The sequence below is a fragment of the Myxocyprinus asiaticus genome, chromosome 19 (genome assembly GCF_019703515.2).
Source record: "Myxocyprinus asiaticus isolate MX2 ecotype Aquarium Trade chromosome 19, UBuf_Myxa_2, whole genome shotgun sequence".
NCBI lineage: Eukaryota > Metazoa > Chordata > Actinopteri > Cypriniformes > Catostomidae > Myxocyprinus > Myxocyprinus asiaticus.
The window spans coordinates 6,061,995-6,318,898 of record NC_059362.1 but is presented as its reverse complement, the minus strand read 5'-3'; the positions used below and the strand labels follow the sequence as shown (position 1 = coordinate 6,318,898).

Sequence of the window (256,904 nt, the reverse complement as noted above, 5' to 3'; positions counted from 1 at the left end):
CAACTGGCTGGATTTCAGCCTTCTGCAGCCGAAGTCAGGTGCGCCTTATCTTGAGAACACTGAGAACTTTGTTAATAAAACCATTGAACCGTAATCTCTGCTTTTGTGTCCTTTGTTTCCCCCCCCCCCCCCCCATGACACTATTGAACCACGAACTTGCCACAACGTCGGCACCGCTCCAAAGTTACGTTGTGGCAACAAATACAGAAATTTCACTTTTCGGTTGTCACAACATAATCAGTTATATTGCCACAACTAAAGTTTGGTCATCAAATTATGGTGTAGTAAGGAAATGGCCACGTAATTTGGCTAGCCGGAATTACAAAATGGTGGGATTTGCTGCTGCTTTTCTCAAATTTTGCAATGCAATTTGCTGCATTTTTTGGGGTTGTTTTGCAGTGTAAACTCACAAATCATCATTAAATACCTCTGTAATGGTGTTAATTACATTTTAAATACAATTACATGTAAATATTTTAGTGCATAATAACTGAATATGCAGTTAGCAACCAAAAAAAAGAAATAAAAATGCACACAAAAATATCATACATTTAGGTGAAAGCTGTGGGTATTGAAAGACCCTTAATTATTTTTGTATTATCATTTTCTGTCTCAGAGAATGCAATAAAACTTATCTAAGTTTAAAATAGACGTACAATAAATCTGTAAGCTAAAAACACAAATGAGGATTCATTAATTAGGCCTGTTGCGATTATTACATTGTCTGATATTTAAATCTGGTATATGGCCATATACAGCCTTGGCCTGTGCATTTTAAGTCTTGGCCTTCAGTGCGATTCATGCCATTAAGAAAACACAGTTTCACAATGAATAAGACACCGTATGCCCATCATACATTTTGTGGCAGTCAACTAATAATACCAACTGACATTTTAAAAACATGTCCACGCACGAAAGCCAGAACCAAGGAGGTCTAATGCCAAGAAAAAGCTCTCTAAGAATATTTGCGATTGAAATTTTGCTTGCAGTAAATTGTTTCGTCAGGGTACACGGTTACTTTTCAAAACTTGATCCAACACTGAATGCTCAAGCAGCCTAATTTACACTTAGAAAACTCCTGATGTTGCTATAACAATGCAAAAAGCACTTACCAATTTGCTTGAAGTGAAAATCAGCCCTCCTTTCCTGTTTAATTAATCAATCGCAAGATCATGCAGAACATCTCAGGTTTTTAAATCCATAAGGATCTCTTCCTCAACGGCAATACCAGCAGTGATGACAGTCGACTCGTCAGCAAATTACGTACATCACTTAAAGCGTGACTACGTCACTCAAGGTCAGCTAAAAGGCCTGGACTGGGACATATCCTAAACACCACACCCACAAGAACAAATAAATCAATCTGATTGGCTGATGAATCTGACAATCTGACTTTAGATGCCCATTCACTTACACTGTTGAGGGATTCTGTGGAATTCTGAAGGCTTAACGGGGTGGAGCTCAGACTCCCGCGCTGCTTCGGCTAAGGAGCATGGCTTTGGGCATGCGATTTGTGAAACAGTTGTCATACTTTGCTTGTAAGCATCGAGGAATAAATTCTGATTGGATACATTTTTTTGTTTTTTGCTATTCGTTTGTAGATTAATTAGGAGTGGAAAGCAATTGAAAATACATAGGCAAAAAGGTCAATGAGAATGAAAGGATGAAAAAATATTTATTTATTAGGCATGTTACGCCAGCTGAGAAGGCTTTGCTGGCCCTGAGAAATGGCCACTGGCCATATATGAACAAATACAATGAGTTCATATATTTGAGTATTTATGGACACATTTAAATTCCACAAGTGTTTAAAAAACATGCTACATAGGGCTGCACGATTATAGCAAAAATCATAATTGTTTATTATTGCCCTTGATATTGTAATTGCGATTATTAATGTCGATAAAAATATCAAAATACCGTGACATCACAAAGTAAGCAACCGTGCGGGTCTTCAGAGTAGCAGATTTCAATGGTTCAAAGCTCCAGTTTCTTTTAAGCATTAAATATTGTAATAGTGTTTGTTAATGTTAGGCCAAATAAAAATTTTAAATGGATATCTATGGTATAGAATAAATTATATTATTAGTCCACATACAGTAAATAATATGACATATTCAATATTCAAACTTATTAACAGCCGATTTAAATTGACCAAGTTACTTATTGTGTTCAGTAAGCCCTTTAGTGGCGAGACAGGGGACCATTGATCCCGTTAGATCTTCAATGGTGATCTTGTTCATGTAAGATGATCAGTAGATCATTTTTGGCCTCAGTGGTTGCACTTTGGAAATTAAAAACAGTCATTTGCGATCGAAGTTTGTGCGATTCATGAAAATTTTAAATCTAATAATACCAGCTGCATGGCAAATAGGTCTTATTAGAGCAGATGCAATAACAATGACGGTGATTCCTGAAATATGCTATTCATGCCATATTCTTTATTTTGGCTACACCTCCAAAACAAACTTAGAACAGTTAAGCTGAATTACTTTATTGCTATTTTGTACAAATCAAATTCACATTGGCCTAACTATTAACATGACAAAACAAAACTGTTATTAAATTTTTAATAAATTGCACACAGAAATCGAGCAACGCGACAAACTCTCCCATTACAATGACTGCTGTCACTCACTGCAGGTTTACACTGTTTGAGACCTGCATTTCTGCACTCTCGCAGAAGTTCTGCACTCTCGCAAAAGCTCTCATTAAAAACAAAGCTGTCTAATCAGCAATAATAAATCAATTATTTACTCCGCGTCTATGCCTTCACTAGAACAGGAGTGTTTTAGTTTTGTTCTGTTGCTCATTTGCAGTATATTTAACATACGTTCAAAGGGAGTGGTGCAATATGCAATGAATCCCAAATAATTCCAAAGTACGTTTCGCTCTTGTTCTACAGCTTCTTTTCGAGTGTCAGATGATGTTTCTTCAGTGTTAATTTTCGTGTGCCACCGCGAACAGAGGTGGAACATACAGCAAATGGGCATTCAGACGGTTTAAAACTTGCGCATTAGGATCAGTTGTCATTGCTGATGGGAAGGAGGACTATTTAAGTGGCTCTGATTGGCCATTGCAGTTTACTTGCTCAACGGACATGTTAGTGATTGGTTAGAATACTCAACCGCTGCAAAAACACATTGTAAATAGAAAGCATTGACGCAACAGGAGCATATTTCAATTGAACGCTGAAATCGTCGGTTTTCACGATTACATAATTGTGGCAGCCGTAATTGTAATCGCGATTAGTTTTTCGATTAATTGTGCAGCCCCAATGCTACAATGTGTTTTTAGAGCAGATTTGAATGCTGAAATTGAAGGTTATAACCTGATATAAAGAGGTAGGCTGTTCCACAGATTCAGACCGGCGACCCTAAAAGCACGATCACGATCAAGTAAGTCTGGATCTAGGCACGATGAGTAAACCAAGATCGCAAGACCTTAGAGTTCTAGATGGAGCGTATGGATGAAGCAAATCTGTCAAATATTTAGGGGCCAAATTGTTGAGTGCTTTGTAAACATATAAGATTTAAAATCGATTCTATACTTGACTGGAAGCCAATGCAGCATGATTAAAATTGGTGTGACAGACTCATACTTACGAGTCCCAGTGAGAAGTCTGGCAGCTATGTTTTGCACCAACTGTAAACGGGAAAGAGAAGATTGAGAGACACCATATCTATTCTAAGGGGTGTTGATCGTTATGTTTTATTGGAATATATATTTGAGTGTCATCAGCAAATAAATGAAAAGACACTCCATACTTAATGAAAATAGAAGCGAGTGGGAGCATATACAGGGAAAACAATACCGGGCCAAGGTATACTAGAGGATGAGTGATGGCCAATACGAACATTGAACCACCTGTTAGTCAAATAAGAGCGGAACCACTGTAATACTGAACCACGAAGGCCCACTGATATCTCTAGATGGGTTAACAGGACCTCATGGTCAACTAAATCAAATGCAGCACTCAGATCTAGCAAAACTAAAGCCATGTATTTCCCAGAATCGGTCTCCAAAAAGATGTCACTTGAGACTCTTAAAAGAGCAGTTTCTGTACAGTGTAAGCCTTTAAAACCCGATTGAAAAATTTCATGGATAGAATTTACAGTCCAATAAGATTGTAATTGAATCAGTACAGCTTTCTCAAGAATTTTTGAAATAAAAGGTAAATTAGAAACAGGACGAAAATTGGACAAAGATGAGGGATCAAGGTTAGGTTTTTAAAGATATGGTGACACCACAGCATGTTTAAGGCTTTTTGGGAAAGAGCTAGTGGATAAACATATGTTGATAACCAATAATAGGCCGGTACCAACCGTGTCAATAATTTTTTAAGGAAAAAAGAAGGAATAACATCCTGGGGATATATGGTTGGCTTTAGGTGGTCAACAACATCTCTAAATAAGACCAAATCAATAGTCTCGAACTCAGACCAGGTGGAGGAGCATAATGGAACGTCAGGCAAAGTATATACAGAGTTAGACATCAGAGATCTTAATGTTGTAATTTTATCCACAAAGAATTTCCCAAAATTTTCACAAAGAGAAACAGAAGAATCTAAAAATGAATGGACAGGAGGATTTAAAACAGAATTAATGGTAGAAAAGAGAACCTGAGGTCTATGACAATTATTAGTAATAAGTTCAGAGAAGTATTTACTTTTTGCGGTTTTTGCCGCTTTCTGAAACGTACTATATGAGTCTCTCAAAATATCATAAGAAACCTGCAGTCTGTCCTTTTTCCATTTGCGTTCTGCACGTCTACATGCCTGCCTAAGGGAGCGTGTAGTGTCAGTATGCCAGGGCACTGGCACAGGCTTATGATTTTTGTACCTTAGAGGCACAATGGAATTCATAACATCTGCACAGGTGAAATTAAAAAGATTAAGATGGTCATCAGCATCTAAGTTATGCAGAGCAGAGTCCATTTCCAGAGAGTTACATACAGTACTTCCTGATATGTTGCAGCAAACTCTTCACTGGAGAGCTGATTAAGAGTACGAGATAAGCGTGCCATAGATGGATTTCTGAGGATTCGGCCAGTAAGAGGGACAGAGAAAAGTACTGGTCTGTGGTCAGAGAAAGTTTCACTACTGATTTCAATGTCAGAAATTAAAAATCCATGTGTTAAAACCAAGTGTAATGTGTGTGAATGAGAGTGTGTGGGAACAGATACCCATTGAACAAAGTCAAATGACTCAATTATATGTAAAACTTATATGGTTTTGAGGGGCAACATACAGTATGTGAATATTGAAATCGCCCAGTAGCAATATTTTTTCATGCCTGGTAACTAGGTCCCCCATTAGTACAGCAAATTCACTTAGTAAATCCTTGTTTTGCTGAGGTGGAAGATATCTAAGAGCAATGACAATGGGATTTACTAAGACTAATTTTATAAGCTGCACTTCAAAGCTGTGATATAAGCCAGTAGGTAAAGATCTACAGTGAAAGATGTCTTTAAAAACAGTCACCAGACCCCCTCCACGACCAGACAAACGCTGGGAGTTTAAAAAGTTACAGCCATGAAGCACCAGTTCCGAGAATGGATATAACTCGCCTGGCTTAATCCAGGTCTCTGCACATAAAACATAAAAACACATTAAAAATCCAGTGCTTGTGAGGTAAGAAAGTCATTTAGAATAAAAGTTTTGTTTACCAGAGACCGTGCATTAATAAGAGCCATCTTCAACTGCGATGAAACTTTCTCATATTGTGTTTCACAGCACAGTGAATGAAGGTTATGAAGATTCGCTCCTCCATGGCGGGAGCAAGGAAAGATCCAACAAGAAGGTGCAGAAAAGAATCCAGGAATAATAGGGCGCAGCCATCGATATAGGCCATCCTGAGGACGCCGGCCAGCACCACGTCGATGGGCGAGCTGAGATCCACAAGGAATGGAAGAAGGTTGAGTGCCACAGTCCCATAACAGAGCCGATCTGAGTCACACGGCAATGCCCCCACGCTTTCCACGCCTCCTTCGGCGTCTTCAGCGAGACAAATCCACAGGAGGCCAACACAGGTATGCGGGAGGATGAGAGGACAGAGGTGGTAGGCAGAGACGCGGTCCGCAAACATCCCACTTGGGCAGAGCAACGACCACACTGCGAATGTTAAGTAGTGTTAAGCAGTCGTAAACCAATATTGAATTGCAGTTTGAGGTTAAATAAGACATAAATAAAAACATTGCAAAAGCCAGAGGCAGAAACAGGGAGGACCGCAGACGGCATGCCACAGACACCGGCGCCATCATCTTGCGATGTGTTCCGTATAATATATATTGCATATATCCACTGTATATAATTGACATTTTTATATCAGTAAATCATGTATGAGCACTTACTTTCAGCATCCAAGTGTTCAGCATATATTGCCATTTTCAGATTCGTAGCCTACTGTATTAATAGCACTTCAAATTCTAATCACATTTTATTACACAACTTATGTGGATTTTAAGTGAACGTTAGGGATTGTTTGTATAAATGCGGGTTTTGTGTCTCATTCTCAGCACGCAGGGTGAAGATGTGCAGTAACAAATAATAAAGAATATGCAAGTGTGATCAAACTTTTCTACAGAGTTCTAGACTTACACTGAGGGGTCGTTCACATTGAGCGCGTTTATGTGTCTGTCTGTGCTGTTTTATATATGATTTAAATGTAAACGTGCACTAGATAGACGTCTTTGATGGCTTGTTTGTGTTTTTAGACGCTATGTCAAGTTAAAAAGAACTTTGTTAAACTTCTCAAGTTGAGACAGATACGTTTTGCTCTTCGTGGCGCTGCGTCTAATTTTGGTGCAAAAACAAACGCATGCATGTGAAGGGCACGTAGCATGATTTCAAACACTGCGCTGAAATTTCAAATAAAGATTTGGAATATTAGCTAATGGATTAAGGGTAATGGAGACTGACGTCATTGCTCCCGAATACAAGCTGTTATTTCTAAGAGACAGACATTGTTATTTTGCTAGCCATCTTAAACGGATCTTTAACTTTATCTGTCGTTCTATTGATAAACATAGTTAACTGAAGAACGTAGTTACGCATACTTAGAACTATTGTTCATCGATGTTGCCACAACGTCGTAATGATGGACTGGCACCGGTCCAAAGCTACAAATATAGGAAATTCACTTTTCTGGTTGTCACAATGTAATCAAATACATTGCCACAACGAAAGTTTGGTCATCAAATTACGGTGCAGTTAGGTAATGCAAGAAAGCGTATCTAAGGTTAAAATAGATGTACAATAAATCTGTAAACTATAACATACATCTGCAATGTTTAAATTTTCTGATATTTAAATCTGGTATATGGCCATAGACGAACAAATACATTTAGAGTTCATATATTTGTACTATGTACTATATACTATGAGGAGTGGCAACACCAAAGCAAGCGCCCATGCGTAGATTTTATGGATTAAGGTACCAAGCTTCATTGCAACAAGTACTAGTTCATTAATTGGAGTCACAGTTAAATTATAAATATCCATGAATTTGCGATACAACTGCATTTCCACAGGAACCATATAGTAACAATTTTGCTACTGATTTGCCAACATAAAAAAAAAAAAAAATCTCCAGAGTACCAATACATTGTCTATTAAACACATCAACAAATTCTAAATGTTCCTTATCTTGACATAAAACTGGCAATCTGGAATAAACTTCACATTATGCAGGACAATTTTTTTTTTAAGTGTACGCATGGATGGAGAGTGCATGCATATCCAATGTTATTCTGCTAATAAAATCCTGTAGACCTATCAACTTCGTAACAGCTGGAATAAGCCATTTGAAAGGGAACATTAACACAAAGTTAGTTCTAAATAAAAATACACTCTAGGAAGACTGTACTTTGGGTGGCAGTGCTGCAAAACTCATGAATATTAATTATTTTATGCACAATAAGAGATTATTTTAAATCACCTATTTTGATAAATAGTAGTTCTTAATGACCTATTCAATCACTCAAATAGATATTTCACATTATATGGTAATTTAATCTCTATGTCTGCCACTATCAGTTTTGGGATTTTGTGAGTAGATGAACACATATATCAGCAATTGACTCAGTTTAATCAAGAACTTGACTGATTGGTCTTGTGGTTACTTTTTGCGTCTAGTTTTTAGAGGTTCTGGTTTCTAATTCACCCAGATATGTTATATACGAATGTGATATATACATTATATATAAAGTGTTATATATAGTGTTATATACTGGCCATATACAAATAAATACAATTAGAGTTAATATATTTGAGCATTTATGTACACATTTAAATTTCACAAGTGTTTAAAAAAACACGATACATATATGAAAATTGTCATTTTTGTCATATTGTCATATTCTGTATATTGCATATATCTACTGTATATAATTGACATTTTTATATCAGTAAATCACGTATGAGCACTTACTTTCAGCATACAAGTGTTCAGCATATATTGCCATTTTCAGATTCGTAACCTTGGGGAGCACAGGGCACAAACTAACGTGGGGTTAGTTGTCACACACGTGGTTTAAATGTTTCCACACATGCTGATGAGACAGAACTTCATTTGTTTACTTGTTGCCATGTCAACGCTGTGTAGATTAAAAAAAATTGTGGAAAAATTCAAAAAACTTTGGAAGATATCGCCAAAAGTTCATTTTAAAGTAGCAAAAGTAAACTTTTTTACTTTTTTACTGTTTATTTAAAATGAGGCAAACTTGGTATCATTTTAATCTCCAATCTTTTAGCTAGCATCTTACATAGTCTTTTAATTCTCAGATAGCCATCAGAAGTGACCAGCCAGGTTTAAATCCCAGTTGCGCCGACGGTGCATGTTGTAACACTGCGTTACAATGTGCCCCAGTTCCGAAAAAAAACTATATACAATTCCATGCAGTCAGATATGTAATTTAAATAATTCCTCTTAATGCGTGTGTGTGTGTTTTGTCATCAATCCATGCATTATTTCGGTCAGTGCTGTGGCTTTGTTGAGTATTTATTGTCAAGTGTCAAAATTATTGTAAAGTTAATAAATGGCTTTTATTGACATGAAAATTTAGTTTATCTTCTAGGTTTTTTAATTAGATCAGATACAGTTGTTAGAGGGGGGTTTAAGCGGTTATATGGTCTTGTTACAATGTGCCCCTCTCCTGTTACAACATGCCCTGCCTATGGGGGACGTTGTAACATTTCACTTTCTTTTTTTCGAGGTAGATTGCGAAAAAATTACACACTGTATTTATGAAACAAGTCCACATATGTGTAATAGACACGTGTAAAATGTATGTGAAAAAAGAATAATATATCGAACCCCAAGCACATTTACACAAACGTAAGAAAACCAAAAAGTGTTAGTTTGTGCCCTGTCCTCTCCTACTGTATTAATAACACTTCAAATTCTAATCATATTTTATTACACAACTAATGGGGATTTTAAGTGAATGTTAGGGATTCTTTGTATAAATGCGGGGTTTTGTGTCTCTTCTCAGCACGCAGGGTGAAGATTAAATGCGAGCTGTGATGTATGTGTTCTGTCTGCGGTGCAGATACACCGTTAATATGTAAATTATACAAACAGCTGCTGTATATTTGGAAATGTTGTGACTGCTTCAGACTTTGAAAATTTGTTTTACCGCAGTCAAACATAAAAGAGAGGGATGGGAGTCCTATAATAACAACAAATTTGATAACTTCATCTCTATGTGTGCTATTGTCGGTCATGAAATATTTATTATATGTCAGTGGAGAAGTACATAAATCAGCGCTGGTAAAAAGAGTCCGACTGAGTGGTCTGGTGGTAATTAATTCGCCCATTGCATAAGAGGCTAAAAGTTCTAATCCGTCCATATAAAACTATATGTTTTAATTAACAAAGATTGCATCCGCACCTCAGTGGATGTATATATTGAGTGGGGACAAATTTGTTTGCATTTTTCTATGGGATTCGACTGGAAAAGAGCTCAAACTCATGAACTCAGTCCCCGCCCATTCTTGACTGAGAAGTCTTGTGTTGGGAATCATTCAACAATGGAGCTTGGATGCCCTCTATTGGACATTTCTTATAATTGCCACTCAGCACTGAGTTAGAAATATGACTTTGGTTTTCTAGTATTTTTACATTTCAGTTGATATTTTTATTATATTTTATTTATATACAAATTAAGAAATATGTTTATTAACAATAAACTTGAAAATCCAAGCATGCCAAATACCTCAAAACATTTGAATATGCACAAAAAAGGAATGATGACATTTAACGTGTTGCCATGGCAACAGTATTTAAGATATCAAGAATCCCTTCAGAATTTTAAATCTGCACTGTCTCGACATTATTCTAAAAATTTTTGAAGTAATTCAGGTTAACATAATAAGGATATTTCAAAGTCTGTTAAAAGGGACACACTTCCTTTCAGCGCTACGACTGTGACCCACAATAGCCACATCAATGTGATCAGCCTGCAAGGACAAACATTTGGCTCAATTTTTATGTAAATCACACCATGCACGCAGAAGATATGAGTCATTTTCTTATTCCAATTTTTTGACGTTATTTTATCGCGTCGCCATGGCAACACCGTTTGATATATCAAAAATCTTTTTGCAATTTAGCATCGTCAATGTCTTGGCATGATGTCGCCCACATTTGGTACCTGTAACATGAAATCCCTGGGAAGAGTATTTCGAATTCCAGAGCATGCATTTTCCAAACAATCCAGAATGGCCAACTTCCTTTTGGGCAGAGCTTATGACTGTCAGCGCGACAGTTGTCCAGCTTGATGAGATCTATATGTGTACAAAGTCTGGTGACTGTAGCTCAAAAGGGATGTGCTACAGAGCCCCCCGGACATGCCCATGTTCTAGGTGGTGCCACAGAGCCCCCCCTGCACCCACCCCTGCAAATTTGCCAAGCCCTAATGGCCAATGACTCTGTTGTGTGTGCAAACTTTCAAGAGTTTTCACGCATGTTATGTACCCCCAAAGTGCTGAAAACCTTGAAAAGAAGAATAATAAGAAATAATATAGCTGCGAGCAGCAATGATGGGCCCAAGCACCATGGGTCTATTTCCACCCGTTGGCTTTCGGAAAACAATGCAAGGTGGACACATGCATTTGGCATTTGACATTATTCTAGACAATTTTGAAGCAACTTGGGTAAATAAAGAGAACTATTTTAAAGTCAATTTTAAGAGCCACGCTTCCTGCTGCCCGGTGGTGGCGCTATGTCCGTAACACAAAATAGTCAAATCCTAAATGTGGTGACAGTCTCATGAATCCCCTAGGAGTATTTAAAAGTTCAGAGAATGCAATATTCAAAAAATCCAAAATGGATGACTTCCTGTTGGGCGGAGCTAATAATTATAATTATGAAAGTTGTCCAGCTTGATGAGAACTATATATGTACTAATTTTGGTGACTGTAGGTGAAAATGGGGGTGCTACAGAGGCCGTCTTACACGCCAATTTTAAACCTGTTAACTGTCACTGGCCAACAGGTGGGCCATTTGAATGTGGTTATAAAACAAATGCTTTGTTTTATATCAAAAACTCCATCCATGTTCACAAACTTGGTATCAAATTAAAGCTTAAAAACGTCATGGTTACTGGTGTAACCTCCGTTCCCTGATGGAGGGAACGAGACGTTGGTGTCGATGTAGTGACACTAGGGGTCACTCTTGGGAGCCCGAGACACCTCTGGTCTTTGATAAAAGGCCAATGAAAATTGGCGAGTGGTATTTGCATGCCACTCCCCCGAACATACGGGTATAAAAGGAGCTGGTATGCAACCACTCATTCAGGTTTTACGCTGAGGAGCCGATATAAGGTCCGGCCATTTCAGCGGGTAGTTCAGCGTTGTGGCAGGAGGGACCAACGTCTCGTTCCCTCCATCAGGGAACGGAGGTTACACCAGTAACCATGACGTTCCCTATCTGTCACTCACTCGACGTTGGTGTCGATGTAGTGACACTAGGGGTCCCTATACAAAACGCCACAAGGCTGAACTGTGTTACGTGAACTGGTGTGTGGTGGGCAGACTTGCTGTGTGCCTCATAGCCAGCACACCAGGTCGACACGTAACCTCCCCCGACACAGTTATGAGTGTCGAACGGCCCTTTTTGGGGACAAGTCGACTACCCAGAGATAGAGACAGGCTTAACCCAGTCATGGCCTCTTTCCCCTTCTCTTTTTCCACTCCCTAAAAAAGAAGGGGGATTATCCGACTGGGCCGCTAGGTCTAGTCGGGGGGTGTCCCTCCCAAGGGGAGGACACCGCGGAGACCACACCTCGCCCCAAGAGAGGGGGGGATATTTAAGTGGAAGAATACATCACATGGTCTTTCCAACCATGTGGAGAGCCTTCAAGGTAGATCCTACCCAATGGGGGAGGAGTTACTACAACATGGAGACTGAGGGGCTCTGCCCAAGGAAGACGCAGTTTGCCAGTAGGGAAACGAACTAGCGGAAGATATAGATCGCATGGGGTTAGCCTTACAGGGAACCGCCACATGCGGAGCACCTACCCCAGAACCGGGCTCTTAGTTAGCGCGTGTACTGGGCCGGCAGCGAGTCTCTCCGAAAACTCGACTGCCACAGGGCTCGGAGGAAGTCAACCAGGGAACAACCTTTGTGAACACTACTGGGAATTAACAGCGCACGTCTTCAGCTCAAAAGGAGGTGGAAGGCGCTATGTGCAAGCGATACACCCGGCCGGCTATCCCGGGCTTATCCGCTTGTGTTGCGTGCCACTACCTGGGACGAAACCGGTTCCACCCGGAGGTTGTAGAACCTTGCAAAGGTGTTGGGTGTTGCCCAGCCCGCTGCTCTGCAATGTCTGTTAGAGAGGCACCTCTGGCCAGGGCCCAAGAAGCCGCTACACCACGAGTAGAATGGGCTCGTAGCCCTACCGGGGGCGGCATGTTTTGGGCGAGACATGCCATAGTTATGGCGTCAATGAGCCAGTGGGCGATCCTCTGCTTGGAGACAGCGCTTCCTTTCCGCTGTGCACCGAAGCAGACAAAGAGCTGCTCAGAGAGTCTAAAGCTCTGCGTGCGATCCAAATAGATGCGCAAAGCGCGCACCGGACACAGCAACGCCAGGGCTGGGTCTGCCTCCTCCTGGGGCAGCGCTTGCAGGTTCACCACCTGGTCTCTAAAAGGAGTGGTGGGAACCTTGGGCACATAGCCCGGTCGGGGGTCTCAGGATCACGTGAGAATAGCCCGGACCGAACTCCAGGCACGTTTCGCTGACAGAGAACGCTTGCAGGTCACCTACCCTCTTGATGGAAGTGAGCGCAGTCAGGAGGGCAGTCTTCAAGGAGAGTGCCTTAAGCCCGGCTGACTGCAAAACTCAAAGGGGGCTCTCTGTAGACCCTGAAAACTACAGAGGTCCGATGAGGGAACAAGGCATGGCCTGGAGGGATTCAGCCTCCTGGCGCCTCTTAGGAACCTGATGATCAGATCATGCTTCCCTAAGGACTCACCGTCGACTGCGTCATGGTGTGCTGCTATGGCAGCAACGTACACCTTCAAGGTGGAAGGGGACAGCCTCCCTTCCAACCTCTCTTGCAGGAAGGAAAGCACTGATCTGACTGCGCACCTCTGGGGGTCTTCCTGATGGGAAGAACACCACTTAGCGAACAGACACCACTTAAAGGCATACAGGCGCCTCGTAGAGGGAGCCCTAGCCTGAGTGAATGTGTCTACCAACGCAGGTGGGAGACAGCTTAGGTCTTCCGCGTCCCGTCCAGGGGCCAGACATGGAGATTCCAGAGGTCTGGGCGCGGGTGCCGGATGGTGCCCCTTCCCTGAGAAAGAAGGGCCTTTCTCAGGGGAATTTGCCCGGGGGAGCTGTCACGAGGAGCGTGAGGTCCGAGCACCACGTCTGGGCGGGCCAGTAGGGTGCTTACCAGGATGACCTTCTCCTCGTCCTCCCTGACCTTGCACAGGGTCTGTGCGAGCAGGCTCACTGGGGAAAACGCATATTTGCGAATGCCAGGGGACCAGCTGTGTGCCAGCGCGTCTATGCCGAGGAAGGCCTCGGTGAGGGCGTACCAGAGCGGGCAGTGGGAGGATTCTTGGGAGGCGAACAGGTGCACCTGTGCCTGACTGAATCGGCTCCAAATCAGCTGGACCACCTGAAGGTGGAGTCTCCACTCTCCCTTGAGGGTAACCTGTTGTTAGGGCGCGTCCGCCGAAGTGTTGAGGTTGCCCGGGATGTGAGTGGCTTGCAGCGACTTGGTGCTGCTAACTCCGTTGGAGGAGACGGCGGGCGAGTTATGACATACAGCGGGAGCGCAGACCGCCTTGGCGGTTGACATATGCTACCGCTGCCGTGCTGTCTGTCCGAACTAGCACGTGCTTGCCCTGGATCAACGGCCGGAACCTCCGCAGGGCGAGCAGAATTGCCAGTAACTCGAGGCAGTTGATGTGCCAACGCAGCTGCGGACCCGTCTAGAGGCCGGCAGCTGCGTGCCCGTTGCCAACAGCGCCCCAGCCCATTTTGGAGGCGTCTGTCGTGACCACGACGCACCTGGAGACCAGTTCTAGCGGAACACCTGCTCGTGGAAACGAGAGGTCGGTCCAAGGGCTGAAAAGACGGTGACAGACCCACGTAATGGCCACGCGGTGTGTCCCGTGGCGCCATGCCCGTCTCGGGACTCGAGTCTGGAGCCAGTGCTGAAGCGGCCTCATATGCATCAACCCGAGCGGGGTGGCCACCGCCGAGGACGCCATATGCCCCAGGAGCCTCTGAAAATGTTTCAGTGGAACCGCTGTTTTCTGTTTGAACGCCTTCAAACAGGCCAGCACCGACTGGGTGCGCTCGTTCGTAAGGTGCGCCGTCAAGGAGACTGAGTCCAACTCCAAACCGAGAAAAGAGATGCTCTGAACCGGGAGGAGCTTGCTCTTTTCCCAGCTGACCCGAAGCCCTAGTCGGCTGAGGTGTGAGAGCACCAGGTCCCTGTGTGCGCATAACCCGTCTCGAGAGTGAGCTAGGATTAGCCAGTCGTCGAGATAGTTGAGAATGCGAATGCCCACCTCCCTTAACGGGGCAAGGGCAGCCTCTACGATCTTCGTAAAGACGCGAGGAGACAGGGACAGGCCGAAAGGGAGGACTTGTACCGATACGCCTGACCCTCGAACGCAAACCGCAGGAAGGGTCTGTGTCGAGGAAGGATCGAGACGTGAAAGTACGCATCCTTCGGGTCTACCGCTGCGAACCAATCTTGATGCCGGACGCTCGCTAGAATGCGTCTTTGCGTCAGCATCTTGAACGGGAGTCTGTGTAAGGCCCGGTTCAGTACTCGCAGGTCCAAGATTGGCCGCAACCCACCGCCTTTTTCCGGTACAATGAAGTAGGGGCTGTAAAACCCCCTCTTCATCTCGGCTGGAGGGACAGGTTCTATCGCGTCCTTCCGTAGGAGGGTAGCGATCTCCGCGCAAGGTAGCAGCGTTTCCATCTTTCACCAAGGTGAAGTGGACACCGCTGGACCTGGGCGGATGCCCAGCGAAGTGAATCGTGCAGCCGAGTCGGACGGTCCGGACCAGCCCTCGCGACGGACTGGAAAGCGCAAGCCATGCACCCGAGTTCCGCGCAAGGGGGACCAAAGGGACAACGTCATCGGATGTACCGGCGGGTGGGGCCTCGCGGCGGGGCGGAGCTTGAGGTGCCACACCACATCGTGGCCGTGCTGAGTCCGAGGACATCGAAGCACTTACCTGGCTCCTTGTGACCACCCCCGGAACAGCCTGGGACGGGGGAGGAAGAGGCCTGTCCTCATGACCCGTGGAGACTGTCACATCGGGGGCGGATTTGTTCCACAGCTGGGCGCTCAGGGCGGGAGACCGCCGCTGGAGCGCCAACCTGCCAAATGGAGTGGTGGACGGTGGTCGTGATGCCAGCCGTACACACCGAATATGTGACCCAGGGAACAAGGAAACCACTCTTGCGGAGCTCTTGAGTACTGCAGCCACTTGGGCATGCAGCGCAATTAAATGCAAAAGGTAACAAAAAGATCTGCTTACCAGCTCCAGAGCAGCGGGTTTCGTTGTCCCTGGGTCGCCCGTCTCAGGGGCGCTTCGAAGACCTCCGTGGGTTCTTCGGTGCCGGCTGTGAGACGGGTGGCGTCGGCTTCCTGCGGTGGGCTCCACGCCGGGGCCGGGCCGGAGGGGCGGGCTGCGGCGGAGCCGGTGCAGTCACCGCAGGGGGACGCCCTCGGCGATGAGTAGATGGGGGGATCTTGAGCCACGCCGGGGCAGGACAAGCCGGCTAGCATCCATCTACTGCTCTACCATCGAGAACTGCTGGGCAAAGTCCTCGACAGTGTCGCCGAATAGGCCCGCCTGGAAAATGGGGGCAGCAAGGAATCGTGTCCTGTCGGCCTCACCCATCTCGACCAGGTTGAGCCAAAGGTGGCGCTCCTGGACCACTAGTGTGGCCATCGTCCGCCCGGGAGACCGCGCCGTGACCTCCGTCGCTCGGAGAGCGAGGTCGGTCGCCGAGCGCAGTTCCTGCATCAATCCCGGGGCGGAACTACCCTCGTGCAGTTCCTTTAGCGCCTTGGCGGACTTGCAGGAGAGCCATGGCGTGCAGGGCGGAGGCGGCTTGTCCAGCAGCGCCGTAGGCTTTGACCGTCAGAGACGACGTAAACCTACAGGCCTTGGACGGGGGCTTTGGGCACCCACGCCAGGTGGCGGCGCTCTGCGGGCATAGGTGCACCGCGAGCGCCTTTATCCACCGGGGGATTGCCGAATAACCCTTGGCCGCCCCACCATCGAGGGTAGTGAGAGCGGGGAAGCTGAAAAGATCGGGACCGGGCAGTAAAAGGTGCCTCCCGCGATCTTGTCAGCTCTTCATGCACTTCCGGGAAGAAAGGAACGGGGCGGGGCGTGGCTTTAAGCGGCGCCGCGAGCCCAGGAACCAATCACAGAGCCGCGAGGGTTCAGGGAAGAGCGGTGAAATCCACTCTAACCGACGCTCGCGGCTGTCCGGGAAAGCATGTCGTCACCTCCGCGTCAGCCTGTGACTGGGCGATCGACCCCGAAGGGAGGAGCCCAGCCGAGGCTTCCGACTGGACGAGCCCGCTCTCCGATGCTGCGCTCGAGAGCTCATCACTTTCGCGGGCTCCGAATAAGAGGTCGAACTCGCCGTGAGACGAGCCGGCGGACTCACCCGGAAGCCCGATCGGGGCAGACGAGCGTGCTGGGGAATGGGAGTTCCGCGGGGGGATACCCGGCGGAGGCGGTCCCATTGGGGTCCCCAAATCGCCCCCAGTGCTAGCCGCGCTGGCCTCAAACCCGTGGGTAAAAGGACCGAGGCGGGAGCCTCTGGGGTGGCTTGCTTCCTTACGAAGGCGAGCCGCGACCGCAACGTTGCCATGGACACATTCTCGCAATGAGAATGTGACCATCCACGAACGCTGTCTCCGCGTGAGCAGTGCCCAGACACGAAAGACAGTGATCGTGACCGTTAGAAGGCGAGAGATAACGAGCACAACCAGGAATAACACACAATCGGAAAAGCATCTTTAAAAAGACGCGTCTTTAAAAAGACGTTCCATGTGTGCGCTCTTTTAGAGAAATATATACACTTTTAGAGGGGAAAAATGCTCTTTCAGAAAATATACTCTCTAGTTTTTCTGCCGAAGCGCCCAGGGGCGTTCTCTGCAGTGCACCAGTGCAGAGGAGGGAGAAGCCGCTGAAATGCGCCGTCAGATCCAGCAGGTGAATGAACAGTAGTATTCAGCTCAATGAGCATGACCGTTCGGCTCCGAAGAGAAAATCTGAATGAGTGGTTGCATACCAGCTCCTTTTATACCCGTATGTTCGGGGGAGTGGCATGCAAATACCACTCGCCAATTTTCATTGGCCTTTTATCAAAGACCAGAGGTGTCTCGGGCTCCCAAGAGTGACCCCTAGTGTCACTACATCGACACCAACGTCGAGTGAGTGACAGATAGGGAACTCAACTTTCATCTTCTAAAGTCTATTTTGCAATTAGAACATTACAGTGAAAACATTTAAAAAATTTAAAAGTGCATTTTTAAAACATGCGACATGTGAGCGACAGTACTTATGTTTCATGTTCTCTGCTTATGAGCCAATCCAATGATTGAAGAAAAAACCGCATGCATTTCATTGTGAGGGTCCACTGATGAAAATGCAACAACCACATCAGATTGGTTAAGTAACATTATTACCTTCTAGTTTAAATTCTGTTAATGTCCACTAACATTATGCCAATTGTTTTTAATGAAAGTGTATTATACAGGATAAACTTTTATGTATGTAAATATGTTTGATGCTATTTGTTAAAATACTTTTATACATAATATAAATGTGAATCTATCTATCTATCTATTAGGGGTGTAACGGTTCTCAGTAAAAAAACAAACCGCACAGTTCACCACCCACGGTTTGGTAAGCATTTGCTCCGTGGTTCATCTCTAGTTTAATAACGCATCTGGATCATACACTTTGGCAAAGAAAATAAAGCGCCAAATAGACATGCGCAGTTGTAACCTCCGCAAATGCACCTGTATGGTTCTGTAGATGGACACACTTTGCCTGTGTTTCACGTGGGTTAACTTTCTACAGGGAGAAGTTGTCCTATTAACTGTAAGTTTGTTAAATTAGTTGATGATTCACAGTTCTGCACGCATTAGTGTGAAGTTGAAAATGGCAAGCTGAGAAAACAAGCCGCAAGATAGAAGCCCCTGCGTCATTCAAGTCTTCTGTCTGGGATCTTTTTCATTTTACGGTCAATCAAAACAGCGATGGTCAAAAAAACCTTTACCAAACAGGCACTGTTTGCAGACATTGCTTGACGCAAGTGACGTATACTGGTAATTCATCAATGTTTGATTATTTATTTACGCTGACATCACCTGGGAATATATAGCGCATGGTGCGCACAGAGCTGCAGTTGAGCCCAAAACTGCACACAGACACAATCCCTTCTGTCTTTAAACAGGCACTCGCTAATAGTTTGGACAGACATGAAACAAAAACTAAAGTGCTCGGGGTGTTCATTGCCAAAGTTATGTTGCCCTTACTCTGTTGATGAAGATGTGGAATTTCCAAGTATGATTAACCCTCTGAGGTCTGAGGGTGTTTTGGGCCCTGGAGAAGTTTTGACATGCCTTGAAATTTGTGCTTTTTTTCAGTTGCTTAAAAAAATATTAATGGCTAAAGTCTAATAACACTGTATTCAGCACAAACTGGGCTACAATAATATGTGAACAACATGTATGTACATGTTTGTATTATTGAGAAAATAACGTTCATGCGTGGTTTTTGAAAAAACATTAAAATAAATTAAGTCACTGAAATAAGGCCATATAATACAGGTGCATCTCAATAAATTAGAATGTCGTGGAAAAGTTCATTTATTTCAGTAATTCAACTCAAATTGTGAAACTCGTGTATTAAATAAATTCAGTGCACACAGACTGAAGTAGTTTAAGTCTTTGGTTCTTTTAATTGTGATGATTTTGGCTCACATTTAACAAAAACCCACCAATTCACTATCTCAAAAAATTAGAATATGGTGACATGCCAATCAGCTAATCAACTCAAAACACCTGCAAAGGTTTCCTGAGCCTTCAAAATGGTCTCTCAGTTTGGTTCACTAGGCTACACAATCATGGGGAAGACTGCTGATCTGACAGTTGTCCAGAAGACAATCATTGATACCCTTCACAAGGAGGGTAAGCCACAAACATTCATTGCCAAAGAAGCTGGCTGTTCACAGAGTGCTGTATTCAAGCATGTAAACAGAAAGTTGAGTGGAAGGAAAAAGTGTGGAAGAAAAAGATGCACAACCAACCGAGAGAACCGCAGCCTTATGAGGATTGTCAAGCAAAATCGATTCAAGAATTTGGGTGAACTTCACAAGGAATGGACTGAGGCTGGGGTCAAGGCATCAAGAGCCACCACACACAGATATGTCAAGGAATTTGGCTACAGTTGTCGTATTCCTCTTGTTAAGCCACTCTTGAACCACAGACAGCATCAGAGGTGTCTTACCTGGGCTAAGGAGAAGAAAAACTGGACTGTTGCCCAGTGGTCCAAAGTCCTCTTTTCAGATGAGAGAAAGTTTTCTATTTCATTTGGAAACCAAGGTCCTAGAGTCTGGAGGAAGGGTGGAGAAGCTCATAGCCCAAGTTGCTTGAAGTCCAGCGTTAAGTTTCCACAGTCTGTGATGATTTGGGGTGCAATGTCATCTGCTGGTGTTGGTCCATTGTGTTTTTTGAAAACCAAAGTCACTGCACCCGTTTACCAAGAAATTTTGGAGCACTTCATGCTTCCTTCTGCTGACCAGCTTTTTAAAGATGCTGATTTCATTTTCCAGCAGGATTTGGCACCTGCCCACACTGCCAAAAGCACCAAAAGTTGGTTAAATGACCATGGTGTTGGTGTGCTTGACTGGCCAGCAAACTCACCAGACCTGAACCCCATAGAGAATCTATGGGGTATTGTCAAGAGGAAAATGAGAAACAAGAGACCAAAAAATGCAGATGAGCTGAAGGCCACTGTCAAAGAAACCTGGGCTTCCATACCACCTCAGCAGTGCCACAAACTGATCACCTCCATGCCACGCCGAATTGAGGCAGTAATTAAAGCAAAAGGAGCCCCTACCAAGTATTGAGTACATATACAGTAAATGAACATACTTTCCAGAAGGCCAACAATTCACTAAAAATGTTTTTTTTATTGGTCTTATGATGTATTCTAATTTTTGAGATAGTAAATTGGTGGGTTTTTGCTAAATGTGAGCCAAAATCATCACAATTAAAAGAACCAAAGACTTAAACTACTTCAGTCTGTGTGCATTGAATTTATTTAATACACAAGTTTTACAATTTGAGTTGAATTACTGAAATAAATGAACTTTTCCACGACATTCTAATTTATTGAGATGCACCTGTACATACTAAACATTTGTCCACAAGACTTTTGAGAACTGGATCTTGTAGCCTAGAATTTTTGCTACAAAAATGATGTGAAAACCATCCTGATCACTCATTCTTACAAAACAATATAGTCATTTAACTTTTGTAAGACATTTTTAGTGTTAAAAAGGCCATATGCGAGGAGGCGTGGATGATCATGAATATTGATGTGAATCACACCTGAGGAGAAAAAGACCCCTCCCCTGAGAGAGAATGAATGTGAGGAGATTTAATGATTGAATGTATTGTTTGTAGCTTATTCACAAAATCAAGTTTAAGTTAAAAGAAGTAATCTGACTATACATTTTCTTTACATAAAGACTTTACTTACAAACTTTAGACCTACACTACTGTTTAAAAGGTTTTAGATCTGTAAGATTTTTTAATGTTTTTAAAAGAAGTCTTTTCTGCTCACTAAGGCTGCATTTATTTGATCCAAAATACAGCAAAAACAGTGATATTGTGAAATATTTTTACAATTTAAAATAATTGCTTTCTATTTGAATAAATTGTAAAATGCAGTTTATTCCTGTGATCAAAGCTGAATTTTCAGCATCATTACTGCAGTCTTCAGTGTCACCTGATCCTTCAGAAATCATTCTAATATGTTGATTTTCTAATATGTGCATATTTACAGCACATTTTACACATTTACACCTGAACAGATATTTGCAAGCACAAGCTTCGTTGATGATAATGAGGCAGCATAAACACTAGTTAAAATATAATCTAAATATTTATATTATTTTTATATCATATTACATATCATATTTATATCATACAGCATACAATTTAAATACCTGCTTTAGCCGAAATAACATTTAAATGTAACTAAAATTAGCCTATTAGGACATATTTAAAATTTCAATACTCTGAATCCTGGCTGGCAAGTCTGGAAATAGTCCAACTAGTAAAATATGTATGTTTATATAAAACTAATATGTAAATAAAACTAAATGACTTACTCATCCAAAATTGTATCCTCGGCTGGATCAAGTCGCTCTTCAAACGTTCATCGTCGGATTTCCGCTCTTCTTCTGAGGAAAATGTGAACTCTTCGTCACTATCCAGGTGCTTCCTCACCTGTGTAGCATGCCAAACGTGCAGAAAAGTGAATGAACTTGATGTTAAGGCATTGTTGGGGGCGTTTACCATTTGCATTGATCGCCTCAGCACATTACCGTATGAATAGCGCGCTTTGCTGGTGGGTGTGATCACATTAGGGATAATTAGATGAGCCAGGAGAAACTGTACATCACTTTGTTTCATACAGATTACATTACTGGAGAATATTTGTTTTAAATTTGAATTATTTTAGACATTTTAAGCTTTCTTTAGACATATGTTTCATGTTTGTGTGATAAATATTCACAGAGTTTCAGTTCATCTTTGTGACGTGGTTCAGAAAGATGCTCGCGGAGACAGAGAACGGCTGAAAGCGCACCCTGTTTATTTTCTTTATTTTACAAAAGCACAAGGTTTTGTTGTTATTGTGAGTGTACACAAATAAAAGTAGACCCTTTAAAGTCTCTAATGATGTCTTACACTTATCTGTAAGAGGGTTAAAACACTCATGTTGCATTATGACATCTCTTCTAGCATACATTTTTACAGCAAGTTTATTAAATCTATAGTGATGTACAACTTCTGAATATATGTTGAGTTGAATATGAAATGCACATTATGTTGATGCATAAATGCAGGTATTAAGTTAAATGTTGAGTTAGTAATTAGAGCATTTTTTGTTAGTTAAGGACACTAATGAAAATTAACCATGGTTTTATTAAGTAATACTGTAGTTGCCATGACTGAAGTAACAATGACTGCTGTCACTATTGTTTTCTTGGCACAAATCATAGTTTTGATACAATTAACCATTGTTTTACAATAGTAACTTTAATTTCCATATAGTAACCTTGATTTTACTATAGTATTGTAACCATGACAGTAACTATGTTAATTTTGTGGTTACTATGATTTTAATACAAATACCATTTACTGTTGTAAAACCATAGTGATTTGAAGTGAGGGCAAATCTCTTGGAAGTGTCTGTTACCAAAATATATTTATTTTGGGTTTGGCAGTAATATTTATTTTTCTGAACATAACAAATACCGAACCGTACCGAAACAGTGACCCTAAAACCGTGAAACAAACAGAACCGTGAGAAATTTGAAGCATTACACCTCTACTATCTATCTGTCTATCTATCTATCTATCTATGTTGTGGCAAGCAGGCCATGGCCGAGCAATGTCAGAGGAGAGCGAGGCCGGAGAGATAAATGGTAAACGATTTCCACATGTTTGCACACCGGTCTCACCTTCCAGGGAGGAGCGGCGGGAGTATTTAAGGAGAGAAGACAGCAGAAGATGGGGAGAGACAGACGCATGGAGCTGTGTGTGACTGTGCCACAGTGACTCCTGAAAAGCAAGGCTGTTGAGTGTTGTTGAATGTGTTTGTTTATTGTGCAGAAAACCACATTTATGTTTTGATGTACACTGAAAAGTGTGGCATTAAAGTCTTATGTGGATTGTTCACCTAGCTCCCGCTCCCTCCACAGGACAGGCAGAGGTCTGCCATATATATATCTCACACACAACCACAGTATATATATATATATATATATATATATTCATTTTTAATTGTTAATTTTTTATTTTATTGCTAACTGATTCATTTTAAATTTTTGCTATAATTTAACATAATTATTTATTGAAAAAATATGTAGATCTGAAGATTATATTGTAATGAAGTCATTTACCATTTTTATATATTCCTAAAATTGCTTTAAATTAACAAATGTAATTCAATGCATTAGGTGTTAAGTTGGTCTAGGTAGAGTTTAATGAGCACAGAAGTAATTTAGCCTTGTAATTTTGTTGCAATTATGTGGCAATAGGTCTCAGTTTCTTTTATTGTTGCATTTTTTTCTCTGTTCTCTTTCAAAATAAATGAAGTACATTAACTTTTAGTCTGCATTCTTTATTCATACGCAACTGTTTAAATAGCCTTTTGTGGTGAGCAGGGCGGAGCCAAGCGGCATCTGGGCAGAGCAATGCCGGGAAGATAAGTGGCGAATGCCACACTGGCCTCGCGTTCCAGCGAGGGGAGGCGGGAGTATTTAAGGAGAAGAGACAACGCCAGTAGTGAGAAGGTGGGAAGATCGGATCATTTTACTGACTTGGATCTTTGAGTCTCGTTCAGCAAAATGAACAAATCTTTATTCAAGTCATTTCGTTCATTTGAGCAGAATTAAATTAAAATGTTACATTTTCAATAGCCAAATCCCCCCAACACGTCTACTTATGCAAACTTTAATTATAGTCCCAAAGAGGAAAAAATTATAATGCAGCCAAGGACAAATCATGAGAAACAGAAAGACTAGTTCACCTCTGGAATCTGTATATGGCTGTCACGTGACAAAAGAACGAACGACTTGGACCAGAAGACTGGAGAGGTGAACTAATAATTTCTGTTTCCTGTCTGAGCAATGCATAGCATATATGGTTGTCACGTGACAAAAGAACGAATGACTGGAACCAAAAGAGTTGAAAGGTGAACTAATCATTTCTGTTTCCTGTACAGCGCCTATGCGGTTTTCACGTAACAAACGAATGGAGGTTGCAGCACAAAATGAACGAATCACTCTGAGACTACTCGTTCTTCTGAGTCACATAAAAGATTCAAATCGTTCATGAACGACCCATCACTAAGCGCCAGACGGGAGAGAGATGTATGAAGCATGTCTGCGTGTCTGAATGTCTTTACGATTTGACGCAGCTGGCTGAAAAGCAGTGTGTGTTTTTGTTTCTTTGGACATTGAAAAGTGTTATTAAAATGTCTCTTTGTTTGTCAAACTGGTCCCAGCTTCCTCCTTTCCCATCTTTAATTGTTACACCTTTAAATTATGTTGGGAAAATAAGGACATAAATTAGGTTTGACTACTGCATGTCTGCCTACAGAATAATCATTAAAATCAAAGATACCAACTGGTAACCAACTATTGTTCTTCGATGTTGCCACAACGTCGTCATGACGGACTGGCACTGTTCCAAAGTTACGTTGTGGCAACGAATACAGGAACTTCACTTTTCCGTTTGTCACAATGTAATCAGTTACATTGTCACAACTAAAGTTTGGTCATCAAATTATGGTGTATTTAGGAAATGGCCACATAATTTTGCTAGCTGAAATTACAAAATGGCTGAATTTGCTGCTGCTTTTCTCAAATTTAACAATGCAATTTCCTGCATTTTTTGGGGTTGTTTTGCAGTGAAAACTCACAAATCATCATTATATACCTTTATATACCATTTGTAGATTAATTAGGAGTGGAAAGCGATTGAAAATATATAGGCAAAAAGGTCAATGAGAATGAAAGTACAAAATATTTATTTATTAGGCATATTACACCAGCAGAGAAGGCTTTGCTGACCCTGAGAAATTGCCACTGGCCATATACGAACAAATACAATTAGAGTTCATATATTTGAGCATTTATGTACACATTTAAATTCCACAAGTGTTTAAAAAACATGTTACATATATGAAAATGGTAATTTTTGTCATATTGTCATATTCTGTATATTGCATATACACTATATTGCCAAAAGTATTCGCTCACCCATCCAAATAATTTAATTCAGGTGTTCCAATCACTTCCGTGGCCACAGGTGTATAAAATGAAGCACCTAGACATGCAGACTGCTTCTACAAACATTTGTGAAAGAATGGGCCGCTCTCAGGAGCACAGTGAATTCCAGCGTGGTACTGTGATAGGATGCCACCTGTGCAACAAGTCCAGTTGTGAAATTTCCTTGCTACTAAATATTCCACAGTCAACTGTCAGTGGTATTATAACAAAGTGGAAGCGATTGGGAATGACAGCAACTCAGCCACGAAGTGGTAGGCCACGTAAAATGACAGAGCGGGGTCAGCGGATGCTGAGGCGCATAGTGCGCAGAGGTCGCCAACTTTCTGCAGAGTCAATCGCTACAGACCTCCAAAGTTCATGTGGCCTTCAGATTAGCTCAAGAACAGTGTGTAGAGAGCTTCATGGAATGGGTTTCCATGGCCGAGCAGCTGCATCCAAGCCATACATCACCAAGTGCAATGCAAAGCGTCGGATGCAGTGGTGTAAAGCACGCCGCCACTGGACTCTAGAGCAGTGGAGACGCGTTCTCTGGAGTGACAAATCACGCTTCTCCATCTGGCAATCTAATGGACGAGTCTGGGTTTGGCGGTTAACAGGAGAACGGTACTTGTCTGACTGCATTGTGACAACTGTGAAGTTTGGTGGAGGAGGGATTATGGTGTGGGGTTGTTTTTCAGGAGCTGGGCTTGGCCCCTTAGTTCCAGTGAAAGGAACTCTGAATGCTTCAGCATACCAAGAGATTTTGGACAATTCCATGCTCCCAACTTTGTGGGAACAGTTTGGGGATGGCCCCTTCCTGTTCCAACATGACTGCACACCAGTGCACAAAGCAAGGTCCATAAAGATATGGATGAGCGAGTTTGGTGTGGAAGAACTTGACTGGCCTGCACAGAGTCCTGACCTCAACCCGATAGAGCACCTTTGGGATAAATTTGAGCGAAGACTGTGAGCCAGGCCTTCTCGTCCAACATCAGTGTCTGACCTCACAAATGCGCTTCTGGAAGAATGGTCAAAAATTCCCATAAACACACTCCTAAACCCTGTGGAAAGCCTTCCCATAATAGTTGAAGCTGTTATAGCTGCAAAGGGTGGGCCGACATCATATTAAACCCTATGGATTAAGAATGGGATGTCACTTAAGTTCATATGCATCTAAAGGCAGGTGAGCGAATACTTTTGGCAATATAGTGTATCTACTGTATATAACTGACATTTTTATATCAGTAAAAACGTTTATAAACACTTACTTTCAGCATACAAGTGTCCAGCATACAGTATATTGCCATTTTCGGATTCAGCCTACTGTATTAATAGCATTTCAAATTCTAATCACATTTTATTACACAACTTATAGGGAGTTTAAGTGAATGTTAGGGATTGTTTGTATAAATGCAGGTTTTGTGTCTCATTCTCAGCATGCAGGGTGAAGATTAAACACTAGCTGTGATGTATGTGTGCTGGCTGCGGTCCCGTGAACGTTTAGAAGGATTTTGATAGTGAAAACACAACGTGGAGCGTCTCGTTACACTGTTATTATGGAGATGATACAAACATAATAACATATTCCTTTCTTTGTATTTAGCAAGTATTTAAACCCCATGTCAATCACTCTCACCTGTATTCATCATTTGTGCTCGCTTCTGGTTTGTGCCATGTTTGGTATTGTTGAAGCATTAATTTTTGGCAAAGATTGAATCTTTAAACGCAAACACATCTCTCTGTTAGGAAATATCAGATTTGGTATGATATTTAAACTAGGGATGCAAACTACTCACCTTTCAGCTAAAGTAACTTTTTCTGAAGCTAATTTGACCAAATTGTTTGGTAAAATTTCTAAACTGTCCTTATTAATATCACTTTAAATGGTTACTTTATGCTTAAAAACGTAAACTAAAAACTTGAAACTCAGTTATCCTCGATTTATCTACAGCAATAGCAAAACGTAGCAAGACACAATACAAATCAAATAAAATAATTGTAAAAGTTAGTAAATAAAATTAATATCAAGAACTTATAAAATAAATATAGGCTACACAACCAGTCCAAAGGACACTAAATTGTTTCTCATAATCTTAAAACCTTTTGATCTAAAGGCTTATGGTCAAACGCTTGAGATTATTTCTGTACTCAAAAATAAATTATATATGTCTATACAAACCTTTTTTTTATTTTTTAAAGAAAAGTAGCCAACAAGTGTCCAGCATGTGAAATCATTCAATACTGTTTAAAAAATATCCCAGGACACACCTGAAGTTGATTGAGAAAATGAACTGTGTGCAGAGCTGGAATAGATGAAAGGCTACACTGAAGACGTTCAAATAGAAGATGTTTCTGATTTAATTTGTTTTGGTCACTGCATAATTTCCATACTTTTGTGTTACTTCTTAGTTCTGATGATGTTATACTCTAAAATCTAAAATGTGCAGTAACAAATAATAAAAAATAGGCAAGTGTGATCAAACTTTTCTACAGAGTTCTAGTCTTACACTGAGGGGCTGTTCACATTCCGCGCTGTTTTATAAATGATTTCAATGTAAACATGCGCTAGATAGACGTCTTTGACAGCTTGTTAGATGCCATGTCAAGTTTAAAAGAGCCTAAACTGTTAATCGTCTCGAGTCAAGACACATACGTTTTGCTCTTTTGTGGCGCTGCGTGTAATTTTAGTGCAAAAACAAACGCATTCAATCATGTAAACGGCACGTAACATGATTTCAAACATTGCGCTGTAATTTCAAGGAAATATTTTGAATATTAGCTAATATATAGGACTATGCAATTACACAAAGACCGTCAACACAAGTCGTGCCAGCTTCTAGCAGAATTATAACTAATAAGTGGATGTTCACTTGCAAAAAAAACTAGGAATAATTTCATGGCTCCCAAAAGCTGTTAAATACAAAGAAAGGAATATGTTATGATGTTTCTTTTAACAGCACAAATCAGCACAAACAAACGACACTGGTTCGGAGCGATTTGGACCACATGGGTTTGAGAGTTACGTCACTGCTGCTGAATACAAGCTGTTATTTCTAATGAAGGGAAAGAGATACAAGATTACTTTTAATGGCACAAATCAGCACAAATCAAACACAAACGAATGATACCAGTTCGGAGCGATTTGGAGTGACGTCACTGCTCCCAAAAAGTTTCATGCTATTGCTAAGGAAGATAAATAGTTACAGTGTTTCTTTTAAAGACACAAATCAGCACAAATGGAGCAATTTGGACCAAATGGGGTGGAGAGTGACATATGAGTCACTGACTGTTTGGGAATCATTCAACAATGGAGCTTGGCTAACCTCTATTGGACATTTTCTTGTAACACACTGGCAATTGACTATCAACCGACAGCCTGAATGTCAATACAGCACAATACAACCTACTGTATATTTTATATATACTATTTTTATTGTATATTGTATTCTATATTCAAATCACTTTATCAAAATTAAATCACTTTATTGTCACATAACCATATACACAAGTGCATCAGTGGGTGAAAGTCTTGGGTGCAGTTCCGAGCAACATAGCAGTCATGACAGTGATGAGACATATACCAATTTACAATAAACATCAGATTTACACAACACAATTTACATATCTAATATACACATCATTACACAACACAATATACAATAATAATATACAATGTACAGTATACACATACACACAAAACAGAATACACAGTATACAATAAAAATTGAATATATAAAATATACAGTATTGACACACTTCCTTCCGCCAGTTGGTGGTGCTACGACCGTGAACCACAATAGCCACATCAATGTGAACATTTGGCTCAATTTTGATGTAAACACAATGCACGCAGAAGATATGAGACATTTCCTTATTCCAGTTTTTTGACGTTATTTTATCACGTCGCCATGGCAACACCATTCAATTTATCAAAAATCCTTTCGCAATTAAGCATCGTCAGTGTCTTAGCATGATGTGCCCACATTTGGTACCTGTAACATGAAATCCCTAGGAGAAGTATTTCAAATTCCAAAGCATGCATTTTTCAAACAAACCAAAATTACTGATTTCCTGTTGGGCAGAGCTAATGCAAGCCAATGGGAAATATGTCTGTCATGGTGAGAACAATGTCTTCACCAAAACTTGTGAGTATCAGACAAACTCTGTGGCAACCACTGCGATAAACTCATTCGAAATTTTAGGGGGTGCTATGGAGTCCACTGGCCACACCCAAGACAAATGACAAAAGAATTCTAAACTCTTGCCAAACTTTGACGGTTGTGCCAAGTTTCAAGAATGTTGAAAAATGAAATATGCATTTACGAACTAGGGGGCGCTGTGGAACCAATGAGGCACGTCTATGCTGAATTGCAATATCAAATCAAAAGATGTCCTAAGACAAATGTATGTGTAAACTTTCATAAGTTTTCAGCCATCGTAAGCCCGTCAAAACACCATGGGAAAATTTGAAAATCCCACATTCCATCCAACATGGCTGACTTCCTGTTGGGCGGAGTCAAATACAACCAAGTGAACTTTGTCTATCATGATGAGAGCAGTAACCATACCAAATCTTGTGCACATCTGAGCAACTTCATCCCAACCATTGCCTGCGTTTGGAGGCGCTGTAGAGCTCCTCGACCACACCCAAGCCTAAACACTACATAACTTTTTGATTTTATGCAGGTTTGATGTGTGTGCCAAGTTTCTTGAGTTTTCAAGCATTCTGAATGCCTTATAAATGGGTGAATGCATTAAAAATAATAATAATAATTGTGAAAAAACTTTCCAGAAACAATAGGGCTTTAGCACCTCCGGTGCAGGCCTCTCGGCCTGCACCTTTGGTGCTCGGGCCCTAATAACGAGGCGTCCCCCTGTCACAGGGGGACGTAGAGCCCTCACAAAATGTAGCCAGGGCAAACTGGCAAATGTGTGAGATGTGTCCTGAGCAGGAGTCAGAGTGCTTGGAATGGCAACAAGAAATTAGAGATTCATCAAAAGAACTTGATGAGCATGTTGATATAATTCCTAATCTATCCATTCAAAATGAAAGAAGCAATTTTGAATCTAGTTTGAATGTCTTGTGTGGATCAGATGCTCTCAATCTACTAAGGTCTCTGAACTCCAAACAAAAATATATTTTCTATCAGGTAAGATATTGGTGCTTAGAGAAAGTTAGAGGTAAAAAGCCAGAGCCTTTCCATGTATTTGTTACTGGAGGTGCAGGAACAGCAAAGTCACATTTAATCAGAGCTATTCATTATGAAGCGACCAGATTATTATCCCAAATTGCAACTGCACCAGACAAAGTTTCTGTTCTACTGAGAGCACCTACTGGAATTGCTGCTCTCAACTTGGGTGCCAAGACCATCCATAGCACATTTTCAATCGGGACAAATGTAAAATTGACTTACACACCTTTAGGATAATAAAAAGTAAATACAATACATGTGGTATTTAGTGACTTGCATATACTGATTATAGATGAAATTTCTATGGTAAACCACAGCCTAATAGCCTATGTCCATGGTAGGCTTAGACAAATAAAGCAGACAGGTGACTACTCACCAATTGGTAAAGTTAGTACCATTGCTGTGGGAGATTTTTTCCAATTGCTACCTGAGAGGAAAACCATTGTATTTGCAAAATGCTCCATTGGATTTGTGGAACAGCACATTTGCACTGTCAGAATTAACAATCATTGTTGGACAAAAAGACTCAGCTTTTGTGGAAATATTGAATAGATTGCATACATGTAGCAAGAGTTATCACTTAATGACTTAAATATGCACAAAAGCAGGGAAACTGGGCAAAACTCTTCCGCTTTACATATTTTCCCAACAAATACACAAGTGGAAGAGCTTAACATCAAACAGATAATTGTATATTGCCCAGACCACATTTGTGTAGAGGCTCAGGATTTTGAGAAAAATCAACAAACTGGACAAATGCAACTTAAAAAGGGACACTTTTCCAAAGTATATAATTCCTGTTTACTGGAAAAGTTTCTATTAGGTAAAGGTTGCGCAAGTTATACCAGTATATTTAAGTACACGTGAAGCAATTCACTGTACATTTTCACAAAAATAACCAAGTTTCTATAACATATAAAATTGTGTAACTGAATACAGTGTCTGCCTCGTAATTGCCATGTTGGTGTAATCAGGAATGGCCCATTGGTAACCATGCACAATTTGAAGCTGATCAGACAAAGCATGACCAAGTTATACCCACTTGGAGGGGGACAGCCGTGACCTTTGTGAAGATGCGAGGCCCGACCCTTGAATGCAAACTGCAGGAAGGGTCTGTTGTCGAGGTAGAATCGAGACGTGGAAGTACGCGTCCTTGCTTTCTTATGAAGGTAAGCCGCGACCGCATCGTTGCCATGGACATGTTCTCGCAATGAGTACATGACCTATCCACGAACGCTGTCTCCGTGTGAGCAGCGCCCAGACACGAAAGGCAGTGATCGTGGCTGTCAGAGGGCGAGAGATAATGAGCGCAACCAGGAATAACACACAAACGGAAAGGCATCTTTAAAAAGACGCGTCTTTAAAAAGACGTTCCGTGTGTGCCGCTCTTTTATAGAAATATACTCTTTTATTTCTGCCGAAGCCCCCAGGGGCGTTCTCTGCAGTGCACCAGTAGAGGGGGGAGAAGCCGCTGAAATGCGCCGTCAGATCCAGCAGAGGTGAATGAACAGCCATGGGAATTTAGCTCAGTGAACATCGACCGTTCGGCTCCGAAGAGAAAATCTGAATGAGTGGTTGTATACCAGCTCCATTTATACCCGTATGTCCAGGGGAGTGGTATGCAAATACCACTCGCCAATTTTCATTGGCCTTTTTTCAAAGACCAGAGGTGTCTCGGGCTCCCAAGAGTGACCCCTAGTGTCACTACATCGACACAACGTCAAGTGAGTGACAGATAGGGAACTCATGAACTTGCAGCAAGGAACTGCCCATTCTCTACTGAAGTGTTATGTTGGGAATCATTCAACAATGAATCTTGGATGCCCTCTGTTGGACATTTCTTGTAATTGCCACTCAGAGTGGCAATTACAGCACACTGGGTTAGACTTAAGCTGGGTTTTCTAGTATTTTTACAGTTCAGTTGATATTTGTATTTTATTTTATTTATAAAAAATTTAATAAATATGTTTATTAACAATAAACTTTAAAATTCAAACATGCAAAATACCTCAAAACATGTGAATATACACAAAAAGGATTGATGAGATTTAATGCATTGCCATGGTAACAGTATTTAAGATATCAAGAATCCCTTCAGAATTTTAAATCTGCACTGTCTTGACATTATTCTAAAAAAATTTGAAGCAATTCAGGTTAACATAATAGGGATATTTCAAAGTCTGTTAAAAGTGACACACTTCCTTCCACCAGTTGGTGGTGCTATGGCCATGACCCACAATAGCCATATCAATGTGATCAGCCTGCAAGGACAAACATTTGGCTAAATTTTTATGTAAATCATACCATGCACACAGATAATATGAGACATTTCCTTATTCCAATTTTTTGACACCCTTTGATACATAAAAAAATTTAGCATCGTTAATGTCTTGGCATGATGTCGCCGACATTTGGTACCTGTAACATGAAATCCTTGGGAGGAGTATTTTAAATTGCAGAGCATGCATTTTTCAAACAATCCAAAATGGCCAACTTACTGTTGGACGGACCTTATGACTGTCAGCATGAAAGTTGTCCGTCTTGATGAGATCTATATGTTTACAAGTTTGGTGACTGTAGCTCAAAAGGGATGTGCTACAGAGCCCCCCGAACATGCCCATGTTCTAGCCTGTGCTGCAGAGCCCCCCCTGCAAGGTCCCCCCTGCAACTTTGCCAAGCCCTAATGGCCAATGACTCTGATGTGTGTACAAACTTTCAAGAGTTTTCACGCATGTTATGTACCCCAAAAGTACTGAAAACCTTGAAAATAATAATACAACTACTACTAATAATAAATATAGCTGCAAGCAGCGATACTGTGGTCAAGCCAATTATCAGCACCATGAGCAGCAAAAGAAACTTTGTGACATGTTTTTTGGTTAGAGGCCAATGAGGAGTTAAAAAAAGTAAACTTTCAATCATAAAAACCCCATTTATTTTAAAAATAACTAAAAATAGCTACTTCTCAGAATTTTTGTCCAGTATGTGGCACTGTTCTGAAACTGCTCAGGTAGTATCTGGGCATGATGGTTATCATGCAGGAAAGCATTCAAGAGTTATAACAAAATAGCCATTTTTTTATCTTCTGACCAGTAGGGGGCAGTGTGCCAAAATGCTGCAGGTAACCTCAGGGCCTAATGGTGATGACACGTACCAAATTTCATCCCAATCCCTCAAAGCATGCGGAGATACAGCCTCAAGTTCAATTTTGCGCATTCTTCGTCAAATTCGTTGAAGCGCCATTTGAAAACAGCATGGTTTATCAAAATTATGTGAATAACTTTTTGTCGTGAGTGCCTCTAGATGATGCAGGCCAATTTTCATGCAAATCGGACCAACAGTCTAGGAGGAGTTCAATTTTCAAAACATTTAAAAATGGCTGACAGGAAGTTTGCTCGATCATGACAACTGGTATAATTGTTCTTGGCATGAACCATGGAATCTATTAAGACCAGTCTCATGACAGTAGGCAAAAGGAGTCAATATCGATTAGTATTTTTAAAAATAGCATTATCATTTTGACCACAAGGTGGCGCTGTCCCGAAACTTTTTGAGTCCCTTCAGAGCATGGTGCCAAAGACATATACCGAGTTTCATAACAATACACCAAGTCCTTCGTAAAATACAGCATTTTATGTCTAAATTCATAATGGCCGATGTCCAAATTGGCCGACAGGAATTTTTCATATAGTTGGACTCGCTATACCCCACTGAATCTAGTGAGACCAATTTGATGATTTTATGACAAAGTGTTCTGATGTTATTAGCAAAAATGTGCTTTTTTCATATCTCGTGACCACTAGTTGGCACTGTTCCGAAACTGAGCAGGCACCCTGGAATCATGGTTCCTATGACAAATAGTAAGTTTGGTATGAATACGCTAAAGCATTACAGAGATATACCCTCACGTCCATTTTGGCGTGCTCTTTGTCCAATTCGTTGAAGCACCATTTGAAAACGGTATGGTTTATCAAAATTCTGTGAATATCTTTTTGTCGTAATTGCCTCTAGATGATGCAGGCCAATTTTCGTGCAAATCTGACAAACGGCCTAGGTCAAGTTTGAAAAAGTATGTTTTCAGAAAATTCTAAATGGCCAACGTCCAAAATGGCTGACATAGGAATTTTTCATATCATTGGACTTGCAATACCCCACTGAACCCAATGATTTTATGACAAACAAAAATTTGCTTTTTTCATATCTCGTGACCACTAGGTGGCAGTGTGCCAAAATGCTGCTGGTAACCTCAAGGCCTAAGAAGAACAATAGGGCCTTCACACTTTCAGTGCTTGGGCCCTAATAATCTTTAAAAGAACAATAGGGCTCCGCACTTTCAGTAATTGGGCCCTAATAATCCTTAGAAGAACAATAGGGTCTTCACATTTTCAGTGCTTGGGCGCTAATAAATGATTGCTCTGATGCCAGTGACGTTTTAGTTGTGGGTGGAGTTTTCAGACGGTCCCTTACGCACCATATCCCTTAGGCGAATATCCAATCCAATGCAATCGAATCGTCTTGAGCCAAAGTATAAGAGGAAAAAATAATTTCTTTTCTAGGACTCGGTTCAAAAGTTATTAACATAAATGTGAGTGCAAATTTGAGCAGTTGGTGGCGCTAGAGGGTTTAAGGTAGAGACGGCAAATTTGCTGTGTTAATAGATCAGACTGTCCTCTATCTGTGTGCCAAATTTCATAACTTTTCCGCAAGCGGTTCTATGGGCTGCCATAGACTCGAGCGGAAGAAGAAGAAGAAGAAGCGGAAGCATATTAAGAAGTAGAAAACTAACAAAAAAAATAGGGGTCTTTCGCCCCTTCGGGGCTTGACCCCTAATAATAATAATAAGAAAACTAACCAAAACAATAGGTGTCTTTCGCCCCTTCGGGGCTTGACCCCTAATAATCTTTAGAAGAACAATAGGGTCTTCACACTTTCAGTGCTTGGGCCCTAATAATCCTTAGAAGAACAATAGGGTCTTCGCACTTTCAGTGCTTGGGCCCTAATAATCTTTAGAAGAACAATAGGGCTCCGCACTTTCAGTGCTTGGGCCCTAATAATCCTTAGAAGAACAAAAGTGTCTTCACATTTTCAGTGCTTGGGCCCTAATAAATGACTGCTCTGATGCCAGTGACGTTTTAGTTGTGGGTGGAGTTTTCAGATGGTCCCTTACCGAATATCCCTTAGGCGAATATCCAATGAATATCGAACCTAAAACTAACTTTACCCCGCAGTTAAACATAAGCATATGTCTTTACAACAAAGGCATGTGCTTCAATAGTCTTATGAATGCTTGGTTATTTTCGTCATCTCATTTAAAACCATGCCTTTTCAAACCAGAGCAATGTCAAAGATAGCAGGTTCATGTGTAGGGCTGTCTGATAAATCTGACTAGCCTATTTGATGAGAGAGATAGTTCAGCTGCAGTAAACGTGGGTGAGTTTTGGAGAATAAATTGTAAAGAATTTAATATGAACTGAGACGAATTCATCTGAACAATTAAACAGCAGATAACTTTTATTCCATCTCACAGCATTGAGAAAGACGACTGTGCAGGTTGACCAATCAGAAGAAAGAGGTGTTTCAGGTCCGCCCATATGTGTGTATCAAATATTCAAGTCATATATTAGTGAAATCAAATAATCAAAACACACAGTGTCCCGTGGCTATTTTTCCAATTTCCTATTTTTAACTTTAATTTTTATTTTAAATCATTATTTGTTTTTTAATATTGGGTTTGTAAACTAATAATTAAACAACAAGTTGTTTTTTGTTTTTCCGATTTTGAATTCCTAATTGAATATGAAATGAACGAATGATACACGGATTGTTATGGCGTCTCCTATTAAGCCAACCGCGATTTGAAAATAGATGGTTCAGACAGTCACTAAAAAAATTGTGCACGTTTACTAAGATTACTACGGTATCCTGAAGGAAGAACAGACAAATGTTGTGCACATTCTGTCAATGAGTTGGGCAGCGAATCTTCACATTATGGCAAAATATGATGCATTATATTTTGATTATGCAATCCTTTGTACATTTTGTAACAGATAATTTTATAACAGCCTATAACAGGGGTCGGCGACCTATGGCACGCGTGCCAGCATTGGCACACGGAGGGGTAATCACTGGCATGCCAGCAACGGCGAGAGAGAATAGACTATTTTATTTATATAAATTCCGCACCTGCATTCCAATCTACATCTTGATGTAATACTTCCTCATGATCACGTAGCATGTTTATATGAGCTGAATGGGTGGCTAAACAAAAAGTTAAAATGTGACGAGACTGCAGTATACCCAACAGACTCGTGCAGTGCGTGCAAGACATTTGCGCATCATGAGCAGGTAGCACTTCACTTCCTGTTAATTGCTTCGGTCAGACTGCGCGGATGACAGCCTACATTCCGTGTTTCATTTGTTTCTTTTTGTTTTCAGAACAACACGTAATACAATAAGAAAAACACAACTATTAATTCTTGAGATTTCCAACCCAACATACAGGTACACCCTCCTTAAATCATGGACATTCAAAATTACATTAAAGATTAAAAGAGAAAACATAAAACCACACTGTGGGGTTCAAAAACCAGAGTCTATTCAAAATATAAATTAAACCTGTAAATAAAGTTTTAGGATTTTGCAGGTGCGATTAACTGAAAAGGGCTAAATAGTTGAACGGCTTGTGATGTGCGAATGACTTGTATGCGCAGCGTGAGTCTCATCACACTTTAATACTGTTTAGCCTCCCATTCAGCTGATGAAAACATGCGTGATCATGAGGAAGGATTACATCAAGATGTAGATTGGAATGCAGGTGCGAAAAACGTCATATAAATAAAATAGCCTGCTTCTCTCTCACTGTTGCTTGCGTGCTAGTGATTAAATGATTACAGTGACATATTATAAGAAATATTTAAGATTCCACACAATTTCGTGATCAGTCATCAAATATGCAAATTTGTGACATTAACGTTGTTAACTCATAACACAAAAGGACAGGTTTTCTTTCATTAAAGCACTTTAGATGCTCTGAAAATTCACATGCAGGATCATGATTATATCATAATCATCGGGTTTTGCACAACATTTTCACTTAAACTGTTTAATATCATTTGTAATGAAAAATAAACGATTAAATTAGAAAAATGCAAAATATAAACATTTTCACAAGGAGAAAATAACATACATTTGCATATTTATTTATTTGGGGGTGGGGGGGGGGCATATTACTCCACGAACTGGACATCACTATTTTGCACACACATCAGAGTTGTCAGCCTTTAGGCCTGGGCAAATGTTAATACATGGGTGTGTCTGGGGAGCTCTGTATTGCCACCTTTTGACAAAAGTGGTGGGGTCAGTTTCTTCTACGGTCACCAGACTTGCTACATACAGGTGCATCTCAATAAATTAGAATGTCGTGGAAAAGTTCATTTATTTCAGTAATTCAACTCAAATTGTGAAACTCGTGTATTAAATAAATTCAATGCACACAGACTGAAGTAGTTTAAGTCTTTGGTTCTTTTAATTGTGATGATTTTGGCTCACATTTAACAAAAACCCACCAATTCACTATCTCAACAAATTAGAATATGGTGACATGCCAATCAGCTAATCAACTCAAAACACCTGCAAAGGTTTCCTGAGCCTTCAAAATGGTCGCTCAGTTTGGTTCACTAGGCTACACAATCATGGGGAAGACTGCTGAACTGACAGTTGTCCAGAAGACAATCATTGACACCCTTCACAAGGAGGGTAAGCCACAAACATTCATTGCCAAAGAAGCTGGCTGTTCACAGAGTGCTGTATCCAAGCATGTTAACAGAAAGTTGAGTGGAAGGAAAAAGTGTGGAAGAAAAAAATGCACAACCAACCGAGAGAACCGCAGCCTTATGAGGAATGTCAAGCAAAATCGATTCTAGAATTTGGGTGAACTTCACAAGGAATGGACTGAGGCTGGGGTCAAGGCATCAAGAGCCACCACACACAGACGTGTCAAGGAATTTGGCTACAGTTGTCGTATTCCTCTTGTTAAGCCACTCATGAACCACAGACAATATCAGAGGCGTCTTACCTGGGCTAAGGAGAAGAAGAACTGGACTGTTGCCCAGTGGTCCAAAGTCCTCTTTTCAGATGAGAGCAAGTTTTGTATTTAATTTGGAAACCAAGGTCCTAGAGTCTGGAAGAAGGGTGGAGAAGCTCATAGCCCAAGTTGCTTGAAGTCCAGTGTTAAGTTTCCACAGTCTGTGATGATTTGGGGTGCAATGTCATCTGCTGGTGTTGGTCCATTGTGTTTTTTGAAAACCAAAGTCACTGCACCCGTTTACCAAGAAATTTTGGAGCACTTCATGCTTCCTTCTGCTGACCAGCTTTTTAAAGATGCTGATTTCATTTTCCAGCAGGATTTGGCACCTGCCCACACTGCCAAAAGCACCAAATGTTGGTTAAATGACCATGGTGTTGGTGTGCTTGACTGGCCAGCAAACTCACCAGACCTGAACCCCATAGAGAATCTATGGGGTATTGTCAAGAGGAAAATGAGAAACAAGAGACCAAAAAATGCAGATGAGCTGAAGGCCACTGTCAAGAAATCTGGGCTTCCATACCACCTCAGCAGTGCCACAAACTGATCACCTCCATGCCACGCCGAATTGAGGCAGTAATTAAAGCAAAAGGAGCCCCTACCAAGTATTGAGTACATATACAGTAAATGAACATACTTTCCAGAAGGCCAACAATTCACTAAAAATGTTTTTTTTATTGGTCTTATGATGTATTCTAATTTGTTGAGATAGTGAACTGGTGGGTTTTTGTTAAATGTGAGCCAAAATCATCACAATTAAAAGAACCAAAGACTCAAACTACTTCAGTCTGTGTGCACTGAATTGATTTAATACACGAGTTTCACAATTTGAGTTGAATTACTGAAATAAATGAACTTTTCCACGACATTCTAATTTATTGAGATGCACCTGTATATTGTACTCATCAAGCTGGACAACTTTCAAAATTACAGTCATTAGCTCCACCCCACAGGAAGTTGGCTATTTTGGATTGAATGTGTATTTTTAGAAAATCGCTGGCCCTGAATTTTGAATACTCCTCCCAAGGGATTCATGTGACTGCCACCAAACTTGGGGGGGTGGGGGGTATATATATATATATATATATATATATATATATATATATATATATGCCTTATTTTTTTTTTATGCAAACAATTCAAATATCACATGACGCTATCTCTAAATAAGAATCTATTGCAATGGTTTATTACATCAAAGTTGAGTGTTTGCACAAAGTCCACTATCTGGCAAAGTGGCACCCATTAGAAGTTAAATATCAAAGGTTTTGTGAAACCTTTTGAGATGTCTTGTACTTATTTAGACTGATCGAATATGAGTAAATAGAGACTAAGCTCTGCCCTTTTCCTGCACAAGGGCCTTAGAACCTAGAACATGTACCACCTATTGGTTGACTGAGGAATTGCATACTACAATGCCACGATAACTTCACTGGATTGTCTTTTCTGCCTGGCCCATTAACGTACTGATAAAGATACATTTAAAAAGAAAATACATAAATTGGGACATTTATTTATATAGTATTTTTTATTTTGTTCGGTAGATCTCATCCTCCATGCTTAATGTCCTGCAACCCCTATAAGAAATTCAATAAAACAACACTTTGGTTTTCTTTCAACTGATTTTAATGACTGTGGCTCTGTTCCATCAAATGAAGTCACAGGTTTTTATATATATATTTTATGCTTGAATTTTCATTATATTTTGTACTAGTGATGGGAAGTCCGATTCTTTTCCACAAACTGGTTCTTTCGGACAGTTCGTTTCAATGAACTGGTTCAAAAAAACGATTCACCAGATCATTTACGTCATCACATAATGATGTCACTATATATAATGCTACTATGCCGGCGTCATAGAATACACACACAAACACATTCAATAAAGCCATATGTAAGGGCATATTGCTGATTATATTTGGTGAACTAGTTCAACTCATTCACTAAAAAGAACCGGTTCAAAAGAACGATTCATTCACGAACTGGATATCACTATTTTGCACACACACCAGAGCTGTCAGTCTTTAGGCCTGGGCAAAAGTTAAAACATGGGCGTGTCTGGGGAGCTCTGTATTGCCACCTTTTGACAAAAGTGGTGGGGTCAGTTTCTTCTAGGGTCACCAAATTTGCTACATATATTGTACTCATCAAGCAGGACAACTTTCAAAATTACAGTCATTAGTTCCACCCCACAGGAAGTCGGCTATTTTGGATTGAATGTGCATTTTTAGAAAATCGCAGGCCCTGAATTTTGAATACTCCTCCCAAGGGATTCATGTGACTGCCACCAGACTTAGGCAATATTATGCCAAGACATTGAAGATGTTGAATTGTGCACAGATTTTTTATATTTTGAACGGTGTTGCCATGGTGAGGCAATAAATTAAGGGCAAAAATGTGAAACAGGAAGTTCCTTATAACGTCTGTGTGCACTGTATGATTTTGTTGAAAATTCAGCTGTATGTATTGTAAAGGGGGACTGATCACATTTATTCAGCTATTATGGGCCACAGGCATAGCGCCACCAAATGGCAGCAGGAAGTAAGGCAATTTTAACAGACTTTAAAATAGCCCTCTTGTGTTTACTTGAATTGCTTCTAAATTATTTAAAATAATGTCAAGACACTGCTGATGCAAAATTGTAAAGGGAGATTTGATTACCATTTCCATTGCAATTTATTGTGCAAGTGAAAACAGTTTTTAAAGTGAAATAAAATTAAAGTCTAAATGTATTGTTTTAGTATAAATTATAATAAAAATATTAACTGAAATGTAAAAATACTAGAAAATCAAATCCATATGTCTAACCTAGTTCTGAGTGCAATTAACTTGAATCAAACGCAATACCATAAATGTCCAATAGAGGACAGCCAAGCTCCATTGTTGAGTGATTCCCAAAATGACACTTCTCAGTCCCTTCCAGGATTTTGCATGTTGTATCTAGAAGGGATCCCTCTTTCGTATGTTATGTATATTAAGTATGTGTAGCTACGTTCTTCAGTTAACTATATTTCTTATTTCATGTGTTAAACATCTCCAGTTCTTGAGTTGGAGTTTCTGTTTCATCTGATCTGTGTATGTTTTGATTGCCGATCCGGCGCTGGAATGTGTTATTTTGAATTTATGATAAATGTTTGTTGTGGCTGTTATCAGTGCCGTTTAGTGTCAGCAGTTCTTTCTGCAGCTCACGGTCTTTTCCAGGAAATAGAAAAGCAAAATTTGTCCCACGTTGTGATGACCTTCTCGGCCGTATTATTTGTGTGCATGTAGAGCGTGTGTTTTCTCTCTCTCTCTCTCTCTCTCTCTCTCTCTCTCTCTCTCTCTCTCTCTCTCTCTCTCTCTCTCTCTCTCTCTCTCTCTCTCTCTCTCTCTCTCTCTTAATTGCTCTCAGGTGTGGGGTATCCAGGTGAGCTGATTGTTAATGGGGAGCACTGGCACGCAGTGTGTTTCTTTCCTATATAAACCGAGTGTTCCATGGCTGGGTTGTGAGATGGGAGACGGGTGTTCGTGAGCTGTGCCATATTGATCACCGATGCTCTCGCGCAGATTTTCACTGCTGGAGCGGAGAGTTTGTGGTTGTTGCTGTCTGAACTTCGGAGTTAGCTGTTTTTTCAAATACAGAACAGTCAATAAATGTGTCTGTGTTTCCGCTACTCTCGTCTCCCCACATCTTTTATTGAATTTAATTTTTAAAGTGTAACACCCATCCACTGACATACAGATGCAATCTTGGTTTATTACAATAAAAAGTTATATTTGGGTGAATTAAAAACCAGAACCTTGATGCAAAACTAGATGCAAAAAGTAACCACTAGACCAACCAGTCATGTTCTTGATTTAATTGCTGATATATGTGTTCATCTACTGACTAACAAAATCCCAAGACTGATAGTGGCAGATGTAGAGATGAAATTACCATATAATATGAAATATCGATTTGAGTGCTTGAATAGGTCATTAAGAACGACTGTTTTTCAAAATAGGTGATTTAAAGAATACTTATTGTGCATAAACTAATTAATATTCAGGAGTTTTGCAGCACTGCCACCCAAAGTACAGTTTTCCTAGAGTGTATTTTTATTTAGAACTAACTTTGTGTTAATGTTCCTTTCAGATGGCTTATTCCAGCTGTTAAAAAGTTGATAGACCTACAGGATTTATTAGCAGAATAACATTGGATATGCATGCACTCTCCATCCATGGATACACACATTTTTATTTTATTTTTTTTAACTATTTGGCCTGCATAATGTGAAGTTTATTCCAAATTGCCAGTTTTATGTCAAGCTAAGGAACATTTTGAATTTGTTGATGTGTTTAATAGACAATGCCTTGGTACTCTGGAGATTTTTAATTTTTTATGAATTTTTTGTCACCTGAGGAGACAAAGACCCCTCCCCTGAGAGAGAATGAATGTGAGGAGACTTAATGATTGAATGTATTGTTTGTAGTTTAAGTTAAAAGAAGTAATCTGACTATACATTTTCTTTACATAAAGACTTTACTTAAAAACTTTAGACCTACACTACTGTTTAAAAGTTTCTTAAGAAGTCTCTTCTGCTCACCAAGGCTGCATTTATTTGATCCAAAATACAGCAAAAACAGTGATATTGTGAAATATTTTTACAATTTAAAATAACTTTTCTATTTGAATATATTGTAAAATGCAATTTATTACTGTGATCAAAGCTACATTTTCAGCATCATTACTGCAGTCTTCAGTGTCACATGATCCTTCAGAAATCATTCTAATATGTTGATTTTCTAATATGTGCATATTTACAGCACATTTTACACATTTACACCCGAACAGATATTTGCAAGCACAAGCTTCGTTGATGATAATGAGGCAGCATAAACACTAGTTAAAATATAATCTAAACATTCATATTATTTTTATATCATATTACATATCATATTTATATCATACAGCATACAATTTAAATACCTGCTTTAGCCAAAACAACATTTAAATGTAATTAAAACTTGCCTGTTAGGACATATTTCAAATTTCAATATTCTGAATCCTGGCTGGCAAGTCTGGAAATGGTCCAACTAGTAAAATATGTCCATGTTTATATAAAATAGCATGTCAACTAATATGTAAGTAAAACTAAATTACTTATTCATCCGAAATTGTATCCTCGGCTGGATCAAGTCGCTCTTCAAAATGCAAACATTCCTCGTCGGATTCCCGCTCTTCTTCTGAGGAAAATGTGAACACTTCGTCACTATCCAGGAGCTTCCTCACCTGTGTAGCGTGCCATCTTCCAAACGCACAGAAAAGTGAATGAACTTGATGCTTTTTAAGGCATTGTTGGGGGCGTTTACCATTTGCATTGATCGCCTCAGCACATTACCGTATGAATAGCGCGCTCTGCTGGTGGGTGTGATCACATTAGGGATAATTAGCTGAGCCAGGAGAAACTGTACATCGCTTTGTTTCATACAGATTACATTGCAGGAGAATATTTGTTTTAAATTTGATTTGTTTTATTTAAAAGTAGACATTTTAAGCTTTCTTTAGACATATGTTTCATGTTTGTCTGATAAGTATTCACGGAGTTTCTGTTCACTTTTGTGACGTGTTTCAGAAAGATGCTCGCGGAGACAGAGACGGCAGAAAGTGCACCCTGTTTATTGTCTTTATTTTACAAAAGCACAAGGTTTTGTTGTTATTGTGAGTGTACACAAATAAAAGTAGACCCTTTATAGTCTCTAATGATGTCTTACACTTATCTGTATGCCCAAAAATGACGGAGTATTTTAAGTTTTTTCCGCTGTTATGAGGAAAAAAATCCAGCAGGACGCGCCAGCGCGTCTGTCAACCCCAGTGGGTTAATCCATAGGAACTATGCATGGGCGCTTGCTTTGGTGTTGCCACCCCTCATAGTATATAGTACATAGTACAAATATATGAACTCTAACTGTATTTGTTTGTATATGGCCATATACCAGATTTAAATATCAGACAATGTAAATATTGAAACAGGCCTAATTATTGAATCCTCATTTGTGTTTTTAGTTTCCATATTTATTGTACATCTATTTTAACCTTAGATAAGTTTTCTTGCATTACCTAACTGCACCGTAATTTGATGACCAAACTTTCATCGTGGCACGTAACTGATTACATTGTGACAACTGGAAAAGTCAAAGTCCTATATTTGTAGCTACAACGTATCTTTGTAACTGTGCCAGTCCGTCATTACGATGTTGTGGCAATATCGAGGAACAATAGTTGTTTGTTGGTTACCAGTTGGTCATTTTTGCTTTTAGTGATTATTGTGTGGGCGGACATGCAGTAGTCTAACCTAATTTATGTCCTTATTTTCCCAACATAATTTAAAGGCTATTTAAACAGTTGTGCATATGAATAACGAATGCAGACTAAAAGTTAATGTACTTCATTTATTTTGAAAGAGAACAGAGAAAAAAATGCAACAATAAAAGAAACTTGAAAATAAAAAAATGCAACAATAAAAGAAACTATTATACGGTATTACTATTGTAAAACAATGGTTAATTGTATTAAAACTATGATTTCTGCCAAGAAAACAATGGTGTCAGCAGTAATTGTTGTGGCTACTACAATATTACTATAGTAAAACCATGGTTGCTATATGGCTACTACAGTATTACTGAATAAAACCATGGTTAATTTTTGTTGGTGTCCTTAACTAAAAAAAAAAAAAAATCACCAAATGATCTAATTACTAACTCAACATTTAACTTAATACCTGCATTTATGCTATTGCATCAAAATAAAGTGCATTTCATACTCAACTCAACATATATTCAACATTCAGAAGTTGTATTTCACTATAGATGGAATAACTTTGCTGTTAAAATGGATGCTAGAAGGGATGTCGTAACGCAATATGAGTGTTTTAATCATACGCGGAAATCCCACATCTTCATCAACAGAGTAAGGGAAAAATAACTTTGGCAATGAACACCCCAAGCGCTTTAGTTCTTGTTTCATGTATGTCCAAACTAGCACCGAGTGCCTGTTTAAAGATGGAAGAGATTGTGTCTGTGTGCAGTTTCGGGTTCAACTGCAGTTCTGTGCGCACCACGCGCTATATATTCCCGGGTGATGTCAGCGTAAATAAAAAATCAAACATCGATGTATTACCATTATACGGCACTCGCGTCAAGCAAGGTCTGCAAACAGTGCCTGTTTTGTAAAGGTTTTTTGACCATCGCTGTTCTGATTGACTGCAAAAAAGATAAAGTTCCCAGACAGGAGACTTGAATGACGCAGGGGCTTCTATCTTGCGGCTTGTTTTCTTAGCTCGCCATTTTCAACTTCATACTAATGCGTGCAGAACTGTGATGTCATCAACTGGTTTAACATACTTACAGATAATAGGACAACTTCTCCCTGTAGAAAGTTGACCCATGTGAAACACAGGCAGAGTGTGTCCATCTATAGAGCCACACAGGTGCATTGGCAGAGATTACAACTGCGCATGTCTATTTGGCGCTTTATTTTCTTTGCCAAAGTGTATGATCCAGATGCGTTATTAAACTAGAGATGAACCACGGAGCAAATGCTTACCGAACAGTGGGTGGTGAACTGTGCCGTTTTTTTTTTTTTTTTTTTTTTTTACCAAGAACCGTTACACCCCAGATAGATAGATTCACATTTATATTATATTATGTATACATTTATTTTAACAAATAGCATCAAACATATTTACATACATAAAAGCCTATCCTGTATAATACACTTCCTTTAAAAACAATTGGCGTAATGTTAGCAGATATTTCATATGAATAAAGCTGCCAAATAATCACAGATGCAAAAATATTAACAGAACTTCAACTTTACTTAACCAATCTGATGTGGTTGTTGCATTTTCATCAGTGGACCCTCACAATGTTACAGACACACAAGGTGACACACACACGTTTAAATGGCAATTAAAGGTTAATTTCCCACACATGTGGCTTTTTAAATTGCAATTAGTGTCTGTGTATAAATAGTCAATGAGTTTGTTAGCTCTCACGTGGATGCACTGAGCAGGCTAGATACTGAGCCATGGGGAGCAGAAAAGAACTGTCAAAAGACCTGCGTAACAAGGTTATGGACCTTTATAAAGATGGAAAAGGATATAAAAAGATATCCAAATCCTTGAAAATGCCAGTCAGTACTGTTCAATCACTTAATAAGAAGTGGAAAATTCGGGGATCTCTTGATACCAAGCCAAGTGCAGGTAGACCAAGAAAGGTTTCAGCCACAAATGCCAGAAGAATTGTTCGGGATACAAAGAAAAACCCACAGGTAGCCTGCTCAGAGCTAACAAACTCATTGACTATTTATACACAGACACTAATTGCAATTTAAAAAGCCACAGGTGTGGGAAATTAACCTTTAATTGCCATTTAAACCTGTGTGTGTCACCTTGTGTGTCTGTAACAAGGCCAAACATTCAAGGGTATGTAAACTTTTGATCAGGGCCATTTGGGTGATTTCTGTTATCATTATGATTTAAAAAGGAGCCAAACAACTATGTGATGATAAATGGCTTCATATGATCACTATTCTTAAATAAAATACAATTTAGCATGATCAGTCATATTTTCAAAATCAATGCTAAAATTTCACAATTTCTGCCAGGGTATGCAAACTTTTGAGCACAACTGTTTATATGTGTGTATATATATATATATATATATATATATATTCTTTTTTTTTTGTCTGTCTGTTCACCAACTCTGCTTAGGCCACACACAGGTCATCGGCATTCCTGACTCTACATTTGTGACACAGAGTTTAGGGAAGATAATGTCAAGCTCCATTATAAGGAGTATATCTTATCTATGTGTTTTAGGAAAAGTTAAACCTTACCAAACCAACTGCTTACAACCTTGAGTTAGAGAGATATGTGTGTTCTGCATTACCATTTTGTTCCAGGGTCAAGAAGAAAGGAGACCACATGACATCCAAAGATGGGGCTGTGGAGGCCAGATGGGGCAAATGGATCATCCATAAGATGGCCTTTTACTTAGGAATGCTGACTTATGATCTGAACCGGTCACTCAGTAAATAAATCAGAACTGTACCTAGTTGATCTATGACCCACGAGATATGCTAGGAACAGGACACCATGTTTTGAGATGTACTCAACCTATCTAGATTTAAGCCAATCCGAATCTTTGTATCTGTAACCTGATGTAAATTGTTGACCTCATGTTTGGGTATAATCGTCACCTTATCTTGAAGCTGAAAAAGGAAGCCTTCCACGAACTTGTAGATGACTTTTCTCATGCTGACAAATTGAAACATAGCTGCAAGCAGTGATGACGGGCCCAAGCACCATGGGCCCGTTTCCACCCGGTGGCTTTTGGAAAACAATGCAAGGTGGACATATGCATTTCCCATTATTCTAAACAATTTTGAAGCAATCTGGATAAATATAAGAGGACTATTTTAAAGACTGTTGTAAGAGCCACGCTTCCTGCTGCCAGGTGATGGCGCTATGATCATGACCCAAAATAGTCACACCCATGTGATTAGCCCCCAAGACTAAACATACATCCACATTTTTATCAAAATCACACATTGCACACAGAAGATATAAGACACTTCCTGTTTCCAATTAATTTAATGCCTCACCATGGCAGCACCGTTTAATATATCAAAAATCTGTTCACAATTTAGCATCTTCAATGTCTTGGCATAATATTATCTAAATGTGGTGATAGTCTCATGAATCCCCTAGGAGGAGTATTAAAAGTTCAGAGACTGCAATATTAAAACAAATCCAAAATGTCTGACTTCCTGTTGGGCAGAGCTAATAACTATAATTATAAAAGTTGTCCGGCTTAATGAGAACTATATATGTACCAAGTTTGGTGACTCCAGGTGAAAATGGGGGTGCTACAGAGACCCTGTTACATGCCCATATTAAAGCGGGCACTACAGAGACCCCTACACGCCTATATGTGAACTTTTGCCCAGTCTTACTGGCCCACAACTCTGATGTGTGTGCAAAATTTCATGACATTTTAAGCATACCGAGTGCCTCAAAACCACCCAAATATAGGAAGGAATAATAACAATGAATGTGTTGCCATGGCAAAAGTATTTAAGATATCAAATATTCCTTTACAATTTTACATCAGCTGTGTCTTGACACTTGCACAAGTTTGGTGCCAGTCACATGAATCCCCTAGGAGGAGTATTTCAAAGTTCAGAACCTACAATTTTCAGAAAAAACAAAATGGCTGACTTCCTGTTGGGTGGAGCTAATGACTGGGAGTATGAAAGTTGTTCTGCTTTATGAGAACTATCTATGTACCAATTTTGGTGACTGTAGGTGAAAATGGGGGCGCTACAGAGCCCCTCTTACATGCCCATTTTCAAGGGGGCACTACAGAGCCCCCCCACCCCCCAAATGGCTGACGACTCTAATGTGTGTGCAAAATTTCAAAAGTTTTCACGCATGTTAAGTACCCCAAAAGTACAGAAAACCTTGAGAAAAAAATAAAATAATAAAAATAATTCTTAGAACATTAGGGTCTCCGCACTTTCAGTGCTTGGGCCCTAAATATCAAATATGGTGCAATGTGCCATCAGGCATCGTTGTGCCACTTTTGTAGTTCATACAACTTTTGTAGTCTATTTTAGAGGTTCGGTGGAGGGGAAAATTATCAAATGTTTTGTCTGTTCCTCACACAAAGCTATCATATGGATTCAGAATATTTGGAATATAGAGCACAAGTGGTATGGAATACTTTTTTCCACTTACCTTTTTCATTTTAAACTTGGCATCCCCAGTCCCAAACACTTACATTATATGGAACAGCATATTCTTATAAAAATAACCTTTTGTGTTTAATGGAAAAATTTATATCATTTGGATTTGGAAAGAGTAAACAATGACAAAAAATTTCAATTTTGGGTGAACTATTTCTTTAAATTACATGATAAATGGCAGAAACAATTTGTTAAATGTTATCTAAAATTTTTAAACCTAAAAATATTAGATATATTTCAAGGAGAAAGCTTTAAAAAAAAAAAAAAAAAAAAAAAAAAAAAAGGGTATACTGAAATTTGATGTGGAAAAACTCAACCAAGGTAAAAGTGAGAACAAATGAGCAAAGATGCCCTGAGTAGAGATGGCCCATTTTTTATGTTTTTGATGACTGGATGGCATTTCAAATTCAAGATTTCTTCAGACAGTCTGAAGACGAGTCTGTGTTCAAAACTTCAATCATGGTCCTTGTGAACTGGAACGTCTCTGAAACTGACGGAAGGTTCTGGTACCAACTCGGCAAACTAGTTTAAAGAGAGAGAAAAAACAAAGTGTTACTAGGTTTTGACAAATGTGAGTGGCAAAACGCACTGCCACAATACTACAACAATGTGGGTGGTTACCAGGGCATTGCTATGCATTTGCTAGTGTGTTCTGGGTAACTGCTGGCCCAAGTAAAAAGAACCCACCCTCTAGTCTCTATGATACTCTGGGCCCGTATTTGTAATGGTGGAAATTTAGGAGCAACTCTTAAACATTAGGGGCGTGTAACCCCTAATTTTAGGGGTCGTAAAATGTTCTTAGAGTAATTCATGAAGCATTTTAATGCTAAAAGTAGCTCCTAAACCCATGACAACTTAGAGGGCTTCTAACTATACGTTTCCACTGGTGCGTTGAGCAAAGTTGAGTGAGCATTTTCTATTCATTGCTATGGAAGTCGAGCGCCACGCTTTCGATGTGGATTGTGGGATTGACAACAGTGCGGAGAACGCATTGAGGGGGGTCGAGGGCATCAAAAAAAGTTTAAATACCTCTGCTTTATGCAAATGAGGAATGAAAAACGGGGCACACGCCAATCAGTGTAAGCTGAAAGCAGTGACATCTTTCATAAGCTAAAGATACGGCTTAAGTTTCTGACCAATTATATTGACCGTGAACTAAAAACAATCATACACTGAGTACGAAATTGCACACTACATACTGCTCTTACTATTTCTGCCATAGACTGATTTAACAGACGCAGAAAAAATTGTATGGGAAGTATGTCATTGTGAACACAGCCATCTTCGCTGTAACATGCCCAAAAGTGGCAGCTCTCTGGCGTGGTGAGCGGCATTGAGGGTATTTTTTCCATATAACCATATATGCAAGGTAAAAACTATGTTATTTATTGTGCTTTTTTATCCAGCCACATTATTTTCATAATGAAAAAGTGCAATCTTCATTTGTAAAGTCTGCTTGGAGTCTCACTTTTGCTCACCCAGCCACAGTATTGTCACAATGTATGCGTGCAATCATCATTTGAAGTCTGTTTGTGATTAAAGCACTAAATACAGCAGAAACTTCAGCAGTATCTTCATATGTTGAAGCACTTACAGTTGAAGTAAGAAGTTTACATATACTGAGGTCATAAAAACTCCACAGATTTAATATTAGCAACCTATAGTTTTGGCAAGTCGCTTAGGACATCTACTTTGTGCATGACACAAGTAATTTTTCCAACAATTGTTTACAGACAGATTGTTTCACTTTTAATTGACTATATCACAATTCCAGTGGGTCAGAAGTTTACATACACTAAGTTAATTGGGCCTTTAAGCAGCTTCGAAAATTCCAGAAAATGATGTCAAGCCTTTAGATAATTAGCTTCTGATAGGAGGTGTACTGAATTAGAGGTGTACCTGTGGATGTATTTTAAGGTCTACCTTCAAACTCAGTGCCTCTTTGCTTCACATCATGGGAAAATCTAAAGAAATCAGCCAAGACCTCAGAAAAAAAATTGTGGACCTCCACAAGTCTGGTTCATCCTTAGGAGCAATTTCCAAACGCCTGAAGGTACCACGTTCATCTGTACAAAAAATAGTATGCAAGTATAAACACTATGGGACCAGCAGCTATCATACCGCTAAGAAAGGAGACGCAATCTGTCTCCTAGAGATGAATGTAGTTTGGTGCGAAAAGTGAAAATCAATACAAGAACAACAGCAAAGGACCTTATGAAGATGCTGGAGTAAACAGATAGACAAGTATCTATATCCACAGTAAAACGAGTTCTATATAGACATAAGAAGCCACTGCTCCAAAACCACCATAAAAAAGCCAGACTACAGTTTGCAAGTGCACATGGGGACAAAGATCTTACTTTTTGGAGAAATTTCCTCTAGTCTAATGAAACAAAAATTTAACTGTTTGGCCTAATGACCATCGTTATGTTCGGAGGAAAAAGGGGTGAGGCTTGCAAGCCAAAAAACACCATCTCAACCGTGAAACATGGGGGTGGCAGCATCATGTTGTGGGGGTGCTTTGCTGCAGGAGGGACTGGTGCAATTCACAAAATAGGTGGCATCATGAGGAAGGAAAATTATGTTGAAGCAACATCACAAGACATCAGCCAGGAAGTTAAAGCTCGGTCACAAATGGGTCTTCCAAATGGACAATGACCCCAAGCATACCTACAAAGCTGTTGCAAAATGGCTTAAGGACAACAAAGTCAAGGTATTGGAGTGGCCATCAAAAAGCCTTGACCTCAGTCTGATAGAAAATCTGTGGGCATAACTGAAAAAGTGCATGTGAGCAAGGAGGCCTACAAACCTGACTCAGTTAAACCAGTTCTGGAGGAATGGGCCAAAATTCCAGCAACTTTATTGTGAGAAGCTTGTGGACAGCTACCCAAAACGTTTGACCCAAGTTAAACAATTTAAAAGCACTGCTACCATATACTAACAAAGTGTATGTAATCTTCTGACCCACTGGGAATGTGATGAAAAAAATAAAAGCTGAAATAAATAATTCTCTCTACTATTATCCTGATATTTCACATTCTTAAAATAAAGTAGTGATCCTAACTGACCTAAGACAGGGAATGTTTTCTATGATTAAATGTCAGGAATTATGAAAAACTAAGTTTAAATGTATTTGGCTAAGGTGTATGTAAACTACTGACTTCAACTGTATGACAGACATCATTGCTTTTAGCTCACAGTGATTGGCTGGTGCACAGCAATTTTTGTTCCTCATTTGCATAAAGTCAAGGAATTTAAACTTTTTTGATGCTCTCAACCCTGTCTGCTGAGAGTGAAGATACTGGAGACAAATGCAGGCAAGACGGAGAAGTAAAAAATTTGATATAACTTTTGTCTTGTTTAATAATATGATGTATACTGCAGGTTATATAAAATGCTCTACACTGCAGAATGTTCCTTTTGAGAGGCAAGAGAACTAATTCCTTATCAAATTAGAATAATATCTTTAGTTTTATCTGCAGTATCATCTGTAATCGGCATTTCAAAAGCAATTATGGCCAGTTGTGCAGTCTACCAATAACGTTAAGAGCGACAGCAGTAGGAACGCCCACTAGTGACACAGATCGCAGGGTCTAGCGACACCAAGCGACAATGCCACCGGTGGTGTATGATGGGAAGTCCAATTCTCTTCCGCGAAACGGTTCTTTCGGACAGTTTGTTTCAATAAACGGGTTAAAAAAAACGATTCAACAGTTCAAGTACGTAATGCTATCAACCTGGCATAATGGAATGCATGCTCAAACACATTCAAATAAAGCCATATGTTATCGCACACCGTTTAATCAGAATGTATCTTTACACGTAATGTGTACAGATGACATAACGTGTGTAAGCGTAATTGCATCTAAACATGAAATTCCATGTACAGGCATCCATATTTTGGCCATTGGCAAGCTAGAAAACTTAAATTTGCATGCAGCTGATTAAACATTAATGTGTAATTCATGAATAATACATGTTAAATCAACGTGTCATCCCACGGACTCCTATGTCAGAGTTTTCCTTCATACATCATGGATGTGCGAGGTCATGTGATGAAGATGCTGTATTAGGACCGGGAAGAAAAAATAATTTCAAAATACTGGCGGCACTGTGAACATGGCCGCAATGGTAGAAAGGTGTCTCTGGTTACCTCATATGGAGGTGCATCATACAGGCTCCATATGGTTAGGATTATGGTGGGGTTAGGGCATCTGCTGCCTCCCAGGAACAAACTGAGCCCCTTTGTACAACGGGTGAACATGGCATTGGGGGCTTTTTTAGCAGCTGCAAAACACAAGAATCCTTTCATGTGCAAGGCAGGACACAGTTCAATCAATAACTTATATATGATTTATAAGGATTGATAGGTTTTTTATTTTGTTTTGCCTACTGTTGTTTGTGTACTGTTCATTTCACAATCACACAAATTAATTTCATAGAACATCGATTGTTTACAATGATAAAATTTATGTTTTAACAATCACTATATTAATAGTATTACCCATTATACATTAATTATTCAACCCAGAATTCCTTCTAGTACTCACGAGTTGTTTTGAATTATCTTTTGGTCCAGTGGAATTGGTAAGAATAGTTTGTCTTTAAAAAACAATATTATTTATGCTCTTGTACTAAAAGACAACTGCAAGAATACCATATGTTTTCATTGGTAATATTATATTGCATTATAATTACCACAGAAATATAAAATCAAAATAAGATTTAGAGAACATATATATATATATATAAAACAACCACACCGTCTTTTTCCAGAGCAGCCTGTATTTCTCCTGTGGTTACCTGTGGGTTTTTCTTTGTATTCCGAACAATTCTTCTGGCAGTTGTGGCTGAAATCTTTCTTGGTCTACCTGACCTTGGCTTGGTATGAAGAGATCCACGAAAGTTCCACTTCTGAATAAGTGATTGAACAGTACTGACTGGCATTTTTAAGGCTTTGGATATCTTTTTATATCCTTTTCCATCTTTATAAAGTTCCATTACCTTGTTACGCAGGTCTTTTGACAGTTCTTTTCTGCTCCCCATGGCTCAGTATCTAGCCTGCTCAGTGCATACACGTGAGAGATAACTATTTATACACAGACACTAATTGCAATTTAAAAAGCCACAGGTGTGGGAAATTAACCTTTATTTGCCATTTAAACCTGTGTGTGTCACCTTGTGTGTCTGTAACAAGGCCAAACATTCAAGGGTATGTAAACTTTTGATCAGGGCCATTTGGGTGATTTCTGTTATCATTATGATTTAAAAAGGAGCCAAACAACTATGTGGTAATAAATGGCTTCATATGATCACTATCCTTAAATAAAAGACATGATCAGTCATATTTTCAAAATCAATGCCAAAATTTCACAATTTCTGCCAGGGTATGCAAACTTTTGAGCACAACTGTATATATATATATATATATATATATATATATATATACAGGTGCATCTCAATAAATTAGAATGTCGTGGAAAAGTTCATTTATTTCAGTAATTCAACTCAAATTGTGAAACTTGTGTATTAAATAAATTCAATGCACACAGACTGAAGTAGTTTAAGTCTTTGGTTCTTTTAATTGTGATGATTTTGGCTCACATTTAACAAAAACCCACCAGTTCACTATCTCAAAAAATTAGAATACATCATAAGACCAATAAAAAAAACATTTTTAGTGAATTGTTGGCCTTCTGGAAAGTATGTTCATTTACTGTATATGTACTCAATACTTGGTAGGGGCTCCTTTTGCTTTAATTACTGCCTCAATTCGGCGTGGCATGGAGGTGATCAGTTTGTGGCACTGCTGAGGTGGTATGGAAGCCCAGGTTTCTTTGACAGTGGCCTTCAGCTCATCTGCATTTTTTGGTCTCTTGTTTCTCATTTTCCTCTTGACAATACCCCATAGATTCTCTATGGGGTTCAGGTCTGGTGAGTTTGCTGGCCAGTCAAGCACACCAACACCAAGGTCATTTAACCAACTTTTGGTGCTTTTGGCAGTGTGGGCAGGTGCCAAATCCTGCTGGAAAATGAAATCAGCATCTTTAAAAAGCTGGTCAGCAGAAGGAAGCATGAAGTGCTCCAAAATTTCTTGGTAAAAGAGTGCAGTGACTTTGGTTTTCAAAGAACACAATGGACCAACACCAGCAGATGACATTGCACCCCAAATCATCACAGACTGTGGAAACTTAACACTGGACTTCAAGCAACTTGGGCTATGAGCTTCTCCACCCTTCCTGCAGACTCTAGGACCTTGGTTTCCAAATGAAATACAAAACTTGCTCTCATCTGAAAAGAGGACTTTGGAACACTGGGCAACAGTCCAGTTCTTCTTCTCCTTAACCCAGGTAAGACGCCTCTGACGTTGTCTGTGGTTCAGGAGTGGCTTAACAAGAGGAATACGACAACTGTAGCCAAATTCCTTGACACGTCTGTGTGTGGTGGCTCTTGATGCCTTGACCCCAGCCTCAGTCCATTCCTTGTGAAGTTCACCCAAATTCTTGAATCGATTTTGCTTGACAATCCTCATAAGGCTGCGGTTCTCTCGGTTGGTTGTGCATCTTTTTCTTCCACACTTTTTCCTTCCACTCAACTTTCTGTTAACATGCTTGGATACAGCACTCTGTGAACAGCCAGCTTCTTTGTCAATGAATGTTTGTGGCTTACCCTCCTTGTGAAGGGTGTCAATGATTGTCTTCTGGACAACTGTCAGATCAGCAGTCTTCCCCATGATTGTGTAGCCTAGTGAACCAAACTAAGAGACCATTTTGAAGGCTCAGGAAACCTTTGCAGGTGTTTTGAGTTGATTAGCTGATTGGCATGTCACCATATTCTAATTTTTTGAGATAGTGAATTGGTGGGTTTTTGTTAAATGTGAGCCAAAATCATCACAATTAAAAGAACCAAAGACTTAAACTACTTCAGTCTGTGTGCATTGAATTTATTTAATACACGAGTTTCACAATTTGAGTTGAATTACTGAAATAAATGAACTTTTCCACGACATTCTAATTTATTGAGATGCACCTGTATATATATATATATATATATATATATATATATAGTTGAAGTCATAAGTTTTCAAACAACCTTAGCCAAATACATTTAAACTCAGTTTTTCACAATTCCTGACATTTAATCATAGAAAACATTCCTTGTCTTAAGTCAGTTAGGATCACTAATTTATTTTAAGAATGTGAAATGTCATAATAATAGTAGAGACAATGATTTATTTCAGCTTTTATTTCTTTCATCACATTCCCAGTGGGTCAGAAGTTTACATACAATTTGTTAGTATTTGGTAGCATTGCTTTTAAATTGTTTAACTTGAGTCAAACATTTTGGGTAGCCTTCCACAAGCTTCTCACAATAAGTTGCTGGAATTCTGGCCCATTCCTTTGTGATGGCCACTCCATTACCTTGACTTTGATGTCCTTAAGCCATTTCCCACAACTCTGGAGGTATGCTTAGGGTCATTGTCCATTTGCAAGACCCATTTGCGAACGAGCTTTAACTTCCTGGCTAATGTCTTGAGATGTTGCTTCAATATTTCCACATAATTTTCCTTCCTAATGATGCCATATATTTTGTGAAGTGCACCAGTCCCTCCTGCAGCAAAGCACCCACAACATGATGCTGCCACCCCCATGCATCACAGTTGGGATGGTGTTCTTCGGCTTGTAAGCCTCACCCTTTTTCCTCCAAACATAATGATGGTCATTATGGCCAAACAGTTCAATTTTTGTTTCATCAGACCAGAGGAAATTTCTCCAAAAAGTAAGATCTTTGTCCCCATGTGCACTTGCAAACTGTAGTCTGGCTTTTTTATGGTGGTTTTGGAGCATTGGCTTCTTCCTTGCTAAGCAGCCTTTCAGGTTATGTCAATATAGGACTTGTTTTACAGAGGATATAGATACTTGCCTACCTGTTTCCTCCAGCATCTTCACAAGGTTCTTTGCTGTTGTTCTGGGATTGATTTGCACTTTTCGCACCAAACTAAGTTCATCTCTAGGAGACAGAATGCATCTCCTTCCAGAGCGGTATGATGGCTGTGTGGTCCCATGGTGTTTATATTTGCGTACTATTGTTTGTACAGATGAACGTGGTACCTTCAGGCATTTGGAAATTGCTCCCAAGGATGAACCAGACATGTGGAGGTCCACAAATTTCTTTTCTGAGGTCTTGGCTGATTTATTTTTATTTTTCCATGATGTGAAGCAAAGAGGCACTGAGTTTGAAGGTAGGCCTTAAAATACACCCACAAGTATGCCTCCAATTTTTCAAGCTGCTTAAAGGCACAGTTAACTTAGTGAATGTAAACTTCTGACCCACAAAGTAGATGTCCTAAACGACTTGCCAAATCTATAGTTTGCTAATATGAAATCTGTGGAGTGGTTAAAAAATTAGTTTTAATGACTTCAACCTAAGTGTATGTAAACTTCTGACTTCAACTGTATATACACCGATCAGCCACAACATTAAAACCACCTGCCTAATATTGTGTAGGTCCCCCCTCGTGCCACCAAAACAGTGCCAATCTGTAGAATTCTGAGATGCTATTCTTCTCACCACAATTGTACAGAGTGGTTATCTAAGTTACCGTAGACTTTGTCAGTTTGAACCAGTCTGGCGATTCTTTGTTGACCTCTCTAATCAACAAGACGTTTCCATCCACAGACCTGCCGCTCACTGGATGTTTTTTGTTTTGGCACCATTTGGAGTTAATTCTAGAGACTGTTGTGCGTAAAAATCCCAGGAGATCAGCAGTTACAGAAATACTCAAACCAGCCCATCTGGCACCAACAATCATGCCACGGTACAAATCAACAATCATGCCACTTTTTTCCCCCATTCTGATGGTTGATTTGAAGCTCCTGACCCATATCTGCATGATTTTATGCACTGCACTGCTGACACACGATTGGCTGATTAGATAATTGCATGGATGATTGTTGGTGCCAGACGGGCTGGTTTGAGTATTTCTGTAACTGCTGATCTCCTGTTTCAAGTGTTATAGCAAAGGGTCTGAATACTTTTTTTTTCTGCCCTTTTCTCCCCAATTTGGAATGCCCAATTCCCAATGCGCTCTTAAGTCCTCGTGGTGGCGTAGTGACTCGCCTCAATCCGGGTGGCAAAGGACGAATCCCAGTTGCCTCCAAGTCTGAGACCGTCAGTCCACACATCTTATCACGTAGCTTGTTGAGTGCATTACCGCGGAGACACAGCACGCGTGGAGGCTTCATGCTATTCTCTGCAGCATCCACACATAACTCACCATGTGTTCCACCAAGAGTGAGAACCACACGTTATGAAAAACAAAACATATATACACAGAATCAACATTAACTCCCACTATTACCCTTCCCCCTCCCAATCTCCAATCCCACCCTAGCCCCCAACAACATCCCAGTGGTCGTAAATGATATAGACACACACACAAATAAATAAATAAAAAACAAATAAAAAATATAATAATAATAATCACACATCCATAAATGACATATACCTGCCCCATTTCTCCAGGAACAAGTTATACTTCCCCATTCTTCTAAATGACCCTTCTTCAAAGGCCCCCACCCTTCCCATCTCCGAGCACCACTCCTGAAATGAGGGCACTCTAGCCGACCTCCAACCCCTTAAAAGTATCTGCCTGGCTATCATGACACTGGTTAAGACCCAACTCTTAATGTGTCTATTTTCAATGATGACGGCCCCATCGCCCAAAATACAGAGTCTGGGGCAGAATGATATCCGAGTGTCCAATACATCACACACCAAACTGAACCTTCAACCAAAACTCCTGGATCTTAACACATCCCCAAAAGACATGGGTTATGTCTCCATCCTCTGATTGGCATCACCAGCAGGTGGGTGTGTCTTTAAGACCAAGCCTATACAAAATAGAGGGGGGTCAAATAAAACCGATGTAAAATCTTGAATTGCATAAGGCGAACCCTTGCATCTCTAGATGCAGACTTGATGTTTTTTAGAATCCTAGCTCACTCTCCCTCCTCCGATTCCAAGTTTGAATCTTTCTCCCATAATCTCTTGAGAGAGGTTGAAGCACCGTCCCCCAGACTATGAATTAACAGGGAGTAATACAATGATGCCTCATGACCTTTTCCAAAATCAGTAATCACCACTCCCATAGTATCTGCTGCTTTAGGGGGGTGTATACTATTCCCAAAAAGAGTACAGAGCAAGTGGCATAGCTGTAGATACCTAAAAAAACTGAGATCTGGGGATCCCAAAATGTTGAACCAAATTTTCAAAGGATCTCAACACACTACTCTCATATAGGTCACCTCAATCCACTCTGACCAGCAGAAAGGGGACTCATTAATATATAATTTGAGGTTTAGATAAATATCCAAATTAAACACTCTGGACACTTTTGTCCATACCGAGTGCAAATGCGAGATAACGGGGTGTAATTTAACTTCTCCGGTTATATTGATAGAAAGGCTTTGCAATGGCAAAGAACTTCCTGTTCAATACAAAACCAGGGAGGGGCTCTTTCAGGTGGAAGCAACCAATGAGCCAAATGTCTGAGACCTAACGCATAATAATAAAACAAAATCTTGGGTACGCCTAGCCCACCTTTGTCAATTGGCCTATGCAGTTTACTGAAATGTAATCTGGGACAAATTACTTGAAATAAGAGAGGGGGACATCTATAGGGAGTGACTGTAGCAGGTATTTGAATTTATGAATACAATTCATTTTAATAACATTAACCTTCCCAATCATCAATAAATGTAATGAAGCCCACCTACCCACATCGCTCAAAATTTGCTGGGAATAAAATACCCAAATACTTAATGTCCTGTTTGGGCCACTGGAAGGCGCCCGGCTGGAAAGCCGTTACTTGGCAGTACGCTGTCAGAGCTAAAGCATCAGATTTAGACCAATTGACTCTGTACTTAGAAAAGGAATAAATGATTCTGTGAAGGCAAGCCATAGATCTAGTAGGGTCAGAGTCGAATAATAAAATATCATCTGTGTAAAGCAGAAGCTTAAGCGCCATACTTCCCGCCATCACCCCTGGAAAATCATCCTCCTTTATTATCGCGGCTGCTAATGGTTCCAGGGCAAGACAGAACAATAATGGGGAAAGAGGGCAACCCTGCCAGGTGCCCCTATCCAGAGTAAAATAATCTGAAATTAATCCATGTGTTTGTACCGCCACTACAGGGTGTCTATAAAGCAACTTAACCCATCCAATAAACGTACTCCCAACCCCATACATTTCCAAAATCGTTCGGCATCAAGAGTCTGATCATTTGCCACTGATCACATGATATTGATGAAACGCCTAATGTTTTCAGAAGAGCTGCGGCCCTGAATAAACCTCACCTGATCTATATGAATAAGAGATGTCATAATTTAATCGGTTAGCCGAACTTTTTGACACTATTTTAACGTCTAGCTGGATCAGGGAAATTGGACGGTAACTCTTACACTCGCTTGGGTCTTTGCCCTTTTTAAGAATCAGACTGATCCGGGTTTGCATCATGGTTGGTGGAAGCTTACCATTCATTAATGATTCAGTATAAACTTCTAACAAAAGTGGAGCCAGTTCTGTAGCATAAGATCTAAAAAATTCAGTGGCAAAGCCATCTTGCCCCAGAGCCTTGCCTGAAGGCAGGGCCTTAATTACCTCGTCAAGCTCCTCCAAGGTTATCTCAGAATCAAGAGATTCTTTTTTGCTCAGTCTTCAATTTAGGGAGTTCTAAAGGTTCCACAAAGTTTCTAATATCTTCATCAGCAGACGAAGACGTGGAACTATAGAGATCAATATAGAATTCTTTAAAAGCATTATTAATATCAATGGCTGAGGTAAATATTTCACCACCAGCAGATTTCACTGAGGGAATGGTAGAAAAAGACTCTCTCTGCTTTATAATATCTAGCCAAAAGCTTCCCAGCTTTGTCCCCTGACTCAAAGTATGACTGTCTTGCCCTGAATAGCCAAAACTCCACCTTCCACAACAAAATAGTATTATATCTGTATTTCAATCGGGTCAATACTCTGAGGCCATCAGGCGACATTCAACGCTTCAGCTCTGCCTCGGTGCTCTTAATATTCCCTTACAACTCCACGAGTTCTTGTGATTTTTTTATGAATGAGGAATACTGTATGATCCGGCCCCTAAGAACCACCTTAAGTGCCTCCCAAGCCACGCCCACAGAGGATACTGAGGACCAGTTGGTCTCCATATAAACATTGATTTCAGTCTTTAACATTTGTTGGAAATCAGAATTTTGCAAAAGGGATACATTAAAGCACCAACTATATGATTTCTTTTTCTCCATATGTGGCAACACCTCTAAACTCACCAGGGCATGATCTAAGACTAAGATGTTTCCAATTGAGCAATCAACAACAGATGAAATGAGGGACTTTGATATATATAAAAAAAATCTATTCTAGAATAAATCTTATGGACTGATGAAAAAAATTAATAGTCCCTACCAGATGGATTCAAAAGTCTTCAAATATCTGCAAGACCAAGATTTTACACATCCTGAGAAGCATCAATGTTGCTCTAGGGGGTTTACACACTTTTGCTTCACTATGATCAAGGACTGAGTCCATCAAAAGATTAAAGTCTCCTCCCAATATTATATCATGAGGGGTGCCAGAGGCTTGTAACATCCCTTCAAGATCTATAAAAAAGCCCTGATCATCAGCGTTAGGTGCGTAAATATTTGCCAAAATCAATCTTTGCCCCTGATTTTCTGCTAAAACAATAACGACTCTTCATCAATTTTCTTTAATCTGTTTGAGACATTTGAATTGTAAATGTTTACTTATCAGTATAATGACTCCCCTGCTCTTACTTGAGCCAGCCTAAAAAGAAAACATGTCCACCCCATATCTTCCCAAATTGTTCAGCTTCCTGCGGGGAAGGATGCGTTTCTTGAAGAAACACTATATCATATTTCTTACGTTTAAGAAAATAAATAACCTTCCTTCTTTTTATGGGGTGCCCCGACCCATTCACATTCCACGTGGAGAGAGACAATCCACTCATATTAATATTGGACATTTTGACATATTAGAAAAATAGATTGTGTGTCAAAAACAAGATTATAAGGACCACATTCCAACATTAGTGCAACAGCCAAACCCCGAACTTCCCCCCGAACCAAACAAACAGAAAAAAGAAAAACATGCGCATTAACCCCGTGCAAGACAGCGCCAACCGGCGTCCATCCCTCTGAACTCAAACAGTCCATGTACACCTACAAGAGTCCCCGCGACAAATTTGCCGTCGGATTGCTCAAGTCAGGTGTTTCTATACAAATTTTGTGATACAGAATTACATAACAGAAAATAATCTATAAAACAAACTCCAGCCAATAGGCAGAATAAACACAAAGAACGTGTAGATTCATTCACAAAACTGTCCCGAAGGTGTGTTCCTCCACAAAACAAGCTCCAGCTGCTAGTGGAACCAGCACAATAATAAAAAAAAAAAAACGTTCAGTTTCCTCGGGCAGTGAGCCGGCTGTTCATGAGTGCAGCAGACGACCTAATCCTTCCAATGTTCTGCAAAAAATACTCCACAAAACAAACTCCAGCCAATAGGAGCCATAAACAAAAGGCATGTGCAGATTCATCCACAACTGTCCCGAAGGAGTGTTATTCCACAAAACAAACTCCAGCCACTAGACAGAACCAGCACAAAAAGAAACAAAACAGGTGCCCCGTTTCCTCAGACGGTCAAGTGAATGTTCAGTGAGTCAAGCTCACTTGGGAGCAACGTGAGAAACACACCATGACTTCCTCGGTCCGTTGATTTTATGAAAGACATCGCTTGTTGTGGGCATATAAATATTTTGCGGCCATCCTTAGTATCTATTCTCAATTTGGCCAAGAACATCAGTGCAAAAGTGACCTTCCGTTGATGTAAGAGTTTCTTGCATTCCGTCGATGCAAATGTTTATTGAAGGAGTGTTATTCCACAAAACAAACTCCAACCGCTAGGCAGAACCAACACAAAAAGAAACAAAAAGGCGCCCAGCTTCCTCAGACATTCAAGTGTATGTTCAGCGAGTCAAGCTCAAAGTATTGTTTAAATGTTGTGAAATGTCTAGTGTTAAAATGTTGTTTGTAATAAAATAAAAAGAAACATTGTTAAAATAAAACATGAGATTTGAATGTACTACAAAATTCAAATGAAAATCCAAACTCCTGAAACAAACAAGGTGTTGACAATTGAAATTGACAACTGAAATACTAGATGATGTGAGATTTTTTTTTTCACCAGCTGTGTATCAAAACGTTAAAATACAAGGCGGCAAAATATTGATCAATCCTATTAATTCTAAATCTAGTTCTTGTTAAGTTAGACAAAATTAAAGAAGTGTGTTGCTGCATCGACTCAGCAACACATTTTGTTGTACATAGGGCTAGTCGTCATACTTTTATGTTGCTTTTTCATGTAATTTATATAGTGTGACAACATGCTCACCAACAACTTATTTGAATAGACATTCACTGATAATTTACACGAATAAATACATATTATATTAATAAATACAATAATGTTGGGTAATTAAATAAAAACCCCCTTAAAGCTATTAAGTATAGACATTTTATAGAGTTATATAGTTGATTCACAGTTGTTTTGTTACATTTGCATGCTTGTGGATGTGACTTTAAGTTACTTTTTATTTGTATTTTGTTCTTCTTGAAAGAGTCTTGTTTTCTGAGGTCTTGAATTCTGCTGACAGTTTTTGTAGGTTTTTTTCCTGTCTTTGAGAACTGTAAATTTCAGCAGGTGGCTTTGGGCCTTCCAGATGCTTTCTTTCAGCATTGACCTATTATCTTAATAGCTGATAGAGAAAAAGGGATCTTCTCTGCCTTTAGGGTCTTGTAAACTTCAGAATAGCAGACCAGCTATGTTATTTCTGACAGCAAACCCTACATGATATTTTTTTTTTTTTGGAGCAGATTTTCTAACTCCTTTACTTTGGGATTCCCTGCTCTTTCACTCCTGCTTCATTTATTAGCTTGTTATCAGGCCTTTGATGGACTGCAACAAGTATAGCAGATCACCAACTAACGAAGTTTAAGAAAAAAGAAAAAAAAAACATCCCAGAAGATATTTTTGGAAAACGTTGTACACCCAGACATGTGTTAATCTGAATAATTTTAATCATTTTCATGATTTAACTTTGCATACAAAAAGACCATATTAGTGAATTTCCCTGTTTCCAGCTTTTTCCCAAACTGCAGCAAAAGTTAATTAGCAAAAGGTGACACAGAAGTGCACCAGGAGTACACACAACTCTGCTGAACCAATCCTGGTTCCATTTATGAGTTTTTCATTAGGCCTTTGATCCACTGGATCAGGTATAGCAGATCACCAACTAATGACTAATCTTTTAAGAAAAAAACAAAAACAAAAAAACAACATCCCAGAAGATATTTTTGGAAAATTTTGCACACCCAGACATGTTAATTTGAATAATTTTAATCATTATCATGATTTAACTTAACTGAAGTGCACCAGGAGTACACACAACTCTGCTGAATCACTCCTGGTTCCATTTATGAGCTTGTTATCAGGTCTTTGATGGGCTACATTAGGTATGGCAGATCACAAACTAATGACTAATCTTTTAAGAAAAAATAAATAAATACATTTCCCGTTTCCAGCTTTTTCCCAAACTGCAGCAAAAGTTAATGAGCAAATGGTGGCTCAGAAGTGCACCAGGAGTGCATTTGTTTAATTCTTGCTAATTTCCTGACCAATGATTTGTTGTGGAGACAATTAAAAGCTTAATGTATTGCCATTTTGGGCTTGGTCCATATTTTATTTTATTTATTTATTTTTGCCCAGTAATGTATGTAAGTGCACATAGCTTATTATTAAATTTTATTCAATTAAGTTATAATAAGGCTGTTTATTTTCATCAGTGTTTCATTCAGTGATCCTGCACGTTAAATACGATTGACAGCTATTAATTATATCTTGGATAAGTTTCCTACATTTAAGTTTTGAAGCTAAACACCAAATACAGACACTGATGTACAAGCGTTAATGTTGTGTCTAAAGCATGTGAATAAACTAGTCTTAATCAACTCATCCTTTTTCAAAAACCATAATCCATCTGATAACAATTTAAAATATAATCTGCATGCACAATACTCAAAAGTAAAATTAGTTTACATCTCTCAACTGAAAGGTTTTTGCATGTTTTAATAAAAATGTTGTTAAATAAAACTAGTTGAATGCATATTTCCAGTACGTTTTATGTATTATTAAAGAAATTTCACCCCCTCATTCAAGTCCTCGGTTCATGCATGCACATCAGCAGCTCACTCATCAGTTCGCAGTATTTCAGACATGTCCGAAAGAGGTGATTCTCAGCTCAGTGTACTGGTGACTTGAGACTTGCTGTGATAGACTCAATGTACTGTTGATTCAAGAACTGTTGTAACCGGATCATCATAAAACACTGATAAAACGGTAATAAAATCAAGTCATAAACATATTTCGTGTAGGTTTTTTGCAAAATACATCAGAAACATACATTTTGACCCTCTAAATCACACGGCACACACATACTCAGTTTCAGCAGCTCATTAGAGATCTCAGCTTGTCAAACACCTCTGAAAGTTGTGATTCTCAGTTCAGTGTACTGTTGACTCTAGAACTGTTGCAAAGAAGAGTTAGGAAAAGCAGATATCGCCAGTTCTACGATCATATTACTCCCGGTTATCGGCTCATTTCGAGTCGGAGTGTAGGCAGTGAAAGACAGGTTAAGATGGAGTAACTTGAGGATCAGTATTGACTGGAGACGCAAACTGTTTCAAATGATTCAGTTCGATTTGGTGAACTGGTTCAGCTCGTTCACTGAAAATAATTGTTTCCAAAGAACGATTCATTCACGAACTGGACATCACTACGGTGGTGTGAATGGGGCTTAAGAGTGACTCACAAATGATCCGAAGCATGGCTGCTGTCATCAATCCACATTAAAAACAATGTATTAAAATATTATTATGACACTGACACGTTTCCTATAACTGATTGGGACATGTTCAGAGAGGCTGCCACATATGGGGGCTGCATAGACTTGGAGGAGTACGCATCTTTTGTTACTAGCTACATAAGCAAGTGTGTGGATGATGTTGTGACCATAAAGTCCATTACCATCGAACCCAACCAGAGGCCTTGGCTTAATGCTGAGTTCCATTCTCTGCTTTTAAATCTGGCAACAGGACAGAGCTCAGAGCAGTGAGGATCAACCTCATACATGGCATCAAAAGAGCTAAGGCCTCATACGCCACAAATATCCAGGAAGACTTCAGCAACAACGACCCACAAAGCATGCAGAGGGTCATGCAGCAAATCACTGACTACAGGAAGAAAGGCCACTTCAACTGTAATAATGACACCTCCCTACCAGAAGCGCTTAACACCTCTTATGCACGCTTCGACTCATTCACACCACACCAGCTTTAAAATCTGCCCCCTCTCCTGACGACCAGGTGCTGTCTGTGACCACATATGAGGTGAGAAGAACCCTACTGAAGGTAAACCCTCGCAAAGCTGCTGGCCTGGATGGCATCCCTGGACATGTGCTGTAGGAATGTGCTCACAAACTGGCAGATGTCTTCACAGACATATTTAACACATCCCTCAACCAAGCCTCTGTTCCAATTTGCTTCAAGTCTACCACCATCATCCCAGTTCCAAAAAAGTCTACAGAGCAGTGCCTCACTGACTACCGCTTTGTAGCACTCACTTCCATTGCTATGAAATGCTTCAAACGGCTGGTAATGGCACATATAAAAGCCACCATCCCAGTCACTCTGGACACTCACCAGTACGCCTACAGACATAACCGCTCAACAGATGATGCCATAGCAACTGCTATCCATCTTGCAAGCAGTCATCTGAAAATCAGTGTCCTACCTCAGAATGCTGTTCATTGACTTCAGTTCAGCATTTAACACCATCATTCCCCAGACCCTTACCAAAAAACTGCATCATCTTGGACTGAACATATCACTCTGCAACTGGGTACTAGACTTCCTGAGCAACAGGCCTCAGGTCATCAGAAACCACACCAGCACTTCTCACCCCATCATACTTAACACGGCACTCTGCAAGGTTGTGTACTGAGCCCACAAGTGTACATTCTGCTGACCCATGACTGCTGTGTCATGCACAGAAACAATCACATCAAGTTTGCTGACGATACCAGTTGTGGGACTCATCTACAACAACGAGACAGTCTACAGGGAAGAGGTGAGGCAGCTCGAGGCCTGGTGCATGGAAAATAATCTCTCCCTTAACATCAGCAAAACAAGGGAGCTAATTTTTGACTTCAGGCAGCACACAGCATCAAATTCCCGGGCGTCTCTGAAAAACTCTCAGGGTCACTAAACACCTCCTTCATGGTGAAGAAGGCACAACAGTGCCTCTACTTCTTAAGGAGACTTAAGAGAGCTGGCCTGAAAACCCCCATCCCCGTCAGCTTCTATAGATGTGTCATTGAGAGTGTACTCACTAACTCCATCACTGTCTGGTACGGGGGCTGCTCCGTCTCAGACAGGAAAGCCCTCCAACGGATAGTGAGAACTGCCCAACACATCACTTGAACCCACCTTCCTGTCATAGAAGACACTTATATTGTGCGGTGTAGAAGGAAGGCCACCACCATCAGGAAGGACCCCACTCACCCATCACATGGTATGTTCCTCCTCTGCCTTCTGGTCGAAGGCTAAGGAGCATTCTCCTCAAGACTAAAGAACAGTTTCTATCCACAGGCAGTAAGACTTCTCAACAACCCGGCCTGACTGCTCACACAAACATCCATACGGACCCCCATACTACACATACATTTATTGCACTAATAAACAAATCACCCCAGCCACCTTAAAAACTATGACAAATTGCTGATTTGTTTTTTTGCACAATATGTAACATGGTGCGACTGTGCTGCTGTAATTCTGCTTAATGTTGAATGTTTGCATCAAGGTTTCCTGGAGAACTGTATTTTTCCTGGAGAACCATTTTTCTCTCTGCCCTGCAAAGAAAAAATTACAATAAACCTGACTTACCTAACTTGTAGTGCTTATAATTGAATTCACCCTTACTGTCTCAAAATCACCAGAGAGAGTTTTTTTTTTGGAGATCATCCTAATGAAAATTAGCTGAGGACCTCAGTAAATTAAAACAGACTGAACTGTATGATGACGATGTAGACAGAGCACAGTAACGACCTCCTGCAACTGTTGGTTTTCAAAGATTTATTTGAGGGTTTGCTTTCAAGAAGACCATGAAGAGGGCACTTTGAGTGGTTTGATGATAGTGGTGAGTGACATTTAATTCTATGCAGATATCTGCTTGACTGCTTTAGTAGTTTTAACATGAACATTTGCATGGTCAATTTATCTATCCTCATTGGCATGGGCTATTTTTGTATATATGCTGCAATGTCTCTCTTACATTCATACTAACGGCCATTCAAGGGCTGATGTATTTACTAAGTCCTCTTTATTGGACAAGCTTTGGCATATTTGTCATAGACGAGTCTTCTGTGATCCTATATGTTGGTAGTTTGCGACTCTCTGGGTCATGAGCAAATGTATAGGGGTGTGGCTTGTGAATATTAATTAGTTTATTATGACATTGGTTAACCTGTGTAGAGCTGTAGATCACGTGGCCTAATTCATATTCATAAGCTAGTCAAGGGCCCAGGGGAAGCTTAACCAGGCCCTGGGCTACAGGCAAAATGAAACTGTGCAGCACAGATTAATTGGAAATTTCTGTCATCCATAAACAGAATAATTGTCAATCATGCAATTGATCATAATCCATTTATGTCTGCAAAAGTTTAATTCTTAGGTGTAGGATCGGAGTAGCCTTGCAGAAGGAAATGAAAAAGAATCAACACAGAATTTCACTAAGATGGCCTATAATTCCGGGAAATACCTCTAAGCATTAAGAAGCCAGGAATGTTACCACCCCTCAAGTTCACTAGTTCGAATCCCAGGGCATGCTGAGTGACTCCAGCCGGGACTCCTAAGCAACCAAATTGGCCCGGTTGCTATGGAGGGTAGAGTCATACGGGGTAACCGCCTCATGATCGCTATAATGTGGTTCGCTCTCGGTGTGGTGCGTGGATGCCGCGGTGGATGGCGTGAAGCATCCACACGCGCTATATCTCCGCGGTAATGCGCTCAACAAGCCACATGATAAGATGCACGGGTTGACGGTCTCAGACGCGGAGGCAGCTGAGATTAGTCCTCCGCCACCCGGATTGAGGCGAGTCACTACGCCACCACGAGGACTTAATTTCCAAATTGGGAGAAAAAGGGGAAAAACCCCCCCCCCCCAAGAATGCGCTTTGTGATATGCTGGTTTGGGAATCTATGAAATAAGCAATAGGTTATGGAGCTCTAACATTGTTTTAGTGAAGTTGCAAACCTTATAACCTAAATAAATGCAAAGTATAAATCAAAGTTAAGAATGAGGAAATTGAAAGGGAGTGTGCAAATATTCCTTTTGGAATCGTACGTGTCACATTGCCAGAGAGCACGAGGATGTGCTACATGATGGTAGTGCAGCAAAAGGTGAGCTAGTAGACTACACTACTATTCGATAATAAATTAATAGATAAGTAATGTATCTTGTTGTTTTGCCATCATGTCAGTGCAGCTGCCAGCTAGATGTGAGCCCGGTTCTGCAGGGTTGCGGACGTTAGAGCACCCTAAATTAAATATGTAAGATTAATAATACTGTATATTGGCAAAGCATTTTTCCTTGAGTCCCGACGAACACACACAAAAAATCCCTGCATCAAAACCAATAAACATGTGTGATCTTGCAGATCAGTGTGTCCTAATTTGCAGGTGCAGCATTCTGCTGTCATGCCTCTATTGTACAATTGAGCATTTGATTGGTAAAGATATCTGCTCTCGCAAAGAGAATTTCATTGTGGAATAATCTCACTTAATCGACCGCCTGTTGCTTTCGATTTCTGCTTCGGGATAAAGTGGCTCATAACTGCTGGTCAGTTTCCCAAAGCCAAATCAACACCTTAACGAGAAGTGAAACTTAAAAAAAATTATTCTAGATTAGTGGTTGCAGATAACATCTTTGACATCGCTTGCTGCATTCATGTGCAGAGAAAAAATCTATTAATGATTGAACATTAGGAAAAAAAAAAAATCTTAAATGAAGGCAGTGTCATTTGTGAATTAAATAATTTTATTTGTTTTAGGATCAATAAACATGATTTCATCGAATATATATATTGGACAAAATCTCACTTTATGCAGGACAAATATTTTTTATTTGTTAAATCCATGGTTAAACCTTGCTGTACATATAAAGAGCGCATGCACAACACATGATCGTTTGACGCATATAAAGTCCAGATTCACTTTATAATGCTTTAAAAATATCAAGGAAAAACAAAGGGGGCACATGGTATCTACTAATATAATAATTATTATATAAATAACCACAGTCCTTTAGATTGCATTTGATTCGTAAATATAAAATTGTAGGTAATAGTAATAAAGCAACAACACTGAAAAAGAGAAAAACATTCACTGCTCTTTTCTGGATAACTTAATAAACCCTTTAAAACTGAACACAAAATTAGGATGATAAATTGCTCATTTAAATTTACAGACCCAAAGTCTGATAGCATTAAATCAGAAACATATTAATGCATCAAATCTAGAATAATTCTGTGGAGACAATGCAACTGAAGAACAATTATGAATTTAACTTTTACCTGCAATAGTTTTCGAGGTACAGTCCATGTTTTCATTATTGCCATAAAGGACTCGAACAAACTTTAAAGTTGAAAAGATTGTAGTTTTCTAGGTCGGTTGTATCACTCAGATCCAGTTTAAACTGAAAAGCGCCAATTTGCGCTTATGCGAGTTTCCGTGCCAACACACGTATGTTTTATCACTTGTAGAGGCATGTTTGATGACTTGTTTAAAGTAAATAAAAGTAATTTAGAACTGGAATTTTTTAAGGCAATATTTGAAGATGTTCAATGACATATGTGCTAACAGAGAAATATTTGACTGATTACAAATGATAAGGAAGATCTGGTAGACCCGATTATTTAACAGAAGTTGTAAACCAGTCCAAAATAAACAGCGAGATTATATATTAAAAAAAAAAAACAATACAAATCACATAATTTCAGATGTGTACATTACTAATCATTTGGTAATTTAATAAATGTCGCCCTATAGTCTATATTTCACCCAGAGGGGCACCTCAGCCCATGTTGGCAAAGGGGCAGTTGCTTGGGCCACTGTAGCTACCCCCTGTGTACGTGTTTGGAACCAAGTATACTACAGAGAAATTTTGTCGAAGCGGGATTTGAGCAAACGCTTTTTTACCGGTGAGCGGAATGTCCGCTTGGAAGACTTCAGTGGCCGTGAGTGGCTGAGCGGAGTGCACATGCATGGAGTGGGTTATTGAGCGGAGTGTCACACCGCACTGCTTCGCTCACATGCTCTGGTCTGAACTGACCTGCATCTGGCCAGTGTGGCTGTCACAAAAAAAGGGAGGGTGTCCAGGAAAACCCAACCTTTTTACCCCAAAATTCCTCAATGGAATAAATTTAAAGACTCTACCAAACACAGTTCCATAAAGTCTAAGCAACCCTGTGCAAATGAGACAAATACCCAGCTGCTTAACCTCAACAGTCTTGAGAACAACGAGAGTTCTGTGGACACACCAAGATTCCTCCTCTCCATGTTGTAAATCAGGAATGCCCTGAACGTTAATGATCATCACATGACGTAAAGGCCATCTTCTGAAGAAACCCCCATGGTTGCCATGGAAATCTAAGACACTCCTTTGTTCTTCAATTTAACCAATTTGACACACTTAAAAATTAGACATTTCCTGTGTCACATGCTAAAACTCTGTATAAGACAAGAGAGCTTAAACTGTCTTACTGTCTTTAGAAGGATCCCTTTGAACTCTTTTTAGCAGGACATCTCATCTTAATCCCGGAACTTCGACACAATTGCAAAACTACCTTTTCTTGGGTTTTGACAATGCATATACATGTAATATGAGCTATAACACTATCAGAAGACTTCATTGTATTGTTCTGCACTGCACAATGCACAGTCTATTTTTGATAGTAAATTTTTATCTTACACAAATTATTGTAGCCTGATGTAACCTTTAAAATGTGTAGTGATTTGTAATCACTTATAACTGACAAATTGATTATTATAATTTTTAATCTTGTCTTATTCATGTCATTTTACTAGAATGGTAACCATTCATGATAAAGCACATCATATTTACTATCGTTGAGATTCTTTCTGCATTTCAGGAATGTTTATGTTAATTAATTTATGATATATTCAGTTGTATCTGAGATATGAAAGGTCATGATTAAACATTGCCCTATTTTGAGTGGGAAACAGAAACCTTTAAAACAAAGACTTATCAATCACCTTCAGAAGGAGGGACAGAGAGATGATCACATATCTAAAAAGACACTTCTGATTGGCTCAAGACACCTTTGGGGTTTGGCCAACCTCATCAGTACAAAACCTCCCTGCCTAGGAAGAACGCCCTCTTCTTCTGCTCTTCTTCCTCTCTTCTCTTTGTGCTCTTGTCTCGTCCAGACTTCCTCTCTTGCCCTCTTAGCCTTCTTTGGCACACCTCTGCCCAGGTTCACACAATGTAGAGTCCAGGAAAGCTTGGAAATTAAAGTTCAGAGGAAGCTCTTCTCCCTCTCTGCTCTACGACTCACACACGTGACGGGAGTTGCGAGTCTTCCTTGCGGAAGGTCTTGCTTCAAAGCCCGCCTCATCATTCCAGCAACGAACTATCCACAATCTTAACAGAGGTCCAAAATATCGATGGAACAACCAGAACCAGAAGCCAAAGAACCAAAACAACGCAAGGAAACGCAAGTACATCTCCAAACTTTTGCTGAAAGTGCTGGTGTCTCTTTAATTTAATTTGAGTAACCCGATTGCAAATCGAGTTAGACTAAATGAAGTATCGATGGTTCTCAAAGCACTGTCTAAAGACTCCATGAAGTTCAATTTTCTCTGTACAGATCATTTCCATTCACCTTCTGTTACAGCTCACTTACCAACCTATTGTTTATGTTTGTCTATATGTGTTAGTTAGTTTGATAAAGTCTTGTTTGTATTCAAAGCTAATTTGACTGTGGTATATTTTGATAATCTCGTCACTTGATTTTTAAAAGATCTGCACTCCAAAGCTATATCCATATCTAAATATATTTGCGATACGTCCTATCAACTCAGTGTGGCCGAGTGATCAGACATACACCTTAATTCTTTCAATAAGTGAATTAATCATAATTCCCTTATCAAGCTAATTCCTTACATATAAATTGTGAGCGGATAAAACAAGCCTGTTGTATTACATTTTTAATTTCTAATCTGATCATTTGTCATTTACCCTTCTTATAATGGTGGTTGAACGTGGCTAAATCAATTATATCATTTCTTAAATATTAATGGTGGATAAATGCGGGTATATTTAAATCTGCCCATTACATTTAGCATTCTATTATACAATCCTTACATATTAATGGTTGAGTACGCGGGCAGTTTAATTAAAATTTTCAACATATTAATGGCGGAGGATGGGGGCAGTTTAATTAAAATTTCCAACATAGCGTTTGTTCAAATCCCTAAACCAAAGTATGAGCAACAGTAATAGAGCTGTTCAGTCAAGATGTCAATTTATGGCCCAACCCAGAAGGCTAATTTATGTAATTTATTGGACAACCGTTGCTGTTCGTACATAGCAACTTGTTAGCAACTTACAAGTTTAAAGCACACAAAGCTTTATAGTAATTCTTGCCTCTGCAAACCTCAAAAAATATTTGAGAAAAAACTGCTTGCAGCCAATTCAGGCGAAGCATACAGCATATAGAGTTTTGTCTCACCTCTTTAAGTTCATCCAGCTCTTGACTGTCTTACTGAAGCGATCAGGATTGGCTGTGGTCATCGCCTCGAAGTCAAACAGCTGGATAACAAACCACATATTGTTTAACCAGGTTCCCCACACCTTTTGACTAATGAATTTCCATGACTTTCCCATGATTTTTCAATGACTTTTGCAGTCATTTGCAGTCTTTGTTAGTATTTAAAAAATAATTCTTTAGAAATTACACTCACGAGAAGCAATTTCTAGCCAATGAAACATTTTAGAGCTAATCATAACTAGAAAAATTTATATAGACTAAAATTTCCATGAATTTTCCTTGCCTGGAAATCTATATTTCCAGGTTTTCCATGACTGTGGGAACCCTGATTACAACAGATGTATCAATTGTCAATAAAAACATTGTTAAAAGTGTTCTAACATATTACTGATGTATTTGATTTGTGTGATTTGTTTTTACCATTACAACAAGTGTATTTACCTTCCCAGATGGCATTCGGCCCAGCACCTCTTTCCCGCTGGCCATCAGTGCTCCCATGACAATGGAGTATGACACAACACTGAAGGGGTAAGAGACAATTTAAACATCACAGGTTTAACAAGGTTTTAACTTTCTCCATCTTATCATCACTATGGCCATATGTTCCACTCAAACACGACTCTATTAAGGAGTGCCACTAAAAAAATATATAATTTTTTTTATTATAATTTGGTACATAATTTTTAAATACAACTTCTAATTTGCATTTTAAATTCTTAAATTCATCCTAATTTCTTTACTCATTTGCCAATTCTGTTTAAAATGTTACAGAAGAGTGGTTTCGACTAATGAAATTCAATAAATAGATAAAAGACATTGGAAAATTATTTTTGAGATTTAAATGTTTATTCATAAATATAACAATTCAATCATTTTAAATAAATAAAAAAAATCAAATTAATTACATGGTCTAATTAAATAATTGAATTAATCGCATATCAACATTTAATGGGAAAGTTCCCCTAATAAAGATAATTTAGTATATATTAATTAAAATAATTATAATTCAGATAATTCAAATACACTACATCATATACATACACTACCGGTCAAAAGTTTTGAAACACTCATTCTTTATTATAATTGTTTTTTAGTTTAATAGTAAAGCCATCAAAACTATGGAATAATCAATGGAACTATGGGAATTATGTTGTGACTAAACAAAATCCAAAATAAATCAAAACTGTGTTATATTTTAGCATCTTCAAAGTAGTCACCCTTTGCCTAGAATTTGCAGACATGTACTCTTGACATTTTCTCAACCAACTTCTTGAGGTATCACCCTGGGATGCTTTTTAAACAGTATTGAAGGAGTTCCCATCTATGTTGGGCACTTATTGGCTGCTTTTCTTTATTATTTGGTCCAAGTCATCAATTTCAAACTTTTTTTTTATTTTTTATTAAATTGTAGTTTTATAATGAAATAAATTTATATGGTGGCACAATAATATTTTTGTCTACAAAACTAATTTCAAACATTTAAGCATACGCCTTCAGATCAAAAGATTTTTAAGACCATGAGAAACATTTCAGTCAAGTGTTTCAAAACTTTTGACCGGTAGTGTATATTGTGGCAAAAGACAAGCATTTAGACAATACAAAAAGTGGCTTTAAAGGTCAAAATATTGTTTGTTTATTTCCATATCATTGAACATAATCTTATCATGTTCTACTTCTGTCCACACTAACTGTTGGTCTATGTCAGGGTTGCTCACACTTCTATGGCACGAAATCTACATTTTCATGATGCTATTATAACAGTTTCAATAACAGCAAAATTATACTCAATACTGATTCTCTTCACCAAAATTAATACTAATTTGTTAAAAGGATATTTCACCCCAAAACAACATTTTTGACTAAATAATTAGATTTCGGTTTGTTTCTCACCACTCCTTATCATATGCCTTCAGAACATGGCACGAGTCGACAAGGAAAGATAAGGAGACGGTCAACAATAAAATAAAAATAAAGAAACAAATTAAGAAAACAGTGCTTAAAGTTTCTAACGGCTATATCACTTATTCAAGCAAACATTCAGAAACAGAGAAAAAGAAGGCCTAATGATATGTAACATAAAAAAATACATATGTTACAAGTATTCACTGTATGATAATAATACATTAATACTTTTTAAAGACACTTCATATTAATGAGGAAAGTGATACCTGATTGGTCAGAGAAGCTTTAACCCAAACCTAACCCTAACCCTAAAATTAACCCCATCCAATCAGGTCTCTTCCCCTGCCATCCTACATTTCGGAAATCAGTGTGCGGGGGAGCCGAAATGAGGAAATAAAAGTGATCTTTAAGATTCTTGTAATTTCTGTAGTTTCTCTCTTTACTCCCTTTCCCTTTTGACCTGTTAATACCAGTTTTTGTCTTGTGATTGACCGGTTGAGGTGATCGAATTAGTCTATGTACTGTGCATTTGGAGGTTTTACTTCACGTTTTACTTCCCATCTCACTAGTTTTTATTCATAGACATTGAGTTTTTAGGATGCTGTGTTAAGTTAAAAGTAGTTTGAAACTTTTAAAAGCACATCTCGAGATCTCTGCATTCTTTTGTGCTCGGTCCAGCTGTCTTTAAGTGCAAAAGCATGTCTGGGGAGGGCTATGCTGCCTGCTCTCGTTGATTTGACGAGGCATGTTGCCTGTATAGGTGGAGCTAACTGCCTCCTCCTGCCACAGATTTACAAAAACATCAAGGTGTACATCAAGCTTGAACCGCTCTGATGATAGGAACATTCCTTATTTAGGTTTAAAAACATTAAAAAAAAAAATGTTTGTCAATTTGTAAAGAGATTGATTTATTTATATTTTTAATTTTTTAATTACTAAATTGATTTCTTCATGTTTTAAGTGGCACTACTACTGCTCCATGCAACTACACTCTACAAAAGTGCATGCACAGGGGGGTGGGGGTATAAACATTCACAGGGCAGTTTAATGTTTTTCTTACCTGGAGCCTCTGGACAGCGGCATGAGATTACAGAAGTAATACACCAGAGACAGAATTAAATTACACACTGCATCTGCATCCTAAACAGAGAGAGAGAGAGAGAGAGAGAGAGAGAGAGAGAGAGAGAGAGAGAGAGAGAGAGAGAGAGAGAGAGTATATCTTTTACAGTATCCTTTTGTTTTGTTCATTAATGTATTGTGAAATGTTTATTTTATATTATATGGTTACTTTTATTACCATAACATGGCACCTTATTTAAATGATATTTTTATTGTTATTTGTTACTACTTTATTATTATTCTCTACTTTTTTCTTCTAATTACTTATTGTGTGTATTCACGCTTTGGCAATACAGTATGCAAACATAATCATGCCAATAACGTACTTTGAAACTGAGAGAGAGAGAGAGAGAGAGAGAGAGAGAATCAACATGTATAAAATGTATAAAAACATTTAACTGGTAAACAGTCACACACACCACCAAATCAGCAGGTTGACTTTACATTTATGGCATATATGCATTTAGCAGATATGTATATCAGGACATATGTTGCCTCGAATTCGAAGTCAAAATGTAAATGAAATCTACATAAATACCTTTACAATTTGGAAAATATTTAAAACTGACATATACAAATTTATATATGCTATTAATGGCTGTTAAACTAAAACTTTGTCGTATTCACAAATTCATATATTTCTTGATTAATTTTCTTGATGTTCTTGGGATTTCACGGCATCCGCTTATCACGACGTACTCCGAGCTACCTGTCTTGACATTACGACAGATGTTAGAGTTATTGAGGAATACTACAACATTAGATCTTCATCCAAAGAAGACAGCAACATGAGTGCTGCAATATAACGTCCCAAATTGTTACTAATACAGAGATGTAAGTGTGACAAAGCAAACATGATGTGTGTGTGTGTGTGTGTATATATATATATATATATATATATATATTTTTTTTTAATCTTAAAAAGGAAAGAGTATAGGAGTATAGTAAGTTTGTCAATGGTTGAGGAACAGGTGTTTATGTAAGAGTTGTTTGTAAGAAAGCATCTGAACATCAAATTCAAATGCTGTGTTCAATTATGTGTGTGTGAGAGAGAGAACCCTAGGACCTAAGGATTCTCTGCCTAAAATGTCAGACGGGTGCAGATTCTAAAAGCTCTGAATCTGTTTATGTGACACTGAATTCACCTACTATATGAGATGTAATGATTGAACACACACCAGCAGCAGAGTATATGAGTGGTGCGGAATGGGAGCGGAGTTGCGTCATTCTAAAGTTTCTTTATTTAAAGTCAGAGTATAATTTTATTTTCTCTCATTCCATAATGTTTTTCATGAAACCAGTCTAAATGGTTTATTACAGTACATTTTTGGAATTACACCACTTCCTGTTGCTTAAAAAATGAGGATTCTCTCTGTTTAGTTGAACATAAGCATGTCCTTTTGATTCTGAAGTAAACCGCTGCATCACACATTTCTTTGCCTTAATGCACATTGTGGATGTTGCTTTCTCTGTAATGCTGAAGACCTTTTAGACAACTATATATAATTACTAGGTATACATGCATGGTTAATCCAGATACAAGGAAAAATATTGAGGTAAAAAGTATATTTCTCAGTTGTTTCTATTTCTTCACTGAATTATTGTTAGACTTGATGCACTGATACAGATTTAATGCTGCCAGGTTCTGACTTCGAAGCAGATCTGTAATTAAAACAAATAATGAAATAATTATGATGTTTAAAATAAAATAATTCAACCCACATAAGATGACGTCCAGTTCTAACACACCCAGCAGTGTGTGCATGCATGCAGGAGAGAGAGATTTTGCCTACTAATTTATTTTAGATGGCCAGATGTATTTTTGAAATATTTAAAATATTTTTAGATATATAAACTCAGCAAAAAAAGAAACGTCCCTTTTTCAGGACACTGTATTTTAAAGATAATATTGTAAAAATCCAAATACCTTTACAGATCTTTGTTATTAACATTTTTTATTGATTCCAAGACAGACAAAAATTAATTTAACCACAAAATTATGCATTAGGAATCTAATTATATCCCTTTATAACCCCCCACCCCCCCCCCCCCAAACACACAAATAAAAAATAACTAAATACCCACATATAAACAGACACACAAATAGAAATACATAAGTACATAAAAAAAGACAAAGTTCAACATATAGAAAGAAAAAAAAAATTGTCTCCCTCCACTGCCCCACACTAGGACCTCTCCAAATGAGACAAATAACTGCCCCATTTTCTGCCATAACATGACAGGTTCCCCAGCTGTCTGCAAGTCATCTCCTCGAAAGTTGCCACTTTACCCAACTCGGTGCACCACTCACAAAATGAGGGTGCATCAGTTGACTTCCAACCCCTAAGGATTGGCTGTCTGCCAATCATCATGCTGGTTAGGACCCAGCTTTTCATATATTTATCTCCTATATTCAGGACCCCTCCATCATCCAAAATACAAAGTCTGGGGCAAAATGAAAACTAAGTGTCTAGTACGTCACACACAAAATGCTGGATCCTCAACCAAAATTCCAGAATCTTAATACAACCCCAAAAAACATGGGCTGTGTCCCCGTCTTCTGACTGGCATCGCCAGCAGGTGGGTGTGTCTTTAAGACCAAGCCTATACAATCTAGAGGGGGTCCAGTAGAATCCATGCAAAATCTTAAATTGCATCAGACGGATCCTTGCATCTCTAGATGCAGACCTGATGCTTTTTAGGATCCTAGCCCACTCTCCCTCCTCCAATACCAAGTTTAAATCTTTCTCCCATAATCTCTTGAGAGAAGGCGAAGCTCCATTCCCCAGACTCTGAATTAACAGGGAGTAATACTCAGAAGCTTCATGACCTTTCCCATAAGCAGTAATCACCATTTCCAAAGTATCTGCCTCTTTAGGGGGGTGTACACCACTCCCAAAAACAGTACAGAGCAGGTGGCGCAGCTGTAAAAAACTAAAGAACTGGGATCTAGGAATCTTAAAATGTTGAACCAAATTATCAAAAGATCTCAGTACTCCACTCTCATATAGGTCACTGAGTGTAGAAACCCCCCTCCCAATCCACTCTGACCAACAGAAAGGGGACTTATTAATATGTAATTAAAGGTTCAGCCATATGCTTGAGGCAACATTTAAATAAATGTCCGAATTAAACACTCTGGACACTTTAGTCCAAAACACGTGCAAATGCGAGATAACGGGGTGTGACTTAACTTCTCTGGTTAGTTTGATCGAATGGCTTTACCATGGCGAAATAGGGGCAAGTACTTCTTGTTCAATAAGAAACCAAGGAGGGGCTCTCTAAGGTGGAAGCGACCAATGAGCCAAATGTCTGAGACCGAATACATAATAATAAAACAAAATCTTGGGTAGGCCTAACCCACCTTTGTCAATCGGCCTATGTAACTTATTGAAATTTAACCTGGCATGCTTACCATTCCAAATGAAGGTGTAGAGCCGAGGAGGGCGGGGCCGGGCTGGAATGAGACACACCTGGTCCCCAATCAGCCTGATGGGGCGCGCGAGGGATAAAGGCGGCCGGGGACGACAGTTCGAGAGAGAGAGAATTACAGACAGCTGTACTGTGTGTTTATAGTTGTGTGTTTTGTTTAAGTTGTTTATAAAATTATTATTATTTAAGTTGTCAAGCCGGTTCTCGCCTCCTCCTTTCCAATGAACCCCTTTACAGAAGGACTTCGCATTCTATCAAATTGCTTGAAATAAGAGAGGGGGACATCTATAGGGAGAGATTGTAACAGGTAGTTGAATTTTGGAATACAATTCATTTTAATTACATTAACCTTCCCAATCATCGATAAGTGTAATGAAGCCCACCTGTCCACATCATTCGAAAACCTTTTTATTAAGGGATCAAAATTAACTCTGACTAAATCAGACAAATTTGCTGGGAATAAAATTCCCAAGTACTTAATGGCCTGTTTGTGCCACTGGAAGGCGCCCGGCTGGAAGGCCATTACTGGACCGTATGCTGTCAAAGCCAAAGCTTCCGATATTGACTTTGTATCCTGAGAACTTGGAAAAGGAATTAATAATTCTGTGGAGGCAAGGCATGGATCTAGTGGGGTCGGAGACGAATAATAAAATATAATCTGCGTAAAGCAGAAGCTTATGCACCACACTTTCCGCAATCACCCCTGGAAAATCATCCTCCTTTCTTATCGCGGCTGCTAATGGTTCCAGGGCAAGACAGAACTATAACGGGGAAAGAGGGCAACCCTGCCGAGTGCCCCTATTCAGAGTAAAATAATCTGAAATTAATCCATTTGTTTGTACCGCTGCTACAGGGTGTTTATAAAGTAACTTAATCCAACGAATAAATGTACTCCCGAACCCATACATTTCCAAAATCTTAAAAAGATAATCCCATTCTACCATATCAAACGCCTTTTCGTCGTCAAGTGAGATGGCTGCAACCGGAGACTGATCATTCGCTACTGACCACATGATATTGATGAGACACCTGATGTTATCAGATGAGCTGCGGCCCCGCATAAACCCTACCTGATCTATATGTATAAGAGATGTCATAACCTTACCTAATCGGTTAGCCAAAATTTTTGACAAAACATTTACATCTAGTTAAATCAGGGAGACTGGACGGTAACTTTTACACTCACTTGGATCTTTGTCCTTTTTAAGAATCAGACTGATCCGGGCTTGTGTCATGGTTGGAGGAAGCTTTCCATTCTTTAATGATTCAGTATAAACTTCTAACAAAAGTGAAGCCAGTTCTGTAACATAGGATCTAAAAAATTCTGCGGCAAAACCATCTGGCCCCAGAGCCTTGCCAGTAGGTAGGGACTTAATTACCTCGTCAAGCTCCTCCAAGGTTATCTCAGAATCAAGAGCGTTTTTTTGCTCAGTTTTCAGTTTAGGAAGATCTAATGGGTCCACAAAGTTTCTAATATCTTCATCAGTAGACGAAGATGTGGAACTATAAAGATCAAGATAGAATTCTTTAAACGCATTATTAATATCAATGGCTGAGGTAAAAATTTCACTACCAGCAGATTTCACTGAGGGTATGGTAGAAAAAGACTCTCTCTGCTTTATATATCTAGCCAAAAGCTTCCCTGCTTTGTCCCCCGACTCTTGCCCTGAATAACCAAAACTCCACTTTCTGCGACAAAATAGTTTTATACACTATATTGCCAAAAGTATTCGCTCACCCATCCAAATAATTGAATTCAGGTGTTCCAATCACCTCCATGGCCACAGGTGTATAAAATGAAGCACCTAGGCATGCAGACTGCTTCTACAAACATTTGTGAAAGAATGGGCCACTCTCAGGAGCTCAGTGAATTCCAGCGTGGTACTGTGATAGGATGCCACCTGTGCAACAAGTCCAGTCATGAAATTTCCTCACTACTAAATATTCCACAGTCAACTGTCAGTGGTATTATAACAAAGTGGAAGCGATTGGGAATGACAGCAACTCAGCCACGAAGTGGTAAGCCACGTAAAATGACAGAGTGGGGTCAGCGGATGCTGAGGCGCATAGTGCATAGAGGTCGCCAACTTTCTGCAGAGTCAATCGCTACAGACCTCCAAAGTTCATGTGGCCTTCAGATTAGCTCAAGAACAGTGCGTAGAGAGCTTCATGGAATGGGTTTCCATGGCCGAGCAGCTGCATCCAAGCCATACATCACCAAGTGCAATGCAAAGCGTCGGATGCAGTGGTGTAAAGCACGCCGCCACTGGACTCTAGAGCAGTGGAGACGCGTTCTCTGGAGTGACGAATCACGCTTCTCCATCTGGCAATCTGATGGACGAGTCTGGGTTTGGCGGTTGCCAGGAGAACGGTACTTGTCTGACTGCATTGTGCCAACTGTGAAGTTTGGTGGAGGGGGGATTATGGTGTGGGGTTGTTTTTCAGGAGCTGGGCTTGGCCCCTTAGTTCCAGTGAAAGGAACTCTGAATGCTTCAGCATACCAAGAGATTTTGGACAATTCCATGCTCCCAACTTTGTGGCAACAGTTTGGGGATGGCCCCTTCCTGTTCCAACATGACTGCGCACCAGTGCACAAAGCAAGGTCCATAAAGACATGGATGAGTGAGTTTGGTGTGGAAGAACTTGACTGGCCTGCACAGAGTTCTGACCTCAACCCGATAGAGCACCTTTGGGATGAATTAGAGCGAAGACTGCGAGCCAGGCCTTCTCGTCCAACATCAGTGTCTGACCTAACAAATGCGCTTCTGGAAGAATGGTCAAAAATTCCCATAAACACACTCCTAAACCTTGTGGAAAGCCTTCCCAGAAGAGTTGAAGCTGTTATAGCTGCAAAGGGTGGGCCGACGTCATATTAAACCCTATGGATTAAGAATGGGATGTCACTTAAGTTCATATGCGTCTAAAGGCAGATGAGCGAATACTTTTGGCAATATAGTGTATCTATATTTCAATCGGGTCAATTCTCTGAGGCCATCAGATGACAAATGGCGCTTCAGCTCTGCCTCTGCACTTTTAATATTTCCTTCCAACTCCACGAGTTCTTGTGCTTTGGATTTTTTGATGAATGAGGCATACTGTATGATCCGATCCCTAAGAACTGCCTTAAGTGCCTCCCAAGCCACGTCCACAGAGGATACCAAGGACCAGTTGATCTCCATATAAACACTGATTTCAGTCTTTAACATTTGTTGGAAATCAGGATTTTGCAAAAGAGATACATTAAGGCGCCAACTATATGATTTCTTTTTCTCTATATTTGGCAACACCTCTAAACTCACCAGGGTGTGATCCGAGACTAAAATGTTTCCAACTGAGAAATCAACAACAGATGAAATGAGGGATTTGGATATTAAAAAAAAAAAAAAAATCTATTCTAGAATAAATCTAATGGACTGATGAAAAAATGTATAGTCTCTACAAGATGGGTTCAAAAGTCTCCAAATATCCGTAAGACCAAGATTTTTACACATTTTAAGCATCAGTGTTGCTCTAGGGGGCTTGCTTCACTATGATCAAGGACTGAGTCCATCAAAAGATTAAAGTCTCCTCCCAAAATTATATCCTGAGGGGTGCCAGTGGCTTGCAACATCTCTTCAAGATCTATAAAAAAGCCCTGATCATCAGCGTTAGGTGTGTAAATATTAGCCAAAATCAGACTTTGCCCCTGAATTTCTGCTAAAACAATAATGACTCTTCCTAATTTATCATTAAACTGTTTGAGAAATTTGAACTGTAAATGTTTATTTACCAATATAATGACTCCCTTGCTCTTACTTGAGCCAACACTAAAGAAAACATGTCCACCCCATATCTTCCCAACTTTTTCAGCTTCCTGCGGGGAAAGATGCGTTTCTTGAAGAAACACTATATCATATTTCTTAAGTTTAAGAAATAACCTTCCTTCTTTTTATAGGGTGCTCCAACCCATTCACATTCCACGTGGAGAGAGATAATACACTCATATTAATATCTGACATTTTAATATAATAGAAAAATAAATTGTGTGCCAAAAACATAATTATGAAGACCACATTTCAACATTAATGCAACAATAAAACCCTGAACTTCCCCCCGAACAAAACAAACAGAAAAAAGAAAAACGTGCACATTAACCCCACGCACGACAGCACCAACCGGCATCAATCCCTTTAAACTCAAAGAGTCCATGTACGCCTATGAGAGCCCCCGCGACAACTTTGCCATCGGATTGCTCAATTTTGCCTCACAAATCTGTAAAGCAAAATTACATAACATCAAATATTTTGTAAAACAAACCCCAGCCAATAGGCAGAATAAACACAAAGAACATGTAGACTCATTCACAGAACTGTCTCAAAGGTGTGTTCCTTCACAAAACAAATTCCAGCCGATATAAAGCCGTTCAGTTTCCTCGGGCAGACAAACGAATCTTCAGTGAGCCAGCTGATGAGTGCAGCAGATGACATAATCATTCCAATGTCCCACGAAAATACTCCACAAATCATACTCCAGCCAACAGGAGGCATAAGCACAAGGAACTGACAGATTCATCCATAACTGTCCCGAAGTAATGTTATTTAACAAAACAAGCTCCAACCGCTAGGCGGAACCAGCACAAAAGGAAACGAAACACGCATCCCAGTTCCACGGATGGTTGAGTCAATTCACTCGGAGGCCGCATAAATGTATATCCCATGATTTACACAGTCTGCCAACTTTATAAAAGACATCCTTTGTGTGGGCATGTAGATATTTTGCGGTCATCCGTTCATTGTAAAAGTGATCTTCCGTCAATGCAAAAGTTTCTTTAAGGAAAAGTGTTAATCCACAAAACAAAACAAACTCCAACCACTCGTCGGAGCCAACGCAAAAGGAAAAAAAATGGTGCCCAGCTTCCTCCGAAAGCCAGAGTATGTACAGTGAGTCAATCCACTCACAAGAAAAACACCCAATGGTTACTCACCCACTGTTTCAATAAAAGACATTGCCTGATTGGGACATGTAAATACTTTTCTGCCATCCTTGGTGTTTGTTCCCAGTCTGGCTTGAAACATCATAGCAAAAGTGATCTTTCGCGAGTTTCTTGCATTCCCTGAACCGATCGCGTTTCTCCCTTGTCGAGTTCGCAAAATCCGCGAACAAGAAAATATTGTAATTCTTCCAAGAATGCTTTCCTTTGCTCCTCACCTGGCGCAACATGAGATCTTTATCGGATGAACTCAAAAATTTGTCCAGATTTGATTGAGGCCTTCCTCCCTCAGCATATCTGTGAGCTGGGACTCTGTGAGCTCGCTCGATTTCCAGCTTGTGGCCTGTTAGGTCGAGCAGACGTATTAAAGCGAGATCCTTCAAGTCCGCAAGTTCCTTCGTTAACATCACCGACATGTTGGACAGTTGATACTGGATTCCTTCTCCCGCCGCGCCATCAAAATCGAGTCCCCGGTCCACAGGCCTGTCTGGGCTTTCATCTTGAACCCATAAGTGTCTTTTAATGTCTCCAGAGCCCATTTTGACTTCTTTGCCATGTTTACCTCAAACAGTAAATGTGTAACTGGGTGTATAGAATTTCACCGGATTATATCATTAAAATCATTTTAAAAATTAGCAAAGTGCACAGAGCTGTCTCTCACACGTCTGCCCTTCGCATGGCGTCACCCAAACTCTCCCTTTACAGATCTTTATTGTAAAGGGTTTAAACAATGTTTTCTATGCTTGTTTAATGAACCATAAACAATTAATGAACATGCACCTGTGGAACGGTTGTTAAGACGCTAACAGCGTGTTAATTGCCTACAGCTTACAGATGGTAGGCAATTAAAGTCACAGTTATAAAAACTTAGGACACTAAAGAGACCTTTCTACTGACTCTGAAAAACACCAAAAGAAAGATGCCCAGGGTCCCTGCTCATCTGCGTGAACGTGCCTTAGGTATGCTGCATGGAGGCATGAGGACTACAGATGTGGTCAGAGCAATAAATTGCAATGTCCGTACTGTGAGACGCCTAAGACAGCGCTACAGGGAGACAGGAAGGACAGCTCATCGTCCTCGCAGTGGCAGACCACGTGTAACAACACCTGCATAGGATCAGTACATCTGAATATCACACCTGCAGGACAGGTACAACAACAACTGCCCGAGTTACACCAGGAATGCACAATCCCTCCATCATTGCTCAGATAGGCTGCAATAGGCTGAGAGAGGCTGGACTGAGGGCTTGTAGGCAGTAGCGGATTTAGGCATGGGCGACATGGGCAGTTACCCAGGGTGGCATCTTGTGGGGGGGGGGGGGGGGCGGCACGAGGCACAACTTTGGGAGCGTTCTCATTTACAATCACCAACCCCCGCACACCCCACATGATTTTATGCATTGCACTGCTGCCACACAATTGGCTGATTAGATAATCGCAAGAATAAATAGGTGTACTGGTGTTCCTAATAAAGAGCTCGATGAGTGTATATGCATAAACCTATAGAATTAAGGAGGTTTTTTATTTTGTCCACCATAAATTGTACCACACAAAATCTGTGAATGACTAATTTTAATTCAAATATTAATCAAGCATTGTAATAATCAGGGTTTGAAATGAACACCCGCCAAATGGGGGTATGTCATGCGCAGTGGCGGGTACTTTTGCTCATCTACCCGCCACCGTGGCAGGCGATCTTTAAGACATCTCGGAGTGACATATGACAAGAAATGCTGTTAGACACAAAGCGTTTGAAGAAACACACTTGATAATATTTTGAAAAACAGACGAAAGAAAAGCCTTCAATGTGCGTGTCTGATTCTCCATGTGTTCAGATGTTTAGTGGCACTCTTCCGCCCATTAGCGCAGCACGATTGTTTCTAATGGAATGCACGCATGCATAGTTCTCACTCTTCTCCGTTTCAGTTGGCTGAAAACAGTTTGCAAGAATAGTGTTGTGGCAAAGTAGGTTTGCCTCTTAAAAGCAGCCCAGTTTTCCCTCCACTAACATTTTTCTGTGTTTAGCGGTGATCTTCCTCTCTCTCTTACTTCACTGTTAGCGCGGCAAGTGCATGCGCAGGGTTTGCTAACATCAGAATACAAACGGCTAGCTAGGCCATTTACAAAAGTCCCATACAGTGTCATACAAATAACCACAACTGAAACCACTATGTTTTCAATGTGTTTATTATACCCACACAGCCACAGCAACTCCATACATGAACAGCTTGGGAATGTTTAGTTTTGCTTCCGGGTTTGGGAAAAGGACCCAAGTGTAAACTGCTGTGACCTAAAATAATGCCAGAGCATAGGCAGGTAAAGCGAATATTCCATTTGAGGTGGTGGTACTGGAAAATGTATTTAATTATATTGGTGTTTATTACTGAGTAATGTGATTACTAGGTAATTGAATCATTTTTTATCATTGTTTAATATATAAATTGTTTTGGTTTATTTGTTTTGTTATATTTTGAAAATATATCAAGTGTTATAATTTTCTGGTTCTTCCTCTTGGTTTGTTGTGGTTGGGTGACAAGGACTATAGACTAACCCGACAAGGTATAAAAGGGCAGTGTCTCCTGGGAAAAGACAGAGAGAGTGTGTATTGAAAGTAGGATCACAGTGGCTACAATCAGGGTTCCCACTCTTTTCAAGGCACAAATTTCCAGGACATTTTATGCTCCCAACAAGTGTAATATTTAAGCACATTTAAAAAAACACATGCCCATTTCTGTGGGCATTTCTGTTTGTTTTTGATGGTAGTTTATCATCTCCAGATAAGGAGTTTGCTCCATGGCCCAGTGTGATTATTATTTCCTGTAAAACTGTGATTTAATTAAATAAATACATAGTCTGTATGTGCTGTGCACTTCAGAGTGATCTCTGTCTCTGTCAACTCACACACAACAGCGTGCGTGATGATCATGATGGTGCTTTCAGTGTATGAGCGATCGGCACTACACATTCATTTTGAAGCGTGCATCTTGCAGGTTATTTATTTATTTAATTAAATCAGAGACTTTTTTAGTTTAATTATCACACTAGGACATATAATAATTTTAATTAGATTCATTGTACATTCAAACATTCATTTTCATCCAAATATGTCATATTCCATGACATTCTGCATTTTTATGACTAGATTCCGTGTTTTCCGCATACTGCATGTGGTAACCGCGGTACAAGTTGACTCCGATCGTTGAATTACTGAAAATGAATTCACATCCTGAGGTATTAAGGCTGAATACCACGCTACTAACCCAGTGTGATTTATTTTTTTATTTTTTTTAAAATCAGTGGTCCGACTGTCATCGACTGTCAAAATTTGTCTAAAGTGGAGACAATAACTGATCCACAGACATGTTTTCCACGGTTATTTTTTTAAAGAATAAGCTAAAAAGCACCAAATTAAGCTATTTTAATTATTCAAGTATAGCAAATTATCTGCACAATTGTTCAGAATTAGCTGCAAAAATAAAGGGTATTTTGGTGTGGCTTGCTTCTGTTTCACAAATTTGTTCAGTTTCATTAATTGATTAGTTTAGTGACCACTTCTGGAGATGCCACTAGGTGGCAACAAATGAGCGTCTCATGTGCAATAAGTGAGTCATTGAATCATTTTGAGATGTTCACAACCTCAATCTGCCAAGAGACTTCATAGTATTTAAGCATTATAAGCACAAAGCAGATCTATAATTTCCGTTCAGTTTGTGAACTGCATAAGCATGACTTTTTCATTCAAAAAGACAACAATAATAGTCTAATAATAATAAGTATCAATAATGTCCTTATCTTCTCCTTTATAAACAATCTGCATGTCAAATCTACTTTCACATGAGTTGAGTCAATGCTCCATTCAATGCCAGTGTCAAGCGGCGCTTTCACCTCCACATGACAAGCATTGCAGAAAGCATCATGGAGGGGCGAATTTACGATCTTAAATTTACATACTCTCAAAGACATCATTTGTGAGGCAAAAACATGTGAAAAACACTTTCGTGTGAAGTTGGAGCTGAGATTGCGTTGACACGTTACTTCATAGACTTCAATGTATTCGGCAGCGCTGACAGGAGTCAGCCCCTCAACATGTATAAACATCAGTCACTTTTACACATTTATAGCTTTTCCACCCTTTTCTCTCCGTGATGAACAAGGTAGACTCACGTGCTGATGCTGAAGTAAATGAACAACATGCCCCTCTCATTCAGTGGGTCAGTACATGTACCAGGTCATTCAGTTTGTTTATGAATGAGAAGTTTCACAAATGCGCTTCTCACTGTCCACGTGCCATTCACGTGATTGGCCGTAGCAGTAACAAATCAAGCGTTCTGGCTCAGTTGGACTGCGATTGCCAAACACACTATTGGCTGCTGCTGTAATCAATCATGTTGTTTCACAATGCGAAGCCGCCGGCAGTGACAAAATGATACGAATTTGTGTATTTGACTCCTATTCCAAGTCCCGATCGTTCCATGTTTTTTTTTTACATGTAACAGAAACCTTGCTAGCAACACAGACAAACCGTTTTATTATACTGAAATATTTTCCAGGACAAATAATTATTTTCCAGGACATTTAGGTATTTTTCTAATCTTCCATGACTTTCCATGACTGGAAAACTGTACTGCAAAACTGCAGGTTTTCCAGGATGCATGGGAACCCTGTACAATAGGCTGAGAAATAGTGAAAACAATTTTTATTCATTTGTAGTATATGTAAACTGAGATTTTCTGCTGTAACTATTTTTTTAAATATATTTTATAGTTTTTTCCACTTAGCACTTAATAAACACTCTTGCACTGGATGTGCTATTCATGGCCTTCATCTTTTTCTTATAAAAGGACTAGGGTCTAGAAGACACCTTTACCCACACTTAAAGCTAAAGTGTGACAGATGGTGGTAGCACTGGGTGGGCCGCAAATGGGTAAAAGTGCCAAAAAGAGTAAGATTACATTCTCAGAAGAATTTGTCAGACACCAAGGAGACAGAGTCAGCATCGGAGGAGGAAGGAACGTGGGACACTATGGAGTCAGAGGAAGAGGGCTATGTTGCTCAAGGTGCCAAACCCAAGGCACGTGCTCGTCCTACAAAGCCGTCTTAGTTGTCAGAGGTAGCACAGCTTTTTGACCAGTTCTTCATGACTCGGCAGGAACGAGATTGCAGACTTTTCCAAAAGCTGAAAACCAGTCTGACCCAAGTTAAGGAATTGAAGGGGGAGAAGACTCTGAAGATTCTGAAATCTCAATCATTGCTGCGACACCTAGGTTCCTGATGTCAACACCTAACACTAATGTTGAGAGTCCAAGATTAGTTCTCAAAGCATAACACCAGCACCAAGACTCTCATCCCACTTTAAGGGTCCTGCACCAGGTCCAAATCCATCCTCCCAACCAACCTCTTCAGCTCAGCCAGAGCAATAACCTAGAGACTTCCTCATCTGGGCACAACCCAAGATGCCAGACTTTCAAGATGGTGAGGATATTGAAAATTTCCAGCTCCACTTCGAACGTCTAGCTAAGAAGTGGACATGGTCTCTATAGGAGTGAGCATGTCGTCTCATCCCTCAATTGACTGAAAAGGCATTGGAAGCATACAGTATTCTGCCAGGGATGAAGAGAAATCCCACCTCTATACAGACCTGAAGGAAGCATTGCTTGCTAAGTTTGATATCTCGCCAGAGACCCATCGGCTGCAGTTTTGGAAAACATCAACTCTATTGGGAGACATATCACAGACTGAAAAGCCTCTACCACCACTAGATAAAGCCCGAGATCCACAGCAAAGAGGAGATTGGGGAGATTATCATACTGGAAGAGCTGCTTTGTGTCCTGCCCTTAGTCCTCCATATCTGGGTCCAGGAACATGAGCCTACTGATGGACTGATGGACTGATTGCAGCTCAGTTAGCCCTGCATTACCTCAGTGCAAGAGGAGGGACAACCCGTCCAGAAAAATTACAAGAGTAAGAACAATGGACTAATGGAGGTAACTCTGGTATGGTTTATGAACAACATTCTAAAGACTTTAAAGACAATGCTAAGACAAAGAATGTATTGATTTGTTTTTACTGTCAACAGCAGGGTCACAAAGCATCTACAGTCATGTGAAACAATTAGGACACCCCATGAAATATTTAGTTATTTTTTAAGAAATATGGACATATCAATATTTGATCTTCTTTCAAACAATATCTATAGATAAAGGTAATGTAATTGAACCAAAAACAATGACATTTTAACCATGATATCATTTATTTAACAAAAAATGTACAAAGATGCCAATTCCTACTGAGGACAAAGTTAGGACACCCTATGCCCTAGTAGCTGGTATTGCCCCCTTTGGCTGAAATAACCTCAATAAGCTGTTTCCTATAACTGTCTACATGTCTCTGACATCGACTGGGAGGAAGTTTTTCCCACTCCTCCATGCAGAATTTTTTCATGTTCTGTGTGATGTTTGAGGGGTTTCTTGCATGCACAGCCCATTTCATATCACCCCACAGCATCTCAATACGATTAAGACCCGGGCTTGACTTGGCCATTCCAGAACTCTCCATTTCTTTCTTTTGAGCCATTCCTTGGTGGATTTACTGGAATGTTTTGGGTCATTGTCATGTTGCATAGTCCACATCTGCTTCAGCTTCAATTTTCAGATAGATGGTCTTACATTTTCCCCAAGCACCCTCTGATACAATGAAGAATTCATAGTGGATTCTATGATAGTGAGCTGGCCAGGCCCTGCTGCAGCAAAGCAGCCCCAAACCATGACATTTCCACCCCTATGCTTCACAGTTGGTATGAGGTTCTTGTGCTCAAATGCTGTCTTTGATTTGCGCCACACATGTCTTCTGTTACTGTGCCCAAACAATTCAACTTTGGATGTCCAAAGCACCTTGTTCCAGAAGTCCTGGTCTTTATCTCTGGCAAACTTTAGTCTTGCCCTGATATTTTTTTTTAATTTTTTTTGAGAGCAAGGGTTTCCTCCTTGCACACCTCCCAAGCAAATCAAACTTGTGCAGTCTCTTTCGTTTGGTAGATGCATGTACTTTGACATCAACTGTGGCAAGAGCTACCTGTAGGTCCCGAGATTACATTTTAGGATTGTTGGAGACTTCTTTAAGCATCTTGCGGTCTGCTCTTGGGCTGAACTTGCTAGGACGGCCTGACCTGGTCATGTTGGCAGTTGTTTTAAATGTTCTCCACTTTTTTTTTTTTTTTTATATTTTTTTAAATCCCTTCCCAGACTCATATGCATCTACAACCTTCTTTCTGAAGGCCTCAGAGAGCTCTTTTGATCTCACCATGGTGAATTTCACTCACTTCAACAATCAAGAGCAAACCAAACTAAATGTCTGAGGTTTAAATAAGACAGGCTCCTCCACAATCCTCTCTAACGATGTTCCAATCTTTTGCACCTGATGTGGTGCACCTGATTCTAATTTTATGCATTTTAAGTAGTAAATAAATGTGGGGGTGTCCTATCTTTTTCCTCACCAAAAATTGCATTTCTATTTAGTACATTTTACATATAATTTAAAAAAGACATTTCTTCAGTTTTATTAGTTTATTTATATTACCTCCATCTCTCAATATTGTTAAAATGAAGATCTAATGTCCATATGTTGAAAAAGACAAAGGTTTTCATGGGGTGTCCTATCTTTTTCACATGACTGTGTTATGCCCACTAAAAATGCCTAAGCTATCTAGCTATTGTTATTTTCCAGGGGAGGGTGATTGGTCATTTCCAGAACCTAAGGGTCAGATGACTGTTGAAAATCTGAAAGCAAAGCAGAAAAGCAAAGTAGGCACAATGGAAATGTCAGTATTAATCAATGGTCAACACCCGTACAAGCTTTAGTGCAAACAATGGTGCCCTTCAACATGCAGACACATCCCAAACACCACTGTATGACAGTGTTGTCACTAAGGACAGTAAAGAGTCCTTTGACTGTGAATACACATACCTTCTTGAAAATGACATTCTCTACCTTGCTGATCACCCTGAACCTTGGTTAGTGGTACCTGCAGTCTGTCATCCAGTAGTTCTCCAACTTGCATATAAGATTCCCTGGGTTGGCAATTTAGGGCAACCAAAGACTTACCTTAGGGTTAGTCGCCGCTTCTTCTGGCCCTCTATGTATGCAAATGTCCAGCAATACTGCAAATCCTATCCTAATTGCCAAAAGACACACAAATGCAGTTTAACAATCCTCCATCAACTACCCATAATCACCACTTAGGCAGATTGCAATGGACATTGTAGGGCCCCTTGAAAAGAGCAGCTCAGGATTTCAATACATCCTCGTAATCTGTGACTACACCACCAGGTTTCCATAGGCCATTCCCTTGTGGTCCATCACCACTCCAAGATTAATTTCTGCCCTTGTCCAACTGTTTTCTTATGTAGGTTTCCCAGAAGAAATTCTTACATATCAAGGTACCAATTTCACTTCCCGTCTCAAGCCCAGCTCAATCAACTACTTGGCATTACAAGTATTTGCACAACACACTATCACCCACAAACAGATGGATTATTACAAAGATTTAATCAGACACTCAAGTCCATAATTAAGAAGTTTGTGGCAGACATAGGAAAGGATTGGATCAAATGGTTACAGTTCATTGTGTTTGCCTAATGGATGGTCCCTAAAGGGCCCACTGGCTTTTCACCTTTTTAACTCCTCTATGGCAGGCCTGTTCAGGGGCCCCTTGATTTTCTCAGAAAACCAATGGGAGGACAAAGCTGTCAGGGACAGGGAAAGGCATTATTTCCAATGTGTTGGAGAAAAGGGACCATTTGGACACATGCACAACAATCTCTAGACACAGAATAGTGCCAAAAACAAAACAAAAATCCAGTGAGCAGCAGTTCTGCAGACGGAATCGCCTTTTTCATGAGAGAGGTCAATGCAGAATGGCCAGACTGGTTCGAGCTGACAGAAAGGCTACAGTAACTAAGATAACCCCTCTGTACAATTGTGGTGAGCAGAATAGCATCTCAGAATGCACAACACTTCAGACCTCGAGGCGGATGGGCTACAACAGCAGAAGACCAGAGTTTCATGATCATGACATTGAGTTCACTGTTCTTCAGTGGCGTTCCTAGTCACTGGATCTGAATCCAATAGAACACCTTTGGGATGTGGTAGAACGAGAGATTCGGAGCAAGAATGCGCAGCTGGCAAATTTGCAGAAATTGTGTGATGCAATCATGTCAACATGGACCTGAATCTCAAAGGAATGTTTCCAAAATCTTGTGGAATACATGCCACGAAGAATTTAGGCATTTTTGAGAGCAAAGGGAGGCCCTACCCAGTATTAGTATTGTGTTCGATAGATAGATCGAATGATTGATAGACAGACAGACAGACAGATAGATAGACTGATTGATTCATTGACTGGCAAGTCGACCAGACAGAGGGACAAAGCAAGAAAACATGTTCTTACCCCTAGTTCAGTTGAGAGCATAAGAGCTTTGCCTTTGGCAGTGAGATCTTTGTAGAGAGCTTCAATCTCTGACTGATACTGCTGTGTCCTATCATCTGTGGTCTGAGTCTCCACTGAAAACAGAATATTGCCCACTCTTTTACACACACACACACACACACACACACACACACACACACACACACACACACACACAAGTAATGTCATAAGATACAAAATAAATCCCATATTATAGTATGGGAATGATTCTGGCTACACAGTTGAGGTTTTAGCTATTTTTATCGTACTTTTATGTGGAGCTTTACAGCCCCGGACCTTATTCAAGAGAAGAGCACTCTGAATACTTTGAAATATTTCTCCTATTGTGTTCCAAAGAAAAAAGAAAGTCATATGGGTTTGGATCAACATGAGGGAGAGTAAATGATCACAGATTTTCAAACTATCCATTCAAGTAACGACATACCATGCTTGCAGTGCAAAAAATAAACTTGTTTCCCCTCTGAATTAAGTTACCTTAATGGCAAATTATGTTTTAAGATGTATAGATATTTTTTTACTGCAAAACAAGACAAAAATACTGACTAAGAAAATAACTGTTTTCATGTACACAGTGTGCCTTCATACAGTTCCCTCAATCATCAAACTAATCATATACTATCTCATATTCTCTTGGTTAACTCCCAGGATTAGCTGTCCCTTCACAAACTTGCCTATAAACCCTATCATGGCCAGCTTATCCCAAAACCAGAATACAGTGAAAATACAGTAATGAAAATGAACTTTCCATGCAGGATATTTCCAAATGGTTTAGGTGGAAGTTCTCACCGATCTCCTGTGATGGTGATGGTGAAACCATCATATTCTTTTCCAGGATCCTTCCAACTGGGCACTTTTGAGTTAACTGTGAAGCCGTCTCTGGTTTTACTGTTGAACTGCTTCAGAGAGACAAAAAAACAGAGAAGCATTCATCCTTCATATGTAGGATGTTCACGATACCAATATTTCAGTCAGTATTAATACCAGTAAAATTTAACGATTCCCGATGACAATTTCGATACCACGAAAAAATAGGTAATTTGCTATTGGACACACTCCTTTAGCCTATTTACAAGTTATAAATCAATGTAAATAATAAATTAAAACAATTGCATGTTTCCTTTAAGTGTTCCTCAATTAAGTAAACATGCACAAGTTTTTTTTAAGTAGGACCCTGTGAATCAGTTTTATTTTTGCACCCAAATTCTGTGTTTTCCGTTCCATGTTTTATAGTGTAATTCAATTTCATTATCAAAATTATGTCTAATCAAAAGAATTCATAAAACTTTAATCAAATGAAAATAGAACAATTACTTTTCAACATACCATTGCATTTTGTATCAAATGAAGTGCTTCAGTAAAGATCCTCACAGCATAATCTAAAACACAACACTGGTCTTATTTTTGTCAAATAAAGTTCTGCACAACAGAGCATTAGGGGTGCACCGATCGATCAGCCACCGATCTAAATTTTTAGATAACATTTTTTTTTTTGCAGCACGCAAGGAATAACACAAAGGGTGCTTCTCAATTGGAAGGCTGCAGCTTCGTTAGGCTGGATATCTTGGCTGCCACGTCATAAAGCACCATCGAAGGCCATCTCAATTGTGAGGACCCTTGGAAGGCAGTCTTGTTTTGCAGCCTTCGTTTGCCATATTTTGGAGGATGCATCAAGTGCATCCTGCATGGTCTTCAATCTGACCCACAATCCCTTGCACATGTCCCAAATTATGAAAAAAAAAAAAAAAAAGGTCAGAAAACAAGTCACATGATCGCGGAGGCAGAAACCATTATGACGCAGCCATGCACACATACTTTTTTCTCTCTTCAAGTTTTTCTTTGCATTTGCAGCAATGACAATATGTAGAAAAATAAAAAAGGGCAAGTAGTTTAGACAATACAACACATTATAAGACACAAAGCACAAAAAATAAATAAAAGGGGAATTACATGGATTTGAAAAGCTTTAAATATTTCTTTTAAAAGTTTTATAGTTTTAAGCTTATATTTGAAAGGGTTTCAATATAAATCCTAACATCAGTGTTGCAAAATGTATAAAGGCTTTTTTGAGTGACTAACTTTGTGAATAAAACATTTTGCTTAAATAATTTAGAAATTAAGGACATATTTCTCATTTTCTGAAGTATATACATTTTCTAAACAAAGTAAAATATCACATGGTTCTAAGCATATGGTTTGTCATCCGCCTCATTCTAGCACTGAATGCTGAGGAGTCTAGCCTACAGCCTCAGAAGGACTCATCTATGAAGGACACACGGAGTGAGCACGGAGAGGACAGATATTGCAAATGGGTATAAAAACGAATTAAACAACAAATAAACATGCAAATACAAATCTGAGTATACATGATGTAACATGAGTCGTGACAATCAGACGTTGTGTGGAGCTGTTTGTGTGATCATGAGCATTTTCCCTCTCTTCAACATGCACGTTCTCATTGTCAATCAAAAAAGCACGCTCAAGCAAGCGTATACATTTTTTATGTGCATTTTGGAGATTTCATTCGCATCTTGCTGTTTCCATTCAGCAGTTTATTGCAATATCCCAAAATGTGCATAAAAAAAGTTGAGGGAAACAGCTATGGTTAGGTCAATGTAGCTAGTCTTAAATAATAATAATAAATATAGCTGCAAGCAGTAATGATCGAGGCCAAGCCCTAAATCCATTCCCTAAGCACATTGCAAAAAGCTCCAGCACAACAGCATCACAACGTTTATACCCCACCCGAGCAGTGTTGAATTTACATTTTGAAGTGTTCAATGTTGATTTGGCCAAACAATTAATCAAATAAAGTAGGTACACTCTCTGAGTGATGGTTGATCATTAGTGATGACACCTGGTGTTAACAAGCAGAGTCTACTGAAGGAAAGAAAGAGGGACAACAAGATCAAGAAAACAAGAGAACACACCAGCAGACACCACAAACATTTTATCTGTCTTACTGTCACACAGCCTAGTTTTATTACTATTTGTGTCATAAACCGGTGAGATTCAATACACCCTGATTCTTAACTGTTCTAGGAAGACAATATGTCAAAGAATTCAAAATCCTCTGGCTCTGGAGATATTAAAAGACACCTATGTGCTCAAGCTGAAGACCCTGAACAACAAGCCGAAAGCTAAATTTCTGAGATCATCCGATAAATATCTTGTGTTACGCAAGGCGAGGAGTAAAGGAAAGCTTTCTTGGAAGAACCACAGCATTTTCTTTTTCCCAGACTTTGCGAATTCAACAAGAGTGAAACGTGATCGATTCAAGGAATGCAAGAATCTCTTACATCAACGGAAGGTCCGGCCAAATTGAGAACAGATACTAAGGATGGCCGTAAAACATTCACATGCCCACAGCAAGCGATGTCCTTCAAAGAGACAATGGGGTGAGTAAACCATTTGGTGATTTTCATGTAGCTGTCTAGTGGGCCTGACTCACTGAACATATACTTGACTGTCCGAGGAAGCTGTGCACCTTTTTCGTTTCTTTTTGTGCTGGTTCCGCCTAGCGGCTGGAGTTTGTTTTGTGTATTATCATTTCATCGGGACAGTTTGTGGTTGAATCTGCATGTTTTTGGTGCTTATGCCTCCTGTGGCCTGGAGTTTGTTTTGTGGAATATCTCTTGCAGGACATTGGAGTGAAATGATTGTATTTTATTTTTTTGTGCTGGTTCCGCTAGCGGCTGGAGCTTGTTTTGTGGAACACACCTTCGGGACAGTTACGTGGACGAATCGGAAAATTGTTTTTTTTGTTAATTCCGCTTATTGGCTGGAGTTTGTTTTATAGATTATTTTTTGCTGTGTAATTCTGACTCACAAAATTTGTATAGAAGCACCGGACTTGAACGATCCGTCACAGGGGCTCTCGTAGGCGTACATGGACTGTTTGAATGTGCAGGGAGGGAAGGGAATTTTAAAAGTGCAGAGGCAGAGCTGAAACGCCAAATGTCATCTGATGGCCTCAAAGAATTGACCCGATTGAAATATAGAAATAAAGCTATTTTGTCACGGAAGGTAGAGTTTTGGTTATTCAGGGCAAGACAGTCATACTTTGAGTTGGGGGACTAAGCAGGGAAGCTTTTGGCTAGATACATAAAGCAGAGAGAGTCTTTTTCTACCGTTCCCTCAGTGAAATCTGCTGGTGGTGAAATATTTACCTCGGCCATTGATATTAATAATGCTTTTAAAGAATTTTATCTTGATCTTTATAGTTCCACGTCTTCGTCTACTGATGAAGATATTAGGAAATTTGTGGAACCATTAGAACTCCCTAAACTGACGACTGAGCAAAAAAATTATCTTGATTCTGAGATAACTTTGGAGGAGCTTTAACAAATTAAAATGATTTCTGGTCAGTTTTGTATGGCTCGGTCTGGAGATTATTTTGAGCCATAGGGGCTATTCATATCTGTATGCCAAATTTAATAATTTTCCTATGTACGGTTCATAGGGCTGCCATAGACTCCCAGCCAGAATAATAATACTAACGAGGGGTCCATTATTATGCTAGGGTTCTGTATTTCAAACTACAGTAAAATTAATGTAAAACTTACAACGTTAATTTGCCTCATACTGTATAATGATTTACAGTATATTGTTACTGTAAAATAAATTATGATATTTAATTGCATACTGTATATTAAAATACAGTATGTTTTCTTCACAGCAAAATTAATTATGGAAGTTAATTGCATAATGTATCTTAAAATACACTATATTTACTCTACAGCAAAAATAATTACAGTAGTTGATTGTATGTCATAAATTTCGTGAGGCCACAAAGCACGGTAATGTTGAGGCAAAAAAGTCATTACAAAAATTAGGCAGTGTGTATTTACACAACCATGACATCAGTGCAATATATAGATTAACAAACATGCATTTAAAGGAGGCTTTGCGAAAAATTGAGTTTATCCCCACAGGAGATAACTGTGTTCGGCTTAGCTTGCCACTGAATATGCTTCAGCCAAAAGCACAATCACATGGTCTCAGTGAACAAGATATGTGGATGACTAGTCATGTAGATTGGCACAAAGGTAGGCCAGATACTGATCCTTTTGCTAACATGTGTATAGCTACGTTTGTATCTGAATATCATGTTGTTGGTAGAACAGAGAAATGTAAAAAAAAAAAAAAGTTCAACTGAAAAACAACTTGGGTTTTGTTACACAGCGGACTAACTCAAAGCCAGCTGTAATTAGATATGCACGATTTTCTGTTGATTCCAATCTGGAAAAACATTATCAGAGCATTTTGCAATTATTATTCCCTCACCGTAGCGACGCTGACTTAAAACCACCTAATTTTCCAACGTATTAACTTTTTTATCGTAATGGGCAATGTGTTAATGATGGCATTGTTCAAGATGTCAAAAGTATAGTGGATGGAAATAGGCATTTATTTGAAAACGAAAATGAAATTCTTTCTTAAGTCAACAATGTTTTAGTTGATGCATGCGGCCTTGAAGATGTATGGTGTGAGATGTGTCCTGAGCAGGAGTCAATGAAAGAAGCAATCGATTTGAATCTAGTTTGAATGTCTTGTGTAGATCAGATGCTCTCAATATACTTAGGTCTCTGAAGATATTTTCTATCAAGTAAGATAGTGGTGCTTAGAGAAAGTTAGAGGTAAAAAGCCAGAGCCTTTCCATGTATTTGTTACTGGAGGTGCAGGAACAGGAAAGTCACATTTAATCAGAGCTATTCATTATTAAGCAACCAGATTACTGTCCCAAATTGCAACTGCACAAGACAAAGTTTCTGTTCTATTGACAGCACCTACTGGAATTGCTGCTTTCAACTTGGGTGCCAAGACCATCCATAGTACATTTTCAATCAGGACAGATGTAAAATTGCCTTACACACCTTTAGGAGAAGAAAAAGTAAATACAATGCGTGTGGTATTTAGTGACTTGCATATACTGATTATAGATTAAATTTCTATGGTAAACCACAGCCTACTAGCCTATGTCCATTGTAGGCTTAGACAAATAAAGCAGACAGGTGACTACTCTCCATTTGGTAAAGTTAGTATAAATGCTGTGGGAGATGCCACCTGTGAGAGGAAAACCACTGAATTTTTCAAAATGCTCTATTGGATTTTTGGAACAGCACGTTTGCACTGTCAGAATTAACAATTATTTTTAAACAAAAAGACTCAGCTTTTGCTGAAATACTGAACAGATTGCGTACACGCAGCAAGTGTTCCCCACTATCACTTAATGACTTAAATATGCTCAAAAGTAGGGAAACTGGGCAAACCTCTTCCGCTTTACACATTTTCCCAACAAATACGCAAGTGGAAGAGCATAACATCAAACAGATAATTGCATATTGCCCAGACCACATTTATGTAGAGGCTCAGAATTTTGAGAAAAATCAACAAACTGAACAAATGCATCTTAAAAAGGGACACTTTTCCTAAGTATTCAATTCCTGTTTACCGGAAAAGTTGCTATTATGTAAAGGTGTGCGAGTCATGTTAATTGACGTATTGATGCCACTGATGGGCTTGTAAATGGTGTCTGTGGTACTGTAACAGTCATGGCCCTTAACCGCCGGCGCGTCCTGCTGGATTTTTTCCTCATAACAGCGGAAACAACTTAAAATACTCCATCATTTTTGGGCATACAGATAAGTGTAAGACATCATTAGAGACTATAAAGGGTCTACTTTTATTTGTGTACACTCACAATAACAACAAAATCTTGTGCTTTTGTAAAATAAAGAAAATAAATGGTGCGCTTTCAGCCGACTCTGTCTCAGTGAGCATCTTTCTGAAACGTCACAAAAATGAACTGAAACTCGAATTCTTATCACATAAACATGAAACATATGTCTAAAGAAAGCTTAAAATGTCTACTTTTAAATAAAACAATTCAAATTTAAAACAAATATTCTCCTGCAATGTAATCTATATGAAACAAAGCAATGTACAATTTCACCTGGCTCAGATAATTATCCCTAATGTGATCACACCCACGCGCAGAGGGCGCTATTCATACGGTAATGTGCTGAGGCGATCAATGCAAATGGTAAATGCCCCCGAGGCAAGTTTAATATATATATATATATATATATATATATATATATATATATATATATATATATATATATATATATATATACACTATATTGCCAAAAGTATTCGCTCACCCATCCAAATAATTGAATTCAGGTGTTCCAATCACTTCCATGGCCACAGGTGTATAAAATGAAGCACCTAGGCATGCAGACTGCTTCTACAAACATTTGTGAAAGAATGGGCCACTCTCAGGAGCTCAGTGAATTCCAGCGTGGTACTGTGATAGGATGCCACCTGTGCAACAAGTCCAGTCGTGAAATTTCCTCGCTACTAAATATTCCACAGTCAACTGTCAGTGGTATTATAACAAAGTGGAAGCAATTGGGAATGACAGCAAATCAAATACGTGGTAGGCCACGTAAAATGACAGAGTGGGGTCAGCGGATGCTGAGGCGCATAGTGCGCAGAGGTCGCCAACTTTCTGCAGAGTCAATCGCTACAGACCTCCAAAGTTCATGTGGCCTTCAGATTAGCTCAAGAACAGTGCATACAGAGCTTCATGGAATGGGTTTCCATGGCCGAGCAGCTGCATCCAAGCCATACATCACCAAGTGCAAGGCAAAGCGTCGGATGTAGTGGTGTAAAGCACGCCGCCACTGGACTCTAGAGCAGTGGAGACGCGTTCTTTGGAGTGACAAATCACGCTTCTCCATCTGGCAATCTGATGAACGAGTCTGGGTTTGGCGGTTGCCAGGAGAACGGTACTTGTCTGACTGCATTGTGCCAACTGTGAAGTTTGGTGGCGGGGGGATTATGGTGTGGGGTTGTTTTTCAGGAGCTGGGCTTGGCCCCTTAGTTCCAGTGAAAGGAACTCTGAATGCTTCAGCATACCAAGAGATTTTAGACCATTCCATGCTCCCAACTTTGTGGGAACAGTTTGGGGATGGCCCCTTCCTGTTCCAACATGACTGCGCACCAGTGCACAAAGCAAGGTCCATTAAGACATGGATGAGCGAGTTTGGTGTGGAAGAACTTGACTGGCCTGCACAGAGTCCTGACCTCAACCCGATAGAGCACCTTTGGGATGAATTAGAGCGAAGACTGCGAGCCAGGCCTTCTCGTCCAACATCAGTGTCTGACCTCACAAATGTGCTTCTGGAAGAATGGTCAAAAATTCCCATAAACATGCTCCTAAACCTTGTGGAAAGCCTTCCCAGAAGAGTTGAAGCTGTTATAGCTGCAAAGGGTGGGCCGACGTCATATTAAACCCTCTGGATTAAGAATGGGATGTCACTTAAGTTCATATGCGTCTAAAGGCAGATGAGCAAATACTTTTGGCAATATAGTGTATATATATATATATATATATATATAAAATATATTTTAAAATGCAATTTATTCCTATGATGTAAAGCAGAATTTTCAGCATCATTACTCCGGTCTTCAGTGTCACATGATCCTTCAGAAATCATTCTAATATGCAAAGATTTTGCTGATAAAAGCAATTTATTGCAAAAACAACATCCAAGTATGTATCAACACAATGCCACAGTTTGAACTTTATAATATTTCACCACATAACACCAACAACTCTTTTTCAATTTTCCTAATGAATGTTCAGGGTTTACACTGTCATTTGCTAGATTTAATGACTTCAATCCAATCCTATAATTATAGCTGTATATTTATATTGATAATTTCAGTGCTTGGGCCCTAAATAATAATAATCATCCTTAGAAGAACAATAGGGTCTCTGCACTTTCAGTGCTTGGGCCCTAATAATCCTTAGAACAACAATAGGGCTTCCGTACTTTCAGTGCTCGGGCCCTAATAATCCTTAGAAGAACAATAGGGCTTTCGCACTTTCAGTGCTTGGGCCCTAATAATAATAATCCTTAGAAGAACAATAGGGCCTCACACTTTCAGTGCTTGGGCCCTAATAATACTAATCCTTAGAAGAACAATAGGGCCTCACACTTTCAGTGCTTGGGCCCTAATAATAATCCTTAGAAGAACAATAGGGCTTCCGCACTTTCAGTGCTTGGGCCCTAATAATAATAATAGTGAAAAAACATTCCAAAAACAATAGGGCTTTAGCACCTCCAGTGCTACGTACCTTCGGTGCTTGGCCCCTAAATATAGTTGCAAGCAGCAATTATGGGGCCAAGCCCCTGAATGGCCTTTATGGCCTACAGGACCTGTAGGATACTCAGAGTGGCTATGGTGTTTTTGCAAATGCACACTGGTTAACAAGTCATCCCAAGCAGGGTTCGAACCTGTACCTTTCCATATTATAGCTCTGTGCACAATCCACTGAACCATGCTGCCTCATGGTTGACAGCCACCAGAGTGTCATACCATGCTGGCAGTAAGCACAGCCAAACACATCAGTTACCATGATCAACTTCATATTTATGTAACTTTTCAACAAAGATGAAAAATTTTTCACGTCAACCTCGTTAACTTCACGATGCTGTACCTTTTCAAGAATTGTCATATCTGTGCAGCTCGGTTTGGAGATTATTTTAAGCCATTGTTTGGGAAAATCAGACCAAGTTTAAAGGATGTGAAAGGTTTAAACTGTAAACATCCTAATCCAAGATGGCGGCCACTGTAATGGGCAGAGTTTTTTTTTCATTAACAATTTTTATTGATTCCATTCTCAAATTAACACAAACAGCACATGAAAACACAGAGCACTTTCCCTCCGAAATCTTCATATTTAGTGGCAAAAAAAAACAGATCCCTTATCAAATTAGAATGATATGTCAGAAATTGTCTGCAGTTTGATATGATAGATCATTCATCTTGTTAATGACATGATGCATTGAGCATTGTTGCTGTTTATGTAAAACAGTCTCCTCTGCAGTGTTAATTTTTTACTTGCAAGAGAACTGATTCCTTGCCAAATTAGAATGATATATTAATTTTATCGTTAACATGTCTCATCTGGTGATCAGATTTCCAAAAATATGGCCAGACATGCAGTCCACCAATAACATTAGAGCAAAAGCAGTAGGAACGCCCACTAGCAACATTCAGTACAAAGACAAGCAACATCAAGCAATAATGTCACTGCTGGAGTGAATCAGACTTAACGGTCATGTTACCTTCATGATAGGCAGTAGATCTTCCACTTTATTCACACTCTCCAGAGCCTGCTTCACTTCCTGAAGACCTCGCGGGTTATACGCCCTGATGGAGAGAGGAGACATCAATGAATGAATGAAACAAAATCACCAAATAAGGTGTATGAATGAATGAACAAGGTATCTGAATAAGGTGTATATATGATTGAACAAAGTGTGTTAATATTTCATTCGTTGATTCATGTGAATGAAGTGCGTGAATGACTGAGCAAGGTGTGTAAATGAATGAAAATGGTATTTGAATGATGTGCATGAATGAATGAATGACCGAACAAGGTGTGTAAATGAATTCATAAATTAGGTGTATGAGAAAATGAATGAGGTGTATGAATGAACAAATGAAGTGTGTGAATCAATGGATGACCCAACGAGATGTATGAATGACCGAGGTATGTGAATGAATGAACAAGGTGTGCATTTGAATGAATAAAGAGTATAAATGAATTAACCAGGTGTGTGAATGAATGCATGAATGTGTGAAGCTTATGTTGGTAATATGAGACTCACCCATGATAAACCAGTATTCTGTCCTTTACAAAGCTTAGAATGCTACTAAAATATTCCAAATATCTGATATTGATGATCTGCCCTCTGTGAAAAAACAGCAACAACAATTACAAACACTATATATCAACAGCACTAGAGCTCATTAAACCCCACAAACATGGTCTCAACTGCGCATTGTGCTAAATATTCAATATAATATTGTCATAAATATATATAATATTGACAAGGTTTCAAAGAGTCATAGAAGAACACACTGTACAATGTACAATGGATTAACATAGCATCAAGGTAAAAAGTACAATTTGAAATTTGAATCCCTGGAATGATTCTTTTTAATTGCACATTTTTTCATTCTCCAAGTTCTGCCTCCTTGGTTACCATTTGATCACATGAAGTTTGCTCACAATTTTCACATGGAGTTGCCCTTGAAGTAAGAAAAATGTAATAGAAGGAAGAGTGCAAAGCATCTTTTATCTGGCGTTTTCTTAAAAGAAATTGTTAAATTCTGCAGTAACGTGATTAAAACTGTGCAGGCAGTGAATCATATTCAAGGCAAATGCTTACAGCAGTCAAATGAAAAGAAAAAAGCGAGAACATCTGATTAACATCAATGTAAGAGCAGAACTGCTCCTAACGTGCCTACAACACACTCACTATGGTACTGTAAACTCTTTTGTTGCTATCACCTCTACTTTGACCTGAATCAAAAGGTAAATGAATTAGCACAGGGTTATTAGCATTAAATCACTTGGAGCAAATGTAGGTGTCCTTACCGATGTTATACATGATCAGCTGTGAATGATAGGTGATACATAGTTGAATCCACACCATGCACTTCTCAACATTTATTTAAAAGCTTGCAAAATGGGGAAAAATGCCACATGCATCTTCTCTGGGTTCCTTTGTGTCACTATAGTAAGTACCCTGGCAATGGCATTTTACCGTATATTTTGAAAACATTTCTGTGAAATTGTTAAAACTATCCAAACTCACAGGACTCCAATAGACTAACATTAGAAGAGAACTTTTGATATATGATATTGTAGTAACAGTTGTTAAGGCAGGATTGGTCAGTAAAATTTTTAAGGCAGGGGTTAGTGAAGGCTCAATTGTTTAAAGGCATTTGTTTCTGCATTACTGTTATCGTGTGAAGTCGTTGGCTGTTGTTGCACCACTAACAGCCAAACAAAGCTATTAAGACTTAGGACTGACAGCTGTACATCCAGTATGGAGAGGAAGTGATGTGCTGAGAGCAAATACAGCACCTGATGAGGTTTATGTGGTTGTTAAATCCTCTGCTAAGACTCCTGGCAGGCATCTGATCCAACCACAACACAGGTTGGTCTGGATCTGCAATCCTGATTTCTCACACACACACACACACACAATCAATCAGCAAGCCTGTGAAACGCTTGGTAATAGTCTGAGGAGAGCCTGTAAGATGAGCTCTCAGGCACATATGCTGGAGTCTGACCTTCTCCATTTCACTGCGATGTCAAACATGTCTCTCCACAGCAGCTGTCTGGTCTTTCCGTTGACTCGAACCTTTGAGTTACTCCAGGTGCGCTGCATGGCCTGCATCACCTCTATGGTGGCCAAACCCATCGCTATACAAATACACATCAAAGCAACTTAATCAGAGACCTCGACTACATAAACATGCAGTTACAGGTCACATCCACACCAATGCTTTTTTGTTTAAAAAGTAGTTTTCCATATCCTAATGTCACTGTTTTCCAAAGTATGCAGAATTAGAGAGCTTTTTTTTTTCTCTGTAATTGGTGGAGGATAATTGTGTGGATGAGAGGCGTAAATGTGGCAAAATCAAATCATTTTCAAACTAAAATGTATTAGTGTGGACATGACCTGACCCTCAGACAATCAAGTTCCTTAGTTAAATTCTGATCATTTTTACACAATTTTAGTGAACCAGGGTGCAAACATATTTTTTTTTCAGTCCATCTAGATAAAAACTTTCAAGCTGGGTTAAGAAGGATAAAGAAAATAATCAAATCCATGCAATATACAGTAAACATGCATAGCAAAAGATTAATAATAAAAACAAAATACAAAAATTAAGCAATCAAGTAAAACCTTCCTGAAGTAGTAAATCTCTAATATCTCTAGGAAGCGAGCTCCACAATTATGGAGCATAAAGGAAGAAAGCCCTATCCCCGATTAAAGATTCCAGCTGCCAAATTTTGCAAATATTGTTTATTTATCTATAAGTTTATTCAGAGTGGATTAAGAGACCCCAGCAAAGACCAAGGGAGAAAAGACAAAAGTGTTTATTAGCTTTTCAGCCAAAGAAAAGGATCCCATAGGGCACACAGGGCTTGCAGTATTTCTATTTAAAAAAGGATGTTTTAACAGTATTCTCAACCTGAGGGTCAAATGTTAAACTTGCACCAAATATAATATAATATAATATAATCATGAAATTTATGTGACCATGGCAACATTTTTGCAAACCAAAATTACGTGCTGTATTACATGTTTGGCTGCAGTTTCCCAGTGAAATGTCCAGCGGGGGGCACCGAAAGGTAGTGAAAGGATGTTGCAATAGAAGAGGTTCTTAAGGTGAATTTAAGATGGAGGTTTTAATGAGTATAACGCACTTCCCTAACCTAAAACTTTCGCCTAAACCTAACCAATAGTGCCCTAAAAGATAAATGAGAGGTGCACAAAACAGATGTCCTAAACCAACACAAAACATAACCCATAGTTGACCCATTGAGATAAAAAACACATTTTCTGAAGCAACCACGTCATTTCATGTCGCTTCTATGACACTTTCGTCTCACGTGTCAGCTTTCGTGCATGATGGTCCTCTAAGTCCAAAGTCCAACACTCAATTAGGTGAGCTACTGCGGAAGTTAATCACACTTGAATGAGTATATAAATGTAGGTGTGTCTGTCATAGAAGCATTAAAATTAGTACTCTCGATTTAACACGTTCATTCAGTTTAATTAAAAATTAACACAATTAATCATGTCCCCGGACTGTAATTAAAGCTTGGAGTACCACCTTTTTTCTCCAGGGGGCAGTAAGCGGAAATTCAGCTGTATAGGCAGCATGCAGCTTATACAGGGAACAAACCACACTTACCAACAGCACAATATAAGAACATGTTCTTGTGTTTAAACACAGCTTGATGGAGTGCAATCTCAAGATGTGTTTTTATAAGTTTCAAACTAAATTTAACTTGACACTGCAACCTAAAAACGGTATGTTTTTGAAGCAACAGAACCGAGACTAATTCAATTGTAAAATAGTTTGCTGTGAACTGCAGGACAATGATAGTCTTATGATCAATAATATGGAAATAAATATATTGGATTCCAAAACTACATTTTTTTTTTTTTTTTTTGGTAACACTTTACAATAAGGTTCAATTCATTAACGTTAGTTAATGTATTAGGTATCATGAACAAACAATTAACAATATATTTTTTTCAGTCTCTATTCATCTTTGTTATTGTTAGTTAATAAAAATACAGTTGTTCATTGTTGGTTCAAATTGCATTAACTAATATATATTAAAAAAAAACATCTTTAGATTTTAACTTTTGAAGTATATGTTGAAATTAAAATTAACTAAACTAATAAATGCTGTAAAAGTATTGTCCGTTAGTCGAGTTCCCATATACAGCCTTTTTCCAGAAAGTTACCAACAATTTCCAGAATAGAGGTCATGAGTGAACACAACCCTTTTGACAATACTGGTAAATTTTGCTCTGGCAATTTTCCTTAATGTAAAATTGTATCATTACCTATACATTTCCTTATTGATGGTATGTGTACAGCACATTTGGTATTTTTAGTATTAAAGGCAACTCAACGATTTTCATGTAATTTACCAGGTTGCATGTGTGAAAGGGGCTATTGATACTTCGTGTTAACTAATGTTGTTAAAGGTGCTATATGTAATATTTTTACTGTACTAAATCATAAAATGACCATAATATGTCATTAGAGAATTAGGAAACATGCTAAGTTGAAATACTGGCTTCTCCGATAACAATGCTACAGGCAGTATATTCTACTTTGAAGTTTCCATTCCAGGACGGAATTTCTGTTTATGTTTTGGCCTGTGTGATCCCGCCCACAGCCCACTCACCAACAGTATTTCGACACTGCCGGGTTGCCAGATTTGAGTTTGAAGTTTGCAGGCAAACAACACTGTGTGCTGCAGCCATGGAAGCCAGCAAAAGAACTGGATCAGAGATAACAGATTCCACCCGACCTTTAAAACGGATGCTGAATTGGCAAATTTGCATGTCAACGTTCTGGCAACCCACATGAGCTTTGAGTCTGGGGCGGGGCAGACAACTCTCCAATATTTTGAATTTGGACTGCAGTACCCATTTCAAACACTTGTTGTCAATCTTACATATAGCACCTTTAACTAATGTTAACAAATGGAACCTTATTGTAAAGTGTTACTGTCATTTTTAATGCTTTACTCGTGTGCTACAATAATGTAAGGCATTTTAATTATTTGTATTATCCTTTTTTATATTATTTATATTTTATTAATCATTTAAATATAACTATAATATTTTAATCATTAGAAATTGAATAATTGTTATTTGAGGGGTTTTCTCAGCAAATATTTATATATGCGATTAATTCAATAAATTCATCGGCATACAGTATCATGTAGTTAATTCAATTAAAAATTGTAATTGATTGACAATCCTACCTAAAATGTATAGTTTTTCAAATGATGCATTAGAGTAAAAGTGTTTCAATATAACATAGCAGTGTGTGAAAGAGCGAAAAATAAGTGTTTATAAAGTCATAATCAGAGATTGTGATAATCGTGATTTTTGTCTAAGTGAATAAAATGCATAGTTGTTGCGCCTCTAGTGTTACTTTCACCAGGAAGCTGCGGTGAAACGTAGATCGCGGCACGTAAAACTCAATTTGCTAAAATAACGTTTACTCTATGAGACTAGGTTGCAATACATACACATCCTCCCACAATAAATACACCAACAAAGAGTCATCCACAGATAGAGTTAGAGGGACAGCTTTACAAATCTGTTGAGGGGAGCCAATGGAAAAACTTCAATTTTATTGCTGTTAAGACAAAAAATTAAAGGAAAGAAGCAACCAGGTTATTACCAAGTTTAGAATAAATATAGATCCTTGTGTTGCCTGCGTAATAGTAATTTAGACCTAGTGATCTGACCAAGAGGAAAAATATGAATACTAAAAAGGGTACAAATACTGAACCCTGAGGGACACCAGAGTGCACTGAACCAATCTCAGACATGTATCCACCCAAAGAAACAAACTGGCTATGATCAGAGAAATAAGACATAAACCATTTTAAAGCAGTCTCTGAAACACCAAATACAGTTTACAGGTGACGTTTTTGAAGGTGGGACTGAGATCAAGAAGGATGAATAGGATGGAAAGAGAGACAGAATTTGAAGCTATTGACAAATCATTAGTGACTTTAACCAAAGCAGTTTCTGTCCTGTAAAGCTTTTGGAAGCCAAATTGAAGGGGATCAAAGAGGTTATTAGCAGTAAGATGGCCATGCAATTAAGCAACTACACGTTCTATAATTTCTTTGGGAAAAAAAAGGTACAGTAGACAGGATGAAAATTGTTTAAAGGAATATTCTGGGTTCAATACAAGTTAAGCTCAATCAACAGCATTTGTGGCATAATGTTGATGAACACAAACATTTATTTAGACTTGTCCCTCCTTTAAAAGCAAAAATCTGCTTTACACTGAGGCATTTACAATGGAAGTGAATGGTGCCAATCCGTAAACGTTAAAATACTCAGTTTCAGAAGTATAGTCACAAGACGTAAACAATATGCTTGTTACCATTATATAAGTGTGAAAATTCACTTACTAACTTTTTCTGTTTAAAGTTATATCCAATTTTACAACTTCATTGCCATGACAACATAATGCCGGTAACCATAAAACCCTACAATGACCGTAAAAACGATTTAAACAACTTTACAGCTCAAATAATAAAAAACTTTTAACATTTTAATGTAATTGCTGAATTAATGCAAGTGCTTTTCTAAAATTATAAGCTTCAAATTTCTGCTTTTAAACCCTCCAAAATTAACAAACCTGTAATCTTGTATTACACTCTTGAATTAAAAATATGGACAATCCCTTCTCATTATGTATTGTTATATTCTGAAATGCGGGGCTCAACACAATTTCCCGCACTCACTCTGCTCAAATCACACGAGATGATGAAAGAGAACGATAGGTTACCTATTCTGTAACCCCAGTTCTCTTAAACGTCGAGTGGAGAGATCCACCTATGGGCGGGACATCTGTACCTGACCTTAGCAGAAGCATCCAATTGCACTTACCTGAATGCATAAAGGACCTGTGCACTTTACTTTTCCTCAGTGAACATATTCGCTTCTCGTGCAGCAAGCGAGGCAAGCTTGGTGGATCTCTCCACTCGATGTTTCAGAGATCTGGTGCTACAGAATAGCTAACCTATCATTCTCTTTCATCATCTCATGTTCGAGATCCACCTATGAGAGATATGGACAACTCCCTGATTGCCCTAAACACTCACAGTGAGACACTGTCAGCCAGAAGGATGATCTCCTAATAGAGGCGGTGCCTGACACATCCTATATATCATAAGCAGGCCTAACAACCCAATAACACAGCAAAGCGGGGATGAGGGGTCATGCTTTATGCATAACCTGTTAGGTACCATGTACACAAAGTAAAGGGGCAAGGGCTATGGGTGAGCCCATTATGCAAAGCCCACACCCAGAACCACATGAGCTACTGGGGTCCTGGTAACATCAAGTTGGTAGTACCTGACAAAAGTGTGGGCAGAAGCCCAACATGCAGCTGAACAAATGTGCTGCAGTGAGATGCCTTGAAACAAGGCCCTGGATGCAGCCATGCCTCTAGTGGAATGGGCCCTAAGGCCAGAGGGAGGCTGTAACCCCTTAGAGCTATATGCCAAAGATATTGCTTCCACGAGCCAATAGGAAAGTTGTTGTTTAGAAATGGTTTTACCCATGTTGGGGGAAGCTCATGAAACAAAGAGCTGGTCACTCTTCCTGATAGCCTATGCATATACACTGGCGGCAAAAAGTTTAGAATAATGTACAGATTTTGCTCTTATGGAAAGAAATTGGTACTTTTATTCACCAAAGTGGCATTCAACTGATCACAATGTATAGACAGGACATTAATAACGTGAAAAATCATTATTGCAATTTGAAAAAAAAAATTTCAGAACTTCTTAAACTACTTCAAAGAGTTCTCATCAAAAAATCCTCCACGTGCAGCAATGAAAGCTTTGCAGGTCCTTGGCATTCTAGCTCTCAGTTTGTCCAGATACTCAGGTGACATTTCACCCCACGCTTCATGTAGAACTTGCCATAGATGTGGCTGTCTTGTCGGGCACTTCTCACGTACCTTACAGTCTAGCTGATCCCACAAAAGCTCAGTGGGGTTAAGATCCACAACACTCTTTTCCAATTATCTGTTGTCCAATGTCTGTGTTTCTTTGCCCACTCTAACCTTTTCTTTTTGTTTTTCCATTTCAAAAGTGGCTTTTTCTTTGCAATTCTTCCCATAAGGCCTGCATACCTGAGTCTTCTCTTTACTGTTGTACATTAAACTGGTGTTGAGCGGGTAGAATTCAATGAAGCTGTCAGCTGAGAACATGTGAGGCGTCTATTTCTCAAACTAGAGCCTCTGATGCACTTATCCTCTTGTTTAGTTGTACATCTGGCTTTCCGCATCTCTTTCTGTCCTTGTTAGAGCCAGTTGTCCTTTGCCTTTGAGGACAGTAGTGAACACCTTTGAATGAAATCTGCAGCTTTTTTGTCAGTTTCAAGCATTGTATAGCCTTTATTCCTACTGATGAGTTTCTAGAGAAAGCTGTTTCTTTTTTGCCATTTTTGACCTAATATTGACCTTAAGACATGCCAGTTTATTGCATACTATGGCTACTCAAAAACAATCACAAAGACAATGTTAAGCTTCACTTAACGAACCAAATTACATATATTTCACCTCACTTAGGAAGCCTTCTCCGTGCCCGGCGAAAACTTTGCACACGAGGGATGAACAAAGAGTGTATGCAATAAATATTCTCCAAGGGCTCGATAAGCTACTGTGATAAGGGTTCCAGATCCATTGAGAGGTCCCAAGCAAGAACAAACTTTCTAGTAATTGGCAAGTCACAGTGAACACCCTTCATGTATCTACGAATGAGAGGGTGCTGCTCCACTGCTGCATCATTGAAGCCAATGTGGCATGCAGCAATGGCCGCCAAATAAACCTTAATGGTAGAAAAGGATTTTCCTTTTCTAAAAGGTCCTGTAGAAAGCATAGTATATCAGCAACTGAACACTGATATGACACCCAATGGTGTGTGTTGCATTATTTCTCAACGACCTACCACTTACACTCATATTATTACCTTGTGGACAAAGCCCTTGCATTCTGTATCGTGGCAACCACCTAGGGGGGAAGCCCCAATGTGTTAAGGTTAGACCTTTCACGGGTCAAGCCTATAGTGCCATCCTGTCTGGGTGAGTATGGTATATCTCTCCATTCGCCTGAGACAAGAGGTATGTGCACAACAGAAGGGGCTGAGCGTAAAGGAGAGGAAATATATCTGCCAGCCATGGTGCTTTAGGCCATCTGGGAGCTATGAGAATCAGTATCAGGCTTTGCTCTCTCACTCTGGCTAGAGTGGGAAAAATCAGGTTGGAGTGGGGGAAAGGCACAGAGCAGCACATTGGGCCGATGGTGAGCTAGTGCATCTGCACTGATAGAAGCGTACTTGTCCTTTAGCGAGAAGAACTACAGTTCCCCCTCTACAGGAGATCCGTGCCCACGTTCAAAATACCTGGGACGTGGTTTGCGTGGAATGACAGGAAGTGCTGCCTGCTCCATACCAAAAGCTTGTGGGTAAGGTAGTGAAGCTGGGGGAATGCATCCCTCCTTGGCTATTGATGTGTGTTACAGCTGTGGTATTGTCGCAGTGCACTAGCACATGATGCCCTGAAAATGGGGCAGAGAATGTCTTAAGGCCCAAACATACTCTACGCAAATACATGAATGCAGATGCACCTTGCCACCCAAGTTCGATTTCAAGCGGCGTTGCGATGTGAAACGTGTCAGCACTCAATTCATAACACAACGCAAGTTTGAGCTGCATTCTCAGCATTTCCACAAAGGGCGCTAGAGCAGATTTTCTTCTTTTAATCATCAACTGTCATGGTGGACTCGGGCAGCAATTTGAGTTGAATCTTTTCGAAAAATATATACAACTTTTTGGGGTGTTAGGCTACTGACTAGGCTGCTTGTTGTGGGGTTTAGGTTGTGCAGCATTGTGGTAAAAATGCCCTGTATTCGGGGTTTGAGCAGGCTGTACAGTGAATGCCTGGTGAGGCACGGATTTCCTGGGAAGGCACAATTTAAAAGCCTCGTCCTCCTTTTTGTTGTTGCAGTGCTGCTGCATGAGGGTGACAGCCGAACAAAAAAAGAACCTGTCCCGCTTCCACTAGTACTTCTGCAATCCGCCTCTTCTCGCTGTCAGGCAGACTGGAGAGATACAGCCAGTGCACGTTCACCCTCAACAGATAGTGCCATAGCACGGCCGGTGGCTTGGACAGTCAAAAGGGCAATTACACAGAACAAGGTCATTGAACGTGACAATTTCCTTCCACAATGTGGGTGAAGGGGAGTCCTTCTCCAAGTGCTTGCCCATATCTTCCATCTTCCTAGTAGGCTGAAAGAAGAGAGAAAATGTTCAGAGCTCGAACGGCAACAGCTGATGCTTGGTATGAGCCCTGATAAAATGGAGGCAGAGAAGCGGTCCATCTTGTTATGGAGGGTGGGCTTGGGGGGGGGTGGGGGGGTGGGGGGGCAAGCAAACCTCCCTGCGAGGGGTTAAAATGTCTGGCTATTGACCGATGGTGGGGGGTCACCCATACCGAGTGAGGCCATATTCTTCACCTCCAAGCTGGCAAGACCATGCTTAAGGTCAAGCGGGTCTCTCCAGTAGTGCTTCTTGTGCTTTGCGCACCCAGGGAGGACGGGCAGGAGCTGTTTTCTTGGGCCGGGCGGGATGGCCACGTCATCCTCCGAGAACTCCAGAACAACGCTGTCATCTTCCCCAGAGCCAGGATGCTCTTGCTCAAACCAAGAAACTTTTTGCATAAAGGTCACGAGAAGCGAATGTCAGTTGAGGAAAAGTATCGCGAACAGCTCCTTTATGCACTCTGGGAAGGACATGGCCTTACAGTGGCATTGGACATGTGCTCCTGTCTGTCAAGCCAGACTTGGTGCAATTGGATGCTTCTGCAGTGGTCAGGTACGGGTGTCCATTCCATAGATGGATCTCGAACATGAGACGATGAAAGAGAACTGCTCGTTTTTCTTTTGCATGGGTAAATATTTAATATTTAAAGGGCTCAAGTGCTGGAAAGTGTAGATTTACAGGCTTTTTATTTACATGTCATTTCACACTGGATTAATATTACCAGGTGTTATTTTTACAGGCAGTTTTATAGTAGGTAAACATGCCATAATTTATACCAGTGCAGGAATGTGCAGTCCGGAAAATGTCTGGGAAAATTACTGACATGACTGATTCACATGGGATTAAAATTATTGAGACATTAGATTACCCCATGTCCCCATATAAAATTAATCTCGTCCGAACAGGGCTAATATTCAGGAGTGTTAGGACCAAGTCCACACGTTTGATGACAGGGAGTGGGTACAAAATTCCCGCCTCAACAAGAGAAGTTTTGAGTTTTTGTGTGAGCGGCTACAGGAACGTCTGCTTCATAAGGACACACCGTTAAGAAAAGCCTAGGGGAATCGCATATACGTTTTTAGATGTATGCCAGATGTCCAGATATCGGATATGTATCTGATTCAAAACCACATTTGGATGTGGCTCAGATAATGCGCTGATTTTTCTGTTTACACATGTGCAAAAATATCCAATCTGTGTCAGATGTGAGTAAAAAATCTGATTATTTGTGACAGTGTCAACACAGCCTTAGAACAAACATTCAAAAGAAGAAAACAATTTTACAGACACAGGGCTTATGTTGTTTAACAGGTTTATATATCACAGTAATACCCATGCCTCTACCAGAGTGATGCAGGAGATCAAACAACCCATACCCTGTAGAGTAATTTGAATGAAAAGAAGACCATTATTTTGTTTGTGCCAGGTTTTAGTTAAACACAAGTCTTCCAGGGTTTTTTTTCTTTGATAATGTCTGATATACGTAGAGCTTTTTCGTTAACAGAGTTTGCATAAATAACGCTGTTTTGACCAGACTCAGTGACCCGGGGGAAGACCAGATGAAATCCAAACGGGGAATACTGTACTCACAGAATCAGCATCCTAAGTAATCCAAAGAGACGTAAATTCTGTGTAAGGTGACAACAGTGATGACTCCACCAGAGAAAACTCTACCAGAGAAAATAAACCATGAGAGGAGCTTTAAAGCCAAATGCATCAGAATTCATTTTTTCAACTTGAAGCCAAAATATATTTTTTTCAAAAATGTTCAAAGTTAAGAGATGCTTGGTTGCAAGTAAATGAGATCTCAAACACACATGTATACACCATTTTATTCTCAAACTTATGTCCCATTACAGATTTACCCACTCTAAATGTTACTTGAAATAAATTATGTCTGTGTGTTGCTCTGCGACATGCAATGGTTGAATGTGGATCAGATCTTATGCAGATAATCAGAATCAAACTACAATAAATGTGACAGAAGAATCATAATGAATATAATTTTGTTATTTTAAAGAGTTCTGACCTCTGTGTATTCTGAGGTTTGGTAAGAAGCCTAATGTGTCGTACTGCATCAGCGTGCCAAGGTGATCTGCAGTACAGATGAGCTTCTGAACATCTGCAGAGTAGCTCTCAAAGTTCTGAGGTAGAACGTCTCTAAAAATGACATAGAAAGACAAAGAGAGAATAAAAGAAAGTTGAAACATGCCAAAATATACTGACATCAATTCACACATATGGATGCAACTGAAATGTTGTAACATGCCTATGATGGCCAAGAATGCTGTCTAGGTAGACAGGATACACAAACACTTAATTTCGCTTGTAAACTCACTTAATATGAGGCTGAAGTCCGGGCTGCTCTTCATAGTCTTCGATGAGGAAGGGAAGGTTTTTGGCCCAGTGGTTCTTAAAGTTTCCTGGTAAATCTTGATCAACATTATATTCAGCCACCGGTACATCCAGATGAGAGTGCAAATAACGGGAGTACTCTATCACACATGATATGGAGAGAGGCATATTTAATCTCCAAACATTTCGTTGGTTATAATGCTGCATGATTAGCTTACATTATATTTTTTCAAATGTATAAAAAATTCTACCATTAATTGATTAAGTCTTTATGTTTTTAGAAAAAGGGACTTTAAAGATACAGTAACACTTTATAATAACTTTTATTCTTCTACCAATAGGAGCCTACAAGCTTAGCATAAAACAGCAGAACGTGGCAGCCCCATAGACATTCTATTCTAACATGCTAGTTGACTGTTACACTCTTTTCTATGATAGAGCTGAAGTTAACTCAGTAATTAAACACAGGAAAAGTATCTCTAATAGCGCTTCCCTGTTAGTGATAAAATGATGGAGAAAGGAGCTCTTAGTGCTATTTGATGTACAAAACAAGCCCATATGGGACTTGTGATAGAAATCAAGTATTTTTCAGTCTATGTAAGCTGCATTTTAATTACCACAGAAGCACACCAAATCTTAAATATCACCAAAAAGCAGAATAAGACGTTTTTGTTTGCAAGAGCTTTTCATGAGCTCAAAGTGGCGCTCGACACTGGCGTTGATGCTCTGACATGAATCATGAACACGGCTTTACGATTGCTGTAACAAAGCGGATAGCCACAGCCTACTGGCAGATTAATATTGAGGAGGATGAGAGTTTAAGGAATTTAATGCCCATTGCAATAAACATGCATCCTATGAGGGGATGAGGGAAAGCATTATATTGCTAAATATTTTTTGGTTTTGTTTCCTAATATGGAAATAAATGAATTTCGACAAGAAAAGTAGTATATATAGTGTCAAATTTCAGCACTTTAAAAATCTGCGATTAATCGCGATTAACTACAAACAAATGATCTGATTAATCTCGATTAAAACATTTAATCGACTGACAGCACTAGTAATATTAAATTCATCAATTGCGGAATTAAAAAATGTAATATTCAATGCATTTACTGCAGAATTTAAATTAAATGTTCAATGCATCGATTACAGAATTTACTAATTGAATATTCACATGCACTGATCTACGTCCAGGCACAAATTAATTTGATTGTCTATCCATGTACAATGTTTAGGTGTGTTCAGCATATTTTTTAAAATAATTACGCTACATATATTTTCATATACACTCACTGACCACTTTATTAGGGAACACTTTACTAATAATGGGTAGGGCCTCCCTTTGCTTTCAAAACAGCGTCAATTCTTCGTGGCATGGATTCCACAAAATGTTGGAAACATTCCTTTGGAATTCTGGTCCATGTTGACATGACTGCATCACACAATTACTGCAGATTTTTCAGCTGCACATTCATGCTGTGAATCTCCCGTTCTACCACATCCCAAATGTGTTCCGTTAGATTCAGATCCGATGACTGAAAAGGAATCTCATATGCAACTTATTCTTGGCCATCATAGGCAACTCATTTTCATGTTCATGAAAACAATTTGAGATGACTTTTGCTTTGTGACATTGTGCATTATCATGCAAGGAATGCATGGAAGAAGCCATTAGAAGATGGGTAATTTGTGGCCATGAAGGGATGCACATGTTCAGCAACAATACTCAAATAGGCTGTGGCATTTAAGCCATAATTGATTGGTATTAACGGGCCCTAATTGTGCCAAGAAAACATTCCCCACACCATTAAACCACTGCCACCAGCCTGGACTGCTGACATAAGGCAGGTTAGGTACATGGATTCATGCTGTTGGTGCCAAATTCTGACCCTACAATCTGTGTGCCTCAGAAATTGAGATTCATCAGACCAGGCTACAATTTTTCCACTCTTCAGCTGTCCAGTTTTGGTGAGCCTGTGCCCACTGCATCCTCAGCTTTCTGTTCTTGGCTGACAGAAGTCGAACCTGACATGTTTTTCTGCTTTTATTACCCATCCGCCTCAAGGTTCGACGTGTTGTGCATTCTGAGATGCTATTCTGCTTACTACAATTGTACAGACTGTTCATCTGATTTACCGTAGCCTTTCTGTCAGCTTGAACCAGTCTGGCCATTCTCCATTGACCTCTCTTATCAACAAGGCATTTCCATCCGCAGAACTGCCGCTCACTGGATGTTTTTTGTTTTTGGCAACATTCTGAATAAACTCTAGAGAATTTCCCAGAGAATTTTCTAGAGAAAATCCCAGGAGATCAGCAGTTACAGAAATACTCAAACCAGCCCGTCTGGCACCAAAAATCATGTCACAGTCGAAATTACTGAGATACATTTCCCCCCCCCAATTCTGATGGTTGATGTGAACATTAAATGAATCTCCTGACTGGTATCTGCATGATTTAATGCACTGCACTGCTGCAACACAATTGGCTTATTAGATATTTGCATGAATAAGTAGGTATACAGGTGTTCCTAATAAAGTGCTCAGTGAATGCATATTTATATTTTAATGTTAATGAACTACTTATATGCTAAAGACCCTATGAAATTAAGCTCTGATGTCTTACCTCTGAGATATTTCACTTTGAGATACTCCAAGCTGGCCTTTTGCCCCATTAGAGGGTCGTTCAGCATGACTTTGGTCTGAGATTTGATTCCCTCATAAAACTGCCCCATGGCCACATGACTGAGACCCTTCATGTACTGACACACTTCATTATAGGGCTCCAGATGCAAACATCTCTGTAACATATGAGAAACATGAGAAACAACTACTCAAACAAACAACTACTCAAACAACCCCAGCACTCGTTCATGACATAAATCCAAATGTGCAATCCAAGTGCATACTGTCAACCAAATCTGACACTTAAAGACAATGAACTTAAAAAAAAAAAAAAGAATGTTATTGATGTTTAAAGAGAGACTTTGTAGTTCCACTACTCTACAAAGGTCATCCTGACTGACTGACTGACTGACTGAAGACAGTCAAGCTGAGTGTAACATGCTCACAGTTAGGGAAAAGGAGGAAGTGGGAGATGGCGAATCCAACTCAAACGGTATGTTTTATTTCTTTGAAACTCAATATTTATGCTTTTCAGCGATCACACTCAGAAACTACACTTTTCAGCGGACATAAATTCACACAGTCTTTCTCCAGCTTGTGTCTCGTAACTCTCCCCCGTGACTGGCATCTGGCTCGCTCTTAAAGACTGTCTCCACGCTCACTGCAATGACAAACAGCTGTTAGAGACAAGCATTGCCAGGTGATGATCCTTATCATTCTCATCTCCTGATCTCACTCTCCATTCACAAACTTGCGCTAAACCACGCCCCCACCACCACGCTGAGCTTCCTTAAAAGTCAACAAAAACTAAAGAGAAATAACTTTCATAGCTAAAGACAGAAAGAATGCAGAAGTAACCACAGCTCTAAGCTATAATGTGACCTGTAAACCACAAAACAGACTAAATCACCCGCCATTAATTGGTCCTCACTACGTACTAGAAATAAATATTCTGTCATTACTTACTCGCCCTCATGTTGTTCCAAATGTGTATAATTTTTTCTTGTCTGGGTAACACAAAAAGAGATGTTAAGCAGAATGTTAGCCTCCGTCACCACCACTCACTTTCTTTGTATGAGAAAAAAAGATGCAGTGAAAGTGAATGGTGACTGAGGCTAGCATACTGCCTAACATTTCCTTTTGTGTTACACGGAAGAAAGTCATATGGATTTGGAACAACATGAGGGTGAGTAAATGATGACAGTATTCATTTTTGGGTGAAATATTCCTTTAAGAATGTAATATTTCATGTTGTCAGGAAAATTCAACACCGTTCGCGACAGACACAAAGACACTCTTGGTTTACCTTAAAGTTGCTGATGGCCTCCTGCAGGCTACCATGATGGTACAGCAACATTCCTCTGAGCTGGAGAGACTGAATGTGGTTCTGATCCAGTATCAGAGCTTTCTGGAAGCTCTCCATAGCATTCTCAAAATCACCCAGCTCCCTGGACACACACATTTATGCATTTGGAAGACGCTTAAAATCGACTTACACAATTCAACATCTACATTTTATCAGTATGTGCATTCCCTGGGATTTAAACCAATGACTTAATAGTTGCTAGTGCCGTGCTCTACCAGTTGATCTACAGAAACACACACATATTGGCTCAAAATGAACATTTCAAATGACTAACTGTAGTCATCATGTGTAAGTTGGCTCTCACCTGTAAGCTTGGCCCAAGCTCTTATATGCATCTATGAAGTCTGTCTTTAATTTAAGAGCTTCTTTAAACACCTCTATAGCCTCCTGTATGCACAAAACAACATTCTCAAGTAATTTGATCAGAGTTACAGTAAAATGCGAATCAGTGGTTCTTAACTGGTGTGTTGTAGATCGGCTCTACTAGGGTCATGAGCAGCAGGGAAAGAAACAATGCTAAATGCAAAAAATTAAATGCAGCAAATCATATAATTGTGCATAGTTAGGATAGCAACATAATGGGCATATCAAAACTCGAGCACCTAATCAAACTCTGTATTTTAATACTGTATTTTTGAAGAAATTTATGTCGGTGATAGACATTGGTGGAAGCTAGCCAATAGACAAAACCATAAACGAAACTATGCAAGGTAAAAGAAAATACGACCCAATTAAAGGAATATTCTGGGTTCAATACAAGTTAAGCTTAATCGACAGAATGTGTGGCATAATATTGATTACCACAGAAATTAATTTGGACTTAAAAAAAAAAAAGAAAAAAGGAAAAATCTGGGTTCCAGTGAGGCACTTACAATGGAAGTAAATGGGGGCCAATCAGTAAACGATAAAATACTCACTGTTTCAAAAGTACAGCCACAAGACATTAACAATATGTGTGTTAACATGAATTTAGTGTGATGAAATCACTTACTAACCTTTTCTATTAAGTTTAAGTTATTGGCAATTTTACAACTTACTTGCCATGATGATCAACAAACACTAAAAACCTAAAACGACAGTACATATTATGATTTAAACAACTTTACAGCTCAAATAATACATGAGTTTTAACAGAAGAATTAATGTAAATGCTTTAATACAATGTTAAGCCTCACAATTATGCCTCTGAACCCTCCAAAAATTTACCCCATTCACTTCCATTGTAAGAGTCTCACTGTAACTTCAATTTTGTTTTGTTTTTAAGAAAAGGGATGGGTCAAAATAATTTTTTTAAGATAATCAACATTATGTTGCAAATGCTGTTGACTGAGCTTAACTTGTATTGAACCTGGAATATTCCATAAATTATGAGTTCTATTGCAGCAAGGACCACAATTTCTTTTTTTATTAATCCACTGAAATTCAAATAACATTAAGCAACCAATAATAAACCAATTCATTGCCAGTTAAGAATTATTGATAAACAGTCCAGTGTAAAATTAAACAGAGCATTTTTAAATGTAAACTCCATAATGTTTTTCAATCAGGGTGCTCTGGACTGTTACTGAATTATGAAATGGTAAAGTGGTTTTGCAATGGTATGAAGGTTTGTTCAACCTTAAGGAGGCCTCTGTGGAATAAGGTCAGGCCTTTATAGAGCATAGCGATGGGCTGATTCTTCTTCAGCTCTAGAGACTGCTGGAAATCCTCCATAGCTGCCATATAATCCTGAATTACAATGAGACAAGAGAAATAGGGTTTAAATATGAATCATAATAAGCATTTAATTCTATAATAATTAATGATCAAATTAAATGATTATATTATTATAACTATAAGATCATATTTAACACACCACAAACCATATTTAAAGGTCATTCTAACCCCAACAAATGTGTAAAAAACTCAAAACCAGTGCATGAAATGATTATATGCTGGTTTAAGTGCATTATCAACAGGATTTGGCAAAGTTCATGAGAAAATTCATGTTGAATCGGAATAACAGGAAGAATTGAAATTCAAAGAAATTTACAATATCAGGAAGACCCTTCCCTCTCTGAACATGCCACACAACTTCTTGTTTAGTCACTTGTCATAACTAGACTGGACAACTGTAACGCTCTCATTGCAGGCCTCCCTGCATGTGCAATAAGATCCCTGAAAATGATCCAGAATGCAGCAGCACGTCTGGTCTTTAATCAACCAAAGAGAGCGCACGTTACACCACTCCTTGTCTCTCTCCACTGGCTGCCGGTTAATGCACGTATCAAATTCAAGGCTCTGATGCTGGCATACAGAACAGTCACTGGGTCTGCTCCAGCATACCTAAAATCATTTCTGCAGAGCTACGCGCCCACTAGAAGCCTGCGGTCGGCTAAGGAACCATCGCCTTGTTGTACCAACACAAATAGGCAGCAAAACACTTTCCCGGACTTTCGGCTTCATCATACCACGTCGGTGGAATGACCTTCCCAACTCCATCCGTGAAGCTAACTCACTTTCTGTCTTCAAAAAAACGACTAAAAACACATCTTTACCATGAGCATTTAACCAGTACCAAATTTAAAAAAAATAAAAATACAACAAAAAAATTCTTGTTGCACTTTAATCTGTTTTGAATTCTATTCTGATGCACTTTTTCGTACCACTGTCTCCTTTGGATAAAAGCGTCTGCCAAATGAATAAATGTAAATTCAACATTCACACAATAGAGGAATTTCATTAGTCCAACACAAGCAACAAAACATAAGCAACTGCATCATTACATTAATTTTGATTAATTTATGCCCATTAATTTATCTCCTGATATGTAGAAAACCTTTTTCAGCACCACAAGATTTCCACCATTTTCAGATAACTTCATAAAAGTAAATATTGACATGTTGAATCTATTGATTATATATAATCAAATGAGCTTTAACCACACAAGCGTAATAATAATAACCAGCTTGGGCAGTACTGAGCGTAATCTTTCCGTGTCAGTAAAGATGTACAGTAAGGGTCAGACAGAGGGTCAAATTAGAAAATGCTCATATTACACAAAATTATGTCTTTTTCGCAAGAAACCATTAAGTGACAGTTTAAGTAGACTATGAGAAGAAATGGGAGCTAATTACAAGTGTGAAGTCGCATATGGCTTATTTTTCCCTTCTCTCTTTTTGTTTTAATTATAATAGTTTGATTATAGTTAATACATTAGTTGAGGTATTTATCATACATCAGTCATTATTACTGTGCATTTACATAATAAGTATTATTTTTTTACATGTGCTAAAGCTAACAAATGTGATCTAAATTTGCTGGAATCTGTACCCACCCTTGGAATCATATCTAGCATTATCTATAGGACAGACATCTACTGAGGACATTATACAAAGTGATATGTATGTTACAATAACAATTTAATCTATTAGAGCCAAGACCAGAGTGCAGAATAACAGATTAGACCAATGTGGTCTGTGTGTACCTCCGATATGAAGAGCAGTGTCCCTCTGTGTCTGTAAAGTCGAGCTGAAGGCTGCAGTTGAATGGCTTTAGTCAGATCAGACAGAGCTTCACTGATGCGTCCCAGAGGAGACAGAATCTGAAATCACATAAAATCACCCACATCTTCTTTAAACATTATTATTAACATAATAACATAAGGGCTGCACAATTATAGAAAAAAACAAACAAAATTAACAGCTGGCACAATTAATGAATCATGAAAATTGTTAATTACAGCATTTCATTTTGTGTTGCTTCAAAATATTCTATTTACAATATTTTTTGCAGCAGTTGAGCATTGTGGCCAATCAGTCATTGTAACCAATCACAGACATGTCTGTTACTTGTTTTCAGTGTATAGTTTATTCAAATTTCGAATACAGTTTTTGTTTATCATTAGTGGTCGACCGATATATCGCCGAGGCTGATAAATCGGATGGCTGAAAAAGTGGGCGGGCACTGTTGCTTTCTATTGTGCTTACCATTTGGATTGCTGTGTTTAGTGTTCATGTTTAGTGCAAAGGTTTGCCGGTAAAACTGTAAAAAGTTCATAGATATGACTTTTGAGCAGTGTTGGGGGGGGATACAAGTAACACGTAAGTAACGCAATATATTTTTTTAAGATCATAATATCTGAGTATTGTATGATTATGAAATTTGGCTGACAATTAATTGTCAAACAAATAATTGCAATTATGACAATTGTCTGTTTTAGGGCTCTCACAATTATGATGAATAATTACCGTTTTAGGGCTTTCAGGATTATGATTATTAATTGTCACACAAATTTCATGCTTTTGTCATATGTGTATGCGTGCTTCATAAACCTTAAGAATTTATTCATATTTAACTTTTACATGATATTCTGTAAATATTAAATGACATTAAAAATCATATTTTAAATATAAAAATATTTCAAAATGCATAAAATATCTGTTCTCTTTTTGGTCACCTTTAGTCTTGGTCCATTTTGCATTAACACTGTTGTTGTTGGAAACCAGCCAACCTGAATATCTATTATAAGTATGCAATAGTAAAATATTTATATCCAAAATTCTTCACTTTCACACATTAATTTAAAGCTCTCCTATTAAACCCACAAGCCCTTATTTCACATAAAGACTTATGAGATTCTGTTTCTTCATTTTATCATCTCCTTAGAAATAGTCATTAACACTGCGTGTATGAACCCACAAAGACAAATAACATTTGCCATTAAACGATCATTAAATTAAAGTGAAACCGGAGCAATTTGCATTTACTAAAATCCTCGTTACATAGTGGTTTTGTCAGACGGGACCACCATGGGTGCAGCTCTTGAAGAGCGCGTGAAGATTAACCGCTTCTGAACTGGACTTGAAGCGCTGTGATGAACGCACCGTTAATTAGGCTGTCAGAAGATTTTGTCAGTCAGTGACTAAATTCATGGATCTAGTTGTTAGCCAGATAGACTGATTGGTCTTTTGGTAAAGTTTTAGCCTCTAGTACAAGGAAGTCTGGGTTCTAATCAGCCCTTATATAACTTTTCATTTAATTAACAAAGATTTATTATTGTATATTGTTATTTACACAGACGCCAGTACTCATATTGACCATTATTTTAACAAAGGCTAAAGCAAGCATATTCCTGATTTGTTTTGTTAAATCAGCATAACTGCAAATTTGAAATATACATTGGTGGCCAAAAGTTTGGAATAATGTACAGATTCTGCTGTTTCGGAAGGAAATTGGTACTTTAATTCACCAAAGTGGCATTCAACTGATCACAAAGTATAGTCAGGACATTACTGATGTAGGGCTTTACTGGTTGTTTAGATCAGTGTTACTATTATAAATAATTAATAGTTATTTCTTTAGTTATTAATTCATATTTAAATTAATTAATTGAATCTAACTCATTAAAACCTCATATGGGACTCCAATAAATGTAGTGCACTAAGTTTAGGAGCGGGTTTGGTTATTAGCAATAATTAATAATTATCAAAGATAATTATTAATTATTAAAATCCATAGAACATTGGTGAGAATCAATGTTAGCTTTTTTTAATCCTTTAAATCAACAATTATCAAAGATAATCACTAATCATTAACATCGATGAAACATTAATTAAAATTAACACTAGCTTATTGATTAATTATCAATTATCAAAAATCAATAGAATATTAATAAGGATTAACATTGACGGGGCATCACCCTGGAATCAGGGACTAATAACCAGATAGTATAACAGTCTCAATATTAGAATGTTTTCTCAGGAAAATCGACATCCGAAGAATATCGATTTTTGGGAAAAAAAACAATGAATGAAGGCTTGAATCCGAGCACTGACATCCCGTCAGCATGACACAGGTGTATGCAAAACAAACCAAAACACTTCTCTTTGTAATATAACAGTTTATTTATGCAGAAATATCAATTAATAATTAATACAACGCAGTCAATAAACTTCCGACTTACAACTACAAACTAAACAGTGATATGATTAGATATGGAAACTAAAATAATTTTATAACACATAAGGTGTGTGTGTGTGTGTGTGTGTGTAAGGAGGGACACGCACAAAATGGCGGACGTTGCTCTCGTGGAGAGCATGTCACGCGAGACTTCCGGGCGGAGAGAAACCAGTCAATGGTAAGCTTAGGGACGAAGCTGAGCTTTATCACGAAGCTATCTACTAACCAAAAATGTGTGCCAGAATGTTTGTGAGGGGTCGTGCGTACGTGCGTGTGGTTAGTACGAGAGAGAGAGAGAAAGAGAATTAAGTGACAGCCCCAAAGCCGATTTGGCGATCGTGGGAGAGAAAGCAGCTGTTAGTTTATCACTCAGAGACGTGGTGAACGGCTCGTAAACCGTTCCGTGTTCTTTGATTCTTTAATGGATAAACTCAGTTTGCTGGTCTCACCCGCGATGGTGGAAATGCACAACAGCCCAATGTGGTTGGACCACAATACAGCAAATCAAATTTGTGATAATTAATACCCTGAGTATTAATAATGAGCGGACTCAGCAGTCCGTAAACTGTACAAGCAAAAACCTTGGTACACAAGAATAACACACTATAATATTCTATCTCTGCCCAGACGTAAACCTCTTACTTGAATCGCATGAGGATGCAGAATGTGTGTTCATCCGTCCTTTAACTCAGACTCGGTTCCTCGAGGCTCAGGTGATGACGGGAGGCCGTTTCCTCGCTCTGTCGGCGGGCGGTACGACTGCTGATTCTCGGCGGGCTGATGGAGAAATCAGCAACGTCGACTTGACTGAAGATGGAAGAGAAATCTTTTACCTCTTCACTTCTACAGGCAAACGGATGAACATGCGGATTGCTCGCCGGCCTGCTTTGGATCCGTTAGAGTGTTCGGTGGAACACAGTGTAATCTCAACTCGTCCAGTGAGATGGAGATTGTATGGCCACAGTTTCAAGTCGGACGTTACTTCCTTGTGCCACGAGGCTGCACCTGAGAGCAGCGATGAGCTGCGTCTACACACGGCGAGCAAAGTTGCTGGAAGCAAATCCCGGAAGCATTTCAGAGGTATTTCTACTCCTGATGATGTCATGGTTGAGGTGTGTTCTGTCGTTTGCCTCATCCTATAGGAGTTGAGAGTTCGATCCTTTAGTGAGCAAGGCTTCATGGGATTTGAAGTCTGTCTTGGACTCCCTTTGTTTGATTTTGGCGCGATTTTTATCAGTATAATTTATAACCTGGTATGTGGGTGCCTGAGTTAGGTTTTACGACTCTGTTAGGCCTGCCTTTGTCTTCTATCTGAATACATGAGGCCCAACACTGATGTAAAAAACAGCCCCATCACTATTTGAAAAAAGTCATTTTTGATCCAATCTAGACAGGCCCCATTTCCAGCAGCCATCACTCCAACACCTTATCCTTGAGTAATCATGCTAAATTGCTAATTTGGTACTAGAAAATCACTTGCCATTATATCAAACAGTTGAAAGCTATTTGGTTCATGAAATGAAGCTTAACATTGTCTTTGTGTTTGTTTTTGAGTTGTTACAGTATGCAATAGACTGGCATGTCTTAAGGTCAATATTAGGTCAAAAATGGCAAAAAAGAAAGAGCTTTCTCTAGAAACTCATCAGTCAATCATTGTTTTGTTTTGAGGAATGAAGACTATACAATGCTTGAAATTGCCAAAAAAATTGAAGATTTCATACAAAGGTGTACACCACAGTCTTCAAAGACAAAGGACAACTGGCTCTTACAAGGACAGAAAGAGATGTGGAAGGCCCAGATACAACAAAACAAGTGGATAAGTACGTCAGTCTCTAGTTTGAGAAATAGAATGCCTCACATTTCCTCAGCTGACAGCTTCATTGAATTCTACCCACTCAACACCAGTTTCATGTACAACAGTAAAGAGAAGACTCAGGGGTGCAGGCCTTATAGGAAGAATTGCAAAGAAAAAGCCACTTTTGAAACAGAAAAACAAAAAGAAAAGTTAGACTGGGCAAAGAAACACAGACATTGGACAACAGATAATTGGAAAAGAGTGTTATGGATCTTAACCCCATTGAGCTTTTGTGGGATCAGCTAGACCAGTGGTGTCAAACTCGGTTCCTGGAGGTCCACAGTCCAGCAGAGTTTAGCTCCAACCCTAATTAAACACACCTGAAGCAGCTAATCAAGATTACAAGGAGGCATTTTGGAGCAGGGCTGGAACTAAACTCTGCAGGGCTGCGGACAGCCACATCTATGGCAAGTGCTACAGGAAGCATGTGGTGAAATGTCACCCGAGTATCTGGACAAACTGACAGCTAGAATGCCAAGGATCTGCAAAGCTGTCATTGCTGCATGTGATTTTTTTGATAAGACATCTTTGAAGGAGTTTAAGAAGTTCTGAACATTTTTTTCAAATTGTAATAGTAATTTTCCATGTTATTAATGTCCTGACTATACACTGTGATAAGATGAATGCCACTTATAAGTATAAACCTACCAATTTCTTTCCATAAGTTAAAAATCTGTACATTATTCAAAATTTTGGCCGCCAGTGTAAGTCTTTCCGCTTTAAAATTCAATTGTAAGAGATCTGTTTGGACCTGCATATAAGCGGTCTCGCACCAACATGAATTCGTCATAAGTAAAAACAATTTAGAAAATATAGTGGAGAGAGAGCCTGGTCAATCACTAATAGGCTTGGTCAAGTGTAATTTAATTCGGAAGTTCTTCTCCGGTCATTGCACCGTCAGCATCCTATTACAAAGACCTTATTCCCTCAAGCACCAGCGATATAAACAAATTCAGCGCATTCACAAGAAGTTAGTGTAAATGTGCTGTATGCAATTAAATATTCTTAAGTTCTTTTGTGCATTAACTGCGTCCATGCTGAATCCCAGTCATATTTCTATGACAGTGACATGCTCTATTTAAACGCATTAAAAATGTGGTTCTCATCAGCTGTTTGCTTTCACGCACTTCACTTCTACCAGTCAGTTTTGCTTTAAAAATTTTATTCATTTATTAAAACACAAAAAACTTCAACCAAAATATTTCAAAATTCAAATTACACTTTAAACTAAATGAAAATATAATAAAAATAATGAATTGGTCCAAAAATCCTAGATTTTTTCGTCTCCAAATCCAAACAGTTTACACGGTCCAACTTCGTACACAAGCCCCTTTTGCAGTCACTTAAGAATGACAACAAATATATATATATATATACATACATATACATATATATATATATATATATATATATATATATATATATATATATATATATATATATATATATATATATATATATATATATATATATATATATATATATACATATATATATATATATATATATATATATATATATATATATATATACATATATATATATATATATATATATATATATATACATACATACATATATATATATATATATATGTATGTATATATATACACATACATATATATATATATATATATGTATATATATATATATATATATATATATATATATATATATATATATATATATATATATATATATAATAATAATAATAATAATAATAATAATAATAATAAAAGCAAAACAAATAACCATACAACAGAAGAAAAAAATGTAAATGCGAAGCATTACTTCTGTGTCATTTTATTATGAATCAGTACCAGTGGGATGTATGTCCGATTTAACATTATTAGTCTGGAATGCTGGTGGCCTTAATGCACCACATAAACAGACCAGTGTTTTAGGCTTATCATGTAGAAAAAAAGTAGACATTGCACTGTTACAGGAAACACACCTGTTGACTACTGACACAAATAGACTCGCTGGTTTTATTGCGTGATAACCTCATCCTCGTATGGCACTAAGATAGAGGAGTGACTATAGGAGTGGCCATCTTTCAAAAGATTTCTCATTTTCTTCGATACGTATGTCTTTTTCCAGAGTCGACTATCCAGAGTATGACCAAAATGGAAGTGGGCATAATCAGTCCAATAGCTAACCCAACAACCCCAATTATATGAAATAGTCTTAGGCGAGCACCATATGAGGAGCGGATGGTGATATCAGCATTCCACATTATAAGATAAAAACTTAGTCATACACCATTTACCAAAATTAAAGAAAACCAAAAAATAATATGTAAATAGTGGACCCATTACCGACAACAGCTGGCTGACATCGTAAGAACAAGGAGTGACTTATCAGTGACTACTAGGCTCAAATTTAAAAATAACAAGTTTTATCTGCTAATGAAAATAACGTCCCTGTGGAAAATTATAGTAATCTGGTGAATCGTGTCGGAGAGTGAAACCAACAGTTAGAATGTAAGCTGCTCCAAGTATGGAACATAGGCAACAAGTCTTCTGTTTCGACATCCTCTCAGGCAATGCCGTGCTTGTTGCCGACTTCAATAGCTGCAATAGCATCTCGGTTCACAGCAGCTGCTGAGGTCAGAAAATCCTCTCCTTCTCCAGGTGAGTGGAGCAGCCAAAACTCCTTAATTATTTAGAAGAGCAGTGTACAGGAGGAAGAACTCAACTTAATTGTCAAGTTTTTCTCAACCTCTACCTTTAGATTTGAAACAACCACATTAACGGAAGCAAGACCTGCAGTCAAAGATGAAAGTTCTGACTGAAAAGCATTACATTTTTCGTCAGTGCCTTGACCCATCTTGTGAAGGAGACCCAGCTTAGGCTCTAGGTATTCATGCTGAAACTCCATGACAGATTCGGCAATAGCTTGAAAATCATTTTTAGCCATCTTACTCAAACTCAGAGCTGCAGTGAATGACGGTTTCTTTGCAGATTCAGCCATTCTTGACACACAAGTAAAATAAAGATAAAGTAAATGCCAACTGGTGCTAAAAAACAAGAAACTTAAGGGGTGTTGGTAGAGAGCTAAAAACTAAGCCGCCATATTAACCAGTGGGTCACGTGACCGCTCCCTGAAACAAAAAGTTTTTATGACATTTTGGTAGCATTAAAAACTATTTCATTCAAGAATGTTGAGCACCTACTGTTGTTATGTGCATATTAACACAGCGGTAAAACTTTAAATTCTCACACATGAGACTTGTTTGCAAAATCACCGCAAAGTGACACTTTTGGCACCATTGTTTAGTGTGAAGAGTTATTATGAGTAACATTGTTAACATTATTATTTGTATTGTATTTCACTGATTCTTGACATAATGGACAAAACATGTCCTACAAACAAAAGTCCTCTTTATGTTAAAAAACAAGAAATTCATAATAATAAAAATACTGAAAAAGTTAAAATTGAAGGAAATCTGTATACGCAGGGCATTTATTACTTATATTTTTAAATAATTTCATTATAATTTTTTTTAATGCATGCACTTGGAATCACATGTAACTTAACCTGTCCTCAGCAATGTCATAGTCACCTATAACTCAGAGTACCTTTTTCCCCACTTCCTGCTCATAGTAGATGCAACAGTAGGACATATGGTCTGGTCATTTTTATATATTTATATATTTCAAACAAACAATGTTTAAGTCTCTGTGGTCACAGCATCAACATGTCAAAACAGTCATCCCCTTGTGATAATTTCTGTTGATACTTGTAGAATAATTATGGCATTTAAGTTTAAAAATAAAATGGCTCCAGTTGGGACTAAACAGCTGTGTGGCCACAAGAAAGCCAACTTCAATTTGCTAGGGAGCATAAAGATTGGACTTTTCTCCAGAGCAATGGAAAAAAGTAATGTGGTCTGATGAGTCCAGATTTACCCTATACCAAAGCGATGGTTGTGTCAGGGTAAGAAGGGAATTGCCTGAAGTGATGCACCTGTCATGCATAGTGCCCACTGTACAAGCCTCTGGAGGCAGTATTATGATCTGGGGTCGCTTCAGTTGGTCACTAGGCTCAGCAATGTAATGTGGCAATAAAATGAAGTCAGCTGACTATTTGAATTAACTAAATTACCAGGTTATCCCATCAATGGATTTTTTTCTTCCTTAACGGCACGGGCATATTCCAATGCCAAGATTCATCAGGCTCAAATTGTGAAAGAGTGGTTCAGGGAGCATGAGGAATAATTTTCACACATGGAAAGTCTTTGGGATGTGCTGGAGAAGACTTTATGTTCAAATCTCCCGTCATCAATACAAGATCTCTGCCAAAAATTAATTCAACTCTGGATGGAAATAAATGTTGTGATGTTGCATAAGACTGTCAAAGTAATGCCACAACGAATGTGCACCATAATCAAAGCAAAAGGCGGTCCGACGAATATTAGAGTATGCAACTTATTTTTTTGCCCAGACAGTGTATGTGATATGCCTTTAAAGTTACAGAGTAACTATGGAGTAGAGAAAAGGTCAAGTTCTTTGAATAAACACATGTGGACTGATAGCATGGAGGCTGTGTGCTCAGGTCGCAGGTTTGAAATTCGCTTTGTCTTATACTATTGTTTGTTTCATGATTGATTCACAAAAAACCATTTAGTGCTGTGGCTGGTACTGACACTGTTCCTGCAAGATCATTGTTAGTCACATGGTCTTATTATACTGTATATAATTTATACATGGTATTTAATCTTGTATTTGTCACCATGATTGTTTTAGTAAAAGGTAAAATCATAAGAGATACAGTCATATAGTGCGGCAGCATTAATGATTACATGATAAAGTTTATGATTCAACTTTATTACATTATACAGTAGCGTGAGTGTAATTCACAATTGTGTGAAACATTATTGCTTTTTGTGACACTGTATTTCGCACGCTGCAGCCGAGCAAATCGAGACAATGAGCCATACTACGTGTGTAAATACCGGTCTACAATGGTGGGGGTTCCCTCTTACGTCACCCTCTGGTACACCCCAAACGTGGACGCGAGGGACAGTAGCTGATTTTTAAAATGTACGTGTTCTGGTGATTCGTTTGGACTGTTAATATCAATAAAACATAAAAAAAATAAAAAAACACAGATTCTTTTAAGCCCCTGCATAAGTCAACTGCGTCTTCATTCTTTTTTGTAAAAAATTATTTAGGTAATTGCAGCAGTTCATCAGTATGTTTTTGACTCTAAAATTGTGTTTTATTACTTTTATTTTTTATAAATATATTTTTTCTATTCATGTTGCTACTCTAATCGATCATGTTTGATCTTGCCTGGCAACATGTGAGTCCCTGCCACTGCTCTGAAATACAAATCCACTGGCACAAGACGCGGAGCAATCTGGTCTTAATAGATAGTGTGTAAATGTATTTCAAGTTTTAATTTGTGTTACATTCCAGGTTGGTCCTGATCCAAAGATCCGGGTGAAAATCTAAACAAGTCTGTAACCCTAATGTCTTTTGGAAAAGGAATGTCACACCCCCAACACAGAAGCTTTTTCAGCTCAAACAAAAAGATCTAAAGAGCTCCCTCCCCCCGTTAAGGTGTGAATGGGTGGTTAAAACTGATAAAAAAAAAAAATACAAAAAACTATAGAAAAATGTCAATACAGTCCCCAAAAAATTCACTAAAATGTATTACAGGAAATTGTTTAACATGTCTCACACGTTTAACCTGTCTCCACAAAACCCTTTAAAATATTTTGTTCATTTTAAATCTTTACCGGTCAAGCCCCTCCGATCACCGTGAGAACCATGTTTACTTTCAGTTAAAACTCACTACCTTTAGACATTTTATTTCCAAGGTTAAAATACTTTGTAAATATTTATTAAAAACAAGTGTGTCTTTGATGACATAAAATGAGGATGAAAGAGTGGGATCGGGAAAAAAATAATTGAAACACGGATCTGTCCTGACGTCCTCTACAGAAACAGTAACCATAGTAATAAAATAATTGTAACCACAAAATTAAACATGGTTACTATATTAACACCATATACAGTTGAAGTCAGAAGTTTACAAACACCTTAGCCAAATACATTTAAACACAGTTTTTCACAATTCCTGACATTTAATCTTAGAAAACATTCCCTGTCAGTTAGGATCACTACTTTATTTTAAGAATGTGAAATGTCAGAATAATAGTAGGGAGAATGAATTATTTCAGCTTTTATTTCTTTCATCACATTCCCAGTAGATCAGAAGTTTACACACTTTGTTAGTATTTGATACCATTGCCTTTAAATTGTTTAACTTGTTCAAACGTTTTGGGTAGCCTTCCACAAGCTTCTCACAATAAGTTGCTGGAATTTTGGCCCATTCCTCCAGACAGAACTGGTGTAACTGAGTCAGGTTTGTAGGCCTCCTTGGTCGCACACGCTTGTGGCTTCTTCCTTGCTGAGCAGCCTTTCAGGTTATGTCGATATAGGACTCGTTTTATTGTGGATATAGTATATACTTGTCTACCTGTTTCCTCCGGCATCTTCACAAGGTCCTTTACTGTTGGGATTGATTTGCACTTTTCGCACCAAACTACGTTCATCTCTAAGAGACAGAATGTGTCTCCTTCCTGAGCAGTATTATGGCTGCATGGTCCCATGGTGTTTATATATGCGTACTATTGTCTGTACAGATGAACTTGGTACCTTCGGGCGTTTGGAAATTGCTCCCAAGGATGAACCAGACTTGTGGAGGTCCACAATTTTTTTCTGAGGTCTTGGCTGATTTCTTTAGATTTTCCCATGATGTCAAGCAAAGAGGCACTAAGCTTGAAGGTAGGCCTTAAAATACATCCACAGGTACACCTCAAATTGACTCCAATCAGAAGCTAATTGCCTAAAGGCTTGACATAATTTTCTGGAATTTCCAAGCTGCTTAAAGGCACAGTTAACTTAGTGTATGTAAACTTCTAACCCACTGGAATTGTGATATAGTCAATTAAAAGTGAAATAATCTGTCTGTAAACAACTGTTGGAAAAATTACTCGTGTCATGCACAAAGTAGATGTCCTAAAAGACATCCCAAAACTATAGTTTACTAATATGAAATCAGTGGAGTGTTTAAAAAATGAGTTTGTATGACTTCAAGGTAAACTTCTGACTTCAACTGTGTGTGTGTGTGTGTGTGTATATATATATATATACACACACACACACACACACACACACACACACACACATACACTACCAGTCAAAAGTTTTGAAACACTTGACTGAAATGTTTCTCATGATCTTAAAAATCTTTTGATCTGAAGGCGTATGCTTAAATGTTTGAAAATAGTTTTGTAGACAAAAATATAATTGTGCCAACATATTAATTTATTTAATTATAAAACTAAAATTTAATAAAAAAAAAAAAAGTTTTTGAAATTGATGACTTGGACCAAATAATAAAGAAAAGCAGCCAATAAGTGCCCAACATACAGTGCATCCGGAAAGTATTCGCAGCGCTTCACTTTTTCCACATTTTGTTATGTTACAGCCTTACTCCAAAATGGATTAAATTCGTTATTTTCCTCAAAATTCTACAAACAATACCCCATAATGACAACATGAAAGAAGTTTGTTTGAAATCTTTGCAAATTTATTAAAAATAAAAAACGAAAAAAATCACATGTACATAAGTATTCACAGCCTTTGCTCAATACTTTGTTGAAGCACCTTTGGCACCAATTACAGCCTCAAGTCTTTTTGAGTATGATGCTACAAGCTTGGCACACCTATTTTTGGGCAGTTTCTCCCATTCTTCTTTGCAGGACCTCTCAAGCTCCATCAGGTTGGATGGGGGGCATCAGTGCACAGCCATTTTCAGATCTCTCCAGAGATGTTCAATCGGGTTCAGGTCTGGGCTCTGGGTGGGCCACTCAAGGACATTCACAGAGTTGTCCCAGAGCCACTCCTTTGTTATCTTGGCTGTGTGCTTAGGGTCGTTGTCCTGTTGGAAGATGAACCTTCGCCCCAGTCTGAGGTCCAGAGCGCTCTGGAGCAGGTTTTCATCAAGGATGTCTCTGTACATTGCTGCATTCATCTTTCCCTCTCCCAGTTCCTGCTGCTGAAAAACATCCCCACAGCATGATGCTGCCACCACCATGCTTCACTGTAGGGATGGTATTGGCCAGGTGATGAGCGGTGCCTGGTTTCCTCCAGACATGATGCTTGCCATTCAGGCCAAAAGTTCAATCTTTGTTTCATCAGAGCAGAGAATTTTGTTTCTCATGGTCTGAGAATACTTCAGGTGCCTTTTGGCAAACTCCAGGCGGGCTGTCATGTGCCTTTTACTGAGGAGTGGCTTCCGGCTGCCACTCTACCATACAGGCCTGATTGGTGGAGTGCTGCAGAGATGGTTGTTCTTCTGGAAGGTTCTCCTCTCTCCACAGAGAAACGCTGGAGCTCTGTCAGAGTGACCATCAGGTTCTTGGTCACCTCCCTGACTAAGGCCCTTCTCCCCCGATCGCTCAGTTTGGCTGGACTGCCAGCTCTAGGAAGAGTCCTGGTGGTTCCAAACTTCTTCCATTTACGGATGATGGAGGCCACTGTGCTCATTGGGACCTTCAATGCTGCAGAAATGTTTCTGTACCCTTCCCCAGATCTGTGCCTCGATACAATTCTGTCTCGTAGGTCTACAGACAATTCCTTGGATTTCATGGCTTGGTTTGTGCTCTGACATGTACTGTTAGCTGTGGGACCTTATATAGACAGGTGTGTGCCTTTCCAAATCATGTCCAATCAACTGAATTTACCACAGGTGGACTCCAATCAAGTTGTAGAAACATCTCAAGGATGATCAGTGGAAACAGGATGCACCTGAGCTCAATTTTGAGTGTCATGGCAAAGGCTGTGAATACTTCTGTACATGTAATTGTTTTTTCGTTCTTGATTTTTAATAAATTTGCAAAGGTTTCAAACAAACTTCTTTCACGTTGTCATTATGGGGTATTGTTTGTAGAATTTTGAGGAAAATAATGAATTTAATCCATTTTGGAATAAGGCTGTAACATAACAAAATGTGGAAAATGTGAATACTTTCCAGATACACTGTAGATGGGAACTCCTTCAATACTGTTTAAAAAGCAGGGTCCCAGGGAGATACCTCAAGAAGTTGGTTGAGAAAATGTCAAGAGTACATGTCTGCAAATTCTAGGCAAAGGGTGACTACTTATTGTCTTATTGTGTATTTCTATATATACTTATATTTTCTATTCGCTTTTTATTTTTATTCAAGTTTTTTATGATCTCTGTCTTGTTGTATTATTGGTGTACTGGAAGCTTCTGTCACCAAGACACATTCCTTGTATGTGTCTTGTAATGTCATAAAATTACCCATGTAGATTTTTGCCAATTACCCCTAATCTGCTTTGCATGTAAACCCCTTTACCAGCATCCTTACCGGCATATCCCATGTGTGTGAATGTTGTGTGCATTACTGTTTACGGTTTAACGTCAAAATCAGAGAATAAGCAGATGATTTCAAATCTCATGTAAACCTGGTTTTCTTGCATTGTAAGATTTTTGAATAAGCTGATCTTTGATTATTATCAGCGTATTGGTGTGCATGTAAAAGTACTCAATGACTCTGTTTCTTTCTAAATAAAATATCTGTTTGTCATGTTGATCAAAGGCTTTCGCTGGTGTGATGTCAAGGATTCTCACCTCTGCTCTCTGCTCATACACCTCCGGTCTGTTGGGCTCCAAAGTGATGACTCGACTCAACTCATACAGAGCTAAGTCTGCATTTTTAATGTCCTTCAGAGAGACAGAAAGAGAATCACTTTTATTTGTATGTCCATCTAAATTCATCCATCAATTAGCAGTGTTGATATATTTAGCAGTGTTTCACTATTCCTATTGCTTGTGCTGATGGTTAGGTATCGAGCTAATTTAGTGCCAAAACTAAACAACAAATAGAACGTTTTGCAAACAAACACAATCTGCTTTGCAAAGAAAACTTGACTCTCGAACAAATGAGAGAAAATGAAGGGTAGTTGTCGTGTACAAATGGCTTAACAAACAAATGCGCCGTGTTTTACAAATATAAAAAAAAAATTCCATATGAGCACACATCATATTTCACAAATAAATACAAACTATTCTACACATTTTACACCATCACTGAACAAATCCATACCACTTGTGAGTCACATGACTTTTGGCACAATTTTTTTAACCACCATCTTGATTTTCTCACAAATGCATCAATGCAGATTTTCTTACAAATGGGCAAAGCAAACCCCTTTCAAAACAGTAGATGGCGCAATGCTGCCACAAACTTAAACAACTTTTTAAAAACTAATTTTCTAGTAAAAACGAGATCCTTTCTAGTAATAATATTATGTCACAAATAACTATAATTTTTAAATAAAAAAAAAACATTTCTAATAAAAACTGAATCTTGTAAAAAAGTTTTTGTTTTGTAATAACATGATAAAAATTTGATAATTATGTCATCCTTTGTCATTTTAACTAGATGATTTTGGCTTGACAATTAATTTACAGCTTATTAATGTGCTTCATTCACTTATGTCCATGGTACACTTGCTTCATTACAGTAGCTGTCTTGTCCAAAGGTGCTGAACTACAGCTGAATCTTTTACCAACATGTCCAGGAGTTTGTCTCCTCAACACGAATATAATGTTGAAAATAATGCTGCCAAATATGGAAATTGAACATCATCTTGTATGGTCCTTATTAAAGTTATTAAACTTTTATTTAATAAAAGAAACAATTATGGCTTCGAAACTTGTCTTTACCATATGTCTTGATGCTCAGCTTCATTGGGATTAATAAAATGTATTATTTAATCGTTATAATGGGCTCTGCAGTGACCACTCCTTTTGTTGGGAATAGATACACACAGAAAAGGAGTACAATGACGGGCCTCAGCATTGTATTGAACAACTCCATATACTGTAGAGACACTTTGTACATTAATTGATCAATTGGTTTCAGTACTTAGCACTCTGTATTGTAAAACGATGAACAACGTACGATGATCTTAAAAGGATGCAGTGTTAAAGTTGCAAAAGTTGCAATGCTATCAGGAAAACCAGCCTTAGATTTAAAACTATTAAAATTGCTTTATGGTTTAAGTGAGGTTAAAGTATAAAGAGATCAGTTAAATTATCAATAATATGATGATCACAAACGCTGTTCCTGTTGGTTGATATCATTTCCGGTTACTCCATACTGAGCAGCAAGTGTACCATGGACATAAGTGAATAAAGCACATTAATAAGCTGTCAATTCATTGTCAAATCAAAATCATCTAGTTAAAATGACAAAGGATATTTCTCTTGTTTTTATCTCGTTATAACTAGAACATTTCTTGTTTTTACCAGATCAGATGTGTTTTTTACTAGAAAATGTTTTTATTTAAGGAATAATTCTTTATTTGTCATTCTCGTGGATCTCATTTTTACTATAAAATGAGTAATTTACCACATAATATCTAATAATAACGACATGAAAGAAAACATTAAGTTTGTGGCAGCACCGTGTCATCTACTGTTTTGAAAGAGGATTGTTCAGTCCATTTGTGAGAAAATCAGCATTGATGCATTTGTTAGAAAATCAAGACGTTGTTGAGAAAATTGTGCCAAAAGTCACATGACTCACTAGTGGTATGGATTTGTTCAGTGATGTGTAGAATTTGTAGAATAGATTGTATTTATTTGTGAAATATGATCATGCTCATATGGAACTAATTTTTTATATTTGTAAAACACAACGCATTTGTTTGGCCAGTGGTGCACAACAACTACCTTTCATTTTCTCTCAAATGTCACTTTGTATTTGCAAATCGCAATTGTTTGAAAATCGAGAATTTCTTTGCAAAGCAAATTGTGTTTGCTTGCAAAACATTCTATTTGTTTGTTTAGTTTTGACACTACATTAGTTAAATAGTTAAAGATTTGAACAAACATCTAACCCTAAGTATTAAAATTCTGCACAACACCATTTTTGCTATGGACAAAAAGTGCTTTTACTTCAAGCACTCAGACTTATAATTTTCTCCTGGTGGTTGATAAAATGGGGCACAGAAAATCCCACAGAATCAAATTGAATGAGGATCTAGACACCAGAATATCAAGCCAAGTACCACTCACATTTTCTTCATAAAATTAAAAAATCTAGTACTGTTTATTGCTGACCACTGCTTTACAGTAATTAATCACATTTATTTTGTTATAGCAGGTACAGTAAATACACATAAAACCCTTTATAATCACATACCTGTAGACTTTCTTTGCCATACGCTATTCCCCGCCCATAGATGGCACTGACCAGCTCAGGATCTCCCTGGAGGGAAAGAGCACAGTACTTGTAATGGTGCTTACAACATGGCCACTATTAACTACATAACAGTTTCTCTCTTAACTAAGCTTCTCCCCTCCTGAAACACCACTGGCAACCTCTTTTGAGGTAGCTTTATATTGGCAAGATTTTAGAAAGGCTGCATTACCTAAAACTGCAGCCTTAAATAATGCCTAAATATCTGTTTGGCAGTTAGTTAACATTATCCAATAGCCTGCATGGCCTAACACCTGTGGCACATAGCACACCGAAGCAGCACATCAGGACAACTTTAGCAGCAAACAAAGCTTGTGCTTCTATACCAGCAGCATTTCTGCCTCAGAAACTGCTGCGCTCTAACAAAAAAAGTTATAAAATGGTTATCAGGAGTGAGCTATAAGTATTACAAACTTGATCATCATGAAATCTTATTTAAATGATGCTGGCTTAACCTAACGTAGTATTTTAAAATGTTTTCATGTAGTGACATAATAAGCTCCGATCCTTACACACATTGAGTCTTTGAATGATGTTTTGCACAATCGAGGACAGTTTGATCACTCGGTTTGGCTCGATCACTCTTAATAATATAGCTTAATAATATAGTCAGAAATAAGTAATTTTATTACACCACTGAACAGCGATATCTCTTTGTTCAAACACCAGCCAAAATGTTATGTGTTGAGTACTTTCCTTAAAAAAGGATGCACTCCCAAAAATGTTAATTTACCATCTGAAACAAAAGCAGAGGTAACTGCATTCTATGCTTTTCCTTTTTTTAAATTAAACCTTATAAACAGTACGTTGAGGGTCATAGAGCACTTCATTTCACCACAGTCAATCTCTTATTGTGAATACAAGACTGAGGTAAGTTCTGAATTTACCAAACACTTGGGCTGTCGTGTATATTTGTTTACCACAGCTTTTAGAACTCGGCTGTAAGCCTGTAGACCTGCTCTCTATTTAATAGTATAAAATAGGCAGTTTTATTTTGTTTGTTTAAGCCAATGACTTTTAGTATAATGTAGTTTTAAATGATAAAACCGTACTCCTGCTATATAATTTAAACAATTCCTTTTGTATTTGTTATTTTTCTTTTTTTCCCCTATGTGCTCTAATTAATACATCACATCACTAGACAACAAATATATGCTTATTCGTTGAAATTTGTAATTTTACGTGTCAACTTTTTTGTGTTCATAAACAGTGGCAAAAATAGACTCTGCACTGAAACGACGCTTCTGCCATGCTCTGCCGCGCTGCTTCTGCTTCCAATGTTTACATGGGCACCATAGAAAAATATGCGCTGCTTCTGCTCTGCTTTGGCGTGCAGTGTGAAACAGGCATAAATGTTGACATCAAGCGAAAAGGAAAGTCGTTTCAGAGTCAGAGCAAGTTTTTCAATTTTTATAAGATTATATGAGACTTCTTTCTTTGAAAAAACACATACTGATGAATCACACATATTAAAACCAGGAATATCTATTAAAGGACTAATTCACCCAAAAATGAAAATCCTGTCGTTATTTACTCACCCTCACGTCCTTCCAAACCCGCATGCCATTATTTTTTCTGTAAAAACCAGGTAGCATCGTTGCTCTCTATGTTCCCTTACCAGAAATGCTGTCAGGCCTTCTGAAGTCTTTCAAATATTTAGAAGATAGACAAAAATCTAAAATTATTAAGTCAAAGTCTTGTTTTCTCTTTAGAAGATATGCTGTTTGTAATAGCTTTCATTCAGATATTAAATATCTGAGTTTTTAAAATAAACATCATGTATTTTATTTATTATGTAATTTATCTTTAACAATAACACTGTATGCTTTAATATTTACCATGATGTTGTTGATTAATATCAGCTGCGTTTAAGTGTGCAACCTTGTAATCGTGTTGCAGGTAACTGAGTCATAAGTGTCCCAATGTTAAGTGGATCAACACCCTTTCCAGTGCCTGAATTCGTGCTAACGATATACCGATTGACGACATAGGGATTATTTTTTTCTCTATTGTGTTCCTTTTTGGAGCTTGATAGCCCTTGGTAACAGTTGTGCTCAAACGTTTGTATACCCTGGCAGAAATTGTGAAATTTTGGCATTGATTTAGAAAATATGACTGATCATGCAAAAAAAAACTGTCTTTTATTTAAGGATAGTGATCATATGAAGCCATTTATCATCACATAGTTGTTTGGCTACTTTTTAAATCATAATGATAACAGAAATCACCCAAATGGCCCTGATCAAAAGTTTACATACCCTTGAATGTTTGGCCTTGTTACAGACACACAAGGTGACACACACGTTTAAATGGCAATTAAAGGTTAATTTCCAACACCTGTGGCTTTTTAAATTGCAATTAGTGTTTGTGTATAAATAGTCAATGAGTTTGTTAGCTCTCACATGGATGCACTGAGCAGGCTAGATACTGAGCCATGGGGCGCAGAAAAGAACTGTCAAAAGACCTGTGTAACAAGGTAATGGAACTTTATAAAGATGGAAAAGGATATAAAAAGATATCCAAAGCCTTGAAAATGCCAGCCAGTACTGTTCAATCACTTATTAAGAAGTGGAAAATTCGGGGATCTCTTGATACCAAGCCAAGGTCAGGTAGACCAAGAAAGATTTCAGCCAAAACTGCCAGAAGAATTGTTCGGGATACAAAGAAAAACCCACAGGTAACCTCAGGAGAAATACAGGCTGCCATGATCAGTAACATTTTCAAAATCAATGCCAAAATTTCACAATTTCTGCCAGGGTATGCAAACTTTTGAGCACAACTGCGCATAATAAGAACATATGGGTTTGGAACAATATAAAGGTGAGGAAATAATGACAAAAAATGTCATTTTTGGGTGAATATTGCTTTAAGAAAGTAAATAGTGTCTGTTTTTCTTTCATGTTGACCTTTATGCCAAATTTAGTTAACATTATGTCGACTTCTAAATCACAATCAAACTGACCTGTAGCAGCAAGGAGAAGTGTTTGATAGCTTCATCATAGAGGCCATTTCCAATGAGAACATATCCTATGGCTGAAATAAAAAATATACCAACATTAGCAGGTTACATTACATCAAAACAAGACATGTGGACAAGACACACTGACCAAGATCAGACAATCATAAATACAATTGCCACTTACCAAGTTCTTCATTGGTATTTTGGTTATCCACAGCAAATGGAAACCGACGCTGTTCGACAAATAACTTCGCCTGATTCTTTTGTACCGGAAAGAGAGAGAGAGAGAAAGAAAAAACAAATGTCAGGAACTCTGTCAACCGCATATGATCTCTCAAAACCGCCAGAGGTTTCCAAAACAATGCATGGAAATCCATAATTACAGAAGATGAGATTGATGTCCTGGAGGGGAAGTGTTTTGGTTTTGGCTAGACACTATTATTGATGTAACCTGTCTTTTAACATAACATAAGCTCAAGCGTGCAGATGCCTGTTGCACGAAGCCGGTTCCAGTGGCATCCAAGGTAAATTAGAGTTTAGTTTAAGCAAACTCTGTTTTTTTGGTCTCAAGAAGGTGGGTCAGTTTTTACCGGTGTTCATCATCAAAGCAATTTACGATGCATGGCTAACCTGCTCTGCAGCTGGTTTTATTCTGGGTTACAGGTCACAAACAGATAATGAACCAATCAGCTGTGAGTAGTGATATCTCTGATGCAATAAATTCACTCCCCCTTATCTGTCGCTCTAAATTAAATAACACTTCAAAGGGGTATGTATGTATTTAATGAATTTAGATTTATATATTAAGATTAAATATGTTAGACCTATATATTAGCATAGTAATCAACTTATGCACCAGAGAAACTAGCGTGCAGCCATCCTGAAAATTTGTCTCTGAACTTCCGTTCTAACGGTTCTATATAGATTGCTAGGGTGCTGATGTCAAAGTGTAATTAGCTAGCTAAATGGATTTACTGGTTATAGAGTTGTCAGAAGCTATCATGAGTATATTAAAGTGTTCAGGGGATGTCATAACAATTGGAAGCAGAGCAGGGAGATTTTAAAACAAGAGTATTTTATTCATAAATACACAAGATCCTACCTTCAAGCTGTGGACATACTAATGTGCCTCTGTGCTCATGAAAGTTCAAGAGACAACACAAAGTCATTTAAAATATCTCATATGACACCTCTGACCATCTTCTCATGTCATTCACCCATCACGTTATAGGTCAGGTAAGCAGGTATTTTGAGTGTTAAACCGGGACGGGGGAGGGGTGTAACTATTTATACACACACACACACCACACATACACATGTGAAAGTGTATTATTTATTTTATATTCCATTTACAACAATTTTAATCACATTTAAGCCTCTAAAAAAATGTAGGGTGACAAATTAATTTAAATAAGTACAACTGTAATCTTTAATGTTGCTTATGTTTAAACTTGCATGTGTAATAATACAAGCTATCACTGCTGGACATTTCATATCAACTATGTTCTTATTGTTAACCTATATAAATTCAATTACACATTATATTCATTTATTTTTTCCAGCAGTCACATCAAACTTTTGCGGCAGCAGCAGTTTCTTCATGCTGTGTAAATGTTCAAATTCTTCATACTTTCATAATGATCTCTTGATCTTCAGTGGAGATGTAAATCACACTGAATTTCTGGCGAGAAGTAAATCGCCACAGCTTTCTACAAGCTTGTCGCATTGGCTGTTAAATGGCAAACGTCACTCATTCATGTGCACATTCTTCAGGGTTAGGCATGACCTCAGAATCAAACTCTGAGCTAACAGAGAACATTAATAAGAAGAGTCTTGAGATTGCTGAACCCGATTTAAACTGGTTTTGCTAACCTGAAACTTACTCCGAATCTCTGAATTTTTTCAACTAGCTTCATGCAACAGGCCTCAGGTGTTCACAGAGCACAACACAGACTTTTTCAGTTTTTTTCCAATATTTTTGAAAAGTATTATCAAGCATTTTTGACAATTCATGTTCTCCATAGGGATTTCAAAAGATTCTTCAATAAAGATTTCTAAGCCTTGAACAAAAACAACCACCTCAGAGATCATTTTACAAACTTTTAATTTAAGCAAAAAATAACAATTGAAGGACCTACTCATCCCATTAAGCACTGCAAATGAAAAAATGAAAAAAATTGTAAAATGTAAAACTATTGACTTCTTGTCATTGATTATATAAAAACAAAACTTTGTCATGTTTATAGCTAAATATTCCAATATATAAGTACTTTGAAAATGTAGTGTCACTGCTGAGCTCTTTTGCTGGGATTTTATTTTACATCTCCATGGTAATAGCGGATTGGTGGATCGCTCTTCATGAATATAGGTAGTGTAGTTCTTCACATGGAATTTGGCGATTAAACATGATTTTTTTTTTTTTTTTTGTGTAAATGAAGTTTAAATCACACAGACTTGTGGCTTCTGCATAAGCCAACATCATCAATTAACATACTGGAGCTCCGTTCTGAAAGGTTTATATGCAGAGGTGGCTAGTAACGCACTACATTTACTCCATTACATTTACTTGAGAAATTTTTTGGAAATTTCCTTTTACTTCGTTACATTTGGCAACATTCCTGTCGCTACGTTAATGCTTTTAAATCAATAAATGTTAATACATTAATGATTTGTTTATAGATTTTTTAATGGGACTTTTACGATTTTTTTTTAATGGGAACTTTAAAGCTAACTTTTCACTCAAGTCCAGCAAGGCAGCAGCAGCAAGAACTCCAAACAAACACTTTCTTCACTCCACACAGTGAAAAAGCATAATTAAGTTGCGCAATGTCTTCATTGCAAAACAAAGAAGATATTTCTGCATACAAAATTGCAGATCCAACTTGAGAAAACATATTGCGGTAAGTTGTGGTGATAATGAAATGGGCTTGTTTTCATGGTGATGGTCCATTTCAGGGTGATTCTGTAACTATGGGCTCTTTTTAAGTGTACATTTTCTTATAACAGCACTGCAATAAATCAGTGCATATAAATCCATATAAACGTTGGCATTATGTGTAAATGCCTTTTGCTCTGCTGATTGAGTTCTTGATTAATGCAGTGCGTTTTTCTTAAGGAGAACAGAGAACAAGCTCTGAACTGAAATAAGCCTAAATGTGCTTTTAAACACAGAGATAAGGTGAAATTTAACTTTTTGGTGTATAAAATTAATCTGTAAACGCAGATTACACTGAACTAAGAATCCATGGAGGGCTTTAAAATGTTATGAAATAGCGACAGTAGACATTAATAATGCCATGATCTTGCTTCTGTTCATAATTTAGAATATAAAATATAATATATAATACTATAGTTGAGCCTGTGAGACACTGTTTACATTTTTTACTGTAATAATTACAAGGAACGTTTCTAAACTTTTCTTCTAATCGTCAGACCTGACCAAATCTGTCAAGCTTCCTTAAAGTGATAGTTCATCCATAAATTAATATTCTGTGTAGGGCTGCTAGCATCACCGTGACAACTGTCCCACCACGGTGGTACAGTGGCACCACGGTGTCATATATATTAACTTACATCAGGGATGCAAACTCATGAGAGGTGAAAAAAGTGAGAAAGTCATAGGAGGTGTTCCAGATGTATATTTTCAATTGATGTCTGTTGTATTTAAAGATTTCTGTTTTGTGTGTTTAGGCTTAAATTAACAATTTCAATTCATTTTAATAAGGAACATTTTGAAAATGTTACTAAATAATTTGGGCATATTAGCTTCAGAAAATTTGACTTTATCTGAAAGGTGAGTAGTTTGCATCCCTGTTACATAAAAGACCTTGCAAAAACTGTAATTTAATGAATACAGTAAAGTATTAGATACTTAGTAACAATGTTGTGGATTCTTCAGCCTAGGGATGTATTAATTTTTTTTTTAGAGACTTCTTGATTTTGCGCTACATAGCACATTGCTATTCACAATGTGAGAAGAACGTGAAAGAAAGGGCTCGCACCCATTTATGTGCTCTACCTAAAAGTCAAGCTCCGTTGTGCATTCGCTTCACTGAATCATTGCAGATCTAAGTTGTAATATTCTATTTATACTCTTGACTGCTGATTAATCTCTTACATACATACAGTTGAAGTCAGAAGTTTACATACACTCAGGTTTAAGTGTTTAAAACTCATTTTTTAACCACTCCACAGATTTAATATTAGCAAACTATAGCTCTGGCAAGTCATTTAGGACATCTACTTTGTGCATTACATGAGTATTTTTTCTAACAAAAAAGACTGCTTGGAAAATATAGACAAACCATATATTGTTGTAATTATTTATTTACTTACTACATGTTCCATCAGTCAAAATGATATTTATATGCTTTATGTGGAAGTTACAAAGATAATATGGCATGGTATGCGGAAGTCACTGTCATGTGGCCTGTGAGGTATGCATGATGTGATAACATCTAATGTCCATTATTTGGCATATGGACATTAGGAGACATAACAGCAGCCTTCCCACTCTGGATGCACGTAACTTGCACAATATGAGAGTATTAAAGAGTATTGGATGTATTTTGTATTATTTTGTATAGTATTTTGGATTTTGTTTACTGAAGCCTGGTAAAAGCAAATCAATAGGAGTTTAAACAATTGAACTGGTAGGGGCATCTTTATTATGTTTTAATTTTCATAACTGTAATTTTTTTGATATGTTGACACAAATAGAAAAATTACTCTAACGGTAACAATTACATATAAAACTGTGGCAAAATATCACAGCTGGAGTGCATCTGTCTAATGATGTATAGGTTATCACGATTAAATAAGAAGTGTATGGCTGGGCAAAAGCTGTAGGCGATCTTTGTGTGACTATAATCCCCCCAAGTCTTTGACTCTACCATCCCCCTTGACAAATTTTTTACGAATTGACCACTGGTAGTGACTGACAGAGTTTTACATTGTTTGATTGCTTTACCTGTGTTGTTGATGGGCTAAGTAAAAGTGACAGCCAACAACTCCTATCTCTTTATCAAGCATCTTCTTTACACATAACACATATGATTTTTGGAGTTGCAGTATTTATCACAACAATGACCATACGGCACAAGTCTAAAGAAAATGCTCTTTTGCTCTCCCTCAAATACAAGCGGACAGAGAGAGAAGCCGCTTATATCCCGTGAAGATGAATGAAATGAAAACTCGTGCAAGTTTCAAATGCTTCTCTATCTTATTTTTTATTTTGTTTTTTGCTATTTTTATCTGTCAAAATGACAGAAAACATTTGGGATAATCTGTAAAAAATAAAAATAAAAATCGCAGATGACAGTGGTTGAGAAAGTGATCTCTTGTTCACACACACACGTACAAGTACTTACCCCACCAGTATCGGCCTGTTACGAGTACTACAGAGAAGTATGGATGCATCTCTAGTAAAACAAATTACACTTACAAGGATTTTCTCTGCATTGAGTGAGAAGATGGACTCGCAGGGCAGGTTACTCCCCTTTTCACAGTCCGGATCTTCTAGCTGCAGGATAGATGACTCTGAGTGGCCAAAAAGAAACATTAAACAAGAATCAATGAATGTGATGAATTGAACAATGACTGTGGATAACTGAATAAGTGGCTTCCGAGTAAGATTTGTTTTTTAAATGTGCCTTACAATATACTACCTATCTATTAGAATCTGATTCTTTAAGTTTTTCTCAGCTGGTGGGTTGCAGGTCTGTTCTCACAGGGGCTTGGACTGCAAATAATAAAACTTAAATCTAAATCTAACTCTAAAATTGTGCATAGTTAGGATAGCAAAATAAACAATCTCATCAACTTTTAAAAGGAGAAAAAGCTTCCCATCTCTTTTGTAGGACAGATTGTGTGACATGCCCTCATCATTGAAGATTATTAATAAAACCACCCAGAGCAAAATAATAAATAAAATAATGATAATAAGACTGAGACTGTATTAAATAAAGGTTCACTGGCAACGAGGATAAGTATGGTTTGTGCCAACCGCATTGATGCATTTATGCACTCAATCACTATCCACTTCCCAGTGTTTGTTGTTCCATCTGTTAGGCTGCAGATATATACTACTTCAGATGTTGTTTAAGCACAGTCCTCTACATTATGAGTACATCACTCACATATGCGACCAAATTTCACTCATGTGAATAAACACCTCTGTTATTAGCCACCGGCTAGTAAATATTCAGACTTCACTAGCCAGTGATTGAGTTGTGTTGTAGCAAAAAAGATCTTTAGCACCGAGATCCTTTCACTGCATTCTGTGTCTCATGAGTGTGCACTCTAAAGGAAATTTACCTTATTTGGCTACAGTGGGTTCCGAGTTGTCATGGATCGCGGCATTACCATCGCTTTACAGTTGTTGAACCATGACATACTTACAGTTGTGCTCAAAGTTTGCATACCCTGGCAGAAATTGTGAAATTTTGGCATTGATTTTGAAAAATATGACTGCTCATTCAAAAAAACTTGAAACAACCACACCGTCTTTTTCCAGAGCAGCCTGTATTTCTCCTGAGGTTACCTGTGGGTTTTTCTTTGTATCCCGAACAATTCTTCTGGCAGTTGTGGCTGAAATCTTTCTTGATCTACCTGACCTTGGCTTGGTATCAAGAGATCCCCAAATTTTCCACTTCTTAATAAGTGATTGAACAACACTGGCTGGCATTTTCAAGGCTTTGGATATCTTTTTATATCCTTTTCCATCTTTATAAAGTTCCATTACCTTGTTACACAGGTCTTTTGACAGTTCTTTTCTGCTCCCCATGGCTCAGTATCTAGCCTGCTCAGTGCATCCACGTTAGAGCTAACAAACTCATTGACTATTTATACACAGACACTAATTGCAATTTAAAAAGCCACAGGTGTGGGAAATTAACCTTTAATTGCCATTTAAACCTGTGTGTGTCACCTTGTGTGTCTGTAACAAGGCCAAACATTCAAGGGTATGTAAATTTCTGATCAGGGCCATTTGGGTGATTTCTGTTATCATTATGATTTAAAAAGGAGCCAAACAACTATGTGATGATAAATGGCTTCATATGATCACTATCCTTAAATAAAAAACAGTTTTTTTGCATGATCAGTCATATTTTCAAAATCAATGCCAAAATTTCACAATTTCTGCCAGGGTATGCAAACTTTTGAGCACAACTGTATGCCATAGTTACATATTACATTTAACGAAATCTAATATGTTAAAAATATAAATGAAATATAAGTAGGAATGGATGGCTTGAATATTGCACATGTTTGTGTTGACAATAAAGAAAGTATTTGGGGGCAGTTTTAACTGTTCATGAGGTGGATGGCCTGAGGGAAAAAAACTGTTCATGTGCCTGGTTTTTCTGGTGCTTAGTGCTCTGTAGCGCCGGTCAGAGGGCAACAGTTCGAAAAGGAAATGTGCTGGGTGAATGGGGTCCAGAGTGATTTTACCAGCCCTTTTCGTTACTCTGGATGTGTACAGTTCTAGCAGGGTGGGTAGGGGAGCACCAATAATCCTTTGAAGTCTTCTGATGTCTGACTTAGTAGCAGAACCAAACCAGAGAGTTCTAGAAGTGCAGAGGACAGACTCAATGACTGCTGAGAAGTGTTAAAAAGCCGTGAATTTCAGTTTGATCTTGTTACTGTTGATGTTCACACCTTGTTTGCTCATGTAACTGTCAGCTGCAATAAATTATATCCCCATTAAAATACGACACGTAATAAAATTAGACTTGATAATAGTATATTTGCCCTGTGTAAATAACAATATATAGGCTAGGAACTGTATATAAAATAAATAAGGGGTGATAAATAAATACTAATACAACAGGCTGGGAAAATAGACATTTATTCATTTTAATATCCTATATATATTTTGAATGTGTTGAAACTTGACACCGGGCAACGCATCCTGAAAACTGCACCGTTTGAACGGTTTTTTTTCTCTCTCTCATAAATGTAAATGAGTGTAAATGTAAACCATAATGTATGTTGAAAGGACTGAAGCCTGTCATGCAAAACATGAGCTCATTGATGTCATAAAATATCAGTCTGCTTTTTTATTCCAACCGTAACTCCTGGTCGGAGGCTTCCGTAAATATTTAGTTTATACGTAGGGTTATGTCCTACCTAAGTTTAATGGTGCAATGCTCAAATATTTAGTAGTGCGTATATTGTGACTTAGTGCCCATTTACCCCACAACTAGGCTTACTTACGTATAGCTGGTGGAACCTGAATGAATCCACTTCAACCACAATGCTGTTTAGAATGGTGAGCTGGGTTAATGCTGGGATGTTCCTCCTAAAGTCCACTATCATCTATACTGTTTTGAGCGCGTTCAGCTCCAGGTTGTCTGGTTTGATTGCACCAGATGGCCAGCTGTTCAACCCCCCTTCTGTATGCAGACTCATCATCATCTTTGATGAGGCCGATGACAGTAGTGTCATCAGCAAACATCAGGAGCTTAACAGAGGGGTCCTTGGCAGTGCAGTTGTTTGTGTAGAGGGAGAATAGTAGTGGGGAGACTACACATCCCTGGGGGGCGCCAGTGCTGATTGTACATGTGCTGGAGGTGAATTTCCCCATTCTCACTAGCTGCTGCCTGTCTGTCAGAAAGCTGGTGATCTACTGACAGATAGAGGTGAGAACAGAGAGCTGGGTTAATTTAGTCCATAGGAGAGTGGGATTGATGGTGTTAAAAGCCGAACTGAAGTCCACAAACAGGATCCTTGCAAATCTCCCTGGTTTGTCTAGATGTTGATGTAAGCAGTCCCATATTGACTGCATCATCCACAGACCTATTAGGTCAATAAGCAAACTGCAGGAGATCCAGAAAGGGTCCAGTGATGTCCTTCAGGTGGGCTAACACCATGTTCTCAAATGACTTCATGACCACAGATGTCAGAGCAACGGGTCTGTAGTAATTAATTCCTGTGATTTTGGGTTTCTTTGGGACGGGGATGGCGGTGGAGCATTTGAAACAGCAGGGAATTTTACACTGCTCCAGTGATCTGTTGAAGATCTGTGTGAAGGGGGCGCAGCTGGTCAGCACAGGATTTTAGACAAGTGGGTGAAACACCATCTGGGTCCTGTGCTTTCATTGTCTTCTGTTTTCGGAATACAGAGCACACATCCTCTTCACAGATCCTAAGTGCAGGTTGAGTAGCAGGAGAAGGGAGGAGGGAGGTTGCAGGAGGTGTAAATGTTTGTGTGATGTGAAGGTCAGAACGGGTGTGGGGTGTGAGACTGGGCTTTTCAAATCTACAGTAAAACACATTCAGATCGTCAGCCAGTTGTTGATTCCTTACAGAGTTGGGGGATGGTGTCTTGTAGTTTGTAATGCCATTCAGGCCTCTCCACACTGATGCAGGGTTGTTAGCTAAGAACTTGTATTTCAGCTTTTCAGAATAGCTTCTTTTAGCCACTCTAATCTCCATTGTCAGTCTGTTTTTGGCCTAATTTTACAAGATTTTATCCCCACTTCTGTAAGCGTCCTCTTTGGCCTGACGAAGCTGCCTGAGCCCTGCTGTAAACCACGGTTTATCATTGCTGTATGTTAAATAAGTCCTTGTAGGAATGCACAAATCCTCACACAAACTGTTATATGATGTCACAGTATCTGTGAGTTTATCCAGGTCTGTGGCTGCAGCCTCAAAAACACTCCAATCAGTGCAATCAAAACAGGCTTGTAGTTCTAGCTCTGCTTCATTGGTCCATCTTTTTACAGTCTTTACCACAGGTTTAGCTGATTTTAGTTTCTGCCTGTAGATCAAAAGAAGATAACCAGTTATCGGAGAGTCCCAAAGCTGCTTGGGGGACAGAGTGATATGCATCCTTTTTTTGTTTTGTAGCAGTGATCCAGTATATTTCTGTCTCTGGTGGGGCATGTAACATGCTATCTGTATTTGAGCAGTTCACGTGTGAGATTTGGATTTTGCTGCTCCGTGTCTGTGATCTGATCAGCCAGCTGTTACAGTGCTGCACTCAAACATGCTTGTGGAGTAATATAAACACTCAAGAATACACGAGGAAAACTCCCGCGGTGAGCAGAAATGTTTGCAGTTTATGAAGAGTGCCTCTAAATTAGGACAGCACATCTTCTTCAGCATTGTTACATCTCTACACCAACATTCATTGATGTAAAAACACGTTCCACCGTCTCTCGTTTTCCCCATTAACTCCGCGATGTGATCCGCTCTAAACACCTGGAAGCCCGGTAGATGTAATGCGCTGTCCGGAAAGGGTTCACTCAGCCAGGTTTCATGATGCAGCAGAATTTGCAAAGTCCTTATTTTTGCGGGTGAGAAGTAATTTATACATTTTGTTAGGAAGAGAGTGTAGATTCGCTAGATGGATGCTTGGCAGCATGTTACAAATACTGTCGGAGCTTGACCAGCGCGACGGCTTGCTTCTCTTGCATGCGTCTTTTAGCGGGCTTGTACAGCACCGCAGTTCCTCTGACTAAAATGTCCAACAGAACATCGGGGTAATCAAAAAACGGTAAAAGATTGTTTGCCGTGTGATACAGAATATTCAGCATTGAGTTACCAGGGCCCAGTTCAGGAAGCAGACAGACTAGATAAACCGACTGTCTGCCAGCTGCCTAGCAACATCACATAGATCATATAAACTACAACACATAGAGACTGTCACCTAGTTATCATATGGAGACTGTGTTTGTTTCCCGAACTACCAAACACAAAACCTTTATTAAGTCATTTAGAAAAAAATTGATTGATGTTAAACTAGAGAATGACAAGAAAATTGAAGATAAACATCTACTAAAGTTTGGGCTACTAAGCATTGGATCTCTTTCGTCCAAAACACTCATTGTAAATGAAATTATTAAAGATCATAGTTTGGTTGTACGCTGTTTGACAGAAACCTGGCTTAAATCAAATAAGTATATACGTTTAAATGAGTCTACTCCCACAGGTTATTGTTATAAACATGAGCCCCACCTGAAGGGTCGAGGAGGTGGTGTTGCTACAATTAATAGTGGCGTTCTTTGTGTTACCCAGAGGTCAGGATACAAGTTGAATTTTTTTAAAGTGACAGTGCTTAATGTGACATTGTCCGATATAAGCAAAAAAAATAAATTGCTGTTTGTTTTTTTTAGCTACAAAATACAAATCCTCAGGGCTATATTTAGACTTCCTTAAAGAAATTGCAGATTTTTTTGTCAGATATAGTAGTTACTGTAGCTAGAGCCTTGATTGTTGGAGACTTTAACATTCACATAGATAATGAAAATGATACATTGGGACTAGCATTTATCAATATTGTTGGAATCAGACAAAATGTGACAGGACCACCTCATTGCATAATCATACACTAGATTTAATTCTGTCTTATGGAGCTGATGTTGATAACATAGCAATTCTGCTCCAGAGTGAAGACATCTCAGATCATTACCTCGTCTTTTGAATGTTGCGCTTAGCTACAGTTACTCAAGCTACACAATATCCATCTGGTAGAACTATTATTTCAACCACTAAAGATAGTTTCGCTTATAACCTTACAGATCTGTCTCAAATGTTCAGTGTGGCACAAAATAAAAAAAACTTCAAGTAGTGACAGAAAATGTGGATACAGTCTTCTCTAGCACTCTAGATAGTGTCGCTCCCCTTCAGTTAAAGAAAGTTAAAGAGAAAAGTCCCACACCGTGGTACGATGATGATGACAGGAAAAAAACTGTTTGTTTTGTTGTTACGTACCATTGTGTTACTACAATATAGTGGTGTCGTTCTTTGGAGCCGATTCTCAGGGAGTAACCGGTCGAGCCGGTTCACAGCATCGAACTGAATCGAACTGTATTTGCGGGTTGATGACGCAAGACGCACAGCTGAAGTACATGTACTGGCTACGCAACACGTCGAACTGGCCGACTCAAGATCCAAATTACCCAGTCCCACTGACTGTCGATGTTTGTTTCTGTGTTATTTTTTAATTATTTAAAAATATTTGCAAATGAAGGTCTTTAGACTTAAGCATATTTACTTGATGATGTTACTAATACAAATGATTAATAATCTATGAATACAATTTTAGTTTTCTTGTTGTGTTTGTATTTTTTTGATTAGACTTAATGAATTGTGTGGCTAACTGTGATGGACATTTTCAAGAAATCTGAATTTCATTAACTTGTATCAGCAACAACATACTAAAACTACACTAAATGCAGATGACTAGTATCCTGACACAGAGTTTGAAATTAACAAATTGGACTCATACAGGTGGGTGTTCTGGCACACTATGGCTAGTGTCGCATCATCCAGGTGGATGCTGCACACTGGTGGTGGTTGAGGATATTCCCCCTATACTATGTAAAGTGCTTTGAGTGTTTAGAAAAGCGAAATAGAAATAAAATGAATTATTATTAATTGATTATTATTATTATTAATACATTTCCCTATTCTCCAAGTTAGCACAGTGTATTAACGATATCAAAGACAGGGTGGTTAGAAATTTATTTCTACTCAATTCTGACAAAACAGAGGTATTAATTGGAACAAAAACCTCTAAACATGAGATGCTAGAATAAAATTTGTCTCTCGATGGATGTACTGTTATGTCGTTTTATACAGTTATGAACTTGGGTGTTATGTTTGATAGCAATCTGTCCTTTAAAAATCCTATTTCTAATGTTTGTAGAACAGCAATCTTCCATCTTAGAAATAGGTTACAACACATGATCTACATGTCTAAAGCCAAAAAGCTAATTCATACATTTATGACCTTAAGACTATTTCAATGCATTGCTCTAACGCAGTGTTTCCCAACCTTTTTTCAATAAGTATGCATCTTGATCTTCTCCCTCCAGCCTTCCTCCTTCCCCTCAGAAATGTCTAAATTCACCTACGTCATCACTCTTCTTAGAGGAAAGGCTCATGAGTGGGGAACCACCATTTGGGATAACAAGCACCCCTGCTGCTCGACGTTCTATTCCTTCTCGGATGAACTCTGCAAGGTTTTTGACGACTCTGTTCAAGGCAGAGAGTTCTGTCTGGATTGTCTCAAGGTGATCTGACAGTCTTTGAATATTCTATCAAGTTCCACACTCTTGCCGCATCCTGCGAGTGGAGTGATCAAGTGCAGTTGGACTGATTCCTGCATGGGTTGTCAGATAACTTCAAGGACAAGATCTATGCCTTGGATCTCCCTAGGCGGTTCGATGACCTGGTGGACCTTGCCATTCGGGTGGATATTTGGCTCTCCCTCCACCGTCGCTGCCGTTCACCTTGTGCCAGGGCTGCCAACTCCCAAACACCACCCATCCCACTGGTCAACACTTCGGAACCGGTGTTGGACTCTGAACTCATGCAGATTGGGAGGACTCAACTCCCCCCTGAGGAGAAATAGCCTCACCCAGGGCCTCTGCCTCTACTGCGAACGCCCTGGTCATGTTCCCACCTCCTTCCCAGTAAAAGTGGTTACTCGCCAGTAGGTAAGGGGTTACTGGCGAGTGACACACCTTTAAGTAAATCCCCTGGACTATGGACTCTTCTCCAGGCCAGACAGCAGTGTGGTTTAATGGATCACGCCTGCTCCATTTTGGTGGATTCCAGAGCTGAAGGGAACTTTATGGATATCCGTCTTGTGGCTAAATGGTGCATTCTAATGGTTCAGCTGCAGGAGTCCATCACCGCTCTCACCCTCAGTGGCACTTCATTAGTGGTGGTGATCCACTCCACAAAGCTCCATCTCAGTTCTCCATTATCTCCGGTTGTGTTGGGGCACCCTTGGCTGGTAAAACATAAGCAACATATAGACTGGTCCACCACCACCATTCTTGCCTGGAGTCCTTACTGTTTGTCTCATTGTCTCACCTCTGCTGTCTTCCCTGTTAAGTCTTGTTCTATGTTACAGTACGACTCAGTGAATTTGCCCGGTGTTCCCATAGATTACCATGACCTGGGAGCGGTGTTTAGCTGGTCCGGCGCCACTACCCTTCCTCCTCATTGCCCGTATGACTGCGCCATCGATTTGCTACCAGACACTTCTCTGCCTTGTGGTTGACTTTTTTTGCTCTCTGCCCCAGAGAGGTAGACTATGGATAAGTATATCCATAAGGGGCAGGGTTCTTCGTGGAGAAGAAAGATGGTTTGCTTAGGCCATGCATAGATTTCAGGGGCTGAACGACATCATGGTCAAGAATCGTAATCCTTTGCCGTTGATGTCTTCGGCCTTTGAACTCTTGCAAGGGGCGACTATCATTACAAAGTGGGACCTGCGAATGCTTATCACCTTGACTGGATCAGGGAGGGGGATGAGTGTAAGACAGCTTTCAACACCCCTAGGGGGCACTTTGAGTACTTGGTCATGCCCTTCAGCTGGTCAACCCCCCAGCTGTCTTCTAGGGGCTCATTAACGATGAGACTTGGTTGATCGATTTGTCTGTTTATCTGGACGATATTCTTAACTTCTTCCAGAACATCCAGGACCATGTCCAGCACATCAGGAGGGTGCTCCAGCAGGTGTACGAGAATCGGATGATCGTTAAGGCGGAGAAGTGTGTGTTTCACGCGCAGTCGGTTCCATTCCTGGGGGAGCGCATGGACCTGGTTAAGGTCAGAGCCATCGCCAATTGGCCAACTACAGATTCCTGCAAGGCTTTGCAGAGGTTTCTTGGGTTCACCAATTTCTACCACCATTTCATTCATAACTTTAGCTAGCTCATCTCACCTTTGACGGATCTCACCTCCACCCGAACGGAATTTGAATGGTTGTCGCAGGCTCAGTCTGCGTTTCTCAAATTAAAGGAAAGGTTTACCACCCCATTCTCATTACACCAACCCGTCTCGTCTGTTTGTGGTGGAGGTGGATGTGGATGTGGATGTCAGCGTTGGGGCAGTTCTGTCCCAGCGATCTCCCTCGGATGGAAAGATGCATCCATGCGCCTTTCATTCCCATCGCCTCACTTCTTCTGAACGGAATTACGAGATTGGTAACAGAGTGTTGTTGGCTATCAGGCTGGCCTTGGGCGAATGGTTAGAGGGTTCAGGGTTACCTTTTATGGTTTGGACTGGAAAATTTTAAATTCCAGACAGGCTCGCTGGCCACTTCTTTGCACATTTTAACTTTGTCCTCTTGTATTGTCCGGGCTTCAAGAATGTTAAGCTTGATGTGTTATCTCGATGTTTCCAAGTCGAGACCTCCACGACTCCCTGATTACTATCCGATTACTGGTAGCCAAGGTGTCCTGGGAGGTGGAGTCCAGAGTCCGTTCCACCCTGTGCGATGTTGAGATTCCCATGAAGTGCCCAGAGATGTGCCCAGTCTGTTATTCTTTCCGTGGTCTGTCAGAACACACGTCCTTCAGTTTGGCCATTCGACCAATGTAGCTTGTCATCCAGGGGCGGCTCGTACCCAGACGCTCATTAAACAGAGATTCTGTTGGCCATGGTTAGCACAGAATATTCACAGTTTCGTTGCCACTTGCTCCATCTGAGCCTCAAGTAAGACCTCCAGTAAGCCTCACGGAATTTGTCTTCCTGGAGTTCTCATTTGGCCTGGGTCCAGTGCTGCCTCGGTTATCAGCCACCTTTATTTTCCGCTCAAGAACCTGATGTCATTGTTCCCTCTGCCCACACTTTTATTCAAAGGTGCTGACGCACCTGGAGACTAGCCCAAGAAGCCCTCTTCAGGACTGGCAGTCGCCAGGAAGAGTTAACGGACCGACACCAGTCTAAGCCCCCAGCTTACGTCTGTGGCCAGAAGGTTTGGGGAAAAAGTTCTAGGGAAAAAGAGCCTATCTAGGGACCTGAGGTGCAAGTTAGCATGTCCTATAATCTCATGGTACAATGCATCATGTTCTTGTACTGTCCCTATACAAATAAATAAATATAAAAATGATAAGAAATAGTTCAGTATACAATAGGGTTGAAACGATTACACGATGTTATCGACAATGTCGACAACAAAAAATTGTCGATAAAAATTTTCGTTGTTGAATAGTTGTTTGATGTCATTTAACGTAACATGAGATTATATGAAACATATGATTATATGATTATATGGTGCGCGAGAGCAGCACAGCAGCTCGTGCCTGACTGAGGAGAGGAAGAAAACACAGTTCACAGTCCAGATGAACTCTAAACTTTCCAAACGGCTTCAGATTATGTAGATCACAAAGTATGAGGGAATTATACAAAAATACAAAATAAGTCAATACAGAAGCACTCTCGTTGTGGAATAAGCAGAACCGGAGTTGCCGCTCCTCTTAAGCAAAACTTGTGTGTCAAGCGTCTTTAAAGGATTACATCTTTTTTTGGATTTTCTCCCAATTTTCTCCCCAATTTGGAATGCCCAATTCCCAATGCACTCTAAGTCCTCGTAGTTGCGTAGTGACTCGCCTAAATCCGGGTGGTGGAGGACAAATCTCAGTTGCCTCCGGGTCTGAGACCTTCAACCCGCGCATCTTATCACATGGCTTGTTGAGCGCGTTACCACGGAGACATAGCATATGTGGAGGCTTCACGCCATCCACCGCGGCATCCACGCACAACTCAACATGCGCCCCACCGAGAGCGGAGCACATTATAGCGACCACGAGGAGGCTACCCCACGTGACTCTACCCTCCCTAGCAACCGGGCCAATTTGGGTTGCTTAGGAGACCAGGCTGGAGTCACTCAGCACACCCTGGATTCAAACTCACGACTCCAGGGGTGGTAGTCAGCGTCTTTACTCACTGAGCTACCAGAGAATGTTGAATATTTGTATTTTTTATATATATTCAACATTATTATATTCAAGAAGCATATAAGATATTTAGACTTGCTTTTAGAGAATAGATCTTGAAAATAAGTATATTTTGTCTTTACTGCCATGGCAAAAGTATGAAGTGAAAAAATACTTGTATACTTATACACTTATATTCAAGATACAGTACTGTGCAAAATTCTTAGGCACATAAGATCTTTCACAAAAGCATTTGTCTTAAGATGGTTATTTATATCTTCAGCTTTAGTATGTCAATAGGAAATATAAATGTTAGACTCCCAAACATTACTTTTGCAAATAGAAAAGATTAGAATATAAGAACAGGGAGCCCTGCAACAGATGTCAAGGCCCCCACAAAGCCCCCCACTGAACATCGTGTCAGTCTGAGATTACATAAAGAGACAGAAGCAATTAAGACAGCCTAAATAGATAAAAGAACTGTGGTGAATTCTCCAAGAAGCTTGGAACATCGTATCTGCCAACAACCAAGAAAAACTGTGTCCAGGTGTACCTAGGAGAATTGGTGCCGTTTTAAAGGCAAAGATTGTCACACCAAATATTGATTTAGCTTTTTTATGTTTACTGGACTTTGTATGACATTAAGTGATAAATGAAAACTATTTGTCATTATTTTTGAAAACATCCTCACTATGCAACATATTTCACAAGTGCCTAAAACTTTTGCACAGTACTGTACATTCTCATAAAGCAAGTCTAAATATCTTATACGTTGCTTCTCAAGCAAATGTAACTTGTTTTAAGGATTTATAGACCATTTTAAATGGAAAACAAGACAAAAGCACTTGATAACAATAGGATTTTTTGCAGTGAATTCCTTTACTGAATTAAACATAAGTATTTATTTCCTTTAATTTAGTCGCATTTATAGGTATTTTTTAAAGATGATTTTGTCCTCTGTATTGTTAGTAAGCATGTTTAATACAACCTTTTATGTCGAGGCACAAGCTGAATAATCGGTTAAGAGCTAATGATTAATCGTTGCAATAATCTCTGAATAGTCTAATAATCTTTCTAATAATCGTTAGATTAATCGATTATCAAAATAATCGTTAGTTGCAGCCCTAGTCAAAATAGTATCTTCAAAACTGGGCAGGGATGAGGACATTGGGGGCCCACAGACAGCCAAATTAGTGGCGTCTGAGGGATCTTCTGCCAAAAGAGGGCACTTGGATATGAATATTAAAAAATAATTTTTACATTCAGAATACACCTATGTATGGGACACAGGAGGCCTTTGTTTGGATGGATAAAAATACTGTTTGGGGGTTCAGGGGTGTCCCCTGAGAGACAATTTAGAAAAAGTAAAAGTCTGAATGGATCATTTTTATATTTTCCAGTCAGAATCTACTAACAAGAAACAAAGAATTAAAATAACAACAGTGCAGCATAAAAATACTCTTTGCATAAAGGTGCTGTAAGCGATTTGTTCATGGAAAGGTATGCAAAAAAAATGTCCTACTGCCTGAAAGCTATTAATGAAATAAGTGTCGCGAGATATTTCACTGGTCTCTGTGACAGTTCTAGACTCTGTAAACAGCAAACAAAATGTGTCCGCAGGCTTTGACTCTTTCAGCCTGTCAATCATTTTTCATGTTCTCATTGTATTTTAGATGCAGCAAATTACTGAGGTGAATTAATGCCATATTAAATGTGTCTGCTAATTGGTGACTGCTGATCTACACTAATATTATTCCATTTGTTCCCTTGTCTCATCCTCGGTTTGCATATCCTGTGGTTACCAGAGCCTGTCAGACCCAACTTTGGTCCAGCCCGATGTTACCGTGAGGATGCCTTTATTTTGGACCCTTTTCCACTATGGACACTTTATTCTGCCCATTTTGAACATTTTTTGTTTATTGTTATTTCCAATAAACGCCTCTCTGAGGCTTGATGCCACACACACTGTGTCTGTCTCTTCCTCACCCCACCACAATAGACAAATTCATGCCACCAAAAGCCTTCACCAGCCAAATGGCAAATAAAACTGCATCTATGTGCACTTCCGCAGTCAATTCAGGATGGACTTTTAAAGAAACTTAATCATTAATCTTACAACGTTAAATCAATATCCTTTAGTTTTAAACACTGCCTACCAAAAAAATCTACTGTTTTCTCAATTAATACAGAAAATGTATTACACATATCTAACAGATATTGTCATTATGCTCATTCTGTATGGCCAGAGGGAAACTGGCTTCCCCGGCTTGGCCTGGCTTCTCAGATGTTGTTGGGTTTTTTTTTCCCAATAACATTTTAGTTCCTTGCCACAATCACCTGCTCAATGAAACTGCTCAATTGGACTTTAAGACATTTAACCTGTCCGTGCAGTTGGCAATCAAGTAACACTGTAGCACTTAGCGCAGGGATGGGCAACTTTGAAGGGGGCGAGGGCCAACATTTTTTCTCCATTCTACCAAGGGGCCGGATTACAAATCCGCACTCTAACAATGTTCACCCCTTTACTCAATTTCCTCATTATTGTGGGTAATCTATGCACAACTAATGCAATGTTCTTTTAAAGATTTGTTACCTATATTAACATTTTTATTTAACTATATTTATAAAAACTAATATAATTATTTTGTAACTTACGTTTTTACTAATACATGCCGTTCACATGTACAAATTCATGTTCAACTGACAAGCAATATACTTCAGACTTACATTTTCAAGAAAATGTATCTCATTTGCATTGTCTACATTTACAACAGACAAACACACAAATGAACAGACAACATTTTCAACCCCACCTCATAAAACAGCTTATAGGTATTAGTTAAAATCTAAATATTATCATCAATAACAATACTGGATACAAGAACATAACATTTCAGTGCATTAATACAAAACATTTCAGAACCACAACATACACGCACAGTCCCATGTGTCAGAGAACATTCTCTCTATTCGCAAGACTTTTCAACAATCAGTCAGGCATCTCAATCGCACATTTCTTCAAAGTTTCTCCCTCTTATAACAACTTTTCGTTTTACACAAGCACGAGCGAAACAGCATTAGATGTCTTTGGTGATTTTCCCGCACTGTCACGGATTTCGTAAAAACTTTTGATGCCTTTTACCCTTGTATTTTATTTACCCTTTACATCTGTGAGGAGAGCAGCTCTGGTGTATGTATCTCTCATACTGTATGCCTCTTTGATCACTTGATCAATGGTGTATTTGCAAATCAAATTGAAATCTTTAATGACAGATTTCGTATCCAGGCAAACAAAAGACATGGGTTCCACCTGCGTAAATTAACAATAGCGTGCACTATGTTGCTGACAAGCTGAGGTAAAATTTAGCTCAATTTTCCTTATAAATGATGTGCAAGTGTATGTTGCATGCTAGAATCCTAGAGCGATCAGCAGGTCTGCTAAGAACAAGCGACCTCTTCTGGTCAATAGTTGTAATAACATCAAACTGAATGCAATCTTTACATAATACCTTTTTCAAACAAATAAAATCAATCCTCAGTCTTGTCCAACAGCCTGTATTCAACGATACAGAGGGCCGTATATGGCCCGCGGGCCGCCAGTAGCCCATCCCTGACTTAGCTGGTCAAATTGTCCCGGCTCATTAAATCAAAGTTCTGTACATATTAATGTATAGTATTTATGTATGTGTGTGTGAATGTTTGTGCGTGCGTGCATGAGTGTTTGTGGATGGGTGGGTGGATCAGGTTTTGATTGAACTATAAACACACAAAGAGAGAGACACACACACACACACACACACACACTTGTTCTACATTTATTCCATTAACATCCGTTGTTTTTAAATTAAGCTAATAATATTGTCACAACTTAAGTGTGTTTATTTTTGTGTCCGTGTGTGTGGGTTTTGGTTTCTACTGTTTCCAAACAGTGTTATTTTGATCATGTTTTTTTGACACTGCACTTTCTTGCACTTTTTTTTACACTTTCTTGTAAGTCTTGCCAGATCAAATTGACCCGTAACAACTTTTGTGTTACTTTTTTTGTAGCATCGTTTATAAATACATAAAATTAATAATTTTTACATTGTCAGATCCAAATCCTTGGATAATGTCAAGTTTCAGTGCAAAAAAATTAGTTAAGTTGATGTTAAAAGTGTTACAATTTTAATGGGTCAAGCTGACCCGTAACTGCATACAAGGGCAAAAACATTAGCCTAGAAATTACAGCATGATTTTCAGTACACAAGTTTGTGAAAAACGTGAAAATCTATGCTATACTATTCTCAGCCTCAACAGACCACCCACATTCCATTCACTGACTGACCGCTGATGGATATTGCAGTCAAAAGGGGAAAGCATTATCTCGGTCTGGCGAGATCTGATCTGATTGGCTGACTTTACAGAACTTCCCAGGGTAAGGGCACAGATTTTGACAGGTTTATCAGTCTGTTGAAACAAAGTAATGTTGATAAGATACTGGCTTGATAGTGGCATCATATCTGTGAAAGATATTCAGAGTTTTGTTTAAAGGCACTTGGTAGAACGTTAACTGGATGTCTGCGAGCAGAGCTGTATATTCTGCTGTGTTTTCTGAATCATCTCTGTGAAATTTCTTTTCTGTGTTTTCTGTACATCCATTCGCGGATACTGACTTGCATTTATTTAAATCTATTGTTTGCTGCGATATAGGGCATGTCCAATTAAAACAAAACTGTTGTTTGCTTTGGCCTTGGACAAAATAAGCTGCATTGTGTACCAGCCCTTATGCCTTATGTTATTCCAACATGATTTAAGAACACTCCAAAGAACATCTGTGCTTACAAGAGTTAACATGTTCAATGTCACAAATTTACCTGCATTAAAATAGTGACTTAGAAATAGTTCAGAATCTTAAATATGTCTTATTCCTTTACATAATAACTTGTCTTAAATGTTTAAAACTTTGATTAATTCCAGGTTCAAATGTGGAATCAGACTTCTGAACTCCACTGTATACAAAAGCACTGAACAGCATAGCATATGGTACTGTCATGGTACTCCAAGTTACCTCAAAGAATACCATGGTCTTACCACACTACCATGCCAAAAACATTGTAATGTCATGATACTGTTTTATAACTGGTTGCATCTGCTGAAAGCAATCTTAAACTCAGTGAGTCAATGAAAAATGGAGCTGCATGTCTGTACGGCTGAAAGAAGGCTGTGTACGAGACCCAGCCGTTTCTGCATGCATGATATCTCTAGGCTCATGTCACTGTATGCGGAAGAGATTAAATCAGACACACAGACCAGGACGTGGCAGAAGCTCACCGCAGTCCGCCGCATACTCCTCCCACTCAGCCTGAGAGCTGCAGCCGTGCTTATGAAGATCGCTGTTAAACAAGGTCAAAGTGGAGAAATACTCGCTAGACAAAATTGCTCCGCAAAAGTTCAGCAGCGACATAGCCGCCAGCGTAACACCCCCGCCTGCAGGTGCCATGTTGTGAGTAACATTATGAGCCTGTGAGGAGCGCTGTGGTATGTGTAGTGTAGTTGTGTGGGACAAAACTTCCTTCGACAACGGTAGCCTCGGCCGAAAAAAAAGAACTACATTTCCCGTCAAGTGGCTTCGTAAGCCCCGCCCTTTATAAGGATTTAGGAAGTTAAAGGCGTATTTTCCATGGGGGCTGAGCGTGGGAACGGAGGAGCTGAACACGCAGCGCCGGACGAAACCTCAGCCTCTATGCGGGTATAAGAATTAAGGGTGATTGTATGTAGGTTGATGGAGTAAGGTAAATCAGGAGATTGTATGTAGAGTGTCAATGGTCCATTTGGGTGATAGGTGGCGGTAATGCACTTATGTGTTTGCGATCCGCCGTAAAACAACAACAAGAAGAAGAAGAAGAAGAAGAAGAAGAAGAAGAAGAAGAAGGCGGCGGCGGCGGCGGCGGCGGCGGCGTATTTACATGCTGTTTTATGAAGAATGGCACCGGGAATGTTAAAATGCATCGAATGCAATGTGGAAGCAAACGAGCTGCATCGAGCTGCAGCAACGGAATACTAAAGATCACAATATGTGTGAGTACACCATGAAGTTTGGAATGTAAAATCTGGGTTTTAACTTTTTTTTTTTTTTAGGTTAATACGTGAATAAACTGTATGCTCATTGCAATGCACCGCTTTTTTACTTCAGTAAATATCGCTCAGGGTAGTTTAGGTTTGCGTAAGGAATAATTGACGACGGACCGTGGAATTGTTGAAAAATAATGCACACCCGTGTGTGTGTTATCCGATTGATCAAATGTATCTAGCTTTGATACAGCTCAAGCCTTCATTGCTAATTCGAAAATGTCACGTTAGAACTAACAACGGAGGATGCGCTGCTTCTCTCTCTCTCTCTCTCTCTCTCTCTCTCTCTCTCTCTCTCTCTCTCTCTCTCTCTCTCGTGTGTGTGTGTGTGTGTGTGTGTGTGTGTGTGTGTGTGTGTGTGAGAGAGAGAGAGAGAGAGAGAGAAACCGTGAACCAGTCAGAATCAAGCATTCAACAGACCCGTGGTATAAATCTAGATACACTTGATCAGTTCAGCAGTTTCTAAACTCAGCAAAAAAAGAAACGTCCCTTTTTCAGGACAATGTATTTTAAAGATAATTTTGTAAAAATCCGAATAACTTCACAGATCTTTATTGTAAAGTGTTTAAAAGTTTTCCATGCTTGTTCAATGAACCATAAACAATTAATGAACATGCACCTGTGGAACAGTCGTTAAGACACTAACAGCTTACAGACAATAGGCAATTAAGATCACAGTTATAAAAACTTAGGACACTAAAGAGACCTTTCTACTGACTCCAAAAGGAAGATGCCCAGGGTCTCTGCTCATCTGCGTGAACTTGCCTTTGGCATGCTGCATGGAGGCATGAGGACTGCAGATGTGGCCAGGGCACTAAATTGCAATGTCCGTACTTTGAGACGCCTAAGACAGCGCTACAGGGAGACAGGAAGGACAGCTGATCGTCCTCTAACAACACCTGCACAGGATCGGTACATCCGAATATCACACCTGCAGGACAGGTACAGGATGGCAACAACAATAGCCCAAGTTACACCAGGAACACACAATCCCTCCATCAGTGCTCAGACTGTCCGCACTAGGGTGAGAGAGGCTAGACTGAGAGCTAGTAGGCCTGTTGTAAGGCAGGTCCTTACCAGACATCACCGGCAATCACCGGCTTACCAGACATCACTGTTGGATCTGAGGGTGAGGGCTAGGGCCATTCCCCCCAGAAATGTCCGGGAACTTGCAAGTGCCTTGGTGGAAGAGTGGGGTAACATTTCGCAGCAAGAACTGGCAAATCTGGTGCAGTCCATGAGGAGGAGATGCACTACAGTACTTAATGCAGCTGGTGGCCACACCATATACTGACTGTTACTTTTGATTTTGTTCAGGGACACATTATTCCATTTCTGTTAGTCACATGTCTGAAACTTGTTCAGTGTATGTCTTAGTTGTTGAATCTTTTTATGTTCATACAAATATTTACACGTTATTACACAATTAACATTCCTTGCATTTGAACATCATATTTACGGGCAAATTGGTATCATTTTTTTTTTTAGACATTTCCGTTGAAGCAAAGAATTGTGGGTTATGAGTGCCCACGAAGGATACACCTCATGCATCCTCCGCATTCCCATGAAAGAAGGTCTCATTCGAAGGCTGCATTTGAAGTGTCCTACTCGCTTTTCTGAAGCGAGACAGCCTCGATGACGTATGCGGCCGACAAATGAGACACAGCCTATATCTCCTACTAAATTTTTTCAAAAATTCAAACAAAATCTAACATAAAGCAAACGCAATCTGGGTAAACGCAAAATACAGTTTTTAACTTATAATGTTATTTATTGAAACAAAAAAGTTATCCAATACCAACTGGGCCTGTGTGAAAAAATTATTTGCCCCCTTAGTTACTAAATCCCCAGATCTATGAAACTGCATTCATAATGGGGTTCAGCTGGACTAGACACACCCAGGCCTGATTACTGCCAGCTATGTTTAATCAAATCAACACCTAAATAGAACTTTTTCAGCAGCATGAAGTCAGTCACACCATGCCAAGGTCGAAAGAAATTCCAGAAATTATGAGGAAAAAGGTGATTTAAATACATCAGTCTGGGAAGGGCTACAAAGTTATTTCAAAGGCTCTGGAACTCCAAAGAACCACAGTGAGAGCCATTATCTCCATATGGGGAGAACTTGGAACAGTATTGAACCTTCCCAGAAGTGGCCAACCTTCTAAAATTCCTCCAAGAGCACAGCGACGACTCATCCAGGAAGTCACAAAAAAGCCAAGGACAACATCCAAGGAACTACTGTCCTCTCTCGCATCAGTAAAGGTCACTGTTCATGACTCTACTATCAGAAAGACACTGGCCAAAAATGGCATCCATGGAAGAGTGACGAGGCTAAAACCACTGCTAACCTAGAAGAACACGAAAGCTTGTCTGAATTTTGCCAACACACCTTGATGATCCTCAAATCTTTTGGGAGAATGTTCTGTGGACTGATGAGTCAAAAGTGAAACTGTTTGGAAGACGGGTCCCGTTACGTCTGGCGTAAATCAAACCCAGAATTCCACAAAAAGAACATCATACCTACGGTCAAGAATGGTGGTAGTAGTATGATGGTGTGGGGATGCTTTGCTGTTTCAGGGCCAGTGCGATTGCAATAATTGAGGGAAACATGTATTCTGCTCTCCACCAGAAAATCCTAAAGTAGAACATCCGGTCATCAGTCTGTGAGTTGAAGCTCAAGCATAACTGGGTTATGCAGCAAGACAATTATCCAAAGCATAGGTGTAAGTCCACCTTTTGAATGGCTCAAAAGAAGCAAAATTAAAGTTCTGGAGTGGCCTAGTCAAAGTTCTGATTGAACCCGATTGAGATGTTGTGGGTGGACCTTCAACGGACAGTTCATGCTCAAACCCTCCAATGTGACTGAACTAAAGCAGTTCTGCAAAGAAGAGTGGGCCAAAATTCCACCACAGCGTTGTGAAAAAGTGATCTCCAGTTATCGGAAGTGTTTGGTTGCTGTTGTTGCTGCTAAGGGTGGCGTAACCAGCTATTTTAAGGGGGCAGTTACTTTTTCATATGGGTGATATATGTGTTGGATAACTTTTTTGCTTTAATAAAAAAATATGTATATTTGAAAACTGTATTTTGTGTTTACTCAGGTTGCCTTTTGTTTTAAGTTATATCTCATTTAAATATCTAAAACAATTTAATATGAATAATACACAAAAATAGAATAAATCAGGGAAGGGGCAAATACTTTTTCACATCACTGTAAAATGTAAAAGCTTTGACATTATATAAAATTAAAAGCCTAACTAAATGTAATTAAGTGCAAGCAATGTCACTTTGTTTGATAGTCTACAATATAATTTTAACCAGTATATTTATGTTCATGTGCAATGACTCGTCACACAATAAATTTGCGAACACTTCTGCAAGCAGTATTTAAGGTTTTCTGCATTATGCACTGCATGCAGGTACAGTATGTAAAGAAATGCAATAATACATTTGAATGTGCTGCTCAAAAGATAATGGTTCCCCGATCTCTCAAATAAACCATCTTAGAATATCTTAATGTGAAGGTATAATATATTAAATTGTAATCTAAATTCATTTAATATATACATGAAGCCTATTTTCAATAGCATTAAAGGGGTAGTTCACCCAAAAATTAAAATTCTCTCATCATTTACTCACCTTCATGCCATCCCCTATATGTATGCCTTTCTTCAGCAGAACACATTTGAAAATTAGAAGTATATCTCAGCTCAGGAGGTCCTTAAAATGCAATTGGAAGGTGATTAGACCTTTTGAATCTCCAAAAAGAAGAGTCAGTCAGCATAAACGTCATCCATACAACTCCACTGGTTAAATGAATGTCTTCTAAAGCAAAACGATCGCTTTTTGTTTTATTTTTATTTTTTATAAAGCATGGCTTCCAGTCAGCAGCCATATGCGCATTCACGAGAGGGCAGAGTTCATGCGGTCTCGTGTGATGTATTCGCGTTGCTATGTTATGGATGTAATCTCACGTTTTTCTCTCGGTTGAGACATCCAGGATGAGCACACAAATGCCCCATTGTGAGTAAACAAACAGACAAAACCGACGAAGCTTCTGTACAGTGTTCCTCCTGAGTTGTAAACAGGCTGCTCTTCCAGATGTGTACTGCTGCTGACGAAAGCGATGCTTTATAGTTGAAAGTACATGAATATTGATCTTTTTCGCAGCAAAAGTGGTCATTTCACTTTAGAAGACATTAATTTAACCAGTGGAGTCGTATAGATGATTTTATGCTGACTGGCTATTCTTTTTGGAGACTCAAATGTCTAATCACCATCCACTTGCATTTTAAGGACCTAGTGAGCTATCTATTTTTCTTCAGATGTGTTCAGCAGAAGAAAGTAAGTTACCTGGGATACACATCTGGGATGGCATGAGGGTGAGTAAATGAGGAGAGTTTTTTTCATTTTTGGGTGAACTAACCATTTTTTACATTGTGACATTATTTTATGACAATTAAGCACATATTCTCCTGAACTCATTACAGTAAGGTAAAAAAAAAAAATCTCATTTCAACTCCTATTATACGGGGAAAAAATATTATATTTAAATTGGAGAAAGTATTTATACGTTATCATATTAGTATTTGTTGTACTGCTTTTAATTTATGCGGAAATAAACATTGTATTACACTTTGTTTCTGTAATAATATATGCTGAAACAAACATTGTATTACAGTATTTTCTTTATTGTAATAAAGTAAAACATTTATTTTTAATTATCCTAAAAATGTCACAATGCAAAAAATAATCCAGTCAATACAGTTATGAGAATTTGTGTTTAAATGGGCTTAATTTTGATGAAAATAGTCACAATGCCAAATAATATTAAAAATAGGTGTAATTTTCTATCTGCAAATGTAATGTATTGATGATATGTAGTATAATATAAAATACATTTTTCTTTTGATTTTGGGGGAAAATCTCCCATACTGTATGTGCATCTTGCCAAAGCCCATTATCTGTCAAACATATTTAATTTGACTGTTGTATTTCTAGTCCTTTGCAAAATTAGTTTTATTCTGCTGACACCATTTGTGATGGTTTTTAACAAAATCAGTACAGAATAAAAATCTTTTATATCTTCTGCTCTCCAGCTATGGCAAAGTGCTGTTAATTCCTGCTGTCATCTGGGATCCGTAGCTGGAGAGCAGAAGAGCCTTCAGTATGGGAGTGAAATCTAACACACCACCACAGAACCACTGCAACAACCAGAGAATCACCAGCACACCCACGCAGAACACTGCCAACTCTATAGAAACAACACATTAACATCACATGGGGACGTAACACCCCCACACTTAAGAACAAACTTATACTTTTTGTAAAAAAAAAAAAATATATATAATATATATATATAATATATATATACATCTATATCTTAATGACAAAGCAGATCGCTCACCTGAAACTTTACACTGTGGAAAGAGCGTCCGCTAGAACATTTTCAGATCCTTTTTTTGTGTCGGATCTCTAGGTTATAACTCTGTACAACTAAGGACCAACGCATGAGGCATTGATTCGTGTTATACATGCAGGACAGAAAAACAAGGGGATTATGATCTGTGCACACCACAATAGGTAAAATAGAAGAGCCTAAATAAACTTCAAAGAATCGCAATGCCAACAATAGTCTAAAGTTTCCTTCTCAATTGTGGAATAGTTCCTTTGATGTTTGTTAAACTTCTTGAAGAAGTAGCAAATGGGATGGTCTACTCCATCTCTATCTTCTTGAAGGAGAACTGCTCCAGCACCTATAGCACTCGCATCAACTTCTAACTTAAAAAGGTTTTCGAAGTTTGGAGCAGCTAAAAAGAGACTTTACATTCTCAGAAGCAATTTGGCAATCTTCTGACCAATGGAAATGTTGCTTTGGACTGAGTAAATTTGTGAGGGGGGCTACTACCGTAGAGAAATTCTTACAGAAATCACAGTAGTATCTTGCCATACCTAGGAACTGCCGTAAATCTTGTCGAGTTACAGGTGCAGGAAATCCGGTGATCGCTGCAAATTTTGCTTCAACCGGCTTCACCTGTCCTTGTCCCACCATTTTACCCCTTTAAGTTACACTGGCTTGACCAAAGACACACTTAACAAGGTAAGTGTTAACGAATCACTTTCCAACCTTGGTATAATGATCACACTCATATTCTCAAGAGAACTTGGACAATGGAGCGCTAGTGGAAGAAAACAAAATTATAGGTGTTTCATGGTGCATGGAAGGATAGTGTCTCTAGCTACAGAAAGGCTCTAAAAGTTGCCAGGTCTGCATATCAGCTTATAGAAAATAACCACAATAATCCTAAGTGTTTATTCAGTACTGTGGACAAATTAGTGAGGAACAAAGCTTCGACTAAACCAGATATTCCATCGCAGCTCAGTACTAATGATTTTATGAATGTATTTACTGATAAAATGTATATAATCAAAAACAAAATTGGAATTATGCAACTGTCTGCAATAGCACCTTAGAAGACAGTGTCTCATATTATTCCCCACAATCAAATTCAATCCTTTGCTGTCATAGGTCAGGAAGAGCTAACAAAACTTATCAAAACATCAAAAGCAACAACATAAATGTTAGATCCAATACCTACCAAGCTCTTAAAAGAGGTGTTTCCTGTAATCTCAGAACCTCTTCTTAATATTATTAACTCCTCATTATCCTTAGGGCATGTCCCAAGAAATTTTAAGATGGCAGTTATCAAACTGCTTATCAAGAAACCACAGCTTGATCCTGGAGATTTGGTTAATTGTAGTCCGATCTAAAATCTCCCATTATGTAGATAATACTAGAAAAGGTAGTGTTCTCCCAATTATGTTCATTTTTACAAAGAAAATTTAAATATGAAGAATTTCAGTCGATTTAGGCCCCATCATAGTACAGAGACTGCACTTATCAGAGTTACAAATGACTTGCAAAGATTGTATGGCTAGAAATGTCCTTCTACTCAATTCCGACAAAACGGATACAAATTATTGGACCAAAAACCTCTTTAAAAAAATAAAATAAAAATAAGCCGCTAAAATATAATTTGACTCTCAAAGGATGTACTGTCACGTCATCTTCTACAGCAAAGAACAGTAATATTTCCTTTGAAAATCACACTTCCAATATTTGTAGAACAGCTTTCTTCCATCTCAGAAAAATTGCTAAGTTACGACACATGCTCTCCATTTCTGATACCGAAAAACTAATGAATGTGTTCATGACCTCAAGACTAGATTATTGTAATGCATTACTGGGAGGATGTCCTGCAGGTTTAATAAATAAACTTCAATTGGTTCGAATGCAGCAGCTAGAGTGCTGATCTGAACCAAGAAATATGATCATATCAGCCCAATTTTGTCATCGCTACATTGGCTACCTGTTCAATTTGGTATTTGTTTTAAAATTCTTTTAACTACTTGCAAAGCTTTGAATGGTCTAGCTCCACAGAACTTAAGCAACCTATCAGGCTATATTCCATTACATTAAATACGATCGCAAAATTGTGCCTGTTAATAATACCTAGAATATCAAAATCCACAAAAGGAGGTAGAGCATTTTCCTATTTGGCTCTTAAACTATGAAACAGTCTTCCTAACATGGTTCAGAACTCAGACACACTCTCTCAGTTTAAGTCTAGACTAAGGCTCAACAGGCATACACCTAATTTATCCATCAACTCATGGTTACCCTGCATTAGTTAGGTCTGCCAGAACCAGAAACACTTCTCATATTCTATAATCCTGTTTTTAAGTGAATGGCATCTACGCTAATATTATTCTATTTGTTTCCCTGTCTTAACCTCGGGATACATTTCCTGAGGGTACCAGAGCCCGCCACTACTACATGTTGCTGAGTGAGGACGATTAACTGCAGCCTGTGCCAGCCAGATATCACTTCAGTCTACTACGATGGACCTCACAGAGTATGAACTGATGCCAGCTCCAACCTTAAGACATGGGATACTTCACTGGCCACTGCCCGAACCTTGGACTAAGGATGGACTTCACTGGAAATGAACGGCCACAAGCTTCCAGTTAAACTGCAGTGCACATCACTGACCTCTGCCTGCATTACCTTGGTCAAAGGATGGACTACAGTCTTAAAATGGAATACAGGGATAATAAATTAATTACCAACTAAAGCCTTCATCAGCCAAATAAAAAAGGACAATACATCTGTGTGCACTTCAGCAGTTAATTCAGGATGGACTTCAAAAGACTTTGTCATTAATCATATAGTTCATACAAAATATTTTTGTTTAAACATTGGCCCCTAACACTTAGTTAGGTTACTAATTTTAAACCATGAATTTTACTACACATAAATAACTAATATTGGCATTATAGCCATGGGGGAACTGGTGCCAGCTTCTTTTTCTTTGCAAGCATAATTTTCTGTAAAGCTGCTTTTGAAATGATCACTGTTGTGAAAAGTGCTATACAAATAAAAATGACAACTTGATTTAGTGTAAAACATAATTTATCTAGGACACAGTGTCCTAAAACAAGGCATCTATGACTAGATGCTGAAAACTAGTGAGACCTCACCTGACAAAGTCAAAGTGAGAAGCTCAAAGTGTCCATCTGTTGCAGAAGTACATAGACCAACAATTAAAATGGTGCAGACAGAAATAGGCCAAGAACAGGGTTATGTTCATTGATATGGGAATAAAACAAAAAATATTTTAACTAGTAAAGCCACTTTTTATATTGTCTAAATGCTTTACTTGTCTGCTCTCACAATATATGTATAATGTAATGTATTTGAATTATATAACTTATATGAATTATTATATTTAGTTATTTTAATAATTATATACAAAATGTTCTTCATTTTGCCCTTTTCAGAATTATTGCTCTATATGATTAACAGTAACATAATTGGATTAATTACTTTGCATCATGTAATTAATTTAATTAAAAAAATGTAATCGATTGACAGCCCTAATATGTATATTAATATTTCACTTTTATTTTCACATTTAATATTTCACTTTCAGGTGACATTAGTTTTTGCTGTGGTATTGAAATTGGTATTAAGAATCGTGAATTTTCATTGGTATTGGCATTGAATTCTGAAATTCTGGTAATACAATATTGATATATTGTGATTCTCAAAATATTGCATTGATACTTGTGTGTAGATTTATTATTTATTTGTGCATTCATATTAATACCTACAACTCAATAAGTAGCAGGTTGTTTGTTTTAAAAAAAAAAACTCTGAAACCGGCATTTCTCTTTTGGTCAAAGACCCTTGTATTAGGCTCCTTTAGTGGAAAAAAGCAAAACACTTGACACAGATTTAGTTGTGATCCCATTATCATATTGTGATACATCACGATGTATCGAATTGTGACATAAAGCTAGGCGTCTGCGTACAGGATGTGTAACGCAAATTTAAAAAAACAAGTATACTTTGGTTTTGACGAGAACGCTTAGCTTATGTGTACAGTGGAATGCTCAGCCTTTCAAAGTATACTCCATTTGACACAGGCAGTTGGCGAATGTGTGCTACGACTGCTATGAGGTACTGGACTATTTCTCTTCAGGCCATAAAGATGTCTTATACTCCTACACACTCAAGTTATACAAATGCAGGTATTTCCTGACCTCCTCACACATTCGCACTCTTGACATGCACATCCACTGTTGTTGTTTAGACCTTCATCTCTTTTACCGGCGATTACAATGGAATATTCTTTGAAAGGCTGAGCATTCGACAGTACACATACGCTAAGCGTTCATGTCAAACCGAAAATGTTGTACGATGACACATTTACAACCATACAATGTTGTACTTTTCATGTTTAAAGTGAGTAATTCCTGTAATATCTCCATGTTTCAGTGATTCTAAACTGCAGTAGGCATCTCTCTCTCCTGGTGGTGTGTGGTGGGTTGCTGTTGGAGACGTGTGTTTCCCAGGCTTTAAAAACACTGCTGGTCTGCTCACAAGACTGTCTGCCAGTAATCTAGAAGACCTCGCTTTGAAAAAATTAATTGAACTGACCTCAGGATTGAACATCAACATCAAACAGTCTTTGAAAAAAATTGATTGAACTGACCTCAGGATTGAACATAGACATAAAACAGTCTCATCCAAATGCAAATGGAGCCTCTATGCATTGTTGCAAAATTTTGTCCTTGAAAGTCCTCATTGTCATTCGCATGACTGAGGAACACAAAGTTTGATTTATGCTTCAAATGAAACTGCTACCCTGTTAAATCATAGATGTGGATGTGGACACAAATTTGTCATTACTTTGGAAATGTTGTTTAATCTTGTTCTTTACGAAGACATTTTTAAGGCAAGGTCAAGTGAAAATAAATGAGGTCAAGTGAATAAATAAATTGTTCAACTTAACTAGTGACCATGTGCTTAGTTTATTTATTTATTTATTTTTTTTGTTTTGTTTTTCACATGTATGAAAAAAAGGATGGTATTTGCTAAGCTTACTCCTTTTTTTAAAGGGATAGTCCACCCAATAGTTAAAATTATGTCATCATATATTCACCATCATTTTGTTCCAAACCTGTGTGACTTTCTTCTGTGGAATATTTTTGGGTGAACTATTCCTTTAATACTTGTAGTTTGACTTTAATTGTAAATTCACCTCAAGACAGGAACTAGGGACCATAAAAGCAGAAAAAGTGCAAACCTGCAGTTTTCACAAAATCCTGTATATTTACATAGACTTTGAAAACACAGCTTCACATTCCTGAGGTAAGTTGTCAAATTTCTGCCATTTAGCTCTGCTGAGAGAAAATGAGAAGAAAAAACTCTGATATACTACAGATGCCTGCAGACCAGCCCTCACCACCATATACTGCTATGATCAATGTTGTGACTGTTTCATATTGGATGGTTTATGGTCTTAATTTTATAAACACTTTATTGCTTGTTATTTACTTTTGTTACATAAATGTGAAGCATTGGCTATTAGTATTAACTTGTGCAACATGAAAGAACTCTCTTGCACTTTGCAAAACTGGCACTTATAGTTTTCATAAGTTTAGTCTTAGTGTTTCTGAGGTAATCTTCAGGGGTAATGTGGTTATTAAGGGATTTGTTTAACAGATTTATGCATTGTTCCGCATTGGTGCAAATCTCAAGTCCCCTAAAGATAGTTAATGGCTGTGTCTAGAAGGGATCCCTCTCGTTAGTCTCGTGAGATTCTTACACAGTGTTAATTTGAAGTCGCACAGCGAGAAGCGCTTGTAAAAGATTATTTCAAATTGTCTGTTTTGATGAACAATTCAAGCTCTAAAATATTTCACATAATAAATTTGATAACTTTAGCTCTGCTTATGCTGCTTTCAGTCATGAGATGTTGGTAAGTGGAGAAGTACATCAATCAGTTCAGTTGTTGAGAGTTTGATTGGGTGGTCAAGTTGTAACAAATTCACCTCTTTTATAAGAAGCCCTACGTTCTAATCCACTCAGATGCATCTTTATATTTTAGTGAACAAAGATTGCATCTGCACTTCAGTGGATATATACCTTGAGTGGGGACACATTTGTTTGCATTTTTCTTTGCGATTCAACTGGAAAGGAGCACGAGCTGCAGAACACAAACAAAATATCCACAAGATTTGTTTTACATTTTCCTGTTCTAACAGAGAAAATGTCTTTAAAGAGCAGCTTTTTTTTCCTACACAAACTCTTTTTTAATTCATGAATTACTATTAATGTCAATCAAGTCACAATAACAGAATTGTGAAGCAATTTAAAGCAATATTTTCCTTAACATTAACTTACATCAAAATATTACTGTATCCAATAAACATGGGATGCTATATGATATTTCAAGAAGACAACAGGATTTCTTAATAATAATATGGCAGAGGCTGTTTGCATTAAGTGCAAATAGTGTTAGATAGATACTATTTGCACCCCTAATTAAATACTAACAGGGCATCACTGCAGTGTGTTTATTTAGAGTCCCACAGCCACTCTACACCACCCTGTCACTGAGAGGAAATCAACCTTTATATTCATTTTATGTATTAAGTAGTGTTAAAGAAAAATATTAAGAGTGGAGACAGGAAACAGGATGGGTAAAACTGGGTCAAAAGGAGTATTAAAACCCAGCTCATCTGCATTGGATAATCACATTCACTCCATTTTATCACACTAAGCCATTGCAGAGACACTCAAGGAGCAGTTTGTCTTTAATTTCTTTGTTTCCAACAGACTAATACAGTGCAAATAGCCACACTATGTGGCAGGTATTTACATGTAGTACAAATTGTCACTCTATGATAATAATAATAATAATACTTTTATATTATTGATATTATTGAAGTTTCTAATGCTTTCCATCATTAATACGTTGAGATGTGAGAAAAGACAGGCGAAAGCATCTTAACAGAATGCGCATGCGTGAGAAGTTGACAAGAGAGGGATCCCTTCTAGACACGACCATAGTTAATCTTCACATTTCATAAGCATGAATAATGCATGATTTTATTTAAACTGAAACTACTATGGTAATTATTGCAGGTATAAGTGTTTCATGACCTTTAAATTACTGTATGGGGTGAAATATTCCATCAATACATACTGCATATTTTGTATTCTGAAGATTGTTATGACTAAACACAGGTCAGCGTGAGGTGTCCACAAGTTGGAACAGGTTTTTATATTGCACAGTATTTGCTGAACTCCTTGACACATGGTGAGTCTTCAGGAAAACTCTAAGAGACCTCTGTGTCTGTTTCTCAAATCACTATTATTTGGCAGTAATGTGGCACAATAGGTCCTGAAATGGGTTTAGTCAAAAAGTAAAGAAAAGTTCGGACTCCTCTTAAAAGTTAAGGGGAATAACTTTTTTTTAATACTTCTATTATGCCTATTATGTTTTTAAGATGCTATTTGGATACTTTTAGTAGAAATTCAACATGCTTTTCAGTAGTGAGTAGTGTAAATTCAGAATCAGTAAGAGAATGCAGAGACAGGACCCAGGCGCAGAGTTGAAGAAATAAGAATTTATTTGACACAAACAAAAGAGCAAAAATCAAACCAAATCTCCCACAAGGGGGAAAAACAATAAACGTAAACAACCCCGAAGGGGAAAAATACAAAGTAAATATAATCCAGGCTGGGGCAGATGAATGGGGGACTGGATACCAGGACCGACTGGACCGAACAGGAACAAGATAGGGGAACAGGACCGACGAGGAATGTGACCATACACATACAAGGCTGACTGGAAAATAAGCACACAAGACTGGAAACAAGACGAACTGGCCCTGGACAGCAAACATGAGGAGACTAAAATAGGGAGAGAAATCAAACGGGTTAACAGGGGACAGGTGAGGCAAATGCCACGCGATGCACGCAACAGGTGACAAAAACAAGACAGGACACCTATGCGAGAGTTCGGCCACACACATCCGACACCTTAGACTGAAGTGACCAAACCTCAGCACAACATGAAGACAGCTCGTGACCTGGGCACGTGACATGAGGCGCACCTGTGTTCACGAGAGATAAACAAACTATTGATGTGAGTGCATGATGCCAAGATGACATAAGCACGATGCACCCACGTCAATAACAGACAGAAATGGAGCACGAGTGTCCAGATCCCAACACAGACCAAAACCAAACCAAACAGGAAGTCAGTATCCAGACATCGTGCTCCCGTCGTGGAACAAGACAGACCGAAAAGCGCATGGCATAGAATACAACCGAAACCGTGCGCTCACACAAGGACAGACAACGAAACACAAGACAGACATGGGACGATAATGCCACACTCCCGCAAGACAAAAACCCAGACTGACAGGACTGAGACAGAATCAGAATGAGCTTTATTGCCAAGTGTTCTCATGTACACGATTTTATTTTTGGTGATAGGAGAAACAAGTGCACACAGAACATTACAGTGAGACACAGAATATAAAAAAAGGTAAAAGTATAAACAGACATAAAAATAATCAGACGTATAACAGAAATTAAAAATTAAAGAGAGTTAAAGAGACAAAAGTTGACATATGGTGCATGTGTAACAGAAGCCAGCTGGTAGGTAGCTGTGCAGTGTGTAAACCTCACTCCCCTGGCCTCAAGAGGCGCACTATTGACTGATACTACAGGCTGTAGCCTTCAGCCTCTTTGTTAGTGCGCCCACCTCCCATGCCAGAGACCCTGGTTTGAATCCCAGGTCTAGCAGGACCAGTTACACATGCATGATATAAAACAGTTCCAGTATTGGATGCTGATTGGTCAATACAGCGTTCCAGTTCCATCTTTAAATTCTGAATGGATAAGTCATGTTCGAAGTCATGCCAATTTTTCGAAGCAATGCACATTTTTGTCTTGTGCTTTCTATATTAACCCTTAAATGCATGGAAATTTTCCCAAACACACTTACATGTTCACGGGTCTTTAGAGACCCGGCACTTATATCTATCACAAACTGATCTACAAAATGGCCAGATAGTGTAAAATTTACAAGACAATTAGAAAATAATAGAATGGAATACAGTATATTTTGATGTTTTTTTCCCCCATAAATTTAAGAGATAATGCATCAAATCAGGACAAATCTAGAACAGGATTAATGACTTTCACACTGAAATTTCATTAGCCGCAACTGGCTGTCAAACACATATTGAGCTAAAAATCAAAATCAAATCAAATCACTTTATTGTCACACAGCCATATACACAAGTGCAATGGTGCTACACATGTATGTATTATGCTACACATAATACATATGATACACATAAGTTACAAATAAGTTACACTTATGAATTTTCTCAGGAACTTATTGAGTCTAAATAGGTGCACAACTTACATAATTTCAGTAGTCTGTTCATGTGTTGTACTTGCTATAGTTTACTTCAATATTTCTTCAACAAATAGCAATGTTAAATATAAATCACGTCAATCACTGAAACAACAGCGCCACCTTGAGTAAGAAATATTATCTATAATATGTATGTGTACACACATTTGGAATACTGTTAAATCACCATTGTTGTTAATTCATTGTTGTACAGAAATTCATTGTGATATAGTATTTATTTGTATGAATACAGCACTCTTTCATCTTGCAATAAACAAAGAAATAGATATCCTGTGATAATAAACTTACATAGATATGACATAATCATACAAATATAATTTTGGAATCACAAAAAAAAAAAAAAAAAAAAAAAAATGACACGCTTACATACCTAGGGTCTCAAATGACCCTATACTCTTTTGGTACTTAAAGCATTATAAAAAATAAATAAAAAATTGTTACACTATTTATAAGAGAGATTGAGGAATGCTAAAGAGGTGTGGGCACAACTCCACAAAATGGATGAGGAACAGGGGGTGGAATGAGTTTTAAGTTTAAGGGTAACCATAAACATCCAACAGATGTTACATTATTTTGTGGGGGAATCCATAATTCTAATTATTAACATTGAGTTTTTTTAGTTTTTTTTAACACTTGTTTATTTTATTATATCAGCCGGTGTTTTATAAAAGCAATTAGCCACTTCAGGTCTTACAGTGATTTTACCATGGGTAAGGTTTTTTGCAGCCTCATATTAAATACCACATGAAATCAAAATTGGAATTTAAAAAATGTAAGTTTAGTCCATTTTAGTCCATGCTTTGAGTACCCCTTCATCAAATATGTGGACCAACGCCAATTTTAATTGGATTCCGATTCATTTGGTTATATTTCAGTTAATAAGTTAATTTTGCTTACATATAAAAGACATTCTCTCTAGGCTAATGCTGGTAAATACACTGCCTGGGCAAAAAACAAAAATCACATTCCTCATGCTCCCTGAACCACTCTTTCACAATTTGAGACAGATGAATCTTGGCATTGTCGCCCTGGAATATGCTCAAGCGGTAAGGGGGAAAAAAATCCATTGATTGGATAACTGGTCATTCAGTGCATTCAATTAGTCAGCTGACTTCATTTTATTGCCGCATAATGTTGCTGAGCCTAGACCTGTACAGTGGGCACTATGTATGACGGGTGCATCACTTCATGCGCCCTGATGCGCCCATCGCTTTGGAATAGGGTAAATTTGGACATATCAGACCACGTGACCTTTTTCCATTGCTCCACCGTCAAATCTTTATGCTCCCTAGCAAATTGAAGTTGTCATTAACAAGTGGTTTCTTGTGGCCACACAGCTGTTTAGTCACAATCCTGTAAGTTCTATTCGCATTGTTCAAGTGGAAATGCTCTTACTTTCACTATTAAACACAGCCGTGAATTCTACTGTCGAATTTTTACGATGTGATTTCACCAAACGTTTTAGTGATCTCTGATAATGATCATTCAAGATTTTTATCCGACCACATTTCTTCTGCGAAGCTGACTGTTCAACACTATCCTTCCAGGTTTTAATAATGAGTTGGTTACAAGAATGGGGGATGTCGAGAAACAGATCGGAGTCATCGGAGAGGTAATTATCTGCTAACCCATTAGCAACCAAGGTGGATTTGCAGCACGTTTGGGAAAAACTGGAGGATTTGGAGAATCGTAATCAACGAAACAACGTCCGAATTTTTGGAATTCCTGAGCACGAGGAAGGCCGAGATATGGTGAAATTCCTTGACGGGCTCCTCCCGAGTCTGCTCGATATAACAGGCCATAAGCAGGAAATCAAGCGAGCTCACAGAGTTTCTGAGGCCAAATTTCTATAATTTCCAATCATCCTATAAAGATCTCATGTTACGTGAGGCGAGGAGTAAAGGAAAGCTTTCTTGGAAGAACCACAGCATTTTCTTGTTCCCAGACTTTGCAAATTCGACAAGAGAGAAACGTGAATGATTCAGGGAATGCAAGAATCTCTTACATCAATGGAAGGTCACTTTTGCTCAGATGTTTCCGGCCAAACTAAGAATAGATACTAAGGATGGCCGTAGAGAATTTACATGCCCACAGCAAGCAGTGTCCTTCATAAAGAAAATGGAGTGAGTAAGCCATTTGGTGATTGTAACAGGGTAGAAGGAAAGGAGGAGGCGAGAACCGGCTTAACAATATAAATAATATTTAATGAAAAACTGAACCAAAAAAACAAACACACACAGGTTTCGGACAGCTGTCCGTAACTCTCTCTCTGTCACACTGCCATCTCCAATCGGCCTTTATCCCTCTTGGGTTAATCAGCCCAATTAGGGGCCGGGTGTGCAGAATCACGACCCAGCCCGCCCCACCCCGTTCTCTCAGGCCGGGGAGCCCCTGGCATGACGTACATCCCCCCCCCTTTCCCTGGGGGGTGGGCGTGCCTTGCCGTCTCCCAGCAGGTCATCCCCGTCTGCCTGGATCAGGGGAGGGGACAAGGGGAGGGAAACAAAAAAAAAGGTGGCACCTACACGCCGTAATGGCGATCATGCCAAATTAACAAAACATTTAAAAAGAGAGGGAAAAGGCCAACACGGAGCATATTTTATTATATAAAAAAAAAAATTCTCCGATACGCCGTAGTCCGGTCCTCGGCAACTCCTCCAACCTCTAGTGGACGACCGCCATGCCTCCCCGAATGGATCGGAGGCAGTCCTCCGGCCACTGGTGGATGGAACGCCCTGCCGCATTTTTGGTGGATGGTAGGGGTCTCCCCCACCCCTGGCAGGGGTAACTGCTCCAGGCGGTTGTTTGGGAGCCCCTCCTCTCCTCACAGTTGTCGGCCGTTCCTCCGCTTCCAAGTGGCTGGGCTCCTCTGTCCTCTGGCGGATGGCCGTGGCTGCTCCTTTGGGGTAGATTGTAGCAACAAGAACTTTACTACGACGCATCCCTCCTCCTTCCCGGGTTTCAGCACCAGTGTAACAGGGTAGAAGGAAAGGAGGAGGCAAGAACCGGCTTAACAATATAAATAATATTTAATGAGAAACTGAACCAAAAAGACAAACACACACAGGTGTCGGACAGCTGTCCGTAACTCTCTCTCTCTGTCGCACTGCCATCTCCAGTCGGCCTTTATCCCTCTCGGAATAATCAGCCCAATTAGGGGCCGGGTGTGCGGAATCACGACCCGGCCCCGCCCTCCGCCCTGCCACAGTGATTTTCATATTGCTGCCTAGTGGGCCTGACTTACTGAACATACACTTGACTGTCCGAGGAAGCTGGGCACCTTTTTCGTTTCTTTTTGTGCTGGTTCCGCCTAGCGGCTGGAGTTTGTTTTGTGTGACATAATTTCTTCGGGACAGCTTGTGGATGAATCTGCACATTTTTGGTGCTTATGCCTCCTGTGGCCTGGAGTTTGTTTTGTGGAATGTCTCTTGCAGGACATTGGAGTGATTGGGTATTTTGTTGCACTCATGTGCAACAATTATTGGGCAGGCTTACTGAACATTCGTTTGACTGCCCGAAGAACTGAACAGCCCCCATTTTTTTTTTTTTTTTTTGGGCTGCTGGTTCCGCTAGCGGCTGGAGCTTGTTCTGTGGAGGAACACACCTTTGGGACAGTTATGTGGATGAATCTACAAGTTTTTTGTGTTTATTCCGCTTATTGACTGAAGTTTGTTTTATAGACAATTTTTTGCTGTGTAATTCTGTCTCACAAAATTTGTATAGAAGCACTGGACTTGAGCAATCTGATGGCAAAGTTGTCACGGGGACTCTTGTAGGCGTACATGGACTGTTTGAGTTTAGAGGGATGGATGCCGGTTGGCGCTGTCGTGCGCAGGGTTTATGCACATGTTTTTCTTTTTTCTGTTTGTTTGGTTCGGGGGGAAGTTTGGGGTTTGATTGTTAAACTAATGTTGGAATGTGGTCTTTATAATCTTGTTTTTGACACACAATCTATTTTTTCCAATATGCCAAATGTCAAATGTTAATATGAGTGGATTATCTCTCTCCACGTGGAAGGTGAATGGGCTGGGGCACCCCATAAAAAGAAGGAAGGTTATTTCTTTTCTTAAACGTAAGAAATATGATATAGTGTTTCTTCAAGAAATGCATACAGGTGCATCTCAATAAATTAGAATGTCGTGGAAAAGTTCATTTATTTCAGTAATTCAACTCAAATTGTGAAACTCGTGTATTAAATAAATTCAATGCACACAGACTGAAGTAGTTTAAGTCTTTGGTTCTTTTAATTGTGATGATTTTGGCTCACATTTAACAAAAACCCACCAATTCACTATCTCAACAAATTAGAATATGGTGACATGCCAATCAGCTAATCAACTCAAAACACCTGCAAACATTTCCTGAGCCTTCAAAATGGTCTCTCAGTTTGGTTCACTAGGCTACACAATCATGGGGAAGACTGCTGATCTGACAGTTGTCCAGAAGACAATCATTGACACCCTTCACAAGGAGGGTAAGCCACAAACATTCATTGCCAAAGAAGCTGGCTGTTCACAGAGTGCTGTATCCAAGCATGTTAACAGAAAGTTGAGTGGAAGGAAAAAGTGTGGAAGAAAAAGATGCACAACCAACCGAGAGAACCGCAGCCTTATGATTGTCAAGCAAAATCGATTTAAGAATTTGGGTGAACTTCACAAGGAATGGACTGAGGCTGGGGTCAAGGCATCAAGAGCCACCACACACAGACGTGTCAAAGAATTTGGCTACAGTTGTCGTATTCCTCTTGTTAAGCCACTCCTGAATCACAGACAACGTCAGAGGCGTCTTACCTGGGCTAAGGAGAAGAAGAACTGGACTGTTGCCCAGTGGTCCAAAGTCCTCTTTTCAGATGAGAGCAAGTTTTGTATTTCATTTGGAAACCAAGGTCCTAGAGTCTGGAGGAAGGGTGGAGAAGCTCATAGCCCAAGTTGCTTGAAGTCCAGTGTTAAGTTTCCACAGTCTGTGATGATTTGGGGTGCAATGTCATCTGCTGGTGTTGGTCCATTGTGTTTTTTGAAAACCAAAGTCACTGCACCCATTTACCAAGAAATGTTGGAGCAGTTCATGCTTCCTTCTGCTGACCAGCTTTTTAAAGATGCTGATTTCATTTTCCAGCAGGATTTGGCACCTGCCCACACTGCCAAAAGCACCAAAAGTTGGTTAAATGACCATGGTGTTGGTGTGCTTGACTGGCCAGCAAACTCACCAGACCTGAACCCCATAGAGAATCTATGGGGTATTGTCAAGAGGAAAATGAGAAACAAGAGACCAAAAAATGCAGATGAGCTGAAGGCCACTGTCAAAGAAACCTGGGCTTCCATACCACCTCAGCGGTGCCACAAACTGATCACCTCCATGACATGCCGAATTGAGGCAGTAATTAAAGCAAAAAGGACCCCCTACCAAGTATTGAGTACATATACAGTAAATGAACATACTTTCCAGAAGGCCAACAATTCACTAAAAATGTTTTTTTTTATTGGTCTTATGATGTATTCTAATTTTTTGAGATAGTGAATTGGTGGGTTTTTGTTAAATGTGAGCCAAAATCATCACAATTAAAAGAACCAAAGACTTAAACTACTTCAGTCTGTGTGCATTGAATTTATTTAATACACGAGTTTCACAATTTGAGCTGAATTACTGAAATAAATGAACTTTTCTACGACATTCTAATTTATTGAGATGCACCTGTATTTCCCCACAGGAAGCTGAAAAATTTGGGAAGATATAGGGTGGGCATGTTTTCTTTAGTGCTGGCTCGAGTAAGAGCAGGGGAGTCATTACATTAAGTAAACATCTATAATTCAAATGTCTCAAAAAGATTAAAGATAAATTAGGAAGAGTCATTATTGTTTTAGCAGAAATTCAGGGGCAAAGGTTGATTTTGGCTAATATTTATGCACCTAACGCTAATGATCAGGGCTTTTTTATAGATCTTGAAGGGATGTTGCGAGCCGCTGGCACCCCTCATGATATAATATTGGGAGAAGACTTTAATCTTTTGATGGACTCAGTCCTTGATCATAGTGAAGCAAAAGTGAGCAAGCCCCCTAGAACAATATTGACGCTTCACAGGATGTGTAAAAATCTTGGCCTTACAGATATTTGGAGACTTTTGAACCCATCTGGTAGGGACTATAAATTTTTTTCATCAGTCCATAAGATTTATTCTAGAATAGATTTATATATATAAGTCCCTCAATTCATCTGTTGTTGATTGCTCAGTTGGAAACATCTTAGTCTCAGATCATGCCCTGGTGTGTTTAGGTGTTGTCACATATGGAGAAAAAGAAATCATATAGTTGGCACTTTAATGTATCTCTTTTGAAAAATCCTGAATTTCAACAAATGTTAAAGGCTAAAATTAATGTTTATATGGAGACCAACTAGTCCTCAGGATCCTCTGTGGGCGTGGCTTGGGAGGCACTTAAGGCGGTTCTTAGGGGCCGGATCATACAGTATGCCTCATTCATCAAAAAATCCAAAGCACGAGAACTCGTGGAGTTGGAAGGGAATATTAAAAGTGCCAAGGCAGAGCTGAAGCGCAGAATGACGTCTGATGGCCTGAGAGAATTGACCTGATTGAAATATAGATATAATACTATTTTGTTATGGAAGGTGGAGTTTTGGCTATTCAGGGCAAGACAGTCATACTCTGAGTCAGGGGACAAAGCAGGGAAGCTTTTGATACATAAAGCAGAGAGAGAATTTTTCTACCATTCCCTCAGTGAAATCTGCTGGTGGTGAAATATTTACCTCGGCCATTGATATTAATAATGCTTTTAAAGAATTTTATCTTGATCTTTATAGTTCCACATCTTCGTCTACTGATGAAGATATTAGGAACTTTGTGGAACCATTAGAACTCCCTAAACTGATGATTGAGCAAAAAAATGCTCTTGATTCGGAGATAAGCTTGGAGGAGCTTGGCGAGGTACTTAAGGCTTTGCCTACAGGCAAGGCTCCTGAGCCAGATGGTTTTGCCGCTGAATTTTTTAGATCTTATGCTACAGAACTGGTTCCACTTTTGTTAGAAGTTTTTACGGAATCATTAAAGAATGGAAAGCTTCCGCCAACCATGATGCAAGCCCGGATCAGTCTGATTCTTAAAAAGAACAAAGATCCAAGCAAGTGTAAAAGTTACCATCTAATTTCCCTGATCCAGCTAGATGTAAAAATATTGTCAAAAATTCTGGGTAACCAACTAAGTAAAGTTATGACATCTCTTATACATATAGATCAGGTGGGGTTTATTTACTCAATGTATATATGTTGTGTTTTTTGTTTTTTATATGTTTATGAGTCAATAAAAAAATGTTAATCGAAAAAAAAATTATGCGTTGGATAGTTCTTAACACAATTCCAGTGATTTCAGCAATCTCCGTAGTTGTTTTCTTTACTTGATGCAGGCCAATAATTTGCCCCTTCTGAAACACAGTAACATCTTTTCCACGACCACGAGATATATAAATAAAGTTGCAATCAAAATTATTCAATCCCCCTGAAAAGCTATATGTTCTGGTTCTGATGTACTTGCTTTTTCTGATTCTGCGTGCTGCCAAAACAGCACTGACCCACTGAGGAATGGACTCTATAAGACCCCTGAAGGTGTCCTGTGGTATCTGGCACCAAGACATTAGCAGCAGATCCTTCAAGTCCTGTAAGTTACGGGGTGGAGCCACCATGGATCGGACTTGTTGGTCCAGCACATCCCACAGATGCTCAATCGGATTGAGATCTGGGGAATTTGGAGACCATGGCAACACCTTGAACTCTTCATCATGTTCCTTAAGCCATTCCCGAACAATGTGTGCAGTGTGGCAGGGCGAATTATCCTACTGAAAGAGGCCACTACCATTAGGGAATACCATTGCCATTAAGGAGTGTAGCTGGTCTGCAACAATGTTTTGGTAGCTGGCATGTGTCAAATTGGCTGGACCCAGGGTTTCCCTGCAGAACATTGCCCAGAGTATCACACTCTCTCCACCGGCTTGTTGTCTTCCCAAAATGCATCCTGGTGCCATCACTTTCCCAGGTAAATTGCGCACACATACACGGCCGTCCATGTGATGTAAAAGAAAATGGGACACATCAGACCAGGCAACCTTCTTCCACTGCTCCAAGGTCCAATTCTGACGCTCACGTGCCCATTTTAGGTGCTTTCAACAGTGGACAGGGGACATCATGGGCAATCTGACCGGTCTGCGTCAACGCAGCCCCATATGCAGCAGGGTGCGATGCACTGTGTGTTGTGACACATTCTTCCCGTACCATCATTAAAATTTTCTGTGACTTGTGCCACAGTAGACCTTCTGTCAGTTCAGACCAGAAGGGATAGCCTCTGTTGCCCTCGCGCATCGATGAGCCTTTGGCGCCCAACAACCTGTCACCGGTTTGTGGTTTGTCACTCCTTGGACCACTGTCAATAGGTACTCAGCACTGCTGATCGGGAGCACCCCACAAGCCTTGCTGTTTCAGAGATGCTCCTACCCATTTCTCCTGCATTCAACACGTTGTCTACCCAGACCTTGACATGTGGCCTTGTTAGGAGATGATCAATGTTATTCGCTTCATCTGTAAGAGGTCATAATGTTTTGGCTCATCGGTGTATGTGAAATATATGCAAGTATTTGTAGAACAAGTGCTAAATATGTATGAAAAAGTGCTAAAATGGTACTGTTTCTATAAGAATACCAGCAAGAACACATAATAAGGGTACACGTCCACTGGCGCATGGTGAGCGAAGCAAAGCTGATGTTTTCAATTGTTTTCAACCTGCTTACGTACCCCCGGTTGGGAATCACTGTGCTAGTGTAGACCTATTCCTTTCTCTTCCAGGAAAAATATTGATGATGGTATCCTCTACACAGTATTAATTGTCCAATAAAATGCTCCTGTGAATACCAACAAATAAATGGCCAGTTTGACAAATTTATTAGGTCATCCAGGTATTCCATGCATAAAGAAAATATGCATGCTATGCACCGTATAGCTTACATATAAATTGTAAGAGTAGTGTGGTAGTAGGCGATTCTGAGCATAGCCATGGCTGAGCTGTGACATTAACTGTAGGCTTCTAGCTATTTAAAAAAGGACAAGCCTTTTGATATGACATCAAACAAACACTACAATGTTTTGATAGTGCCATAGAAAGACAGTTTGTGATGAGGAGGAGGGCGTGGCTGGCCGTGAGGATGCATGCCCAGCTCTGAGTTGCCTAATCAGTGGAAGATAAGGGAAGAGCCGTTGCCATCCACCTGGGGACAGAGGACCTGCTATCGTCCGCCAGGAGGTGGAGGAGTGTAACAGTTTGGGAAAGGAGGATGCGGGAACCAGAGTAACAAACAACAAGAATTGAATGAACACAAATGCTAAACTGAAAAAATAATGACACATTGACGAACACACACACAGAGCTGCCACGTGTGTCTCTCTCTCTCTGCCATCCCCAGCTCTTCCCTTATATCCCTCCCGCTGATTAGGCAACTCAGCGCCGGGCATGCATCCTCACGGCCTGGCCACACCCTCCTCCTCATCACACTCTCCACTGCCTGATTCAGGCCAGGGCGCCATCCAGACTGGCTTAATCCCCCCCATCTCTGGAGGGGAGATGCCACCCAATGGTCCTCCCCGCCTCCTGAGAATCTGAGAGAGATGAAGGGAGGGAGGGGGAGAGAGAAAGAGCAAATGGGAGAGACAAAGAGAGAGCGAGAAAAAAAACACTCTTCTTTGGCTCCCGCGGGCATGCCGCCCACCTGGTCCTAAGCCGCTCCTCTGCCCCCTGGCAACGGCAGCGGTTCCTCTGCCTCCCAGCAGACAGCAACGGGTCCTCCATCCCCTGGTGGATTGCAACGGCTCCTCTGCTTTCTGGCGGATGGTAGCGGTTCTTCCAGCTCCTGGTGAATGGCAGCGAATCCTCCGTCCCCTGGCAGATGGCATCGGCTCCTCCTGGAGGATGGCAGCGGTTCCTCTATCTCCTGGTGGACGGCAGCTGCGAGTTCTCCTGGACAGCATGCCTTTTCTCCTTTCCCGGGTTTCTGCACCAGTGTAACAGTTCGGGAAAGGAGGATGCGTGAACTGGAGTAACAAACAACAAGAATTTTATTAACACAAACGCTGAACTGAAAACATAATGACACATAGATGAACACACACACAGAGCGACCGCGTGTGTCTCTCTCTCTTTCTGGCGTCCCCGGCTCTTCCCTTATCTCCTCCCACTGATTAGGCAACTCAGCACCGGGCGTGAATCCTCATGGCCCGGCCACGCCCTCCTCCTCGTCACACAATGTTTAATTTTTTTTTAAACCCTCATGTTGTGTTCCAGTCATTTTGACCCGAAGAGGATTTTCTTTTGCCTGAAAATGATAGTTAATGTTATCTTATTGGACTAAAACATACTGACTTTGCTCACACAGGATTTCACAACTTCACAACACAGGAAACAAAATTTCTTGTTGTTTTTTCACCTTGTTACACTTTTAGTGTTCCCAGTCAAAAATGACCGGCCTATAAAATTGCTTATAAATCTCTCATTATGCTATATTATCATCAAATATTGGATTAGATCTTTTTGCCAACTTGTTTTCTTTCAATTAGCACAGGTTTTGTATTTCTTTTTGGAACTTATTGATCGTAGGCCTCATTGACCTGAGCTTATGCACCTCCGTTTTTGAGTGAAAATAGCATTATTTGTGGATAATTTTGGCAATATTAAATAAAATATGAAAACAAACACATGCTCACGTACATGCACAAACCTTTTGAGTATTACATGCTTTCTTACATGTTTGTGTTCACATATGTGCACGTGTATTTGCAAACATGAAGGCCTCGGATCTGTGCACACGCACATACACTCACACACACACGTACACTAGCACACGTGTACACACACACATGAACACACACACATGAACACACACATGCTCACATACACATGCTCACATACACACACAAACTCTGAGTAATACATACTTTCTTACAAGTTGGGGTTCACATATGTGCATGTGTGCTTGCAAAACATAAAGGCCTCAGATCTGTTCATGCGCACATATACACACACATGCACACACACACACACACACACACACACACACACACACACACACACACACACACATGCATGCACACATAAACACACACACTCACATACACGCACAAACTCTTTGAGTATGACATGCTTTCATACGTTCATGTTCACATATGTGCATGTGTGCTTGCAAACATAAATGCCTCGGATCTGTGCATGTGCACATACACACACACATGCGTACGCACACACAAACATACACATGCTCACGTACACACACAAACTCTTTGAGTATTACATGCTTTCTTACATGTTCGTGTTCACATATGTGCATGTGTGCTTGCAAACATAAAGGCCTCGGATCTGTGCACACGCACATACACACGCACACACACGCGCGTGCACACATGAACACACACATGCTCACATACATGCACAAACTCTTTGAATATTACATTCTTTCTTACATGTTGGTGTCCACATATGTGCATGTGTGCTTGCAAACATAAAGGCATCGGATCTGTACATGCGCACATGCACACACACTCCAGAACTGTCTTTGCTCCACAGTGACCCCTCTCCAATAGAATCAATAGAATTGTGGTGTTCCAGGTCAAAGATGACTGGCCATTGAAAATGAATGGGGAAGACCACAAAAAACAGGACTTTTGTTTTTTTAAATGCTTTTATTTTCTGAAAAGGGGCACAAACACTTGTGGTGTTCCCTGTCAAATATGACCATTGTGACAAAGAAAACTGGCCTAAGCTTATTTACACATTAACACTGTCACATAAAGAACATTTCATGGAACAAAAATACCAACACTGTTCATATTTCTGATATATTTTCTAATCAACAACAAACCAAATCAACGAACACCTGGTGGTTTTGTGTCCTCATGCACATGACTGACAATAGCTTTTTGCATGTGGCTTGCAAATGTGTGCTCTGCATTTGAAACACACAATGCTTGATGAAAGAAAGATCATCAAAGAAAGATTCTATTGGTGAGGGGTCACTGTGGGGCAAAGACAGTTCTGGTGTGTGTGTGTGTGTGTGTGTGTGTGTGTGTGTGTACATGTTTATACTACAATGTGGGCAGGGTTGGGGAGTAACAAAATACATGTAATGGGAATGCGTATTTAAAATACAAAATATAAGTAACTGTATTCCACTAGTTACAATTTAAATCACTGGTATTTAGAATACAGTTACATTCAAAAAGTATTTTGATTACTGAAGAGATTACTTTGCATTTTATTGTAATTTGTTTCATTTAATATTTAGTGCTTTCAGATGGAAAACATTTATACATATAAATGATGTGATCCAAAGTGCATTTGAACAGCGGTGGAACACTTTCTTATGAAGTGTTACATTCATACGGGCAGACAGAGAAGTAAGTTTGGAGCAGAAGAAATAGAAATAAACCTTGTATAAATTGTCAGCTTTACGCTAAGCTAAAATGCTATTTCTAGCCATTTTACATGCACGTTACCAGGCACGAACATATTTTTTTTATCAAGAAAATTCGTGTTGGATCATAATTTCTTTTTTTCTAGTAAGACCTTTGATATTAGGGCAAAAATCATATTTTTGATAATAATTTTTGTATTGTTTTCCTGTAAAAATATCTAAAAATCCTTAAAACAAGATCAATTTGATTTATCTTGTTTAGAAACAACACTGCATATATTTTTTATGCAAGATTGCAACACTGCAAGATATTTAGGTTTTTCAGAGAATGTATTTTTAACATGTGTATTTTGTTTTACTGTACTGGCAGAGTTTTTATAGTCAAAACTAGTGAATAAATCTACCAGTGCTGAAGAAGTAATCCAAAGTATTTAGAATACTTTACTAACCTTGAGTAATCTAACGGAATATGTTACAAATTACATTTTACAGCATGTATTCTGTAATCTGTAGTGGAATACATTTCAAAAGTAACCCTCCCAACCCTGCTTGTGGGGACCAAATGTCCCCACAAGGATAGTAAAACCTGAGATCACCTACCTTGTGGGACTCAGCCAGCATTCCCCACAAGGGAAATGGCTTATTAAACATACTAAATGATGTTTTTATGAAAATGCAAAAAGGTTTATGTGAAGGTTAGGTTTAGGAGTAGGGTTAGGGTTAGGGGATAGAAATTATCATTAGATCTATATAAAATCCATAAAATGCATGGAAGTCTATGGAGAGTCCCCACAATGATATAAAAACAAGCTTGTGTGTGTGTGGTAATGTTGGATGGATGAATGGATGTGGATGCAGTTCAGGATAGGATAAAGTTCATCTCTGTGAAAAAGAAAGCATGTAATACTCAAAAGAGTTTGTGCGTGTATGTGAGCATGTGTGTGTTTGTGTGTGGGTGCGCATGTGTGTGTGTATGTGCGCATGCACAGGTCCAAGGCCTTTATGTTTGCAAGCACACATGCACATATGTGAAAATGAACATGCTCCTGAACACTCAATTTTCTCTTATTTTTGATCTCCCCAATTCATTTTCAATGGCTGGTAATTTTTGACCGGGAACACCACAAGTGTGACTTTGTGCCATTTTGTAAAAAATAAAAGTATTTCAAAACAAACTTCCTGGTTAAACATTAAAGCACACTAGTGTGATAAATAGTACAGAATGTTTTCATATTTTATTTAATATTGCCAAAATTATCCACAAATAATTCTTTTTTCACTACAAAGTGGAGGTGCATAACGTGTATATAAAACCTGTGCTAATTGAAAGAAAACAAGTTGACAAAAATATCTAATCCAATATTTGGTGATAATATAGCATAACGAGAGATTTATAAGCAATTTTTAATAGGCTGGTCATTTCTCGGGAACACCAAATTAGGTAAAAAATTTAAACACAGCACTAGGGTTAAGGAAATCAGCTGAAGGATGGTTTACTTATAGATGATACTACATATTAAGCTGAGATACGAGAAAGTATCTAAACATCGAAAAAGTTACTCACTTCAGCTTTAAGTAGACAAGTCAAAAATATATTTCAGTCCCATTTACCTCCAATGGCAGTGGCAAACTCTCTATAGCTTTTACAAATGTAACTTGTAAGAAAATTATCTATACAGTGATTGTTGCTTTATATTATCAAATAAACTCCTACAGTTACATGTACATCTCTGCAGTCTAAAGCCACTTTGAAAAGGAGAGGGGACGAGGGTCAGTGTCAGCCAATACAGCTTTGTGTATTTCAAGAGAGGCCCATACATTACGCTCATTCTGTGCTCAATATTGAGTTAGAATTAAAATATTAAAATATGTTTAGATCTCAACAACCGTAGTCTGAATTAGTGCATGATTATATCACTTTAAGACACACTGTAATACACTGAGTTTAAGAGAGTCATGCAATACACTGTAAAAAATCATTTTACTTGCTGCCTTAAATTAAGTAAAATCAAAGTGGCGCAAAAGATACAACCTGCAGTGATAAGTTTCCCCTGACTATGAATTTAAATACTGATGAAGAAAGTCAAGTTGATTAGATGGAAACAAAGATGTTATAACATAATGATGAAAAAATAAGTGCTGCTCGGTGAAGAAAAAGTCGAAATTATTTTCTCTGTTAATAACAGATGTAATGGCTCCTTTGCCATGTTTTCTGCAAATTTAATGACTGTCTGCAACACATGGTCTTTCACTTGTTGAGCAGGAAAATCGCCGGTCAATGTGACTGTGGTGATGTGGGCATGGCCGAGCGACGTCTGTGGAGAGCGAGGCCGGGAGAATGAGAATGGTAAGGATTGACACCTGTGGGAAATTATCTCTAACAGATGTTCTGTGTTTCAGTGAGAGCTTTAGGGGGATAAAAGGGGTGTCCAGACTGCCGGAGGAGAGAGATGAGATGAGAGAGTGCATGTTGTGCTGAAAAGCCAACACTTTGTTACACTGAAAAGTGCTGTCAATAAAAGACTGCGTGAATTGCTTACCCAGCTCCCGCTTTCTCCTTAATAAAGAGAGCAAGTTACTTGTCACAGTGGTGCCGAAACCCGGGATTTGGAGGAAGAAAATGCCATCATGGAGTCCTCGCCGCTGGCCGAAATAATCAAGACCCTCGAGGGCATCCACCAAGCCCCACATCAGGCTCTGCTTGAGCTGCATGTGGAACAGGAGCAGTGGTTCTAGGCACTCTTCCAAGCTTAAGCAGAGGACCGGCAGGTGATACAGAGCTTGGTACACCAGGAGGGGTCTTCAGCCATGACCCCGGACCCAACTATGTCCATGCCGCACATCACGCTGATGAAGATGGGAGCTCAGAATGACCCAGAGGTGTTCCTTGAGCTCTTCGAGCAGACGGCTGGAGCATGGAAGTGGCCCAGCACTCAGTGGGTGGCCTGCCAACTGCCACTGTTGTCCGAGGAAGCCCATCTCACAGCCTGACAACTCCCTGGTCTAACCTCCTGGTGTACGAAGACCTGAAGAAAGCCATCATGCAATGGGTCTGCCAAAGCCCAGAGCAACATCGCCAACACTTCCGCTGACACTCAGTGAGCTTGGCCACCCGTTCGCATTCGCTCGACAGCTCTGTGGCACCTGCTGAAGGTGGCTGCTGGCTAAAGATCGCGATGCTGAGGAGGTACTCGATCTGGTGGTACTGGAACAGTTCATCGCCTGGCTACTGACTGGTATTGCTGAATGAAGCGGTCCAGCTGGCTAAGAACCATATGGTGGCATATACGGGGGCCAGCGAGCCCTCTTCTTCTCTCTCTCCCTCTCTCTCTTTTCCCTCCCCCTCCCCTTCCCCTCATCCTATTCTTATTCCCCGTAAACAGGGATGGACCCGTGGGCCGTTCATCCCCCCGGCTTCCCCTAACCCTCTCCGCTCTCCCCGGGTGTGGCTGTGATGTCTGGGCCGGTCTGCTGGAGCTGTGGGGAACATGGGCGTTTCCAGGACCGATGTCCCACGATGGAGGTGTGTCACTGGCCGCCCCCGATCAAGCAGGAGTGTACCAGATACCTGTGAATATTAAGGGGGATACATATCAAGCGTTGGTGGATTCAGGTTGTAATCAAACCTCCATTCACCAAAGCTTGGTTCAATCTGAGCCTTTGGATACAAGCTGGTGGGTGAAGGTAAGGTGTGTGCATGGGGATATTTATGATTACCCCTTAGTGCCCATCTCTATTAAATTAAAAGTGCAAAAGCATAGAATAGAGGAGGCGGTTACTCCCCGCCTCACCCATCCACTAATTTTGGGTACGAATTGGCTGAAATTTACAACTTTATTGAGGGGAATTTGTGTGGATTTGTCCTGTAACAAGTGTATCGGTGTGTGGGGTGTGATTCGCTTGCTGGGGAGGTGATGCCAAGGCCGTCTACGTCAGCTGCGGCTTTCCCCGCCCTTAGTGTCACGAGCACACTGGGCTCTCCCTCACCGTCAGTCACCTGCTCTCACTCACCTGAGTGTTAATCACACACATCTGCAGCTCATTACCATCTTGTTTGGATGTGCACTTAAACCCCACACTCACACTCAGTCAGTGCCTGACTTTGTTGAAAGGTACCTTGGACTTCCCTCTTGCTCTGCCACAGTGAAAAACTGCTTCTCCGTTTATTACTTTGTCAGCGACCTGTTCTGGAAATATAAGATAAGTTACTCTGAGAATTCTGTGATTACGGCATATCTACTCACCTGTGTTTAACCTCACCTGTTTGTCAACAAACTGTTCTGGATATACACAACAATTGACTCTGAGAATATAACGTTTCCACTCACCTGGGCTAATCTCACCTGTTGATCTATGATCTGCTCCAGATGCTCAAGATTAATGACTTTGTGAAATCCGAGTTTATTGCATATCCACTTACCTGTTTGAAACTAACCTATTACACCACAAACCTCTCTGAATGCTCAGGAAACTTGACTTTGAGAACTCAGAAAATACTTTGTGTTTCGATATACTAACCTGCTCCTCTGTTTATGTACGTGACTCACCTGTGATCCTGTTTGACACTGAAGTTACCAGTTTGGTCAAATGTTGATTAGGAAATTACCACATATGGATTTGTGCCTTCTGCCTTGGTTCTCTGTTTGATCAAAGACTATCTCCAAAGACAGTGTACCATACCTGAATACTTACCTTGCTTGCTTACCTGCTTTTCTTGTGTCAAGTATAATAAACTCCCGCACCCGAGTTCATCACAAGCTCCTGTGTCACCGTGTCATTACACTTAGAGGATTCCTTGCAGGGGATTTCCCTCTGGAAAAGATGCAAGATGAGACCCTTAGACACGCCTTTGACCAAGTGAAAGTGATTGATGGTCAATGCCTCCAGCCAGACATTGCACTCTCATACCCGTATTTTCAGATTATTAAGGATCGGTTGTATCAAGTGACACAGGATGCTCAGACACGGGAGGATACAACCCAATTATTGATACAGCGGAGCTGTCGGGAAATGTTATTCCAGACAGCACGTTATAATCTGATGGCGGGTCAATTAGGGCAAGAAAAAACACTAAACCGTCTAATGGCCCATTTCTATTGGCCATGCATTCGCAGGGATGTTCATAGGTTGTGTGTGGCATGCCGTGAATGTCAGATGGTGAATCCACCAGCCACCCCATGAGTGCCATTGCGCCCCCTTCCATTGATTGAGGTCCCCTTTGAAAGAACTGGCATGGACCTTGTCGGGCTATTAGAGCAGATGGCACACAGGCATCGCTTTGTGCTGGTTCTGGTGGACTACGCAACGCGATATCCAGAAGCAGTGCCTCTGCGCAACATCTCAACACATAGTGTTGCGGAGGCACTCTTCAGAGGCACTTTTGGAGTTCTCTTTCCAAAAGAAATCCTCACTGATCAGGGCACGATGTTTATGTCATTTACACTACACGAACTGTACAAATTATTGGGGATTAAATCGATTCAGACCAGCGTTTACCATCCCCAAATGAACGGCTTGGTCAAACAATTTAATCAGACACTAAAGAACATGATTCGTAAGTTTGGATTTAGAGATTTAGCGCACAGCAATAAAAACATCCTTATATGGAAACAATGAAGACAAATAATTAATATAACTTTTGCTGAAAGATACTTCGGCTTTCACAACTTCATAAAAATTTACACAATATCCCATTCTACACTGATGAGCCAAAACTATCCTGTCTGGTATGAACCGACAGAAGGTCTACTGTAGCTCAAGTCACATAATGATGGTTACAGGAGGAATGTGTCACAACACACAATGCCGCAGACCGGTTAGAGTTCCCATGATGACTCCTGCCCACCGTCAAAAGTGCCTACAATGGGCATGTGAGCATTGGAACTAGACCTTGGAGCAGTGGAAGAAGATCACCTGGTCCGATGAATCCCATTTTCTTTTACATAACGTGGGCAGCCATGTATGTGTGCACAGTTTACCAGGGGAAATGATGGCACAAGGATGCACTTGTTGGATGCTTCATGCAGGAGTTGTTATTAGCAATAATTAATAATTATCAAAGATAATTATCAATTATTAAAATTGACAGAACTTTGATTAGAATCAACATTAGCATTTTAATCCTTTAAATCAACAAAGATAGCTATCAATTATCAAAATCAATAGAATATTAATTACTATCAAAGACAATTATCAATTATTAAAATCACTAGAACATTTATTAGAATCAGCATTAGCTTATTAATCCTTCAAATCAACAGTCATCAAAGATAACTATCAATTATCAAAATCAATAGAATATTAATAAGGATTAATATTGCCGGGGAACTACCCTGGAATCAGGAACTAATAACCAGACAGTATAGCAGTCTCAATATAGGATTGTTCTCTTAGGAAAGTCGACATCCGGAGAACATCGACATTCAAAAGGTAAACAATGAAGGCTTGAATCCGATCACTGACTTCCCCTGCCAGCCCATGACACAGGTGCATGCAGAACAATACCAAAACACTTCTCTTTAAAGTATAACAAAATTTATTGATGCAGTAATATCAATTAATATTCAATACAATGCAGTTGATAAACTTCTGACTTCCAACTACAAACTAAACAGTAACATGATTAGATATGGTAACAAATAAGCCTATAATACATGAGAGGAGGGTGTGTGTAAAGAGAGAAGGAGGGCACAAAATGGTGGACGTGGCTCTCGTGGAGAGTACGTCACATGAGGTTTCCGGCCAGTGAATATGGCCACGAATGTGGGTGGAGAGACTGGTTAATGCCATCTGCCCATTTAAAGCATGTCTCTGCTGGTACGATAACTTAGGGACAAAGCTGAGCTCTATAACCAAATTATCTGCTCGCCAAATGTGTGTGCGGGTATGTTTGTGAGGGGTTGTGTGTGTGTGCGGTTAGTACGAGAGAGAGAGAACAGAGTGACAGCACCGAAGCCAGTTTTAGTGATCGTGGGAGAGAAGGCAACCATTAGTTTTATCACTCAGAGACATGGTGAATGGTTTGTAATCCGTCTGCCACAGTCGTTGGTTCTTTAATGGATAAACTCAGTGTGCTGGTCTCACCCATGATGGCGGAAATGCACAACAGCCCAACGTGGTTGGATGACAACACAGAAAATCTCATTCGTGGTAACAGTTAGTTACAATAATACCTTGAGTATTATTAGCAGTAATGAGCGGACACAGCTGTCCGTAAACTGTACAAGCAATAACCTTGATACACAAGAATAACACTCTATAATAATCTACCTCTGCCCAGACATAAACCTCTTACTTGAGTCACGTGAGGATGCAGGTAGAACTTGTGTTCATCCGTCGTTTGACTCCGACTCGGTTCCTCAAAGCTCGGATGATGACGGGAGGCTGTTTCCTCACTCTGTCGGCGGGTGGTACGGCGGCTGATTCTCAGCGGACTGGCGGAGATATCAGCAAAGTCGACTCAGTTAAAGAGGGAAGAGAAATATTCTTTCTTCACTTCTGCAGGCAAAAGGGTGAGCCGCGGATTGCTCGGCAGTCTCCTTCGGTGCTCGGTGGAACACGGAGAAATCTCGGCTCATCCAGCGAGATGGAAATTGTATGGCCAAAGTTCAGGTACGTACGTTACTTCCTTGGGCAACGAGGCTACACCTGGGAGCAGCAGGGCTGCAACTAGATGCAGCACACACTGTTGCTGGAAGCAACAGCCAGAAGGATCTGAGGTTTTATACTCTCGATGATGTCATGGCTGAGGGACACGTTCTGTCGTGCGTTTCATCCAATAGGTGCTGAGAGTTCGATCCTTCAGAATTTCACATAAGGTGTAAAGTGAGCAAGGCTTGATGGGATCTGTACTTTGTTTTGTAATTAACATTTTTTATTAATAAAAAAAAAACACAACAGAGAAAAACACAACACATACACACTGAATCAACATTTAACATTTAATCCCCACTAATATCCCTCCCCAATCACCAACCCCACCCTAACCCCCAATGAACACCCCTGTGGTGTCACATAAAATAATACACACACAATAAATTTTTTTTATAAATAATAAACATACATAATTAAAACTAGACTTCTCTCTCCCCATCCCATCCCCAAGAGTCCCCCAAAACCACTAAATAATTACCACATTTTCTGACAAACAAGTCCCCAAACCCCAGCCTTCTGCTTACCACCTCCTCGAAAGCTGCCACCCTCCCCATCTCCGCACACCACTCCGGAAATGATGGTGCTCCGTCCGACTTCCAACCCCTTAAAATAATTTGTCTGCCAATCATAATACTGGTCAGAACCCAATTTTTTATATGTTTGTTCCCCAAATTTATGACCGCCCCATCGCTCAAAATACAAAGTCTAAGGCAAAGTAAAATTTGAGTGCCCAAAACATCACACAAACAACTCTGAACCTTCAACCATAAATCTTGGATCTCAACAAAAGACATAGGTTGTGTCTTTAAGACCAAGCCTATACAATCTAGAGGGGGTCCAATAAAATCTATGTAAAATGTTGAATTCCATAAGTTGAACCCTTGCATCTCTAGATGCAGACTTGACATTTTTTAGAATCCTAGCCCACACTCCCTCCTCCAATACCATGTTTAAATCTTTCTTCCATAATCTCTTGAGAGAAGTTGAAGCTCTGTCCCCCAGAACAGAATTAGCAGGGAGTAATACACTGATGCCTCATGACCTTTTCCAAAAGCAGTAATCACCTCTCCCAGAGTATCTGCTTGGGGGGGGGGGGGGGGGGTGGTACTTCTCCCAAAAACAATACAGAGCAGGTGGTGCAGCTATAAATACCTATAAAACTGAGATCTGGGAATCCCAAAATGTTGAACCAAATTCTCAAAAGATCTCAACACTCCACTCTCATACAGGTCACCAAGTGTAGTAACCCCTCTCACAATCCACTCTGACCAACAGAAAGGGGACTTATTAATACATAATTTAGAGTTCAGCTATATGCTTGAGGCAACATTAAAATAAATGTCCGAATTAAACACTCGACACTTTTGTCCATACCGAGTGCAAATGCGAGATAACGGGGTGTAACAACTTCTCTGATTAGTTTAATAGAAAGGCTTTGCAATGGCAAAATAGGGGCAAGAACTTCCTGTTCAATATAAAACCAGGGAGGGGCTCTTTCAGGTGGAAGCGACCAATGGGCCAAATGTCTGAATCCAAATGCATAATAATAAAACAAAATCTTGGGTAGGCCTAGCCCACCTTTGTCAATCGGCCTATGTAACTTATTGAAATGTAATCTGGGACGTTTACCATTCCAAATGAAGGACTTCGCTATGCTATCAAATTGCTTGAAATAAGAGAGGGGGACATCTACAGGGAGAGATTGTAGCAGGTAGTTGAATTTTGGAATACAATTCATTTTAATAACATTAACCTTCCCAATCATAGATAGATGTAATGAAGCCCACCTGCCCACATCGCTCAAAAACCTTTTTATTAAAGGGTTAAAATTAACTCTAACTAATTCAGACAAATTTGCTGGGAATAAAATGCCCAAATACTTAATGCCCTGTTTAGGGCACTGGAAGGTGCCTGGCTGGAAAGTCGTTACTAGCAGTACGCTGTCAGAGACAAAGCTTCGGATTTAGACCAATTGATTCTGTATCCCGAGAAATTAGAAAAGGAATTAATAATTCTATGGAGGCAAGGCATAGATCTTATGGGGTCAGAGACGAATAATAAAATATCATCTATGTAAAGCAAAAGCTTATGTGCCATACCTCCTGCCACCACCAATGGAAAATCATCTTCCCTTCTTATCACGGCTGCTAATGGTTCCAGGGCAAGACAGAACAATAATGGGGAAAGAGGGAAACCCTTCGGGATAATCTGAAATTAATCAATTTATTTGTAACGCCGCCACCGGGTGTCTATAAAGTATCTTAATCCATCCAATAAAAGTATTCCCGAACCCGTATATTTCCAAAATCTTAAAAAGATAATCACATTCTACCATATCAAATACCTTTTCGGCGTCAAGTGAGATGGCCGCGACTGGAATCTGATTATTCGCCACTAACCACATAATATTGATGAAACGCCTAATGTTATCAGAAGAGCTGTGGCCCCGAATAAACCCCACCTGATCTATATGTATTAGAGATGTCATAACTTAATCGGTAAGCCAGAATTTTTGATAGTATTTTTACATCTAGGTGGATCAGGGAAATTGGATGGTAACTCTTACACTCGCTTGGATCTTTGTCCTTTTTAAGAATCAGACTGATGCGGGCTTATGTCATGGTTAGCGGAGGCTTTCCATTCTTTAATGATTCCGTATAAACTTCTAACAAAAGTGAAGCCAATTCTGTAGCATAAGATCTAAAAAGATTAAGCGGCAAAACCATCTGGCCCCGGAGCCTTACCTGTAGGCAAGGCCTTAATTACCTTGCCAAGCTCTTCCAAGTTTATCTCAGAATCAAACAATTTTGTTTGCTCAGTCGTCAGTTTAGGGAGTTCTAAAGTTCCTAATATTTTCATCAGTAGACAAAGATGTGGAACTATAAAGATCAAGATAAAATTCTTTAAAAGCATTAATAATATCAATGTAAATATGGGTAAATATTTCCCCACCAGCAGATTTCACTGAGGGAATGGTAGAAAAAGACTCTTTCTGCTTTATATATCTAGCCAAAAGCTTCCCTGCTTTGTCCCCTGACTCAAAGTATGGCTGTCTTTTAATATCTCCAGAGCTCCAGAGTTGACTTCATAGAACAGTTATGTAGCAGGGTGTATCAAATCTCACCGGTTTATGACATAAAAATAATTAAAAACTAGCAAAGTGCGCAGAGCTCGCCATTCACACGTCTGACCCCCGCATGGCGCCACGCGACTCCTTTGGACTCCCTTTGTTTAATTTTGGCCCCGTTGTTGTTATCAGGCTTTGAGTGTTCCGAGTGTTCTGTTTGAGTGATTATAGGCCGCAGTATGGATTTATGACTGAATGTAGGCCTGCATTTGTCTCCTAACAGAGTACATAAGGCCCAACCTACTGTAGGAAGACAAGCCAGTGGAGGGAGTGTGATGTTCTGGGCAATGCTCTGCTGGGAAACCCTGGGTCCGGCCATTCATGTGGATGTCAGTTTGACATGTGCCACCTACCTAAACATCGTTGCAGACCAGGTACACCCCTTCATGGCAATGGTATTCCCTTATGGCTGTGGCCTCCTTCAGCAGGATAATGCACCCTGCTACAATGCACACATTGTTCGGGAATGGTTTGAGGAACATGATGAAGAGTTCAAGGTGTTGCCCTGGCCTCCAAACTCCCCAGATCACAATCCGATTGAGCATCTGTGGGATGTGCTGGACCAACAAGTCTGATCCACGGCGGCTCCACCTCACAACTTACAGGACTTGAAGGATCTGCTGTTAATGTCTTGGTGCCAGATACCACAGGGCACCTTCAGGGGTCTTGTAGAGTCCATGCCTTGGTGGGTTGGCACTGTTTTGGCAGCACACGGAGGACCAACAACATATTGGGCAGGTGGTCATAATGTTTTGGCTCATCAGTGTATGTACTGTGATAACAAATTAAAAATGACAGAGAGGACAGTTACACCTGTGAGGAATATAATATCATAAGATAGTTATCACATCGGCCTGCAGCTGTGTCCAGATGTATTCACGAATGCTTATGACTGTTAGTCATCTACAGCATACGACATGAACTTGTGAATTTGAATCCTATTGTCAGTGCATGCCGGCCAGTGTTCTGACAGATAGTAATATGCCATGCCAATTTGAGCGGGACACTACTCAAAAAACAATAACAAATGGACTTGTGTCATTGTAGCATACTAATACAGAGCATCATTATAGTGTTCTTGTTGAGATAACAGAATTTTCAATGAGGAATCCACAAAGATCATTGCAAAGCCTACCTGATAAAGAAATCAACATTAAAAAGCACTCGCAACCCATTTTACTGTTATAAAACGTCCTGATTACTTGCGTAACCTCTGTTCCCTGATGGAGGGAACGAGATGTTGTGTTGATGTAGTGACACTAGGGGTCACTCTTGGGAGCCCGAGACACCTCTGGTCTTTGATAAAAGGCCAATGAAAATTGGCGAGTGGTATTTGCATACCACTCCCCCGGACATACGGGTATAAAAGGAGCTGGTATGCAACCACTAATTCAGGTTTTATGCTGAGGAGCCGAGACAAGTTCCCGGCCATTTCAGCAACTAGTTCAGTGTTGTGGCAGGAGGGACACAATGTCTCGTTCCCTCCATCAGGGAACGGAGGTTACGTAAGTAACCAGTACGTTCCTTATCTGTCACTCACTCGACGTTGTGTCGATGTAGTGACAATAGGGGTCCCTACACAAAATGCAGCAACTGGCTGAACTGTGTTACTTGAATTGGCAGTGTGCCTCATAGCCAGCGCACCAGGCCGACACGTAACCTCCCCCAACAATGTTATGAGTGTAGAATGGCCCTTTGGGACAAGTCGACTACCCAAAAGATAGAGACGGGCTAGCCCAGCCGTGGCCTCTTATCCCCTTTTTTTCCCACTCCCCAAAAAAAGGGGGATTAACCGACTGGGCCAACCAGGTCTAGTCAGGGGGGGTGTCCCTCCCAAGGGGAGGACACCGCGGAGACCACACCCCACCCAGAGGTTTTTAAGTGGAAATACGTCACATGGACTTGCCGAGCTATGTCGGAAGTATGCCATGTGCAGAAGTCCCATGGTAGGTCCTACCCTTCAGGGGAGGAGTTACTACAAGAATGGAAACTGGGGCAGAGGAGCCACTGCCCAAGGAAGACGCAGTTTGCCAACAGAGAAACGAATTAGCGGAAGATATACATTGCATGGGGCAACCTACGGGGAACCGCCACATGCGGAGCACCTACCCCAGTACAGGGCTTTAGTTAGCTCATGTACTGGGCCGGCATCGAATCTCTCCGAAAACCCGTCTGCCACAGGGCTCGGAGGAAATCAACCGGGGAACGCAGTTTGTGAACACTACTGGGAATTAATGGCGCACGTCTTCAGCTCAGGGGAGGCGAAAGGTGCTATGCGCAAGCGATACACACGGCCGGCTGTCCAGGACTTACCTGCTTGTGCGTGCCACTACACGGGACGAAACCAGTTCCACCCGGAGGTTGTAGAACCTCGCAAAGGTGTTGGGTGTTGCCCAGCCCGCTGCTCTGCAAATGTCTGTTAGAGAGGCGTCCCTGGTCAAGGCCCAGGAGGCCGCTACACCCCTGGTAGAATGGGCTCGTAGCCCTACCGGAGGCGGCACGTCCTGGGCGCGATATGCCATAGTTATGGTATCAATGAGCTAGTGGGCGATCCTCTGCTTGGAGACAGCGCTTCCTTTCCGCTGTCCACCAAAGCAGACAAAGAGCTGCTCAGAGACTCTAAAGCTCTGTGTGCGATCCAAATAGATGAGTAAAGCGTGCACCGGACACAGCAACGTCAGGGCTGGGTCTGCCTCCTCCTGGGGCAGCGCTTGCAGGTTCACCACCTGGTCCCTAAAAGGGGTCGTGGGAACCTTGGGCACATAGCCCGGTCGGGGTCACAGGATCACATGAGAGTAGCCCGGACCGAACTCCAGGCACGTTTCGCTGACAGAGAACGCTTGCATGTCTCCTACCCTCTTGATGGAAGTGAGCGCAGTCAGGAGGGCAGTCTTCAAGGAGAGTGCTTAAAGCTCAGCTGACTGCAAAGGCTCAAAGGGGGCTCTCTGTAGAACCTGAAGAACTACAGAGTGGTCTCATGAGGGAACGAGGCACGGTCTGAAGGGATTCAGCCTCCTGGCACCTCTCAGGAACCTGATGATCAGGTACATTGAAGTAGGGGCTGTAAAACCCCTTCTTCATCTTGGCCGGAGGGACAGGTTCTATCGCATCCTTCCGTAGGTGGGTAGCGATCTCCGCACGCAAGGTAGCAGCGTTTTTGTCCTTCACCGAGGTGAAGTGGATGCCGCTGAACCTGGGCAGACACCTGGCGAATTGAATCACATAGCCGAGTCGGACGGTCTCGAAAGCGCAAGCCACGCATCCAAGCTCCGAGCGAGGGGGACCAAAGGGACAATCTCGTCGGACGTACCGGCAGGTGGGGCCTCGCGGCGGGGCGGAGCCCGAGGTGCCACACCATGTCGTGGCCATGCTGAGTCCAGGAACATCAAAGCACTTACATGGCTCCTTGTGCCCACCCCCGGAACAGCCTGGGATGGGGGAGGAAGTGGCCTGTCCTCGTGACCTGTGGATTTGTGCCACAGCTGGGTGTGCAGGAGCGGGGAGACCACCGCTGGAGCGCCAACCCTGCAAGGATGAAAAGGTGGACGGTGGTTGTGATGACGGCCGTGCACACCGGTTATGTGACCCAGGGAATGAGGAAACCGCTCTTTTGCTGAACTGTTGGGTAGCGCAGCCACTTGGGCATGCGGCGAAATTAAATGAAAAAGCAACAAAAGATTCTCCTCCTGGCCCCCCACCGGGGGATGGAGTGGTCTGTTTACCAGCTCCAAGGTGGGTTTCATCATCGCTGTGTTGCCCGTCTCAGGGGTGCTTCGAAGACTTCGTGGGTTCTTGGCGGCCGGCCGTGAGATGGGTGGTGTCTGCTTCCTGCGGTGGGCTCCAAGCCGGGGCTGGGGCCGGGCCGAAGGGGCAGGCTGCGGCGGAGCCGGTGCAGTCACCGCAGGGGGACGCCCTTGGCGACGAGCAGATGGGGTGCGGGATCTTGAGCCGCACTGGGGCAGGATGTGTCGGATAGCCTCCGTCTGCTGCTTCACCGTCGAGAACTGCTGGGAAAAGTCCTCGACGGTGTCGCCGAATAGGCCAACCTGGGAAATAGGGGCAGCAAGGAACTGTGCCTTGTCCGCCTCACCCATCTCGACCAGGTTGAGCCAAAGGTGGCACTCCTGGACCACTAAGGTGGACATCGCCCGCCCGAGAGACCATGCCGTAACCTTCGTCACCCGGAGAGCGAGGTCGGTCACCGAGCGCTGCTCCTGCATCAAATCTGGGGCGGAACTATCCTCGTGCAGTTCTTTTAGCGCCTTGGCTTGGTGGACCTGCAGGAGAGCCATGGCTTGCAGGACGGAGGCGGCTTGTCCAGCAGCACTGTAGGCTTTTGCCATCAGGGACGACGTGAACCTACAGGCCTTGGACGGGAGCTTTGGGCGTCCGTGCCAGGTGGCGGCCCTCTACGGGCATAGGTGCACCGCAAGCGCCTTATCTACTAGAGGAATCGCCGAATAGCCCCTGGCCGCCCCGCCATGGTGGGTAGTGAGGGCGGGGGAGCTGAAAGATCAGGACCGGGCAGTAAAAGGTGCCTCCCACGATTTTGTCAGCTCCTCATGCACTTCCGGAAAGAAAGGGACTGGAGCAGGGCGTGGCTGCTTTGAGCAGTGCCGCGAGCCCAGGAACCAATCATCGAGCCGCGAGGGTTCAGGGGAGAGCGGAGGGTTCCACTCTAGCCCGACGCTCGCGGCCGCCCGGGAAAGCATGTCCGTCATTTCCGCATCAGCCTGTGACTGGGCAACCGTCCCCGAGGGGGGGAGCCCAGCTGAGGCTTCTGCGTCCGGAGGTGGTCCCATTGGGGTCCCCAAATCGCCCCCAGTGCTAGCCGCGCTGGCCTCATACCCATAGGTAGAAGGACCGAGGCGGGGAGCCGCTGGGCTGGGACCGCAACGTTGTCATGGTCATGTTTTCGCAGTGAGCACATGATCCATCCATGAACGCTGTCTCCGCATGGGTCACGCCCAGACACGAAAGACAGCGATCGTGACCGTCCGAAGTTGAGAGGAAACGACAGCAACCAGGAATAACACACAAACGGAAAGGCATCTTTAAAAAGATGTTCCGTGTGTGCCGCTCTTTCTGAGAAATATACTCTTTTAGAAAAATATACTCTCTTTTTTCTGTAGAAGTGCCCAGGGGCATTCTCTGCAGTACACCAGTGCACAGGAGGGAGAAGCTGCTGAAATGCACCGTCAGATCCAGCAGAGGTGAATGAATAGTCAGTTCAGTAAACATTGACCATTCGGCTCCGAAAAGAAAATCTGAATGAGTGGTTGCATACCAGCTCCTTTTACAGGTGCATCTCAATAAATTAGAATGTCGTGGAAAAGTTCATTTATTTCAGTAATTCAACTCAAACTGTGAAACTCGTGTATTAAATAAATTCAATGCACACAGACTGAAGTAGTTTAAGTCTTTGGTTCTTTTAATTGTGATGATTTTGGCTCACATTTAACAAAAACCCACCAATTCACTATCTCAAAAAATTAGAATATGGTGACATGCCAATCAGCTAATCAACTCAAAACACCTGCAAAGGTTTCCTGAGCCTTCAAAATGGTCTCTCAGTTTGGTTCACTAGGCTACACAATCATGGGGAAGACTGCTGATCTGACAGTTGTCCAGAAGACAATCATTGACACCCTTCACAAGGAGGGTAAGCCACAAACATTCATTGCCAAAGAAGCTGGCTGTTCACAGAGTGCTGTATCCAAGCATGTTAACAGAAAGTTGAGTGGAAGGAAAAAGTGTGGAAGAAAAAGATGCACAACCAACCGAGAGAACCGCAGCCTTATGATTGTCAAGCAAAATCGATTCAAGAATTTGGGTGAACTTCACAAGGAATGGACTGAGGCTGGGGTCAAGGCATCAAGAGCCACCACACACAGACATGTCAAGGAATCTGGCTACAGTTGTCGTATTCCTCTTGTTAAGCCACTCCTGAACCACAGACAACGTCAGAGGCGTCTTACCTGGGCTAAGGAGAAGAAGAACTGGACTGTTGTCCAGTGGTCCAAAGTCCTCTTTTCAGATGAGAGCAAGTTTTGTATTTCATTTGGAACCAAGGTCCTAGAGTCTGGAGGAAGGGTGGAGAAGCTCATAGCCCAAGTTGCTTGAAGTCCAGTGTTAAGTTTCCACAGTCTGTGATGATTTGGGGTGCAATGTCATCTGCTGGTGTTGGTCCATTGTGTTTTTTGAAAACCAAAGTCACTGCACCCGTTTACCAAGAAATTTTGGAGCACTTCATGCTTCCTTCTGCTGACCAGCTTTTTAAAGATGCTGATTTCATTTTCCAGCAGGATTTGGCACCTGCCCACACTGCCAAAAGCACCAAAAGTTGGTTAAATGACCATGGTGTTGGTATGCTTGACTGGCCAGCAAACTCACCAGACCTGAACCCCATAGAGAATCAATGGGGTATTGTCAAGAGGAAAATGAGAAACAAGAGACCAAAAAATGCAGATGAGCTGAAGGCCACTGTCAAAGAAACCTGGGCTTCCATACCACCTCAGCAGTGCCACAAACTGATCACCTCCATGCCACGCCGAAGTAGGCAGTAATTAAAGCAAAAAGGAGCCCCTACCAAGTATTGAGTACATATACAGTAAATGAACATACTTTCCAGAAGGCCAACAATTCACTAAAAATGTTTTTTTTTATTGGTCTTATGATGTATTCTAATTTTTTGAGATAGTGAATTGGTGGGTTTTTGTTAAATGTGAGCCAAAATCATCACAATTAAAAGAACCAAAGACTTAAACTACTTCAGTCTGTGTGCATTGAATTTATTTAATACACGAGTTTCACAATTTGAGTTGAATTACTGAAATAAATGAACTTTTCCACGACATTCTAATTTATTGAGATGCACCTGTATACTCGTATGTCCGGGGGAGTGGTATTTAAATACCACTCGCCAATTTTCATTGGCCTTTTATCAAAGACCAGAGGTGTCTCGAGTTCCCAAGAGTGACCCCTAGTGTCACTACATCGACACAACGTCGAGTGAGTGACAGATAGGGAACAGATATTCAACCAAAGGAAACCTGATAAAAGGGGTAGGACTTAATTTAATCCATTGGGATTAAGGGCTACAGAAGTCCACAAAAATTAACTGTGTAGTACCTGATTCAGATTTAAAAGTCAACATGAAAAGGCATTTGCAACCAATTTTAAATCAAAAGAAAAAAGGTAGGAAACAACCCGATTTCAAGAGGACTTAAAATACTTTTTTAAACTTTTGTTTTGTGAAACAATTTACTTTTCTGAGGTGCAAACATTGCATAATGGAATTTTAAGAAACAGAAAAACAATGACAATGCATTATGAAATTTGATTTATTTTGTATTGCTACCATACAATTAAACATACAAAAGTTATTCAGCAAAACTGTCCATGGCAAGGATTTTCAGAAAAATGCAAATATGAAGGAAGTTCAAATTGCTTTAACATATATGTTTCACATCCCACAGACTGACAAACACAAGTCAAACACGCAAAGGCCATCTAACAGAATAATTCATCATCTTTGTATACAAAACCACTGAAGCAATTCACAACCAACCAGAGATCAAACAGGCAGAAAATGTCTTTACAGTATATGCAAATTGCAAAAATCAAGTGGGGAATTCCATGCAAGAAAATGGCAGGATCACAGCTATAAATCACTGCAGGGTGGAAAGTAATGAGATGGGTGGTGAGGAGACAGCAGTATGTTTTTCTGGAACTTTCAACTTTTGCTGTAATGAGAATGATGGAAAATTAATGAGCTGATGCACCAAAATGCTGGATATCGATATGAGATAAGATAATAGAGAGCCAGAGGTTGCAGAAACACCTGGAATCAAAGCCAAGGTGCATCAAGGCACTATGTGTGAAGTTTATTCAGTGCTGCTTTTGGTCAAAGCACCTAAAGCTTTGCTTATTGCATAACAAAACCCTTGTTGTTTTTCATGTGTGACTGTTTTTCCAATTATTGTCAGAATTTAGCCATAACCAAAGGTTATAATTTGGAAGAGTAAGTTAAAATGGAGACTTGGTATAGAAGCACCGGCTTTTTTTGTTAGAATTGCAGTATCTGCTCAGTAAGTGTTGAGAATGAACAAGGATCCACTTGATTGTGTCTGCTGGTGTGAGAATAAAACAGCTACCATCACATCTCAGAACTTTAACACACAAGAGGTAGAACAAATTCGCTCTCTCTGCTAGTTTTAAAGGCATAGTTCACTCACTCATCCTCATGTTGTTCTAAACCCTCTTCATTTTCTTTCTTCCTTCTTGAAAATCATAGAGATGTGGTACATGAGGGTGAGTAAATAACATTTTTTTTTTTTTTTTTTTGTGAACTATCCCTTTGATGTTCTCAAAAAATGAAAGCTACACTGCAGTTTCCCAAATTCTAAAAGTTATTTTTCTCACAGAAATGATGTTTGAAGAGACATAGCTGTAAATATTTGCATACCAGGCAGTATGATACACACGTCAACCATAAATCAAGAAAATGTGGGTTTAAAAAAATGCTGACATGATCTGACTGCATAGATGACTCAATGTATGCTGTGATATTACATTCAGAATATACTGTGCACAGTGATTATTTTTGGTAGCAACGCTGATTTACTTATGCCAAAACAAGTTTATTATCTTACATTATCAATACAGATTACCTTAATATACAGGGTGGCCCAAAAAAAAAGGGCCACTATGTCTGATTGCTCATATGTTAAAAATGCATAAAGAGGTTTGTACAATTTTTGGTATCCTTCTATATCTTTTTGTAAACAACAAAATGACATCACTGTGATGTCATCGTGAGCAACAACTTGTTACAAATAAAATAAGTAAATCATTCAGCCAAAAAAACCAAACAAACAAAAATTGCTCACAATTATGTCAAAGTGATGCCATTTTGTTTTTTTTTTACAAAAATCGTAAAAGTATGCCAAAAATGTTGCAAATGCCTTAGTGCATTTTTAAGATACGAGTAATCAAACATAGTGGCCCTGTTTTTGGGGCCATACTGTATATGCAATTCACTTGACATTTGAAAAGGAGAGACAGTGACACTCCCATGAAATGTTTTGGGAGGCAATGGAAGAATTTGAGCAGCAACTATAAGTAAATAAATAAAACATCTACAACACATGATCTACCATAGGTTTACATCAGGTGGAAATGTTATTGAGTTCAATGCAGCTGATTGACAATATACTTATACAGACATGTATAAGCTCACAGAACGCAATAACGAGTTAGTCTCCACAGTAAACTTGAGATGCAACTTTTTTTTTGGTGGGTGATGCTGTCATGAGTTCTTTCTGCTGGACCTGGTTATGCCTTGGATTACATTTCAGTGAAGTAAATAGCAGTTCCAGCATTTTCAGAATTAATATTTTCAAAAATACCTGTTTTCAGCAAGCTCCCAGTGAGAAATAATACTAAATCCAATGGGGTAAAGCATCAAGTCAAACCAATTTCTTTAAACTCGTAAGTTTAAACATGCATTACTGTAAACATTACTATAAAATGATATGTTTCTCTACTTTTAAAAGAGATTTTATAAAAATTCCAATGTCGATTAAATACTATATTGTAGTATTATACAATAAATAATAATCCTTGTTTATATTTTCTTATACAAGAGTCTGCTGTAAAACTAAACAATGCCAGCAAACGAAATTATGGCACAGCTTGTTTTCATTAAAGAAAAAAAAACAAAAAAAAAAAAACACCCCAAGTTTGTCTTTTAAATTGTGATATGGAAAGAGTCATGTATCCAACTATCCTTGGACGTCCCATTTTTGGGTGATGTGTCATTTCCAGCTGGTGTTTCGGCTGGTGTCATACCGGATTCAGTATAATATTCCTCATCTTCGTCGAAAAAACCGTTCTCGATCCCATACGGTCCATCGGCACTGGACACGGCAGAGAGATCCTGCCAGCTGCCCTTGTACTCCTGGATGGACTCATGAAGGGACCAGAGCTGACAGAGTAGGGACATGTCTTGCTGCCGTAAACCCACCTGCACAAACAGTATTTTGATAACAGTACACAATTTGATGAACAAACACTTTGTCTAAGCTGTAATGAGTGTTTAGAGACAGATCAAATACAACAGATTGCATACTAACCCCCCCACCCCCATCTCATATTAGCTGCATCTCAAAACCTACTGAGTTGTAACCGACTACCTACCTAGACAACATTTGTTATCAATCAACTTTTTTGAGCATCACTGGTGTGTTCAAACGTTCTGTTTCCGCCAATGATGCCTGAACATGCTGTCTAGGTAGGCAGATTAATATGCTTGGAGTCAAAGCCACTGACAATTTAAATGAACGCCTGCAGCCAGGAGAACAGCTGTTGCTTACAATCTTTACCCGTACCATCTCTTTTCTGAGCAGAGCCAGGGCGGCATCCAGGTTTGCTGGTTTATTCGCCAGCAAACTGTCTGTGTTATTCCTTCCACGGCTTAGGTCGTCCTGAATCATGGTCTTCTTCACATACATCCTCTCCATCTCTCGCCACGATCCGCCGCTGGAGTTGAGCAGTCCGCTCAGGCTCTTGGGAAGCGGAGGCAGACCCTCAATACAGGCCAGCAAGCCACCCGCTGCTCCATTCCCAACCTTACCATTCATACTAACATTTAAAAATAACACGCTAGATTTACAGAAGTGAGTATAGTAACAGCATGCGTTGATTTCCTTACAGACCTTTACACTGTAACGTCGAAAAATCCGTGTAAACACCACTACTCCGAACAACTGCTATAATCTATAACGCTGGAACTCGCACTTCCTGTCTCTTTAAAGGGATCTAGAGCAGACTGGGCGTTACCGCCAGTCACGGACAGCAAGGTCATTGCATATTCATGAGCATGAAGTTCATAATTAATCTTTTCAATTAATCAAAGCGCTGCCATGCACAGCTATTGTGCAGTAACCTGCATTTTGCGCATGGAAAATATTATCTCGGAATGTTTACCATTTTTAAAATAAATATATTTAACTTAAGATGAAAATACCTTTTGGCCAGCTTTTCTTTTATTTAAAAAGCACAGTAGGTCAAAACAAATATTTTGCAATAATAATAATAATAATAATAATAATAATAATAATAAAAGCTACAATATGTTGGATGTATAAAGATATTTCAAAATACATCAATTTGTTTTTGAATAAACACTTTTACTTAAGGTGAAAATACTTCTACAAATACATGCTATATATTTTGCCCTATTGGGTCTTGGCCATTAAGACAGGACTGTGGTCTTGGGTTAAATCCAGATAACAGTCCTGTAATGGCAGCCTAGCACTTGGCTTGAAGAGCACATGGGCAGGAAATGGTCAGAAGCATTGAATAATGGTGGGGTCACGGCCGGAATCTCCGACAGAACAAAGGTGTTAGTAACGGATAGATGGTGACCACGAGCAGCCGTGGACCCGCCCCTCTGAAACAACACATACCCAGCTGCAGCTGGACACAAAGCATTCTGAGCATTCTAACATGAGGCCATTACAAAGACCATTACAAAACATGCACACATACACCCACACACACAGGAAGGACTGTTAAACCTCACTGTCCCTTTTATCAACAAGCAGAATAATACTGTATGTACAGTGGGGTTCAAAAGTCTAAGAACACTAGTAAAAATGCTTCTGTCTTTCTTTCAGTTTAACAATAAAATATATTATCAGCATAACAATTTGAGTGAAAATTTGAACTTAATGAAAATGAATATAATTGTTTTTCTTAACTGGTATGTTCCTCCCTTTTTTATTTGAGCTGACATGATCAAAACCTGATGATCCATTTTATCCAGCATGATTTGAGAATGTTACAAAGAGCATCTTTTGTGCTTCAATGGAAAAGGGTAATCTGACTTTAAGTACAAAGGAGTTAAAGGGGCTGTAAGCGATTTTAGCCATTCTAGAATTCCCACAACCTGAGCCGCTGCATTAGCCATGGCCCCTCTTTCCAAAACCTCACACTCCAATGATACCAAATGAGTTTTATTGAGGCAGACACTGAGCAGAAGTGGTTGTCAAAAACAACAGCAGCAAAATAGCGCCCTCAACTGACAACTGTAATGAATAAAATGGCATAAAAATGTCATCATGTCTCAATAATTCGCTGAACCTACAATATTATGAAACTGACAAAAATGATTGACAGGCAAAAAGCATCAGAGACCGTGGCCCACGAATATATTTTTGTTTGCTGTTTACAGAGTCTAGAGCTGTCACAGAGACTGGCGAGATATCCGTAATATGGTCAATTTCACAAATTTGCCTACATTTGATTAGCTACCAACAGTGGCAAGAAAAAGAATGTGAACCCTTTGGAATTACCTGCATTTATGTATAAATTTGTCTTAAAATCTGGTTTTATTTTAATCCAAGTTACAATAATGAACAAACAGAATCTTAGTTTTAACTAATCACATACAAATTATTTATTGTTCTTGTGTATTTTGAATACATCATTCAAATATTCACAGTGTAGGTTTAAAAAGTATGTGAACGCCTAGGCTATTGATGTCAACACTAATTAAGAGCCAGGAGTTGGCAAACCTGGCGTCCAATTAATGAAACGAGATTGGTGGTGTGGGTTAGAGCTACTTTGACCTATAAAAAGCACTCAAACCGATAAACCCACGAACTTGGCCAAACAGAAATCTATTACTAATGGTTTACTATTCAATAAAGTTATGGTATAATAGAAAATAAATATGTATAGAGATTCAAACAAATCATTCAACAGCTATGTTACCATTCACACAGAATGAGTGTTTCAAAATGGCAAAAGGATACAATATCACTTTAATGAACATACCACAGAGTTAACAAAGACAGCAACAGTAAAACTAAGCATAATTTTGCAGTTTAAAAAAAGATGAAAATTTCCATAACAAAAACAACAAATAAAACCATTTATAACTATTTTATAAACCTAGAAACTAACAAATATTTATATTAAAATTCAAATAATAAAAAAAACTACTACTATTATTATTATTATTTTTTTACATCAGGCCACAAATAAACCAACATTTCAACAAAAACATGTGCAAGGTCTTCATTCACCCAGCAGAAAATCACATATTAACAGCACGGTTTGCCTTTATCAGAACCAGTAGTGAAGGCTAAAATTACTTGCATACATTGTCAATGAAATCAATGATGCCTGAAACATGTCAAACACTAAATCAATTCTGCTCTGCTCTCTACGGGCCAAGTCACACCTGTGTGTTATACATGTAAGATTACAGTGTGACCTTATCATCAGGTATTGTTTCCTGTCCTAAGGTGGGTTGTTGCGTTTGAAACACCAGCTGTAGATCATGACAGTAATTATTATACAAGCATGCAACAGCCTGCACACCCAATTTTCAACAAGTTTGAGTGGGGCTTACATGTTTCTCTTTGTGTGTGTGTGTGTGTGTGTGTGTGTGTGTGTGTGTGTATGCACCTAAGGCATAAAGATGTAAAATTATTATGCAAAAGTTGTCATAAGCCCCGCCCCCACCCATGGGGATGACAGCAGAGCTAAATTGATGACACCAAGATGAAACTGTCCTTGGAAAGCCTGATCCTGCAGATAGCTAAGCACATCTTAATCCCGCAGCGAACCAGCAAGCGAAATTCGGTACTGCTGAATCAACATGAACTGCAGGCATGGACACACACAAGGACAGTGACAGCTCAACTAGGCTGTCAATCAAACCAGCACTGTCCACACCCACGATTCTTCCCTTGATGCAAGTACTCTCAAGTCTTATATAAGTACAGAATGAGTTAGAATAAGGCAGTAGCTGAAATATTACAATGCACTTGATTCCCTGTATCGTAGTAATAACTGTAATTTTGAGTGGGACATCGGGCGATAACGAATTAAAAATGTATTTTAAGAACTGTTCTCACGTAGTTATTGCGTTGGAATTACAATGTTACACCACCATGACAAATTAAGATTTTCTTAATATCTGAGATTGAGCCAGAATAGGTTGAGCCTCATGTTGAAGGAATAGTTGACCCCAATTTTTTAATTCCATCATTATTTACTCACCCTCATGTAATTTCAAACCTGTATGACTTTGTTTCTTCTGGGGAGCAAAGGAAAATTTATCATCATTGGTGGAATATCCTGATCATAAAGAAAGTGAAAGGGGACTGGTTATGTCCAGCTCCAAAAAAAAATAAAAAATAAAAAAATACCATTAAAGCATAATATACACTACATAATATACAAAACAAAGGTTTTGAAACACGTATTCTTTATTATAATTATTATTATTTTTTTCTTCACATTTTAGAATAATAGTAAAGTCATCAAAACTATGGAATAACATAAGTGGAACTATGGGAATTATGTTGTGACTAAACAAAATCTAAAATAAATCAAATCTGTGTTATATTTTAGCATCTTCAAAGTAGTCACCCTTTGCCTATTTGTAGACATGTACTCTTGACATTTTCTCACCCAACTTCTTGAGGTAACACCCTGGGATGCTTTTTAAACAGTATTGAAGGAGTTACAATCTATGTTGGGCACTTATTGGCTGCTTTTCTTTATTATTTGGTCCAAGTCATCAATTTCAAAAACTTTTTTTTTTTGTAAGTAAAATTTAGTTTTATAATGAAATAAATTAATATGTTGGCACAATTATATTTATGTCTACAAAACTAATTTCAAACATTTAAGCATACGCCTTCAGATCAAAAGTTTTTAAGATCATGAGAATCATTTCAGTCAAGTGTTTCAAAACTTTTGACCGGTAGTGTAAGTAGTTCATATGACTCGCATGTTATATTTCAAGTCTTCTAAAGTCATCCGATAACTCTGTATAAGGAACAGACTGAAATTTCAATCATTTTTCAGTGAAAACCTTGCACTCCGCTAAGCTACAAAAATCATATGAAAAATACCACATTGACACACACTCAAGGAGAAGATTTTCTGTAAATAATGACTTACATTTCTGTCTGTTCGTTACACAAAGAATATAGAGCACAAGTTGAATTGACTACTTTTAGGATACTGTCATGGTGCTTCTTTGTCATTTTGGAGCATTATATCGAAAAGAATGGCCAGGATATTTTTCAAAAATTCACATTTTGTGTTTCATGGAAGAATGTAAGTAGTACAAGTTTTGAGGATGATTAAATGATGACAGAATTTCCATTTTTGGGCGAACTATTCCCTAAAAGCCTCTCTGAGGTTTAGATATCGTGTGAGACAGGAGTCTAAATGCTCATTAATTTTGGACTCTAGTACCAGGGCAATCGACGGTGATCAAAACTGGATGCCTATTTCCTTCCTGATCCCTGACCTTGGACAGACCAGCATTTCCGATCTCCTCTCTCTGTTTCACTGTGGATGTGGTGGTTTCATTGATTGTCTGCTGGAAGTAATCAAAGATATGTGCTGAGTTATGCGCTTCCCATGATCTTTTCCTGGCTTCTGAAGTTGTTGTCCCTGATGTCCAGGGGCTGCCAATATTTCTAAGGCTTGGAAAATTGGACCTAGGCTTTTTGGAGCCTCCAAAGTGGATGGAACTAGATTCTGAAGCAATTGTACTTGACTTCTGGGGACTGCCAGTATTTCTGAATCCTGAGTTGGTAATATTTGACCCTGGTCTCTTGATTACTCTCAAAGTGCTTCGAAATGTAAACTGGTGTGCTAGTTTCAGATTTTATGGAGTTTCCAAAAGTTTTCAAATTTGAATCAGGGAATATTCTTGTAGCATTTTCAATACTTCCAAAATATTTAGAGAGATGAGGCTCAGTAGAGCCAGGCTTTGGTCCCGTGACACTGGATGAATGGCAATTATTGATCATGTCTGTGATACCCAAACGTTTTAGGCCATAGGCACTTGACGCAGTTGATCCATTACATTTAGGAGGGTTTTCTACTGAGGCATTTTTGTAAGGCTTGGAAGACCCAGCAGCACTGGTTGCTTTCTCTGGAGATTTGAGGACTTTGGCCTGAAAGAGATCTTGCACTGTCCTCTGCTTGTCCCTCAAACTACCGTTGACCTTAGAAATTCTCACAGGTGAGCCGTTGATGTTGATGAAGGTGTTGCTTACAGATTTTTTGCGGAGGTGAATATTTGATGTACCTGAGCTGACTCTTTTATCTGAGTTTGTCTCGCTGGGCCATGGTCTTGGAAGAGAGGGTGAGTCATTACTAGGAGGAGAGAAAAGAGGATTGGGCTGTGTCCTTAAAGGACTTAAAAGTACTCTGGCTGGGTTGTTTGTCCATGCAAATCTGAGTATTCCCTTGGAGTACAAAACCTCTCCCACTAAATGGAATGATATTTCTGATGTCTTGTGAGCCAGAGCCTGCAATGTAATACATATAATTCTGTGACTTAAAATGTAAAAAGAAAAACATGTTTGATAATTAGAGCTAATCCTTATCAACATTTGAGTGTTTTGAAAGCTGATTAAAATCTGATTTTAACAAATGTGTTTCAGGAGGAAAAATAAGTCACTCAGGAATAAGAAAATCAATATTAATACAGAAGAGTTTTAGCATCTTTGGTGTTTGAACCCCTAATTAGGCATTCCAGATATTTGCAGAAAACTAGATAACTGAAGAGCCACATGTGTCATTCATATCTCTTAATAGTAGTGTCTTTTTGGACTCTCAAAAATGAAAATTTGACATTATTGTTTTTAATTAAATAAATAAAGGTAAATAAAGATTTCTAGTTTTAACATTATTTGTACTTCAGACCTTTTTTTGTTGGACAAGAAAAACTAGCTTCATACCATGTGAACAACATTTAGTTTTTAACCATTGAAAATGTGTACATTTTTAAATTTTTCGGATGTAGCCACATTGAGAGCTCCACATCTCTGGGTAAAACAGCACACACAAAAAATTTTTTTTTTTTTTGGACTCAGACCATTGGCATACAATGCAATAAGGGTAGCTGAAGTCAACTGATTTTAGTAACACATCTACCTATCTCTGTGTAAAAATAAATTACTGATGCTGCCACCTTTCTAAGGTTATTTTGACCAATAGTTTTGCTCCAAAATAATAATTTTGACCCCCCCCTGTAAAAATAATTGATTGCTCAGTAAATATTGATCCATGGTATTTAATATTTTGGCTTTTATCATCATTTATATTTACCTTTGTTCAGAAATTTAAAAAAATAAAAATAAAAATAAACATTTTCTGCAAGGGAAGTTTCTGAAATTTGTTTGGTTGACCTTTTAAAGGAATAGTTCACCCAAAAAAGAAAATTGTCTCATTATTCACTTACCCTGATTCCATCCCAGATGTCTTTCTTCAGCAGAACACAAATGAAGATTTTTAGAAGAAGATAGAGCTCTGTCAGGTCCTTAAAATGGAAGTACATGGGTGCCAGCACTCTGATGGTCCAAAAGTCACATTTAGGCAGCATAAAAGTAATCCATGTGACTCCAGTCGATTAATGAATGTCTTCTGAAGCAAATTGATAGGTTTATGTAAGAAACAAATATATAATTAAAATGTTTTTAACTTTAAATCTGCGCTTCCATCCAGGGCTATGATGCTGTTAGAAATGGTCAAACTCTCACATGACATTCGTACATCTGTTGTAAATAAGCACCACTTCTGAATTCTCGCGTGAATTCGCCGATACGCTTTTGTCACACTTCGCGTCAGCTGCTGGCAGGAAGTGATTTTTAAAAGTAATTTTTTACACAAAGGTATCAGTTTGCTTCAGAAGACATTCACTGATCAACTGGAGTCATGTGGATTACTTTATGCTGCCTAAATATGACTTTTAGACCGTCAGAGTGTTGGTACCCATGTACTTCCATTATAAGGACCTGACAGAGCTCTATCTTCTTCTAAAAATCTTCAATTGTGTTCTGCTGAAGAAAGACAGTCATACACATCTGGGATGGCATCAGGATAAATCAATAATGAGAGAATTTTCATTTTTGGGTGAACCATTCCTTTAAGATTGGATTAATTTTCATTGCTTTTCCATATATGGTAATCAAAAGTTGATATGATGACCCATATGATTCATGATATTTCCAGGTTTTTCATGACTGTTGGAACCCTGAACACCATACATAATGTAGACATGAGTGTCTACAGCTGTGTCCAAATACACTCAACTACAGTATTTGACATTCACTATGTAGTAAATAGTAGGTTTTGGACACAGTATAAAATACAGCCTCCTTCGCTAATGCGAATGAGTTCAGTGCCACAGTGAGATGCAAAGATGGATATAGCGGAGGCAGATTTTAGTCAAAAATGACCAGTTTTCCATGATCTCTTTCCACTGACAGCTACTCTCAGTTGTTGTAGAAGAAAGTCTATTGGCATCGTGCTGGCACTTACATTATTATTATAGTAACTAATGTAAATACTTTTTATACTGGATGTTGACTACACTGTCTGAACAAACAAAAATTATATCACATCACTTGCAAAGTGACAGTGCAAAACAGTCAGTACTAAAGATCGGATTTGAAAAAAAATCAGAATTAGGTCAAGTGTGAACAAATCCTGGTTTAATGATGTGTGATTTTTTACTGTGTCACCTGTAGAGCTGCTAGGAGACTTGGTCTTCTTGGAGCTGTCCATTGAAAGATTCTTGTCTTTCTTTCCATCACTTTTACTTTTGCCTGTTTTGCCATAATTCTCTGGCTCTTTGATTTTGGTGTATGTTCCACCGCAGGTCCTCTGGTGCTCCGCCCACCAGGTGTCTCTGGCCGAGGGAGGTCTGTTCATTGCACGTATCCAAAGAACGGTCTGCGATTCTGACATGGCCCGTTACATCGCCACCAGTGCTGCACACGTCCACCTCATTGTGAAAAGAGTGATATATCTGTGAAGATAGATATATTACAGCACAGAGACTGGAATCAGTAATGACATGTCAGTCATGTCAGTAGCACAAATGGTGTGGGACGATTTACAAATGTTAATACTTAGAGTTAAGGGTTTGTTCAAATCCCTAACCCCAAGTACGAGCAATAATCGTAATAAACACCACTAATCTGAGTCACGTGACGCCATGCGAGGAGCGGACGTGTAAACGGCAAGCTCTGCGCACTTTGCAAGTTTTTAGATATTTTTATGTCATAATAATACTGGTGAGATTCGACACACCCTGCTACATATCTGTTCTTTGAAGTCAACATGGCAAAGAATTCAAAATCCTCAGGCTCTGGAGATATTAAAAGACACTTACGTGCTCAAGCTGAAACCTCTAACAGGCCTGCAGACCAGGAACACTGAAATCCAGCATCAGCTGTCCAACATGTCTGTGATGCTGATGAAAGTTGTTGCTGACTTAGAGGACATTGCTGTAATATGTCAATCTATTACTGCGATGGAAACGAAATTCTCAGAGTTGGTTACAAGAATCGGGGACGTCGAGAGACGTATCGATTATCTGGAGGCATCAGTGAGGGAATTAGCTGCTAATCTACTAGCGACCAAGATAGATTTGGAATGCATTTTGGAAAAACTGGAAGACCTTGAGAATCGCAGCCAGCGAAACAACCTCAGAATTGTTGGAATTCCGGAGCACGAGGAAGGCAGAGATATGGTAAAATTCCTAGACAAGCTGTTCTCGTGTCTGCTCGACATAACAGGCCATAAGCTGGAAATCGAGTGAGCTCACAGAGTCCCAGCTTGTAGATGTAGATGAGGGAGAAAGGCCCCGATCAATTCTGGCCAAATTTCTGAGATCATCTGATAAAGATCTTGTGTTACGCGAAGTAAGGAGCAAAGGAAAGCTTTCTTGGAAGAATCAGAACATTTTCTTGTTCCCAGACATTGCGAATTCGACAAGAGAGAAACGTGATCGATTCAAGGAATGCAAGAAACTCTTACATCAATGGAAGATTGCTTTTGCTCTGATATTCCCGGCCAAGTTGAAAATATATACTAAGGATGGCCGCAAAGTATTTACATGCCCACAACAAGCATTGTCTTTCATAGAGGCAATGGGGTGAGTAAGCCATCTGATGTTTTCTCATGTGGCCCCCGAGTGAGCTCGTCTCACTGTACATACACTTGGTTGTCCAAGGAAGCTGGGCGCCTTCTTTGTTTTTTTAGGTGCTGGTTCCACCTAGCGGCTGGAGTTTGTTTTGTGGAATAACACTCCTTCAGGACAGTTGTGGATGAATCTGCTTGTTCTTTGTACTTGTGCCTCCTATCGGCTGGAGTTTGTTTTGTGGAGTATTTTTTGCATTTTTCATTTCATGAACAGCCGGCTTACTGAACATTCGTTTGACTGCCCAAGGAAACTGAACAGTTATTTTTATTTTTTTTGTGCTGGTTCCGCTAGAGGCTGGAGCCTGTTTTGTGGAGGAACACACCTTCGAGATGTTCTGTGAATGAATCTACACGTTCTTTGTGTTTATTCTGCATATTGGCTTGAGTTTGTTTTACAGAGTATTTTATGTTATGTAATTTTGTCTCACAAAATTTGTATACAAGCAACAGACTTGAGCAATCCGACGGCAAAGTTGTCGCGGGGACTCTCGTAGGTGTACATGGACTGTTTGAGTTTAGAGGGATGGACGCCGGTTGGCGCTGTCATGCGTGTGGTTAATGTGCACGTTTTTCTTTTTTCTGTTTGTTTGGTTCTGGGGGAAGTTCGGGGTTTGTTGCACTGATGGGGAATGTGGTCTTTATAATCTTGTTTTGACACACAAACTATGTTTTCTAATATGTAAAAATGTCAAACGTTAATATGAGTGGATTGTCTTTCTCTACGTGGAATGTAAATGGGTTGGGGCACCCCATAAAAAGAAGGAAGGTTATTTCTTTTCTTAAGCATAAGAAATATGATATAGTGTTTCTTCAAGAAACACATCTTTCCCAGCAGGAAGCTGAAAAATTTGAGAAGATATGGGGTGGACATGTTTTCTTTAGTGCTGGCTCAAATAAGAGCAGGGGAGTCATTACATTGATAAGTAAACATCTACAATTCAAAGGTCTCAAACAGATTAAAGATAAATTAGGAAGAGTCATTATTGTTTTAGCTGAAATTCAGGGGCAAAGGTTGATTTTGGCTAAAATTTACACACCTAACACTGATGATCAGGGCTATTTTATAGATCTTGAAGGGATGTTGCAAACCGTTGGCACCGCTCATAATATAATATTGGGAGGAGACTTTAATCTATTGATGGATTCAGTCCTTGATCATAGTGAAGCAAAAGCGTTTAAGCCCCCTAGAGCAACACTGATGCTTCACAGGATGTGTAAAAATCTTGGTCTTGCAGATATTTGGCGACTTTTGAACCCATCTGGTAGGGACTATACATTTTTTTCATCAGTCCATAAGATTTATTCTAGAATAGATTTTTTTTATGTCTAAGTCCCTCATTTCATCTATTGTTGATTGCTCAGTTGGAAACATCTTAGTCTCAGATCATGCCCTGGTGAGTTCAGAGGTGTTCCCACATATGGAGGAAAAGAATGTATCCCTTTTGCAAAATCCTGATTTCCAACAAATTTTAAAGGCTGAAACCAATGTTAATATGGAGACCAGCTGGTCCTCAGTATCCTCTGTGGGCGTGGCTTGGGAGGCACTTAAGGCGGTTCTTAGGGGTCGGATCATACAGTATGCCTCATACATAAAAAAAATCCAAAGCACGAGAACTCGTGGAGTTGAAAGGGAATATTAAAAGTGACGAGGCAGAGTTGAAGTGCCGAATGTTGTCTGATGGCCTCAGAGAATTGACCCGATTGAAATACAGATATAATACTATTTTGTCGCGAAAAGTGGAGTTTTGGTTATTCAGGGCAAGATATTTTGAGTCGGGGGACAAAGCAGGAAAACTTTTGGCTAGATATATAAAGCAGAGAGAGTCTTTTTCTACTATTCCCTCAGTGAAATCTGCTGGTGGTGAAATATTTACCTCAGCCATTGATATTAATAATGCTTTTAAAGAGTTCTATCTTGATCTTTATAGTTCCATGTCTTCGTCTACTCATGAAGATATTAGAAACTTTGTGGAACCTCTAGAACTCCCTAAATTGTCTCTTGATTCTGAGATAACCTTGGAGGAGCTTGACGAGGTAATTAAGGCCCTGCCTACAGGGAAGCCAGATGGCTTTGCCGCTTAATTTTTTAGATCTTATGCTACAGAACTGGCTCCACTTTTGTTAGAAGTTTACACAGAATCATTAAAGAATGGAAAGCTTCTGCCAACCATGACTCAAGCCCAGATCAGTCTGATTCTTAAAAAGGACAAAGACCCAAGCGAGTGTAAGTGTTACCATCCAATTTCCCTGATCCAGCTAGACGTAAAAATATTGTCAAAAATTTTGGCTAATCGATTAAGTAAAGTTATGGCATCTCTTATACATACAGATCAGGTGGGGTTTATTCAGGGCCACAGCTCTTCTGATAACATTAGGCGTTTCATCAATATCAAATCAAATCAAATCACTTTTATTGTCACACAGCCATATACACAAGTGCAATGGTGTGTGAAATTCTTGGGTGCAGTTCCGATCAACATAGCAGTCGTGACAGTGATGAGACATATACCAATTTACAATAACATCAAATTAACACAGCACAATTTAAAGTCTAATATACACATAATTACACACAACACAATATACAAATAATAACATACACTGTACAGTATACAACACACACAATATAGATACACATTATTCAATAAAAAAAAGTATATATAGTAGTATATATAGAATGTACAGTAGGTTGTATTGTACTGTATTGACATTCAGGCTGTCGGTTGATAGTAAGTTGTTAAGAGAGAATATAATATAATAATAATATAATTTATGACAGTCCGGTGTGAGATATAAGAGTAAGAGTAATAAAGTGCAGTGCTGAAGTATTTTGATCGTGGGAGATCAAGAGTTCAAAAGTCTGATTGCTTGGGGGAAGAAGCTATCATGGAGTCGGCTGGTGCGGGTCCTGATGCTGCGATACTGCCTGCCTGATGGTAGCAGCGAGAACAGCCTATGACTCGGGTGGCTGGAGTCTCTGATGATCCTCCGAGCTTTTTTCACACACCGCCTGGTATATATGTCCTGGAGGGAGGGAAGCTCACCTCCGATGATGTGTCTGGCAGTTCGCACCACCCTTTGCAGTGCTTTGCGGTTGTGGGCTGTGCTATTGCCATACCAGGCGGAGATGCAGCCAGTCAGGATGCTCTCTTCAGAGCAGGTGTAGAACCGTGTGAGGATGTGGCGGTTCATTCCAAACTTCCTCAGCCATCTCAGGAAGAAGAGGCGCTGATGAGCCTTCTTCACAACAACTTCAGTGTGGATGGACCATGTGAGTTCCTCAGTGATGTGGACACCCAGGAACTTGAAGCTGCTGACTCTCTCCACTGGTGCTCCATTGATGGTGATGGGACTGTGGTCTTTTCTTCTGAAGTCCACCACAAGATCCTTTGTCTTACTGACGCTGAGGGAGTGGTTGTGCTCCTGACACCAGTGTGTCAGAGTGTGCACCTCCTCTCTGTAGGCTGTTTCATCATTGTCAGTGATCAGATCTACCACCGTCGTGTAATCAGCAAACTTAATGGTGGCATTGGAGCTATGTGTTGCCACACAGTCATGTGTGTACAAGGAATACAAGAGTGGGCTGAGAACACAGCCCTGTGGGGCTCCAGTGTTGAGGATCAGTGATGAGGAGATGTTGCTGCCTATTCTAACCACCTGGCGTCTGCTTGACAGGAAGTCCAGGATCCAGCTGCACGAGCTGTTTAAGCCCAGAGCTCGGAGTTTCTCATCTAGCTTGGAGGGCACTGTGGTGTTGAATGCTGAGCTGTAGTCTACAAACAGCATTCTCACATAAGTGTTCTTTTTTTCCAGGTGGGAGAGAGCAGTGTGTATTGTAGATGCAATGGCATCATCAGTGGAGCGGTTGTTGCGGTAAGCAACCTGCAATGATTCTAGAGAGAGAGGCAGCACAGAGCAGATCTCTCAAAGCATTTGCTGATGATGGGGGTCAGAGCAAAAGGACGCCAGTCATTTAAGCAAGTTATTTTTGATTGCTTTGGAACAGGCACAATGGTGGATGTTTTAAAGCATGTGGAGACTACAGACAAAGAGAGGGAAAGGTTGAAAATGTCCGTAAAAACACCAGCCAGCTGGTTCGCGCACGCTCTGGTGACGCGGCCCGGAATGCCGCCTGGGCCCGCGGCCTTGCGGATATTCACCCGTTGGAAGGATTGGGTTACATCCGCTACAGAGACGGAGAGTGAACTAACCTCTGTAGCTTCGGCCACGAGAGCTCTCTCTGTGAGAGCGGTGTTATTTCCCTCAAAACGAGCATAAATAGTATTTAGCTCATCCGGGAGAGAGGCAGCGGTGTTATCATGTGGTCAGTGGTGAATGATCAGACTCCGGTCACTGCCATCTCACTTGACACCGAAAAGGCGTTTGATATGGTAGAATGGGATTATCTTTTTAAGATTTTGGAAATGTATGGGTTTGGGAGTACGTTTATTGGATGGATCAAGTTACTTTATAGACACCCTGCAGCAGCGGTACAAACAAATGGATTAATTTCAGATTATTTCACCCTGGAAAGGAGCACCCGGCAGGGTTGCCCTCTTTCCCCATTATTGTTCTGTCTTGCCCTGGAACCATTAGCAGCCGCGATAAGAAAGGAGATGGATTTTCCAGGGGTGATGGCCGAAAGTATGGCACATAAGCTTCTGCTTTATGCAGATGATATTTTATTATTCATCTCTGACCCTACTAGATCTATGCCTTGTCTCCACAGAATTATTAATTCCTTTTCTAAGTTCTCAGGATACAAAGTCACTTGGTCTAAATCCAAAGATTTGGCTCTGACAGCGTACTGCCCAGTAACGGCTTTCCAGCCGGGTGCCTTCCAGTGGCCCAAACAGGGCATTAAGTATTTGGGTATTTTATTCCCAGCAAATTTGTCTGATTTATTTGGAGTTAATTTTGACCCTTTAATAAAAAGGTTTTCGAGCGATGTGGTCAGATGGGCTCCATTACATTTATCGATGATTGGGAAGGTTAATGTTATTAAAATTAACTGTATTCCAAAATTCAACTACCTGCTACAGTCACTCCCTATAGATGTCCCCCTCTCTTATTTCAAGCAATTTGAGAGCATAGTGAAGTCTTTCATTTGGAACAGTAAGCATCCCAGATTATATTTTAATAAGTTACATAGGCCGATTGACATAGGTGGGCTTGGCCTACCCAAGATTTTGTTTTATTATTATGCATTCAGTCTCAGACATTTGGCTCATTGGTTGCTTCCACCTGAAAGAGCCCCTCCCTGGTTTTGTATTGAACAGGAAGTTCTTGCCCCTATTTTGCCATTGCAAAGCCTTTCTATCAATCTAACCGTAGAAGTTAAATTACACCCTGTTATCTCGCATTTGCACTCGGTATGGACAAAAGTGTCCAGAGTGTTTAATTCGGATATTTATCTAAATGATGCCTCGAGCTTACGGCTGAACCCTAAACTACGTATTAATAAGTCCCCTTTCAGCTGCGCCAGTTGCTCTGTACTATTTTTGGGAATAGCATTCACCCCCCTAAAGTGGCAGATACTGTGAGTGCTTTTGGAAAAGGTCATGAGGCATCAGTGTATTACTCTCTGTTAATACAGAGTCTGGAGGATGAACCTCGACCACTCTCAAGAGATTATGGGAGAAATCCTGGAATTGGAGGAGGGAGAGTGGGCTGAGATTCTAAAAAACGTCAAGACTGCATCTAGAGACGCAAGGGTGCGCCTTATGCAATTCAAGATTTTACATCGGTTCTATTGGACCCCCTCTAGATTGTATAGGCTTGGTCTTAAAGACACACCCACCTGCTGGCGATGCCAATCAGAGGATGGAGATATAACCCATGTCTTTTGGGTGTGTGTTGAGATCCAAGAGTTTTGGTTTTAGGTTCAGAGTCTGGTATAGGTATCATTTTTCCCCAGACTCTGTATTTTGGGCGATGGGGTGGTTATCGACACTGAAAATAGACACATAAAGAGTTGGGTCTTAACCAGTGTTATGATCACCAGACAGATCATTTTAAGGGGCTGGAGGTCGGGAAGGGTGGCGGCCTTTGAGGAGGGGTCATTTAGTAGAATGGGGAAATACAACAGGTTCGTGGAGAAATGGGGCAGGTGTATATCATTTATGGATGGGTGATTATTTTTATTATATTTTTTATTTGTTTATTTATTTATATATATACAGTTGTGCTCAAAAGTTTACATACCCTTGGATAATTGGTAATATATGTACCATTTTTAAAGAAAACATGAGTGAGCAGGCAAAACACATTTCTTGTATTTCTTTTGGGATTCATATTCAACTGTAGGTTATAACAGAATGGCACAATCATAAAACAAAACATGGCTACAAAGAAAAAAATGAAATGATGCCTGTTCAAAAGTCTGCATACCCTTAGTTCTTAATACTGTGTATTGCCCCCTTTAGCATCAATGACAGTGTGCAGTCTTTTGTAATAGTTGTCTATGAGGCCCCAAATTCTTGCAGGTCGTATAGCTGCCCATTCATCTTGGCAAAATGCCTCCAGGTCATGCAAAGTCTTTGGTCGTCTTGCATGAACCACACGTTTGAGATCTCCCCAGAGTGGCTCGATGATATTAAGGTCAGGAGACTGTGATGGCCACTCCAGAACCGTCACCTTTTTCTGCTGTAACCACTGGAGGGTCAACTTGGCCTTGTGCTTAGGGTCATTGTCATGCTGGAAAGTCCAAGAGCGTCCCATGCGCAGCTTTCGTGCAGAAGAATGCAAATTGTCTGCCAGAATTTTCTGATAACATGCTGCATTCATCTTGCCATCAATTTTCACAAGATTCCCCGTGCTCAACCATTTTTGTTCAAGTATTGTCGTATTGTGCTCCTTGAAACAACCACACCGTCTTTTTCCAGAGCAGCCTGTATTTCTCCTGAGGTTACTTGTGGGTTTTTCTTTGTATCCCAAACAATTCTTCTGGCAGTTGTGGCTGAAATCTTTCTTGGTCTACCTGACCTTGGCTTGGTATCAAGAGATCCCTGAATTTTCCACTTCTTAATAAGTGATTGAACAGTACTGACTGGCATTTTCAAGGCTTTGGATATCTTTTTATATCCTTTTCCATCTTTATAAAGTTCCATTACCTTGTTATGCAGGTCTTTTGACAGTTCTTTTCTGCTCCCCATGGTTCAGTATCTAGACTGCTCAGTGCATCCATGTGAGAGCTAACAAACTCATTGACTGTTTATACACAGACACTATTTGCAATTTAAAAAGCCACAGGTGTGGGAAATTAAACTTTAATTGCCATTTAAACCTGTGTGTGTCACCTTGTGTGTCTGTAACAAGGCCAAACATTCAAGGGTATGTAAACTTTTGATCAGGGCCATTTGGGTGATTTCTGTTATCATTCTGATTTAAAAAGGAGCCAAACAACTATGTGATAATAAATGGCTTCATATGATCACTATCCTTAAATAAAAGACTAAAATTTCACAATTTCTGCCAGGGTATGCAAACATTTGAGCACAACTGTATATTTGTGTGTGTGTGTCTTTATAATTTGTGACTACTGGGATGTTGTTGGGGCCAGGGTGGGGTTGGGGATTGGGATGGGTAATAGTGGAGGTTAAGATTGATTCTGTGTATATATGTTTTGTTTTTCTGTTTATTTATGAGAATCAATAAAAATTGTTAATCTGAAAAAATAAACACCACTAATCAGTATGTCTTACAGTGATGTTGGTACTGCTTGCTTGGTTGATTCAGTTCATGTGTTGGCAGAATTCTGGTCCATGGCCATCTTGATCTCTGTTGGTTTGAGTCATGAAAAGAAGTGCATGGATCATCTCATGAAGAAGAGTGGAAAGACAAACAGCTCATTGTCTACTCCAAAATCATCTAGCTGCAAATGATCAAACATTTAGCACAATACATCTGGTAAAGATCTGTTGAGCAGTCTAACATGTGAAACAAAACAATTTTTTGTAACATACTCAGGATAAGAATGTCTACTAATTGCCTAAAAGAAAAAAATGAAACAGAATTCGCAACCCATTTTATTTTTGTAATGTGCCGTGTTTCCGAGTGAAACCCAATAATCAACAAGAAATAAATTAAGGGCTTGACTAGATCAAAAAAGTGGTCATTCCATCCCAGAATTATGCCAGATCTTCAAGTGAGTGTGAAGTGTGGATCATGGAAGACTACTCTCCTCCTGAAACAGCTATTGCACCCACTTCTGAGGAGGCTTTTTGACCAGAACATGGGGGCTGATGGTCATGTTCTCCCTCAAGAGTATCTCGACATATCCCAGTGGTTTTTTTTTCTTTTCTTTTTTCTCTCCCAAAATGCTATTTTTAACCTTTATTACATTAATGTTTACTGGCATAATTGCTTCAAAAGTAAATGTAATGTTTAACCAACCTCAAAAGATCTTTTCGGGGTCTGAGCTTCAGTAGTGGTTCACTGAGTCGAATAGAGCACAGGCCTCCTCTTCCCTTATAGGAGCACACTCCAGCACATCTGAGAGAGACAAACATTATCCCAGAAATGAAAATAAGTGGACTGTAATTCAGAGTGCATGTAGTGTACTGTTTATTGTGCAATCCATGTGCTATGTTGCTGCTGTCAATAAGTTAATTCACCTGTCTGTCCATCTATCTATCTACTGTATCTATCTGGTGGTGACCATCAGACAGAATCAATGTTTGTAATTTATTAATCTTACAGTGTCATCCGTGCACTCCACTTCACCTCCACACCGCTGAGTTTCCCCCAGAAGAACATGTCATTAAACTGCAGGAACATGGCTCTCACATCCGGACTGAGGTTGAGCATCTCCCACGACTCATCCACGATGGACTTTGGTTTGTCTGGTCTGGACTGAGAGTATGGAATAACATCCATCAGAACAAGTAAATCCTTCACTTTTTGCTGGATGGATAGTCATCATCAGTCCATCCAGCAGCCGATGTTTCATTATCAAACTGCTCTTGTAAATGAAGAGCAAGTAGAAAGTCTTCATCCCCCATAATCAATCTGCTTCAGTAAAAACAGATCAATTTATAGACTGCATTTAAAAAAAAGTGTTGGCCAATCATAACGACGCACAGTGTAAGGAATGCTGGGAAATTTATTCTCACAGAGACCTGTGAAATTATTTTCATTATATTTTTAATGGATTTTAAGTGACCTACTTGAAAAGAGCAACACAATTTTGGGGACATACAGACAATACAATATGGAAGATTATTAAAAAAATTACACACGTTATTAAAGCATTTAAGACCATATTGACCAATCATTTTCCTCAGACACTGTATTTTAGGCGATTGGGCGGTCATTAATATAGGGGATAAATACATAAGAAATTGGGTTCTAGCCAGTGTTATGATCGGCAGACAGATTATCCTTAGGGGATGGAGGTCGGCTGGAGCGCCCTCATTTGGGAGTGGTGCACGGAGATGGGCAGGGTGGTAGCATTTGAAGAAATGTCAGATAGAAGGCTAGGCAACCTGGGAGTATTTAATAGGAAGTGGGGCAGTTATTTGACCCTTTTGGAAGGCTCTCGGGGAGGGGCAGTGGAGAGGGATTTATAGTTTTAAATGTGTGTGATTATTATTTGATATTTTTTGTTTTTTTGTTTCTTTGTGTGTGTATTTTAGCTTTGACCACAGGTACGTTTGTAGAGGGTCAGGGTGGGGTTGGTGATTGGGAGGGGGAAAAGGAATAATGGGGTGTCAGGTGTATTCTGTTGATTCATGTCTTTTATTTTGAAATTCTAGTTCCTGTTTCATGTCATGTGTTCCTGTTTCCCTAGTCATGTGATTTCTTTTTTCCCTCCATGTTCACGTGTCACGTTTTCATTGGTTTATTGTTTAATTATCTTGTTATCAGTTCTGTTTGTTCATTGGTTTATGTTCTCCCATGTCTTGTATTTAAGTCCTCATGTTTGCATTGTCTATTGGTCTAGTATTGTATGTGATGGTATGTCCATGTCCATGTCCATGTCCATGTCCATGTCCATGTCCATGTCCATGTCCATGTCCATGTCCATGTCCATGTCCATGTCCATGTCCATGTCCATGTTTTGTAGTCAGGGTTATTGGAGTTCACGTTCTGTAAATAATCTGCACTTGGGTTCTTCATCTTCACATCCTCATCATCGTCAGCAGATCCAGCATACGTTACATGGGGGTTAAAAGTTGATTCTGTACATATGTTTTGTTTTTCTGTTTCATTTGTTGGAGTCAATAAAAAGTGTTAATCGAAAAAAAGAAAAAAAAATTCCATGGTAATATAACAATAAGCATGATGTTATAAATTTACACTCAGTAATTTACAAATATATAATATAAAAAAAATTGCGAGATTTACGCTGCTAAATAAGGCAGAAACACGTCATCACAGTCTGTGAAAAAGGTCTATTCATAAATTACACCCAAATCAAACACTTCCTTAAAAATGTAGGAATGGCATTGATAGCCTATAAAGTGTTCGTTTTGAGAAACCTCCCCTGAAACAGTCCATTTATTTTGGTCTTGCTCTTTTACTCAAGCTGTATGAAAGATATGAATGTCTTGCTAAAAAATAAATAAATGCAAGTGTTTTCTTTGTCTTTTGGCCTATTGTATTCAGCCATATGGATGACCATACAAAAGATTTAGACCTATGCTTTTTTTTTGTAGTTTTTATAATAAGTAAAAGTCAGAATGAATTTCCTTTTTATCTGTATTTTCCTATTTGTTCAGTTTACACTGTTTTTATTACTATGTGCACATTAACATGAACAATACTAAGAGAAAGGTTCTATACAATGGATGTAATGAACAACGTGTGACCAGATTTACATGTGTTAAAGTTTGGAAACATAAGTAAATGAGAAAAATTAGTAGTTTTTTGATGTTATGTATTTTGAAATGTTCGCTCTTCACATTATGTGACGTCACCGAGAGGAGCTGCATTTGGACCATGCTAACAGTATAGCAAGATGGTGGCCGAGGCAGCTGGAGATATTCGTGGCTAAGGAAAACAAAATTATTTTCTCACCTTAAACGTGAAATTCAATCAGTGCAAACAGCTGGAAATATTTCATCTCATTATTGTTTAATGAGAACAAAACTGGACCTATTTTTTTGACGTATATACAAGTTTTCTTGTCAGATCAATGGTCTTAGGTTAGTGTGACTTGAACAAACAAAGTGGACATAAATGCAGTTGCCAAACAACTCAATGATGACAGACAAAAGACCAAGAGACCAAGGTAAAAAGTCAAACAAAAGGCTTTCATTCACCTCAAAAAAACAAGAGATTTAACAGAGGATGTCATTGAAGTTCTTAAAGCAGGTGATATGCACTCATACGCTTATTCTGACGCAGGGGTTGCCCCTCTTCCTGACTCCATGTACCCCGGTCATAAAGAAAGGGAAAGTAGAACCTACACTCTCCGAGTTGCAGGATAATATTGTGAAGCTTGTGGCTGAAAAAAGAATAGAAAATGTGGACAGTCTTGCAAGTTTGATAAAGATAAATACTGATACCATCGAGGCTTTGAAGGAATCATCAGAGTTCCTTTTCAAGTAGGTCCAAGACATGAAAACAGAAATTACAACAGTCAAGAAGGCCAGTGATGACCATCAGAAGAGAATAACAGGCTTGGAAGACAGGTTGATTGAAATGGAACACTATCAGAGGAGATGGAACCTGAGGCTGTATGGTCTACCGGATCAGGAAGGAGAGGACGTTAAACAACGTATGGTGGACATCTGTAAAGCAATCATTCAAGACACTGGAGAAGACCTACGCTTCACATTGACGTAAGCCATAGGATTGGGCGAAGAGAGGATGGCAAAATTCGTCCGGTGATAACAAGATTTACATCTAGATCAACCAAAGAAAGGGTATGGAAATAAGCAAAGATCTCGGAATTTCTCAAAGCTAAGAAGTTAAAGTTCGGCGAAGATCTAACTACAAAAGCCAAGGAGACACGCAACAAACTGTGGCCACAGATTGAGGAGGCACGCAAGCAAAGGAAAAAAGCCTTCTTCGTCGAGGCTAAAGCCATCATTGTTGGTTAAGAAATTAGAGTGTGATGATAAGTGATGGAAAAGGAACGTAAGTTGGTTCACCTCTGAGCTTTCATTAGAAAGCGTAACTTCATCCTCAAATCATCATCAAAAATAGCGATATGTTGTTCTATATTATACAAATTATTTAAATATAATCTTAAGGTCAGAGATCTATAAACTTATGTCTGTTTGTTCCTATCAGCTAGCATTCAAAAGGTGAAGAAAATTATTTTGTATACTTTAAAACTCAAGGTTTTTCAAGTTAACTTATTGTTATATTGCTCAGTTTGTCTTTGTCACTTTATTCACTTAATGTGAGGTGTATACGAGAATAGATTAAGAGGAAAGCTGTATTTTTATTTTGTAAAACTTTCAAGGCAGATTTGTATTTTTTAAAAGAAGCGCATGCTTTAGCTTCAGACTTTAATTTTTGGAAAACTCAATGGGGAGACAACATCTGGATGGCTTATGGGAGCAACAAATCTGCTGGCATAGCCATCTTAAAGGGGTCCTTTCAGGGAAAAAGTCCTTAACAACATTGCTCATGATTCAGGAAGATGGATCATTTTAGCTGTTGAATTTATGGAGGATATTTTTCATTTTGGGTAACAATATAATAATAGCCACAGAAACACAATCCATTTTGAAGATTTTGAAGAAGAAATACATGCCTTATTGAATACCTTCTTGAATGCTAAATTAATATTTGGCAGGGACTGGAAATGTATAAGCGACCCTACTAAAGACTGTCACCCTCAAAGATCTTTAAGAGGTACGTATTGAGAATTTAATAATCTGTGAATGCATTTAAATTGTTGTGATATATGGAGACTAAAAAATCCACAACAAGTCCAGTTCACTTGTAATAACAAAGATTTATCTAAAAGATCCAGGATTGACTTTTAGTTTATATCGGATGATTTAACAGACCGAGTTAAAGAAACCAAAATAGAACAATCAATATTTAGTGTTGCATATAGGGAACCCATCAAATAAATATAATCCAAATTATTGGAAATTAAACAATACACTTTTGAGTGATAAACTCTTTGAAGAAAAAGCCATAAAAATTATAAATGAAAATTGGATGAAGGCTCAAGAAGATAAAACATATGGCAAACATTAGGAGTATACAAAATTTCAGATTCATAATATGGCAATTAAAAGGGACTTAACTAAGGGGAAAAAAATGAGACAAGATAGAATTCTCAAGGATATAATTTCTGTTTATGAAAATAACAAGCAATCTCAAACTGATATCAATAAATTAATTGAATTACAATCTGAGTTGGACAATATCTATCAAAATTTGGCACAGGGTACTTTTATTCGATCTAGATGGAAATGGATGAAACATGGCAAAATATTTTCATAATTTAGAAAAAGGAAATGCCAGTGTTAATAGTATACATAAACTTAAAATTAATGAACAGATTTCTGAAGATCCCCAAAACATCTCCAACATTGTGGAATAATTATATTTAAAAAATTATACTCTGTATAAAATAACAGTCAGAGCTCATATTTCCTCTCTTCTATAAAAGATGAGGCACAAAGTATTGACGAAGTTCAGAAAGAAGTTTGTGATCAAGAAATATCCCTAGAAGAACTTAAAAAGAACATAAGTAAACTGAAAGATAATAAATCCCCAGGTAATGATGGCTTTACTGGTGAATTTAATAAGGTATTTAAAGATTACATTTCTGAATTTGTATTGTCGGTTTTTAAAGAGGCTATAGAAACCTGTAAGCTTCCCTCAACTATGTGTCAAGGTTTAATTACTTTGATACCTAAACCCAGTAAGGTTTGATTGCTACTTGGCAATTGGAGGCCCATAACCTTAATTAATAATGACACAAAACTGTTGGCTCACATTTTTGCACAGAGAATAAAGTTATGCTTAAATACAATCATAGATGATAATCAGTCTGGTTTTATGCAAGGGAGACACATTAGTTAACTAATTTTAGATTTGATTGACTATAAGGATTACATAACAGATAACAGTTACATTCTATTCATAGGCATATATAAAGCATTCAACACTGTAAAACACGATCTATTATTTGATTTATTTGATTTTTTTGGCTTTGGTCAATACTTCAAAAGGGTGATACAAACTTTACACAGTAACTGCAATAGATCAGTTAAACTTCCATGGGGAACTACTTGTAGATTTAGCATTTTCCGAGGTATAAAACAGGAAATCCTGCGGCGCCCTTTCTGTTCCCTATCTGTCACTCACTCGACGTTGTGTCGATGTAGTGACACTAGGGGTCACTCTTAGGAGCCCGAGACACCTCTGGTCTTTGATAAAAGGCTAATGAAAATTGGCGAGTGGTATTTGCATGCCACTCCCCCGGACATACGGGTATAAAAGGAGCTGGTATGCAACCACTCATTCAGATTTTCTCTTCGGAGCCGAACGGTCATGCACACTGAGTTGAATTCTCACGACTGTTCATTCACCTCTGCTGGATCTGACGGTGCATTTCAGCAGCTTCTCCCTCCTCTGCATTGGTGCACTGCAGAGAATGCCCCTGGGCGCTTCGGCAGAAAAATTTAGTATATTTTCCTGAAAGAGTATATTTCTCTAAAAGAGTGGCACACACGGAACGTCTTTTTAAAGACGCATCTTTTTAAAGATGACTTTCCGATTGTGTGTTATTCCTGGTTGCGGTCGTTACCTCTCAACTTCAGATGGTCACGATCGCTGTCTTTCGTGTCTGGGCGCGACCCACATGGAGGCAGCGTTCATGGATTGTTCATGTTCTCACTGTGAGAACATGACCATGGCAATGTTGCGGCTCCCTGCCTCGGTTCTTCTACCTACGGGTTTGAGGCCAGCGCGGCTAGCACTGGGGGCGATTTGGGGACCCCAATGGGACCGACTCCGCCGGGTATCCCCCCGCGGACCTCCCATTCCCCAGCACACTCATCTGCCCCAATCGGGCTTCTGGATGAGTTCGCCGGCTCGTCTCACGGTGAGTTCTACCTCTTGTTTGGAGCCCGTGAAACTGATGAGCTCTCGAGCACAGCATCGGAGAGCGGGCTTGTCCAGTCGGATGCAGAATCCTCAGCTGGGCTCCCCACTTCGGGAACGATTGCCCAGTCACAGGCTGATGCAGAGATGACGGACATGCTTTCCCGGGCAGCCGCGAGCATCGGGCTAGAGTGGAACCCTCCGCTCTCCCCTGAACCCTTGCTCAAAGCAGCCGCGCCCTGCTCCAGTGCCTGTCTTCCCGGAAATGCACGAGGAGCTGACAAAATCATGGGAGGCACCTTTTACTGCCCGGCCCCGCTTTCTCAGTTCCCCCGCCCTCACTACCCTCGATGGTGGGGCGGCCAGGGGCTATATGGCGATTCCCCCGGTAAGTGCACCTATGCGCAGACGCCCAAAGCTCCCGTCCAAGCCCTGTAGGTTCACACCGTCCCTGACGGTCAAAGCCTACAGCACTGCTGGACAAGCTGCCTCTGCCCTGCACGCCATGGCTCTCCTGCAGGTCCACCAAGCCAAGGTGCTAAAAGCACTGCACGAGGGTAGTTCCACCCCAGATCTGATGCAGGAACCGACCTCGCTCTCCGAGCGACAAAGGTCAAGGCGCGGTCTCTTGGGCGGACAATGTCCACATTAGTGGTCCAGGAGCGCCACCTTTGGCTCAACCTGGTCAAAATGGGTGAGGCCGACAAGACACGGTTCCTTGCTGCCCCCTTCTCCCAGGCTGGCCTATTCGGCGACACCGTCGAGGACTTTGCCCAGCAGTTCTCGACGGTGAAGCAGCAGATGGAGGCTATCCGTTATATCCTGCCCCAGCGCAGCTCAAGATCCCGCACCCCATCTGCTTGTCGCCAAGGGCGTCCCGCTGCAGTGACTGCACCGGCTCCGCCACAGCCTGCCACTTCAGCCCGGCCCCAGCGTGGAGCCCACCGCAGGAAGCAGATGCCACCTGTCTCACGGCCGGCCGCCAAGAACCCACGAAGGTCATCAAAGCGCCCCTGAGACAGGCGACCCAGGGTCGATGAAACCCACTGCACTGGAGCTGGTAGTAAGACCACTCCATCCCCCGGTGGAGGGCCGGGTGGAGAATCTCTTGTTGCCTTTTCATTTGATTTCACCACATGCCCAAGTGGCTGCGGTACCCAACAGTTCAGCAAAAGAGCGGTTTCCTCCTTCCCTGGGTAACATACCCAGTGTGCACGGTCGTCATCACAACAACCGTCCACCTTTTTTCCCTTGCAGGATTGGCGCTCCAGTGGTGGTCTCCCCGCCCCTGCGCACCCAGCTGTGGCACACATCCACCCCCGATGTGACAGTCTCCATGGGTTGCGAGGACAGGCCTCTTCCTCCCCCGTCCCAGGCTGTTCCGGGGGTGGTCACAAGGAGCCAGGTAAGTGTTTCGATGTCCCTAGACTCAGCACAGCCACGACATGGTGTGGCACCTCGAGCTCCGCCCTGCCGCAAGGTCCCACCTGCCGGTATGTCTGACGACGTTGCCCCTTTGGTCCCCCTTGTGTGGAACTTGGATGCGTGGCTTGCGCTTTCCAATCTGTCGCGATGGCTGGTCCGGACCGTCTGACTCGGCTACGTAATTCAGTTCACCAGACGTCCGCCCAGGTTCAGCGGTATCCACTTCACCTTGGTGAAGAATGAAAACGCTGCTACCTTGCACACGGAGATTGCCACCCTCCTACGGAAGGGTGCGATAGAACCTGTCCCTCTGGCCGAGATGAAGAAGGGGTTTAACAGCCCGTACTTCATTGTACTGAAAAAAGGCGGTGGGTTGCGGCCAATCTTGGACCTGCGAGTACTGAACCGGGCTTTACACATACTCCCGTTCAAGATGCTGACGCAAAAACACATTCTGGCGAGTGTCCGGCATCAAGATTGGTTTGCGGTGGTAGACCTGAAGGACATGTACTTTCACGTCTCGATTCTACCTCGACACAGACCCATCCTGCGGTTTGCATTCAAGGGTCAGGCATATCAGTACCCTTTCAGCCTGTCCTTCACGAAGGTCACAGAGGCTGCCCTTGCCCCGTTAAGGGAGGTGGGCATTCGCGTTCTCAACTATCTCAACGACTGGCTAATCCTAGCTCATTCTCGAGACGTGTTGTGCGCACACAGGGACCTGGTGCTCCCACACCTCAGCCGACAAGGGCTTCAGGTCAACTGGGAAAAGAGCAAGCTCCTTCCAGTTCAGAGCATCTCTTTTCTCGGTTTGGAGTTGGACTCAGTCTCCTTGACGGCGCGCCTTACAAACGAGCACGCCCAGTCGGTGCTGCCCTGTTTTAAGGTGTTCAAACAGGGAACAGCGGTTCCACTGAAACTTTTTCAGAGGCTCCTGGGGCATATGGCATCCTCGGCGGTGGCCACCCCGCTCGGGTTGATGCATATGACACACCATGTGGCCATTACGTCAGTCTGTCACCGTCTTTTCAGCCTTTGGACCGACCTCTCGTTCCTACAGGCAGGTGTTCCTCTAGAACTGGTTCCCAGACATGTCGTGGTCACGACAGACGCCTCCGAAACAGGCTGGGGCACTGTTTGCAATGCTGACGCAGCCGCCGGCCTCTGGACAGGTCCGCGACTGCATTGGCCCATCAACTGCCTCGAGTTGTTGGCAATTCTGCTCGCCCTGCGGAGGTTTCGGCCATTGATCCAGGGCAAGCACGTGTTAGTTCAGACAGACAACACGACAACGGTAGCATATGTCAACCGCCAAGGTGGTTTGCACTCTCATTGTATGTCACAACTCGCCTGCCGTCTCCTCCTCTGGAGTCAACAGCACTTCGAGTCGCTGCAAGCCACTCACATCCCGGGCAACCTCAACACTACAGCGGACGCTGTCACAACAGGTTACCCTCAGGGGAGAGTGGAGACTCCACCTTCAGGTGGTCCAGCTGATTTGGAGTCGATTTGACAGGCACAGGTGCACCTGTTCGCCTCCCAAGAATCCTCCCCACTGCCCGCTCTGGTACGCCCTGACCGAGGCCCCCCTCGGCATAGACTCGCTGGCACACAGCTGGCCCCCTGGCATTCGCAAATATGCGTTTCCCCCAGTGAGCCTGCTTGCACAGACCCTGTGCAAGGTCAGGGAGGATGAGGAGCAGGTCGTCCTGGTAGCACCCTACTGGCCTGCCTAGATGTGGTGCTCGGACCTCACGCTCCTCGTGACAGCTCCCCCCTGGGGAATTCCCCTGAGGAAGGACCTTCTTTCTCAGGGAAGGGGCACCATCTGGCACCCACGCCCAGACCTCTGGAATCTCCATGTCTGGCCCCTGGACGGGACGCGGAAGACCTAAGCTGTCTCCCACCTGCGGTGGTAGACACGATCACTCAGGCTAGGGCCCCCTCTACGAGGTGACTGTATGCCTTTTAAGTGGCGTCTGTTCGCTAAGTGGTGTTCTTCCCGTCGGGAAGACCCCCAGAGATGTGCAGTCAGATCAGTGCTTTCCTTCCTGCAAGAGAGATTGGAAGGGAGGCTGTCCCCTTCCACCTTGAAGGTGTACGTTGCTGCCATAGCAGCACACCACAACGCAGTCGACGGTAAGTCCTTAGGGAAGCACGACCTGATCATCAGGTTCCTAAGAGGCGCCAGGAGGCTGAATCCCTCCAGACCACACCTCGTTCCCTCATCGGACCTCTGTAGTTCTTCAAGGTCTACAGAGAGCCCCCTTTGAGCCTTTACAGTCAGCCGAGCTTAAGGCACTCTCCATGAAGACTGCCCTCCTGACTGCGCTCACTTCCATCAAGAGGGTAGGTGACCTGCTAGCGTTCTCTGTCAGCGAAACGTGCCTGGAGTTTGGTCCAGGTTACTCTCACGTGATCCTGAGACCCTGACCGGGCTATGTGCCCAAGGTTCCCACCACCCCTTTAGTGACCAGGTGGTGAACCTGCAAGTGCTGCCCCAGGAGGAGGCAGACCCAGCCCTGTCGTCACTGTGTCCGGTGCGTGCTTTACACATCTATTTGGATCGCACATAGAGCTTTAGAATCTCTGAGCAGCTCTTTGTCTGCTTTGGTGCACAGCAGAAAGGAAGCGCTGTCTCCAAGCAGAGGATTGCCCACTGGCTCATTGATGCCATAACTATGGCATATGTCATTTAAGACATGCCGCCCCAGGTAGGGCTACCAGCCCATTCTACCAGGGGTGTAACGGCTCACTGGGCCCTGGCCAGGGGTGCCTCTCTAACAGACATTTGCAGAGCAGCGGGCTAGGCAACACCCAACACCTGTGCAAGGTTCTACAACCTCCGGGTGGAACCGGTTTCGTCCCAGGTAGTAGCATGCAACACAAGCGGATAAGCCCGGGATAGCTGGCCGGGTGTATCGCTTGTACATAGCGCCTTCCACCTCCCTTGGAGCTGAAGATGTGCGCCATTAATTCCCAGTAGTGTTCACAAACTTTGTTCTCTGGTTGACTTCCTCCGAGCCCTGTGGCAGTCGAGTTTTCAGAGAGACTCGCTGCCGGCCCAGTACATGCGTTAACTAAAAGCCCTGTTCTGGGGTAGGTGCTCCGCATGTGGCGGTTCCCTGTAAGGCTAACCCCATGCGATCTATATCTTCCGCTAGTTTGTTTCCCTGCTGGCAAACTGCATCTTCCTTGGGCAGAGCCCCTCTGCCCCAGTTTACATGTTTGTAGTAACTCCGCTACCTTGAAGGCTCTCCACATGGTTGGAAAGACCATGTGACGTATTCCTCCACTTAAATATCCCCCCTTCTCTTTGGGTGAGGTGTGGTCTCCGCGGTGTCTTCCCCTTGGGAGGGACACCCCCCGACTAGACCTGGCGGCCCAGTCGGATAATCCCCCTTCTTTTTTAGGGAGTGGAAAAAGAGAAGGGGAAAAGAGGCCACGACTGGGTTAAGCTTGTCTCTATCTTTGGGTAGTCGACTTGTCCCCAAAAAGGGCCGTTCAACACTCATAACTGTGCTGGGGGAGGTTACGTGTCGACCTGGTGTGTTGGCTATGAGGCACACAGGAAGTCTGCCCACCATACACTGCCAGTTCACGTAACACAGTTCAGCCTTGTGGCGTTTTGAATAGGGACCCCTAGTGTCACTACATCGACACCAACGTCGAGTGAGTGACAGATAGGGAACGTCATGGTTACTGGTGTAACCTCCATTCCCTGATGGAGGGAACGAGACGTTGTGTCCCTCCTGCCACAACGCTGAACTACCCGCTGAAATGGCCGGACCTTATATCGGCTCCTCAGCATAAAACCTGAATGAGTGGTTGCATACCAGCTCCTTTTATACCCGTATGTCCAGGGGAGTGGCATGCAAATACCACTCGCCAATTTTCATTGGCCTTTTATCAAAGACCAGAGGTGTCTCGGGCTCCCAAGGATGACCCGTAGTGTCACTACATCGACACCAATGTCTTGTTCCCTCCATCAGGGAACAGAGGTTACACCAGTAACCATGACATTTTCTTCCAGGATAACCTTGTATGTGGCTTGATTCATGCATCCTTCACAAAGACAAATCTGCCCGATTCCAGATTTGCTGAAGCACCCCCAGGTCATCTCTGATCCTCCTCCTGGTCATCTAATGGTTAAACGGAAACCTGGAGAGACAGCATTAATCAGTTTTTCTGTGTTTAATTTTGGATGGAAGGGGGATTGCTCCCATAATGTAGAATACATTTACGTTAGTTATTAGTATGTATGTATAAATATTTTGGTAATAACTACTCACATCCAAATGTTATCTTATGTTAAGACATTCACATAAGCATGCACAACAAGTGAATATCAATGAATGCAAGCAGCTGCTCAGTTTAACCCAAGAAAGAAGTTTGGTCAGTAGTGCAAAATAATCAAGGCAACCAATTGCATTCAACAAAACATTTTGTTATATAAAATATTCAGGGAGAGGGTAGATAAGTTTTTCCTTGAATGGGCAGTCTTCACAGAAACTCATTCTACCAACTACAGGGAGAGTAAGATGGCAGAAATCAGGCCAGGAAAGGCATAAAATTGTTCAAAATAGCCACTGCATTCTTTTTTTCACCACAACAGCAGGAAGAAAAGGAAATTTGGACACCTGGCCATGAGCGCTCAAACTTCACTGTATGATGACTGCTCAAAAAATCTCCAGACACACATGCAAGAACCACAGTCAAATTCTTATCCATACAATGATAGCAAAAACATTCAAACTCTTATACTTAAGTACTAAAGCACTAATACCACACTGTGAAAATACTCCACTACAAATAAATGTCCTGCATTCAAAACCTTACTTAAGTAAAAGTATGTAAGTATTATCAGCAAAATTTATTAAAGTACCAAAAGTAAAAGTACTTACTCTGCAGATAAATGTTCCCTGTCAGTGTTTTACTATTATATATGATGTTTTTGGATTAATATTACTGCTGCATTAATGTGTATGTTACATTTTACTGCTGTAGATGTTTAAGGTTGAGCTCATTTTAACTACTTTATATACTGTTGGGTAGATTAATCTACAGCAATGCATCATATTCTATCATCATATTCTATAATCATATGTTTGTAGCGTCGCTCTCCTGTGAGGACCACGTATCTAAAAAGTACACTTTTCATGATCTCAGAAAAACAGCCCTGTTTTCATCTTTGTGACAATGCATTTGCTAGCTAATCCAAGGGGGGTTTTAAATAGTTTATTTAGCTTAAGAAGTAGGAGAACTGGGGAGTTGCGTGGCACCACGCAAGGTTCGGACGTGTGAACAGTGAGCTCTAGTTTTAATTTGTTTTGCTAGTTTTAATACTTTTTGTGCCATAAACTGGTGAGATTCAAAACACCCTGATTCTTAACTGTTCTAGGGAGACAATATGTCAAAGAATTCAAAATCCTCGAGCTCTGGAGATATTAAAAGACACTTACATGCTCAAGCTGAAACCCCTGAGCAGCAGGCCAAAAGCCCGGGAGTCAATTTGGACAGTGAAGTGAAAGAGATTCGGTGTCAATTGATGAACGTGTAACGTCTTTTGTGTAATTCTGTCTCACAAAATTTTGTATAGAAGCACCGGACTTGAGAAATCCAATGGCAAAATTGTCACAGGGGTTCTCGTAAGCGTACATGGACTGTCCTGTATGGAGTTAATGCACACGTTTATCTTTTTTCTGTTTGTTTGCTTGTTTGGGAGGTTCGGGGTTTGATTGTTGCACTAATGTTGGAATGTGGTCATTATAATTTTATTTATTAATCTATTTTTTCTAATATATCAAATGTTAAAATGAGTGGATTGTCTCTCTCCACGTGGAATTTGTGAATGGATTGGGGCACCCCATAAAAAAAAGGAAGGTTATTTCTTTTCTTAAACGTAAGAAATATGATATAGTGTTTCTTCAAGAAATGCATCTTTCCCCACAGGAAGCTGAAAAATTTGGGAAGATATGGGGTGGACATGTTTTCTTTAGTGCTGGCTCAAGTAAGAGCAGGGGAGTCATTACATTGATAAGTAAGCATCTACAATTCAAAAGTCTCAAACAGATTAAAGATACATTTGGAAGAGTCATTACTGTTTTAGCAGAAATTCAGGGGCAAAGATTGATTTTGGCTAATATTTACGCACCTAACGCTTATGATCGGGGCTTTTTTATAGATCTTGAAGGGATTTTGCAAGCCGCTGGCACCCCTTCAATACTTTGTTGAAGCACCTTTGGCACCAATTACAGCCTCAAGTCTTTTTGAGTATGATGCTACAAGCTTGGCACACCTATTTTTGGGCAGTTTCTCCCATTCTTCTTTGCAGGACCTCTCAAGCTCCATCAGGTTGGATGGGGAGCGTTGGTGCACAGCCATTTTCAGATCTCTCCAGAGATGTTCAATCAGGTTCAAGTCTGGGCTCTGGCTGGGCCACTCAAGGACATTCACAGAGTTGTCCCATAGCCACTCCTTTGTTATCTTGGCTGTGTGCTTAGGGTTGTTGTCCTGTTGGAAGATGAACCTTCGCCCCAGTCTGAGGTCCAGAGCGCTCTGGAGCAGGTTTTCATCAAGGATGTCTCTGTACATTGCTGCATTCATCTTTCCCTCGATCCTGACTAGTCTCCCAGTTCCTGCCACTGAAAAACATCCCCACAGCATGATGCTGCCACCACCATGCTTCACTGTAGGGATGGTATTGGCCAGGTGATGAGCGGTGCCTGGTTTCCTCCAGACATGACGCTTGCCATTCAGGCCAAAGAGTTCAATCTTTGTTTCATCAGACCAGAGAATTTTGTTTCTCATGGTCTGAGAGTCCTTCAGGTGCCTTTTGGCAAACTCCAGTCGGGCTGTCATATGCCTTTTACTGAGGAGTGGCTTCCGTTTGGCCACTCTACCATACAGGCCTGATTGGTGGAGTGCTGCAGAGATGGTTGTTCTTCTGGAAGGTTCTCCTCTCTCCACAGAGAAATGCTGGAGCTCTGTCAGAGTGACCATCGGGTTCTTGGTCACCTCCCTGACAAAGGCCCTTCTCCCCCGATCACTCAGTTTGGCCGGGCGGCCAGCTCTAGGAAGAGTCCTGGTGGTTCCAAACTTCTTCCATTTAAGGATGATGGAGGCCACTGTGCTCACTGGGACCTTCAATGCTGCATACATTTTTCTGTACCCTTCCCCAGATCTGTGCCTCGATACAATCCTGTCTCGGAGGTCTACAGACAATTCCTTGGACTTCATGGCTTGGTTTGTGCTCTGACATGCACTGTTAACTGTGGGACCTTATACAGACAGGTGTATGCCTTTCCAAATCATGTCCAATCAACTGAATTTATCACAGGTGGACTCCAAACAAGTTGTAGAAACATCTCAAGGATGATCAGTGGAAACAGGATGCACCTGAGCTCAATTTTGAGTGTCATGGCAAAGGCTGTGAATACTTATGTACATGTGATTTTTTTCATTTTTTATTTTTAATAAATTTGCAAACATTTCAAACAAACTTCTTTCATGTTGTCATTATGGGGTATTGTTTGTAGAATTCTGAGGAAAATAATGAATTTAATCCATTTTGGAATAAAGCTGTAACATAACAAAATGTGGAAAAAGTGAAGCGCTGTGAATACTTTCCGGATGCACTGTATAATACTATTTTACCGCGGAAGGTGGAGTTTTGGCTATTCAGGGCAAGACAATCATACTTTGAGTCAGGGGACAAAGCAGGAAAACTTCTGGCTAGATATATAAAGCAGAGAGAGTCTTTTTCTACCATTCCCTCTGTGAAATATGCTGGTAGTAAAATTTTCACTTCAGCCATTGATATTAATAATGCTTTTAAAGAGTTCTATCTTGATCTCTATATCTCTACTGATGAAAATATTAGACATTTTGTGGAACCATTTGAACTCCCTAAACTGACGACTAAGCAAAAAATGTATCATGATTCAGAGATAAACTTGGAGGAGCTTGGCGAAGTAATTAATGCCTTGCCTACAGGCAAGGCTCCGGGGCCAGATGGCTTTGCGGCTGAATTTTTTAGATCTTGTGCTACAGAACTGGCTCCACTTTTGTTAGAAGTTTATACGGAATCATTAAAGAATGGAAAGCTTCCGCCAACCATGACACAAGCCCGGATCAGTCTGATTCTTAAAAAGGACAAAGATCAAAGCGAGTGTAAAGTCCAATTTCTCTGATCCAGCTAGACGTAAAAAATATTGTCAAACATTTTGGCTAACCGATTAAGTAAATCAGACTGGTTAGTGGGGCTGATCAGACTCTGGTCGCTGCCATCTCACTTGAGGCCGAAAAGGCATTTGATATGGTAGAATGGGATTATCTTTTTAAGATTTTGGAAATATATGGGTTCGGGAATACTTTTATTGGATGGATTAAGTTAATTTATAGACACCCGGTAGTGGCGGTACAAACAAATGGATTAATTTCATATTATTTTCCTCCGGACAGGGGCACCGGGCAGGGTTGCCCTCTTTCCCCATTATTGTTCTGTCTTACCCTGGAACCATTAGCCGCCACGATAAGAAAGGAAGATGATTTTCCACGGGTGGTGGCGGGAGGTATGGTGCATAAGCTTTTGCTTTACGCAGATTATATTTTATTAATCGTCTCCGACCCCACTAGATCTATGCCTTGCCTCCACAAAATTACTAATCTAAGTTCTCAGGATTCAGAGTCAGTTGGTTTAAATCTGAAGCTTTGGCTCTGACAGCGTACTGCCCAGTAATGGCTTTTCATGTGGGTGTCTTCCAGTGGCCAAACAGGGCATTAAGTATTTGGGTATTTTATTCCCAGTAAATTTGTGTGATTTATTTAGAGTTAATTTTGACCCCTTAATAAAAAGATTTTCAAGCAATGTGGGCAGGTGGGCTTTATTACATTTATCTATGATTGGGAAAGTTAATGTTATTAAAATGAATTGTATTCCAAATTCAACTACCTGCTACAATCTCTCCCTGTAGATGTCCCCCTCTCTTATTTCAAGTAATCTGATAGCATAGCGAAGTCCTTCATTTGGAATGGTAAGCGTCCCAGATTACATTTCAGTAAGCCGCTCCTTGGTTTTGTATTGAACACAAGGTTCTTGCCCCTATTCCGCCATTGCAAAGCCTTTCTGTTTAACTAACCGGAGAAGTTAAGTTACACCCCGTTATCTTGCATTTGCACGCGATATGGACAAAAGTGTCCAGAGTGTTTAATTCTGACGTTTATTTAAATGTTGCCTCGAGCATATGGCTGAACACAAAATTATGCATTAATAAGACCCCTTTCTGCTGGTCAGAGTGGATTGTGAGAGAGGTTAATACACTCTGTGACCTATATGAGAGTGGAGTGTTGAGATCCTCTGAAAATATGGTTCAACATTTTAGGATTCCCAGATCTCAGTTCTTTACACTATTACAGCTGCGCCACCTGCTCTGTACTATTTTTGGAAGTAGCATACACACCCCTAAAGCAGCAGATACTCTGGGAGTGGTGATTAATGCTTTTGGAAAAGGTCATGAGGCATCAGTGTATTACTCCCTGTTAATTCAGAGTCTGGGGGATGGAGCTTCAACTTCTCTCAAGATATTATGGGAGAAAGATTTAAACTTGGTATTGGAGGAGGGAGTGTGGGCTAGGATTCTCTTCATCAAGTCTACATCTAGATATGCAAGGGTGCGTCTGATGCAACTTAAGATTTTACATCGATTCTATTGGACCCCCTCTAGATTGTATAGACTTGGTCTCAAAGACACACCCACCTGCTGGCGATGCCAATCAGAAGACAGGGACACAACCCATGTTTTTTGGTGGTGTGTTAAGATCCAGGAATTTTGGTTGAGGGTTCAGAGTTTTATGTGTGATGTATTGGGTACTCAAATTTCATTTTGCCCCAGACTGGGTGTGGGAATGTTCGGAGGGAAGGGTTCATATAATTTGATTCCATATTTTCTGTCATGTTTATTTAATCTGTGACTGGAATCAATAAAAAATGTTAATAACAAAAAAGAAGTAGGAGAATTTTCTCAACCCATAAAGGAACGCTTAATCTTTCAGTTTATCACAAACATTCAAAATCAGCACATTTGGAGACACATGGTTTTCACTGGACAGGAAGGGTATGAAAAATTGTAAACTGAAAAGTAACTACTGTAGTAACTAAAGCTGTCAGACAAATGTAGTGTAGAGTAAAAAGTACAATATTTACCTCGGAGATGTAGTGGAGAAAAGTATAAAGTTGCATTAAATGGAAATACTCAAGTAAAGTACAAGTACCCATTTGTACTTAAGTACAGTACTTGAGTAAATGTACTTGGTTACATTCCACCACTGGAAGTGGACCATGTCATAGGCCCTAGAGGAGACCGGGTCTAGAGTCAAGCCTGTTGCTGCTAGAGAGAACTGGGAGTAGTAAAGAAAGATGAAACTGTGTTAAGGTTTTTACATTGAAGGACATAAATTAAATACAGATCAAAAGCCAATGTTTCCCAAAGATTTTAATGAGGTAGAGAATATAAAATTGAGAGTACACACCTACAGTTAGGTCCATACATATTTGGACATTGGCATTATTTCTGTCCAGTACATTGAATCTGAAATTAAATAATGACTATGGACTTCAAGTGCAAACTCTCAGCTTAAATTTGTGGGTATTTTCAGAAAAGTGAACCATGTAGTAATTATAGCCATTTGACAGACTGTTAATTTCAGAGGACCAATATGATCATATTTAGTAGTTGGGCAGGGGCCTGCGTAGCTCAGTGAGTATTGACGCTGACTACCACACCTGGAGTCACGAGTTCGAATCCAGGGCATGCTGACTGACTGCAGCCAGGTCTCCTAAGCAACCAAATTGGCCCGGTTGCTAGGGAGGGGAGAGTCACATGGGGTAACCTCCTCGTGGTCGCTATAACGTGTGGTTCTCGCTCTCGGTGGGGTGTGTGGTGAGTTGTGTGTGGATGCCGCGGAGTATAGCATGGGCCTCCACATGTGCTACGTCTCTGCGGTAATGTGCTCAACAAGCCATGTGATAAGATGCGCGGATTGACGGTCTCAGACGCGGAGGCAACTGAGATTCGCCCTCTGCCACCCAGATTGAGGCGAGTCACTATGCCACCACAAGGACTTAGAACGCATTGGGAATTGGGCATTCCAAATTGGGGAGAAAATGGGAGGAAAAAAATTGTAGTACTTGGTTGCAGATTCTTTGAATTTGATGACCAAATAATACCCTCATATAAAGCTGAAAGTCTGCATTTTAAACTCCTAATCACTGTTTCGTTTAAAATCCAACGTGCTGAAGGACAGAGCCAAAATAACAAAAAATTGTGTCACCATCACCCCACCAGCTCCAGCACTCCACAATTCCAATAGCCCCACTAACCAGATTCTTCATCACTCCACCGCTTACAGGAATGGCAAGCTCCACCAGCCTGGTCATCACTCCACTCATAAGCCATCCTGCTGAAAACAAACAAATGACACACACACACACAAACACACTGCAACGTTCTCAGTGTGGGGTGGAAAGAAGGAAGCATAAGTCTGCGTTGCAGTCCACGTGAGTGTTCTTTTAATTCTCAAGGTTTCACTCAAACTCTATTCTCCAGCAAGAACTTTGGTTCAAACACATCAGCTTCAGTGATAACAGTCAACATAAACTCATCAGATACAACAAAATAAATAGCTTTCCAGTGTTCAGCATCACTATGGTTGCGTGTGTGCGACTCAGTCTCTCCGTCTGTCTGGCATTCCGCCAGCCTTTTAAAGCCCGTCTCCACCGTCACTAAAATGAGACACAGGTGTTTAGAGTCAGTAATCACCAGGTGATGGTTCTTACAGCTTCTTCTCTCCCCACTGACAGACACACGACCATGTCCCCCTCCACATACTCCCACCACCTGACTCAGGCCCGGGCCCTGTCCGGATGAAGACCCGCCCCAGCAGGTAATAGCAGAGGGTTGGGACAGCCCATCTGATGGCCAGGCACTCTTTCTCGATTGTGCTGTACTTCGTCTCCCTCAGAGAGAGCTTACAACTAATGTACAGCACGAGCCACTCCATCCCTTCCACCTCCTACGAGAGCATGGCCCCCAATTTTTCACTCTCGTGAAAGCCTGTTGGCATGCCTCCATCCACTGGACCGGATCTGGTGCCCCCTTTTTAGTGAGATCAGTCAAGGGGCTGGTGACATCAGAGAAACTAGGCACAAACCTTCGATAGTAGCCAGCCAGCCAGCCCCATAAACTGTCTCACCTCCTTTTTGGTCTTGGGCTGTGGGCAGGCCGCTATTGTTGCGGTCTTATCAACTTGAGGCCATACTTGCCCATGACCCAAGTGGAAGCACAAATACTTCCACCTGTCCAATTGCGCACTTTTTTGGGTATGCCATGAGCCCAGCCCAGCTCAGCGACCTCAGGACAGCTCTCAGATGTCACAAATGCTGCTGCCAATCGTTACTGTATATAATAATATAATCTAAATAGGCAGCAGCGTACGCAGCATGCGGTTGGAGAATCTTATCCATGAGGCGCTGGAACGTGGCGGGAGCCCCGAACAAACCGAATGGAAGAATGATGAATTGGTGTAATCCGAACGGTGTGGAAAATGCTGTTTTTTCTCGGGATAATGGAGTTAAGGGGATATGCCAATACCCCTTTGTTAAATCCAGTGTCAAATAAAATGGAGCCACTCCCAACCGATCGAGCAGTTCGTCAATTCGGGGCATTGGGTATGCATCAAATTTAGACACCACGTTGACTTTTTGATAATCTACACAGAACCTGACTGACCCATCCTCTTAGGCACAAGAACAACCGGGCTGACCCAATCACTGTGCAATTGTTCTATTACTCCCATCTTGAGCATTGCCTCTAATTCATCCCGAATCACTTTTTTCTTATGTTCGGACAAGCAGTACGGCTGACTACGAACCACTACTCCCGGTAGAGTCTCGATATGGTGTTGTATGAGGTTTGTACAACCGGGGAGAGGGGAGAACACATCTACAAATTCCTTTTGCAACTTGGCCACCTCCGTGAGCTGGGACGATGAGAGGTCTCCACAAGGGACCTGGATTGATGGACTTTGAAATTCACCTCTGGCCTGAGCTCCGCCATCTCCAGAACTACCGTCGCCATGAACACGGGGACCTCCTCTCTCCACAATTTAAGGAGGCTGGGGTGGTAAATTTGATGTGCTCCGCCTCTATCCATTCATTTGACCTCATAATCGAGATCACAGACTCACCATGTGACCTCAAATTGTCCTTGCAACTTGGCGAGTAATTTAGAGCTTGAAGTAGGCAGTAATACAAGGACTTTGTCTCCGGGTGCAAATTCCCATAGATGGGCACCCCTATTATAGAGCAGGCTTTGTCTCTTTTGAGCTTGGAGCAAATTTCCCTGTGACAACCGACCCAGCGTGTGTAGCTTTGCTCGAAGATCAAGGACATCCTGAATTAAATTTTTGCTTTGGGAAGGTCCCTCCTCCCACACCTCCTGTATGACGTCAAGCACCCCGTGGGGCTGGCGTCCATACAGGAGCTCGAAGGGGGAAAACCCTGTGGAGGCTTGTGGGACCTCCTGGACTGCAAATTATAGGGGTTCCAGCCATTTGTCCTAGTTTCTAGCATCCTCGCGTACGTACTTACGAATCATATTTTTTAGGGTTCAATTAAATCGTTCGACCAGCCCATCAGTTTGAGGGTGGTAAACACTGGTGCGAAACAAATTAATCCCCAGTAATTCATAAAGTTAGCGCAGTGTACGTGACATAAATGTTGTGCCTTGATCAGTGAGAATTTTCCTCAGAATCCCCACCCGGGAGATAATTTTGAAGAGTGCATCCGCAACATTGCATGCTAAGATGTTGTGCAAAGGCACCGCTTCCAGATATTGCATTGCATAATCCACCAGGAAAATTAAACCGATATCCATGTGCTGACCACTCTAATAGCCCAATGAGGTCCATGCCAATTCTTTCTTTTCGGAGATTTTTTCACTTGTTTTGACTATAAAAACTCAGTACAGTAAGACAAAATACACATGTTTAAAATACATTCTCTGAAAAACCTAAATATTTTATGCAGTGTTGTTTCTAAAACAAGATAAATCAAACTGATCTTGTTTTAAGGATTTTTTGATATTTTTACAGGAAAACAATAAAAAAAATTATTAT

At 40.0% G+C, this 256,904-nt stretch overlaps 2 protein-coding genes and 1 pseudogene across 6 annotated transcripts; all 3 read right to left on the bottom strand.

The window, feature by feature from the left end:
• Positions 1 to 46,840: 46,840 nt before the first annotated feature.
• LOC127409884 (tetratricopeptide repeat protein 13-like) lies at positions 46,841 to 167,704 on the bottom strand. 4 transcript variants are annotated; one of them, XR_007892050.1, is made up of 24 exons: positions 167,413 to 167,704; positions 150,864 to 150,958; positions 145,605 to 145,680; positions 145,424 to 145,494; positions 142,405 to 142,470; positions 139,824 to 139,916; positions 125,824 to 125,940; positions 123,975 to 124,085; positions 122,662 to 122,744; positions 122,298 to 122,439; positions 120,993 to 121,167; positions 118,351 to 118,507; positions 118,042 to 118,172; positions 107,690 to 107,822; positions 107,481 to 107,573; positions 106,216 to 106,299; positions 105,670 to 105,754; positions 96,314 to 96,423; positions 95,489 to 95,624; positions 77,585 to 77,664; positions 75,064 to 75,142; positions 74,584 to 74,663; positions 53,780 to 53,913; positions 46,841 to 50,148 (listed from the first exon to the last, which is right to left on the bottom strand). XR_007892050.1 is itself a non-coding variant. In XM_051644826.1 (23 exons), exons 1-23 carry the CDS (start codon positions 167,579 to 167,581, stop codon positions 50,034 to 50,036), a joined length of 2,481 nt encoding a protein of 826 aa, XP_051500786.1. In that variant the 5' UTR covers positions 167,582 to 167,704; the 3' UTR covers positions 46,841 to 50,033. The 4 variants fall into 4 exon arrangements, 3 of the variants coding, with proteins under 3 accessions (XP_051500786.1, XP_051500787.1, XP_051500788.1); XM_051644826.1 differs by lacking the exon at positions 53,780 to 53,913; XM_051644827.1 differs by lacking the exon at positions 53,780 to 53,913 and having other exon boundaries at positions 96,314 to 96,420.
• Positions 167,705 to 215,530: 47,826 nt separating this feature from the next.
• Positions 215,531 to 217,060, bottom strand: LOC127409927 (protein FAM89A-like). 2 transcript variants are annotated; one of them, XM_051644914.1, is made up of 2 exons: positions 216,626 to 217,060; positions 215,531 to 216,276 (listed from the first exon to the last, which is right to left on the bottom strand). In XM_051644914.1, exons 1-2 carry the CDS (start codon positions 216,890 to 216,892, stop codon positions 216,001 to 216,003), a joined length of 543 nt encoding a protein of 180 aa, XP_051500874.1. In that variant the 5' UTR covers positions 216,893 to 217,060; the 3' UTR covers positions 215,531 to 216,000. The 2 variants fall into 2 exon arrangements, with proteins under 2 accessions (XP_051500874.1, XP_051500876.1); XM_051644916.1 differs by having other exon boundaries at positions 216,641 to 217,060.
• A 2,627-nt stretch (positions 217,061 to 219,687) lies between these two features.
• LOC127409894 (DNA-dependent metalloprotease SPRTN-like) lies at positions 219,688 to 246,854 on the bottom strand (annotated as a pseudogene).
• Positions 246,855 to 256,904: the final 10,050 nt, after the last annotated feature.

Excerpts from the sequence above, each read along its gene's own strand:
- LOC127409884 (XM_051644826.1), bottom strand. The coding sequence starts at position 167,581 with ATGGCACCTGCAGGCGGGGGTGTTACGCTGGCGGCTATGTCGCTGCTG. Across the intron at positions 124,086-125,823 it reads CACTGCTCTTCATATCGGAG|GATTATATGGCAGCTATGGA; the intron begins GTACACACAGAC and ends ATTGTAATTCAG. Across the intron at positions 122,440-122,661 it reads AGCTTGGGCCAAGCTTACAG|GGAGCTGGGTGATTTTGAGA; the intron begins GTGAGAGCCAAC and ends GTGTGTGTCCAG.
- LOC127409927 (XM_051644914.1), bottom strand. The coding sequence starts at position 216,892 with ATGAATGGTAAGGTTGGGAATGGAGCAGCGGGTGGCTTGCTGGCCTGT. Across the intron at positions 216,277-216,625 it reads AGATGGTACGGGTAAAGATT|GTGGGTTTACGGCAGCAAGA; the intron begins GTAAGCAACAGC and ends CTGTTTGTGCAG.